At 35.2% G+C, this 288,358-nt stretch overlaps 1 protein-coding gene across 1 annotated transcript; it reads right to left on the reverse strand.

Annotated features, from left to right (window-relative positions):
• Positions 1-75,748: 75,748 nt before the first annotated feature.
• On the reverse strand, positions 75,749-78,140 carry SLITRK1 (SLIT and NTRK like family member 1). Its single transcript, XM_041424962.1, has one exon. The coding sequence runs from the start codon at positions 77,854-77,856 to the stop codon at positions 75,778-75,780; it is 2,079 nt and encodes a 692-aa protein (XP_041280896.1). The 5' UTR covers positions 77,857-78,140; the 3' UTR covers positions 75,749-75,777.
• Between the last annotated feature and the right edge of the window lie 210,218 nt (positions 78,141-288,358).

Genomic DNA, 288,358 nt, shown 5'->3' on the forward strand with positions numbered 1-288,358 from the left:
AAGATTGTAGTGGTTGAACATAACTGGAGTGGTTGAACCACTGTAGTGGTTGAACACAACCACTGTAGTGGTTGAACATAACTGGAACTCTGGAACTCTAAAAAATGTTAGCATAGTATCATAGAATGGTTTGGATTGAAAGGGACCTTAAAGATCACCTGGTTCCACCCCCACTCCCTGATGATGATAGGGACACATGTCACTAGACCAGGTTGCTCAGAACTTCATCCAACCTGGCCTTAAACTCTTCCAAGGATGGGCCATCCACAAATTCTCTGGGCCACCTGTTCCTGTGTCTTACCACCTTCACAGTAAAGAATTTTTTGTTTTCCTAATGTATAGCTTAAATCTACTTTCTTTTAGTAGAAATAAGCCATTTCCCCTCATTCTGTCACTACATGCCCCTGTAAATAGTGTCTCTCCATCTTTCTTGTAGGCTCCGTTCAGGTACTGGAAGGCTGCAATTAGGTCACTCTTAAGCATTCTCTTTTCCAGGCTGAACAAACCCAATTCTCCCAATACTCTTCATATAGAAGGTGTTCCATCTTGAACTTGATGGCTTTCATTTGAACTCACTCCAACAGGTCTGTATTTTCATCATAATTTTTTGGGGAAGGTTTTGTTTGTCATATAAATGTACTATTCTGAAGTTATGATAGCTCTATAAAAACAAGGTTTATATTGCACCAGAAGGAGTTTTGCAGTCACAAAAATTCTGATCTGGTGTGAAAAATATGAGGTTTTTTTCTCAACTCTATAGGAAGAGTTTTTTTCCCAAGTCTATAGGAATTTCTGAGAGGTACCAAAACCTGATCACTGCAGACTATTGAATGGCTAGTACACCAAATGCTTGTGACAATAGTTGTACCCCCATAAATATGTTTTCAAAAACTGTGTGTTATGTAGCAGTGCTTTCAGAAAATACTGGCCAGAAACCTGGTAAAATGATTTTAGTATCTACTGCACAAGCATCTACATGGTGTTTCAATTCCTTTACAATTTTTAAATGTATTTTAATGTTTGATTATCTCATATATTCTCCAAATACTAGTGACAAACAATAATATTTTCGTTTATAAGTGCTACTTATAAGTTCTCTCGTAATAGAAGAAAGAATTTAAAATTTGACTATTTTTATTACTCTAATTTCATTTTTATGTTATTCTATTTTTAGACATTTAATTCTGAAATTGAGAAATCATTGCTAAATTCAGAATCTAAGTGAAAAATATAGTCTTAACCTAAAGCGTGGAAGGTTATTCTCATTTTCTTGTAAATTTATTTTCTGGCAGCTCTGATGTCTTCCCTTGAACATTAAATTGCTTGAAGAAGAGAAGCATAATTGTTTGTGGGACCTTGTAACGAAGTCAGAAATGGTCATCCTCAACCTAACCTTGCAGTACTACATATATTTAATTAAAAAGCTGAGTATTTAGTGTATCTCAGGAGGTAATTGTTGTTTAAATATTGCAGCAAACTTTAGAGGTTTCTTGTGGAGTGACAAAAAGATGCACTCTTGACTTTGTATTAATTAGCTGGTATTCACAGAAGAAAAGTAGTCACTGCGGACAAAGCGCTTCAGAGATTAACTTTTCAAGTGGCACAGTGTCCATTAGAATGGGTCACAATAAAGAGAACAACCTTGAATCTTGTGTCCAATTCTGTGCCACTCACTACTGGAAAGACGTTGAGGTGCTGGTGCGTATCCAGAGAAAGGCAAGAAAGCTTGTGAAGGTGCTGGAGCATAAATTTTATGAAGAGCAGCTGAGGGAGCTGGGGATGTTTAGCCTAGGAAAAAAAAAAAAAGAGGACTTAAAAATGATCTTCTTACTCTCTACAACAACCTGAAATGAAGTTGTAGCAAGGCAGGGGTCAGTATCTTCTCCCAGGCAAAAAGAATCAAGTGGAGAAGAAATGTGCTCAGGTTGTGCGAGGGGAGGTTTAGATTGTATATTAGGAAAAATTTCTTTGCAGAAAGGTTTGTCAAGCATTGGCACAGGCTTTTCAGAGAAGTGGTGAAGTCATCATAGCTGGAAGAGCTCAAAAAATATGTGAGTATGGCACTCAGGGGCATGGCTTAGCGGTGAATGTGGTGGAGTTTGGTTAATGGTTGGAACTGATGATCTTCTGCTGTTTTTCAGCCTAAATAATTCTGTGATTCTACTGTTACTTATACTTGTTTGGCTTAAAAGAAGCAATGATTTCTTTTGTGTTTTCTGAATAGTGTCCCAAGTACATTACCAGTGTCAAAGCACCATGAGGGCCATTGGCTCCCTGGTGCTGAACCTTCAGTGTTGGGATCGAGCTCAGCCCTGTAAGGGCAGGACCCATCCACCAGGGTCTGTCCCAGGACCCAGCTCAGTGGTGGTTGTCATATATTGGATCAATGCACAGTTCTTTGGAGCGAGTGGAGCAGCAGTCCTCTCCTGAGGGAAGGAAGCAGAATGGGAGTACTCAAAAGTCTCCATACCAAGAACAGAAGCAGACACACTATAAAGAGGCAGAGGCAATACACAGATAGTTTCCAGAGGTCTGCAGTGCACTGCTTGGAATTATTCATTACTCAGCAAGACACTAAACATTACTGTACTCAGAGCAAGAGCGAGGTGAAAAGAAAGACCTACCTCTGAGATGAAACAGTGAGCAGTGAGGACTTCTAATACTGTTCTCATTTTGATTTGATCTGACCAACTTGATGTGAGTTTCTGTTCCACAGAAGTCATTGTACTGTCATTTACCCTTCCATAAAATGTAATGTCAGCAGTCTAGAGTCCTTTCAGTATTTTTAGTATCATCACTTTAAAGAAAAGATATTGATATACACAGCTGAATTTCACAGTCAGGATTCCTGGATTTCATCTATCATCTATTTCATCCAAAAGGAATGTTGTGGAATCTCTTGAAGGTATGATTGGTTCTGTTAAGTGGAAATCAATAAGACAATCTTTGGTCCCACATGCAGAAAGATGAGATTTATTAGTATCCTTTTTGGCTCAATTAATGTTTTTATATGTATAAATTAAATCCTGCATCAATATTTTTCAGGACATATTATTTAAATACAAGGTAATAGGACCTACAGATGGATCTGCCTGAGGACATTACCAGATTACAAATACTTAAATTTAATATTAAAACTCTGGTAGGATTTTCTATCTTCTAATTAATTAAAAATAAAGTATAACCGAGCCAGAGAGAGAGAATGAGAAGGAAAGAGAGAGTGATTTAGCAAATGTTATTATAACACACTCTCAAAACAGAATTCTTTACAAGTTCATTTTCTTGAACATACCCTTTTTCAAAATGTATCAGAATTGTTGGGTAATATTCCACATTTGCTTCACTACATTTTACAAGTGAAAACATTTCATATTTTCACTTGTAAAATATTTCATAACATTTAAAAGGAAATAATCAGAAGTTGTGTTACTGATTTCCTTTTAGATAATGGAATAATGAAGAGATTGCAGGTTGTATAGACCTCTCAGGAACAATGTTAATAAATGTAAAAAAGGTTAAATATCTGGCAGAACAGGGACTTGCAATTAAGTGTTACAGATTATATTTAAAATAACGTTTGTTCTACATCTAATGCGAGCCAAGAGACTCACTTAAAATTGCGTTCTAGATTATACTCTATTCCCAGAAAATTAAAATAATAATCTTTCCCTTGAGCCTTGAGAGAAACTGTATTAAAGAGAAATTTTTTAGCATCTCTTTGATTTTTTTCTTGTAATATTATGGTTTGTGGTTACTAGACAGAAACACAAATTTTCAATTTACTGGGCAAACTCATTCATTCCAGCCATCTAGTATATGAAGATTTATCTAAGTATGGAAATGAATAAATTCCAGAGAGATTGACACTACTTTTTTTTATCCAACCATCAAGATAATTATATATGAAACCTGGACACAAAATTCTTCACCTGGAAATCCCAAGTCAATCAATTAATGAATGATGGATATAAACTGGTATTTGGTTACTGTTAAATTGTCTTGACTTTGCTTCATACTTCAGCTGAGTCAGAAGAAATGGTAAGAAAATTATTCTGTGATTATGGTATGTGCTTTCAGTAGCATTTGTGTTTCATTAAAGATGACACTACTACCCAAGTTCCAAAACATATTTGCTCCATATCCTTAATTTATCAAAGTGACTTTATATCCTGATGTATTGGGTTTGCATGGCCTAGTTTTTGGTAACAGGGGGGTTACAGGGGTGGCTCCTGTGAGAAGCTGCTAGAAGCTTCCTCAGTGTCCAGCAGAGCCAATCCTTGGTGGCTCCAAAGACAGGCATGACAATTAGAAATGGTGGTAACACCTCTGTGATACATTTATGAAGAAATCTAAACAAAAAGTGGTTGTGCAGTTGTAATTGTGACTAGAGAAGAGCAGAGTGAGAACATGGGAGAAGAACAACCATGCAGGCACAAAGGTCAGTGGAAAAAGAGGGAAAGAAGGTACCCCAGGCACTAGAGCTGAGATCCCTCTGCAGCTCATGGTGCAGACCATGGTGAGGCAGCTGCACCCCTGCAGGCTGTGGAGGTCCATGGGGATGCAGAGATCCACCCCCAGCCCATGGAGGAGGAGCTGACGTTGGAGCAACTGGATGCCTGGAGGAGGTTGTGAGCACAGGGAAGAGAGGAGATCTGCTGCCCCAGTCGAGCAGCCTGTTCCTGAAAGACTGCACCCCACGGAAGAGTGATGTTGCAGCAGTTCATGGAGAGCTGTAGCTGTAGAGATGGATTCACTTTGGAGAAGTTAATGGAGAACTGTCTTCCATGGGAGGGTCACAATGGTGCTGCTCTCTCCCTGAGCAGAAGGAGAAACCATAGGTGATGAACTGACCATAACCCCAATCCCTGTCTCCCTGCACCTCTGGGGGAGGAGATAGAGCTGGGAAGGAGGAAGGGGTGGGGCAAGGGTGTTTTTTAAGGGCTTATTTTACTTCTGATTATCCTACTCTTATTATGTTCATGGCAAATTCAACTCACACCTCTAAACTGAACCTGTTTTGCCTGTGACAATATTTGTTGAGTGGATTCTCCCAGTCCTTATCTCAACACTTCTTCTCCTCTGTCCAGCTGCAGAGGGGAAAGAGTGAGCAGCTTTTGTGGGTGTCTGTCATCCAGCACATTTTCTATTTTGATATATCTTAAGTGGTTTTTTTTCTTTTTTTTTTAGTTGCTGGTTTTATTGAAACTTATGGACTGTTTTGAAATATTTGTTCCTAGGTGGTTATAAAATTAGTGTTAACATTAAGTGGCCTTAATGCTCTCTTCTGTGAGCATTTAATGAAAGTGATTGAAGACTAGATAATTATTGATATTTCAGTCACTGTAAGACTAAAACATTCCTAAATTAAACATGCTGTTAAGTTTCTTTTAATATTTTTCTTGTATTCTCAGCTCGCATTAACTGACCTGAATTTTTATGAAAAATGAAATCATCATAATTGATATAACTCTATAGCAAGAATTTTGCTCTGGGTTCCTGTACAAGGTAGTACTTTTGCTTTGGTCAACACATTGAAGAAGTATGACATGTTTCTGCATTCCCTGTTGGAGAATTTGAGCCAAAATTCAGTAGAATTTGGAAATTTATTTTAATTTTTTTTTTCCTTAGAAACCGTGTTAATACTGAATTGCCAGAGAGGGGACTGAGCTTTTTTTTTAGCCTTAAAATATGTTTATTTAAAGGACATAGGACCATTCATGTAATGTCAGATAACTGGATAGAACACGTGCTATGAATCTCCACTTACAGAACCTGAGAATCTTCTTGAATGATTGCAACACAAACTTTATATTAAAGTCCCTCTCACCCCTGTGAGCTGTGCATATCCTGCTCACATCCTTTTAGCCACAATGACTATCAGGGCATCTGACCACATTCTAGCAGACTATTGGTAAGATGCTCAATTTTGTACTGCTTCCCTCTTTTCTCTCCTCCTCTTTATTCCCTCATACTTAGACTGAAAAAAGAGCTGTTGCACATGGAAGCAAGCATTGGCTGAAGAAGTGTCTATGATGATCTCAATAAATTCCTCAAACACCTGGAATTCAGCCTAGAGGTTTCACCTTGTTTTTGTTCAAAAGTTGATTTCTTTAAGTGTGAAAAAGTGTGCATTTTCTATAAAATATCCTGCATGTCTACTCGTGAGATGATACAGTCCACTATATTGCCTTTTTTTAATGTGTGAATATCTTCTTCTTAAACTAATAAAAAAGAGTTTTTGTGGAATGAAGAAATTTCTTTAAAGCAAAATTAAAATCCAAATACTGTTCCTTTTATTATCGTACTTACTATAATAACTATTAGAACTGCTATTACAAACACTGTTACCACAAAAGCAGGAAATTCTTTCTAACCCTTGACTTGAGCTCTTCAACATGAGGTTTCTGAGTTAAGCACATATATGTCTTCATTCTCTTACCTTAAACTGATTCTTCTTCCCCATGCCTCTATCCTGACATGACTTCAACTCTCTTCCACTGAAGAAAAGCTGTAAAAATGAGAAAGATACATATCACTGTGATAATGAGCACTTTAATATTTGAGATATCACTAAATATCATACCACGTTAATGATGTCATGCAGGCGTTCAGAGTTCCTTTGCATCTGAGGGTAAATAAATTATAAATTGATGATTAATAAGAAGCACCACACAGCATCAGTAAAAGGGTAAGTTTTGACTTACATCAGTAAGTTTGAAGACATATTCAGTGTCTCTATCAGCCAGCTCTCTGCTGCTTCTGACTCATCACATTATCACAGTTCTCTTGCATTGACATCAGATCATAAAATTGGAAAATCAACACGGAAAGGCACATAACTTTAAATTTCTGGTTGCAAATTTTTGAATGCCCATTATTGGATATATATACATACATACATGCATACATACACCTGTGTATAAATATGTCTGTATAAAGAGAATGTAATGCTCTTATTTGGAGAAATACTTTTAATAGCGTCTATCAGACGGAAATATATTTTATTATTTTCTTTTTTTATCTTGCCTTCAAATTAAAAATGAGAATATAAATTTCACTCTGTGGATTTTGAGATCTAGATCTATGTTTGGGATCCTAATCTGTCTACCTATACAGTCCATAAAGATGTGGTCAGTGTACTTACTGGAATCAAAGGCATGATTCTTCTTAGGGTTAATTTCTGCTAAATGAACCATAATCCAAAAGATCCTCTTTTTTTTTTTTACTGTGGCTCTCGTTTCCAGACATCTATTTTGTGATCATATAAAGTTAGATCACTTTAATGTGAGTAATCACACTCACAATATTTGAATAGTAAGCTTACATGAATTTAACCATGCTTCTGATTTTTTCCATTCACTGTTCTGGAGTATTCCTTTCTAATTTTTCGCTTTATTAAGTAATAGCTGTGCAATGAGATAGGGAGAAGATTAATGTACCAAAAATGAGAGTAATCAAAGCTGTAGATGACAGAGAAATATGTGTAGATTTGTCATATGGCCTACATAATTATAAGCAAATTATTTTCAGATAGGTAAATCATAAGCCTTAAGACTGACATTCTTAATGCTAGAGTTAGAAACTTGTAAAAAAGACTTTAAAAAAAAACCTAAAAAAAAGAAAGACACTCCAGAGAAAACAATCCTTTAAAGCTGTCAACACAAGCCAAAAAGGGAAATTACTACAGGTATAAAAACATGACAGTAGAAACCTTGGAGATTTTTTGCATCTGGGGCTCTGTCTAGTAAGAATCGGAGCTCCACATGGTGAACACCCACGCAGCCAATGTGATACCTCTTCCTTGAGGTATCACATGCATGAAAGATGTTTCTATTGAAGAAAAAAATCCAGTTAAAGCATAGAAATTTTATTACTACACATTCCTTCCTCTAAACTTAATATAATTTTGTAAATCAAGCACTGCTTAATTCTCTCTTGTATCATTCTTTTCAAGAAAATTAGTAAAAAGGTGTTTCAAGCAGAACATAATAAAACGGAAGTAGTTAAATTAAACTATTATTTTATCTAAATATAAAATATGTTTATTTGTTGTTTTTTGTTTTGTTTGTTTTTTTTTTTTTTTTTTTGTTTTTGGCTGGAAGTAGTTAAATTAAACTATTACTTTATCTAAATATAATTTTTTTTTTTTTCCTGGAATGTATTAATACAGTATAGAAGAGCAATAATTATCTGTAGGGGCTGCTATATTTATATCCAGCTATCAGATATCAGGAAATGGCTTCCCCTCATCATGTATTACATCATCATGAATTATTAGTCATTGCTAATAAAATATTGATCTTGTGTCTATAAAGTGTGTTCTAGAGACTGGATATAGGTCATCTCAAGAAAATACTAGCACTCTGGCATTCTGGCATTATTTTCAGCTACCTTCCTCTACCATATTTCAATCATCACTCAGATTAGCTGTGCCAAATGTTCCAAAATGCGAAATATAAGAACATAGAAATAGAAATATCCTGTCTGGTGTAACTTCACAGATCAAATGTTTTAGAAATAATTATATTAGTGATGATAGCAGCCTTTGGCAAACTGAAAATGAAAACAAAAAAAAAAAAAAAAAAAAAAAGAAGGAAAAGGAAAAAGAGGGGGAATCATAGTGTCCTTGAAGTCAATTTCTGCTCACACTTTCAGCTGAAAAGAAATTTCTCTGTTCAGCTGAGTGAAATGCCTTTTTTCAATAGCACAAAAAAATAGCTTTTGATGAGCCACAGATCTTCTATTTTATTATTATTTTCCATCTTATTAAATTAAGACTTTAGATCAGGAATAGTAATTTTACATAAAAATGCCTAGAGCCAAGCTGCCAAAACTTTTGCTATGGTCTTGCAATTACAGTTGCTTAGCCATAATTGACCTATTACTTCAGCAACAAAGGAGATCACTTGCTGAATCACAGAGATACTATACAATTTGCATAAAGATGAGAAAATGTTCTTGAGTTTATGGAATATTGAATAACTTTTCTAAAGACTGTTTAGTTTTCCGTAATATTAGAAAATTACTGTTTCCTTTCCTCAGGTTTTACTATTGAACACAATGTATTTTTTGCTAGCTGAATAATACTGTCTTAGCTATACAGAACTAAAATAGAAAGTCAGGCCACAAAATATTCAAGCTGTGAGATACTTTTTTTTTTCTTCAGAGTAATGTATTCCATCTATGTGCAAGATCAAATGAAGATAAATTTCCTCTCCAGGCTTAACCAAACATCTCATCACAATTCTATTTTATGCCATATAGACAACCAAAATAAATTAAAGTGAGTCTTTATTAAAAATATCAGTTGTATGTTAAAAAATACTTTTTGCTTGTTTTTATTTACCATTCTTAAGTGCCTGACACAGAACTGTTACATAATTGTGAGTGGGAAATTGTCCTTGCCTGTTCTGTGAATTAGGTATGCATAACATTTATAATTCTCTTTCCATAAAATACATTCACAATGATGTTCTTTAAGTCTCTCAGCATACAGAGTAGACTGTGCTCCTGTGTCGCTGTGAACCTTCTCCAAAGTCAAGTGGAAATTTCTAATGGGAACTTGAAATCAGCCTTTATGGTTCTTACAACTTAAGTTTGGACCCCCATTATTTTTCCAGAACAGATCACACTTTTTAACCTGTTAATCTCATATTTTCTAATAATAAGGATATAAATCAAGTGATACAAACACCATAAAAATGAAAATGGTGGGTTTAATACTCAGTTAGTTTCTACAGCTAACGCTACTTTTAGGAGACCCCTCTCAGAAGAAAAAAAAAAGAATTAAAAGGCTTTAGTTATCTTCAAAGGCTTTGGGTAGCCTGCTGAAATTTTCCAGTATACAAAATAAAAAAAGTTTTGTTCAGAAAAATGGTTTGTAATTTAATTTAATTCTGCCAGACTGTACCTGAATTACTGTCAGGATTTTTATTCCCAGAAGTTAAAATGAATCAACCTTTCAGCAGACTTACAAGGCTCTAAAAACATACTTTACAAAATGAGATAGGAAAAAAATTTAATTCCTAAGAAGATTTGCAAAAATAAATTTAAAAAAAAATCATGCAACAGATTTGATATTAAGAGATCAGAAAATATTATAATAAATGTTGAAGAATGGTCAGAATGAAGATGTAATTTATATATTAATTGCTGTTAATATATATAAATTAATATATAAATTAATTTATATAATTACTTTTGTTCCAAGGGGCACAAAACATGAAATTGTTGAATTAGACAGCATGAATTCCAATAGTTTCTATTTAAATAGGCTTAGAATAAAAAAAAAAAATCTCTCTCAAAAAATTGGCATTGATTTTCATGTGTTAATGTAATGCAGTGTATTCAGTGACTAAGGAAAACACATAAATTAATGTCCACATCAGCAGAATCAGTGAAATATAATGGAAGAATATAGAGTATACTTTGTCCCACAAACCTTTCCCATCTCTTTTATATTCCATTTCATAGTATAATCAAATGTGTTCTAGATCACAGATTTCTTTTTTGAACTGGGCTAGTAAGCCTCTCGCCCAAATAGAAACTAAGTATAACATAAGACACATCCATTTCTGATGTGGTTTTTTTCACTCTTACTAAAAACAATTAGGCTTTCAGGCTGACATGAAATCTGTTGGAACAATGTCTGCTATGGGCATTAACAAAGACAATTATGCTTCCAAAGTCAAAATTTCTTTGAAAATCTGATTTCCAGCACATAAAAATTATCCATAAATTCTCATAGAATCTAAATATATATAGCAATAATTTGGAAATTAGGAAACTTAAAATATGAGAAATATGTAAGGATGTCAAAAGATAAACACAACCAATAAATTTGAAATAGGCCAGGTTTGAGCAGGAAACCAGGAATCAAAACGTGGAAAGAATGTGGAAAGATACCCTTTTTTTTTTTTTTTTTTTTTTGAGGCATCTGGCCCAAACTCCCTGCTCAGGCAAGGTCATCCTATAGCACACAGCACAGAATTTTGTCCAGACACTTAATGAGGGAGACTCCAAAGCTCTCTGGGCACTCTGTTCCAGTGCGTGGTCACTCACCCAGAGCAGTTCCACTCAGATTCAGGCGGAGCTCCCTGCGCAGCAGTTTCTGCCATTGCCACTTGTCCTATTGCTCATCACCGCTGAGAAGATCCTGGGTCCATGCTCTTGGCACCCTCCCTTCAGATACTTACACACATGGATGATGCCCCTTCACAGCTGTCTCTTCTCAAGGCTGAACAGTTCCCTCAGCCTTTCGTTGCAAGAGAGATGTTCCAGTCAGACATCTCTGTTTCCATCTCCTATACCCATTCCAGGAGCTCCATGTCTTTCTTGCACTAGAAGTCCAGAACTGGAAGCAATATTACAGATGAGGCTTTGCCAGGGCTGAATAGAGTGGCAGCATCACCTCCCTCAATCTGCTGGCAATGTAATAACTATATGAAGTTTTTTTTAATAGTTAAATCTTTTAACCCCTTACTTTCTATTTAATATTATTTTACATAGTCCTGAAAATGTGTTAATGAGAAGGCTTTTATATTTTCTACCAACAGACCTTTAAAATAATCAGCATCATTAGTAGATTTGTTCATAGGCGTTGCTAGAAAGAAGGCTGATATTATTAAATTCAAATACAGATAGTCACATTTAGGAAATACTTTGTCCTTCTACATACGGAATAAATCTCTTTTTGTATGAGAATGATTACTAAAATCTACCACCAGTGGCACTTAGACATATGTCTAAAGCACTTTGTAAACTTTGTCTCCCTAAAAATGACCAAAAAAAAATCGATATATTAAATATAAATATAAAATAAATAAAATATAATAATATATTAGAAATGGTCTTATTGCCAAAGCCACTGAAGTCAAATGTAATCTACATCCAGTTTTGCTAGTTGTGGTTTTATTATATTGTTGCCATTATTTTATTTTATTTATAAGTCTTTTGTATTTATTATACTATACAGCAAAGAGCTACATAAAGGTGTTATCTTGTGATGGTGCTTAAATATTGAGACTTTTTTTTTATTTTAATGACCTTTGGAAATCATCTGAAGAATGTATACTGATCTTCATGGTATGTTCCAGTGTATAGTATTGTTAATATTCATATTTCATAAGCACAGTTTTTGTTGAGAAGAATGATGCCTTTATTTACATTTCCAATCTTACAAAGAGAATGATTGTGCTTCGGTCAGCTTTTTATCTCAATTTTCTTCTCTGCATATTTTATGAAGGTTTTTTTTTCCAATGGATTTCCTTTCTCTCTTTTGAGATTGATTTAGAAAGGTTAAATGCTGCCTGACTCATTGAAAATAGGGCTATGTTCAATGTACTCAAATAATTATGAGAATTTCAGACATTCTCAGTATCTGCCTTCAAACAACACTGAAATTCCAGCAAGAATTAGGAAGTTTAGAAAAGGTATAAAGTTATTGAGAATTTTCAAATATCAAATTTTAAGGATCTTTTATTCCTAAATGAAACCCATGCAATCTACCTTTACAAAGTCAGCACTACACTAATGTAACTCCATCCATATGTGTCTATTTCAAATAATCTCTTCTTGTCCAGCACCATTGAAAACATTTCTGTTTACCCACAGACTATATTACTTCAAATAGCAATATATATTGGAAAAATTAGAAGGTGAAAAATAATCTATAGTTAATAACTGTAGTTGTTAGATATACTAAATGTTCATAAAGTCCAGAGAGATAAGTAATTCATTAATACATACGTCTGTCTAAATTTTCATTAATTAATTTTGTGACTCTCTAAATACCAGAGTTCATAACAACTTTTCTCATTTAGAATTTCTCCATTGTGACAGATGTTTAATCTGTAACAGGTGATAAACCTGTAGCCTATGATGATTGTTCCTTAGAGCCAGTGTGGGTTAAGTGTGGTGTTTTCAGGAACTGGGTGCATCATGAAAATGTGTTCCATCTGCATTTCGGCATCCAAATGTTCTCCTGGAAACACAGAATGATAGGAAGAGGCAGGAGAAGAGGAAGGTGTGTAAGGCTAGGCAGATCAAGGCAAAGCAGAGAGGGGAAGGCAAGGAAAGGGAAAAGAAGGGAAACAAAATGGAAATTAAGAGAAGGGTAAAAGTGGAGAAGGGAAGAAAAAAATTTTAAAAATAAAGCAGAAATGGTGAAAAAGAAAATGAAAAATTAAAATGGGAGGAAAAGGGAAGAAAAAAAGATTAAAATGGTGACAGGAAAAATGGCAAAAGGGAAAAAGGAAGGAGGAGGGCAAAGAGAATGAAAAATAAAAAAAAAGAAAAATAAAATAAAGGAAAAAAAGAAAAGACAAAAAGAAAAGAAATGGACCACTCTGAGAAAAAGAAAGGGACCACTCTGAGATTTCTTTAATGTATCTGGAACATGGCCAAAACCAGGCAGAGATTGTAGACACAGCTTTAAGCAGCTCTATTCTAGTCTTTTCTTTCAGCCCTTTTCTCCCAGCAAATCATGACAAGAAAATAAACCTGAGTCAACATTTGCATTTGCTTCATTAATGAATAAACAGGTTACTCAGTAGACTGCATTAGGAATTAAAGACTCTTGCTTGATTTGACTGTGTTCATGACTTTGAATCTCTTCCCCAGTCATAGTTGTCTCCACTACTCTATAAAGTTGTTTTGCTTTTTTTTTTTTTTTGTGTCTAGCATATCTAAAAAAAAAAAAAATCTTTAGTCTGTTAAAAATCAAAGCAGTAAATCAATACATTATCTGCCTTTACCATTCTGCTGAGATGCAACATTACGTTTTAGTTGTAAGAAAGTACCGCCTTCATTTTTTCTTAAATAAACTACTGAGGTCCTAACATTTTCTTTTCAGAATCTCCTTACTTTCACATATTAAGTAATCTACCTATACTTTTAAAGGTTGAAATATGTGCAGAAGGAAATAATGACCTTCTAAACTAGACATGAAGTTAAAGGTGCTAGTAGCTGGTTGTATTTTCAGTTAAATATAAAACAATTTTTTTGTTTTACTTTCTTAGCCATTACCTGAAGTAATTTATTTACACCCTACATATTGTTTATTATTAATAATAAATCAACAGTATATTTTTATGCAAAAAGTATGCATAAAAAAGTATCCTTCTTAATACCATGAAATCAGGAACAATACCCTAAGAAAGAGTTCAAGACACGAAAGAGTTCATTATTTATATTAGCTCAAGACAGGCATTTCTTGCATTACTCTGCTTCTCACAAAACCATGAATCATGCAAAAACCAGGCTTAAGCATAATCTGCCATAAAGTTTATAATTTCATTAAAAAATATGGCTGCCTGGCATCTTCTGCTACTCTGTAAAATTGATCAGAGCTTTTTGCTCTATTTTTTTACTGTTTGCTTTACTTTATGTTCAAATAGAAGTTCAATTACTTCCTGTAATGTTTTTGTGTTCTTGTTAAGAAAATCTCTTCAAATGACTGATGAATAAATTTGATACACTGAAGTGCGGTGCCAGAAACTTTGGGGGTTTTTTTTTTTTTTTGTTTTTTTTTTTTTTTTTTTTTTTTTTTTTTTCTGGTAAAGCAATGAGAATATAGATATATGAAGCTTTCAGAAAATTCTCTTCTTTCTGTGCTCTCTCTCCTCACTTGTGTTCTGATCAAACTGTAAAAGTACACTCGTACTGTGAAAAAAAACCCAAAAAACATGGATCTAACTCTTTCCTTCTGTTTTCATTCATTATTTTTCATGCTCTCTGGCATGATTTTGGTTCACATCAACAAGTGATCTCTGAGATTGTGCCTAGACACTGCTCAAGTGTCAAAGTCATCCAAATACACTCACACTGGGGAGTGTGGCAGAGTCTGTTGCTTAGGTCCAGTTTACCCTGCTCAATCCTGGGACATTAGTTCAGGAAATTATATTTTCCAAACCTCCTTGAGGTCATGCCCCAGTCAGGTCAGTGGCACTCTTAATACACATCATTTTGATGTGTTGTAGCAAAGCCCACCAAATTCTTCAGTACTTTGACCTGAAAATGGTAAAGGTTGTGAAAGGGACACTTGCTACCAATGGGACTCGGGTGCTGCCCAAGGTCATGTGCTGTCCAGCATTAAAATACTCAGTGTTCACTCACCCTCGGGGCCAGATTGCAGTGTCTATTATATCTCTCTAAGAGGCATAGCAGCTCTCACGGAACTCAGCAAAACTTCACTGATGCTTTTTCTCTAGCCAAAAGTCATTTTGATAGTATGTTCATCATCTTCTTACTAGTAAGCAAGCTGTAGTGTGTGGGTGGGAAGGAGAAAAGGACAAACTGAAATCAGAGGGGCCAAGAAGCAGAGAGGTGCTGACAGTGTTAAAATAGGAGTAAAAGGAGCAGAAGTGCAAAAAGAGCGGAATGAAAAAGGGAACCACAGAGAAAGTCTGCTAGAGCTGCTCTTTGAACAGAGAAAATTTTATGAAATACTAAATATACTGAAAATTTGGACCATAGGCATGTCAAGTGGGATCACCCTGACTTAACAGAAGTTTGAATATTCTGACATAAGCTCCTTGTGTCTCAGACAGGTGTAATTGTATTATCCTTCCTGCAAGCGATGTTGCATCTGCCAAATAATGTTTCTCAGTTACTCTGATCCCACATTGATGTGTACCACAGAAATGTCCCAGAGGTAAATATATTTTTTAATTCAGTGATCATAAGGTACATAAGGTATGGGTGATGTTCTTAATGGTGAAGTTAAAAAACAATTGGCTGACTGGCTAACTAGCTATTCTTTGCATAGATTCCCTTTTCCATTGTAAGAATTTTCTCAAGAAAAAAAAAAATTACTATATAATTGGAGTCTGTGTCAAAAAGCATATGTCAATCCACTGAAATTAAAGCTGCACAGGAAATTTAATTTGATGATTCTTTATACTGTTGTTAGAGGACAGGTTTTAGTACATTTCTCTGATCTACAGAGAGAAAAATACAGGTTTTGTTTTATATTTGTACTTTTTATATGTAAGATGTCTTTATTCATCTGACCAAATGTGGGGGAGGACATGACTGACATTAGCTGATCACATTACTATGCAATATCCTCCCCTGTGGAGTAGAGGCCGTGAATCTTTTCTTAGTTCATGAATCTTTTCTTAGTTCACTTGATAGGCCAGGTGCTCAGAAACTGCAGACAAAGCATTTCTACTCTCTACAATCCTTAGAAGGGATGCATACTGCTTATAAAGATAGAAAAGAACATGTAGACTGCAGATTTTGTAGTGATGCAGAGAAATAATTACTCTTTTGTGAATGTTATTCAAGAAAGCAAGCTACTTATTTTGGGTTCAATTCCAGTGATTAAGGTTTGTGCTAAATGGTATCCTTACTCTCAGTGTGCCTATTTACATGCTTAATTCCTTCTCTTTGGTTGTAAAAGAAAAAACAAGTGGCTCAGTTAAAAAAATATGCATAACAGTATATAGGAATGAAAAGAAATACAAATTCATTTGTAAGCTCATGACGGGAAAGTCTGTACTTTTTATGTTTGCTCAGCAACAAATAAAACAGAGCCACAATCCTTGTTATGCTCCTGGGAAAAACATCAATATCATTGCTATAAAATTGTTGGCTTTTGATTATGTTCTCAGGTTTTGCTGCAGTTCCCGTCCAACTTATAAGAATGACCAGAGCTCAAACAGAAGAAAAAGAAAATATTTTTTGATTTGATCAGCTTTTCAGTCACAGTCTTTTAAATTCTCTTTACCTCCATGGGACAATGAATTCCACAATGTCAAAATTATTTTTAAATTTGTGAGTGTGTTGTGAGGTTTTGCATTGCCTGTATATCCTATTTCCCATTTAGAGGTATAGTGAGGCACCAGCTAGCCATTTTTCCCTTGCATTTGTCAAAATAATCTTTACAGATACGGTAGCTGACATTGCAGACAGAAAACAGTTATAATAAAAGAAGTTAATTATGGTTTCTCTGTATCCATCATGACATAGCACTGTGTTGAACAGTCAGTGAAAATGATGTGTTAGGGAATTTTCAGCTAGGGAAGCGGGGGAGGGTGTAACAGACTGTTTCTTCATGAAAGGAGTGCTTTGTCCAGCATGCTAAAAATGAGCTACTTGTTGGTGTGCAGAGTTGGAACAAGTCCAGAGTCTTCAGACCTCACATTTTCTTAGCTTTTCTTTGAATCAGGCACTGAGCGTTATTTCTAATTGGTGAAAATATATCTGACGTTATTCTTGCTTCAAAAAGAACCATAAGGAAATATTAAGAAAGAAAAGCATTTTGAAACTCATTTAGAGCAGGAGGACTCTCCACATCCCAGTTGATTAGAAATGCTAAACCAAAATCAACAGGTTTTTGCCTGAATTAATGGAATAGTCTTATATTAAAATTAAGATTTATAGATATGATCCATTCATAGTTCCTAATAATGAGTTTTTGGGGTTTTTGCCTTTTTTTTGCTTTCAAATACATACTCTATTTAAACAAGCACTTGGTGTTGCACTTGTTGTGCTTCTGAGAAGTTGGTGGGGTTTTTTTTTCACATTTCCTTTGATGCTGAGTGAAAGTTTCAGAACGCTTTGAATTCTAACACTTTTTATTATGGGTTTTTTATTATTATTTTAAATGCATTATTGGAAAAAAGATATTCATATTAATTTGTGAATACCAGTGAAAGAGGAACAGATTTTTAATCAAATAAGTTGTGAAGATAAAAAACCCCAACAACTTACTGTTTCAATTCAAAAGTTAAAAATTTTGTGAAAAGTCAAGTTTGGCTTTTGCTGATTAAACTGTTCTGTTCCTTTACCTAGAATGTCTGTTTTCAAGACAATATAATTTCCAATGGAAAAAGTAATCATATATGGCCTTTCCTTATTGAAAAGCTTTGTTTTTCGTAGAGGAATACTTTCTTCTTTACGTCTTTATTATTATTAACATATTTCCCAACAGTCCCAACAGTCTCCCTTTAATTCCCCAAAAAACTCATTAAAGTAACTCTAAACATTAATATATACATTCTCGAAAAATCACCAAGTAGGTATGTGCTTATGAAAAAGGTATTAAAAATTTTACTTCTGCCCTGTTTCTCTTGTTACAGTTCAGACCTCAACAAGAAAACAAATAAATAAAACCAAAACAAAATAAACTGAAACAACACCAAGTTAGCATGAAAAAAAAAAAAAAAAAAAAAAAAAAAAAAAAAAAAAAAAAAAACCCACAAGCCACTGTGTTCTGAGCTTCCAAAAGACAAATGAAGAGTTAAGAAAATTCTCATTTAGACCCCATAAAATAAGTCTGGAAATGCATCAAAATATAAAATACCAGTAAACTCCCAAAGCTTTCCATCAATTACTTCAGACATTGGAAGTAAACCAGCACATTTATGGTTTTATTTCTAAGATTTAATGCTAGCCCAGTTCCTCTGTCTTTCGGACCAGTGAAGGTTTCGTGATTAGATCACAATGTCTCAATGTAATTCCTATGCAACTGAGACCCATAAATGTCCTTAAATGTGCCATGAATATTCTTCAACACATCAAACAATCAATTTTGTATAACATAAAGGGTCATGCATATTTTTGGGGTTAAAATTCCATATATAGATTGAAGAAACCCCAAATTATATGTTTTTACCTCTCCAATATTCCTTAAAATATAGATAATTATAGCAAGAAAGACTAAATTATGTCTGTTATAAATATATCCACCAAATAACTGAAATCTTATGTGCTGAATCATGAACTGAAAAAAGTATCTTAAATGAAATCTCTAAATGCTCTTACATTTTGACACATAGTATAGTCTCTCACCTAGAATAAATTTTGCCTAGATGAGTTCAAACATAGAAGCATGTATATTTTCTTTTATATAAAGTATTAGAAGTATATAATTAAAAAAAATAAAAAGTATATTTCTTTTATATCTGTCTTTTGTGAGAAGATATCCTATCTAGCTGACCAACAGCACATCTCAGCCAGGGTTTTTTTTTTCCCCTTCTTTAGCTTTTTATTCCAAATAATCCAGAAATGTGAAAGAAAAAAAAAAAAAATTGAAGGGGGAATTTGGCCAGGACCAGTGTACTGTTTAAGAAAATTGGCATGAGTAGCGGCTAAACTTTTAAAGTTGTTAAATTATTTTTTACAAATTATAGAAATCAGAGCTTTATTCTTTGTTCTTTGATGTAACATCTCTTGATAGCACCAGGAACACAAAATCTTCAGCATATGGTCTTTGTCTCATCATCTGCTTAATAGCCACTATATATTTGAAAAATCCACCTTAATCTATTTATTTTTATCCTAAGAAAAAATCTATTGATACAGTCCATTGAGACCTAATAAAATATTTTTTTAGGTTTTGATCCATGCAACCAATAACCTGAAAATGATGATTTGTCCCAGTCATTAATTACAAGATATGTACATCTGAAAAGTCTATGGAACAATAGTATCTACAGATAATAACCATTAAAAAAATATATGTTTTTTTATTAAATGCATGGGCCTGCAGCAGACTTGCAAACAGTACTACAAACATAAAGGACATATTCAGATTTCAGAGTCCTGCTGCTGGGTGTAAGAAACCAAAGAAGAATGACTTAACCTACATATGCAGGTAGCTAAATAAAGCGCCCTCTATTTTCACTTTACATCTTTGCAAACAAAATTCAGTAAGTAACATAGTATTTGCTAATAATCAGGTTTAAACACTGAGGTACAGGTGCAAAGCTCACACACCAACTAAGACCTTGTCTAAGTTTTACAGTAACTGCCTCTGCACTCACCTTGGTAAGCAGTGGTTAGGCCTACTATCCTACAGTGAGAGGATGCACTGACTGGGCTTTTTGCTTTTTCTCACGACTGAGACAGGATGGAAAATGAATCCATGATTACATGTACTAGGAGGGTCACAGTGTGTTGCTTGGTTGTTAGCATGCACCACAGAATATCAGCTCACTTGGTGAAAAAAGGTGCTGTGTGAGGTCTTTTCAAGTAAGTATTTCATTATAACATCATTTTTTCTGCACTGTGAAAAAAAAAAGAACAAAACTAAAACAACAACAAAAAAAAAAAAACCCAAACATATTAAAGCATGAATAAAATAATCACAAAAAAAAGTATACATGTTAATTTAGAAAAATAACTAGGATGCTTAATCATTTTTTTTGCTGTTATATTCTCTTAACTTTTATAAGATCTGTGAGTTCAAGACTTCACAAGAAAATAAACAATACAAAATTTGAAAAAGCAAAACAAATCCTGATCTGCAAATCTTAACTATTTATTTAAAACTTAATTGTTTTCAACAGCATTTTTTGCATTAGTCAGAAGCATATGTACTTCAACTAATTGCTGAAAACTGCCTTTAGGGACCTTTAGTATGTGTATTTTTTTGCCTTAAGTTAACATGAAGAGAATTAATTTTTAAGGGAGAAGGTGAAAACACAGATCTTCAAGTCATCAGAAAGCTAACTACTTTTATATAGTTTTGAATAAAATCGAACCCTGCAGAGGATTGAAATTACAGTAAGCAGTCTCCTTCCTTATGATTTAATGCTGTTCAGCAAACAGCATCACAAGCCAAATCAAGAAAAATGTAAGAAGTAATTTGAGATTGAAAGTCCTATATTTTTCTGAGAGAGAGAAAAAGAGCAGTGATTTTATTGATTAAATAAAAGTATAGAAAAAGAAGAAATTTTTTTTTTTTTGGCATCAGTAAAGGTGAAGCAGGACCTAATTTCATTGTCTAAAAAAAAAAAAAAAAAAAAATCTATAAGAAAAAAAAAAAAAAAAAAAAAAAAAAAAAAAAAAAAAAAAAAAACCACACCAAAAAAAAACCATTTATAAGTTAAATCATAATGTTGCCTCTTCCAAGCAGTTTTGTATTTGTCTCTGTCCAGAGGGAGTGGGTGTCTATAGAAATAGAAATAGAAGTGCCATCACAATTTTGTGTGTGTGTGTGTGTGTGTGTGTGTGCGTAGAAGAATTTCTGGGATACCAAAAAATATTCTATGTGTTCCCATTGCCTGAAGTGAGTTGGAACAGGCAGTGTGGTTGACTCCCTGAAGCATCAGATAATGCTGATGGTAACAGTGCTGCAGTCTACAGCAGCATAGAAAAAATGAAGTTAATATAAGTGGTCTGTTTTCGTTCTGTTGTTGCCAAGAATTTGAACTCTTTGATGGAATACTGCCAAATTTATCTATCACACTGCAATACTGATTTTCCATATTCATAAAAAGAACTCAGCACACTTGGTAGTTTATAGGGGTTTTGTTGTTTTTTTCTTTAAAGTATGATCCTTATGTGGTGATAAGTATATTGTCCAAAATGAGTAGTGAGTGAAATGGTTGATTTAGTTGAGTCATTCAGAAAGAGTTTGACATCTATTTAAAACTCTGACAGAGGAGGGAAAGGGATACAAGAAGAGGATGACCCAAGTTCAGCTGCCCTTTGAAATTTGGCTTTCAGGATGTAGTCTACTTACTGGATAGTGCTGTCATTGACATGCTTATAATCTTCCTTATTTAAAGGTCAGAACTGATAAATGGTGTCGTACTGAGTCTCTTAGCAGCTAAAAAATTAGCCATATTATCTTTTTTTTCCATTTAAAAAGACTGTAGGCTCCATTGACAACCAACATACCAATCATTCCTTTGCCAAATTAGTTTTATTGTCGTGATATGTCATACTGACATAATCTGGTCAGAACATCAGATTCAATTTTATCTCTCTAATCTGAACCTTTAAGTAAAGGTATTTAAGTATTTTTTACATCTGTAACCCAGTGAAATAGAAAAGGCTCAATTTGAGAAGCTAGAAAGCACAGAAGGACTAATATGAACAGAAATAATATGTCCTCTTTGAAGGACAATTTAGTCTACTTCTGAACCCCATTGAAACTTTTCTGCTATATAGACATGATTTTTATGACTTCAGCATCCCAGTGCACAAGATTTCTTCTCCCTCAGTCATTCTGTTCCCTCCCCCTCAGCACTGCAGCTTTTCACAAAAGAGCAGCTCTAACTAGGGAATCAAAATTCTGTGGTCACATTTACAGAAGTCTTCAGTGTGCAAGGACCTGTCTTTGAAAAACTTGGCTATTCCAATTAGGGGCCTAACCAGGAGCCACCGAGTGTTCTTTGGAAAAATCTGTGTCATTGGTTCCAGAGAGTAACTTCTCTAGCTGGTAGCAGCTCTTTGTGAAGGCTGGGTACAATTCATTCTATATTTGCCTGCTTTCTTATTAGAGGTAGCAGATGAAGCATGATAGCATAGCATTATGCTTAATAAGCCACTTTCATGCTGTGAACAAAGGGGTAGATGACATCAGAATTCTCCAAATTCTGTAAATTACAGTACATGGTCACATTTACCAGTTAGTTAGACTACAAAGATTTTATGCATGTAACTTTTTTTTTTTTTTTTGTTCTCCAGAGAAAAGGCTGGGTTTTTTTTGTCTAATAGACATACAAAAATATTTTTAAATATATACCTATTAACATACGTACAATTAAAAATATTTTATATTACATAACCTGAAAGTTAGCAAATAAATCACTAGAAAATAATTTCGTTTGGCCAATGAATATAAACCATTCATATTCAGATATCTATTTCAAACCTTTAATTTAAAAGTCCTACAAGTAATCCTGCCCATTCAGTATGAAATTCAGAGGCAGAAAGCAATGTTAGAGTAAGGGTTAAAAATAATGGTTTACTGAAATAAGCACCACATGACATGTAGGTCTGTCTAGAGAGCTGACTAACAGTTACAGAGTAGAAAAAAAAAACAACCAACATAACCTCTTAAAATCAGAGGGGTGGGAATGAAATCCATCATAACCTAATACTTTTTTAATGAGCAATTTATTGACTTATGGTATTAATTTTATTTAAACTTTACTTTTATTATAAAAAGCTTATATATTGCTGTGACTTGTGAAATCACAGAGATCACAACCAATATAACCTCTTAAAATCAGAGGAGTGGGAATGAAATCCATCATAACCTAACACTTTTTTAATGAGCAATTTATTGACTTATGGTATTAATTTTATTTAAACTTTACTTTTATTATAAAAAGCTTATATATTGCTGTGACTTGTGAAATCACAGAGATCACATACTTGTTTTCCATGCAATTTTAGATGATTCACAATACTATCTTTCAAGGTAATTTCCTAATTTACTTTCTTTTACTTGTCAATAAAGAGCTTTGAGAAATCCTTGCATCTCAAAGGAGATATGCTAAGGTATAAAAATGGCAATATATGCAGGAACTTTAGTCTCATATTAGAGATTTGCTCATATACATCACCCCCTTTTCTGTGCACTAACAACAAACTGGGAACCAAAGAAAATATTGCCTGTATGAATTAGACCCTAGAAGAAGAGATTAACTATACTGTGCAGACTAAAAAAGGAATCTTCCTTCATATAAGAGCCTGTGTAAGATAAGATTAACAAAAATTCACATACATACACAAGCCTCTGTTTAATTTTTACACCACACTTCCATTTGTCTTAATGAAGTCCAAAGCTCAGACTCAGAAGTAAGAAGGCAGTTGCTGTCATTTTACTCTAAAAAGTGAATACTTAGCTTCATGTCATAAGGTACAAGGTCTGCCTCAGGACAAACTATACTTACTGTTCTAATGCTGCCATTCTCAGAGTCTGAAGAAAAGAGATCCTTCATTTTTCTTTCATTACACCTGAAGCTTTTGAGTCCAAGAAAAGAGCAGAGAATTCTTTCTCTGGAGTTCAGTGTTGGAAATAAATTTCAGTATTCAGTAGAAGGAATTACCAGCACAGAGATTAATTAAATGGCACTAGGCACTTACTGCATACTCCCTGAAGTTTTTGTAAGCAGTTGCAAATGCCAGGTAATCTCATTTGCTCTTTTATTTGTGTTTGATCTCTGATACAAGTACACTGCAGCTACTGTATTTATCTTTTTAAAAAATCATCTCGAAAATTCTCCAGATTTTTCTTTTCCATGACAATGGCTTTGGTTTTCACAAACATAACATTTTTTTCCTTGCTTTGTGTTAATGCTCCAGCACTCCTAATGCTTTCCACTTCCTTTGTTTTCACCCTGCTTTAACAGACATTCCTGTTTGCAACATAATTTTTATTTTTCCCAAATTTCAATCTCTTGACATGGCAGAATGCTACCAAAACTATCTTGAGGTTATTTCTGATGAGATTAAAAAATAAATTTAGTCCAAATTAAGAAGGACAAAAGATCCCAGAGTGCAACCCAAACATGATCCAGACATCTAGATCAATGAAAAAATCTGGCCTGAGAAAAAAATTGTTTAAGTTCCTGCAGTAGAACTTACCTAACTTTAAGTGCCTATGCTTTAGAAGTCCTTACTTGCTCAGATGCTTACTGTTACTATGGCCTCTCAAATTCCCATGCGGTTTAAAAAAATACTGAATTGACCTAATTTTTCCTGCAGTCCTCCCCTCCCCTAGTAGCACCACAGTCAAACTTCCCACTTTCAGTAGTAAAAATGTATTCCAAGTAAAACTTATGCATGACAGCCTGTAATTATGAATTTGTTGTTCTTTTGGACACGTGGTTCTCATAAAACAGTTCTTGACTAATCATATTTTAAAAGCAGACAATGAAATTAGTCTAGGTACTCTATAATAAGCACTAAACACTCAATATGCATAAAAGGTCAAAATAAATATCTCCTTTAGGTTTATCTAAATCTCACATTCCAACTTTTTTCTGTGTGTCCTTTAATATATTCCTTCAAAAAATATAAGTCTCTGGCTGTTGCTTCCCTTTTTTTTTTTTTTTTAAATAAGCACTAAACACTCAATATGCATAAAAGGTCAAAATAAATATCTCCTTTAGGTTTATCTAAATCTCACATTCCAACTTTCTTTTTAACTTCACTGATCTACCTGGTGTCTCAGTTCATATTTTTCTCTATCTAAGTAAATTATTCTTGGCCTATTTCCTCTTTTTGACCGATCCATTTATTTTTTGCTATTTCTTCAGTCTGAACTGTTTGATATTTATGATAATAAAACTTCATTACTCTGCATGCCTTAATTTAGGTCACTTAAAGAGAATAAATCCACAGTTTTCACTACTGTATGCACTGCTGAACTATATTATCATCACTATATTTTTTTTTTTTTAGGGCAATAATATCCTTGTGGAAAGGTAAATGGAAAGAACGAAATATATTATTCTAAATAAATGTTAAATATAATCAACTCCTAGCACAGAAGTAACAAGTAATTTAATTTGTGTTATATACCTCTGCTTTTTCATCCTAAGATCTCATTTATATATGCAGCTACAAACTGGTTTAACGGTTTCAACAACCTTTTTTCACCATAATTCCTCAGTTTGGGGATGGGAATTATAAGCTGTATGCCTGTTTTATGTAACACAAACAATATGTTTTATTATTTCTTATCCACTGGCCTAATTGGCTTGTTTTCTGTTGTATGTATTAGTTTTTCAGAAGTTCCAAGTCCTTATTTTTGTTATTGTCCTGAGTCTTATTCTTCCTCTCATTATATTCATTATTATTTATAAAAATGCATGCCTAGTATAACTATAACATATTACTTTGCAGCTTTCAAAATTAGAAAAGCTGTCAAAGTAAATGAAGGAATCTGAAAATTTATTTGTTTGAAAGAAGACTTCGCTTCTGAAAAAAAGCTCAATCTCTGACCGAAATAGGGAAAAAAAACTATAATCTTGACCTTTCTTGGTAAAGGAAAATGTACATAATTGCTCATTAAAAGTGAATGCACACACATACACATTTAACACAAGCATGTATGCAATAAAAGAAAACAAACTCCATAACACAAAAAATTAGTAAACTTGCCAGGCAGCAAATGTGCTTTTATAAAACATTTAATACATTTTTTTGGCCAGAGTATGTCTTCTTACTCCCTTTTATTTTATCTTATCATTTCAGTAACCTACTGAATTTGCTGAGGCTCCAAGAGATTATTCTTTTTCAAAGAAGAAGGAAGCAAGGAGGAGAGTAGGGAGGAAGGGAAGTGAAAAAAAAAAAGTGGCATTAGATTCAATTTTCTCTCAAAAACTTAGGAATTATTCTGAGGATCAGAGATTCTGATATTGCACTGACTACTGAGTACATCTATGATTGGCTGTGTGATCCATAGCTTCAGTTTTCCAGTCTCCCTCTCTCATACTGCAAAAACCTCTTTACAAGTCTCAAGTAAATAAACTTCTAATAATCTCTTCATGGCAAATCAAATGTTCATTAAGGCCCAGCACACTGGCCAGCTGGATTTTAAAAGTGTCCTACCTTGAGGAATTTAAAGGTGTCCAAAGCTGCCCACTGTCCTGAGGAGATTATTTCAATGTCTGATTGTTCCCATTGTGGAAAGCTTTCTTCCTATGTCTAATCAGAATCTCCCCAGGTGTAACTTGTGCCCATTACCCCCCATCACTTCCATGTGACTTCTCATAAAAAGGGAGTTTCCATCTTCTTTGTAGCCACACTGCAAAAACTGAAAGATTATAAGTCTCCCCTAAGGTTTCTTTTTTGTTTTCTTAGTATGAATAAAAACCCAGCACCCTATTTCCAGGTGTGGCCTGACAAGCATATAAGGGGATAATAAAGTAGCTTTTTAATTGCTACTGGTGATGCTCTTGTTGATGCACCCCGAAGTCCTACTGGCTTTCTTTACCACAGCAGCACATTTCTTTACCACAGCTCTCACATTGAACTTGTAGTTCCCCTGGATCTCCAGGTCCATTTCTATAGAACTGTTTCACACACAGGTAGCTGCCAGCCTGAGATACACTCCTGGATTATGTCTTCCTAGGCACAAAACTTTATACTTGTCCTTGTTAAACTTCATAAGGTGCTTGCTAGTCCTCTCTTCCAGCCTATCCAGATCTTCCTGCAGGGTGCCACCCCCTCCTGAGGTGTCCCCTTCCCCACCCAGTTTGGTATTATCAGCAAATGTCATCAGAGCACATTTGATCTCCTCATCCAGGTCATTTATGAAGACATTAAGCAGCGTGGGGCTCCATTTGATTCCCTGGGGGACCCCACATGTGACAGGTTCCCAGTTTGAAAAGCAGCTATTTACTACCACCCTCTGGGTGCAGCCTGTCAGCCAGTTGCCCATCTACCACACAGACCCCTTCTCCAGATCACAGCACAGATGCAGCCTGCTCCACAGTTCAGTACAACAAAAAATAGAGAAAATATAAAAAAGTGGTAATTAGCATTTTGGGTTAGATCCAGACGATGTCCACCAAGGTCCAAGTCATGAGGCCAGTCTGTAAAAAGTGCTGAAAGTTCTGGTTGTATATAGAATATATGAGCTAGTGAGTGGATTGCACAATATGTGCACAATACCCCTGTGCTTTGTCACCTGAATGATGCTCAGTTTTGTGTGTAATTCTCAAGGAAAAACCCTAATTTGAAGAAAGAAAATAATTTAATAGTGAAAGAGTAGGCTTCTCTTCAAGAGTCATGTAAATCCGTTACTTCAGGTATTTGTGTTGTTTTTGTTGGCTTTTTTTTGTTTTGTTTTCTTTTGTTTGTTTAGTTTTGGTTTATTGTGAGGGTTTTTTTGTTTGGTTTTTTTCTTTTTTTCTTTTTTTTTTTTTTTTTTTTTTTTTTTTTTTTGTGGAACTCTTCCAGCAACTACCCTTTCATATTAAAATTCTAACCTTCTTCCTACCTTTGCATAGCTGTAAAAACATTTGCCAATTTACTTCCTCTAACAGCCTGAAGCTCTCTAGCACTATCCAGAAATTACCTGATTTCTTTTCAACACCCTCAGCTTTTCTCTAAAACAGCTATGCTGTGTCAGCAAAGATATTTTTAGTGTCTTTTCCTTCATCCTCAATATCATTCTCATAAAAGCTTGTCATCCAGTCCTCCTGCTTTTTTTCCCATCACTCATTTCCATTAAAATTCTAATCTTTTCTTTTAAACACACAGGCATTTTCCTACATTACCTGTTTCCATCATTCTAATGATGTCATACACCGCTCAAAAATTACTGCTACAATACTACATATCAGTCTGAAAAATTCAGCCTAATGATTCTTTTTTACCCCCATTTTGTTTTGCAATAGATATTTAACCATTTCCTATATCATCCAACTTTACCTTATATCTCCCTCCTCTTTGGTAACAGTAAGCTGTAAAAGTAGTATGCATGCATGAGACCTCTAAAAAGTTATTTAGCATGAAAGAGTCACATGAGTCAAACACTGTCCTTGCAATTAATCTGATCAGTTAAAAATGAATCTAATTGTGTTACAAACATTTTTTTTTTTTCTCAGAGAATGCACTTTAAACATGTTTTGTGAGAGATTGAAAAGACATTTTCTGCACGTGTGTAACAAAGCTCCTAGATGAGACCAGTCATTCTAATTTGGAAATCACAGATCATGATATAGTACATGACACTTCTTCCCAAGAAAAGAAGCCAAAGTTAAATCAGGAAGAGTGTGTGGGGGGAAAAAGTGAAGAAAAAAAGAAGAAAAATACTATGATGTATTTCCAAAACTGGGTATTTTTACAGATTTTGTAGATGTGTATGCAGAGCCACAACAAAATGCACAAGTATATATTACCTGATGAATGGATTGGCCATCTGTGTTAGTTTCTGCTGGCAAGATTTATGAGAGCAGTTTTGTATACCATATAAAAAAATTATCTCAAATATTTAAATAAATTTATTTCAATCTCCACTCAATAATAGCATAACTGTTGCTAATATACTGTACATATTTTGTGCTTTTTATAAAGAATAGTGTGCCTTTATGTACAAATATGAATGTGCAATAGAGAAAGAAAGGTAGAAGAGAAAGCTTTCATTTTAATTAGTGAGAAAAGCCTTTTATTCACTCCTTCCATGCTAACATTTAGCATTTGTCTAAGCTATTATAATAGACTGCAATGACTTAAGGTCCTCATTTAAGGTTAACTGCAAGATTAATTTTTTAATTTGTTGCCTTCCTTCTTTCTTCCAGAACAGCATTTGAGACCCCAGAGTATTACACATAAACAGACAAGGTTCTCCAACCCCTAGACTCCCATTTAATGACTTTGAGATAAGGAATTCTGCTCAGCATCTAATATTGCGTCTCTGCAGCTGTGCAAAAGAAGAGATTATAAAAAGAATCCTATGTTTTCTGCAGCATAAAAAATAAAGAATTCCATAAGTATAAAACCAACCTGTATTAAGTGAAATAGTTTGGCTGTATATATCCAGGACAACTCCACCAAATGAAGCTCTCTATGGCACAATATTGCACACCATAGTTCATGAAGTGCTCGAACGGGGCAACCAGTACATGTAATCAGAATTTGTTTTCTAAGATTTTGCTAAAATCGTGTTGCATTGCAAGACTAAATAAGATATCTTTATACATACATTTTTAAATGCTATTTTGCTATTGCAAATGAAAGGTCAGTCTTTCTTTTGTGTTATAAAAGCCAGGTTTTAAGCTGAAAAATTTTACTTGATATTGGAAAAATATATTAATATGCTAGCTCAGTCAATAATCATCATAATTTCTCATTTCTGCAGAAAAGTAAGTTTCTGATGAAGTCGCATTCTGTATTAACGTGAGCTTAGGATGCTTAAAAAGGGTTAAATTACTCACCCTTCTATGTACACTTACGGTTTACTATGAATCAACCCTTAATTTCAATGAATATTTTCAAATTAACCCTATTTCATTGAAGAATACCCAAATATATTTTGTCTTATAACCTTTCAAATGGAGTGAACAGCTTTAAATGCCATTCTGTATCATCTCCATGAGCCCTAAAACATTAAGTATGATTTTCTTAAGCCTGCTTGTTACATCTACACGGCATGACTAAAAATACTCATTGCTCAAGAGTGCTCAGTTTGGTGTTCCTTGGCATTTCTGCATCCAATATTAGGATGCAGAAGACCGTGCCTCTATTTTAAGAATTTAATTTTAATAAAATTTGTCCCTTTAGACCTTTCTTAAATGATGGATCTTCCACAGGGTAGGCACTATCAAAACTGTAGCCATGGCTGAATACACTTTAGTAATACATTTCCCGAGTTCTTTGTGCTAATGTAATGAGCTACATCATCGCTGAAATTCAAGATGTAGAAGCTGTCTTCTTATCAATGTAAGGCATTTCTGTATTGAAAAAATAAATTTCTTCTGCAGGTCAATATGGCTTTTGTAAATCAGTGATTGAAATTGTGTTTAACTGTACAGAATTTAGAAGTTAGAGATATATAACAAAAGCAGTACCTAGGGTGTCATTGTTGAATTTCAACTGTTCAGAATAAACAAGTGCTGTAATGCATTTTTTATGTACTGTCTACTTGAGGTATTGTTTTGATCTTTCAATTTCAAACTTAGAGGAGCAAACAGGTTCTTTTTCATAAATGATGTTTATGTTCTTTAATTTTATATTATGACCTCAAAATCTGAATACAAGAATAAGCTGATTCTAGGAAAGTGGCTGTGGACATTCACCGTCTGCTTTCCCACCTTCCTTTTTTATAAAGACATATTTTTGAAGCCAAAATATACCATAGGAAAATTTGGTTATCTCCTTTATCCTTCAGAATATCATCATGATGATCTGCAAAAGTTAGGGGATATAGTCTAGGTACTTACATATGTCAGATTAAACTGGTGTTATGTAGAAAATGCACACTTATTCTAAGGCTACTGTGCTTTTTTGTGCATTCATTTCCACAATCAGGGGAAATGTGAGAGTGTGTCCACTTGGAAACTTGCAAAAGCTGCCTTTCTTTTGTACATATTGGAGATAGATGATCTACCACAAAGATACTCAAGGAAGTAAAGTCTTCTACTTAGCTCTAAGACATCCCAGAAGCAGATGCATGGAAGTAGCTCAGCTTCATTTGGGGACAAGCTCAGAAGTAAAAGATACTCCAGGATCACATTAATAATAAAGACAGAAAGGTATTTGCAGCCGCGTGTGTCCCTTTTCAGGGCAGCCCAGCCGAGCCCTATTAATGATGGTTGAATAGCTTGTCAGACAAGTCTTAAATGCTTATTTGGATCTTAATGGCTAATTAAGGAATGGGAGATTGACAAACATGTTGAGGGAACTAAAAGTCTGAAATTACATTAAATTACAGTACTTTTAATCTATTATTTCTACCTTTATACTTTTCATGCAAAACAGAATAATTAATTGTTCTGAAGGTCACTTTGACTTAAGAAATTAATTACAAGTGCTTGAAATTAAAATCCTACATTCTATATTAGATATCTAAATATGCAGCCTTAGGAATATTTCAAAACCCTGGAGTTCCAATTGAATTCTCATTTCTACATTGCCTATTTATAATAAGACTGGGGTCCTTTTGTATCACCACACCAGGAGAAATTTTTTTCAGTGGGACCAGGGACTGACCTGGACTTCAAATAAATAATAACTACATATAGAATCTAGTTTATGCCATTAATTTATTCAGTAATTTGTTTGCAGGCTGTGTGGAAGAGTTTGCTCCCTTGCAGGTGCTGTAAGTTTATCGTTTTTCACCGAGCAAGGGAGCAGTTCGAGGAACTGGAGGATGGATAAGCATGGCTGATCTGGCAAGGCCTGATGTGTCCAGATATCTTATTTAAGATCTTTAATTCTAAATTCCTTTCCAGGTTCACAAAGATATTTGTCACATATTTGTCATTGTGGCAAGTGCTCATGGAATATGCACTTCAAACTGTGATTTGTGAACATAAAATCTTACTATGAATTGTCTCACACAAGCTGCTCTTGTTTTTTATAACCACTGGGAATCCAAAGACATTTATGCTCATATGCTGTTCATTCTCAGGAAATTAAGACCCCTTAGATAAAAGTGTGTCACAGTGATCATAATTAGTATACCATTCCTATATCATTCCTGTTCCTTTTCTATGCATACCCATACAGAGACTTATAAACCATCAAGATATATTAATCTTTTCTCAAAAGCAAGTTCCAGTAGTATAGGGTGTATAGCTGAATGTTCCAGAAAGGCGCAGAATTTTTTAACAAAATAGTAATTTAATTTATTACCTCTGAGATTCCTGTTAAATATCAAAGAAAACATTAATATTAATGGAAACTTAGATTTTTCTTTTCAAAGAGCATAGCTCTACTTGTTAAAAAAAAAAAAAAGCAAAATTGATATCTTCATGCTTAAATGTGTAGGCCAGCCTCACTGTGCTCCATGAACATGTGAAAAAATATATACACTTTTCTTTTTCTTGTGAAAGAAGTAAAAATTATGTAATATCTTTCATACTATAAGTAGTTCTGCACAAAGAAAATCCATAAAGTTGCAGAATCCCTGATCAGGCACCATAAGAGAGCACAGCGAAGTAAAACTTTAATTGAGCAAGTACTTTGTAAAGCTTCTTTCCAACACTTGCTTTTGTTGCTAAAATGAAGGTTTTGAGCTGGTGATGTAGCTATCATTTACTTCAGAGATGGATCAGGTCTTTAAATTTCAACTTATTAAAATTGATTTGGGTTCCATTTATGTAATTGAAAACAGGATTTTTGCCAGGAAAATGAAGCTCTTTCAACCATTTGAATAAGGAAGTTTTGGACAGTCATCTATATTTTATTTCTACTGTGGAAGAAATGTCTGAGTCTGAACGATTCTTTTCTTCCCCTCTAAATCAATTCCAATATGAATCAGAGCCAAAAGAAAATATAGTTCTCCAAGCCCTATGTAATTCACATTTATAGGTGCTGAAATATATATCTAAAATCTGAAAAGTAGATATTTATGTACTTATGTTTCAAGTTCTCAAATGCACAAAGTTTTGACTGTCAATATGATGAGAAAAGCTCCAGTCCTGACAGCAGTGAGCAGCTCTAAATGCAGGATGGAGGTCTACAGCAACTGGAGGTACTGGAGTTTGTCCTGGTAGATCTGCTCAAATTTTCTGTCTTAGTTAACCATGTATGCCCTCCATGCAGCTTGAACGTAGAGACTGTTCCCTTTTGGCTGTCTTTCCCTGGAGAAGGCAGAAACTTGCTGTTCAGGAAAAAAAAAAAAAAAAAAAAATGCCTCCAGAGCGAAATGTTGTTCAAGCTCTTCCTACCACAGAGCAAAGAAGAGATCCTGCCAGCTGATGGTGCTCTGTTATCCCATGGCCACCCATCCTTTGCATTGGGCTACAGCAGTTTTCATGCACCTCAGACTTAACCAAGAGAAACAGCAGCCAAGGGCTTTGGACTGGTACAGGGCAGAAACAGCAGCATGAGTTCTGTGGCTTCTGTTAAGACACCAGGAATCTCAACTCTGGATCTAGTTCAAGTGGTGTTAATAATGTTGTTGATATGCTTTGATGAGATTTCAGTACCCTAAACCCACTTATTTCCCAACCCAGATGTTACACACACATATGTATTATAGAGGCATATAATACAGTTGAGCCATTGACAATTAGCAGAGATCTTGGGGATTTAATAAAAAATGCTTGAAAATTTTATTTTTTTTCCCCCATCTTTAAGTCGAACTTCATCATCCAAAGATGGAAAAGAATGGAAGGAAAGCCCTAAAGCTGAATTTCATTATAGTAATCAGAAACCAATAGCAGGCAACCCTTTTCTTCTGAACTTAAGTTCTTATTTTTACAGAATAGAATGAATTCAACTTCAGATTTCTCCTGGATCTGGGTGAGTGTATCCCACTCCAGGTAAGAACACAAGATAGGCAGCAAATTAAAATTTGATCTGTTCTCAGATATATCAGAGGGATAAAATGCAGTTAGATCAACATGTAACTGTAAGAAACATTGGACAATTAATTATTTCTGAGATATAGAGGGTTTTTATTTTTTAGATATATTAACACGGGTTTAATCCCTTCCTTCTTTTAAAATTCCCTTTCCCTCTTATCAAAAAACCCTACCAGCTTGTCAATTCTCCATTGCAATGGTTAATTTAAAATCTGAAAGAATTTGAAGGGTGTAGCTCTCTAGCCATCACTGATGTAATTTGGAAAGTTTGGAATAGTTTTCCACTCAGTGTAAGTGATAACAAAGAGCAGAAGAGAGATAAAAACTCGTTACATCCTTCCTCTCCTTACAGTTTCCCTGGGAATCCACTCAGTCAACAAGAAAACTAAGACAGTTCTTATATATAACTTCAGAAAGCAAACCTGCTTAGAAGCAGCTCAGTAATTACCAGGAGAATGGAATAAGAAGAGTCAGTAGAGAATGGAAACAAAAATACAAAGAAAAAATTAGTTAAATGTACAAAAAAACTGCAATAGAAAGAGTATTAGTTCTAGTTTAGTCAAGGGACATACTGGTGTGTTTAATGGACCTCATCACTCAAACAGTAAATATAATTGTGCTGTTATAAGGAAAAACATGGAAGTGAGATTGAAAAACACTATTGAAAATAAGAACATCTACTCTATGTTGCTAATGAGGAAGGCAAGGCAAGGACAAGAAAGAAAAGGAAAAGAAAGAATAAATTCTAACAGCATCATCATAATGTATGGAAAACCAGGGAAAACATTTTGGAAAAGTAGTACTACTCAGAGAATATGTGTTCTCCAGAAGAAAATCAAGATCTTTCTCTTAAAAATGTGTTAAGAAAAACTGAAAATCACTACTGAGGCATCTTTCAAGTCTGTTGATGTATTTATAATGACAGTTTTCTTCAAAAGAAGGATGGAAATGTCTCCCTCAAAAATAACTCAAACCAGCAAGGAATTATGTAAATAACAAGCTATACAGCGCATATGTTTTCCGAGAAAAAAAGCCACGAAGTTTATACTTGCTAATGATGGAAATATATTTAATGATATGTGTACCATTGCTTTAAATGGGAATATTTGCATGTGGAATAGCTCAAGTGAGCTATGTAAACAAAAATATTTTGAGGACACAAATAATAAAGAAGAATCAAGAGAGCAACATAATTATGTTAAGTTCAAGTATTTTATTAAATGGAAAATAATGATGATTAAATTAGTTTCTCTAAGCACAGACAGAACACCAGCTATGTTTGGATCCATAGTTTCATGGCTCATCATCATCAACAAGCAGTCAGAGAAAAAGTGATAGACTTGACTCATAGCAAAGGAGTAGTGGTTAAAGTTAACTCTACTCAGGGAAAAGGCCATTAATTATACAGGTCATAATGCAATATACTATAGACAGTCTTCAAAGACAGAAGTTTGCAAAATAAGGTGAACAGTCCTAGAGGAATTCATGTTCTAAGAAGATGTATTGATTGAGTTTGTTGGTTTTTTTTCCCATATATTGTGATAATTCTATGATCAATAAACAAAGAAGTTGGTGAAATTCATGTTTCATTTTGCCAAACTTAGGGTTGACTGAGTTCAGTCCATAGGTAAAGGACAAAGAAAAGTTTATTATACTCATACCAAGATGAAACACTTCCATGTGTCATGCAATTAAAGATATTCAAAGTGAGATTTGGGATGTACGCAAAATAAAGGAAAAAAATAAATTCCAGGAAACCTCAATATTCCTTCTAAAAGTTCTTCAGGTAAAAATATGAAAACTAATTTGGAAAAATAAGAAAAATATTATGACATATGCATTTCTTGAAGACATGACTTGAAGAGATGACATTAAAAACTACATAAACTGTATACCTTAAAGAATATTTAGAGTTACCAGTGGAATTTGTATAATTTTGTCCATGACAATAGTAGTCCACATGCTTGAACATAAGAGTGAATGCACACTTACATCTGGATGCTAATGTATTAAAAAAAGAGAAAATCTTACAAAATAAAGCAGTGTGTTCTTGGAAAACTGGAGCAAGAAGAATAAAATGTGTGTGTCAGGTAAAACCACAGACCTTTTTCAACTATCCTAGTCATCAACTCAGAAATACTTACAATATCATTTGAAAATAAAACTTTCTAACACATATATAGGACAAAACTAAATGAAACTCATGAAAGGGTATGTTACTCCTCATATTTCAACAAATTTTCAACAGCAGCAACAGAAGATATGCTGTATCAAATATCCCAGCAGTCACTTAGTTGTCAATGCCATTGCATCTAAACATTTATCCAGCTACTTATGCTGCTAAATGTCAGTTGATACACAGGTATTTGTAAAATTATGATGGTTAAACCAGATAATTAGGAGACAAAATTGCTTCTTGTGTTCCCAGCTTTACAGCTGTTTTCTGCATTTGGAAAATTTATTAGTCTTAGCTTTAAAACCTGTGTCTAACATTAGATATTCTTCACCTACCCCTTTCTCTACAAACCAGCATTTGAATAAATTAAATTGTTTGGAAATCTCTTCCTTCCTCACTAAGTGAAACTAATTGGGGCTGCAAATATATGGAATATGGACCCTTACTTAAAGTTGCATTTTCAAAACATATTTAAAATTCTGGTTTCTGTATCACCTTACATTTTGATGCCTCAACATCCAGAACTATCTGTTAATTCAACTGTTCAGTCTGACTTGATGAATTGTGCAAAATTTGGAGGAGGGGGAACCCTAAGAAAATTAAGATAAAATGTGCCAACAAATATTTATTTAAGCTGAATTCAATACATTTTTTCCAAGCTTGTCCCAAAAATTCCTTCCGTTTTGCTCAGTAATGTTAATTTAAATGCAAAGCATTAAAATTGTTTTAAAATTGCCCTGAAACTAGATAACCCAGCCAAAACTTGTACATCTGAATGAGTGGCAAAATAACTATTCATAATTAGTGAGTCATCATATTACACTGAGCAACAAGCAGAGCAGTGACTATTTATTGTAACTATAATAATTAGCTTAAAAACACCATTCATGAGCATGGTAATGGTAAATGTTGTGACCCTAAAACTAAGTATCTGCAGGCAATGGGACCAACTGAACAGAAAAAAAAAAAAAAAAAAAAAAAAAAAAGAGTATCAAAGAATAAGAAATTGTACAGATAGTGCTAGAAAAATATAACAGATATTATCTTGATTATAGAACAATATCTTGAGTAACTTGACTTAAAATAAACACTTAGCTTGTTTTCCAAGTATAACTTTTTCTTGCTAGCTAGAAGGAGAAGAATGTAGATATATATGTGCCCTGCTTCTTGGAACAGATGCCTCTTTGTAACATAATGGTCTTGAAATATCCAAATAACCAGCTTAAACAACCTGGTTTGATGTTTGCAGACATCTCTTTTCTTCTTTCCATTTTGATGATCATGTATACAGAGACTGCAGAGATGGTATGTATCCACTGGCACAGATGTGTTTGCATGTGTAGTTTTTCTTACATATATACTTCTCATGGTTAAGAGTGTTGCATGTACATTTATGTAGATCAACTTGTTCATTATCACATTCATATATACATACACACCCACATAAATGTATACACATACATCTGGGCATGTATCTATGTATGTGTGTGTGTGTTCATGCATGCTTTTTTTTAAGTATAGAATAAAACAGGTTTTTTCTTTCCTACACTTGAGTTCCTCCTTTCCCCCTCCCTAGGTTGTGTGCAAAATTCATTGTATGTCTGCCAAAGGAGACCCATTACTTTTTTAAGCACAACGATGCAGAGGGTTTTGGACACTACCACCAAGGCAGGGTTTGTTTTAAAGCTGAACAGCTTTGTCCCCAGGGTAGTATTCTAGTGGCATGACAATCCAGCAAAGCCCTTCTTGGGAAATCTTGAAAATAGAAAAAAATATTTGCCTACTTGAGAGATCCTGTTTTGCTACTTAACTCTGATGAAGCCCCACTTACTTAGCATAAGTAGAAATCTCATTGATTTCCAGAGAGCAATCAACATGTTTGCTGAACATGAACTGTGAACCTGGAAGTCTAGGGGTCAGAGGTACCAGGTTACAGTAGAATCTGACAAGGTATTTAAAACTGATTTCATTTCAACTATTCAGAATCTACTTGTTTGAAACATAATTATTGCTATCTTTTACACTCAGAATGTATTTCTCTCTAACTAAAATGTTATTTTATTAGCATACTGTGTTGGTATGTCCTCTGGTGATGCAAACACTGTGCATTGCTTTATATTAAATAGGCAGTAAATTAAGTCAAAATCAAGCTCTTCAGTCTCTCTCGCTCTCTTTTTTATTATATAGCTGTGGGCTGAAATCTTGTTTTTGCTATATGCCATGCATCTGAAATTTGATGTTAGGCAGTTTGACAGACAGTACTGAGGAAGGTAAGGAAGAAAAAAATCTCTTGGCATAGAGGTTCTGCAGCATTCAACAGAATTCAACTCTCACAAAATATCCCTGGCAACTGCTACACTCTGCTTCCCAGAAATCAGTGCCCTGTGTTATTAACCATTGGACTCAGACAGCTCACTCTTTACAAGTCTCTCTTAAGAAGCTTTTTACCTCCTAGTCATCCGATGCATTACCTGCATCTCATGCAGGTTTATAGACTGCTCATAACAGGTGTTCTTCCATATCATGCTTTTCACACATCAAGATCCCAAGATTTAAAAGCTATTCATGTGAATGCTGCATGTGCATACAAAGTTGTCATATTTTCCAGGACACTGCTTTCTACAGCTTAATATTGTTATTATATGAAGGTGTAGTGTGGATGTCTGTCTTCTTTCTTTCCCAAGTAGCTATGCTTTCAGAATCTTAGCAATGCGGGGTAGTTAATAGCTACCCAGACTAGACTGGAGTTGCTGAGGTCCCCCAGAAAAGCCTGTAGCTGATGCTTATGACCTATCTTTGGGAACACTAAAATTTTGGCAAAAGGAACAAATAGACGGGCTGGACACCTCAGTATGTGAAAAGACTGACAAAGGTGAGGAATTGGGATAATGGTCTTTAGCACGCATAGCATATGAAAGCTGTGAGTAAGCAGTTGTTTACAGCTCCTATTATAAGAACTAGCAGACATCAAATAAAACTAGCAGGTTGCTTATTCAGAACAGACAGCAGGGAACATCTCTGCAGGCAGTGCAATGTATAGCTCAGTTCTGGAATGTGTTACTTCGAGACTTTTGTAAAAAGTTTAAATAGTTCTACAAATTGTTATAAAAGAAATCATGGAAGAAATTTGCTTTGAGAGATTCAAATACAGATACAATCAAATCTGCCAAGCACTCACAACACATTTGGTGGTAAATCACTATTCTGAAATGCAATACTACCTGCTTATATGTGTACTTCTGCTCTTTCATGTGCTAACACTACTGCACTTGTGAAACTTGTGGATCTGACCTGACTGACCTCCTGCTGGATCTGGCAAGGCTGTTCATACATTCTGCTCTTTGAATAATTCATTCTGAGTCTACACAGGACTAGTATCAGTAGTACTCTTCAAATTCCATTTTCCCATCAATGATAGCAATTCCCTATACTACAGTGTGATATTTTTATGGAACTTTCATCAACGCCTCCTCCGCATTTACAAACTCAGGAAAAGTTATTTTCATTTTGCTTTGAAATGGTGTGATTACAGCACATAGGTCATGCAAACATTATTTCTCATTTGCATAATTATTCTATTTTCAATTATAGATTTTAAGCCATACAAATATCAGGCTTACTCATGTTAGAAGTTCAGCAATCATGAGTTCTTGAATGTTTCTGTTGCATACCAATGGCTTCACACACTTATTGCAGTTATACGTTAGTTAAATGAAAAAGAGAGAGAAAGAAAAATTCACCTGCATACAAAACCAAAGCAATTGAAAAACATGAAGCCAGAAGATCCTCCTTTTAAACAGGTATTATAACAAAAGCTTAAACCATAGCCAAGTGCACTGAGAAATATGAAGTTTATGCTGTGGACTACATAAAAATAATTCATCACATAGTTTAGGCCAATACAGTATCAGAGATTTGCCCACTTTGAAAGCTAGAGACTATCAGGATGACACCAAAAAGATAAATTCTTGGAGGAATCCAGGTCTTTGTTTGATAGTAAACATCAGTACCTCTCTTAAAAATGGCAAGTCATCAAGAAAACGGAATGTTTTTCCTTTTAAAAAGAACATCATGTGCCTTAAGTGTGGTCAAAGGCAGAAAAATGTCTACTTAGAAAAACCAATGCTTCAGCTGTGATACCTATATGCTTTCAACTTATATCTACCTAGTTTGCTGGCAAAATAAAAGAAAGGCATAACTATAACTGTTGGTTCAAAGCTAAGGCCCTCAAGAGGACATCTGCCCTCATGAAATGTGATAATAAGTATCCACTAAACTCTGGGATTACCATATGAAGCATAATTGATTTTAACTGAATTTTGTCCTACTTCATCTCTTCTTGAAGTATCGTGGTCTGTATAATTACCTATAATGTGGGCTAAATAAGTAAAAATTCAAGTGTGTAGTGCCAGAATTATATCTGAAATTAGGCTGTTTGGGTGGCACCAAATTTTGCAAGAAATCTTATAACCAGTTATACATTGGAATTTTTTTTCAGGTGTTATCCCATCCTGATCCTTCTCTGCTTGTTTATCTTATTGCTTTAACTGCCTCACCTAGCCCATAGCATTTTTCATTACTGAGGCTGTACTCACACAGACACTTGGATTGTAAGTACATCCATTTGGAGATACATTTTTTCCCTTTTGAATCTTGAGAGAAGGAAACTGCCATGTAAGAATTATCACTTTTAATTAGTGAACTCGCAGATTGGCAGCATGTAGAAAAGCTATGACAGCAAAAGGAAATGGGATGATTTTAGCAGCGATAATCTTTAGAGTGCCAAGAAACTTTCACAGCAGTTCATTAGAGGGGAGATCTGTGATTTAGGCAAGACTGAATCAGCACTCATGCTGGCTACATCAGTAGTGTTCAACTGAGAATTAAAAAGACCAGAAAAGGAGGAGTGGATCATGCTGGTCTGGGAAGGCAAGGTGCATTCCTCTTGCATATTATTCTGTCCTGGGTCTCCTCTGAGTCCTGTGAGTGAATGACAAAATAGATGTGGTTTTGCAGTTCACAGAGTGAAAATAACATGAAGACTGGTATATTTTTGCAGCTTGAAATGTAGTGTATACATTGCATAATTTGGGCTCTACTTTGATTGTGGAAGGATTCAGAGACTTCTGGGGAAGTATTACAGGATTTTGCAAGCTGGGAGAAACCATATTGGCTATTAACCAGTGACAAACATTCTTCATTAAATTAAGGTGACATCAGCAAGACAAGTATAATTGGGCAGGAATTTTACTTTTTTACCTTCTGTTTCCATACAGTCATACCTTTTCCCATGAACACAGGGTAGTGTGGTGGTCTATTTTCAGGAGTTTTGAATGATGCCTCTTTTGTCTTCCCAGTAGACCCTAGTGCCAACCAGTTCTTCAGTGTAGACTTCTGGTGTTTGTTAACCAATTCCTCAACAGTTGCTATTGCTGAGTAGTTTTAATGGCTGAACTACATGAAACCAAAGTGATTAAGGTACATTTGCAAACTATCCATTTTTAAAATTTGTTATTAAAATTGTTCTTGATAGAAATTCCTCTATCTTTTATACAATTATATTTAATATTAAATATCAAGACTGTGTAATATTGAAGTTCAATATTAGTATTGAAATAATTGACAGAAAATACGAGAAATCCTTAACCATGTTCTTATTATTACATAAGCAAACTAGAAGGTCTCTATTGCAGGCATCCTATCTAAATATACATGAATTTAAAGTGAGGTACACAAGAAAGTATTTTATCCTCAGTCTTCCCACAGAAAATTTCTATCAAAATTGTTGTATAATCACAAAATTCAAAACATCAAAAGAGCACTGGGTCAACTTCAAAAAAAGGAGAAAAAAACATTTTCAAATATATGTATATTATAAGCTACACAATTCTATTTTTTTAACCTTATTATTGTAAGTATTGTGAGAAGATATTGTAAGTACAGAGTTAATGCCTCTGCCTACAGCCAAATGGCAAATAGGCAGCCTGACAGATGGGGAAACCTCCTCTCAAAGAACCTGTTCAGTCTATTGAAAGGCGAGTTACTTCCTTAATTTTACACAACATCTAAGAATCTTTTTGACAGTCAGGTAGAAAATTATTATCTCTAGCTTTATGTCTTATGGCACAGTGCTCAAATAATTAAACATCAGTAAAATAAAAAAGTGCAAGTATACCACACCAGTGGAAGTTTTATGGCCCAGGTATTGTATCAACTTAATGGGGAGGGAGAATTTTCTCTTACTAACCAGTTTTATGTAATGTAATTTTTTTGTTTGTTGTAATAGAGGCAGAGAAGAATTATAGCACTAGATCACCATGTAATTTTTTCTTATCTTGCACAGTACATGATAATTTTTCTACTTCAAAGAAATAGTGTTAACTATCCAAGCAGCCTGAAATAAATAATTTCACATATAATAAAGTTAATACCTTAAGAGTACTCTTAAATTCACTGAGATGTACATTCCTAACTAATTTTTGAACTTTGATTTTAATTTTTTGAGGGAATTATAATTCTGGAATAAGAGATTACAAAATTATTTTAAAATTCTTTACAAACTAGAATTTGAGAGATTAGTAGAGATGTTTCAATTACTTATGTTTTTAAGGTGTGACCTTGATCTGGGAGTTATATCAAATTTTTTTTTTTTTCTGAGAAGCCATTATATAGTTAGCTACCCCTCAATTAAGCTGTAGAAGACAGGTGTACCATTGCTTCTTTGTTTTATTATTTTTTTTCTCATCTCTCAATGAAAGAAAATTTTTGATCTTTGTCTGTGAGACAACTTGAAAAAAAATCACTTTCTTTTCCCACCAGAGTCTTTGGGGTTTTTTTGTGACAGTCTGTGAAATCTTATCTTTACTAACCCTTACTATATATCTGTATAACACACATAGAAACACACATGGATCCACCATGAAAACTGAATCCTTTTACTATCTTTTTTTTTTTTTAATCCCCTTTAATGACATTTATTTCCATCTATGGTATAATGGGGAAAAAATACTGCTTGGATTTGTGAGTAAAGGAAACAAAAGCCAAGAACAGCTAAATGAAACACATCTGAGAAGGCTAAACTGGGTGAAGGCTTAGATCTTTTGGCTGAGCTGAAGGTTATACTTGTTCTGAGAGATATATTTGAGGCTGAAAGGCATCTTGCTGCTGTCTTTGATTCACCTCCTTTGTTCTTACAATTGTGAGTGTGTAAGTTACCTTTGAGCTCTCCACACCATTGCAGTAGTGAATATTAAATCACAGGAAAAAAAAAATTGAAGTACATGGAACCACCATGAATGCATTTTTCTTCTTTAGTTCAGGTGTCAGTCCTGAGACTGTATATTTAAGGCATATCTATCATATACACCTTTATGTACATAGATATTTGAATTAAACTCTTTCTCATAGGTTTATAGTTACAGGCAGTTATATTTGTGCTGTCTGTGGTTCCCTAAAGTGGTTTGTTTATGACTACTGTTAATGTAATTGAGATGTTCAACCCTTTTAAAACTTATTCTCCTGATGACATCAGAGATCTGGAAGCACCAATCTGACAAACCAAGTTATCAAACTTCTCAATTCAAGGGAAAAAAATAAAAGCATGAACACAACTGTGTTTCTCCTAAAGACAATTCTTAAAACGCATACTTCTGCTCTTGCACACAAAGGTATAAAGGAGCAAGGGTATTCTTAGCTTAGCAGTAATCCTACTGATGGAAAACACAGAGAAGTTTCCTGTTGTTTTCTTGTTATTTTTTAAATGTTACTCTTTGGGAAAAAATACTTAAGGTTTTGCAAATGAGTGTGATATTGTTCCCTGTAACTCCTCTTTTTCCATACGCAATTCAAAATTTATTTTTCACATATTATTATGTATTAGTGGAAGGTATTAAAGCTACATATCTTGCTTATAATACAACTAACAAGGTAACATCCTTGCAACCTGAACCTGCAAATGTCAAATGTATGTTATACAGACATATCACAGTAAAATAATAACTACTGGAACAATACATTCTCAGGGCAGTCAGAAAAAAAATTGTTTTCTTATTCTAAAGTACTAAAATTTACTTCAATAGTCACAAAGTAACAGCTGTATTGTGCAGACACATTTGAACTGGAAATCCAGCAACTTACAAGGTGTTTTGGAGAGCGTTTTCTGGTAAGGCTGACTGACTTGCAGCTTCTGAAAGAAATTAATGGAATGCGCTGCTCTTTTACACATGCAACATATTTTCAAAAATAAAACAGAGGAGACTAGACTGGTGAATAAACAGTTATTGTTAGGATACAGGTGCAAATTTCTGTTTCTCTGACATTAAGTTTTTGCTTTTGTGATGGTCATGTGTAAGCCTACACAGTAATGTTTGTCTCAAAGGATTTCTCAGAAGTACCTTTTTTTCTTTTTTGGTGGGGGGTTTGCACACAGTGAAGTAAACCATCTGCCATGGAATATGATAAGTAAAACCAAAAAAAAAAAAAAAATAAAAAAGAAGATCAGGTTTTAGGAAGAATATATATCATAAGAGATTTAAGCTAGTTACATTAAGAAATGCAAGAGTAAAAATTGCTGCTCTCTGTAACTCTTAGAAAAATACCAAAGTAGAAGCACTAGCATGGCCTCTCACTGTGTCTGGAATTACACTGCCCTGTAAAATAATTCTTCTTTCTGATACATTTTCTGTGAAACTGAAAGCTCATATGGGTGCCCTTTGAGCATGGCGTATCATTCATTTCTGATAAAATGCTTGCTTGGGAGCAAAGAATTTGCAAAACTCAAAACTATAGGAATTGTTAGAAATTATTTACTGCTGTGTTTTTTTCTAATTATGAGTTGCCTGTCAGAAGTATATGGCATCTAGAGGATATTTCTATATCAATTCTCATTGTCCAGGTAAAACCATATTCTTTTTTAACCTATCAATATCAAAATCAAATAAAACAAAGAATTATTGGTGAATGCACTTAAAAATAGGTATGCTCTTTCATCCAAAGCTATACCATAAGTTTAAAAATATATATTAATTGTTTTCTAAATACTCTGAGTCTTAGGGGTTGTCCAGATATGGAAACTGAGTCAATTTCAAATTTCCACAATATCTGTCAGTTACTAAAATAGTAAATACAGAATATTTTCACCTCTCATTTAAGAGCATAAGAATCTATGAGTGCTCATTTCTGATAATATATGTGTTTACTCTCTAACCATATATTGTCACAGTGAATCATGGTAAGTTAAATTTTTGATACTGATGTTCATATTTCTAATTCTAAGGATATGGTTTTTTTATGTTTTAACTCCAGAAATGGGCTGTAAGTGGAAACAGTTGCCTGTATGCTTCATGCCTAGTTCATATATCCTGCCCATAAGCAATATTGCTTCTCCTAATATTAAAAGCATAAATTCCAGATGTTATATAGAAGACATTTCTGTATGCACTGAAAGGAACTGCTTTTCGGCATTCAAGGCTAACATACACATGGATGTTGTGAGGGAAATGCAGCCTAAACATTAATAAATAGTATTCATTAATAGTACATGCTTCTATTTTCCTGCATTAAAATATGTAATGTGCTACAAGGACCATCTTTTGTGATGCTGAGGATTTAAACTGGATAATTACCATCCAGAATTTTAACGAAAAGGACTTAAAGGTAAAAATTTCTCTGTGTTCTCACAGGATAACTCTCAGCTGTTATTTTTAAACCCTCTGTTGTATAAAAAGTGCATTATGTTGAATTGATCAATCTAAATATTACTTTCTGCAGTCAGCCTCCCAGCAGTTCTGGTAGCCTGAGCGTTAATTGTGTGCAAGTGTTGAACCCCAGCCAGTTCTGGTTGCAGACTCATTAGCATATTCATAAGTCACAGCTTCACTCAGGTGCCAGAAAGAGCAAAATGTTTTGTGACTATTCACTGCCGTAATAGTGGAAATACTGAATTGCTGCTAAAAAGCCATTCTATGTGATAAAATAAGCTTCTAATATTGCAATGTTCAAAAACTCTCAAGGAACTGCTCCATGAAAAAATGAAACAAGACCCTATTTTTTCCTTTTCTTTTTTCCCCTTTTTCCTGCCTTCCCTTCGCTCTCTCTCTCTCTCTCTCTCTCTCTCTACCCCAGCCCCCCTTCCCCACCCCTCCCCTTTGCCCTCCAGAGTGGAAAATTCAGATCAGGCAGATTAAAAACAATGTTTCTTGCTTCATCCCCTTTTGAAAACTGGCTCTGGTTTTCTTAAGAGAGGCCAAGCAAGATAGTGTGATAATTACTAGATTTGACATCTACAGACCCTGCTGCATGAGCGATAAACCATTATAATGGAACTAAGCTTCTTCTAAATGAATTGGAGCAATCTGGACTCTCACTAATTCAGATAAATTCAAAATAAAAGCACGTTCTCAACATGCTGCTGCCAGTAGTAGCAGCATGAAAAAGGGATTGTCTGGATCAGTGTATCTCTTCACTACAGGTCACTTTTTGGCCCTTTCACCAACAAAATTTTGTCTTTCTGCAATACAAACATGGCTGAAATATAAAAATTATATTAAAATATAATTAAAATTATATTTTAAAACCTTAACAAAGCAAAGTATTTAAAGGATTTTCCAGCATTGTTAAATTCAGATAATAAGACTCTAGTTTATCATTCAAGCATATCTAGCAGTGTGCTTTCTCAAATGAACTCTTAATTTAGTTAGCTTTACCACTTTACCATCTTGCAGAGAATGTTTATCATTTCTGTGTAGTATATTAGACTAGGATTCCTATTTTATTTCACTTTGATAGATCCTGTTAAATCATAGAATCATAGAATGTTAAAGGGTTGGAATGCACCTTAAAGATCACCTAGTCACAACCCACTTAGCCAAGGGCAGGGATGCCTCCTCAAGGCCTTATCCTCACTGGCTTCAAGCAATGCCAGGGCTAGGGCAGCCACAACCTCCCTGGGCAACCTGTTCCAGTGTCTCACCACCCTCAAAGTAAAGAATTTCTTCCCAATATCTAACCTAAATTTTCCCTCTTTAAATTTGACCCCATTACTCCTTGTCCCATCCCTACAGTACTCTTTGTCTGCAAAGAGTCCCTCTCCATCATCCCTGCAGGTGCCCTTCACATACTGAAATGTTGCTGTGAAATCTCCACACAACCTTGTCTCCTCCTGGCTGAACCCCAACTTTCTGAGCCTGACTTTGTCAGTTTATCTTTCCTGTAGATTAGCAGATTAGCAGGAACTTAATGACCTACATGCTAAAAAAAATTTTTAGATAGTGAACCACAATGAAAATACACAGTATTTTCTTTTCTTTAGGAAGAAAATCGGCCCTAATTGCACCACTAAGAAACATGCACTAGTCATCAAGATTTTGGAATATACTTTGATTATTATCCTCTCATGGAGACACAATATTAAAATTATTTAATGCTCATTTCCTTTCACAATATCCTACATTACCTACTTGTTCATATTTTAATTGGAGGAATGTTTATGTGAAAGTTATAAAAAGCTACATGAAAACTATTAAAAAAAAGGGTATGTACCAGGGATGGGTAGAAGTATCTGAATTTCAATGCTTCCCCTACAGTCTTAGCTGTATCGTGCTAAATATTTTGAAATTTTTACTCAGTGTCTGTGAGGAGAATTTTACATTGACTAGACTAGATATTTCCTAGATATTTCTAGTATTCCAGCTAGAAAAGCCTTTGAGGCCTAGGGAGCCACACACATTCCCATGAAAAAGCTGGAAGTTGCCAGTCGAGTGACAAAACTTGTCCCTACTTTAGCCTTGGATTTCTCCTGCTATGAGACAAGAAGGGAGCCCTGAGCATAAAGAGCCCCAGGGAGCTGGCTGTGAGCTGCTGCAACAATCCACCCACCAGAGTCCACTCCTTGAGGAGACTTGGATGTCCTCAGAAAGAAGGGCATCAGGAAGGAGCTTGCAGACTGCATTATAAGTCTAGTCCTTGGTGCCTGAATGACAGCCCTTTTGAATCTCAGACTAGTAGACAAGTCAGTAGAATTGTGTCCAGAAAGCTCTATCTGCAGGTGAGCTATAAGACCTTGGATCCCTCAGATGCTGAAGGAAATATATGGGTTTGTTTGGCTCGGTTTTGCCTTTATCTTCCAGAGTTCTTAATTCTAAGCATTAGGCTACATTGTTAAAAAGAGGGATCATCTCTGTTTTAGAAATTGATGGAGATCACACCAGACACTGAGCACTTTTGGACAGGTTTGAGTTGCTCAGTCCTGTCAAGAAGGAAGATACTCTGTAGGCATAAACTGGGGCTGCTAGGGAAAACATAAGGTCTAATAAATGGCTATTTATTCTGTTCTTAGGCTACAACATGGTAAATTCAGGAATTCAATTTCACATTTAGAAGTAGCAGCTGATTGTAAGTCAGTAGTAGATGAGAGATGTGATTATGGCTGGCCACAGGCAGCGACAGGCTTGCCTGATCTGTGCATTGGCCTGAGGGATCTTGCAGCCAGGTAGGTTCATCAGTGCATCACCCTGCCTGAGCCATGGCACAGCTCTGCAGGAGCCCTCTGGAATTTAAGACATATTCAGTTCACAGACAGTGTTGCAATAGCTCAGACACATTGCTACTGAACAAAAGCAGAGCACAGAATAATAAAAAATATGGAGATGGTATGTCTACGTTTTCTGATGCCAAATCATGTAAATATATTCATGCTGTGTACAGCTGCTGGCCCCTATAAAAATCCTGCTCATTTGAACTGTGTGAAATCTGAGCGAGCAAGAAGCAGCCAGGCCATTATGTCTTAGACAGACATGGCATCCTAATTCTATCTCTTGGCTGTCCCTCATTTATATTTGTAAAAGATGAATTTTAATCCAGCACTAAACACGTGTGTATGTTTGTGTGTGTGTGTGCATGTTGGAATGCAAGAGTTGTTCTCATGCTACAAAGATTCCTGGAAACAGTGAAACTGTTCTCAGTTTCACTTGCACAAACTGATTCATTGGGTGTTGTCTCAACAAGCTGAAACATAATCTTGAGTATACTGAGCATTGAGAAAAAAATTATAGCAAGTTTTGCTCCCCAAGGAGAATGCCCAGTTAAAGTAAAATATCCCCACCATATCCTAGGGAGTACTATGACTGTGGTTGTTCCCTTTATAGCTAATGGAAAGGAACAGGCACCTCTAGAGAGTCATTAACCTCATCATAAGATAGAACAGATGAATATCCCTGGAGGAACCCATTTTTCTCCATTAACTATAAAGGGATTCAAAAAGGCCTGGCTCAGATTTTAGATGTCTAACTTTCACATGTTAAATTACAACCAATTAAGTCAATCACATGTTGTCCCCTAGCAGAACATATTCTTTCCCTCCACAACCATTCAATTCAGTGATTATCTACCAAAAAAAGGCTGGAAAGAGAAAAATCAGTCCTGAATCTTCCCTGAACCTCCTTGCACATTTGCAGTAATTGTCATCCACAGCACGCAAGTGGGGAATAATGTGTATTCTCAGAAACTTCTGAGTCTGACTCCTTTTAAACAGTCCATTATTTCCAATTTTGGGACACTAACTGATACATGAGGAAGGAAAGTGTCAGAAAGGGTATTATCTGTTGCTGCATCTAATGAGTACCATCTGGACAGGCTTACACATAGAAAAAGTATTTTGCACCTGTTTTGCACATCATTAAAAACCAGATACATTTTTCTTTTATATACCAACATCAGTGTTATCAGTAGAAACACTTTATTTCCAGCAGCTGACTATTTGGGTTGTGATGCATCTGTTTTCTACCTGATAGGCACAGGTCTGCAGTCTGTAAAATTTCAAATTCTCTTTCTTGCTGTACCACTTGGAGGAATTCACCATAGTTTTGCAGTTGTGTTCATAAAATTTCCATTTTCATAATTTTTTTATTATCAAATACTCTGTGAGATTTCATGCATACATATTCTTTAATGTTAAAAAAAAGATACAAAAACCCAAACCCCAAAATAATTACTGTGCCAATATAAGTTGTTTCAAATGCAAATGTTGCTGTAGAAACATGACCATACACATGCTAGCTTTTACTAGTGTTTGTATTCTATATACAAAGGATTATATATTGCTTTTTTTTTTTTTTTCTAGAAAGCTTCACTCTTCATGGCTATGTATTATTTTTCTTGATGTACTTTTTATAATAACAACTAAATAAGTTCTGGGCTTTTTTTTTCTTATTGTAAGGAGTATTCTTTACATGAAAACTCAGGTTGCCACAGAGCTTTGTTCAGAGGTCAGCTCTGAATCCCAAATTCTGCAGAAGTCAGACAGGAAATAACTGAACACAAAAGAGTGTGGAGATGCATATTTTCAAGAACAGTATTTTCATTGTAAGTACTGAAAATTAAACCACTAAAGCACAGCTTTTCTCCTAAAATCTAAACCTTTTGAGGATTTAAACTCCCTAAAAACTCTTTCTCCATTGCTAAATATTAACCTACTCTTTTTTAATCTGTTTTTATTTTGCCTATGCAGACATCCACATGTACACAGAGTGTCTGTTTACCTATCTGTATGTCAACCTATATGCATATATATGTATATAGTAGCCTCTTTAGTTCCAAAAATGCAGTTACAGGTAATTCAATGGGAAAATGGGAAGGAAAAACTGATTTACTTATCCAAATTGGTAGAGATTTTTTTGTCACAATTGTACAGTCGGATATAAAAGTCCATGTAGGGTTAGGGAAAGGAAATAAAATCCAATTTCTAAAAACCATAATAAATTACATAATATTGTACCATCTGCCTGTATAAGGTAAGACAGCACCTGGATGATCCTTGTGAACGTGACTGTAAGATATGCGGGGAGATACAAAGATCCACAGACCTCAGCAGCACTACAGGAGTAATGGAATGAACAGCTTCTGAAAAATGTCACCAATGTATTATGTAGAAAATAGAACCATACTACATACACTTCAGCGTCAGCCATGCATGACTTTCTGTTCCTCTGCTAGCCTTGCTTAGCACAAGGAAGGAAAGTTAATTTCCATTCATCTGGGCTTCTCTAAAAAGGAACATCTTTTTAAGTCATCTCCTAGGGAACTTCTGAAAAAATGCAAAACTAGATCTTAGAGTCCTTGAGTTTATGAGTAAAAAATTTCTTGGGATAATCCAATTTGGAAAAACTGCATGTATCTTGGGAAAAAGATATTGTCAGAAAGTTCTTAGCTGTTTTTCATTATTTGGCTGGCAGTCTTCATAATAAATACAGCAGGAGGCATCTGATAGGGAAAGTCATAATATAGCCTCAGCAATTTAGCCTGAAAAACTTAAGAAGATGTCACTCAGCTGAAAGGTACTGTCCTGACAGTTGTGACCCCAAAATAAACACTGTGACCACTTCAAATCCATTTCAGTTCAGAGTTACAGGGTTATCTTAAATCACTGCTGAGTGTAATTTTAGATTATTAGGTTTTGGTTTATGTATCAGCTGATAAATACTTTATCATGGAGAATTATCTTTATAACAGGTAGATAGTGATGAATTCCTAAAGTTCTTTGTTGATTTCTTTTCTAATTGATGTATTACAATGAATACTTTTTTTCTCTGCAGATGTATTCAGCAGATATTTAGTAAGTTCTCTCCATAGCTGGTTGGGAGAGAAAGGCCCACAATGGATTTAGCATGATTTATACCCATTAAAATGTTTGACTGGTTTACAAAGTAAAAACTCTATGCTTCAAAATATTATTGCTATTTTAACTTTATTAATAAACTAATAAACTGTTGTCTTTTCTTCAACCATGCACTATGACAGTATTGTATAATAAGGCACATGATGCTGTGGAACTATAATATTCTTTGTGCTATGATTTTTTTGGTGTTATACTAAACTCTCTGGTCTAATTGATTTCCTTCATTATAGAGATAATGCGCAAATGAAAGGGTCAAGTTCTGCTGATGTGAAATAAGTCAGGTTAGATATCTGTGAAATTTTTCCGGTTTTAAAATCTATATCACTCTCATGATGTCTGTCCATTTTGTACAATGATAAGATTGAGTAAGCAGAATGATGTTGTGTCACATACATTGCTGGTTTTATTATTTTATCAGATTTATATAATCTTGCCAGTGTAGGTTCATTAAAAATGATGCTACTCCTGTATGGAGCTCTGCAGAAGCAGCAGAAGCTGACCTGCGGGGCTCTGTGCCATTTGTGATGAGCATTATATCAAAATTCATTTGAAATGCTGTCACAGATGCATGAAACAAAAAAAGGGCGTTATGTAACATATGATTTCTACATCTCAGAGCAAAGAATATTAGGAAACCTGTCCAAAGTAGGTATTTCTGTGAGTGTATGAGTATTGACACTGCAGTCAGTCTGTCTGTCCAACAGGCTAGCTGTATTTTTTCTGAATTATTTCAACAACTAAGTTATTATTACTACACAAAATATGTACAGAAAAGCAAAAGCTTAACAGAAATCATTATTTTCTCTTTAGCATGGACTGTATCAAGGTGCTGTGAGCATGTCAAGCAACCATAGGTTGCTGCATTGAAACAAAAGTACTTTGGGGTCATTTTAAACAACTGTGATCCATCATACTTCTACTTCATGAAAAGATAACAGTGCTGTTGGTTCTTTTTGGCCTCAAGAGCTGCCTAACGATCTGTCAACACTTCTGCTAAGTTACCTGCAAAAATGGGGTTTGAGTAGCTCTGTTCCACTGTGGACAGAACTGGTACACACACAAGCTGTTTAGCTGGCCTTGCTTTTGAAACTGCTGACCTGATACCAGGAAAGGCAAGTGATCAGGCAGGAGATGCACAAACTGCACAATGAAAAATTTAATAACTTGTAAATGGTGCAAGAATGAAAGAGGAGTTTGAAAGAGAAGAAACAAGGCAGATAGCCCTAGCTTTCAAGCAAACATTTTACCTTACTAAAATTACGATCTCAACTTCCAGATTGATCAGGAAAAGCACCTACTGCTTTCAGAATGCTGAGTTTGATTCTAAAATCATAGAAACAAATTTAATATAGAAATATTTCTTTATCACAACAGTTAAACAATGCACAAACTCTCCCCATCATTACTGTTCAATGAGTGTTTAAAATGTCCATTAGAATTACCATTTCAGAAAATCAGGCCACTTCCTTGAATAACTAAACATGGTTTGATGGTGCCTATTCTCAGGAAACCAGGTATAAAAAATATATGTTCTTTTTTCATCATTCTTATGATAAAAAGAGATATGAAAAAATAGCTGAAAAACCACAGAGTGAAAAAATACTATGCAGAGAAACAATTTTAAAACTTACAAACACAATTTATAAAAGAAGCAAATTTAATACTTCTGCATTAATACATCTGCAATAGATATTTAAATTGTATAGCCATCACATTCAAACAAATCTGTAGACAAAGACTGAACTATGCTCATTTAATTCTCTATATTGCTATTTTTTACATGGTTTGTCTACATCTAAAATTTCATTTCTCTGTCCTTCTATATTTTAGAAATTACAATGCTTTTATACTTACTTTTCCTTCCCTTAAGAGTGATATGCAACTTACATTTAGTGGTACACATGTGACACAGGTTGTCATCCAAGAATGGTTTATTGTAAAGAATGGTATAAGTGGTTACAGGAAGGAATGAAATGTTAGAATATATATATACTGTTAATTATATTTTATTTATGCTTTGAAAATTTTAAAAATAACTTCAAAAATTTTCTAAGCATCTAATTATTTTTTGTGCAGATGGTCGTGTTTTTTTCTTTGTTTTGTTTTTTGTTTTCCTGGCAATTATCACCAAAACAATTATTTGTACACTGATTTGTCCATATTTATTCATGGACTAAAGTTATGCAAAAAACCTGCATAGTTGTATATGGCAAATATTTTAGAATGTGTATGCTAATGAAATTCAAATGAATAAATAGAGTATTTGCCTAGGACATTTACCAAAATACAAATAAAAAAATAAAATCTTTTCAACAAAACAATTCATTCCTTAGTAAGCACTATAAAATTAAAGCATGTAATATTAGTACTCATGTATAAATAAATATCTTTAAAATTCAGTTATGTGATGAAAAATACGCACAGATTTAACGTCACTTTGATGAGACCAGTATAAATTGCAGATAAAATACACAGAAAACAGACAAAAAGCATACTGCTCAGGTGCCCAAGTGATTCAAAAGGTAATTTATTGATCAACAATATTAATTACTCTGAGAATCTACTTCTGTGGTAGGTAGTATACTTTACACATACAAAATATATGTACAGTCTTTCTAGTCACTGTTTTATTCTCTGATAGAATAACATTCTGTCTCTACCATTAAAAGATCTCATTCGTTTTTCATTGAAATGATGGGAGTCTTCAGACTGAGGTCATTGTATTCTCTAAGTTTGACCTTTACGTAAAGATAGGTTTGGTTTGGGACTCAGTTAAGTTCTGTACATAACATACATATAATCTGTACATATGTATAGTAGACCTGATAGTATACCTACTGTAAACATTGGAAAGACTGTTACTAATGTCAATGGCTTCTGATCTAGCAATTTAAGTATATCGTAACAGAACACATACTAAATTCAGATGTTCCGAATTCTGGTATTTCTTATACCTGAAAAATTCTTTGCATACACCCCCATGCACTGCATAGGGGCACAGGCTCATGTTACACTTTTGCTTCTATTGTATACCTGCAATAAAGTTTATGCATGGTCTTCAGAAGATTGGCAGTGAAACTTAGCATTTGTTACTTTGTCAATAGAGGGAGGCACACTCCTCACTGTCAACAGCAAAAGCTCCCTTTCACACATCTGGCATGTCTATCTAACTACACAGAATAAATGGTGAGAATGATATCTATCAGAAAATATTTCTACCTGAAGTCTCAGAAAGGTAATTTCTCCTACTTGTGTGGTGCCACCTAACACACTGAAGAGAAGATATTGTACATAGCAAAGTCAGATGATGAAACAAAACTTGAGCTAAACTATGAATCACTTTTTTTTTTTTTCTTGGACATGCCAGGCAGGACTTCAAATACTTACACTTCAAAATGTTGCACAAATTCTTTTGTTTCCTGACATTAAGGGAAATATTTAACAAAACCTTCCAAATGTCTTTGAAAAATCAGTGTTCATGATGTCAACATTTAAAGGGTTTCTTAATGACACATCCACACATCCTTCCATGATTTTAAAGACATCTATTTTTGTATTGTGTTAATACAAAAAAAAAAAAAAAAAAAAAAAAAAAAAAAAAAAAAAAAAAAAAAAAAAAAAAAAACAAAACAACAAAAACAAACAAACAAACAAAACAGCAATAATCAAAAATCATTTGACATCACTACAGAACCTGAGAAGTTAGACAGAAAATATTATTTAAGAACATGGTCTTTCTCTAGAAATAGGAAATAATCAATCTCTATCATTAGATTTGTTTTGTATTCCTTTGAAACTGACAAAGGAGCTCTCCAGTCCTGGCTCTGCACTAGGCTGATCATTGTAACAGGTGAAGTTATTGCAGTGGAAGCCAATTAGGAGTAAAATAATTTCTGCAGTGGTAAATTGAAATGAGATGACTTGGACACATTTCCTTTCTCCTACTACAGAACTAAGTTCTTTTGAGATTTGTTAACATCTTCTCTTTTCCAAGTTTAAGTGCAAGATTTATGGTTCTGCACAGAAACAGAAAGACAGGTGTCCTCAGCAGACCACTTTGTTCTCCTCAGACTTACAACAATATGAGAGCCTTGGGCACTTTATGGCTTCTCTCTACTCTGTTTTTATTTTAACCACAAAAATAAGAACATGAATATACCTCTATATACATGTCACTGAGCTTACTATATACTTACAATATATTTTAACCCAGCTGAGAATCTATTAATGCTGAACACATAAAAACTACTTTTTTTTTTTCTATTTTAACAAAAAAGATGCATGGATTTTTAGATAAATCCTACTTTTTCTTCCTTTGTCTCCCCAGCTGTAAATTTTCATCACATAGTTCTAAAATCTTTGGTGTGACAGGGACTAAGGACACATTTTATTTGAGTATTTGTTTCCTATGAATAATGCAATCACGCAAAATCAAGTATTTAAAATGCCCTCACTCTTTGCATATATTAATTTTTATTTTCAGCATCAAACAACCCTGTATGGGTCTAAAAAGACCCTCAAATACATTATTTTTGATGGATAACTCCCTATCTCCAATACTAACCAAAGTACATTATACTTGCTTCTTTAATTATAATTCAAATTCAGATAACTTTATATTAAAAATAGCCTTATTTCCATAGGAAGAAGGGATTCTAGACAAGAACATCTAATAGATGATCCCTCGTCTTTCTGAAAGCAACTGAAAACCCATGAATGTGAATCCTCATGTCAAAAATTCAGGTAGAGAAGATGATTAAATAGTTTTTGCCTTAAATATCTTGACTTCGGTCTCTCAGGATGAGATTCACCTTTCAGATTACACAAACTTAGATGTTATTACAAAATGACTACAGACTGAATAGGTACCTAATATTTCCCAATCACACATCTAGGAATGCAACAGCCACACACCAGTAAGAATCCGACACCATGCAAAGTCCTTTGGCATACTGGAGGCTCCTGAAGAGCTGTTTCAGACCTACCTAGGTGTTGGCTACTGAATGCTTCTCTCTCTTAAACAAGAAAGAGGGGCTGCTCTTTTCCATGTCATGGGGGCAGTCATGCTTTGACTGGAACATATATTTCCTTTCTCTCGGCCAAACACATTATGCAACTTAGGACAAAAATATGTCTGTTTTAATATCACTAAGATGATTAGTGATGATTAGAACAAACTTGTAGGAACTAAGATAAAAAAATAATAAATAAAAACTCTAATACAGGGAACAGAGGATGCTAAAGGTGAAATTAGAAAAGGAGTGGAGCTGTGAGACTTACGTAATTCCTTAAAATTAATTGATCAACAATTTCACGGAAAATAATTATTTCTGTGTAGATTCCCAATTTAAAAAAATCAAGGTTTCAAAAGCCTCTTCATTTCTGGACCCTATATTTGCTAATTTTATCAATGCTTTCCTCAAAATTTGACTTTTCTTAGGAACACAAAATTCATTCTTTTGAAGGTACTATTTCATCTCATTTTTTCTATTTTATCAGAACTTCACAGTTTTACATGCATCTACTCACCAAAATTAGGTTCTGATAGTCTATTAGCTACATTGTATGAGTAAAAATCAATGCATTAAGATGACTGAAGAGAAGCAGAGAAGTTGTAAAAAAGTTAAATGCCATACAAATAAAACTTAGTATTTGGCAAACTGTGGTTTTACTTCTCACTGGGCCTATCTTGCCTTTTACTGCATATATACTTCTCCACCTGAGTAAATAGAATGCCCCAGGTTTGCAGAAAAACACCTATAAAATTTCACAGTCTTTTCCTTCTAAATGTCACATATGACCATCACTCAAATTGAATCAAATTTGATATATTTTTCTATTTTAGAAATTATATTTACAGATAAGTACATTAAAAGTTGGAAATAACAGAGCATTATCACTGTCCTGGAAAATGCATCAGCTGCTGAAAGCTAGAAGTTCCATTTTGAAGGTATATCTAAAATATGGATTAAAAATTTATAGGAGAATATGAAACCAAGTCCTGGCAAAAAAATCAACTAAGCATATAAAGGAGTCATCAAATTATAAAATCACTCTGAAAGTGAGTATGATACAGGTGAAAAGGGAACTTGATGTTTTTTCAGTAGATGGAACTATTATTTTTAATAGGGAAAAATCCTTGATTAATCTACTTCAATTTTTGGAACTTGGCTGCACAGAAAAAGATATACAAGCTCCAGGTAGCTGGAGAAACATTGACTTATCATCAGCTACCAATATTTATTCAAAATATTTCAAGTTTATCCTCTGAACAAAATAGGAAAATTACATTTACCAATGGTGTGGGCAGTAGAAGAGCAAATGATGGTATATGAAAGATTTTAAGCTACAGATGACAAATTTCAGCAAGCATGTAAACTCTTCCTATCAGTTGCACAAAATTAAACCTCTTCATGCTTAAGTAATAGATAGTACTTGTATAGTATTGCATAGTAAAAAACAAAAAGTTTCAGTTTAAGCAAAAAAATATTCAGTCCTTGAAAAAGTTTCTCATATTCTTCTTGTGTGGCAATAAATTAGTATGTGAATTGTTATTTAAGTATCATCCCAGTAGAGATAGTCTTTAACTAAAGAAGCAAACAGATTTGTTCAATTACTTACTAAAGAATTTAAATGTAGATATAAACAAAAATATTTTAAAAATAATATAATGTGCAGAATTTTTCAGATAGAAAAAGAATTGATTACTATAAGAACATATCTGCATGGCTTGTCCTAGCTATTAGCATGTTTGTACAAATACCATCTGCACTCAGCTGTAAGCTTTGTAAGCTTCGTCCACCTGGAAAGGGGAAGTATGGTTCTAACCATGGAACCTTTGAAAGAGGAATGTCTAGTAGTTGGCAAAGCCAGTGTCTGCTCATTTCTACTTATAATCACATATCTATTTACTTTTCTTAAAACAATAATTTATTAATCATTTTGGCCTATATTATTATCTAACTTCAATTCAGCTAAATACCTGTTAAAAATTCAGGATTCCAACACAAAATAATACAGGAAACTTATCAAAAAATTATCCAACTCAAGTAACAAATATTAGCCCATGCCTTTATTCATTTCAGTAAGCTTTCAGCTGTATGGTTGTGAAGAAAGTGCCAGAAGGACAGGGCTACCTTTGACCTACTTTTCTACTTAACTAGTCATTAAAATACCAAGAGAACACACTCGCTTTTCTTGACAGACTTTCCTGCAAACAAAAAGATTGACGGTATCCATCAAGACTTCATGGCTGCGAGTTTCGTCTTATTTCCTTAGTTGTAAAAGCACTCAAATAAAGCATTTGCCTTTAAAATAAGCCCTCATAGATATAAGTTTTTTAGTTGTGCTGAGGGATTAAAAGCCATGTTCTGCCTGCATGACATTTATTGCAAGATCAGGGTATTAACTTGTAGATGAGTGTAGGAGAATGCACATGAGCATGCTGAGTTCCTGTGCTAAAAACTCCTGAAATGCTTTTCTACTGAGAATGTGAAACATATTTTATTTTTTATTAAGATAATAAAAAGGATTAGTCACATTACAGATTAATTGCCAGCACAATTTATAATCCGTATTATAAAATGAAGCTCTTCGGTTAGCTGAATTCAGAAATTCATCTGAAAATGTAATCTTCCCTTATATTTGCAGGTCTGTAGAATAAAAATTAATGCTTTTCTGTGTTAAAAATTTTGCTTGGCAATGAGACATATGCCATGGTTTAGCCTGGAGAAATGATTTCTGGGACAGACATTTTGAATTAAAGTGAAAAATCTGTCTGTCTATCTGAAACAATAAATCTATCGTTATTTTGAAAAATACATTAAATGTTAAATATCTGTGTTGATGAACTTATTCAGCCTCGAGAATTATCACACTTTATTTTTTTTAAATATTTTACTCTTTCACTTATGCAAATTACAAAATAACGTAAATGCATCCAATAAAGGTTTGAAACTAAAACACATTATTTGTTCTAACTTCTTTCACTTATTCAGCACTAGATTGACACCTTGGCAGAACTGGTTTCAATATCTACAATTATCAATGTGATTTTTTTATTTTTTTTAATGTAGCATCATTCTACCCCTTTAGTATTCAAGAACTGCCAACATCCCTTTCAAGAACTCCTATGGCATCCTAGAACACACCAGCACATTGCATTGAGTAATGTCCAGTGAACAGCAATAAGAGCATAGACTAGCCCTCTGCACCTAGTGGTGTCCAACAGGAAAGGATAGGTAGATGGACAGACAGGCACCGTTTCTGTAAACTCTCAGTCTTCTGGAATAAATTCATGCTGCGGAAGATACACTCCATCTGAATTGATGGTGAATTGCTAAGAACCATTCCATCTCCACGAATACATGCTGGTTTCTTTTGCCACAAATCTTGTACCACAAATCTTGCTGATTTTGTAAAAGCTCTTCCAAAACTCTATTACCTTGTTTTCATTCTCAGACTCAAACATATAATCAAGAAAGAATTCACTAGATTAAATGAAATTTTTCTTTGCAAAAAACTAAACAATAAATTTTAATGTTTTTTTAAAAATTTTAAGTATACTAATTTTCTGTATAAGCATCTAGCTGTCTTGTCTTCTAAAGGCTGGTTTTTGTGATTCAATAAAACATGTTAGAAATAGCATGTTTACATAAAATTTTTATTTTCATTATTTTTATTTCTATTATTTTATAATAATCACTCATTTATTTTGTTATTGATTAATGAATAAACTAATTAATATTAAAATATTAAGTCCTGAGTAGGAATCCTAGAGCATAGGGTTGTAGAATTGAATGTTTTTTGTTGGAAGGGAGTTTTAAAGATCACTGCTTCAACGGCCTTACCATGATCAGGGTTGTCTTTCATGAGGTTCACATGAGCCTATTCTCCAAGTTTTATGTGGATGGCAACTCTTCCTTCAAGCCTATGAACTGCACCAGTCAGCTTGATGTCAGCAAATTTGTTGAAGTTTTATTCAATCCCAGTGTCCATGTAATTGCTAAAGACAACAAATTGTATTGGTTCCAGTATGGACCCTTCAAGGACACTGCTTGGTTTTGCTCTGGGACATAGAGTCATTGATTGTAACTCTTGGGACATGACCACCCAGCCAATTCCTTATACATCTAACAGTCCACCTGTCCACCTCTGCATTTAGTGACAATGATGTTAGGGAGGATGGTACCAAGGGCTTTACAGAAGTCCAGACAGAATGACAACAGTAGCACTCTCCCTGTCCACTGATGTAGTCATTCCACAATAGAAGCCCAATTGCTTGGTCAAGAACAATTTTCCCTTTTTCTAATCTTCTCCTTGTTTTCCATGTTTTTCTACATATCTTCCAGGAGTTTGTGCTTCATAATTTTAGCAGGCACAGAAATGAGATCAACTGATCAGCTCCTCTTTGGTGAACTTTTTAAAAATGGGACCAATGTGTCTAGGCAACTGCATCAGCCAGCTCCCTCAGCATCCACCTGAGGGATGCACCTCATCAGATACAACAGATCTCTGTGTGTGTGTGTATATATATATATATATATATATATATATATATATATATGTGTGTGTGTGTGTGTGTGTATATATATATATATATATATGCGTTCTTCAAGTGGTCTCAAACTGGACCTTATTCTACCATAGGAGATAGCCCCAGTCCTGATCTTGATGTTCAGGGACTTGAGACAGGCATTTTGAACAAACTGATAATAGTGTCAGTGTCCTTTTCATTCAAGTGCATTTACATAGGGGTCAGTGACATTTCAGGTGTCCTAGGATGTGATCTCTAGTCTCCATCTTTTTCTCAAGAATGATATGAAGCTCTCTTCAGACCTGTGCACACCTGCCATCACTATGTACATTTCTCAGTTATCCTAAAATATCATAAATGGTTCTAGGCACATACATTAGGGTCCTAATTTAGTTGTTTTATTTCACAATTCTGACATGAAAAAATAATATTTCTTAGCTGTATACAGTTATTCAGTTCACAAAATAGGAAGAAGCAACTTAGTTTCTGAACACACCCTTCTCTCCATTAGCCAAAATATTCATAACTATCAGAACTAATTCAAAACATATGCTCTAGATATTATTTTAGTATAATTCAGCCATGGGAATTGACTAAAAGCAGAATCTATTGGTCAAAAATTTGCCCATAATTACTGCATTTCTTGCACTGAATACATGGAATTTTTGAATATGCAATGGATACCAGACTGTGGTATTAACATGGCCAAGCAACTGGAGCATTAACTTTGATTAGACCTCATTTATACTGATTTTCCCATTAATGTAAAATACCATAGATAGGCATAAGTCAATTCTACTATTAGTGAGTCTCACACTCATTGATTTGAATGCCAATTTACAGAACTATACATCAAAGTAAAATCAGATTACCATATTTTATGTGTGGGTGGGTGTGTAATACACTAACAGCATGTCAAACAACATTCTTATGTAAAAACCAGTAGGAAGAAAGTGATTATGGAAGAAGTTAAATCCTGTTCCAAGTGTCTGGCAATTTTAAAAGTATTAATTTTAATTTTTTTTAAATTCAATGCCATGCCATTTTTTTACCTTTCTCCATTCTATTACCAATTTTATTACTGCTTTTTGAGTTGAAACTCTATTTATTTGAGATTATTTTCTATTATATAGATGTACTGAAGTGACACTGCTTTTGAATTAGCCTTGCCTATGCATGTGGTCTGAGAATGCAGACTGCTCAAACTTGGAGTACAAAATAAAAATTTCCATTTTGTAAAACAACTCCTGGGTTGGGCACTAATGCATTATTATTATCCCAATGCCTGTTGAACTAACAAGACAAAAATGCTCCTCCATACTTTTGAAGACTCATCTATGTGTTCCAATTGGTTTTCCACATCACTATTTGAAAATACTGGGAAACAGGTAGAAATATAACATTTGGTTTAAAAAACTGCATCAGGATTTACCCAGTTTACAAACACCTTGTTACATAAGTTATGTGATAATAAGGTTTCAAAAATATAAAGTTTCAAGCTTGAAATTTTACTTTGATAGAGAAGGATAAATAAGAGAAAAATTAATAAATTGAATCTGTTCTGCCATTCTTCAGGGCAAGTCAATGAAATTCTAGTAACACACTGAATCTGATGAGATAGTGTCATGGTAAACACAATAGTGATGTACAATATCTGGTTGGAAGTATTATATTAGCATGAAAAATAATTAAACTATGAACTATGAACATAGAACTATGTTCATATGCATAATTTACCAGGAATCAGAATCAATTAGGAATAAAATCTTGATCTGTTTTTGTTTGCTGCACACAGACTGCCTAACGTAGTGAAAATTCCAGCATGAAATTCCTCATTCGGCTTCACCCTTCTCAGATATTTCTTCAAATGAAAATTCTATTTCAGTGTAGACTTTTGGGGAGTTGATTTTTTTTCCAAATCATTATCTATAAATTATGTATAGTGGTTATGTTGTACAGCCTTATTCATGAGAGAGAGAAGGCAAATGACAACAGTAAATTTATTTAAAACAATCACTAGGATTCATAAGCTAAGTAACTTAAGCCAATTCATTCTCCTTTTAACTCTGATTCTTGCAATCTTTTAAATCTGACAGAAGATAACAGGGCGTATGGTCAATTACTATAAATCTGAAGATATTTCTAGTGACTTTGACTTAAAAATGCGTTTTACAATTTGTTTCTGAATCATTGAAAGGAACTTTCTTATTAGTTTTGACTCCTCTAAACAATTTGTGCTTAAGTCTACTGAGATCTCTACTAATCCTTTTTATAATTTCAATATTAATTTCAGAAGGAATTTTCCACCTTTTTTCAGCACGGAATTTTGGGTAACAATATCCAATTTTGTGCAATAAATACTACATAGATGCAATAAATGAGAAAAAGAATGCTCTCATTATCAGCCATCGGCATGATTTTTTTAGAATTAACATGATATTTCTGCATATATGAGCTCTTCCTAAAACAGGAAAAGACTTCCAGGTATTTTCATGTATTAATTTGTTCTTTTTATATCTCAGAGATATTAAGAGCTAAAACTTCTATATTATTCTTCCTTCCCACCCTGCCCCCTTCTCCACCAAGATTAATCCAGAGCAAGGACATCTGTGCTCAATAGGACAATTTCTTGATGGAGACAGACTCCTTGAAATGAGGAAAGACTCCCTGGGGGTCTGAGAACTCAGATGGTTATGAGGCTGGTATTTTCCAGAATTCCATGCTGCTGGGGTAAGGGGTAAAAAGGAGATTTCAGACACCTGAATCTTCTTCTCTCCATTCAGGTAGGTCACTGACACTCCATTATTTTACAGTAAATGAATACATGGTCCAAGCCAAAGACTCAAAGTGTGGAATTAATTTGAGGAAATGCAGCTGTTTATGGTTGTAGTCATATATTTAGACTACGTGCCCTAGATTCCTGTTAGAGTGAATGGAAAGAAATAAAAGTTTTAAAACATGCTTTATCTCTTTCTAAATATGGATAAGGCTTATTTAGAGATTCAGACTTACAAACATAGGTGTCCAAATGTGAACTAATGATCTAAGTTCCACATACAGTCAATGAAAAACTTAATCTTGGCCAAAGCATAAACAGCAGGTTTGAGTTGTCTTAGGCTATCTTGGATAACTAGGACACTCATGGGGTTCACAGACACCAACCAGAACCTGTAAAAGAACTGGAAGCTTCTCAAGTGGCAGTGGAAGGCCATTTTGGATATCCCAGGAGACCCAAAATAATACCACATTTAAAAGTTGTGTTTTGTGTTAAGTTCTGTTTAAACTGATCTGAGACACTCTCTATTTTCTATTTTCTATTTTCTCTATTCTCTATAATGTCTGTTCCTTTGATGACTGTAGTAAGAGTTTAGACACAACAGTTTACACCCATATGACATTATTTAGTTTGCTAAATTTAGTGTCTATCTCTACAGGTGAAATGTTCTTTGCATCCCAAAATGTCACATGAAACTGAACAGTTCCCATTTCTCCCCACTGACTGTACAGAAAGACAAAGGTGACTTGCTCAGCAGGAGAACTCTACACTAAAGCTGTGGGAATTTCATCAGAAGGAGTACACTGAAATTTATCTTCACAACTGAATGTAGAAAAGATCTTAATAGGCATATCTATTTATCTGATTAATAAAACCCATGTTTTCAGAAAGTTAGAACTTTTGTAATACCCATTCGTAATAGTGAGGGAAGGGAGAAGAAAAAAAGAGTTAGTATCTGGTTTCTTGACCTCTGTCTTAATACTGTCAATTTGACTTGTCAATTAGTGTCAATTGTGGTTATATTGATCTGTGTGTTTTATAGATTCTAACTAGAACTAGACTCATTCTACAAATGCGGATGCTACAACAAAGTCCATGGCTTCTAATTTTCAGTCACAACTGAATTAATTAATAAGGCTGCTTTTTCAAGAAGGAAGGAATTAGATTTAATTATTTTCACCTTTCTCCTGTATTCACTGATGTTTTTGGACTGGCATTAGTAAAACAAAACAAAACAACAAAAAAAAATGTTTACTTGAGACCATAGTGCATATATTTTTATTTTATTTCATAGTTAATGTACCATGATATATTGAAAGTAAATTGGCTGATATATTTTGGTTTATTGTTATCTATTTCTATGATACCAGATTGAGGATGTTCCCCTGAAACCAATAGAGAAACGCTCTTGGGAAGTAGGAAAAAAAAAGCTTTATTTTTATTGTTGCCATTGTTGTTATTAGGATATTATCCTACTTGTGGATTTGAAGTAATGTAAGATTGAATATTAAAATGGTGTAAAAATTTAGAAGTTAATATATAGATCTGTGCCCCAATATAAAAGCAAACATTATTAAAAATAATCAATTTTGTGTATTGTCTATAAAATTCTGGTTTTCTTTTAATATAATGTGATTTGACCATGGAAAAAAATATTTGAAGGATACTCTTTGGCTGCCTTCTTTTATATGTGTGTTCCTATTTTTAATTGAAAGTTCCATCCTCAGAATGTTATTCACAAGTGTGAGATTCATCACACTTATCTCTAGCAATATAAAAGTCAAATAGCTTAGCTGTGATTTAACTCACCCAACCTTAGAAGCTGCAATTCAGTTACAGGCTGCGATGTGCAAATTCATGTGCTCGCAATACAGCTGTTACGTTTCAGCTAGGGAACACTTAAAAGGCTTTAACATAATCATCTGTAACACTTAAGGTATGCTAAAGTATCTTGCCTGAATTCCAGCTGCCAGTTCAGAATAGAAGATGTATTAACCATAGACAGACACCTCAGGTATCCCAGGATGCCTTGAATTCCACCTAAGCATGCACATCTCAAATGATATTGAAACCCTTTTTAGAATCCAATCTGCCTTGAATTCAAAGAGTACAGGATTGTATATGAATGCTGTTGGTCATAATTGTGGCAATTTAAATTAAGGCAAAAACCATTCCAGTAGTCTAACAAAGAATATTAGTACACATAGGAAAAAAAAAGTTTTTATAATTTATTTCATTAAATAAAATTTCTCATTGCTATATTCTAGTCTACTTGTCCAATGTCAGTCAGAAGGATAGACAGGGAGATTGAAGGTTGTTCTAGAAATACAATAGGATTTCTGAGAGGGAACTGCATAATAAACTGAAGAAAGCAGAAAGGAAAACAACAATAAAAATAACTACAAAATCTACAATTTTAAGCCCATCTATGAATCTCTGGCCCAAATGCTGACACCACAGGAGATAGACTGTGGATATTCACACTTCTAAATGAGCAAGAACCAGAATTGAATCATAGGCTTAACATCCAAGTACAAATTGGCTCATGTTCACATTGCCAAGGGCTTGTCCCTTCTGTAGCAGTTTTGTCTTGGACTGAGCTAGTTGAGAGCTATGGAAAAGAGCTAAGTTATGAAAGAACAGTTATTAATTAAGAAATTTCCATTATAGATTATCTATTATGGATTATAGGTCCAGAGTGTGAGTTTACTCACATTCTGGTTTTCCTAGTTTAGCATAATAAAGGATCCTGTTCCAGTCAAACAGTTATGGGGCACTCAGTCTGATGCAAAAGGACCTATGACTCACACTTACGTTTTCTAAGTTTTCTTCTTCTTTCACTACTGTATGAAAATTTGATCCTGCATTGATTCCTCATAAATCCAGACAGAAGAGAGATTTGTAGCTGCCTTTTTTTTCCCTACAAGAGCAATTTTTCCTATTTTAGTAAATCCTGACATTCGGAAAAACAGTATTAATTCACTGAAAAGTATAGAAACTTGCAGTGAATGGGATTTTGTCTACAAAAATATATGTTCTGATGAAACACATATTTTGATAATTTCCATTTACTTTCTGTATCATATTAGATGTGATTACAGTTCCATGAATAGTAGTAGTATCAACCCCTCTTAAAATAAGCACTCTTTACTAAATGTCTTTAAGTTTTTTGCTTCGTATTGAGAAATGTATTTCTTTCACAAACTCACCTATAGAAATAAGATCCATGTAAATCCACTGTATTACATTATCTGACCAGAATTCTGCTAATGATGTAACACTTCTAATCAGAATTGGTCCTTTAAAATATGTAGCATATTTCTAAACCTCATTAATAAATTTTTTCTTCCCTTTCGTTTCATTCCTAATTCATCCATGTAACATAATGGATATACTCAAGTACAGTAAGAATGCAGCTAAGAATCCTTGAATTTATTATTCAAATTGGAATTTATTAATGTTATTAATTTGTTCAGAGGAAAAATGAGCTTAATTTAATACACATGTCTGCAGCTGAGCTAATAAGTTTGGTCAGACAGCAATTCATGGATCTGTAATAAGAACAACTTCCTTCTCAGCTTAATTTTAGTATTGCCTTATTGCCAAATCAACAATCTAATCATTAGTCTAAACATACATTCTGATTTATATAGTTGCAGAGGAGTATTTTCTTACACTAAAATTTTAGTTAGTTAAGATCATCTTTCATTAATAGCAGCACAGCCATAGAAAGACCTTTCAAAAATGTGCATGCTTCTTTTTCCCATGGGTGCTCTTAGCCAATGTCAATAACATCCTTCACTCTGTTGCTCAGACCAGCAGCTCTTCTTTCTGAAAAATTTCAGCAAATCTGCAGGGCCTAACACTGTATTTAGTGCATTCTTTTTTTTCATTCTTATTCTGTCATGCTTTGTTTCTGAATCATGTTCTTACACTGAGATATATATATATATATATATATATATATATTAAAACAGAAGAAAAAAAAATTTAAAAAAAAAGCAGAGAGAAAACAAATGAACAAACAAGACCCCAAATGAGAAAACCTTTAAACATAAAAAATTTATTCATTATTTTTACTATTAATAATATTATTATTCCCTGCCACACATAATATCATTGGGCAGAACACAATTTTTGGTAGGGGTCTAAGGTTACTGCAACAGTGAACATGTACCTCAAAATTTAGAAAATCGTTTGTATCTATCCATTGACCTAGCTTTCTGAGGAATGCTTCCAGACAAGGAAAATAATTTCATACACACACTTTTTTTCAACTGCCATGATTTTCACCACACCTTTTGTCAATATTTCCTTAATAAGCCAGCTAAGATAGAGACAACTTCACAATAAAGACACCTCAAAAAACAACCTTTATAAACAAGCTACCTCCTTTCAAAACATTTGCTTCCCAAACCGCAACAGTGGAAAAAAATCCCATACTGTTTTGTACTTTCATTCTCCCCTTTTGTGCCCAAGCTACATTTTGGCACTTCTGTCTAGAAGTCCTTATTGCTTGCAAAGTGCCCAGTACATAATGCTGCCAACTTTGTTGTGCCATATTTATCCTGGGCAATTGAGTAATAGTCTCTAGAGTCTAGCTACATATTCTACATCCTGCACTTAAAACTTGCCTACCATCTGTCTGCCCTTAAAGATCTCTCATGTGAATAAGTTGTTACTGTGTGTCCATAATTAAATTATATTTTTCTCTTTTCAAACCTCCTGTGACAATCCACTTAACAGTTTTGCATTCTATTTTCATAAACCAGTCTTTCTTTTTTCTGAAACACTTTCCACTGCATTTTCACATCTATTTGTAGCATTTATCTTTCATCATGATGAGCTTAATGACTTCAATAATGACTATAACCCTGGAGTACTGTATTCCTCATTTGTATTTCAAGCTTGACCCAAGAACCCATTATTTATTATTATGATATCAGCAATAACTGTCAGGATTTTTGTGTTGCTGTTGTTATACTTTTGCTTCCTGAACCCTATATTACTTTAAGAGGTTACTATTATAGCTATTACATACTACAGCAATTTCTAATGGCACTGGTTAAAATAGGTGTCCCATCCAAAAGCAACTGTTAGGATGTAATTCCAAAGTCAAAGAGCTAGCAATTTGGAAAGACAAAAATAAAATCCAAGTTAGAAAAACAGATGGAAAGAGTATGAGGTACACATGGATCTATCTCATGTTATCTAGCGATAACCCCTAAAAATAGCGGTCATCCTTTAAAAATTGTCATGTCTCAGCAAATCATCTCTGATATAACCTATTTCATGTAGTTTCAAGGGTTTGGTTTAATTCTCAAATGCATTTCATTATCTGCAGCACAGGTGTATGTAACTGAGCTACCTTTAACTCATCGAGCTACTCCTCTGCTTGTCCATAGACACACAGTGCCTTTGTGGTGTCTTAAAGTACCTTGCCTGGGTCCCAGCTGATCATGTGTCCTACAAGCCTTGAGTCTTCTGCCAGCACATCAGACACCAGGCTCTCAGGGTAGATCAAGAACTCAATTCAGTTGTTCCCACACAGATGTTTACTCCTATTTCAAATGCCCTAATATATCCTAGAGTCCAGGTGCCACTCCAGAAATATTCTAGTGTGCTCTAGTTCATTTTTTATGTCTATCAGTCTTGTGCACATACCTCAGATACTCCAGGGCACCTCTTAGGGCACTACTGACTGTTAGGGCAACTCATTCAAGCCCATCAAACTAGATGAGAAATATACCACCTAATTCCAGGTCAGATAGTAATCTAGAAAATTAGTCATATTCCTAACTTTTTTCCACCAGACAATACTTCTTCTTAATTTCTTCATAGAATTCTATATTGTACCAGTCCAACTTTACTATTTGAATCCTCATTTAAAGTAAAAAGAACCATTATCTTAGGATTTCTTTTATTTTTCTCAAGTCACATTTTAGTGAGTCCTGTTTGCTAAAATTCCACTTGCAAGAGATGCAGTTGATTCAGAAATGAAATAAAGTAACACAAACCAAATATGACAACCCATGGTTAGACATGCTTTGAGACCAAAGCTTGAGGGGTTTGTCTGAATGCTCATGACATCATCAAAAGTCATTAATAGCTAAGGGAATTTGTTCCAGTGGCTTAGCTGGAAAGTAGCTGAGGGGAATAAGTCTGACTACCTAATAGAACAGGAGAAGTATTGAGGTATTAGTACTGATGGTACCAATGTTTCCGTGGAGCCAGTGCTTTCTGGCAAGGGCACTTTGTGCCACTTATACCAATAAATAATGGTAGTTTAACCAGCCATTCACCTAGAGTCAACCAAGTGTATTCTACAATGGGCTTTTTCTGTCCATTTTTTGCTGTGAATTTTCGATCTCAGTCTTCAGTTGTATGATGCAAGACACTAATTCCTTCTAGGGGACTTTCTGGTGACTTTGTTCCTCTCTCACATGACTAAAGAATGTATATAGGAAGTATTCACAAAAATTGATTCAGAAACTTTAAGTAATAAATCGAATCACTAAGCATGACAATATGTTCATTGACCTGGTAATTAATCTTGGAGAAGTAATACTGAGGAATCTCATTTGTATTTCTTTACCCAAAAAGATACAATTATAAAGATTTCTGGAACTCACAGATATTATGTTAAATATCATCTTCTGTTACTAGTTAACCCATTAAGGTACCATTGCTAAACATAATCATAATGAATGTAATTTAATATGTTTGCAACATTTTTTGTCCCCATTTCTTCCAGAGCTAATATTGCTTTGGGGAAAACTGAGTAAAATAAAATGATTCTTGTGATTTTGATTGGTCGTGTCCATAATTTTAATATAGTTTAAACAGATTGATAATTTTAAACAGATAACAGAAATATCTGCATGTTATCAGGACAACCATATCTTACCAACACAAGCTCTTAATTCTTCACTCTCTTATTTCTTCCCAAATACAAAAAAAAAAAAAAAAAAAACTGAAGCCCTGCCCAATGCCTGGAAATTTCTGTTCCATAAATCACAAAAAGTACCACAAATTTGGACTGCACATGCACATTGAATACTATTCAGCCATAGAAATTGTCCTACTTCCCATCTTATTTGCATACATCTGTGGGAACTTTACTAAGGACTTCCTTTACAGAAGGATCTACTTAATGAGATCCTTTAACATCTAAGAGTGCCCATTTTTGACTATGTGTTTATAAAAATGTAGCCAAAATCTCTCTGACTTATTCAAATAGTTTAAAAAATTATGGAGTTTGGTGTAGAACATAACAACTGCCATGCAGATTCAAACTCCAAATATAAGAAAAAACAAAGATATTGAACACCTGACTATATCTTGTGCACCATTTTCCAAGAAAGACCCCAGATGAAGCCTTGAAGAAGGTTTCACAGAAAAGGAAAAGAGTGATTTAAAGGTCTTTCATTTAATCTCAAACAAATTCCTGCTGTCTTTTGCAACTTAAGAAACCACTGACAAAAATTCAAAGGGAAAGAATTTGCACCTTTGAGTTACTTGTCTTTGGGAAACGTTCATATTTGTGAGACTTAAAAATCATTTCATGGATAATGGAAGGTAGAAATTATTCTGTTGGGAAGGATTAGCATTTTTAAGCCTCTTTCTACCCTAATTTTCACCCTAATGATTTTTACCACCAGCCTGAAAAAATGTGAATTGTTCACTTTGCGTAGTTCACAGCTTTTCTACCTGAGTAAAGACTAGTACACAAAGCCTTTTCTTCTACATCAGACGACATCTGCCCCCACTCTTGCTAAAAAAAATCTCCCAAAACTAAATAAAAAAACACTAAGGAAAAAAAAAAAACCCTCTAACTCTAACCGAACAGCAAACCCCCCCCCCCAAAGATTACATCACTTAGTTTGCAATCAGATCTGAAACTGTATTTCAATGCAACCGCACTGAAGTTATAAAATAACCTAACACAGCCAATACATTTTATAAAGCAACATAATAACACGTTTCTATGCAGTTCCAACAGCATACTTTTTTTCTCAAAATGACACACATCACCCTGGGTATGAATTTAAAATTTTTCAGGTTGCTTCTAGAATTCCGTTCACTCTTCTGCAATGGAATGCAGGAGGCTACCATGTATAAAGGCATGGATTTCTATGGCAACAGTTTAAATTCTAGCTATTCTTAGTTGAAGTGCTTGCAGAAACAAAAACAAACCACAAACAACCCTTTTTAACTAGCTAAATAATAAATCTCTTTCTTTTCTGCCTTTTCTGAAACAGCAGAAATGCCTTTGCTGTGATGTTTAAGCGATGAGTAACTTAATGGTATATATAGTGTACTTGAAGTTACAAGATTCATAAGTTAGCAGGGAAAAAATGCCCATTTTGACACAGCATGGATATCTTATAGGCTTCCAGTGTTAGAAATAATATCATGACAGTCATTATCAGCAAACAAAATATTTATGTTTTGGTTATTGCTGTTAAAGCAGTACAACTGAACATTAGAACTTCACTCCTCTTCAAAACATTCTCAATAATCTCTTTGCTTTCTCTTATGTTTCTTTTTTGTTGAGGTTTGTTTTTTTGTTTTTTTGTTTTTTTTTTTTTTATAAAAATAACCATGGAAGTGTTAAAAACATAACTAAGATAAGCATTGTAATTCAAGGCCTGGTAATTATTACATCATCTCAGAGAGTTGGGTGATCTATGTTTCTTAAGGGCAAGTGTCTGCAAGATGGAAGAAAGAATCCTGTGAATGTTAAAATCAGAAAATTACATAGAAAATTCTATTTTGTCATTTACCCACAACCTAGAAACAGAGTGATAAATACATGTCTCCAACATTTCAATTTAATTGACATTTCTATATAGGTATGCCAATAAACTAGCCCTTTTAGGAAGCTAAATTAACAAATTTCCAACTTTCTGCTACTTCTCAATGATGACAAATTAAAATTGCATATTTAGCATTTTATTCTCTGAAATGCATGCATGTCTGATCTCAGTCAGTGATTTGACATTTTAATTTATTGTGCATTTTATCTTAACTTCCATTACAGTGCTTCTGATGTAATTATTATTCTTTTTTAGCAGGGGATGTGTTCTCAATTTTCTCAGTTACTCAATTTTGTCACTACAATATCACAAAGAAGGCAGCAAGACTCAGGTAGTCTTCTAAGGGTGCACTATCTCATACCTAAACAGGTCATTTTGGTTATTTCTAAGCTAAATTTGATGGCCTCCCAAGGACGGAATTACTGGCTCACATGCAAGTGCTTTTGTTTTTTCATCTCAAACTATTCAACAGTGGATTGCACAATGGCAAGGTAGTGCCTCTACTGTCATCACTTTGTCTTACACAGAGCGTCCTGGCAGAACAATCTGTCTAATGAAGCAGCAAGGTGGAATAAAGAAGGGACCTTGAAATAAGAATGGTTTGTATAGTTAAGCAGGCCATGCCATTTTCAGAGCTCCACAACCAAACTTCAAGGTATTTTCTAGGAGACTGCAGATTTTTCTACAGTGATAAAAGATTCTGGAGGAATTATGTATTCCCCGTGTTTAATTCTTCATGAATACCTGGAATCAGGCAACTGCCTCACTTTCAGGCACATACCTATGGCAATGTGTATGTTTGTCCGTTTTCTCCTCACAGATCCCAAAGGTGGGCATTTTCTATAAAGCAAACCAAATCAGCATTTGAAGTTTAGCAAGTCCCTTACAGTGTTTTACTCTTTAAAGGGATTCTCTGCCTGGAGAAAGCCAGGAGCAACGTGACTGAAATTCTCCATATCTCCACTGGGACTTGAGCTGTGAGTTACAAGTGATCTGCAGAGACTTTTGCCTTTACAGGTTTGACTGAGTTTAGGGGCACTTTCCAGTACAGGAAGGGGATCAAAGGCGAGCTGCCTGAAGTCCAACTGCAGCACTGCGCCTTGGTTTTTTTAGCTTTTAATATCAAAGGGTGGAGGTACCCAGTGCAAGAACGGGAAAATCTGTGCCGGCTAATTCATTTTTCCCACTGGCTACAGCTGCTGGAGCCCGGCCGCCCGCAGCTGTCCCCACCGGGCAAGCTCCTCCCGGACGGGAATTCTGGCCGCTGAAATTAGGCTCCAGCTTAATGAGACCAAGCTGAGCAGAGGCACTTAAAGCAAATTCCCACTAACATCCCTAATATATCTGCAGTGTGTGCAGCAGAGGCGGTGACAGCAGCGGCAGCAGCATGAGATTCACAGTATTAATAAAGGGATTCACCGCCTCGTTAGGAAAAAAAAAAAAAAAAAAAAAAAAAAAAAAGGAGGCAAGGGGAGGGAGAGGGGAGGAGGGAGGCAGGAAACTTCTGTGTGTTATTTACATTGGGAAAGGGGGGAAGGAAGGCTGTTTGTGCCTCTGCCTGTGAATGAATGAGAAAGAGGAAGGGAGGGAAAGAAAGGGAGGGAGGGAGAGAGGGAGAGACACACACACAGAGCACTGAAAGGAGGCTCTGTCCCCTAAACCCAAGTAACCCGTTTGCAAGAATTGGATGCTGGAAAAATGGTAAGGACCCGGAGTTGAAAACATTTTCACTTTAATACTGAAAAAATATGCCATTATAAAATCCTCGAATAGAATTAGTAAGTTTCACTTGCTTCCTCAGTTCCGTTTTCCTCAAGTTATAGTAAGATTTACAACAGCACAGAATTTTCTACCATTAAACTTTGCAGCCTAAGCGCTAGAGTGACATTAATTGGTCATGCTTAACTGCCTTGGAATTTTTTTTTGTATGTTTACACTGTTACCATAATAGAAATCAAGGGTACTAATTTTTACATTCAGATGGAAAGGCAATATTGATTATGTATATTTAAAAAGAAGAGAGAGAAAACAAAACCAAAGCCTACCCTCCCCACCTCCCCTGAAAAAAATGAAACACAACCCGTTATCAACAAAGCAAATCTCTCCCAGCAAAGTAATTCCCACCTAGACATAAAAATAAAAATTTTTAAAAATCCAATGAGAATATTCATGCAACTATGTCTTAAATAAAATCTTTACAATTTGTTTCCACAGTAAAAGTACGATCTCTACTGCCTATTGATCACACAAAAAAAAAAAAAAAAAACTGGCAAAATGGCACTTTTTATTATTATACTGTATTTCGTATATAGAAGGTTTGATACGAAGGGACTTATCAGGTAAGAGGGATGATGGTGTGAACTAGACGCTGCTTCCAGTCGGGGGCTGGAGCGTCCCTGGGGTGCGTTGTATCCATGCGAGCCATGCAGCACTTTTTTTTTTTTTTTTTTTTTTTTTTTTTTTTTTTTTTTTTTTTTTTGGGGGGGGGGTTTTTTCCCGTGGGGCCCTGCGGGCTTTTTTTTTTTTTTTTTTTTTTTTTGTCCATTTGTCTGTTTGTTTCGGAGTCGGAGTCATTTATTTACATTACATTCATGCCTTCGTGCAACTTTCCACTCCTGCCTTGCCGTCAGGAGGAGGCCAACACCAGTCCTCTGCTCCCCTAATTTTCCCGGCCTTTTGGAAAGGGGTCGGCCCACAAGGGAAGAGGGCAAAAAAGCAAATCAAACCTCAACACAATTGAACAAAAGCCCAACAAAACCAGGAGCCGTGTTTCGCCCTGCCGGAGCCGAAGGAAGCTGTCCCTCCTCTGTCTGCCGCTGCCCCGGCCGCGCACGGGCGGGGGATGCGCGCACCGCGCCGGGCTGCGCAGCTCTGCAGGGATGCGCTCCGGCGCCGGGCTCCCCCCGCCGCCCACTGGGCCTCGGCGCTTGCTATGGGGGTCGTGAGTAAGGGCGTGCGTGTGTCTGTGTGTTTCGCTTCTCACAAAAGGTGGCAGCGGAGGTGCAGAGCTGTCCCCGGCCGGCGCGTGAAGGGCCCGTTCCGGGGGGCGGCCGTCCCCGCCGCGCCCGCAGCCTCAGTCCGACAGGGAGTGGGAGCCGCAGTCGTACACCCTGTGGGCCCCGTCGGCGCTGTAGGGCCCGTTGTGCCAGTAGGACGAGTCGCAGACCGTCTGCAAGGAGTTGATTTCAGATGCAGAGGAGTTGGCGTCCCTCCTCTTGGACCGCTTTCTGTTCCTCAGGATGAAAACCAGCATGCCAACCACTGTGAAGGCAGAGGTCACAAAAACCAGCAGAAGCCCTGGCACTAGCACCGAAATAGAGACCCGGCTGGTCTCCAAGTAGGAGTTGGAGTGAGTACCTGTCTCTGTCAACCCGGTGCTGTTTTTGTTAGTAGAAGTTAATGTGGGAGAGATTTTTAACTGAGGGCAAATCACATCGTTGGAGAGAGACTCAAAATCCTCCTTGAAGAAATCTTCAGGGGACTCACACCTCAGGTCACTCATAATCACCTTGGGGCGCAGCATCTCTGCCCACTGTTTGAAAGGCACAATAGGGCAAGTACAGTCCCATGGGTTGCCATGCAGGTCGATCTGGGTGATGGAGGTGAGCTGGTCCAGCACCCCCGCCACCGGGAGGTACATGAAATAATTGTTGTGTATGCTCAGCTTGGAAAGTGAGACCCCGGCGAACACGTCTACTGGGAGAGACCTCAGCAGATTGTTGTTGAGGATGAGGACTCTCAGTTTGGGCATCGCATTGAAGGTGCCAGGCATGATCATCTGGATCCCATTAAACTCCACGTTCAGATACTCCAGGTTTTGCAGCCCAGCAAATTTCTCCCGGGAGAGGGTGTCTAAGTAATTGCTATCCATGTAGAGCCATCGGAGATCAAAGAGGTTCTTGAAGGTGTTGTTCTCAACAGTGGCAATATTGTTGTTGCCCAGATCGAGTAAATTAAGTTTTCGGTAATCCAGAAAGTGGAATTTCCTGATGGTGTGTATTTTGTTGTCTCTCAGAAACAGCTCCTGCACGTTGGAGGGCTTGGGCTTCAAATCCACCAAGCTGCTCACATTCCTATCATTGCAATTAACCTTTAAACCTGAGCCAGGGATCTGATCACAGCTGCAGATGTGCGGGCAGGAAAAGGTAGCTGGTAGTTTGCTCTTTGCACTCACTGTCGACACGGCAGCAGTGGGTTTGGTCTTGATTTGCCAGTTGACAGGAATCTTTGTACCTCCGTTTGGAGCAGATCCTGGCGTGGCAGGGTCTTCTTTGCCATGTATTTTAAAGGGGGTTGGAATGGGACCAGGATCGCAGGTTTCTTCTTCGGCAGGGGGAGCAGCTAGGCTGGAATCTACTCTGTTCTTTTTACACAGCTCCTGCTCTGTGGTCTCATTTAAATCTTTACCCTGCAACCTAGTGGGAGCTTCACAAATCACTCTGCCGATCAAAGCGTTTTTAGGTATGTTTTCCAGCCATTCTTTCAACGACAGCAGATCGCAAGTGCAGTCCCAGGGGTTATCCTCTAGCAGGATTTCAGCAATGCCTGGGATCTGCTCCAGGACCTCCTCGTAAGGCAAGGTTTTAAGACGGTTTCCCCGGAGGTCGAGGTGGGTGATCGGCACATACTGAAACACGTTGGGGGGCAAGGTGCTGATGAGATTGTCATTTAAAATCAGCACCTCTAGCTTGTTTAAGTCCCTAAATGCTCCCGGGTCAATATCCCGCAACAGATTAAAATCTGCCTGGAGGTATTCCAGATCGTCCAGCCCCAGGAAAGTCTGCTTCCTGAACGATTTGATCTTGTTGTTGTTTATGTGCAAGCGTTTCACCAGCTGCAGCCCAAGGAAAGCCCCAGGAACAATCTCATGCAAACCGTTGTTTTCCATGTGCAAACTGACCGCATTGTAAAAGTTAGCAAACTCATTAGGGAAAAGTCGAGTCAGGGAATTGCCATGCAGGAATAAATGGTAAAATTGGGAAGTTGGGGCGGTGAAATGTTGCAGGCTGGTAAATCCCTTTTTCTCACAGTCTACGTGCAAATCCCCTTCTATCTCGTTGCAGGCACAGATCTTCTCTTTGCAAACGTCCCCTGTAACGTTTCCAGCAGCAAAACAAAGAGACGTCTCCAGCAACAGAATCCAAAGCAGCATTTTTAAACCGAGCAATTCATTCCCGATCTCATCACAAAGTAACAGCAACCATCCTCCTCACACGGAAAGCAATTCCAGTTCATTCAATACATTAAATGTCCGAACCAGCAGCAAAGGGGGAGGAAAAAAAAATGTGTGGGGGGGAGCAGGGAGGGTCGGCGGAGGGGGGGGGATGCTTTCTTTTCTCCTCTCTCCCCCCCACGCACAACTGCAACAGCCCAGATTCCAGTCAGTAATTATATCCACAAACTATCCAGGCACGTACTGCAAGGCAGGCGAAAAAAAAAAAAAAAAAAAAAAAAAAAGTAGAAGGAAAAAAAAAAATCCCCCTCCTCGCTCGCCCTCCCTGTCGCCTGCCGGGCAGCTAAGCGGAGGTCTGCCGGCCGGGCTGGCTCATCGGCACGGTGCTGCTGGCCCCCGGCCGCCGCTGCATGTTAGGGAGGCGCGGGCGGGAGCGCGGCGCTGGCCGCGGAGGCTGCGCGGTGCGCGGCTCCGCGCTGACTGACCTTGCCGCGCGGCCCGTCCGCCCGCGCCGCGCCTCGCCTAGCCCTGCCGGCAGCGCTGCCTCCCCTCCTCGCTCCCTCGCTCGCTCCCTCGCTTCGTTCTTCTTTCCTTTTTCTTCCGCTGCTGCCGAGCCGCACGCTCGCACACACTCACATGCACGCAGAGGGAGAGTTGCTAAGAGGCTCTGCTCGTTTCAACCTGGTGCACACTGAAAGATCTGACACCCTCTGCTGAGCTGCAGTGGCAAAAATCCATCTGCTGAGGGAATGCTGGAGAGGGAAAAAAAAAAATCAATCCACGTACAGGGCAAGCGTTAAAAACGCTGGCATTAAAAGCTGTAGATCTATTTAGATGCGTTCTCCTAAATGGATTATTTAATTTATTTATTTTCTTTTAAAATGGAAAGTTTAGCATTCCCCTCCTCCCGACCGGTTCCTTATTGCCCCCATTCGCACACACTCACACCTGCAGAAGAAGGAGAGAAAAGCTCGTTTGCCTTATTGTATTTCCCAATGACTTGAACAGAATTAGTGTCAGGGTGTCAAGCGAATAGCAATTTGAGGTAATTATTCTGCACGCCATTTTTATCGTTGCTTTAAATGCGTTTCTTCCTCCCCTGCAGTCTAGAGTTTTATGCTGGATTTTGTCTCTTGCTGGTGTTCTCTATGCAATGTCGAACCGTGGATTAATGCACTCTCTATTTTTCATAATTTAGATGATCACAGAGAAGAGGGTAGGTAGGGGGGAGGGGATTGCTGCACTGTTAGCAGTTCACGCTACCTGTTCCCACGGAGTGTAGTGTCTCCCTTAAGGAGGGCAGGGGAGGGTAGAAACTGACGGTTATTCTTATCACTATAAAGATCAGGAGATGAGTGTATGTCCACGCATAGATATTTCTCTAGGGATGCTCCTTATATACTCTCTGTGGAAATAAAACCCCTTCTTCTCTCGACACTTTCCTTCTCACCACTTCCATTCCACCCCCCCACCCCTCCGTCCGCCCCCCCCCAGCTCCCACCCTTCTGACAAAAGAGATTACACAGCGGAAAAATCAGTGCCTGGCCTTAAAGACAGGAGCCAAGCACGCAAAACTTTCTGCATCTTTTGGACGGATTCCAGATGCCTACGAGCGAAGAACCAGTTGCACCTCTGGTGGTGCAAGAGGAAACCCGCGTTTCCCCCGCCTTGCTCTGAGAAGGAGGAGGGGGAGAAAGAGGAGGAAGAAGAGGAGGAGGAGGGGGAGGGGGAGAAGGACGGGAGGAGGAGGAGGAGGAGGACGGGGAGGAGGCGCGAAGGCGGGAGAAACAGCCCAGCCCCCTGGTGCCTCCTGCAGCCCGGGGCTGTGCCTCTCGAGTCCGGCGCCGCTGGTGAACTTTGCGGCATACTGGTAGGGATGTAACCGCGGGAGTGGGCTGGAGGAGGGTTATTTATAGGAAAATTCAGAGAGCCATATGGAGCCTGCACCCCCTGGTCCCGGCGGCATGTTAATTTGGTCAAAGCTTCTCCCTGGCTACCGCTTGCAAATAAATTAGACATCGTGCCGATGATGATCTTATCAAATTAATGTGATTAGACCACAGACAAGTTACAACAGTTACCGTGGCCATTTCAAGTCCCCAGGATGAATATTTGGTCTTTTGGTTTGTTCTGGTGGGCAGCAAATAGGGAGGGAGGGAGGGGGAAATGAGGTAGGAAATGGGACAGGAGTAGGAAACAAAACAGACAGAAAGAAATCCTGACCCTGAAAAAGCTTATCCAGTAATTTACAAATGGGCTAGAAGAGATAAGATGCCACTGAGACAGAAAGCACCACAAGAAATATATTGTTGGTTTCACTTGGAAAAGAAAAAGAGAAAAGGAAACTTGGCTCCACATTGGGGCACATTAATTCATTTCTCCTCGTGGTTTCTTTGCCTTTGTCTCTCAGTGATGTCAGGGTGGAAGGGTGGGGGTGCAAGGCTGTCTGGAAACCTTCTATTGATCAAAAATTGCAGCTTGAAAGTGCAAGGGAACTGGAGGCAAGGATGTCCAAGAACAATCCACAGAGAAGCAGGACAGTCAGAGGAAGGGACAGTCAGAGGAAGGGAAAAGGATCAGGGTGGGGGTCAAGGACACATTTACTTGGTGTCAGCAGCAGTGACAAGATCACTGTGAACAAAGTCTTCGCAGAGGAAAGACTGAATATCTGGAGCCTGGTGAAGACTTACTGGGATGTGGGGCAGGAGGACTTGCTCTCCTCCTGCCTTAGAATAAAACTTCCAAGCATCTTTACCTTTATGTTATTAAAATTGCTTAGGCACCGTAAAAACAATCAAAATGAAACCAGAGGACCTGAACATGAGGAAGATATTAAATAAATAAGTATGAATTGAATGAATGGAAGGAGACAATGACCTGTTGTCAAAGCATGAAGGACAGATTACCTGCTTCTTATGAGGTTCTGCTGAGATGTGGGAGCTGGTGGAAGCCATCTGGGGACTTGGAATTTCAAAGTGGTTAAAACCCAAAAAGTAAAAAAATGTTCCAGAAGAAATAGGAGTGTTTATGGATGCTATGTATCTTCCAAAGGAGTATTTATCTAAGAAAGCCATTGTATTTTCAACTGTATACTTTGCAGATTGATGTCTTACATTTAAAATATATGTATTTAGAAAGCATCTGCTATGAAAAGTTAACACATAGGAGACAATTCAGAGTGAAAGAAAAAAGGCATTATCTATTTTAGATTTGATATCTGGAGGTTTTTTATTCTATGAGGCAAACTACACAGAAAGACCCAGAAAATTAATCTGTCATTACTCAGTGTCATAATCCCAAATTTCTATTTTTTTCATCTTGTTGAATTAAGTTTGGAAACATGTATCTGAGGATGAGAGACCTGCCTTTAAGAGTTTTAAGGAAATATCTATTAATGGGTCAGGTTGGTTGGGAGCTGAAATGTTTTACTCTGTTACTTAGAGAGTGTAGTAAAGTGAGAGACCATACAGCGTTGAAGTGTCAGTTAGTCTGGGTCTTTAAAATTCAGTATATGCATCCCAGTTTACAACCCATACACAGGCTGTATAAACAGAACTCACATAATCCTCTCTAAATTATCCAGAAGATCAGATAAGGGAAAGAGCATACAAGTATATTGTCCTTGACTGTTATCTTTTACCTCATGTTTCTGTCTGCAAATTCTAGAAGCCTAAAACAATGAATTGACTACTTATACCTTTCCTCTGGGTGTAAAGTCCATATTTAACCACATACTAGCCAAATTAAGCCATTTTGAATAGAAATGGGTTTACTTATAATATGGAAATTTACTTGAAATAGGAAAAGGTAGTGGGATACTTCTTCATTTTCCCAGTTAGCAATCTCTCATCTCCCTGTTGCTATGGCTATGTAAGTAACACTGGGTAAGGGTATATTTGTGCTACTTTGCAACATGTTAAAAAGCTAGTTACTTCATCTAACACTGTGGAACTTGCAGAGCAGAACTCAGCCACCTGCAAAGGTTCTAGAGAAGAAAGCAGTTATTATGGTAGATATCCTGATATCAATGTTTGTGTTATGTACTGTAAAACTGGCTTCATTATTTCTATGGAGGTATAAGGACATCCTACAATGTAGACATGATGTTGTGTGTGGATACACACACACACAATATATATACATATGCATGTAAACATTTGTGCAGTACAAATAATGATAGACCAGCAAATAAAAGAGTTATAGGATCATTACTTAATTTGAAATTATGTTTCTGTTCAGGCTTTGACAGTGGAATTTAACTCAGGCTTGTAGTTAACATAGATGCCGCCATATGCTGCAGCTCCTGAGGAAATTATGCTTCTCAGTGTATACAATGACTTTAAACAGGCTCAGATAAACAAGTTCTAACTAAGGGTAGAAGGGTTTAAACTAATATCAGGATCTCCTCACAGAATTTTTTATCTCAGTATATTTCACAGGCCATTCTTCAGACATAGCTACTGGATTTCTACCTAAACTGCAATGAGACCTAATGAGGTTTCCAAAACTAGATAATTTTCTCCTTCATTTTTCATTTTTCTAAGAGTAATGGCATGTGAGTGTGTTCCAAGTCTCCCTGTGGTATGTTCACCAGACGGAGCTTTGCAAAATGATGCAGTGGCGTATGATGATGACTAAAAAAAAAAAAAAAAAAGAAAAGAAAGTTAGAGAAGTGGTTTGCCTACTTCTATCTAGTGAGTAGGAGACTGGCTCATGATGAGAAAATAAAAAATTCTGTATCTTCTGCAGTGTAAGAGCCAGCCCACATGTTTTTCTTTCTTGGCTCATACCCTCAAACACCGGGCTACCAACCCTCTTGCTGCAGCTGTTCTACTTTACAGGAAAAATAATTTTGAGATCACTTGAACCATGGAAAGGCAGTGAGGGAGCATGAGTTACAGCACTTGCCAGGGTGTGCACAGCTCTGGGAGGACTTGCTTGCTTTGTGCTTTCATGTGAGACTGAGCTTGACAGAATATACTTCACATATCAGATGTTTAGATTATGGAGCTGGTAGCAAAACCCATCAACATTCTTCTCCAGTATACATTGTCATCAGACCTTGAGGTAATTTTGTGCTGGAAATAGTGGCTGAATAGGTCACAGGGTTAATCTTAAAAGGTTAAAACCTTAGGTGTCAGAAAAGGAAATAGGAGTCAGAAAGATGGACAGATTTTGCATCCATCTTGTGTGTAGTCTGCCATAAAACCTGTGTAGTCATTTCATTTTGAAATCCCGATGATGCGGAAGAAAGAGGTGTATTTAGCGAGCAGGCCAGGCTGAGGTCCTGACCAGAATTTTTTATTTAAACTATATATATTGATCTGAGTTTCTGACCCAGTTTCTACTATGATTGCTTGCATTAAAGTCCTTAAAGCACCAGAAGTTCTAGCAGTTCTTAGAACAGGACCAAGACCCACTGCTACTATACTTGTCGGTGAGAATATACAGAATAGGTGTTTGGTAAAGGAGTCAATTCAGACAGACATTTATATTTTATCTTTCTTTCTGTCTTTAATTGTTCTTTTTTTCTCTCTCATTAATTTTTCTTTTTTTTTCCTTTCTCTTTTTTTTTTCTTTTTCATTTTCTCTTTATTTTCCTGTAGCCTGTGGTCTTCTGGAGTGCCTTTTGTTCAAATGTAAGGGTTACTAAAGGGGTAGAATTAATCCCCTTCCGAATTAGTAGTGATTTGACCCTGTGTCTTCTCTGGGAAAGTATATTCTGCCCACTGTGCTGTTGGTTAGAAGGAGAGTGATAGGGAGCTGAGCTGAGTCACCCACCCCCTTTTATTCCTCTCATCTCAAAACTCACTCTCACACATACACACAAAGACTCACACATGCACTTTAAAACTTTGACACAACAGAAGTGGGTTGTCTGTTTTCAGTGGAGAATTTTAAGTTGAAGAGCCCAGATGGAGAGAGATGGTTTTGCTGCAGCCCTGACCCCAGAAGGTGAACTGAGATTTCACTGCAGCATTTCACTTGAAATGTCCTCCCAGCTGCATCTTCCATGCTCTCAGTCCTGACATGAAGGCCTAGTTCTGCCCTTCCCAGAGCAATACGTGAGATGGTTGGTTGCCTGACTTGGGGACCGGGATTTCACTCCAGGCTTTGTCTTCCTAAGTTTGGCATTGCAGCATTCGACACTGCAGCACTGAAGTACACAGAATTCTTTTCTTCACTCTGTGATAAAAGACACAGGCTGGGGAAAAACATTACAATGAAATCAACTGGAGCTGTGAGAAATATTTGTTCTTTTAGCCAGCTATAACAGGAAATGTACTAGTATAACATTGCAGCCTTTAATAAGGAGTGATAACATTTGCACCATAGTCTAATCTCAGCAAATTCTTTTTCTTAAGATTCCAGCATTATCATTTTAAGTACCTTGTTACAACAATTCCCAACATCCTTCAAGACATGAATTCCATGTAACGTGATCAATACACAATATAGTACTGCAGTTTTGCTATATGACCTCTTTGTGTTTTGATTGCTTGTTTATTTCATTCTTTCCCAAAGAGTGTCCCATATGTGACTGAACACAAGCAAAAAGTTCAAACAGCTGGTTACTTTGCAACATATTCAAGTGACTGAGGTAGTTTAGTAACACTCATTCATACAATTTAAAGTTAGTTAAAAATTACTTTCATCATTTTATAAAAACTTTATTGATGAAACATTAGACAAAAAAAAAATCAGTGTCATTTAGATATAGACAAGATATAAAAAAGTACCTTTCTCAACAAAAAAAAAAAAATAATCCTGCAGGAAAAAAACTGTCCAAACTTTCAATCTATTGCTTACACAAGTAATCCCACTGAATAACTTGAATAATAGATCTATAATGTGTTTCAATAATTAATTATTTTCTTAGCCATTTTCATAGCACAGTATCAGAGCAACATAAGGATCATATAAATGGAAAAAATAGATAAGAGCTTATGTCTCTGCTCTCTCTAACTACTACTTATTTTCATTGTTTCATAATGAAAAGAAAAATGCTTCTCAGAATGAAGAACTAAGGCAAAGACCTGCCTCCACCAATAGTTTGCTGACATGACTCTGTGCAACTCATTTCTCTTTCCCATGCCTCAGTTAACTAGTTTGAGGAAATGGAAGATATTATAAGTGGGAGCCCAAAGGTGCTTTGAAATCTGTGATGAACAAACATGGTGACTGAATGACTACCATCATTACTCAGGGATAAAACTGAAAAAAGTCAAATCTTATGTAAGAGTAGTACCCAGTTCTTTCGTTTTTTGTCAACCTATCTCAGAGGCTTTTCGAGGGGAGCACTATATAATTTTATTTGCCCAACAGATTGGAAAACAGAAGCACTGACCTTGGGAAGGTCACATGTCAAGCCGTTGATAGCACTAGAAATAGACCCAAGTCTCAGAAGGCTCAGCCCTGCCTTCTACCCCAGTATTTCATAGACACAGAACTACTGATTTATAGAAAAAAACCTATTCAAAAAGCAAAACAAAACAAAACTAAACAAAAGGTTCCTTGCATCCTTCTCCTTCTCTCTCAGACTAGATTTTATGCATCAAAGGTTTCATATGCCAGTCATTTTCTTTCTGGAGGACTTATGTAGTTATGTGGTGTGACAGTAATACCAAACCTTGGTTTTCTTCTTAATTCACCTCTTAATTCCCTGTAATGCAATTATTTTAATTCAGGAAACAGGATGCTTTCCTGACTTAGTTACCTCAGAATTCAGATTTCAAAAAATAAAGATTTCAAAGCCGAATGCTAAAACACATAAAACCATGAAACACAATCATTATCTCATCTAAAAAACATGCAAAAAAATTAAAAACATGTTTAATCATAGAACTCTGGAGAAGTGGTTTTGTTTTCAGAAAACACTAATTCCTTTATTCTGTTACTAAAAAAAAAAAAAAAAAAAACCACAAAACCCAGGTAAAGATGCAAACCAAAGTAACACTTTTCAGTGTGGTTCAAAGCGGAAACCTGAAATAAACTATTTGGGTTGATTAAAATATAAGAAGTTTTGTTCTGATGGGAATCGTATTTGTTTTTTAATCTGTTGTGTTTTGTCTAAAAAAAAAAAAAGAAATGTCTATTTCATTAGCATGGAATATCAGAAACCAGAATTTTTAACTTTTATGGCCTTCCATAATCATATTTTGTTGAAATTTTTTCCCTTTTCCTTCAATTAATGTGAATTGGAATTTTATGATAGAAATTTTCTGAAAACTTTTCTGAAATTATCTATTAAGTCAGCATGCTCTGGTGTCTGCATATTAAAAGGAGAATTGCTGTGTATCAGCAGACTGGAGAAAGACTGAGTAGATGAAACATCATTAACAATAGAATAATACCTTCTTCCTATTTATGCAATGCCTAGAAACCATACCCTGGAACCAATCCCACATGACATTTTAGTTTTAATTAAATAACGTTTTAGAGACATAAGGGAGAAGAGGCTGGTGACCCGATTAATCATTGTAGTGCAGGATTTTACATCGCAGCATCCCAAATGATTTTGGATGTATTACTCTGATGTAAAGCTAGAGTATTGCAGGGGTGTTTCAGGGTGTAGTTGGTTATTTTTTTTTCTCCATGGGCAAAGCTGATGTCCTTTACTGCCTTCACTAATCTCTGGGCACTAATTTTATCTTCTTGAGGCTTTTTATTCAGCCATGATCATTTTTATTGATTCAGTTCATATTGCAAGTTACAAACAGTTCTGTCCTTCCTGAGTTGATGAGAGGGTCAAGTCAGCATTGCTGCTGAGGTGGCCAATGAATGATCCATATACCTAATAGGGATGAATACATACTGAGGTCCAGGGCTTAGTCCACAGAAAAAAAAATTCAAGAGTCATCTATCTTTCTTTCTTTTTTAATATGTCCATGGTACTTTGATGATTCTCACAACCTCCCCAAAAGAGTGAGGTTGAAAAAAGAAAGAGTGAATATCGTCTGTTTCCAGTAGGGATTATCTTGTTACCAGGAGCAAAACTTTTTCATTTTTCCAGTCATGTTTCCTGCCTTTTCCATAACTACTGTTCATATTATTCAATTTATGCCTTATACATGAATTTTATTGCACCCTGTTTGCATAGTTACATCACAGAAGCCTCCTTTTATCTCTTGCAGTTACAGATTACATTTAAATGTAGAGTTTATGTACCTGTGTCCAAGTGCTCAGACTTTGTTGCTGGTTATGCCATTAGTGACATCACAAAATGAAGTATCTCACAAATAGTTATGCTTATGGTCAGATTCCAGGCAAACAAATACGAAATATGTTCTCTTCAATCTTTTTCTGTTTTATGGGTGTAATAGGTCACTGCTTTGTCAGCAAGACTTTTATTTAAATGACATAAATACTTACTCCATTAGCTACATAGATACTTAAAGTTCTTAAACCTGTCAAAACTTCTACAGAAGTTACTTTAAAATAGCTTTTTTTCATGCTTGCTTGCAATACTTGCAGTAAGAATTGGGCCACTGTCTATTAAGTAAGCTTGTACTCTCTCCTTTGAAAGGAAGTTCCTTGCTTACTTGGATATACAAGGACTTTTCTAGCATGTTCTCTGCTTGAGAGGTAGAGAAAAGTCAGGATAACTTATCTCATGATGGAAATAACGTTCAATTTTACTGTTTTACTTTCATTCACATGAATATTTATTTACACCCTAGAATTTCAGTATTTATAATTGGGAAAAAAATTCCTAAGCTCTAGACTAGGTCTGTATTATATAGTCCAGTAGGATGCATGTGACCATGTCTGGGAAAAAAATTCCTAAGCTCTACTATATAATACAGACTAGGTCTGTATTATATAGTCCAGTAGGATGCATGTGACCATGTTTGGCTCTCAAACAGATAATTTGTTTGGTGCACAGAGTGCAGCATTTGCACTGCAGAACCACATCAGTGAGGCTTGGCCAAGTCAGCAGGCATCATAAACCTGCTCTGCTGTACACACGAGTGGTTCACGCCACCAGACATCTCAGGAACCTTCACAAAGGTATATTAATTCCAAGAGAGATTAAGAGGCCTAACCCTTCTGCAAAGGCAGACATCCCACAGTCCAAACATACTCCTCCAGCAACAGAGTCACTGCATTTTTTTATTTTTACAGCATCTGGATGTGAGTCACATCACTAAAATGTAGTGGTGCTGCCCTCTCTATGGATGTGGAACATCATGCTAAAGGACTCCTGGGTCACAACTGGAAAATACCTGCAGGAGGTCACAGTGGGTCGGTGCTGAAAGACGCACTTTCCTTCTCCCTGACACTCCTCTTCATTTTCCTTCCCCATGACACTCATCATAAAAGTTCAAGTTATTGAGGACTGACTCAATAACTTGTGTACTTTCATTCTAACAATGGAAGGTCAAATAAAGGTAAAGCGAAACCAAAGCAAAGTGAAAAAGAGATGAGAATATTAGGCTTTTTCTACGAGGACTCAGAGTAACAGCCCCTTCTTTTGGTGGCTTTCTGAATCTAAAGAGATTAAAGGGTAAAAAATGCATTTCTTTGAACAATTGATTAATTTCTTTTTAGCTCTTATTGCCAGGATATGAAAAAAAATTCAAGTTTCAATTAAACCTTTTTTTCTTAATTACTATAGTTTCTACTCCCTTTTTTCAGAAGCGAAGTGAGGAGAGATTACAACATTTTTTCTGTAGTAATTACATATTTAAATAAATAAAATATTTTGCTGTTTTTAAACTTAGATTTTAAAAGTCAAACTGAAGTAAATCTAAGATGGAACACTTCAGCAGTCTGGTGATCACCTTAGCTTTTAACATTCTGAGGTATCCACCAAGGCATCTTTACAGTGAATAGAGAGAAATTAACCATTCAGGTTGTACTAAAATATGTTCTGAACATGTAGAATAAATTGTGTTGGGAAAGTATTATTCATGACACTTTATTTCAAAGACCCTTAACTGTCTACATCAATTTACACTAAAACTAGCTTCCTTTTTGATGACTATATCTAGATGCAGGCAAGGTCATTCAAGATATTAAATGACATAAAGAGGATGTTTATAAAAAATCATATTTTATTGAAAAAAATATAGTCATGCTTTAACTTTTTTTTTTTTTTTTTTTTTTTTTTTTAAAGTCTGGGGGTTTTTTAGTTATTTTTGAACAAAAAGAATATTGAAATATTTTGACTCATTACTGTCTTTCAAGAAGAGTTGAACAGCAAGTTATCATCCAGGTGTAGTTCAATATAAAAATAAAAAATTTTTTGAAGTGGAATAAACAAGTCATTATGTTGTATCTTCAAAATTTCCTTTGAAAAGATAAATATACAAAAGGACTTACATTGTTATTTCTTACCTTTCAATATTGCAGAGGGCTGTTCACTTATTTTCTCTTTTACAGCTCTACCAACATATAAGAGAGAAATGAAGGGTGAAAAGAAAGAGTGTTCTGTTGATGACTGTCATAAAAGTTGAATTTTATTGATTATATTATGTGTATCAGTAGCTTTATTGTTCTGAATCTTGATTCATTAAAATTATGCTTGAAAAGCAATTTTCCTAATTATTACAAAACTCAATTTATGATTTTGTGCGAATCTTTAGGAGCATTTTCTTCCATACACTATTTATTACAAACATTTAAAATATTATCTATTTTATTAGTTAGCATAATCTTGTTAACACCAAAGAAATCAATCTTTTTTAAGATCTCAATCTTATGGCAAAGTAGTATTTAAATTCATACAGTCTAAAGAGTCAAGAATATTTAAAATAGTAATGTTTAAAAATAAAAAAAGAAATTACATCTTAATGACATTGCTGTTGCTAGGAGATTCCAGCTACTGTTTAAGAGATGAATGTGTCCTTTTTCTTAATTAAAAAATGATTAATAAACAGACAAACCACTAAAATGCCAACCTTTTAGTAAATTTGTGTGGAAACATCCAATGTGTAATCTGCTTAAGCAGCAGCAGCAACTAAAAATCACACAAAGGACAGGGGTATAAAAATAGGCCAATCTTTCAATTGTTCTTTTAAGCTGACAAGCTACATCTCCGTGCTGCTGCAAAAAAACACCTTAATTAATATTGGTCACTGTGAAGAAAAGGATATACAGTTAGATGGACAATTTATCCAGTGTAGTAGAATGTTTATTATGGTCTCTCTGTCCAGTCTGCATGTAATACAGAACTATAATTTAGCTATTACCACCTAGCTCAGTAGATATAATGGGATTTTGTTATGGCTTAGAAGCTCTCAAGGTTTTACAAAGAAGGTAAAAGGCAAAACATCACTCAGGAAGGCCTCCTTGACAAGTTTCACATTTTTCTTCGGCAGATTAGGAATTCTTGACATTTTTTTAATAGTGTATTTTTATTTTCCAAATATCTAGTTCAATATATAGATAAAAAGTAATAGACAGTTTCAGTTTGATAAAGGTGTAGGAAACCTGAAAATTAGGATTTATTACAAAACCATGTAAGATCATAGACTCACAGAAGGGGTTGGGTTGGAAGGGATCCTAAAGGTCACCTTATGCCAACACCCCTGCTGTGATGAGGGACATCTTCCATTAGACTGGGTTGTTCAAGGATCCCATCCAACCTGTCCTTGAACATTTCCAGACATTCACAGGTTCTCTAGGCAACCTGTTTCAATGCTTTAACACTCTTCCAGCAAAAGAATTTCTTACTAATTTCCAATCTGAATCTACCCTCTTCCAGCTTAAAGTCATTAGTCCTTGTAATATCTTATCACTACATGTCCTTGTAAAAAGTGCCCCTCCAGCTTTCTTGTCAGCCTTTTCTCTGTACTGAAAGGCCACAGTAAGGTCACCCCAGAGCCTTCTGTTCTCCAGACTGAATAACTTCAACTTATTCAACATTTTCTAGTAAGAGAGAAAATGTCCCCCCTCTACTGGGGACCCCAGAGCTGGATGCAGCCCTGCAGGTGGGCTCTCACCAGAGCACAGCAGAGGGGCAGAATCCCCTCCCTGTCCATGCTTCCCATGCTGCTTTGGATGCAGCCCAGGACAACTTTGGCTTTCTGGAAGTGCCCATGGCTGTCTCATGTCCAGCCTCTCACCCACCAGCACCCCCAAGCCCTTCTCAGCAGGGCTGCTCTCCATCTGTTCATTCCCAGCCCTGGCCAGGGGTTGCCCTGGCCCAGGTGCAGCACTTTGCACATTACCTCAGGAGATTCCCAGGGGCCCACTACTCAAGCTTGTCCACATCATCATAGTTATAGTTAACTTCAACACTAATGTGAATTTTCTAGAAAATAGACCATTAAAATGAAAATGTTTGTTGTCATGTGCCCTTACTCCAAAGATTTGACATTTACATATGCTAGAATGAAACCAAAGAACAAACATACATGTTTACTTGGAAGTCAGAGACAACTTGAAAAAGAGCTAAGTATTTATACAAGTTACTCATACATGCTCAAAAACCTAGTCATTAAATAAGGAGAAGATATGTGATGTTTATTTCATTGATGTTTAAAAAGTGATTTTGATCTTTGCATGTAGTTCAGGGCAATAATATTCATTTTCTTTGCAAAGCACTTGGTAGCCTTCGGAAATCTCTGAACAAGTTCTCTTGATAAAAAAAACCAAAAAAACAACAAACAGTATAGATGTGCTACTGACAAAAGTTTAAACCTGGTAATTTTATCTCTCCATTGTAAATATTATAAGGATACACAAGCACAGACTTTATGTTCCAAACATCCTTTTACAAATGCAGGTTCTGTAAATAGTAAAAACAACCCCCAAATAACACTGTAGTTTCTTGCAACTGTTTCCAAGTCTTTAAACATATTTGTCTGGATTTTTGGTGTTTGGTTCTGGGTGTGGTCTGAGGTTTTCTTTTGGGGGTGGTAAGGTTTGTTTTGTAGCATAATTAATATGAAAGCTGATCCTAAAAGACATAAAGTATTCACAATTCCCAGAGAATTATTGGGAAAACAGAGATGTTCAGTACTTTGCAGTCAAAGCAATATCAAGATAAATGAAGTCTTGGGGGGCATGGGAATTTTTTTTTGTGAAGAAAGGCCTGTAGGACATTTTTGGCTTGGTGATGCCATCTTCAGTTCAGGCAGGAGTTTGAAAACTAAAGTAAGAATAATTGCTAAAACATCTCTTTTCTGACAGAAATGCATAATAGTATTTGATCTTTATGTATTTTTTCATAAACTGCTAAAATCTGCCTATTAAATATTTTTTACTGTATTTATGAAACTTCTTAAGCATTTGGCATAACTGATTGCTAAAACAATATTGATAGTATAAAAAATGAACCTAAATGAATATGAAAAATAAACTAATGAGCAAATCACAAGGTGCAAACTCTGACTGGGTGGGAGTTTTGTTTGTCACTTTTCCTCTTCCTGTGACCTTCTGTCTGTTGTGGAGAGAAAGTGAGTAGGTGTGTGAAGGAGAGAGAAAGCCAGAGAGGAAAGAAGACAGGAGGAAGGAGGAAAGGAAAACCAAAACAACAGCAATATAAAAAAAATATGGTTTAGGACAGTAATATTAATCTAATAAGATTTTAAATACATGAAGCCCTGTGTTTCTCACCCATATAAAAAGAAACTGACATATAGTTTAGACAATGTCTTTAGATCAAGAATTAGATTGATTAGCAGGATAATACCAGAAAGAACTAGATGCTTTTTAATTTTTTTTTTCACAGATATTAATCCACTGCTTTTACTGTCCAGGAAAACTAATGTAATTATTTTTTCAAGACTAAAATGTATAAAAGGAAAGTATTTTTAAATGACTTCTTAGTAACAATATTGCCTGGGAATAATACAGATGTTAGCAACAACAAAACATACTTGCTAGAAGGATAGGAATCCTGTCTATTTATCTGCATAGAAGTGTGTATTCCTCTCAGTTTGATAACAGATGTGAAGTAACTTTGATGTCTCTGGTTCAAAACCATATGCAAATAAGAAAGCTAAACAACATTATGCCATCAGATGTAATAAAAATAATTTGGCAGTTATCAATAAACAAGTTAATTACAGTTTATCACTTGCAAGAAACAGGCAGAATACTACATCTCAATGGTATCAAGTTAGAAATTAAAAATACTTGTTTTGTTTAACATTTTTGCCCAGTGATATCTTGTAGACTTGATCCCTACTCCGAGGACAACTTTGGTGTTGAGATCCCATTCCGTTTACTGGCAGTGAACATCCCAGGACACAGTAAGAGACACAAACTAGTCCAGGTCAGGAAGACAGCTAATCACTTTAAGACTCAGGGGATGGATGTGCCATGATAGCCATGGCCTAACCTAAAGAACCTGGAAAGAGAAACTTGCGGAGCTAGAACAGAAGAGTGGAATGAATTCAGGCCTGAAAGAACTGGTGCTAAAACAAAGATTTGTACCAGCAGACCAGTTTAATGTGATTCTGTGCAGAAAGGGACCTTGCTTTAAGCTGCAGTGAAAACCATCCTAAGAAATCTTCTTTTATGTACACCATAGAGGAAAAAGGTACAGGATATGCTCTAAAAATATTTAACAGTCATTCAAGCGGGACAATTAAAAAAAAAAAAAAAAAAGAAACCAACAAAAAGACATTTGTTCAGGAAAGCTGGTTTTATCCAAGAGGGCTGTGGTGGTGGTATTTTTTTTTGTTTTGTTTTTTTTGGTGGGTTTTTTTTGTTTTTTTTTTTTTTTTTCCTGGTGGTTTAAATCTTCAGTCTGCATTATTTCCAATAAAATATTCTCAATATTCTCTACATCCTGTTGGATTTAAGACACAGTTAATGGTGGATTAGTGAATAAAGGAAGGATTTTAGCACAGCAGAATAAAAGAAACTCTGCTATTTGAGGAACAAAGCAACCAAATATATTTGTTAGTGGGCCACATAGTAACTCATAGATTCTCTTTTGTATGTGTATATAAATAGCTAAATACATCTATGTTTCAAGCATCTGATGTATGCAAATTAATAATAATGAAAAATATTATACAAATACATGTAGGTTAATAAAATAAAATAGCATAAATAATAATCCCTAAACTCTACCTTAGATTAAACCCTAGTTGTCCAAAACAATATGTTTTCTATAAAAAGATGTATTAACTCTATCACCATCAAATTTTGGTGGAGACAGATCTCTATTGCTTTACTAGGATAAATATGTGAGGTTACTTCCTGGCATATGAGCTGGCACTAAGGGCTGTCTCTCTTTATCTGGCAACTTTATTTACTTGCAAAGTATAGAAGACAGTACAAACATTCAAATGCATAACTGTCTAAGGACAGAGCTAAAACAGTCCAAAGCAAATATTTTTCAATGATTCCCTAACAATCTCATACTACTGCTAAATCCCAGGAACAGCAGAAACATTTACACTGTGGTAATGAACAGAGACAGGGCATATGGTGGTCATACTTGATGACTTCTAACCTGGTAACACATACTCACTGGATGCTTACACACTGGATGCTTCAGATCTTTGTCTACAAAATGCTCTCTCTTTGGTTACGAGGCACCTTAAGGAAAAGAGCACATTTCTGTCACCAAGTCACACCACACCTAACACCAGCCAGGGCTGGTTCAGGTTCATGATGTCTCTTCTTCAGCTAAATCAGTTCATATCTAGACCCACATTCTCCCACACTCTCTGCCTCTAAGGTGTAAAGAAAACTACATAGAGGAAAACACTTCTTTCAGATCCTGTTATTGCAATGGCAAACCCCACCAGATTCTTTTTGTGTGTGCTTCTGAATCGTGAGAAGGGGGAATGCCCCTATTTATCTCTGTTTTGTTAGCATTCAAGTGCTATCTCTGTGTCTTGTTAACATTCAAGTGCAAATAAAGCTATTTCAAGTCAATGGACTTGATTCAGCAATGGAGTGCTCTAGTTTTAGGTGACTCCAAGGAATGTAGCTGAATTGATTTCAGTGTACTGCAGTGGTTAGCCAAGATCAATATTGGTAACAGTAGTAGTAAGAAGCCAATATCCACAAAATATTATCTTTACTAGCTGGGGCTGAACACGGATTCATCTACTCCCAACTTTTACCAACTAACTGCACAAAGAATATTGATCTTATTTGCAAGACTGTGGCAAATGTTGCTCAGTAAAATTGTACAATTAAAAAAGTTTACCAGCTGATATTTATCTGAAACGTTGAATCATAATTCATCACACCATACAAATTTACTGCATTACTATAATTCAGGGTAGTGTTATGCTTCTCAATTTGCAGAATAACCAGAGCTTATTTTCTTTTTAATTTCATGATTCTTGAGAATTAAATGAAATTTTCAATTATTTTTAATTAACTCTCCACTCTACATAATAGTCTCTTTGCAAAATAATTAAGAAAAAAAATACCTTCTGAAAGGTCTTATCCTCCTAATGTAGGAAGGATTTAACAAAGTGTTTAACTGAAAAAAAAATAAAATATAGTAGGACAGCTGATGAAAATTTAGACCTACTACAGTGATGCAGATATTCATCATTTTTGTCTTTAACTGCCATATTCTCTAAGGATCCACTGTGTATCCTTAAGTGTATTTGTTTTGGATTCTTTGTCCTACTATTTCCCAGATTATGGGAATTTTGATTGCTTTTGCTAGGTTGCTTCTTTCAGTTCCTCCTGGGCTACTGATTAGTAGGACAATATTACAGGAGGAATTTTTGCAACAGTAAACCCAAACACTTAAAAAAAGGAAACGTGCTGCATAAACCACATAAAACACAGTTCCTAATAAAAAAGGGGTCAAAGGTTCCAAGGAGAACTTTGTACTGCCAGGGGACTCACTCTTTGGGGCTGCATAACTCCACTGCAGGAAAGAAGAACCAAAACATTGTCACTTGGCCTTAGGTTTTGCACTCATAAATTGCCCTGATTGCAGGTATTGGTGGAGCTGCAGAGATACAGCAAAGCAAGGTCTTATTGCCACCGTTTCTCCTGATCTGAAAACTTGCTTGTCAGAAAATGAGCTGTGGAACAACAGCTACATCAATGCTTGACTCTCCAAAGTACACAGGACCTCCATGTCACTTCAGCAGCTGTTCAGATTTGCTGTGTGATCTCGTTCTCCTCAATTTAATATGAATCAAAGGCAGTCTGTACCTGGCGGAATTATCCTCCTTGTTTTTTCCACTGATGAGGGAGGTAAGATGTTGTAACAAGAAAGAAAGATAAGGAATAGGGAAGGCATTACTGTTAAAAGGCAAGGCAATGAAGGCCTGTGATGCAGTTATTAGCCATTTTCAGTAGTTTTATTGTTTTGCTTACTGAGTACTTAGGGTTTACACTCACAAGAGAGCAGCAGTGATAGAAGTCTGATATCACTGCTTCCAGAAGTCCCCTGGAAACAGTGTGCCAGAGCCAGAATTTCAGTCTCATGAATAGTTCCACTTGGGAAATAAAATTCCTAAGAATTTTCCATTAGAAAACACCAGATTAACAACAGAAATAAATAACTGTTTTGATTCATGCAGTATTTAATTTAGATGAAATACAAAGGTGTTTGAGGATCAAATTTCTAAACCTTAAAATCCTAGTGTGAGACTTCTCAATGAAAAGGTCAAAATTTCATTCTAAAATTATTTTGCTTTGAATTGTGGATACACACACAAAAATTAAATTAATAGAAAAGATTACAAATAAAGAAAAGCATTCTGTCTTCTTTGGGAAAAGAAATATTCAAAATATTTGCTTTTTACCCTGAATTGAAATTATTTAAATAAATATATGCTTTGTTTTCATGAGGTAGAAAAGTTTTGGCTATGGATCTGGTTCAATGCTTCTGCTGGTTTCAAGAATAACCCATTTTCTCTTGGTATTCATCATCATCTACCAATGTGACAAGCCTGCTCTGCCCTCCTATTGAAGTTTCTGCAAACCTTTTGGTGCTAGGTAGGTGTTGTCCTTTTTCAGGGCTGAATACTGACTTATTCTTCAGGTAATCCTTGATTTCAGTGGGCCTCATGTTTTCTCAGGCACCTGAACCACATAATGTATTTCCAGGTTCAGATCAGGTTTGCTGTACTTCTTGTACACAATGTCATAAAATACATCAATGCTTACTATAGTGCCTTTGAAAGGATTATAGACCCTAAATAACCTAGTGTAGCCATTATGTTTTAACCCTTCTGCTGATTAAACATGCCTGAGACAAGACCCAAAAAACACGTGTCAGTATGTTGCTTGACTGATACCTGAGGAACAAACCCTCTAGACTATTTTGTCCAGCAGTAGCAATAAAAAATGGTCCTAAAGAGAAGATTCACATGGATGGAAGATCAGGGCCTAAACCCACACCATGCACACAAAGTCATTGAGATTTTTCCACTAAACATAGATTCTACAGTTAGTCTGAAGTCTTTGCTTGTGAAGACTTTTCCAGTTTGCAAAAGATTAGAGAGCTTCCAAGATTCTCTGAAAGCCCACAAAACCACATCAGTATCCTTGGGAGACCCAAAATAACAGAGGGATTAATGCTCTTTTCCATCGTGAAAAAAAAAAAAAAAAACAAAAAACCCCACCACATCCAGAAGATACCCACAGATACGGGCACCTGGACATGTAGAAATTAAAATTTCTTGGAACTCTACACCAAGCATACCCTAGTCAATTCACAGAAAAGGCTTTATTTGAAAAAATTTTGGATCACAACCTTTTTGTACTCTCTTTTTAGAGGTTAGTGATTGATCTTTGCTTAGAAAGAAAACCGTGTGATATCAGAACTATAGAAGCATACCCATATCTATGAAAGTAAAAATGTAGGCATATGTTTTCCTAATTGTGACTGTTATGACTCTCTGACAAGCTTCCTAACATTATTAGCTTTTCTTACAAGTGTATTGCCTATGATACTCACTGCATTGTAAGACTATAAAAGGACACTATTATCCTAAGCTGTCACTTCTGTAGAACCTTTTGTAAATTACTGGCTTTAATTACAACAGTTGGGGTTGTAAGGTGTAAAATTATTTTTGTTTTGACTTCTGTTTTCTTCTTACTCATGTAATCTGTGAAGACTTTTAACACATTTTTGACTCCTGTGAAATACTAGTTAATAAGGGGTTGGTTCTTGCAGGGAGGTAAGCCTTTCATAATATTTATCCAGAACCAAATATACAACTACACATTTTCCATTCCTTTCTTGACCTGCTGAACCAGAGATTCAGGACTCAGTATCCCTAAAGTCTGCCATGTTTTCCCCCATTGACTATAGTAAGATCGGAGAAATGGAGTAAATAACAGATAGGGCCCTATGTTGCTAGGTAACAAAACATCTGTGCATATATCTGTTTCCTGTAGGAATAAGATCTAGCAATCATCTCCCTTATGACCTTCTAAAAATATTCACCCAGAATAATTTGGACTCCTTGTTCGTCATTTTCAGACAGGATATTTGTATTGTTAAATGCAAAGGTGTTAAGCATAGTACTCAACTCTGAGCATTTAGTTACGCTTTCTCCTGTATTTTTTTTTACATGCTAGTGTGTGGATACCTTTGCTTTATTTTATATACATAACAAAATAAATTTTTAAAAGTTAAGAAAATGCAAGGAATTGATTTCACATAAATTTAGATTTGAAGCTAAAATGCTTGTCTTTCAGTGCAAGTGATAGTAAAAACATCTGTAAAACATCACCATCAATGCAAATGTAGGAGGGCTGGGGGATAGACAGACATTTCTTCTTATTGGCAAGGTAAAGAAGTGTAAAGCATGCAGTTTGATCAAAATTAAACTGGGGGTTTTTTATTAAAAACTAGAGTCAGAAGGAAGGCTGAAAACAAGCAGAGATTAATCATCTGAGTTGGAGGAATATTTACTTCCCTGAGGATGCTAATGAAAACCTAAATATCATCATAATACCTGGTGACTGTGAAGTAAAGAAGTGTGCAGACTATCTTAATAAAATGACTTACCTATCTAGAGCACCCATATGTTTTAATTTTCCTGGGATGACAACTATTCTGTCAGGTAGATCTCAAGAAGAGCACGTGCCATTGTCATTAGCAAGGTTAGTTACCATCACGGGCCACAGAACAGTAATGGCTATGCTCTAATTTTTAGCTCCATTTTGTCCAGCTGATCATGCTCAATTTAATCTCAAGAAGGACATAGAGAGAAAGTAAAATCCCAACATGAATGGTAGAGTCACAACCTCTGCCATCTATCACTGTGTATCATCCACAAATCCCAGCCTGAGGCAGTTCCACAAGTCTTGAAAAAAAGATTTGCATTATGGAAGAAGAAATAGGATAGCTCTGCATGTAAATGGCTGTAAATATATTTCTTGCACCAATCTGTGAAGATGTATGTGCCAAGATGATCACAGCTTGGCCTGCCTAAAGTCCTTTCAGAATGATCAATTAATAGTAGGAGAGGAAGGAAGGAAGGAAGGAAGGAAGGAAGGAAGGAAGGAAGGAAGGAAGGAAGGAAGGAAGGAAGGAAGGAAGGAAGGAAGGAAGGAAGGAAGGAAGGAAGGAAGGAAGGAAGGAAGGAAAGAAGGAAGGAAGGAATTTTATTTCTTTGTTGTATTTCAGAAACCTTTTTATGGCTTTTTATACTTTCCACTCCATCCTTTCATTTGGACAGAAATAATCAAATTCTTTTTCCCCTCAGGTTTCACAATGACTGATCTTATTTTACCTAATCCTTTTCTTTCAGTCTTCCTCAGAGCCACAAACCTAGCTTGAAGTCCTGACCACTGACCTCAGTAGGGAAAACAAAAAGACAAAAAAGGTCTGGAGGGTGAAATCTGATTTTTTTTTTTACTCCTCACAAACAGAAACTGTGATTCCATTAGCAGATTTTCTCCTTCTTTACATTTCTTTTTCTCCATTTCCTCTCTCTGAAGACTATAAACTGCAAAAAATCAAAAAGCAAATGAGCCCTCTACAACAAAGTTTCTGTCCTCTTTTAACACACTTTGATCCCTCTAGTACCCTCACCTCTCTGAAACCCTTCACTGAAGAACACAGAGCAGCACCATGTCAAAAAAACCCTCTGCTCAGTCTTTGTCTGCTTTTCCACAGAGAAGTTCTAACACACAGGCTATCCCGAAGTCCATCTACCCCTTTGCTCTTCATTTTCTGGAGCAAGTACAACTATCAGTGGTAATAGTCTAAACAGGAGGATGAATGACACTCCCTGAGAGAACTCTACTCTTTTGTGGTGTGTGGTGATGGTGATTATACAACTATACTCATGAAATCTCTTAATTTTTTTATGCCTTTAAAAATAGATTTTTTTTTTTCCTGGAAACCCCACAGCTAGAAATTTCTGGAAAAATATTATGTGATTAGAAAAATAATCAGAAAAAAAAGAGAAAAAAATGTTTTATGGAAAGCAGCTAATATGCAGCAGTTTACCTACTACTTATTTTGAAAGACAGCAGATTGGTGCAAAAGAGTCAAGACTTTATCTTTTTTATGTCAGATTACCTATTTACTTATATAGGTATAATATTAATATCTTAATTTTTCAAATAATATTAATTTCTCTCTTTAAGAAGTATGTTGTGCAGTACTTCAAAAATAACTTTGAAAGAATGCAAAGCATATCAAGATTTACACCTTCACATCTGTACACATTTTAGAAATATATTACAGTTATTCTTCTTCACCCTTACAAATAACAGCCTCAGGAGATCTATTTAATAATAATGTTTACAATGTTAGACAAATAACAACAACAAAAAGTTTACAAAAGAGGAAAAATAAGTAACCTTGCAATAGATATTCAACTAATCCTCTATTACAGTGACATTTTAAGAGCTGAATAACTGTGTATCGTTTTAAATTGCTGACTATTTTGTATTTGTGAAACCAAAGCTTACATTTTTTTTCTCTTCTTTTTAAAGAAACAAGTTTAAAAAATCTGAACTGTTTTCTTTTCCTCCTAAACAGAGCACACTTCATAAAAATCAAAACATTTACATTGCACAGAGCTACAGACAGATTTGAAACACAAAGGAAAATTCATACTCTAAGTTAGTTTGAGGCTGAATGTTTTAAATGTTTTAAAATAATTCCAAACATAAACCAAAAAAATATGTTTAACAATAACTTTTTAAACATAAAGTGCAATTTATATTTTGGATTAGGCTGAGGTTGAATGTTGGAGATAATTGCAAATATAAGCCCAACAAATAAGTTTAACAATAATTGCACCCCATATTTTCTCTAAAAATATTCTTTGTTTATTGTTCAGCATGAAACATAATATTATTTTTCCTTTTAACAGAAGGGTATCATATAAACCCTCTTTTTTCAGCATATGTATTAGAGATTTTGAAAGAAATCAGTCAAAAATGAAGTCATATTTAGCAAATATAAGCAAAATGAATAGATGTAGATATACAAATTCTGGGTATATAGCTCACTTTTCTTTCCATTCCAAGAGGGGGAAAAAAAAAGACTGCCATTAAAGTTTGCATAATATTACATAATTGTCAACTGGTAGCTGACTTCCATTTTGGATAGTTGTTTCTACCTAGAATTAAAATGTATGATTTGAGTTTACTGGAGGGATCCATAAAAAGGCAAGAAGATGAGTAAAGGTCTCCTTACTTTTTTACTTATTTATGTCTTGAGATTTTGTTTTCAGGACACTTCCTCATTTTATATTTTCCTGGCAAGAAGAAAAAATTTTCAAAGGATTACTTTAACAGTTATTATAAATCAAGAAATTATAATGTGGTTTTGTAGGAGACAGCCCAACATAGTTCAAATATTTTTAATAGTGTATTAGACAAGACATAAGAAGGAAAAAAATCAGGTTGCTTCCAACTTTTACACTGTCCTTTGAGATTAATACCGAATCTGTTTTCAACTGCATACACATTATAATTTAGGATGTAAAGTTTTTAAAAAAATATAAGTTTTATCATTAGTATTACACAAACAAAGACAGTGGTTAAAAAAAAAAAAAAGGAAAAATGCACCTTCCTAGCTTGTATTGCTAAATCAAAAAGCATACATTCCTCTCATTTGTAATTTCAGAATTAGTTTGCACAGAGCAGCAACAGACTTATTAAGAGCATGTATGTTGAATGTTTTGCTGCCCTCACCAGGACACCATATAATTTTGCATTTTATTTGGCAAACTTCTAATTGAGTGGATTGATGTTAGTATTCTTTTCAATAAATCAGTTATAATGAAGTAGTGATTAATGCCACATATGTACAAATGCTATCAGCTCAAATTTTTTAAAATAAATTAGGAGAGGTGCAATTCAAAGACCTACAACAATTATGGAGTAGAAGTAGACTTTCTAAGGCAGAGACTCTAAAATCTATTGACTAGGAGTTGGAAAAAATGTGATCATTCATTCCTTGACTATAACAATAAATAGAGTAGCAATATTTCCTTGTGCAGGCACTTTTTTCAGAAGAAATAGGATTCAAAACTCTGTTATATCCTCAATGTTTACATCTCTGATCTTTCTCTAAACAGAAGAGAAAAACAACAGCTTGTCACAAAAAAAAAAAAAAAAGATTCAAGTGGCAGCAGAATAATGTCTCTAATCAAAGCAGAAGAGAGAGTTCATCACCATTAAGACAGAATGCTAAAATTTTATAACTACCATTACTATAACATTACCTATGGCAATTAATTATATAGATATTGGTATATAAAATACTCTTTGTAATTTATTTTTACCTGTGGCCTTTTCTTAAAGTTCATATCTTTTACAAGGTTCAGGAATTGAGAATCCATTGCTTCTATTTTAAGAGGACTATGGAATCTCTTTAGTATCCTCTGGTCAGTGAATTACCATATATTTAACACGGTAGAAAATTTATTGCTAAGGCAATAGGAAATTGCTATTAGTAATAGACTTATTAAAAAAACCCCACTAAAATACAGAGTCTTTCTATAAATATCTTCTGTAATTTATAAAGGTTTAAAAGCAATAATCTTAAAAAGTCACTGTTTCAGGAATAATTTCCTTAACCTCATTTAGAAATAGAAAAAAGATAAAAGCAAATACATTTTTCTAGGTAGATCATGGTCATAAATGGATAACATGAAGTTCAAAAGAGAACAATAAACATTCTCTCTCCTTGCTCTTTTTTTTAACTTCCATTGAAACAAAACCCTTTTTGACACATTATCTAACTAATTCTTTTGTCTGAGGAACAGGGAAAAAGCCTTCAAGGTGCACCAGGGATCATATTTGCCCCACGATAAACACAACCTAAAATAAATATTCTAATATCAGATGGTTCAGCCTCCAAAATTTTTCATAATATTTAGTCCCTATAGTATTACTAAAGCTAGAATAAAAATACTTCATAATAATTTTGTTGTAACCATATAGCATGGAAAAAAATTTAAAAAAAGGAAAAAAAATATTAAATCCTTAGATATCTCTGAGCTGCTAACTACTTAAAGATGTATTTTCTATCCAAGCATTTATATCCAATTCTATTTCTACGATGTTTCTAGAGATGAAATTATAACTTTGGTTTTGCTCTTTCAAGACTTTATGCTACATTATTATTCCACCACCTAAGAAATCTATTACAAATCCAAGGAAAAAAAAAAGAGTCAATTTCTTCAAAAGTGCTGCAAAGAGGTTCCAGAATAGAGCACCCCAGATTTTGTTAGTTTCCATGGCTTGTTCTGACTTTTAGAAAGTCAAAAGGTCTGTATACAGTAAATTTGGACATGCTGCCTGGACAGAATAAGGGCAGTAAAAGTTATCACACAAGAGCTCTAAACCAGCATAAATTGTTCCTTTGCTTTCATCTTTCTAACAAGTGCAGAAGGGAATCTAAAAGAAAGAAGAACAGACAACATGTGAAGAACACAGCTTAATCCCCGAAAGGTGAGGTTTCTTATCTACTGGTTAGAAAGAGACAATTAATATTTTGGTATTGAAATATAGCTATACTTAGAGTAGCTAGATGTCTTGTCATAGGAGTTGAAACCAGAGGATGAGTAAGGTATATCCACATGTTTTGTAATGTACACAGAGTTACTTGTAGTGGTGTCATCCAGAAGAGATTTTAAAGAGTGTAGTATTGTGGGTATTATAAAGAGAAAATATTATAAACATTCCAGGACACTTAGGGAAAAGGTGTAGCAGCACTAAGAGAGAATGTTGAAATATTTTCTTCAATTGTCCTTCAAAGATTAGCATATCTCTGTAAGATATATTTTTTTCATCCATATATTTATTTATTTATTCATTTGAATGTATGGATGGGATCTTTTAGTAGGGAGTAGAAAAAGGCTTTTATAGATCAATCTTAGGACACTGAAGCAGGCAGTTGGTGAGCCACTGATGTGTTCCACATACTGCAGAAAACAATATAAACCAGCATGCATCTGTCCCATTGAAAAGTTCACGGGCCTACAATGAGCATGCATTATATATTGCACAATGCTAAATGTGAGTTCTTTTCACTGCTCCCAGAATGGTTTGGATATTGTATTGTTAAATGGAGACACATTGAAAAACATGAAAACTACTTTGACAGAGTGAAATGCACATCAGGATTTATACTTCCAGACTACTGAAACATGTTAAAATGTCTAGTTTGTGTTCATCCCAAGGATGATACCTGTAAATAGGGAAAATGTGAAAATCTATGGCACATGAGTGTGTGGTTTTCAGATTGCAGTTTTGGATATAACACCTTCACGCTTATGAAACCTGTATTCTTGTTTAAGGTATTTCTTGTGAATTGTGTTAAGTTTTATATTTTCCTTTTTTCTCCTTTTTAGTAATAAAATACTGCCTCCCAACCAAATGCTGTCAAACAATTCAACATCTTATTAGTTTTATAGGAAACTCTTTCTATTTTCTCTGAAGGTAAATTATGGTTTGGGGGTGAATATGAGAATAAGAGGAAAGATAGAAAGAGGAGAATTAGGTAAAATGAGAGAAAATATAATAAAGACAACAAAATACAATGGAATAGAGCATAAATGAAATATTTTCTTGTGTGAGAATATTCCAAATGATCAGAGGAACATCTTGTCTTCTCATAAGCATGTTTCCAGGCCCCTAGATACCAAGATGGTCCTGATGATCTTCCCTCTCAAGCGCATCAGACAGTGCTCCTATTATCTGCTGCCACCTTTTGAGTCTAAACAAGTATCTGGATTTAATTGCCTCATTGTGGGCCATTTTATACACCCTCCTTCTGAATGAGGTTGGCAGTTTGGACAGCATCTCTATAGAGGCCATTAGGCAATGGAAAGCAGGAAGTGTGGCAAGAATTTTTATCTGTCAGACATGGGCTGCACTTGGCGCTGGTCAAATCACACAAAACATACACAGTTATCACTTAATGTAAAGGCAATTCTTTGCCAAGACTACTTTTTTATTACATTGTATCTTATGGGAAATTAAAGCAGAATAATGCTGTGACCAAAGCCTAGATGGTGATGGGAGATACATGTATAAATAGCTAATAGAAGGTGCAGATGGTGAATTCAGGCTTTAATTCCACATTGTCACTCAGACAAAAGGGATTAGATTTCATTCACTCCTAGACACAGAAAGAGCAGCTGAAATTTTGATAAAGAATTGGATTGAATTATTTGGTTCAGCTGATTATGGACAATATGAATAATGTTTTTTAAAGTACATGGACCTGTAAAGGCTTATGAAGTACAAAAATGGAGTCTGTGAAAGAAAAATAAGAAAAAAAACAATTAATCCAACTGCCAGTTAGGCTAATTTTTTTATATAGGGTCCTGTTTAAATTCTGTCAGGATCTGAAGGCTGAAGGAGGTTGAAAGCCATGGTGACAGAGGAACATTTGTTGCTATAATTGTTGATATCAGTTAAGAGAAATGAACACAATAGTCCAGGAAGAAAAAGAAATATTTTTAACCAATATGAAAATTATAGACGTCTTTTAGAGTTAAATACAATTACCATCAATTAAGATTCTTTATTATACTTTCTGTGTACTAGAGAAACTAAGCACCATTTTTTGATATTCCATACACCTGAAGTGATGATCCTGATTTTACCTCAAAATGACCAGCAGTTATTATCAGCTTAATCAAGCAGCGTAATCCAAGGCTAACAGTCATTCATATTTTACAGTTCATTTACCCCTTTAAAACTTCTCAAAGTCTTAATGTGCATCTTGAAAACTAACACTGAATCTCTTTTAGTCAATTAAGTCCAATAAATTAAAATCATAACAACCTGCACTTCAAGTATTGAAATCACAAATAATATTGGTACATTTCTCTGCCACAGGAAAGCTCAGTCTTTCAGAAGTGAGATATCATTTATTTTTTATCAAGTGTTTATCAAAACACAGACAATCAGATTGAGAAATCTGTGAATTTCTACTGCAAATTTTGGAGCTTCGTGGAAATGCATTATTTTAATGAGGTAAAAAAAGAGCATAGAAAGCACTTAATGGAAGTTAACCTAGAACAAGAGAACATTAAGTTAACAAATAATGACAATCTCTTTAGTGTTGACCTCAGAGGTCAATTCTTATCAAAGCTTCCCCTGAATGGAAGTCTGTAGTAATAGGTTCTCTAACAGCTTCTTTTAAAGATCACTAAAGATAATTTTTCCAATCTGTTTGAGAACTGAGGTTTTCTTATTGACTACACTCTACTGGTGGCTTTGTACTGCCTTTTAAATTAAGGCTTTACTGTGCCACATGTAAGAAAATTTACTCTGACTCAGAATGCATAGGAGGATATATTCACAGTAGTTCTGCCAGCCAAAGCTGTGAGAGCATCCCAGAAGGAAAAATATAACCACTTTGGTAGCAGCTGATGTTCATATTGAGGACTTAAAATATTCTCTTCAAAACTGATGAAAAGTGCATAGCCAATGAATAATTAAAAACTAAAATAGAAATATTCCTGACAAAATGAACAAGAATTTGAAACGTACATTTAAGCTACATTCTGAAATCAATACAGATCCTGGAGCAGTAGTGACAAATACTGACACTGAGTTGTACCAGTTAACACACAACTAATTCCAAATGGCTCCATGATGTCAGACAGCAGAATGTTATACACTGGTATACAAAAGAAAGAGATATTTTTAATTCTTCAGGTAGGCACACTATAATTTAAATAAATAAAAACCCAATAATTATTTCTTCACTCAGTAGATAATAATCCTGTAAATACTTTACAAAGAATTCCTTGTGGATGCAACAAACTATGTACACTTAGAAAGATCATGTTGGACCAAAACATCCCAGCACTGAGGGAGACAATGTGAAAAACAAGATCCGGCTCAGGAAATCCTCTTAAGTGAATATGAAAAGGGAAATGGAAGAATATGAGGAGGAATATCACATCTGCTTTTATTGTTACTCCTTTTCGTTAAACATTTATCTACATCTCCTGCTATGTGACCTGTGTAATTGTGACCCTTGGTTTGAATTCTCTGCCTTGTTCTTACAGCTTGTGTGGTAATCTAAACAAGTAATAGCAGAATAGCCCTCTCAAAAACTGCATCTTACAAATACTACACCTTTAGCCTCCCTCAAAGGAGTTGCTTTCATCATTTTCCAAATATATCTGCTAATTAAAAATACATAAGAACCATCAGATTCTTACATGAACTGAGTTGTACACAGTAATACCTTGGCTGCACTCAACTGTCACAAAGCCAGAACATCTTTTTAGACTTATTATGCAGAGATTTATTTTCTACATGGAAACACACCTTTTACAGAGCAAGATGACAATGTATTCATTGCTGCATGTGCCTCTCATTCTGAAGTAATTTCTCACTTGTTCTGTACACTAAAAGCATGTTCTTCTGTTAATGCTGACTGTGTAATATTTAAAAATGTAACTACCACAAATGAAAATCATCATAAAAGTCCTACTTATAAAAATCTGTTCTGTCATGGAAGAAAGGAGATGACACAGAGGGAAAAGAAGAGAGAAAAATCTCTGCAGCTTTGATGTGGTTAGCATTGATACACTAGGTTTAAGAAGAATCCCAACATTTCAGAAATAAACTGATTAACAAAGAGAAAAGATATTTCTGCTTTTAGTATTTTGCTGTTAAGGGTATTTCACTATTGTGTTTTTCAAAATAAACTCTTTCATCATTTTTCCAGTAGAGAAAAGTAGTTAGGCTTTTTGCATTTAACATGGAAAAGAAGCAAAGCATTTAGTTAAATATCTTGCAGAATTTGTATCTGTAGGTTCAGTTTAAAAACAAGCTGATTTTTTCAAGCTGCAGTTTAATCTGTGTAAGCATCTATGACATAGAAAAAGGTCCAAACTGTTTATTTAATCATGCTACCTGGACACAGTTCAAATATAAACAATCTTCTACCAACAAACAATGACTTTCCCAAAACTGATGATGCTAGAGATGGATTATCTATAAATGTTGTGATGAGAAGCAAATAGACAACCTTGGGCAAGGCAATCTCTTGTGAAAATCTAGACTTTCCAGAAAATGCCATAGTAACTTTGAAACAATCTCGAGTATTGATTTGTGGTGTAAAAATTAATGATAAAAATCCTATGGGTGATTGTTTAAGTAAAAAGAAATTCAAACAAATTTAAAAATTCAAATGAGTATATTTTGTTCTTAACCTTGAAAGAAATAATTGCAGAGTGGTTAAAGCTAGACATGGCTCCATTGTGTCTAGATTCCCAGGACAGAAAAGCTGGGCAGCTATCATGGTCTGCATTTTAATGCCTAATGTCTTTAAAGTACTCCTTACAATGCTATCACATTAATTAGAAGTTACATATATTACTGCCATTTTGTTGATAAATTTCCACAGGGAAGTTTTAATAAAGCCACTGGAAGGAGACAGCATGAAGATCAATCTTGTAGAATCCTAGAGCATAGGGGCCAATAGCTGGATGGCTCTGGAGCCAGCCAAGAATCATTGGTAATAACAACTCTGAGAAAGAATAAGTTGTGGCTGAAGAAAGGGTTCATGTGGAGGTAAAGGCAGCATTTTTCCTGGACAAATGTCTTTGCTTTTGTTTCTGGAAATAAGCACAATACAGTATGTGCAAATGCAGAAATGAGGCTGAAAAGTGGGCAGGGACTGTAGGAGGCGATCAAGATCACAGAAGACCTCTGAAGACATCCAACCATTTGCCAGAAATGTTTGCAAGAATGACTGCACATTATAACTAATTTGCAGAGAAAGAGAGAAACCTATTTTCAGGGTGGAGAAAACCAATATACAAATCACATCTTTTCTTTTCTTCTTTCTTTCTTTCCCACCCTCCCCTCCTCTGTATTTCATCTCTTTTTTAATACGTGCTTTTCATCTTACCTCATTATCCAAAACGCACAGTCATGTGCTTATATAGCAGGTGAGGGACTAATTCAGAGGACTTTGCCTATTTTTAGTGACTATAGGGAGAACCTAGAGAACTGCTCTTAGCAGCTTAGCAGATCAGCAGTGCAGAAACCAAGAAGAGCTTTTATCATCACAAAGGTCTCTGAGAAGACCAATAGATGTGTTAATCTTAGCAGTCCCCAGAAACTGAGGGTAGAATGTATAGCACAAGGCACAGATGGAGTGAATTTGGCTTTGTTACGATTGTTAGAATTCCTTTCAAAAGTGAAAATGCATAGTTACAGATAGATAGATAGATAGATACATGAGTACACATAAACACACACACGCTTCACAGGCTGGTGGGAAAAAAAAGATTTATGTTTCATTCCTACTTCAGTATCACTGGCCTGGTCCTGGTGAGTTAATGTTTGTTGTCAATATATCTTACAAGGAAAAATAAATAGCAAGCCAATGCACCATGAGGAAGCAGTCTGTGACTTCAAAGTAAGAGAGGCCAGTCAATATATTTTTCTGAGGTCTTTGTGTTATTTTCAAAGAATGTAATAGTTGTTTAGGATGTTTTGATCAATAAGTTTGACACACTGAGCATTTCAAACCATATCAACAGTCTACAAGTCTCAAAAGGATCTCTGTTCTTTTTCTTTTACATAAACCCCTTTTGCCCCTAGTGAATGTTTAAAAGTATTTCAATATTTCTATGGTGATAGCTGTCTTGCTTTCAAAAAATTCTTTGAGAATTACGTATTCAGCAGTATACCTGTTTTCTGCACAAGTCCATGAGAAATGTAATTTATTAGATTTATATTACCCATGGGTATGATTAGTATTTCCTCGAACACGGATACTACACCAAAGAAATTATTTCCTAAATGGGTTGAAATGTAGGAGGAAAAAAAGGGAGGGAAAAAGTATAAGAATAATCCCGTATGTAAATTTGAGATTTCAACCGGCCCTGTAGGCAAGGGTAGGTCAGGTTCTCGTTTAAAGATCCCTTGGGGCGGATTAGAGTGAAACAAAACCAAACGATCAGTTTGTAAATATATAAACAGCTGTGTGAGTGAGTCAGTTGCAGTAAGACAGGACATTGCATGACAAAAACCACTAGCCTCTGCAGGGTTTGCTTCTTATCAGCCTTCTCCCTAATCTGGTTCAAATCCCAGCTTGTAGCCTCCAGTGGTGGGTACCCACCCCCTCTGTCTTCTGTGGATCAGAGGTTTCATCACCACACAATAAAACTCTTTCTCCCCCTTGGCTGGGGGGTGAGTGGCACAAACCTGGCCTCAGCAAAGCACCCTGCTGCTTTTGCAAATGGCCAGTTGCTGGAGTCAGTAACCATTAACATTTCAATCTCTCACTTCACTCCATATTAATCTTTTTTCTTTTTTTCATCATATATATTTTTCCCCATTTTTCTGCAAACACAGAGCAATGTACACTAACACATTTTTTATATAAGTGCATGTTTTACATTCTTTCTTCCTCTAGTTGTTTAACTATAAAAACATATATTATGTTTAACTATATTATATGCTAATCCACACAATATTATTGGGCTATTTTTGAGAGTTTCTTCATATGTGTGAGTGTATACACAAACATATATGGTACATATACATTAATAACTTAAACAAAAGACATACCATTTCAGTGCCATTTGATTTTCTCTTAAAACTGGTGTCATCAGGATATCACACCAGTCAAAGGGTATCTTTCATGTACTAGCGCATCTAAAAGGAAGCTAAATGCTTATGGGTGATTTCTTCCCTTAATCTTTGTTGAGCACAGTGGGACCTCAACTAGTTCATATAAAGGCATTGTGGACACATGAAGTTGCAGCCTGCAGAGTCTCACCACATGCCTAATCATAGATAACTAATGTCATTTAATATAGTCAAAGTTGTTCCTCCTTTTTTAGTTATCATTTCGGAAGGGGATGAATCTCCTTTTGTTGCTGTGTTATATCTACAAATCCTAAACAGGTAACTTGGAAGCTCAGTAATATCTCAAGCATCTTTGGATGTGTGAATTTTTAAAATTGAAATATCATCCTTGAAGTCTTTATTTTTTTGGTAAAGATGATATCAATCAAAAAGGAAAGTGATGTGAAATACAGATAAACTTTTTCTAAAGTTTACTTGTTTCTTCTATTTTTTAAAATTCTGTGAACTTTCAGGCAGTAGAACAGCTGTGTTTAAAAAAGAAATTTCCATCTCCTGGGAACACATCTTTTATCATAGAAAGATAGAATGAGATGAGCTGTGTTTTGAAGGTGTCTATTTCTTTGACAATATAGAAATCTTAAGATAACTCATTCAGACTTAAATAGGTATTTCTATACCTCTAAATGTATGACAGTCTAGATTTTTTCTTTGCTTAATTTCCCCTTTTCCCAAAGAAAAATTGCGCCGTATGGATGTAGAATGATCAAGGCTCTCTTTACTGGTGAATGGGAGCTGCCAGCTCCAAATGAGTACAAGATATTGAGGTAGGGTTTAGAAAATCCAGAACTTGCACGATTCTCCTCTCACATTATTTCTGCAGAGAAAAATCAAGGTAAACTGAAATTTATAAAAAATGAAAAGAATGTGATTTTAAGAAGCATACCAAGATTGAATTACCTTTCAATTGCTTCTTCAGCCACACAAATCTCCATAATATTGAAACATCAGATTTGCTTATGAAACAACAAAACAGAATTTCCTCTTTCTTAATTTACATTTAGTCCTTCTCTGTTTGTTTTCAATCAAGTGGAAAGTACACACCTAGTCTAGCTAGTAATTAGTGAAAATACATAGTTAATTAAGACTTTCAATGTTTTTATTAATTGATAATAACTACAGTGGTAATATGCTCCTCTCTTTTACTTATCTGATAAGTCAGAAAGATTGCTGCAATAATAATAAAAAGAGAGAAACTCTGCTGCAGGCAGAAGTAAACTATTACTACTAAAGTTTTCTTTAAAATGCTGGGAACCAAAATTTAGAAAAAGACAGGTGTTTGCTCATGTGCAACAAAAATATCTTTAATTTGGAGCAAATTTAGAGGAACTTAGGTAAAGCAAGCACCTACAGTAGGACACAAGGAAATTAAAAATGCACAGAAAGACTAGAAAGAAGACAATGGTGGGCACAAAAAAAATCGTAAGAGATAATTCCTAGAGTTTACCTTACTCCAGCCATAAAGAGAAAGGAGAATGGTTACTTCAGAACACAAATAAAAATGATTTAAATACTCTGCTATAAATGCATTTTTTTCAGACCCTTCCTCTCTCATCATGACCAGAAGATCAAGTAATTATATAGTGGCTTTCTAATTAGTTTGTTGGTTTGGTTTTTTTGGTGATTTTTTTGTTGTTGTTGTTTTTGTTGGTTTTTTTTAGTTGTTTGTTTGGGTTTTTTTTTCATTTCTTTCAGCTCCCACAATTGACAGAAAATTTTCCAATGTGTGCAATAACAACAGCTCAATTACTGCTAAAACAGGAGTTCTGCAATTGTGGTTTAGTAGCAAAACTTTAATTGACTCAGAAATATGCTTTACAGTATCTTCTTTTTTGCTTTTAATGAAAAAGTCATCTGATAGAATCAAGAATAAAAGTGTCAGTCTTCAGGACAGATAAAAAGAAGGAAGAGAACCATCAAATAAAAGAGAAAAAAAATCTTTGTTAAATGGAAGAGACCAAAAGTGTTGCAATCAATTATTCCTTTTACTGGTGATGGTTCCACATTACAGCACAAAAAAACCCACATATGTTTCAATGTAATAATGATAGTAAATTAAAATTATGGATCCTTTTTTGTGGAGAAATTTTCATGCACCCGAAGACGTAACAATGCTTTCTTCATTGAAAGTCTGTGGTAATACCTACAGAATGACTTCTTCATGAAAAGACTCTAGCAATATCTTTGTAAAGTGCATTGATTTGAAAAAAGAAAACCTTAAAAAATTAAAAGGCTGAATCAAAGTTTATTTGTACACACACACAGGTATACAATAATTGTTTTTAACTATAAGCATAAACCCCAAAATATCTATATTTTTCCCTACTCCTGAGTCTATTCATACATGAATTTGAAGGTTTTCTTAGACAAAAAAGATAAATATGTTCTGTAACCTAATGTAAATAACCTAAAGGTAAAAGTCACCCAATCCCACAAAAGATCAGGTTTTATTTTCTGTACCTGTCTGCTTTATTTGTCAGTGAATAGTGACAAATATCATAAGAAGTTTAAAACAGAGTCAAGCCTGTAAGAAAAGAGATATTTTCTTTTTGGCCAAAGGTAATTATAAACTATGTTAATAACTGCTTGCTATTTTGTGCATGTACATCTGAAATAAATCAATCATTTAGATTTATAAGTGTAAATAAAATATCTATTTGATGCATAAACAATATATTTGCTTTCTCTAATAAAATTGAAATCACTTTGTTCTAGAATAATTCCAAAGAAAAACAATTCTCTGTTAAGAATCCATTTTACTTTAATGAGAAAATCACATACTGTATTCTTTCTCTTTCTTAGCCCTCCCTTTCAATGACCAACAACAATAATTTTGAAACAATGAGATACAGATTTCATCAGGGATTTGTTTGCTGATGATGAATACTGTAAATAGTCGTGAAACAATGTAAAATGACTGATACAGTAAACAAACAAGAGAAGACAGCACAGATACGGATAGTCAGAAAAATAGCAACTAATGAAACAGAAGCCAGTTAATCCTGAATTTATCTGTAAGAGAGATTTGGATTTGTTTCTGTTTTTGGTGGGTTTTTTTGTTTCCTTTTTTTTTTTTTTTTTTTTTTTTTTTGGTTTTTTTTTTGTTAAAGTCAATGAGATTCCAGTTATATTGAAATTTGGGAAAAAAACTATCAAGAAGAAAAATCTGATCACAGGCATGAGCACTGCAAACTACAGGAGATTTAAAAGACTGGAAGTTTGTGTCTTATATCTCTTGCTAGGCCTAAGGTTATGAACAAGCAGCTACTTAAATTATGTCTCTCCAATATTACCCTGTTTCATTTAAGTTGGAAATGAATTCATGTGTCTTGTATAACTGAAATTATATTGGATCTTGCTTATCAATATTGGCTTATCAGAAGCTTTGTTTTAAGGTTTGAGATTAGCTATATTGTGCTTTGACTCAAGCTTTGGAACATACAAGTCGTACTTAGAAGTACATACATTGTATTCAAGAAAAAACAACTCCAAACCACCAAAACCAAACAATTCATGTCAGTTAATTTTAGACAGTTGAAAAAGGAAAGCAGTTTTTACAGAGATGGATTTTTCAAAGATATTTTGGACAGTGATTTTAGGATGGAATTGTTTTTTTAATTAACAGCATTATTGACATAATATTTAAGCACACGAGTTCCTCAATAGTCCCCTCAGTTAGACTAATCCAAAGCACAAGCCAAACACTCTGTGTGTTAAATGAACCACTGCCTGGAGCTAGCTGAAAGAAATGTGTGATATTGAAGTGTGTCCTTCAGTAGGCACTGAACTGAATTTGTGCATTTATCAAAGGTAGCCAGTGCTGGTATCTATCAGTTATATAACAGAAATCAGCTATGTCTCTGTGTTTAGAAATGTGGAACCTCAGTTCTGTTTTTCTCAAAAAACCTGAGAAAATTCAACCTCTCTGAAGTCCAGGAAAGGTCTTAACCATCTCAGGCTGCAAGGCATTCTGGGAAAAGTTGTTACCATTTCCTCTGTGTGAAACTGGATCATTATACAATCAGGAATGGAGGAGTCACATAAAATTAATTGATTGCATCACTGAAAAATAACTAGATTATTTGCTTGGGAGCAAAGAGCTGTAGGGTCAAAACAACATTTCTTCATATACCTTGAATTAGTCAATCCCCACATAAATAAACAGAAAAAGAGAGACCCAGAGTGTTATCTTTAATTGGTCCAAGCAACTAGAATGTTTTACAGAATAAATTATGTACTTTTTAAGGGTGTAGGCTGAATAAAAGGCCATGAAAAAAGTAACAAGGTTTTGGAAGAGAATATAAACAGTCTTACATAATAAGTGCTGCCTGAATCACAAAGTGAGTCATAACACTGGGTACTTCACATTTAGAACAAGTTTATGTTTTTCATGTCTATGTTCTTAAAGATATTCTGTGGTGCTTTTGCTTTCATTCATTTTCTTTTCTGCACACTTTAATTAGGATAATCATCCAGCATAGGAAATTACTCTCACATATATACAAAGTTGTAGAAAGCACATAATATAAATGTAGATTTTTCTTCTCAAAGCAATATTTGCATTTTGGAATATGTTATTTCTTCTAGTGCAAAATACCTTAGCTGTATATGAAAATACAGGAAGGAATTAATGGTCTTTGTTATATCTTCAGAGACATTATCTGTTTTTTCCAACTCTTTGGTGAAATCTTAACTGTGGGTCATGCATGCTCTCTTGCAGTCCTGGTCCCTGTTCCTATGGATGGGGAGAGCTGTTAGTACACATCACAGATCCCACATGCTTGTACATTAATTTGTCCCTTCTAGCTGAATCTAAGGAGAATGTAAGAAGATGCACCCTTGGGTCTCACACTGAAAGGAAATTAGAATGCCTCTAGCCTCAAGAGCTTAAAACCCATACCTAATCCCTTACTTTAATGTTTATGACTCACTTGTTTTTTCTTCTGCTCCTTTGAACCACTACAGGAGGAAATGGCTTAATATTGGGGATCCAAAATATGGTGGAGTACCTCCTTCACCAAGGAAATACATCCATGGGAAAAAAAAAAAAAAAAAAAAAAAAAAAAAGGCAAAATTATGCTGTTTCCAGCAGCAATTTGGTAGTTTCTGCAAAAAGATAAAATTTCTTGAAATTATAGGGGGAAAAAAATTGATATCCTGCCCTATCCTGTTTTCGTATTTCTTCTTTCTGGGGTTCACAGCAGAGGGGTATAGGAAAAAATATATATTTATTTAGAATGGACTGGAGGGAGTGGAAGAGATCATACTGCAGTAACTAACTGTCCGTACTTCACTAGGCAGAGTGGCGGGTAAAAGTGAAAATATTTCAGCAGTCTGAAATGAATTCCAGAAGTCATATTCCACCTTGCTAGTGTTTGAATAGTAGCAGGAAAAGACATTTCATTTCCTCCCCCTTTATCATAGGAGTAATTTGTGAAGCTCTGCAGCTTGTTGTGTTTTGTCACTTTTTTCAGGTTTTTTTTTTTTCCTTCCTTTGCCTTTCTATCTAGGAGTATTTTTGGCATGTATCACTGTCACAGGTTGCATGAGGATTAACCCTACTGACCTTAATTAGCTTCTCTATCATATATTTCATTAAACCAAGAATCCAAAGATGGAAATTGTTCAAACTGTTAGAAATCACTTCACTTTATATTGAAGGCCTAATTTATTTTCTGTTTCTTTCCCTCTTTAAACAAACCCCACTGATGAGTATTCTAAGCACCAATATCTGTTCTTAGTAAAATATTTTGTTAGAGTGAATTGGAATCTCACTTCATGGGAGCAACATTTTTTCAAAAGGTTTTCAATGGAAACAGAATATCTATCTTTTAGAACAGCTAGACAGAAGATGACTAGTACCATGTGAAGCACTAATGAACAGCCAAGAAATGCCAAAAGACCTCCTATATACATATAGGGGTGATGTTCTAAGATTTTTGTAATCTGATGGAATTCTACATCTCTATCTACATTATTCCAATTTTTTTATCTTCATACACATTTTGCCTGAAAATTGGAATTTAAAGCATCCCTACAGCTCTTTTTTTCCAGCCATCACAAAAAGTAAAAGGGGTGTTAAAAATGGTTTAAAAAGTAAATGAGATGTGTTCTTTGGTCATACAGATGACAGATAAATATACCAGGAAATTAGGGTTTCTGTCCAAAAACATCTCAAAAGGGTGGGATGTCAGAGAATGCCACTAAATTCGCTCCATGAGTTTCAGAATGAATATTTGAGAACATGTCTAGAAAAACATAAAATCAACATCCTAAAGAAATAGATGAATAGTATGATAGATAGACAGATAGATAGATAGACAGTTGTGAGTTCATATGTAGTAATACAAGAAAAAATCCAACAGAATAGGGCATAAAATAAAGAAAATTTGGAAATGTGAGTTCAATAATGTAAGAATTCAACTGCAGCAGCAAGTGTAAAATTGTCAGATGTCCCATAAGATGGGGTGTAGCACTCTGACTTGACACAAGTAAGGTGACAGAGTCAGAAAATAAAGTCAGTGAGATAAAACCAGGATTGATACAGCATTTCTGCATTATTATATTATTTTCTTTTTATATTACTTTAGAATATGATGTTGATTAGTATTATTGTTTAATTTTGCACTGGTTTTACCTTGTCCTGAGTAAAAACAAAATTAAGTTATATTTAAATCAAATTATCCTTATAATCCCAGTTAGTTTACAGACATTATTGGATTACTCAGAGAAGCATGTATTTCTTAAGGATGATATAAAAACTGACTTTAATGAATTTATCTCTATCCAAGTAGAGTTACGCTACAATGATAAAATCTAACGGTAAGAGTATAATCATTATCAAAAACGTTGGATATTTTTCTAAAGCACAAGCTGGGAAAATAAAAGAGCAATGAATTCCTGAGCTCCTACATAGCCTAATACAATAGGATTTGGAGCCATATAGCTGTGCCCTGTATACTAATGAATCTACATAGATCTATTTCTGTGTATGAACCACCACAAAGTTCATGGTTTTGTAAGAGTATTCACTAGACCAAATCCAAGTGTTCATTGTACTCAATGGATTAAATTGTTATTCTGAAAAAATGAACTTTTAAAAGAGTATTGAGATTATTTTTGCCATGAAAATATTTCATTTTTATAAAAACTATTTCAATAGTAGAAAGAGCATCAAAATCAAGGTCTATTTCCCTCACTTATTTATTAGATATACAGAGACTAGAACTAGAGGAAACTATTTCTTTCCCTTAGCAGATTTCATGATTAAAAATACTTGGCCTTGCAAGGCAAATTGGCATGGATCTTACAACTCAAAGCAGTCTTTTAGCACAAATGTAATGCTTGAAAAAAATGGTACAGGTTCCATCTGTGGTTTTGATTTGCTCTCTTCTAAAAAAATCTGTTGTCACTTCAATTTAGAATGTTGCCTTGCAATTTTATCACAAAATATTCACACTAAGCAGTCCTGTGTGTCAGTTAATTTATGCATACAGATGCTAGCTAGTGCATACACACACACACACAGGCACATATTTTATACACTCCACCACATTTATTAGACAGGACTCAGGATTAATTTGGGTAATTATTTATCCCAAAGTGTAGGTTCAGACTTGTCACATACGGAATTTTACATGCCTTCTTTACTAGTGTCTTTCATGGCCAAAGCATTAATTTTCTATTCAACACTCAGCAATCAACAGGTTAGGGGAAGATTACAGATAATGTTGTGCAAGTTGATTTTTGATCATGTGTTTTGAAACTGAACTAATTTTACAGAAACTTCCAATTATGAGAAAAGCACAGCACAGATTTAGTGAGTTCAATGTGTTGATGCATTGGGGATGCATTTAGTATACTATAAATTCCCAATGAATTTGGATTGCTTTGGTGTAGTAACTCTGATACCCTTTTGATGTATTAGATGACCTGCAAAACTGACTTGCAGTTCTCCAGAATGTTATACAATTATAGCATATTCTCTATTTCAGGCTCAGTGTTCTGGAAGTTGTACAGCATGGGTAAGAATGACATGTACACACATTTTTCATAGAGCTTAATAGACAAAAATATCAAAGCTTCATGCATGCATTCATGTGACAGGCACAATGACCCATAAGCATTTCCCACCTTGTAGTTTGTCATTGTTTCTGCCCTTCTTTTCACCTCTTATGAGATTAGATTCCATTTTAATCTCTTCAATTAATCTTTCATACACTAGATGTTCATTTCCTTTAATTACTATTATGGCAATACAATAATTTTTTTTTCTTTTCACCAGTAATTGGTCTCTATCACATTATAATATTTCATTGTCTATATCCATCTGTTTTATTACACCTGTTTTATTTTTTACGGTGAACCAATTTAACATCATTTTAATGGAACAGATTTAATACCAAGAAAAAAATATCTCCAAAGCTGGAAGCCAAATTTTAAGATTTAGACATAAAAATATTACAGCTGGGCACGTCCCTCACCCACATTATTGATGAAGCTGCATTTAAGCCTCAGAAACTGTGTACACGACAGATTGTTGCTATGGTAGTAATGCTGTTCTTTCTCATCCAACCTTTCCCTTGAGTGCTAGGTTGCACTTTGTTTGCAGTTTCTTCTTTTTCTTTGTCAGTTCTTGGCATTAGGTCACAGTGAAAAAGGATTTTAATCAGCATTTCCCACTGAATGAAGTAGAGATGTATGTATACTATATTGTAGTTCCCTTAGCAATTAGATTGACAATTAAAATTTCTTCCATATTTTTCCTCAAACATTAAGTCATTTCTCAATTCTCACATTGTATTTTTTCCCCAGAAGACCAAAAATAATTTTTTTCTAGTTTGCAAATCAATCCCAGGCTGGCGACGCTGTGAAATCACAAAGCATGCCAAAAGTACAGATGAGGACATCTATTGCAGAATGGTGTAATCACAGATATCACCTTCCCATCTCTTTTCCTTTGTCTTCTACCATTTGAGTAGAGAAGCCTCTTCCTAAAGCAGCAGATACATATTATTTAAGTGTTTTTAAATGTAGGTATATTGCTTAGGTGTCTACCCTCACTGGGTGCTTTCCAGATAAAGAGAAATCTTCATGATGGGTACTCACAAAGGTGCAATAGACCACAATTGCTATCCATAGCAAGACATGAGTTTTCCCTTTCTGAGAATTGATCAACATGATCTTTAGTAGTCAAAGTAAAGGAATCCAAGAGAAGTGAATTTTAATGGTTTTTTTTTTCGAAAATCAGCATTGCAATAAATGAGCATCCACATTACATAATAACTCTTTCTAAATTAAATTGGAGAGTACATTAAAGATACATTCCCTTTCATAAAACAAATAGGTTATTAATAAACTTTTTTTTAATCTGTATATTAAAGAAATACGATGACACAAAACTGTCCCTCAGGCTATGTGTACATAACCATCTGCATGGCTTTTTCACACTGATTAGTGATAAGCCATTATATGAAAACCCAGACTCCACAAAAAATGTGTATGAATGTGTCTTCAAATTTCAAAGTATGTCAAGTATCCACCCATATGTGGTCAAACCTTCATGAGCATCATGGTGATGCCCTCAGCTAACTGAAAATCTCAAAATCTGAATTTTGTCTTTTGCTGATTTTTTTTTACATTTGTCGTGAACTGCTTTTAAGTCTTCCAGATTTCATCAAGAATGAAGTTTTCTCTTTTTTTCTTTCATTCTTTGTTTTTATTCATTGAAATTTGAAAAGAATAAAGGAAATCAGGTGATATTCTACTTCTTTCACTTCCCATGATTTAGGTCCAGATCCAACCACCTGGGAATAATAATTTATTGTTTTCCTGTTTGTGCAAAGATTAATATCGGTTACTAAATTATTAACTTAATTAAATCATTGGCTGCCTACAGGTCTGGATGTACTGTACTATGTATTTTGCACACAGCATGCCTTTAATTATCTTCTAAAAAGTTACTTCAGGAAAACCTTCCCCCTGCATAGCTGACAAATTTTTTTTCTACTGAAATGGTATAAAAATTAAAATATTTACATATGTTTTTACCTAGATTAGTAGACTTTTTGTAATGATTTTAGTTTTTTATAGCTTTCATACGACCCCCCCCTCCCAACTTTTTAAACTTAGGATATTTGCTGTAACTGTCTTGCAAGCAAAGAAAGCAACCAACAAAAACTCATGACTATAATGGAACACAATAATTCTTCCTATTTTTCCAGATACAAAATGTAGAATATACAGAAAAGTCTCCTTCATTCATAAATTATGCTTTTGGTTTGTTTCCATTCATTTTTCATATCAATACATTTATTTTATTTAAAGCCATTTTATAAGATAGCTGTCTGTGACTTCTAACTTAGGACAAGAAAATGTCAAAATTACTTTCAGTTCATCATTCTTTAACAATGGTAGCACATCTTTTAATGAATTAATTATTACCCTAAAGACATTTAAAATGGGTCTCATTTATACAGTTCTATCTTCTTTACACAGTCTTCTTGCATGCTTGTGTCATACTGTATTATTCAGATGACAGAAAAGGTACTTTTTGCCATTTCTCCTTTCTAAATTATTGTTTTTGTACTTGAGAACTTTAAACATTTTGGAATAGCAGTCTTCTTGGGTGTATTCTAACTAATTTTTTTTTTTGTTTTGCATGGAAATGCAGTGGGTTTTGTACTGCTGTTGTTTCTATGAAGTCATCAGTGTAAACCAAGACATTAAATTAAATTAACGATTTATAGTTCAGTGAACAATATCAATTATAAAACCAAGTTTACATTTGGAAAGACAGTGAAGTCATTATTTTAAAAATAACATTACTTTCAGTTTATGCTATTTTAGTGGAAGTACTATATTGTCTCCTAGAAACAAAGTTCAAAACACTGAAATATCTTGCAAGCATTTTGTTGATTTCAGTAACAATAAAAATTTTAAAAAAAATTCCATGTGAATGGTTTTTTGCTTTCTGCTCCCTAGAATTTTGACACAAACTTTTAAAAGTAAAAGGATCGTTCTTCAAATGTGTTATTTTTTACATTTTTACTCCTATTCAAAGTGTTTCTTTGAAAATGATGACTGTTTCAAAAATGTATTCACATTTACAGAGGATTTTTTTATTCCTCTGCACTATGACCCTTTCTTATAATTCATTTGCAAGGATCTTTAGGAGTGCTATTAAAGACTTCTGATTTTGATCAGTTATTTAAATATATTAAAAAGAAAAACAACTGGGTTTTTCACTAATTTTTTGTAAAAGAATACAAGTTTTCTCCTGTTGAAGTAAATACTAAACTCCCTTCTGAATTTCTGAAGCCCTTCCTCTATCATACATAATTTAACTTAATATGATGGGCTGATTGAGGCAAATTTCAGGTTACACTACAAAATATACTCCCCACATAATTCTACACAGTCACTCTTCCCATTGTATGTATTAGATTTCATTATATCCTTAGTATATTTTAGGATGAGGCTCTCAGTCTTCACTCTTTTGTGGGTGTGCTGCAGAGATTCATAGTAATTTTTTCATTTCTTGTATTTTATGAATAATTTGTCCTTGTTCAAATGGAGATAGAGATAAAGCAAATTTCAGAAAGCAGAACACAGGGGAGCATTAAGAGGGGAATCCAAGGATATCCTACTTTAAACTATCAATATAGGCTGACTATCACATATCCATTTGTCATTTATTATCAGATTTCCATCTCAAATGTCCATCTCTAGCCGCAGTTTTGCGGATTTCTGTTTTGGTGTGGTGTTGTGCTTTTTGGGGTTTTTTTTTGATTTTTTTTTTTTTTTTTTTTTTTGTTTTTTTTTTTTTTTTTTTTTTGGTTTGGTTTTTTTTTTTTTTCTCCCCACTCAGATATGCACCACTATCACAAAATAGAAACTATTTTGTACTGGCAGTGTCAAATTTATGTCACATGTATGGACACAGCAAAGCACACTTTGAGGCCTACATTTGCCTTCAAATTAAGTAGTAACAGTCCCATCTCCTGTCTCCTGATTCTGTTACTAATTAGATCAGGAAACAGTGGATCCCTTTCTTATGACAACTTTTGTTCTTATATTATTGAAAGACTAAAGTATCCATTCATTATGAACACTGGACTATGACCAAGTCAGTTCTTACTCAGGGCAAATTACAAAGAATAATAATTATATACAAATTATATCTGCTTTTCAATACAAAATATGTTTCCCAAATCCTATATCAGGCATTCTTATCAACATTTTCCATTGATCTGTTGACTTTGGCTTTGTTTGCTTAGTTTTTTTTTTGTTTGTTTTTTAAACTTTCAGAATGTTTATTATTCATCCATTTAAATATAAATTAACTTTGTTTGCTTAGTTTTTTTTGTTTGTTTGTTTTTTAAACTTTCAGAATGTTTATTATTCATCCATTTAAATATAAATTAAAAAAAAAAAATCAAGATAACCATAACAAATTTATTTGCATATGTCTAGTGTATCTGAATTATTAATGCCTTTTTTATTCCTTCTTACCTGGTGTCTCTACTCATATTATTACTCCCCTTCCTCTGAACACGTACTAAGAAATTTATGATTATTGACCTTATGTCTGCTGCCCACAGAATTTTTCCCCCCACTGATGTTTTTTGCTGCCCTCATCTATAATTTGTTACACCTACAGAGAAAATATTGAATTATAAAATCACAGAAAAAAGTCTTTCTGAAGGGCTCTACTAAAAATAGTCCTCTCTTTGAACCTCCTGCTCAAAACCCAGCTAACTTTAAGATTAGATCAGATTATTCAAAGTCTTATCTAGCTGTACACTGAACACCTCAAAAGATGAAAATTCCACAGTATCCCTAGACAAACCACTCCACTGCTTAACCTTTCATATTGTGTTTTCTTTGTTCTCTTTCCCTCACCCTTTTATAAGAATTTCCCTTTGTATTCCTTGTGGTCTCTCTCCCTCTTTTTTCACTGTGCACCCTCCATATCAGCCCAACACTCTTTTCTGTATTCTCTAAGCAGTACATGAATACTACTAAATCACCCTTTAATATCTCTTCCTCAAGCTGTTCAGCCACCCTTCATGTCACGTGCTTTTTAGTGGCCCTTCACTGTCCTATCTCCAGCTTGTCACTATCTTTGATGCTTTAAACATGACACAAAACAGAAATGCATTTCTTCTCTACTTTGTTTGGTTTTCTGTTTATGTTTTCCAGTTCAAATTCAGTTTACACCTTTAATTCATCTTTTCTTAAAACTTTTTTGTATGATTTTCAATATTTCCTGTCACCCCTTTGACAGAATAACACTGTTATAAACATACAAGCTCGATCAATCACATCACAGAATCATGGCTTGTGTAGGACAGGACCTTGAAAGATCATCTAGTCCAACCTTCTCTGCTTTGGGCAGGGACACCTTCTACCCTACCAGGTTGTTCAAAGCTCTATCCCACCTTACCTTGAACAGCTCCAGTGATGGGGCATCCACAGCCTCTCCAGGCAATTTGTTCCACTGTCTCGCCATACTCTTTCTGTAAAAGAATTCTTCTATGTAACTAATCAAAATCTAACTTCTTTCAGTTTGAATTCCCTTGTCCTGTCAGTATTGAACTTAGTAAAAAAATTCTTTCTGAGTTTTTCTTATAAATTCTCTTCCAGTAGTGAAAGACTTCAATGAGGTTTCCCAGGACCTTTCTTCAGGGTAAATACCCCCAACTCTCTCAGCCTTTCTTCCTAAAATAGGTGCTCCAGCTCTCTGATGATATTTGTTGCCCTTTCAATCTTCTTTAACAAGACCATATATTTTTTGTACTGGGGCCCCACAGCTGAATGCAGTCCTGTGGGTGGGGTCTCATCAGGCTGGAGCAGAGGGGGAGAATAACCTCAAACTGCTGCCCACACTTCTGATTAGCCCTGGGTAGGATTGCCAGGGCTTCTGGGAATGGAAAGATGACTCTTTCGGAAAAAAAAAACCCAAATAAAAAAACCCCAACAAACCAAAGGGGGCGGGGCGGGGTGGGCTAATAAACAACTTAGATTTATCAAAGGAATTTTTAATGACAGGCCATCATTTCAAATTAGGTTTGATAGGCTGCCTAGGTGGTTTAAATGAAAAAACTGTTTGGGGAGTAAAAAGGGGAATTAAGACAAATCAAAAAGCAACATGGACTCAAATCTGGAATCTCTTCTCTGATTCTTCAAATTCTACTTTCCTAGATTCTAAGTTTTAACAACAAGGTCTTCCAAACTAGGAATTATAGCAATATGTGAAATAGAAGTTTGAGGTTTTACAATTCTTTAGTTGGGAAGTGTCTGGCATTTTGGAATTTTCTAGTAGTTTAACTGAAACATGGTCTAATTCCTCAGCAGGAGACATCAGGTAACAGATAAACAGCAGAAATTTCAGACTCTTTCCAATTTCTTCTCTGACAGCTGTATTTCAGAAGGCAAATAGCAAGCACATGTAATTCTTGAAAGAACTCTTCTATCCACTGTTTTTTGTAATGGGGGTCTGAACATAGTTGTACTGTTGCCTTACCTGAAATAGTCTGTGAGTAGTACCTGGAAAAGTCTCTGACTGCTCTTTTTTCTTTTCTGTCACTGTAGGTATCTCTTAATAATTTTGCTTGTATTTATGCCTGAGCCTCAGACATGAACTCAGGAAATGCCATAAACAATAAAATAATATTCTATGAGGTATAAAGAAAACAGTGCATTTTGACATCATTGTAGGAGTCCTCATGCAATATTTTTATCCCTTCATCATCCTCATTGATTCTTCTAGGCAGAAACCATCACTAGCACAAGTCTTTTAGGCAGAAACCATCACTCCTTTCTTTCTTTTAGGCAGAAACCATCACTAGCACAAGTCTTTCTTCTCAGGTGTTAAGTGTCCCTGACAGGGTGCATTTCTCACCCTATCAACTCCTGGCTGCCCCTGGGGCTCAGTAGAAGTGGTAGAAGTATCCCCACCAGTCCCATAACACAAAGAGTTATTGTTCCTCCAGCCCCACAGTCTCTCAGCCTACTGTCCCTGAGTAAGGAGCAGCCCCATCTTGGGGAGCACCAGTCACATGAGAACTGGGGGAATCAGCCCCAGCCATCTATGGCCATCTTCAGCTGGCCAAGTCTGCCCCACAAAACTGCGAGAGGCTTGTTCTGCTTCTGCTAGAGCTGTTCTGGTGCTAGGGATGGGCAGGGACAGGGGATGGTATAGAATAAGTCCAAGCATATCTGTATACACGAAATATGCTTCAAGATAGAAGAACAATTTTAATGCCACATTGTCTTAATTAGGAGCTACACACAGGATGAAGTGCTGAAGTCTGGATCAGCTCTAGGACTTGTCAGTTTAAGATTTTTAAACCTCTAGCAGAAAGACAGTAATGCTTATTTCAGAGAGCACTACATGTGGCATGTTGTAATCCCACATGAGACTTGCCAAAAGCTTGTCACTTTTAATATTAAATTTCAGGTATAATATCTTCATTGTGCAAAGGGCCTAGGCATGGCACTGAGTTCACCAGACTGGGTTATACCCCTATAATTAAAGTGCACTATTTATTTCAGTATGTGAAATAGAACAAGAGCTTTCAGCCTGCCTTCTGCTTAATTTTGTGGAGCAAGGTGAGGGAAGGCATTTGGGACCCCAAGAATGACAGTGTTTTTAATTTTGAAATATTCATCCTGAGTGTCCCAAAATGGAGGGAGTGTATAGATAATCAGTTTCTTATCAAACCATGGACTTATTTTCCTTCAGTTCTGCCTTTGAGAAATCATAAACCTTTAGGGTTTATATGCAGAAACACAATTTTCATAAAACAACTTTAATTGAAGCAAATTACATCATTAGTCTACATTTATCACCACAATATTTGACAATTAAATAATTACCTTTATGTGAAGGTTCTAAATAATGTTATTGCCCTAATTATGTCAAAACATCCTTGTGAGTAGTATTTTATAAAATAAAGTAAATCACTTTTCCAAAAAGCCATGTTTTAATGGCATCAGAAAATGAGCTTTGAATACAACATCTGAGGCTTCAGAAGCTGCAATTTGTATTAATACTAATAGCTCTTATGCAGGTAGAAAGGAACTAAAGAAACATTAAATATTCAAAAGTGTTACTACATTTTTGAGAGAAAAGTAGATTTTGCCCTAGTGTTTGTTGTATGCTTTGTTTCTGGACCTTAAACTATGCAGTGTACTTGTTTATTTGCCTTTTAATTTTGTTTAATTGTATTTTCTTTGTATGGAAAAAAGTAATATTTTAAAATAAACATTCCATGGCTGAATTCTTAGCATTTATAAAGCATGTCAGCATGAATATTTTTACCCTTGTATAATCTACTAAAGTGAAAGGGGAAAATGTTTTGATTTGATATAAGTAAAAGGTAATCAAAACACTTTTGATTATTTGGTCATTTCTTATTTCTAAGGATCTCTTTGGACACTTTTATTCAAGGAAGACAGTAGACTAAGTGGGAACACCCTGTAGCTGATATCCAGAACCTGAAAACTTTCTCTTGACAAGACCTTTGTGGGTGCTCACAGTGGTATATGGAGTACACTCTTGAAACTCAACTACAAATAAAGCTAAGAAGGGCAGAATTTTACTGACATTTTGTGGCTAACAGTCTACTAGAGAAATATGATGAATGGAAAAGGTGATTCAATTTGTTCTTCATCTTGAAAAATAAAAATGACAAATAAAATAGCCACACTAGTGAGTTTTGGGGGGAAAGGACCTCACTGGAAGGCCTACATGCTTTCTACTGAAATGAAATAGCTTTACAGCAAAATACAGAAACAAAAGAAATAGATAAAAGACATGATCTAATACTTATGTTATACCACTTCAGAGGAAGAGGAAGACTTTGATTTCTCAGATCCTTTCTTATGATTATTTTGCAGGGTTGATTCCTCTTTGATTTTTATTTTAATCCAGTTATTGCTTTATGTAAAATGCATTAGTATTCTGAACAATGTGATACTAACATCTGGATAGTTTTTCTCTTGTTATGGCATTGTGAACACAATGCCTACAAGTTCAAGAATCCATCCTCTCAGCACTTAAAAACTGTTAGGGTTAATATCCTGCTGCTTTCATACTGAAATGAATATCTCAATGAAATAGAGAAAAGAATTTTAACATAAATATTTTTTTTTTTAGTTAATGGATTGATAGTTCACATACCACTGGAACAACTATGTAAGCAGTGACCAAATTAAAACCTAGAAAGCTCTCATTGTGTTTGTTACACAGAGGAACTAATATTGAAGGTTGAAAGAATTTTTGCAACAAAATTTTCTTTTTCTTTTAAAAATAGACAAAAATGAAACAAGAAAAAAAATCCAGAAGAGAATATTCTTATTCTTTCCCTGCTTTTAAGTATTTCAGCATTGAAACCTGCTGACAAGCAGATGACTATAAAATATTATATTGCATGTAGGTAAATTGTGTGTGTAAATTCATAATTTGTGAGAATTTTATTAGTTTTTTATTCTAAGAATTATGATACGTTATGTGAAATGGAATAAAATTTTACCTAAATGTCCCACAATTTGTCTAGAAATTCATTATTGAATTAATTAATAAAAAAAAATGTGTGGACCTGAGAACAGTAATTATTAATGAATATCCATGTATGTAAAAAGATCTCACATCTATGGTTCATCTAAAAATGAAAAAACTCCTAAAACAACCAAACAAAACTGACAAAACCCACAAAAACAAAGCAAGCAAAGTCACCAAACCAAAACCTGGTTAACAATAGCTATTTCTTCTTCATAACATCTTCAAAAAAGATCTGGATTTTAAAAGAAAAAAAGAAAAAAAAAAAAAGGACTTTCAGATTTTTAATGAGACATCTAATAGAAAACCAAGAATCAACATTTGAATTAATCATATGGCCCATATTTGGAGTAGGAGGGCCTCTAGGAAAACCTATGTTATTCATTACTTTTGTCAAAAGGTTTGACAGGTACAGGAGAAATGTTAGAAGCTTTGAAGTAGGATCTTTAGATGGAAAAATCAAAATTTGCTCTCAAGTGATTTTTTTCTTCTGAACAAAATAATTGAGTTTTTTTAGTAGCAGATGCTGCAAAGGTGTTCTGTGTGTGAAATGTGGTGGGCTTCCCAGTGTCAGGAAGATCTGGCTCCAGCTGGCTCCACAGTGGACACACTGCAGAACCCTGGTGGCCCCTCTGTGTCAACATGTTTGTGAAAGGAAAAAGAATCCTGTATAGGCAGAAAAGAAAGGAAGGGTGAACACCAGGGCACGTAAGGCAGAGGAAAGGAGAAGAAGAGAGGAGAGAAGGAGGAGGAAGAGAGGACCCAGGCTGGAGCAGATGGCTATTTCCTGAAGAAACTATAGTCTGTGGGAGAACACACTCCAGAGCAGATTTTTCTTTTTGCCCAGAAGGACTGATTGCAGCCCATGGGAAAGCACACACCAATGCAAAGGAAAACCATGAGAAGGAGGAAGTGCAAGGAGGAGCCACCAGTACGTACCTATTTGACCCCACACCTTACCCTGCTACTTAGGGAAAGAGTAGGAAATTTTGAGTGAATGTCTGAAATTAAATTTCAGAGAGTGGAAAAGAAATGTCTTGTTTTACTGTTTGTCTTGATTTCTCCCTATCCAAATCTATTTCAAATGGCAATAAAATAAATACATTTATCCCAGTATTTGGTAAACAGTCTCCAGTCTTTATTTGGGCCCAGAAGATTTTCAGTCCTATTTTCTGTCCCAGTCTCCCTAAAGAAGGGGAGTGAACAAGTGGCTGGGTAAGTGTTTGGCTGTTAGCCAGGGCTAGTCTACAAAAACAATACAAATATTCTACGGACGTAATTGTACAAGACAGGCTTAAACTTCTGCAGAATCAGTCACCACTGAGATAAACACTGTTTAACCAAAAGATCGAAGTATTTCTCTCAGAATTAGTAAGAGTATTACAATGTTTTATGCTTTGCCTTATGATGACTCTGACTTTGATATATAACCCAAGTTCTGGAAACAGCAGAATTGAAAATACTTGCAGTGAATTATCGCCAATGACTGGCTTATTTCCAAAGAATGCATTACCACTGAAGTGATTTACCAAAGTCTTTCACTACATATTACAAGTACCTATCATTCACTTTTAAACTTGTAGCCAAAGATAGCTGTCACTGCCTCCTTCAAACACACTCACAAACACACTCACAAACACGTTATTGTAGCCTCCTTCTCTTGTTGCTGTACTGTTTATTTTTCTTCAGTGCCACATGAGATATCTGTACAAGGGTTGAAAATGTAATAAATAATTAAGGCTTCTTTCATACAGTTTTAGATAACCCAAAGAGTCTAGAATCATAATCATAGTCTTTGCATATGCATTTGAATTTATCTCTGGTATTTCTTTTAGTTTCAAGAAAGCAAGTGTAAGTTCTCCTGTCTTATATTACTGGGTTGTCAGTAATATTAAATTTTACCAGTTAGATGGGTTTTGAATTCCACACCACAACAAACACTCCTCACTACACTCTCTAAATGCAAGAAAGCAGAGTAACTTCTTAGATAGTGTTTTCTTTTAGGTGAAGTCACAAAAAACTGTAGTGAAGACCTGTATCTCCACCTCACATAAAGCTGTCCTCCTCATCTTTCCAACAAAACTCCAAAGAGAGACACATACAAGAGACTGCGGAATTGTCAGGATGTTAAATATTTTAAATCTCTGTATCTGGAGGTGAAGAGTACAACAGTAAGCCAATTCTGACTTCAGATTTACTGTTCAAGACCTGTTATTAATGTTTAGGTTTCACTCTGCTATAGGGAGGAATGTGAGTGGTGATTTGCTTTGAATTTATTCTTCAATTTTTTTTTCAAAAATAAAGATGAAATCTGCAGTATTTACAATTTCGGGACTATGAGAATGACTTTAGTTCACACTCTACACACACCAAAAGGAACAGGTTGACCTGTCAGTGGATAAATATTGACTTTTACTACAATTATATTACTGACTTCAGTTAATATGAAAGCAGTTGAAATTCAGGAACATTTTATACTTATTAATTATCCATTTCTATGGCATAAAAAGGGATTAAATTAGTTAAATTCTATGTGTTTTCTTGAATAAAAAATCTGCCAAGCTGGACCAAAGGGAAAATTATACATTTAACTGCTTATATGTAAACTATAATTTGTGATGAAATTTGAAAGTTTCTGACATAGTAGCTTGTAGAATTTGAACAAATTACAGAGGCTGCAAACACTGCTATTCATTAAGTCCCACTGGTGAATTCACAGAGTTATTTACATATCCAATTGTACTGTTTTCAAAGCTGATGGTTCACATTGAGTTTTCTTAGCGGAAAAAATTTTTAGATGTTAACCACCAGAAAAAACGCACACAAATAGTTAAATAACAGGAAACTGATAAAAAAGTACCTCAGAAATAAATATTTGCCTGTAAATGTTAAAATATTTACACATCTGTCACAGTGTTTTAGAAGAGATAAAATGGTCTGGTTAAATAGTGTCAGCTATGTTCAAGAACGACTCTGTGAGAGGAGTAATGAGAAAAAGGCATCTGAGGATAGTAAAGAACTGTATTTGAAGTTAAAACTGTCAAGCCTAAGTGTTTATAAATTCATATTTAGGCATCAGATATGAAGAACCACATCTTTATGCTGTTTGTCAACAGAAGCTCCCATGCAGATAATTAAAAGGCCAAACTTTAAAAAAAATTACCACACAAAGCAAATCTTCTTGAGACCTCAAAGGAATTTGTAGTGAGAGACAGTTGATTTTTCTTTAAAGTAGGTACTCTTCTATTTTGGCTTTCACTAAACAGTACTGAGTTGAGCTGGAGATGGGCTAGACATAACTTTACATATTGTGATTGTTTAGGAGATGTCTCATCTTTGTATGTCCAGAGAACTGCCTGAATCAATGGCATATAAAGCCCTGCTTTCTCTAGGGCACAAGGGATAGACATAAACAGCCCAGCCCAGACTCAGTAAGTGAGGTAAAGAGAGCAATCAAATGTGTCAAAGAAGCATGATTCATAATGATGACTGGAATTAAAAACACAGGTAGTCTTGAGAGTGTAGTACTGCTGTGAGATTCATTACACTACTGCCTAAATAATAAGTTCAGATACAATGCCATGTCCCCATAGATATGCTGCATTTAACTGGGAAATTAGCTTTGTCAGCATTACTAAGAAATCTTCATAAGAAGCCATAAAATTTTAATATGATTTTAAGATCTGATAGCTACATTAATTAACTTGGATTTGGAAAAAAATTATTTCAAATCTCCATAATGTGTATCTGAAGACAATTTGAATATAAAAATATCATACTTGCAATATCAATCAATCAGATTCAAATACTTTTTGGGAAAGGAACTGAGTTTGTGGTTTAGAAATATTACTTTCCAGTTTAACGCGCCCACTGAGAGTCTCCAAATCATGCTGCTGCTCTCTTGTTCCACCTCTTACCCCCCTCCTCCCCCTCCCAGCCTCTTCCCTCTGGAGTGGGCTGGAGAGGAGAACTGGAGGCAGAAAAGGTAAAGATCAGGAGTTGAGATAAAAAAGATGTACTGGAAACAGCAACAGAATCAGGAAATAAAGAGTATCAGCAACAATATTACAAAGAACAAAAGTGTACAAAAGAGAAAGCATGATTCACATGCAAAATCTCTCCACAGTGTCCCACCTGACCACAGCCACGTCACCACAACTGATCCCCCAGCTTGGAACTGGCATTACCCAACCATTCCCTCTAGCTTGGAACCAGCATTCCCCAAATGCTCTGTCAGGCTCGGACTGGCATTACCCCACTACTCCCTCTGCCACATTTATTTGACCATATGACAACCCTTTTCCCTGGAGGGGACTCACTTCCCCCTTGCCCCTGGCAATGATGTGAGATGACACAGAATAACCTCTTGGTCTTAGCTATTTTCATGAGAAAAGTAGCTTGTTTGTGATTACAGCTGTGTAACAACTTCTGCAGCTGAATACTCACTCAGAATTTTGCTATTTGCCCTCCTCAACAGGACAGAGTGTGAAACTTGGAAGAAAAAAGTAATGGGTCAAAATAAACATTGGCAGAATACTTATCGTTTACCATGAAGGACAAAACAAACTCAGCTTGGGGAAAATGTATGGAATTTATTGTCAATTAAAGTAGATTCAGGTAATGGGAAATAAAGACAAATTATTTTTAAAAAACCAAAACACTTCTCCTCTAACCCTGCTTTTTCAGACCAAACTTCACTATTGCTCTCCTGACTTTTCTACGCAGCTCTCCAGAGTAGTCAGGGTGGGATGGGCAACTGAGTGTTGTGAGTCCATATCAGCTCCTCTCTGCCTCTTCTTCCTCAAAATTTTCTCCTTCTTCAGCATGGGTTTTTCCACAGACTGAAGTCCGCTGTAGATGTATTAGGAACTGTCTGTCCCTGACAGTGGGCTGCTCCAACCTCTTCTTATGAAGGCCACCCCAAAACTTTGACATGTACAGCAAATATAGGTACAAAATTATTTCAATTGCGGAGTGGGGAGAACCCACTTCAATGCCTGAATAAGGACCATTTGTGTTCTTTCTGAGTTTTAAGTGGAAAATAAAAATGTCATTGTCATTCTGATATCAGAAAGAATAGTTCTCACCAAGTTTCATTAAGAACACATATATGTACAGACATGTTGTCCAAAACAGTCATAATTTATTGAAAGATAAACTAGGTCCTTTTTGGCAGTGTAGCAACTTACATGGAGAGAAAAGACAACACATCTTTTTGCTTTCAAAAAAGTGTTCTTCATTTTTTTGCATCTACTCCAGAGGTCTTCACTATATGAATTGCACCCTCTGGGTGGGAATTGACAAATAAGCAGATATAAATTTTAGTACATCTGAATTTTCTTACCTGCCAATCTTAGAATGTCATCAAAGACTCTACAATTGAAGTACACATCTCACTCCTTTCACTGCAAAAGTTTTATTACTTTTTCACATTTAAAAATCTAACTTTGATGCCTAAAAGAATACAGATTCTGTGTTTCTTTCCTTGGATAAATTCTACAATAATGAAGCAAAACAACTCAGTGTTTATGAAGTGTTATCATAAAGAGGATTTTAGTTATCCAAAAGGACTCACTTGTGCCTTTTCCAGTCTATTTGTTACTGTGAAGCAAATATGCTGAAGTAATATAATACTTTGGGAGAGAGCAGACTTCAGCTGTTAAGTCACAAGACATACAAAAAAAGAGACCTATCTTAATCTCAGTGATGGTTTTAGTCCCTAGATGAGAGCTTCGTTGAAAATGCATTTGTAATAATTTTCTCTTTTCATAACAAAACCAGATACTTGGTAGCTCTATGTGACTCATAATCTAAATACATCAAAGGTCAAGAATGACATTTTCCTGCTGAGCTGAGGTTTTACACTGTGACTCCAACAAGGAGCTTGGTGGAAGAATGAGATAAAAGAATTGCTTTTCCTTCACAGTGTCTAGCTACTTCGGCATGTAAGCTCTGTAACTAAATCAATGCAGGGGGTAAGGTTAAAAAGTGAGGTTAGTGTAGGAGAATTCTAATGTAACTCTTTGCCAAATTATGAGGAACTCACTCTCTTTGAACGAAAAACTACTTATACATGAAAATAAAACACCTCTATTGTGGGATCTAAAGAAGACCAAGCTGAGTGATGCAGTTGATGCACTAGATGGAGGAAATGCCTTCCAGAGGGACTTTGACAGGTTTGAGGAGCACATCCAGGTGGACCTCATGAAATTGACAAGGCCAAGTGTAAAGTCTTGTACCTGGGTCAGCAGGGCAACTCTCACCCCCAGGACCATGAAGATGAATATTTTGAAAACAGCCCTGTGGACATGGACTTGATGGTACTGATGATTGAAAAAATATGAGTCAGTACTGTATGCTCACAGCCCAGAAAATCAATCATATCCAGGTCTGCATCAACAGAATAATGGCCAGCAGATGGAGGGGGATGATGCTTTTCCTATACTCTGCTCTCATGAGAGCCCCTCCTGGAGTGCTGTGTCCAGCTCTGGAATAACAATTACAAGGAAGACATGGACATGTTAGAGCACATCCAGAGAACAGCAGTGGAAATTATCAGAGGGATAGACCACCTATGTTATCAAGACAGGCTAAGAGAGTTGGGGTTGTTCATCTTGTAAAACAGAAGGCTCAGTCTTCTGAGTCTTAAAGTGGTTTTATCAGAAAGATGGAGAGGAACTTTTTACCAGGGCCTGGAGTGACTGAGCAAGGGGTAATGGATTCAGACTGAGAGAGATTTAGATAGGATATGAGGAATTTTCTTTTTTTGTTACAAGCCCAGTGAGAGTCCATTAGAACAGGTTGCCAAGAGAACCTGCAGGTGGCAAATCTGCAAATATTCAAAGCAGGTAAGAAAGGTTTTGAGCACCCTAATCTAGAGGAAGGTGTCCCTGCCCATGTAATGTGATTTGGACTGGATGATCCTTAAACATTTACTCCAATTCAATTCTTGCTATGATTCTAGAATTCTAAGTTGTTCCCTAATCTGATTCTTTGTTACCAAGGATAAGTCTTCCTTCCTCCAGACTTTTCTCTCTGGTGTCCAGGGCCTGGGATTCCTGAAAAGACAAAAAATAAAATAACTTATTATACCTTGGAATAAGGAGGATACAAGAGATTTTAAAACAAAAGTGACATCAGAAAAGTAACGCAAGACAGAGGAAGGGCAGCTATAAATAAATCTAAATGTACTAAAAGAAAAAGGAGGAGGTAAGATGAATTTCAATTATTTTACTAGTCAAACACCTTGAAAAACTGTGTTTCAAGCCTGTTTTGCAATCTTTAAAAGATATACAGTTTTATTTTTCTGTAAGATTTACTTTCCCTTGTCCACAGACAGATATTTGTACGTGATGATTTTCAGGGCTGAAAAACATTCCAAGTTTTATGTAACCAGATTTGACAATTGAAGTTGTACAGATCAGGTGTGTATTTATCTAATACTACAAGGAATAAGTTCACATTTTGGGCAAGTGAGAATCACAGAACCACAGAATACTTATATTGGAAAAGACCTCTGAGATCACCAAGTCCAACCCTTGACTGGACACCACCTTGTCAACTGGACCGTGGCGACAAGTACCACATCCAGTCTTTTCCTAAACTCTTTCAGGGATGGTGACTCCACCAGCTCCCTGGGCAGTCCATTCCCATGTTTAAAATCCCCTTTCATGAAGGAATCCCTCCTGATGTCCAGCCTGAATCTCTTCCGGCACAGCTTGACATTATGTCTTCTTGTGCTGTCACTGGTTGCAGGGTGATCCCCTCCTTGCTACAATCTCAGGAGAAAGGTAAAGGCCACCTCTGAGCCTCCTCTTCTCAAACGCAAACAACCCCAGCTCCCTCAGCTGCTCATCAGAGGACTTGTCCTTTAGAGCCTTCACCAGCCTTCTTGCCCTGGACAAATGAGTTATTACAGGTTTCTTTTGCCACCTGGATCACCAAGACCAGTGCTGTTTTACTGTGGAAGCTGCAGATATTTCACTGTTCTGAGGTAATATTTAAATACACAATAGAAGTACTTTCAGGATGTGAAAAAATATTAGGAAATGAATAAAGGTTTGTTAACTCAAACATTATTTGCAAGACTTGAACCAAACATTTACCTTACAACTCTGGCTGACATAATTTAGGCTGTGGGTATTGGTATTTGAAGTATATACTACATTTAGAAATCTTTAGAGAACACACAGAGTTTGAACAAATTTATTATTGAAAGCCAAGCAAAAAGACTGCAGTAAGCTGGAAAAAAAAAAAGAGTGTTTAAAGATACACTTTCTTTGTCTCAAGTGACTACAGCTGCAATAGGATAGAGATGTTAACCTTTGCCTTGCATTTCCCACATCTACTCTTCAATTTGATAAAAGCAAGAAAATAGAACATTGCAGATTAATAACAGAAGGTTAGTTTAGTTTTACTTTGGTTTAGTATATATAGACAAATAGACATGAATATATAATAAGTACATATATATATTTAACTAAGAATAAAAATGAAAATTAAGAGAAAGAAAAAAAAAAGTTTAATATAAAAAAGGGGGGAAAAGGTAGGCTAAGAGTTTAAACTCCTGTTCTCATTTGCTTCTTTTTGTATAATGAAGAGGTGAACCATTTGGCAGTATCAGGTAAATAGGAACATCTGATGACCATTCTCACCTGTTTGGCTCTTTCACTTCTCTGGCTCTGGTCTCCCAGTCTTGCTTTCACTCAGATCTGAACCAAAAACATTTTACCAGAAGACACAAGAAAATGATAGCCATGCATAAAAATTTGAGAAATTCAGTTTCCAGAGGATCAACTTAATTTGTTGGAGTTTGCAAGGTTTTCCCTTTCTTTCTATGAAGGCATTGTACTCCATACACCTGAGGCAATTCTGATTTTAACTGCATGAAATGAAGACACTGAATAGTTATGGAAAGACAAATAAATCAGTAACTGTCAGTGACCTTGTTTTTCAATGCTTGTACATAACTCAGCTGAGGAAAAAGCAATAATTTCCCTACTGGGCTTGAAAAGGGAACACACTGTGAAGTTTTACAAGAAAAAAGTGAACAGTACGTAATATGAGAGTGGTCAAATGCTAGAACAGGCTGCCCAGAGAAATTGTGGAATATTTGTCTGTGGAAATACTCAAAAACTTACTGCACACAGCTCAAAGCAATTTGATTTAACTGCTCTGCACAGAAGATACATTTAAAACCTAAGTGACTCTGGAAGTTACTTCTAAACTTCATGATTCTGCAACTCTGTGAACAATTTGTACATCTGTAACATTCTCTGATGACAGGATAAAGATGGCCTAAAGTTGTCCAAGCATTCCCTGAATAGTTTTGGTGTTAGATCCACTGTTTTGATGCATCTTCAAAACTTACAGCCCAGCCCTAATCTTGGCCCATTTTAATGTTTGCTGCTTTTTTGTTTAGTTTTGTTTTTGTTGTTGTTGCTCTTTTGCTTTGTTCTGTTTTGTTATTGCCATGTCAAAGATTCTGATTCTGAGTCATATGAGAAGCTACTGAAAAATAATGGTATATTGCCTAAAACATATTCTTTGAAAGACATACCGGTGCAGGTTCAGCTATTAAAATTAGGACACCTGAGACATTAATATCTCAGAAACATCTAGGGGTTTGATGATTATAAGTTTTCTTAGTATCATGTAAAACACACAACTTGTCTTGTTTTAAACAGGTTGTTTTTAGTTGTCAGATCACAAAGATAGGAGCTGCCATCATCTGAAATATTTATGTCACTTTAAAATATTATCACTTCTGCTGAAATCCACAATACTTTATCATTAAAGCCATAATAGATAACTAGAATGAAATGTACACAGGTCAAATTATTATATACCCCAGTGATGGACAGCATGATTCTTATAAACCTAGCTTTCATGAAAAAAAAAATCTGTTATACCTATCAGTTTTTATTTTTTTAGAAACCAAGCAAACAGCAATCTCCCTCCTTGCAGAAAAGCATTGAGAAATTATTCTCAAAGGCTGTCATGGAAGTTGAATGCCTTTTTACAGGAAATGTTAAAGGGAAATAGGTCATGAAGTAGTAGAAGTAAAGACTGGATAAGCAGCAAAAACTATTAAAATATATGACACTGGTCATATTTTGCAAATTATTGTCTTCAATAATTACAAAAATTAAATGTATGAAAAATAGATATGAAAATAAGAATGGGGAAAGTGCATTTTTTCATATTAATAATGCTGTGTTTTTGCATTTCTGTTTGAATTCTAATGATCTTTATGTGTTGGGCTCAACTCAGTAGTAACTGCATTTATCTGTCTATTCTCAAATGTCATTTTATATCTATACCTAAGTGTCCTTTCATGAACCAGGTGTCTGAATTTAGATTACAGTCAATATAAATCTAATCAGGACAGTCAGTGATGCCTAGAGAACAGTTCAGCTAATCCCAGGTTGCATACCAGGGGCTTGATTCTGTTGCCTACACATGAGAACCTAATACTGTTTGAGATGCTGCTGAATATCCTGCCCACCTGCTGCCAATGCAGGTCTTCTGTAGCTCTTGTACTTTGAAGGTCTCAGAGACCTAACCAGTGTCAGATGAACCTGGTTTAATACAGCTGTCTGCTATTAGGCTTTTATATCAAAAGCTTCAGTTTATCATATTAGGTCTGTTTTTACAGCAAGCTGACATGTAACAAGATCTTGAAGATATTGACGTATGAAAATAGATAATAAATTTATACTGTGATGGTGATCTCTTTAGAGACATAAGAGAAGGGAGTCTTTTTTTTTTTTTTTTATAAAATCCTAGTGCTGTTCTAAAATATTTTGGAAACCTGGAAGCTTTTTGAGTTAATTTTTTGTTTTAAAAATTACTTTATAGTTTTTCATACCTTTTACATTGTATCACTAATTTTTTAGATATAATTGCACTTTCTCAAAAATCACATGAATGTTCACACATCAGAAAGTGCATAATGCTTCCAAAAATTATTTTGGGCAGTCCATTATAGCACCTTGATTCTTATTTCCTGATGAGAAATGTATTTGTCATTATGGAATTAAAAGAACAATTATCTATTCTTTGGTAAGAATCTGTATTAACTTTAGGAATTGAAGCATATATATATATATTTTCTTGTTTATAATTTTGTTTTTAAATTTTGCTTTAATTAATCAGGAAAAAGTAGTAATTGATTAATTTTGAACAGATATAAATAATTTGTATCTATGGCTTTTTTACCTAGCAACACAAGTCAGGAAAAACCCTGAAAATAATTAAAGAAATTGTGCCATCTGCCAGGGTTGTGAAGCTAAGGAGAAGCTGGTAGAGTACCATCTTTATGCACACTGGTCTACTAGGACTTCTGTATTGTGATGGAATGACCCCAGCTGGAAGCCAGGTGTCCACCAAAGTCACTCTGTTACTTTCCTCCTCTACAGGACAGGGACAAGGAATTGTAATGAAAACCTAATGGGTCAAGATAAAGACAGGGACTGACCACTCACCAGTTAACGCCATGGGCAAAACAGGCTCAGCCTGGGGAAATTAGGTTAATTTATTATCAATAAAATCAGAGTAGGATATAAGAAATAAATCCAAATATTGAAACATCTTCTGCACCCCTGTCCCTTCTTTCCAGTCTCCACTTTTCTGCCGAGTTCTCTACCTCTTCCCCCACAGCACTGCCAGGACAGGGAATGGGGGTTGTAGTCCGTTCACAACATTCCGTGCTACTTCTTCCTCAAGCACTCGTGCATCAATGCTCACTGTCACTCTGCTCCTTTCTGGGTTTTTAGAGAACAGAATGGAACTGGAGGTGATCTTTCACTGGCAGCAGCTCATGTCTTTACCTCCTTTGAAGCCTCTGTTGAACTGCTGCTGGTTTGGTTAAGGGGTTTAGTGCATCCATCACAGGCACCTAAGACATCTGAGTCATCCACACTGAACTGTGTCCAAGGTTGTCACTAAAATGAAGCAAAATGCCTAGGCTAAGGCACTGGAATCACATTTTTTGAAATGCCTCTCTTACACAAGCAGCATTTGCATTTCACTAAGACCTCTATTTTTCTGCTTGTAAATATTCAGATTTTATTTTTACCACCTATGTTTTCACCAGCTTCTATTCATGTCAGAACAATAGCTTCATTAAAAATGCACACCCCAAGGACCTCAAGAACTGAGCCTTCAATGGCAATGGTATTGAGCAGAAAGTGGTAAAGAACAGAAGAAAGAAGCAATATAAATTTTGTATGAATCCTGAAGAGTTGTCACAGAAACATATAGCTAGTGAATAGTAGCAGATTATACATATTAGGAGAAAAATCAGATTCTGGTCATGGATATATTCTCTTTAAATTCTAACAATCTATCACAATGTATGTTGTTCAAACAGAACTTTTCTCAAGTATTTCTACATTATATTTGATTTTCATCGGTTGTGGGTATAGAGGATTTGTGTTGTTTTTTTTCTTTGCCAAAATATGTCCCTGGAATTATCTTACCATAATTTTCCTACTATTACCAACACTTTATTTTCACACTGCCATAGAATAGATAACTTTTATTATCTTCTTCACACACTCCTTACTTTTTTTCTCTAATAAATCTAAATTATTTTGAGGTCAAGTCACTTCTTCTAGACAGCTCTAATCTCTCTCTCTTTCACTTTCTTGTATTAGGCTGCAGTTTTCTCTAGGAAATCTGAGACGCTCTGCTCGTGACAACTATTTTTCCTTACTCAGGAAAATGAGTTACAGGTTATGAGTGGGATTCATTTTATCAAATGAAGACAGATGAGAATTACATTAATTATTTTAGCTACAGACTAATGTGCAAGTTCATGCTGACCTGGAGGCAAACTGAAAATCCCTTTTTAAAGAGTTCCAAAAAAAGAGAGTTCTTTTCAACCTGTACAGATTGTAGAACCTATTATTCCCAGGCTTGCAACTGGCTCCATAACAAATCGGTTAGTTGATTTTATTCAGATTAATATTTCCAGCTGTTTCACCAGGTATTTAAAGTCATGCAAGCCTATAGTCAATGTATATATTTCATATCTATATATGTCTTTCAATAGATGTGACCTATTAATTGTTCATGCAATGCATTCATATAGCAGTGGCTTATTTTATTGCAAGAATCAGAGTCACTAATCCTTCAAAAATATGAAAATCTATTTAATCTATTTAAGGTAATCTTTGTTTTGTTAATCTTTGGTTTTTCTCCTGTAACACATTGTAAATACTAGGCTTCCATACATGCCATGGAATTACTAGGTATTCTTCAGTTTCAAGCAAAGCATACTTATTGCATCTACTTGTTCCTTTGCCAACCCTTTTCCTTACATAGTCTGTAACCTTTGATGAATTTATAGGCAGAAACTTTATCCTTTTTTTGCCTTTGTGTCACCAGACTAACCAAGCCTAGTGCTTCTAATCTCTTCTCATATAATAGACTTCCAATTTTCTACATTATCACAGAAGCTCTCTCCATCTGTCAGTTTAAATTCATCTCCTTTCAATATGAATGACCAGAGCACATATTTCAAAGACTATCTCTCCAGAATTTTGTATAATGGAACTAATATTGTCCTAACTCAGCTGACAAATCCTAGGACACGTTTGCATTATTCACAGCTGTGACATATCAGTACCTCATAGGGCTGAATATGATACAGCTCCTTCAATGAGCCTGAATTGCTGCCCTTAGGTTTTGTCAGTGATTTTTCTTACTAGTTTTCAGTCACAAATCACAAAATTTTGCACTGTCAAAAGTTGTATGTCTACCCCTTTAGTACCAAAATACACCAAATTTTTCTCCTGTGAGTATGAACAGACAATTTTTAAAAAATTATTAAAGTTGTGAAGCTACCAGTCTGTCAGCCAGACCTGATTCATCAGTTACTCACCACTTAGTGAAATGTACACCTCTGTACAAGTAACTTTCTGCAACACAAAGAAGAATATCTTAGCCAAAAGTGGCATTGAAAGTCAAAGTAACAGATTTTATTTTATAGAACAGAAGAGCAAATGCTGTTAGAAGAAATTGTTTCCTGCTTTGTTTGTATTTTCTTCAATGACTCTATTCTGATTGCTTTTACTTATTTAAGCAGTACTTGTGTGGAATGAGCCTTCATTTTCTCTAGGATTACAATGATTTTTACATTTTCAACATTGGTAAAAGTCCTTGAGGTATTTCTCATTCATACATAGTATCTTTAAATTCATTTAAGAGTATTACCGATCTAATCCTTGAGAAACATTATTTCATTTGTCTTTCATAATATATTTAATATCAATAATATCTGCTGTCTTCTCCCCTTTAATTAGAACCTTGATAATTTTGCAGTTCTAGTAATTCTAATCTTTTCTCATTTGACCTGTAGTTTTCCACATGGTGCTATACCAAGTGCTTTGTTGAAGTCCAGGCAGATGCATGCTTTGTATTCCATTCCTTTGATAGATTCAAGCACATGCACCCTATATGAAATACATGTGATATTCATATATGTAAATATATATGTCATCAAGTAATCATAAAACCCTTAAATTTTCTCTGAAATCCTTTTCCTAGTTTTCAATTTTTCCATTCTAATATTCTAATTTGTTCTACATGTTGTATATTGGGATGATCAGATCCATATACCTGTAGTAGTACAGATACTTTTTCATCACTATAAATAGCACATTAAATATTTATCACTCCCATAGCAGGAGCTAATATTTTTTGTTGGTTTGAATTAGGATGTCTTAAAATTACCGCTTTGAAAATTTTCTAAGTACATATATGTTCCCTTTACATTTCTTTCCCAAAACAACCTCTTTTAGAAGACATGATCTTGAGAAAATAATGATGGTTGTCATTAATTAAGTTGTTATCCTTTAACTTATTTCAAATATATCTCAAACTTTACTAATTTTTCCAGGGCATCTGTAGACAGACATTGAAAGACAGCTAGGGTATTAACATTCCCAAGTAATTTTGGGTGCTCAGAAAAAGTAAACAATCATTATGGCTTCCAATTTCACAATTAGCTCTGAGTAAAGGACAATATAGAAGTTTCACAGAAGAGGCAGATTCTGAATATACCGATACTTTTCTCTCCAGCTTTGCAATTCCTGAAAACTTACCTATCACTTTTCATTAAGATACTGCATATAAAGTTCCAGGACACATTAAGAACACATTAAAAGCACTTTAAAATAAAGATGTATAAAAAAATCACTGTATTCTTTTAAAGCCTAGAAACATTTGGGTGCTTCCAGACTATTTGTTCAAAGGGTACTGTGGTAACTTTTTCATAGTCCTTTTTAGGACAAGATAGTTGTATATCTACAGTTGAATTGCTTTAAATTAGGCAGCTGTTGAATAGACAAAGGAAAATATTTTTAGAAAATTTCTCTTTGTTCTGAGACTGAGATTAGAAAAGACATTTTGAAAAGTGTTGACAAGCAAGCTTTGAGTGAAGGAACCTGGCTGGTTTTCGTAGAAGTAGATTGACAGGTAAAGGTTGAAAGATTTTTATGAGAACTAAGAGAGATTCTCAGACTAAAATTAATGAATAGGTAAAAGCTGTGCATCCGGTATGTCAGGCTCTTTCTATTAGGTGGAACATCTGTGCTTCAGTTTATAAATGTGTCTGTTCAAAACATACATAACTTATGCATACTCACATGCATAGACTGGCCATACCACCAGCCTCTGGAAGTAAGACAAATTTGCTATAGTCATGGCATGGAGTGTGACAGTGTACCTCTCTCCCTCTTGCTTGCCTCTTGCTTAATCCATAATCACCAGTGGTGTTTTGATAGCCGTATCCAGCTTGCTGTGAACTTTGGGGAACAGATGGCAACATGGTACACAAGGGCATGTCTAAAGCATTGACTCAGATGTCTTGGTAGCACACAAATAAGTCAATTATGCTACTTTGCAAATAGCGACCTGCTCAGGGCCTGCTGAACTCTCCTGCATAGGAGAAGCCTCACACTAGGACTTCACCTTGAGTAGGGGTGCCTCTCAAGGTTACTCCTAGAGGCTGAGAAATTCCTTGCTATAACAGATCCTTGGTAAGTGATTAATAGCATGCTAAAATTTGAAATCTTAACTAAGTGATATATAGGATTCATTGTGCCAATAGAATCCTTTAGACATAAACTGGTGACCAAGTCTCGGACTAGGTGTGTACCTTGACTCCTCTCTGAGAAGGGAAAGGTGGGTTCCTTCTGAACCTCATGACTCAACAGAAGGTTTCCCTGAGATCTTTATGTGAACCTGTCCTCTATGCAGTAAATGGCCAAATGTACCTTCCCATCCAATCTTGTTAAACCACTGTTGCATTTGTGATTGAATTTTCTTAATTAACTCACTACTTTATTAAACTATATTACTGCTTGTCTCTTACTAGTGAAGCATATCACTCCATTTGCAAAAGTTTGTCAGGACATTTCTAAGTATGCTTTTCTATGTAGTTATAAATGTTAAAGCCCCATCAGATTATTTAATATTTTGCACTCAACATTTTTAATTTATTCAGTGACAGCAGTGATCTATGCTGTAAGGTCCACAGACTATTAAAGGAATGCTCACTCTGAAAAGACTTATGCTTGCAATATAGAAGATGCAAAACTAAATACAACATGTTAGAGCAATAGCCTATTAAACATTGCAGAGTTTGAGAAAATTACATTTGCAGGAAAAACTTTGCCTCACCACTTTGAATATTTATGGCATTCATTCATAAATCCATGTGCATATTAAATTTGACTATTGCTTGAAATATTTCAAAGATGTGGTAGTTTCAGTTGCAATGAACTGAGCACCAGTGATAGTCAAAAAAGTTTTTCTAGATTCATTTTATAAGAAATCAAACAAGCAAAAAAATATTTTCAAATAGTTTGTTAAACAACGTACACTACATACACATGTAATAGGAAAATCATACTAAATCTAAATAGGTTCAGATTAATTCATAACAGAATATGTGATTTTTTTTTTTTGCCAGGATGTGTACAAAGAAGTGAATTGTTCTTATAAATAAACTCTATATTTTCTCTATGAATAAAATTCCAATTATAGAAATGTTTTTACAAATACATCTCTTTATTACATCTTTTTCATAATAATTTCTTCAGTTGGATTTTATTCTCTCAGTTACTTTAGGATTGTAGTACAGAGACATAATATTAGAAGAAGTATGATATACAATGACAACAAAATTTACAAAATAAATCTGCTGATGCTAATCCTTTGGCAAGTCTTATGAGTAGTAGCACTTAAATTGCATTTCTGATGCCTTTGAGTAATCATAAATTCTTACATAAATCATATAACTTATGAAAATTTTGAAACACATAAAAATATTACTGCATTTACACACAGAGGGCAGTACAGCTGTTATCTCTGTCCATGAATTACAGGCACTTCATGCTGAAAAACAGGCACTTTAAAATATTCCCTTAAGAAGCAATTTTAATGGCATCCTATTCCAATCAGTCTGGAAATTGCTTTCTACCTTTTTGTTATATAAAAAATTATGCAGATTTGCTCATTTTTGCCTCTTCATAAATAATTGGAAAAATCCTTTGTCTCCAGACCTACACCTAACCATCTGTTACTTTATTTCACATAAAAACTATCATGTTAAAGTAATGAAATAATTTGGCTTTCTAGAAGCAAGTTTAAAGTCTTTCTGTTCCATCTGAAATGGCAGAAGACAGTTCTGCAAGAATAAAAAGAGGAAAAAGAGGTCTCAAAAACTTCATTTGTCAGGAGCTGGGTTCCACTTGGTTCAGTAGTATTTCAACCTCCATATACCACTACTCTTATAAACTTACTAGTCTCCACTATTCAAACCTTGGTTCTTCTAACATTAAGTTCCATTCTACTGAGTCAGCAGTGTGACATGACGGCCAGAAGGGTCAGCTGTGACCTGGGGTGCATCATTGGCTGGTCAAGGGAGGTGATTTTCCTGATTCACTCTGTGCTAGCTTACCCTCACCACAAGTCCTTGTGTGCAGTTTTAGGTGCCACATTATAAGAGAGATATACAACTATTAGAGAGTGTCCAAGGGAGGGCCACAAGGATGATGAAGGGCCTAGAGGGGAAGCCATGTGAGGAGTGATTTAGGTCACTTGGTCTGTTCAGCCTGGAGAAGAGGGGAGACCTCTTCATTGTCTGCAGTATCTGCATGTGGGGAAGGTACGGATCTCATGACCAGTGAAAGGACCCAAGGTAAAGGCATGAAGCTGTGTCAGAGGAGGTTTAGGCTTGATATTCAGAAAAAGTTCATCATCCAGAGGGTAGCTGGGCACAGGAACAGGCTCTGCAGGGAAGTCATGGCGCTGAGTCTGATAGAGGTAAAGAAACGTTTGCAATATCCTGTCAGGCACATAGTGTGATTCTTGGGGCTGTCCTGTCGTCCTGGTTCTGGCCAGGGCAGGGTTAATCTTTTCCAGCAGCCAGAAGGTGGTATGGCTAGGACATGGAGGTTATTCTATATACCTCATGTCAATGCCAGAGGCAGGGGGGAGGGAGAGAAGTGGTTCCTTTGGGCTGAGTAAATGTGGCAGAGGGAGCACTGGTTCTCAGAAATCACATGTGAAGCTTGTACACTTTTTTACTTATAGTGCTACTATTATTATTAATTTTCTTATCACTTTGTTATTTCCAGTAAGTTGTTCTTTTCTTAGCCTGTGATCTTGCCTTTTGTGTCTCCAATTTTCCTTCAGGGGAGGGATAGGGGTAAGCCAGCTAGTAGCACTTGAATTTCAATAGAAAAATTAGACTGGGGAATACCATTTCTAAACCATGACACCTGTGCAGAGCTAGAAATTGGACTTTGATGATCCTTGTGAATATATTTCTAAACCAGGATACTCTAGATTCTATTTTTTCATCATCTTTTGAGTTATCAGGTCTGCTGGCATGGAAACATTGAAGAGAGTTCAGGAAGAGTAGCAAGGAGCTTTTAAACAGGGATTGCTGAAAAAAGTGGGAATAAGAAAGATAAGACCAAGATATGGATAAGTCAGAATGAATTTTTCCAGTGTCTTAATTGCAGTTTACCTGTCTTGATGTCTTGTTAATAACCTAAACCTGAACTGTGAGAAGGGATTAATCTGGAGAACCAAATACTTCAGCATTAAGCCATTGTTCTGTGGGAACTATGACAGATGGAAACATCGTCTGATAGTTAATGCTAAAAAATATATATATAAAGACTCAGAAGACTCAAGAAGACATGTACTCCAAAATGAGGACTTTGGAAATCTGCTTTCACTCACTCACAAATTTAAAAATGTAGAACTGCAGGATACTCAGAAAAGAAGAAAAATTACAACAAAAATTCAACAAGGTCAAAAATGAGTAACACTGCTTTAGAATTGTTCTAAATATTCTTTTAGACTACATCAGAGTATGAATATAAAAAATAAATAGTTATCATTTCTGTCTGAACTGCAGATATATTTGTTGAAAGTGACTTAAGCATTTCAAAGAGCTTCAACATTGTATTTTCAATTGTCTAAAATGTTGCATTGCTTAAACCATTCACTCATGAAAGAAAAACAAACAAACAAGCAAACAAAAAACAAAACAAAAGCAAAAAAAACCACAGGAAAATAAGTTTTGCACAGTTACGTAATTTGTGATGATTCTATTTTAAATTAACTATATTATTTGTTACATTTGGAAATATCCAGAAAAATATAATTCCCCTTCAATGTGTTAATGTTCCAACTGTTAAGAGGATGTGTTACCTTTTTTATAAGCAACACAGTCAAAATTTAGTTCGACTTGAATGAAGTAATAATCACAGTATTGCTTCCATAGTATGGAACCACCTACATAAAAGGTCTGCTTCTCTAAAGCCACAATTCTTGAAAACCTGACAAGACTAGAAATGAGTTGGACACAGCAATTTCTAAAAGAATTAAACCATTATATCTAAATTTTGTAAATACTCTGGAGTATGAAGGATCAAATAATTTAGGATCAAAAATTTGTACTTAACCTTTGAAAGACACAGAATTTTTTTTTTCATTCCAAATAGGAAGACTGAGATAATTGTTTTCACATCATCACTGAAAAGATGATGATGTTTTCTCATGTCTATTCTCTAAAATACACAAAATTAAGGACTCCATGACTTGCCATTTATCTCATATTTTGACTTTCTTTCCACTGAAATCTTTGCTCCATCTACTTACAATTTTTACTGTGCAGACAACACAGCAATCCAGCTGACAGGTAGTTAATTGTTCAGATATAAATGAGCTTTTACACAAATCTTTTGTGTTTTTTTTTTAATTGAATGACAATCCAATTAAACCAAAACCAACTAAACAAATCCAAAGTTGTTAACAGCACAAATGCATTAGAATAGTGTAACGGTTTTTTTGACTTTATGAAAGAACTAAATCATGCTGAAAGAAGGCCCACATCTTGATACTTTAAAAAAATAAGCACTCATAGATTCATAGTGAACAATTACATATTAACCATGAGCTATACCTATTACTCTTTTTAATCCAAGATACTGACCCTTCAAGCTTTCAAAATACTCTGAAAGGATACAGTAAAATAGCAATTTTATAGATTTTTGTTTAAATTAATGATATGTTTAAATATCAAGTCTGCTTGATGATGTCCACAATGTCATTTCCTTGTGAAATCAGAATACTTTAACTCAAACCAGACCCAACTGCACACTCCTGTTCAATCTAAGGCTCTTTGGGACTATATTTGCTAATATTATTTTTAATGCTTACCCTTCCTCCCCCTTTCCTACAGTGTTCACTTATTTTGTAGCAAAGTCCTGAATTTTTAATTGCTTTTGCCATCAGTTAAGAAAGTGAATCCTGTGAGAATTTGTCTCTTTTGGTCTTACAAAATTTCCCAAAATGACAAGAAAACAGAACAAAAATCCAAGCAAATAAACAAGTGTAAGCCAATAGGCCAGCTATTCTTCAGAAGTGCTTAAACAGTTTTTGACAACTACACCCTCAGAAACAAGCTTGAAAACTATCTAGAATATACACTTGCAATCTGATTTGCTTTTTCTTTGGAGATCAGAAAAATTAAGTTTGTTTGAACAGTTTTTGTTTCCCACACCTTAATGCCTATGAACATAAGGAGCACTAGAAGGTCCCTAGGCTTTACGTGAATCACCAGAGAAATGTGACCTTTCCAGAGAACTAAGGAAAACTAGTATGTCCACACATACTATTTCAGAGAGTTGGCTGAGCTATCTGATCACAAGCACTGTGAGAAGGATAAATCACAGACTCACAGAATCAACTAGTTTGGGAAAGACCTTTTGAGAACATCAAGTCCAACCTATAGTTTAGCACACTGCCATGTAGGTATTGTTTTATGGCCTTGAATCTTTTAAACACTTTGAAGATTACTCTTACCTTAACCTCATCCTGTGACAGTAACTCTGAATCATCCAGGTTTGCAGTCCTTTTCCCCCTGTACTATTCATCAACATATCAGAAACTGTAAGAGTGCATTTCAAAAATTGAAAAATCATCTTCTGTGAGTAAGCAAAACATATCTGCTGGGCCTGCTTGAGCTTTTAATCAAACTTCAAAGATTTTTGGCGCTAAGCAATATTTCTTACATATCTTGGTTTTATAGATCAAAATAAACCTACACAAATACCAAACAATGATGTGAAATGACCATTTATATTATTTTAAACTGTTTCATTTTAGTTCCTGTTTTTATTTAGTTTGTGTACCTAGTCTACATTCTCTAATAACTTAATTTAAATGCTTGTTCAGGAGAAAATCTATAGATTTTTTAGTTAGAAACAGAAAACACACTTAAGAGTGTTTACTTATTCCTGGACCCTACATACATATAGTAACACAAGACTGAGCACACAATCTGGCCAAAGGACCATGCAGTCTTCTCTGGTGTTCAAAACAAGGAGAATAACTAAATAGCCTTGTAAACCAGATTCACAGACAACATAAACTGCATTTATCTCTGTGCTTGAAGATAAGCATTATTTACTGATAGAATAAACATTTCCACAATAGAAATGTATCAGAAATATTAAAGAACTGATTATAAGAATAAAGGAAATTCTATAAAAAGAAACAATAAATTTGATTATGGTATATTCTTACTTGTTCTCAAGAGATTATATTCATTATTTAGAAAGTTTTATGTCTTAAGTACATGCCACATGTGTTAATTCATTTGATTAGCATATATGGCATATACATGCCATATATGTTAATCAAAGGAATCCATCAAAAACACTGGCTAAGTGCTAGGATATATAATTTTTTTTGAATTATGTAACAAATTGACTTGATCTTAAAGATGAATGTGAGAAACTGGCTAATACAAAATAGCTAGATTTAAACTGAGTGACTGTGCCTTACATCTTTTGATGTTAAAATAGATGTCAATACACACTATAAGACCTCTTATATTAGAAAGCATAGGTTTTTTGATTTTAAATTGACCTTAAGATGTCCATAAAATGTAAGTCTCCCATTCACACTTACCATATGGACTCATGATTTTGATTGTTTCCTTCTTGCCTAGTATGTATCAAAAACTTAAGTTGTTCTATCACTTTTGCAGTTGAAGTTGATTGCATTCAGAAAGCATGAAATATTGATATCTTTGAGGAAGGCATCTCAAGACAACAGTTTGAGTAATGCTGTATTTTCCCTTTGTTTTCAAGTTGTCATTTGTACAAATCTTAAGCATTGTCTGAATAACTACTTTTGTGAACTGTGGAGAGAAAAACAAACTTTCTTCTGTACAGGGGTAGTTTATAAAACACAGCTTCAGAAATAAGTAGTTCAATGTTCAGGTTTCAGATATTACCAGAATCTAGCAATTCTTCATCCAGTTTTTTTGGTTGTTTGTTTCTTTTAACCCCAGTTCAAATTATTCTGTGGACTGTCTAAATTTCTTTCTGAGCCATCAAAAGCTATCCATGATCTATAACTTCCAACAAATGATAGATATCTGCACAGCTGAATGCTTTCTTTCCCCACTGTGGTTTAGGAAGGGTATTCTCCAGTTTAGTGCTCCTACTAAAACCACACACCACTTGCTCCCTTCTCTCCTTTCCCCTCCCCTGACGTGGGCTGGAGAGGACAACTGGAGGCACAAAAGGTAAGTCATGGGTTGAGATTAGAAAAATTTACTGGAAACAGTAATGATGTAAAACAGTAACAATATATAACAGTAACAGCAAAAATATCAATAACAAAATGTACACGATTCACATGTTCTTATATTGAATTAGAATCATTATTTGATATACAGCAATATATTTTGATGTGCAGAAACTGATCAGAAAAAGCAAAAATGAATTGGTTTCCTACCTCAATACCAGGTCGATATTCACAAGTTCATCCAATTAAAAGACTTCTTGACTGTGAAAATATGGGATTGGGATCTCACCACAGAAATAATTTGGAGAGTATATTTATGTCAGCTAATACCTGTAAGTAGTGTCTGACTTCAAATATTATCAATACGGTATGTGGGTGTGTGTGTGTCTGCAGTCTGGCTCTACAAAGCAGAAAGATAATTGCGCATTACGTCTAAACTAATAAGGCTTTTCCAGTTGTATGGGTTTCAACCTGAGCATGTCACTGCAGGATGGTGCTTATTCCTCAGTAACTGTCTGCAGGAATAAAGAGGAAACTGTGAGATGGTAGTATGGGGAGCGACATCTGCTGAGTGGGAGGAACTGCCGTATGGCGTTGAAGCAACCATGCTGGAAATGGCAAGAAGAAATGTTCATATGCAGTGAAAAAAGTTCAGATCCTTGTTTTAATGTTTCCCTTGCTGTCTCTCAAACATGCAACTGAAACTATGTGGATTTAGGTTGAATATTCCTTTCAGTCTTGACAAAGTATTTATACACAGGGAGACTATATTGAAAATTATGATTAATGAACAAAAGAGAAATTACATGAAGAAGTAAAATAAACTTAAGAAATTAATATTTATTATGTTTGATTAGGAAATAAAGTTGTGGTAGGTTGCACCTGGTTGAATGCCAAGTGCCCATCAATCCTGCACTGTCACTCCCTCTCCTCAGTGGGATAAGGGAGAAGAATATAATGATGAGCTTGTGGGTCAAGATGAAGACAGGGAGAGATCACTCTATCATTTACCACCATGAGTAAAACAGACTTGGGAAAATTAGTTTAATTTGTTACCAATCAAATCAGCACAGGATAATGAGACACAAAATCAAATCTTAAAAATACCTTTCCCCCCGCACTTATCTTCTTCAAAACCTTACCATGCCAACCCATTACAAGAGTACATAATGGTCTCATGGAAAAATAGATTTTTGTGCATTAAGAATAAGAACTTATGCTTCTATTTATGTGCAAAGCAAAACTAGAAAATAATGTATGAAGTCTCAAGCTGAAAGGCTCATATGTACTATTTTTATTATGCTTGTATTTTCTGCCTATAGAACATCCAGATTTCCTTCTCTTAGTAGCACCTAACAGATATGGAACATTTTACACAATGATTTGGAAAAGCATCTTGTTGTATATATTGATTATTAAATTAATTTAAAGGTGTTAATGGAACTATCTAAAATACAGACTAAAAATATTGCCATCTTATAGTGTCAGCATGTTATTATTTGTACTTAAATAAAATGGACACCCTAACAACCATGACAGAAATGTAAATCAACAACTCAGGATTATAGTGAATATTTACTATGGTGTCTCTCTTAGATATGACATGTAGCTCCTCATTTGACTCCAGGCTGATCTGTGATTGCACCAGGCTGAAAACACAGTGTGAATCTTCTCTCCTCTCTTCCAAATCCTGACTGAACCATTTTTTCAGTATCTGCTCTTGTGTTTCTGCAAGGTGTCAAATTACCTTTCTTATCCAAGTAAAGGAAAATCTTGCAAAAAAATGGAATTAGCTTTCATATTTATAAAATGAACTAGGAAATTCATTTGTGGTCTCATGAAAATAGGCAGAGGTGAATGGATGGTAAGCACGATTGGTCTCAGCAGCACGCTGTGGGCCTAAAAGTTTCAACCACTTGTAGATGGAGTAATATTAAGGGGGAAATGAAAATGAATTTCACCAGACTTCCAAAGAGCTAGGTTATAAAAGTCAAAAGGAAGAGAGTTTAAGGATACACTGTTCCTCCATTTCTCTCTTTTTCAATGATATTAGTCTAAAATAGCACTCATTTAACAGGTGAATAAATCCAGTTATTGAAAAAGAAAAAAAAAAGAGAACCTTCTTCTAAACTTTTCAGATACTCCTAAATACATGTTAAAAAAACCAGTCACATTTCTTACATGGATGTTAAAAGCTATACCTTACTTTTAAAAATCTTGCCTAAATGCTATAAATTCATTCTTTGCATATTGTATGAGACTGAGGAAGGAGTGATATGACTTTAAAAAAAAAAAAATAAATAAATAAGAGAAATCAACCTAAATGGTTGGGATGAAAATAGTTTCTACTACTTATAGATTTGTGTATGTGTATGTGTTTGTCTTGATGTGTGTGTCCAATAGACATATATTTGCATATACCATCATTTTCTAATATCTGTCTTGTTGTTCCGAGTTGTTTGGCAAAGTCATGGTCCTGAGTAAAGTGGATAAAGGTTCTCAATGAGATATTTAAAACTGATACAATTTTGAAAATCAGTTGTAAATAGATGTCTGTGCATTCTGTTTCTAAAGATAGCACAGGGAAAATTCAATATGAGCTTGACATTAAGGTAGATATAATTAGGAAGGTTTATTTAAAAAAAAAGGAAAAATTTGTAATCTAAAATTTTGCAATTAGAAGAACCTATAAATATCAGTCTATGTGTAAACTGATCTGCAATGGAGCAAGATCTTGGTAAACCCTGGAAGAGCTAAGGATGATGCTTTAAGAGGTTTCTGTGATTAATAGTTTTTGATAGGGGTGGTTTTAGTAATGAATGAAAATAACTTCAATTAATTGATTTGTTCTTTCTCTCATTTCCTTTCTCAGGGTAAAGCTCTGTTGTATTAAATCTTGATGAGAGAGCAAAAGCATTGTCTGAAGAATGATTAAATAAGGTTTAGTTCTGTTCAAAGACGTCTTGCATCTCCTTGGATTGAAGTCTCTGAAAATGTTCTCTTTGCATCTATATGGTGTTTCCAATTCTGATTATGTAAACTATTTGCCAAAGCATAAAAGTCACAGATTAAGCACTTATTAAAGTCCCAGTTGTTACAATTACTAAATGAAAAGAAACTAAATGGCTAAAAAAAAAAATTCTGTATAATAAAAGCACATTACTCATATGGCTAGAATATAAATCACAGGAATAGTCTGTTACTTCTTCCCAGAAAGGATGGAACAGAGCCAGTCTGTCTAACTTAAGTACTTAAACTTAGTTTCACAGATGTGTCTCTGGAGGACTGTAAGACCACCACATTAATTAATTTTCATATGATGAAAACAGCACTTGAATTAAAAAAAAATAAAAAAAACAAAAACAAAACAACACAACCAGAAACAAAAAGTTCATCTAAGCATCTGAAGTTTAGGCACAAGGTAATTGTCTAGGTAATTATATCCATATTTTAACATTTCTTATGTTGTCACATATTGATATTGAATTTCTAAATAGAGCTAGCTGGTTTACACTGTGAAAGCAATACTATATTTGTAATCAAAAGAAAAAAAGCAACATCCTCATGTCCACCAGAATTTATTCTAGAGTTATTTGATTAATAATATAGGGAATTTTGTATTTTTAATTAACTACATTTATGCTTGAAATTTCTATAATTTTATTTGAAATCTCCAGTGTTGTTTGAAGAAGTTCAGTCATTCTGAAAATCAGGCCAGTTACTCAGTAAGTGTGATTTACCATGGGTTCAACAGCCTACAGGTATGTCGAGTCTAGTGCTGTGTATTGTGCAGAAATGTCTCAGCTAGTTACAAAGGACCTAGTTATGAATTCAGAAATGTATCAGCTCTGGGCTAAACACAGCCCCACTGACCTGACTATACTGTTTATATGCCACGAGTTAGTATCCTTAAATAGTTCTGTGGTAACTCATGCAAACCTACCAACTACTTCTAGCTCTCAGGATATCTCTAGTCAGTGCTTCATTTTATAGTACAAAAATATACAAAACTCAAGCATCTTTAAAAACAGGCTGTATTAAAGACTTTTGCACTAAATGGTTTAAATTTTTGTGCAGATTTAATTGAACATATTAATTGTTAGATGTCCTCATTGTCCATAGCACTGCAAAGGTGAAAAACAGGGTCAGAACTTTATATCCTGGGTTGGTTTTGGACTTAATACAAAACTAAAGTAATTTAAAAGAGATTAGTAAGTATTCAGGGTTTCAGCTATAGCTCCTGAGAAGAACTGGCCACTTCCATGAAATTCCATAGGCTCTGCAGGGATTCTAGTGTCAATATACAGACAAACTACACCACATAAGTACTGATGTAAAGATGATGTCAATCCACAAATGAGTGTTCAAATGTTAATAAGGAATAAGACAATTAAGACAGAGCTGAGAGATAATAAAAAATTCTTTTTTTCCACAGAAATTATAGTTGTCTATAATATTGTCTTACTTTCCAAGGATGTTGCTAAGTTTTAAATTCATAAATTACAACTCAAAGTATTAAGTATTTATATTTGTCTACAAAAATGCATTTCTTCTATCAAAAAGGAGGTTCTTTATGAGAAGATGGTGGTTCTTGAAGCAGCTGTACAAACAACTCACCTGGCAAACTGTTTCCCAGTTATGAAACATGGTGAACCGTTGCTCCCAGAAAAATCTCAAAGGATAATTTTTAATTGTAAAAATACAGCTGAGATTTTTTCAATTGAGGTTTTTTTTCATTAAAAAATATAACCACATTTAAAAAATAATATATGAATGTATTCATTCCATAATACAGTTGTTTAACACTGTTAGGATTTTTCACTATCTCTGTGGGGGTTTTTTTCAGTCTTATTTCTTTGGATTTTTTCCATTTCATTCTATTGTTGCTTAACTGACAGGAATAAATTTTGTCTTAGATTATCCTGGAAGAACTTAGTATATTTGATGTAAAACAGAAAGTAAAATCTAACTGCTAAAATTATTTCTCTGAATCAAGAAACTGATGACCCTGATTATTGAGCAGCACCACGAAGAAGAGAGCCAGAACAATCAAACTGAGTATCACAAAACAGTTGAAGTTCTTATTAGCGCTTTGTTCAAACAAACATAGATGTGTCTCCATTTTGTGTTTTCTTTCTTAGAGAGTGTATTACAAATCTACAGGGCAAATTCTTTCAAAACAGCTGATTAGACATAAAGAGAAATTGAGGTTTCTGCACACAAATAATTTGCTTACAAATACATTTTTTCTATTAATTTTTTTAACAGCATGCGAGGTAATTGTTACTTTACATATGGCCTGGATGAGAAGCAATTCCTGAATTGTTAATTTTCTTTTCTCTATTATAACTAGTTTACTATATCTAGGAAAAATGCTACCAAGACAGCACAACAGCTGTCTAACAACTGAAAAGCAAAACATCAAGTCCTAAGGCTCTAGTACTTAGGTTCTTTGAATAACTAACAGAGGGAGTGATTCATCCAAAATGTTGTTTTCCTCAAATTAAAATAAGGCTTTATTGAAAAAAACATAATTTCAGATTTTTTGATCTTTGTCTTTCCTGAATTAAAGAAGTTTCCTAGATATCTTGCTTTACTTTCCATCACCATTTTAAGAAAAATAAACTCATTGTCTGGAAGCTCTTATTCTTTGACTAGAAGGAATCTAATGTTTTATTTACATGAAGTAAGTCTCTACATAATTCAAGTAGCTGATCCATTCAAGATTTTGTTTCAGGCACTACTGGTTGCTGGGTTTAGGACTCTAACGACTCTTTAATTTTTTTTTTTTCTTCCTCGGCCTTTACTTAAAATGTGAGTGAAAAGTCTATTGATAATAATGACTTTGGTGGGGATTTTTCAGTTTGAGGATTTAGGAATTTTTTTGTTTGCTTGTTTTAGTTTAATTGTAATAAGTGTATGGAAAAACTGTTTACAGGCTTACTTAAGAGATCCTGGAGGGACATGGCTCTATGTTTCTGCATAAAAAACCCTTAACCTTACAAGAAGTGAAGAAACATCAATAATTATATATTGGAACACTATTCCTAGAATTCAGGTTAGCATAAAATAAATATATGTTAAATGAAAATATTCTAGTTTACTGCATGTACTGATCTTTACAATGCATTTATATTGCATATACTAACCATCAGTCTGTCACTATTTGCCTTAGTAAGCTTACTAGACTTGATCAACTAAGCTTAGTACACTGTTACCCAGACTTGACTTACTAGATGAATGTTAGAACAACAAAAATCATCTTTAATATTTGCTTAAGGACTTCCAGATAATGCTGCAAATCACTTAGAGACACACTGAAGAAATAGGTTATCAAGAGCCTTGAAAGCAAGGCACATGACTTGACCTAGACCTTTTTTAATTCTGCATTCTGTTTCTTATGATAAATTACCTGTGAATAAAAGGAAATATTTGCTTTCTGAAATGCAAGAGCTCAATGACCTCAGTGAATACTTCCTGAGCCATAATCATGCAGACTCTAATAGTATAGACCCAGTCAAAGATAGTCCCACTGTAGGTATATAATACATTCTGTGGAGCCCTAGAGACAGAATGGAAATGCTTCTCCTGTGACATTATGACTGTATCAATACAGAAGTACAGAACACTGACATAGCCTAGAGGTGTGCAGATTTCATAGTAGTTTAGTTCTAGTTTCAGTCTACAATTAAAATGCACTTAACAGAGAACAAAAACTCTAAGCTAAGTACCGAAATTTGCAGAATTGTCAGTAGAGATTAGGACTTTGGTTCACCAAACACGGATGTTGAAGGTCTTCTGGTGTATGAGAAATATACATGAGCTTAGAAGTTATGGCGAAGATGCATAGTAAATCTATATCCTCTCTGAGAAGAATCTGGAAGTCAAGATGGATGGTTTTGTTATATTTAATGACTCCTGACATCTACTTTAAGGTTACTGCATTGCACCTTTAGAAGTTTCATTGACTTTGTTCTTTAGATCACTCTTAATTAAAAAAAAAAACCTAAGAAAAGAAAAGAAAATTTAATCATCTAGACTATGTGTAATCATCTAACATCAAATATTTTCTCTTGAATTGGATCTCATTCCCAGAACTTAATGCAGTTGCCTGAATATAAAGAAGTAGAACTGTGTGAGATGTCCCAAGGAGGTTTCTCAGCCCACGGCTGAGTTAAGGTAAGAGAAACTTAAACATAGGCAAGCATTGGCAAATATCTCTATGTTTCTTTGCAAGGATTCTAGTGGAAGGTCAGTTCTAATCATAATATACATGAGCCTACATAACACGAGTACCTGATATGGCTTTATTTCACAGTAAGTGCCCCAGAGGCCAAGAACCAAGCTGATTCTTTCAGACATTGTATCTGCACTGGCTGTGGAATTGATGATTGTGTCCTCTATGTCTGTTTGACCCAGAGGGATGTTTTTTCCTGTCTTTAAACTTCTTCTAGCATACCACTGCCTCTTTATCTTCATTAATCAGAAAGAAAGCCTAAAGTGACTTGGTCAGACTAGTCATCTGCACTATAAATATCTGCATCTAGTCAAGATTTTTTCACCCTTCAATTCCCTTTACAGTATATATTATCTCTAACAAATTGTTTGTTTCTTCCTAAAAGTTTGTGTGACCTTATATAGGTCACAGAAACTGCTCAAGAGTATTCTTTTTGTCTTGGTTAATGACAAAGTGTATCCAAACGGATAGCTCAATCATAATTATTTGTACAATAAAAAGATTATAAAGCTAGATGAGAAGAACATTCTCATTGTTCTGATATTTAATATAATCAATCTGTCATAATACAAGAAATGTTTAAAATTTAATAGTTTGAGCTCACAATTTTAATGTCACTGTAGACAGATTTGTATGGTGAAGAAAGTTATGTAAAAGGAAAGAAGATAAAGATGAAGATTCTGTAAAACAAGGCTATTTGGTCTACTCAGTAAAATTTAAAAACTGAAGTTTTTTCTAACATGGTTCAAAAGCTCTTTTCAAACAAGGATTACTAAATGCATGATTTGTGACAGAATCATTCATAGGTTTCATTTGGCAGCCAATGATGGCATTCAAAGAGCTATTCACAAAATCAAATCTTTGTACGACCAATAGTTTACAACATAGTTTAACTGGTTTAGCTGAAGATAACACATTCACAGAGGAAGATTTTTGAATGTATTTATATGTAAATGCAGCAAGACAAGGATGAAGAGTTATTTGTAACCAGTTTTTTAAAATTTTGCATAAAGTAATGCTCCTGAATCCATTAAAAAACTTATCTTAAAGAGCCTTAAACATCCAACACTTGGTAAATCCAAGGAGATACATATTTTCTTGTTGAGATTCAAATTATGTTTAAAAGATTAAATAAATACAGGTACCAGCATGTGGATAGTGTGAATTGTCATAGTACTGTAGACATCAGTGCCAGTTTAAACTAATTAAAAATTAAAAAAAGAAAACATTTTGAGGGAAAAGTATATATTAAATGCATTTCATTTAATTAAAAAAAGTATTTGAAAGCAGAATTTATAGTAGGCTAGTTAGCAGATGAAGAACTAAACTGTAGAAAAGTAGAGGATGAGGATGCAGGGCTGAAACATCTAGGGAGAACATGTTAAGGGAGGCTCTCACTTCCCTGCAGCAATTGTCACAGCTGTAGCCATCTCAAGTGACAGTACATGAATGAATATGACCTGAGAAATATGATGGATGTTCTGGATAAAACTGGCAAAAAAAAATCGGGTGGGAAGATGGCGCCGTATGCAAAAGAGCAGCACAAATTCACAGTTTTGCTACTGAGTGGATGATTGTTAGAGAATTTATGGGCCAAGATCTTAGGGGAGACAAGCAAGGAGAGCAGGCTGGGGTTGCACAAGAAGTTGTGAGGGGACAGAGCCAGGACAGCTGAAGTCAGCTGACCAGAAGGATATTCTATACCGTATGGCATCATGCGCATCAATAAATACTAGGGGAAGAAGAAGGAAGAGGACAACATTTGATGTCACTGTGTTTGTTTCCCAAGTAATGTACATGTGACGGAGCCCTGCTTTCCATTGAGCACCTGCCTGCCCATGGGAAGCAAGTGAATTAATCCCTTGTTTTGTTTTACCTATTGAACTGTCTTTATCTCAACTCTAGGCTTTAACATTTTCATCCTTTTGATTCTCTCCCCATCCCGTTGTGGGGGAATGAATAAACAGCTGTGTGGGGCTTAGCTGCCTACAAGGGCTAATCTTCAGCAGCTGACAACATTTTGAAGCTGCTCTCAAAATGGAAAAATGGAAATTTCACATCTATTTTCAATAAAAAAGGAAGAAATATCTGGGAAATGAAATTATAATCAGCTTTACCTCATTACTCTGGAAGATTTTTAATCAAATCCTGCTGTAAGTCATTTACACCTACATGAAGAAGGAGATTGGGAACAGGCAGCATGTATTTACCAAAGCTTCTTTAGCAGCCTGATGGTCTTCACTGGTGCTATGTCTGGCTGTGTGGGTGGGGGGAGAGCCATGTATGTAAATTACTTTGATTTTAGCAATATTCTCACAGCCAGCCATAATATATTTGCAGCCAAATCTCTTGAAGTTTGACAAAATTTGCAAAGTTATGTTCTTGCAATGGAATAATCCCATACTCCCATGCAGTCACAATGTTGTCAAATGGCTAGAGAGCAGATTTCAAGGTAATGGTAACCTGGGTACCACTGTGGCAAATTAAATATGAACCAGCAGAGTAATCCCCATGGCAAAGAAGGCCAGTGATATACTGTACTGCATTAGCAAGCAAGTAGGCAGCTGGTCAAAAATGCTATTCCTTTCTGCTTTGTACTGTGTGTGAAATTGCTTCTCAAGTACTGTGTCCCGTTTTGGACTTCTCTTTACAAGGAATACACTGAGAAACCGCAAGTTTGTCTTTAAAATGATTTGAGGACAGAAGCATGATGTATAAGAAGCAGTTTTGGTGACTTCTTAGAGGTGGACAGCGAAAGCTCAAGAGGGAAGGCACACACCAGTCAGGAGAGGTTTTGCTTAGGGGTCAGTATTGGGACCAGGCACTCTCAAACATTTTTCTTGGCAACATGAACAGTGGGATTGAGTGCACCACCAAGAAGTTTGCAGAAAACACCAAGCTGTGTGATGTGATCAACATGATGTGGGTAAGGGATGTCATTTGGAGGGACCTGACAGGCCTGAGAGTGGGGCTGTGCAGATGAAGTTTATTTTATGAAGTTCAACAGGGCCAAGTGCAAATCCCTGCATGTGGATTACGACAATCTGAATCTCAAATGCTTACTGGATGGCCAATGGATGGAAAGCTACTCTAAGGAGAAGACCTTGGGAATGCTGGTGTATGTGAAGCTTGGCTAAGTTAGCCTTCAAAGGAAATTGTATCCTGGGCTGCACCAAAAGAAATGTGATCAGCTGGTCAAGGGAAGGGTTTCTTCTTCACTCTGGTGGGACCCCATCTGGTGCCCTGCATCCACCTCTGGGGGCTCCTGTAGACCTGCTGGACCAAGTCCAGAGAAGGACCACAAAGACTATCAGAGGTCTGGAGCACCCCTCCAATGAAGACAGGCTGAGAAAGCTGACATCATTCAGTCTAAAGAAGACTTTGGGAAGACCTTATATCCACCTTCCGACACCTAAAAAGAGCTACAAGAAAGATAGAGAGAGACTCTTTACTGGCCATGTAGTGATATAACAAGATGGAATAGCTTTCAATTGGAAGAGAGTAGGTTTAGATTAGATACTAAGAATAGATTCTTTACTGTGATGATGGTGAGACACTGGAACAGGTTGCTCAGAAAAGCTGTAGATGTCTTACCCCTGGAAGTATTCAAGGACAAATTAGATGGGGCTTTGAGAAACATGGTCTAGTGGGTAGCATCTCTGCCCATGCCATGATGTTTGCAACTTGATGATCTTTAAGGTCTCTTCCAACCCAAACCATTCTGTCATTCAATTAATTAATTTTAAGTGAACATACCTGTGTATGTATATCACAGGTATCCCTAGAACAATAGAATCATTTTACAAATTGAAACTATTTGAAGTAACATCACATAAAAAAGGATAAAATAAGGAACTGAAACAATAAATTGATACACATTAACTAGACAAGGCTTAAACAGTTTGCCAGATCAGAAATAGTTTTTATGCTTTCTAACCCCATAATAAAAAACAGAGCAATGAACCAGATTTGATGACCAGTGTAATAATGTGTCACAGCAAAGTTTTACAGAAATAGGAACCATAAGGAATAATGCAATGGTAGCAAGACTGTTCTGGTTTTAAGCATAAATAAGAGAAGGAGTAAGCTTTTAAACATACGGTCTTCTGAATGACTAATTCTTTTTTTTCTTATCATTTTTTAAAATGAAGAAACAGTAAAATGTGTTATTTTCTTATGACCTAAAGATTTCTAAATTACTATTGGACAGTTGCATCTATTATCAATGCTTTGAGAAAACTTAAACAAATATGGCTTATGGTAATAGCCAAAAACATGAAAAATACCAATGGCAGAAATAAATTGACAATAGAATTCAGAAATAATAAGTGATTGCATATGGTGTCTAGTTTCATTTTTTTCTGAATATTTCATAAGAATGTTACAATCACAACAATAATCTCTAAATAACATTGGCATTCTCTCAGGATGTCAAACTTTTTCTATCTTCTATAGGCAGAAAATTGTAATTAAAAAAATGCTATCTTGTTCATCATAGCTGCTGTTTATATGTTACTGAAAAAGAAAGATTAATGAGCCAATGTGCTTTTATCCAAGAAGATAATTAGTCTGCTTCACTGAAATGAATAATTAAGAGGGACATTTTAAAAGAAAACAATATGTTAAAGGCTAATTAAAGTTTTGGAACTTATATGACAAGCCATGTGTTATGTGTTATTGTAAAGCATTTAGAGAGTCAGGGTCACAGTTTTTGGAAGGTTTCATTCTTTCCAATCGATACAATATAAAATGCTCTTTTTTAAAGCAGCATTTCCTACCAGATTTTTAAATTCCCCGAGTTTCTAAGTTAAAATGCAAATTCATTTCTATTTGGTTTTAGCACTTTTATGCCACATTTGTGAATTATAAGATAATTTCTTGTGAACTAAAAAAATCTGGATCCAAACTGTGCTTTAAACAAGTATGAATGGAAAAAATTAACATGCCAATACCATTTGTATATTGGCAATTATGTAAATCTTTTTCATATTACAGCATCTGTGGAAAAAAAAAACCAAAACTATTCACATGCACTTTTTTGAATGTATTTTTGGCACAATTCTTATAGTTTATAAATCAATGAAGTCATACACAAAATATATGCAAACATTACCTTTCTTCTTCTGTTTCCTTTGCACTAAACAAGTATAACTATTTTTTTCATCTATTTATGAGAGAAATACTATTATATTTGGTTCTTGTAAGTTTTAAATTGATGAACTGTGAGAGTATATCAATATTTACATAATTGCAGGAGGAGCAGCAGTGTCTTAACAAGAACAGGAAAACATGTAAACTGTAGCCTTGTTCTGTTGGAGTGAGAGTTAACACTGGTGCAAAATACCATGGTGACAACTATTTAAAAAGAACTTAGAGGTGCCTGTTTCTGTCTACTGACTATAAAATCTAGTTGACTTAGAATAATTTCCCAATTTTTAGGCTACTAAATGTAGCTGAGATTAACCCTATCTTTTGTGCATCATTGTGTAAATGTTGCATAGTCTTAGTGAAAATTAAAAATATGAAATGCTAGAATTGAAGCATGAGGATTACTATATCCTGAGATGCATTAAGCGTAGCTGTGTTTGTCTGACTGGTGATTGTTCCACTATTCTCAATACTGGTGTGTCTTGCACCTGTGTGCAGTTCTGAGATCCACAATATAAGAAGGGAATAAAGTTACTTGACTGGCTGGAGGGCAGCAAACATGGTGAGGGGCTAGAGGGAATGATGTATGAGGAGTGGCTGAGGATGCTGTGTTAGAGAAGAGGAGACTGATGAGAAAGATTGCTGTCCTCAGCTTTGTCATAAGGAGGAATGGAGACCTCCACACGCAAGTGGAGGTGGAAGTGCTTATCTCCATTTTCTGCTGTCCAGGAGAGGATGGAAAGTAATGTCTTAGAGAAAAAGTTCAAATTGGATATTTGGAAAAAATACTTCGCTGATCTGGTATTCAAGGATTGGAAAAAGCTCCCCAAGGAGCTGGTCAATGCTGCAGGCTTCTGACGTTCAAGAAGCACTTGGACAACAATCTTAGACACATGGTTTAACCCTTACGTTGCCCTGTGTAGAGTCAGAAGTTGACTCAATGATCCCTGTGAGACCCTGGCAACTCAGGATATTCTATGATTCAATGAATTGTATGGCGTATGTAGATAGAAAACATTAATATTTCATTATAGGAACCTATTATGCTATGAAATACTATGACATGAAGTTGTCAAATTATGCAAGCAATAAAGGGAAAACATTTTGCCTTTCTAGAACAAAAAACTTCAAATTTGTTGATACCTAAAAGAACCCCTATTTTATGGGAAATCATCTGAAAAATAGTTATTTGATTTGGAACAAGAACAAATTTTGAAATACCAGTTTTCAGCTAAATAAAAAGTAACATCTTGCACAGATCCAGTGATAGCTGTGTGTGAAATAAAGGCTACGTGTAGACATTTAAGAATGTGATTTTTGGCAGCAGAGCAAATGGCATTTGAAACTATTCCAGCCTTTAAGGACTTTTTCATGATTACTGGCTACTAGAACATTTCTTAAGATATTTCAGAACTCAGTTACTCAGTTAAACTGAGTATTTAAAGATAATGCTTTATAGACATTCAACAATCACTGTAGTAAACACAGGGATGTATCCAATTAATATACACAGGGAGAAGGTTGATCTTGCTATTATTTCCGAAAAAGAAAATCCAGGGGAAAGGCAGGAACAAGTGAAAGAAACACTGGTGTCAGACAGTTGAACTATTCTGAGCATATTCTGAATTCCCAATTCGTCAGCTTTAGAAGCTGACAGCTTTCACAGCTGTGGGAGATAAAGGTGAAGTAGAACCATATTTGCCTCCCAGATGAGTTCTCTACATTTTAGGCCTTATGGAGACACAGTCAATTCTTCTAAGAGGCTGACACACAAAAGCCCAGCAGTGCTACAGTGGTGAATGTGTTTTGTACTGATTGAAAAACTAAACCATGTTGAAATTCCTATGAGACCAGATGTTTTATTTCAAGGTAGAGTAATTCATAGATAAAAAGTCTCAAAACTCTGCTGCTGAGAAACAAAAACACATCTACTGGCAGGTTTCATCAACCTCCACTAAAAATTATAAAAACCCAACAAACCAAAACAGATTTTAAAAAAACCCCTGTGATGAAGTCCTAGTAGATGCTCATGTCAACTTTGATTTAAATCATTTAATGCACAGATATAATTTGATTACTGTCTTGGACAGTTCTCTCCTTACACTTCTTTCATTAAACAGAGCTTTTCTTTTGTGTTTTCCTTTCTCCTTCATATTATTTTGCAAGTGTACAGTTATGCAAATGCATTATTTGGTAAAATAGATTTATTACCATGTCCTTCAGATCCTTTCCTGCTGGTACAGAATGCTCTCTTTGCACTATAACTGTGCTGTCATTTCACTCCATAGCAAACCGGTGCAGAGAGCTCTATCATTTTAGAGAACTACTAAAGGAGTCCACATGAAGTTTGACTTTTGCATCACTGCCAAAATACATTATATTTAAATAATATTTTTCAGAAAAAGACATACAGAATTTCATCCTTTGCTTTGCGAGGTGAAAATGTTTCTGAAAAGTATTCCCAAACAACTGCTTTAGCCCCTCTATTACTGTTCTTTGACCTTTCTGGCAGAAATCCTTTTTCCAATGATTTCACCAGGTTTTTCATTATACAAAGACAGCTTCCAGAGCTCCCCAAGTTCTTCATCCTTTAACCAGTCTTGCATCCTAAAGCTGTGACAGCCCAGTAATGTGTTTCGAAATGAAAATTTCTTTCTCAACATGGGTAACAAATCAATCCTAGGCTGTATTTTGTCGTATTTGTAATGTGTGTTTTGAAATTGAGCTCTCATTTGCAATTCACAGTTAAGGCTACCCTGAGCCTTTACATTATTTAGAAGGCTATGTTGCAAAAAATGAAATGATGCAATAATACTTCATGCTTCCTAAGAACCTGAATATGATTGTAAGCTCCTCCAACTCTTTTTTTTTTTAAATTTATTTTTAAGTATTATTTACAATTTCCTTGTGGGGGGCTTCCTGTTTTTGTATGCTTTGATCATTTTGAGAATCTATTACAATAAATTATTCTTTTTTTTTTTTTTTTTTAAAAATTTTTTAAAAAAATTTTTTTTTTTTTTTTTTTTTTTTTTTTTTTTTTGGTGCTTTCTTTGTCCCTTTTATTAATGTGTTTTGCTTGGGAAGTTTTTTAGTGTGCTTTATTCTTCTTTCCAATTTCTTCCTATGAAAGGTCCACTGAAATCTTAACAAAATGCTTGAGTTTTATGTCAAAGAATAAAATGATCCACAAATATCACCAAGAAACTAACAGTTAAAAATACATAAATGATTCAAAGGAGCGTTCTAAAAACTTGGGAGTCTCTCTGATCTTAAAAAGCTTGATGTACCTGAGAATAAGATTAATTCACTTGTGAAAGGTCAGTACAAGGACTTCAAGAATCTGATCATTGAAAGCATGATCAACATGCCTCAAGGAAGCAATTTGTGAGTTGTTAAAAAGAAAATAATGAATAACAATTATTTTTAACTGAAAATTGTTAAAAGTAGAGAATTAGAACTTGATGAAATGGAATTTTTATTTTTCAGAGGCCAATTTTGAGAACTCAGGTCTATCTACAGCAATACCAAAATGTGATGTGATCAGAATCAAGATGAAATGAGTTTATAAAAAAAAAGAAGAGAAATTTATGATCAAAGGAATAATCCAAGAAATATTTTTATACTGATATAATTAACTGTTAAAGAAATGTTCTTTCTTCTCATTTCTGCTAATTTATAATTATGATCATAAAATATCTCATTCTAAGTTAAAAATCTTCATTAATTTTAAATATTTCACTATACTTCAGAGTATCATCATAATGCTCTATTGGGTACTAAATGGTAGACTTTTTTCTGTCTAAAAGAAAAACTGAAATAAAAGATATGTAATAGGCTGAGCTAAAGGAAGAAGAAAGCTCACCAGTTTGACATACTGTTCCCATCTAATCAAAGACCTCTATGGAGAATTTTCTAAAAATATTAATGTGTGTATAAATTTATATATTAGCTCTCTGAATGTTTTCTTCATCTTTTTGTACCTCAAATTCCCACTGGTAAACTGAAAATACTTTTTTTTTTCCTCAATTTTTTCTTTTCTTAAATAAGACTTGTCCTGGACATCACCTCCTTGAAATACCACTGGTATAAATACCTCAATGACTTAGAAGAGAATTGTTGGATTAATTATTGAAAAAGTTAATAAAACAATAACAACTCATCTATGACTCAGAATACTAACTCATCTATGAATACTAACAACTCAGAATATTAACTCATCTATGTATAGAAATATTAAAATAAAACAAAAAAGAAAACAGTGTAGATGTGGACATGGTCAAAATCAGGGTTAGATTCTTTACAATATAGACACATATCAGAATTAGGATTCAAGCCACACATTATAATTGTTTCCCTATTCTCTAGAAAACAGGAAGATAGGATAACTGGTAAGTGACTATGAGAAACAGAAAAGTTTAGGTCTTAAATGTCAAATGGGCAGTATGAGTGTCGTGCAACAATGTCTAATGCATACCACCAGATGAGGCTTGGTCATAAGTCAGTTTAACAGCAAGATGGAAACACTGATTTTTTCATCTCTGCTTCTTCCCTTATGTTCCCCCATGCATACAGATCATGTGTAAGATCCTAAAAAGTAGATGATTTTTTTTCCTTTTATTTCTCTAGCTACCAGATTTTCCCTGTGAAAGCTGTCTGAAGTTCTACTTCTAGTCAATCTGAGTTTTTGGTTTCTTTTTCTATGTAGCTTGTATTGATTCTCATTTGAGCATTTTTCATGTATTATTAACTTCCTCCAAATCTGGTAGACTTCCTTCTTGGTCCTTAATTTGAGTTTCATTAATTCTTTCATTTCCTTTGCTCGCTCTTTCCTTACACAGTTAGTTAATACCACCTTGCCCTTTTAACAGATTCTTTTGGAAACAGTTCTGTACAAATTCTTCTTGTGTTTGTCACAATGACTGTCATTGCTTGTGCAGCAGACTTTCAATGCATTCAGAACAGGGCATTTGATCTGAACAAAAGGCGCAAGGGTAAAAGAAAGATTGGGTAGTAGTATGTATGTGAATTGCCAAATCTAACACATTTAGAATCACTTAAAAGATGGCTGCACTTTGTTAGAAAGTTCATATTCCTTGGCATGTTCTCCTGTACCATTTGCTGCCTTAGCAGAGTCTTGGCTCAGGGCTTTCTGCATTACCTGCTGATGCTGCAGGCTGTTTTTAAAGTGAAAAAAAGAAAAGTGGTCTGGCTTTTTTAGTAAACATCAGCTATGAGGAATTATGACCATCTCTGAACAAAAATTAAGTTATTTTTGAGATGTATTTGAAATGTTAATTAGATTAAGGTGTCCATATATTTTGGTTTGTGTTTTTTTTTTTGGTGGCACTCAGAAACAAAAGGACAGACACCAGAGTTTATCTTCATTTGGAATACATTAAAATTTTAAAAATTCAAAGCAAATATTTTATTTTACTACAAAACCTACATTGACATGGCTGGCACACTAAGCTGCCATTGCACCTTTGAGTCAAAATTAGCTGCCTTCTAGATGACTACAGCCTGTTCATCCCTTTGAGACCTCCAACAGCTGCAGGACACATTCAAGCAAATTTGCCAGGCTCAAAACTTTCTATCAAAGTACATCTGCCTTTGCTGGTAAAATAAACTGACTGCACAGTATTTGAAGTACTTGGCTTGAAGTACCTCCCCAGACTTTAAATATCAGTCTGCCTGAAACACTACTGAGATGATCTCAACTACAGCCTTTTCCCTTAGCAATGTGCTTCTTTCTCAGCAATATGTTACTAATTTATCCTTGCCACATTCAAAATAATTGCTACACTGCCTGATGCAAATTTGTCTCAGCTCCTCCCTTCTAATTCAGAAGTCATCACTATTGCTCATCTCAGTTCTCTGCTTTGAACAGTAGTTCAGTTTGTTTTGTGGATAACTGTTTTTGCACTCTCTTGTTAGAATTTAATGGTGACATGCTTCACTAGCCTTCTTCACTCACATTTTCTTAAAACAGACAGCTTCACTTTGGGAAAAAAAAAGATTTTAAAGAACAATTTTTGTCTCCTGGGATAAATCAGATGTCTTATCTAATCTTCCACAGTTCCAATGTCTCATCCTTCCTGCAGAAACAGACAACTGGGAGCTGTGGTTGCTATGAATGTCCCAGCCCTACCAGACTCACATTGCCTTCATACCCATGTAGAAAGAAAAGCAAAAATTATCTGTCTACACTGCTCCTCATTCTACGAAACTGTTTAATGATTTTGCACACAATGAACCACTGAGGAAGAAAGACCACAAGGTATATAAGCAGATTTCTTCATAATGAGGTCCAGAAACATGAGTAATTTTCACTAGAGTAAGAGTTTAGGGACTAATGGAATCAAAGCCTTCATTTAAAATTTTAATACTCTGGAAGAATTCAAATGGAGCTATCAGTGTCACGAGGTGATGAACTTCTTGCTAGTGACACAAGTTGAGCACATGAACCAGGAAACTTAACCGAAGATAGAATGTGAACTTAAAAGCCACAATTTTATCTGGTTAAGGACTACTGTTATTGAACAGTAAGTCTAAGGTATCTTGCCTTGCCAAAAAAGAGAAGCTGAATGGAATAATAGGGGCATTACCTCCTACAGTCTAAACTGGGTACAGCAAATTTGGTGAACCTGGGCATTTGTATTTAATCCTGAAAAAGATGGTGCTCTGGCTTAGACTAGCATCACAGCTTGTATTTGGAATCACAACTGAGCACTAGATGAAGCAGCCATAGACAGGGATAGTACACATAAAATAGGGTAATATCTGCTCCTCACATATTGTAATCAAAAATTATCCAAATACAAAACAATAACCTTAGATTTCAGTCACTGAGACTTCAGTGACAGTAGGTAGCTACCATCTAAGGGTAAATTTCTATGCTATTCTGCTCTTTATTTTCATCTGGAAAGATTCAAGGTAAGTTAATAAAGGTCTTATATCTAAAAGTTAACATACATCCCTTTCAAGTTTTAATAATTTCAAATTATCATTACATAAAGCAGACTGACAATGCAACACCCTGAAAGGCTGAAATTTTGCTTCAGCCTAAAATTCTTTGAGATAATATATGCTTTTTGCAGCTGCCAGCACTTGAAAAATATGTTTTACTTACTTCCTCTCTTTTTTTTTTTTTTTTGCTTTTAATAACAAGCTAGAGACAGACCAATTTCTACACAATATATAACTCAGAACACATTGTGACTACCAATGAGGTTTTTTCCTAAGAATATATTTTCCACCCTGATTGAAACACATAATGCACAATTTATTCATCACAACAATTCCTTACAATTTTTTTTTCTCTTTAAGTAAGTTTCCAAGCAGCAAAAAAGGGACACCCCATTACCCTGTGATGCCTTATATTATGAAATATTGTATCACAAAACAGTCAATAATGAGGGACAGAATATCTGTTTTCTTGCAATTAGCTTTTTGGTATTTTTAGGCTACAACCACAGAGAAATAACTATTATATTATCAATCAGAAGATTGTAATTATCAGAAGTAATGCAGAGCAACAACATTCAGCATATTAGTCCTATATTGAATTACACTTTTCATGCTTGTTTTAAGCATTCATTACATATATGTGGATCTGCTAGTACTCGTTTTAAATTTACCAACTTTTTGACTGAAGCCCATATCATTTAATGTTAAGTAACATTGCCAAGAAGTGGAATTGTTAAGTTGTTGTTATTGTGATTATCTAATAGTAGTTGCATGCAGCCATAAATGTATAGTTTTGTAAAATCATGTGTCCACCAAAGTGTTTTCCAGGCACATAATTTTAACTTAGTTTGAAAAATTCATAAGTATATTAGTTGCACATGTCCAAAACTCATGGAAGAGAAATAAATAACAAATAACTAAAATCTACTATGGTGAAAGGCATAAAATCTCCTATAATGAATGTGATTTCCAAGTTATCATTTAAGTTAAACAAAAACCTTGTAATATCTTAAATTATGAATTTCTAGGTATGTCTATGAGAGGAAATGTGAATAACAATTTTCAGCTCTTATTTCCAAAAATGCAAGGATCCTAAAGCTTTGAAATTCCCTAGGCCTCAGGCAGCTCTTCAAACAATCTTCATCTGTGATGCATTCTGTTTCATTATGCATATATACACACACACACGCTCACATATTTAAACTTTTAAGTAGGTATAACAATAACTTATAATGATTTTGGACTCTTATACTAAATGCCTTGCTGTCTATTTATAGAGGGTTACCATATAATTTCAGATTATCTAGCACAGATATTTTAGTGTTTGACCTCATCTTGCCAAACTAACAAGTGAGACACTTAGTCATGTTAGGATGCAAAATTCTCTAAGATAGCATTCACTTAGGCATGGAATGTAATTTAAAGGAATTCTCTGATACAATGACATTATTGTATTTAGAGATTTTGTTGAAAGAAGGAATTAAGTATTACATTTTAACACAACATTACAGAATTTTGAAAAAATAAAGTTCTGCAAACTGAGACTTTTTTATCTCTATGAACGATCTTGTTGTTGCTGTTATTTTCAGAATTTTGCTTTTTGGGATACTAAAAGAAGTGTTCATTTGGCTTTTTCTTTCTGTATGGGGTTGGAGGAGCATAGAAAATATAAAATTTCTTAGAGAACTGAAATCTTTATTCAAGTGTCATGTGTTCACTATGCACTTAAACACTCTTAAGAAATTATTTCAAGGAACACTATGTTAATTTCTTAAAACTTTAATCCTGCCAAGTTTTTCAGAACAGTCTGTGACAAGCTGAATCACAGTATAATAGAATAATTTAGGTTAGAAACAGCTCCTGGAGGTCATCTGGTCCAACCTCATTCTCAAAGCAGGCTGGCTTCAAAGTTAGAGTGGGCTGTTCATTCTTCACTGGCTTGGTTTTGAACATGACCAGGGTGGAAATTCCACACAGCCTTCCTGGGTAACCATTTCCACTGTTTTTATTGTCCTTTAACTGAGATGAGGTAGTGATGTTTCGGACAAGGGTTTCTTGCTACCCCCCTCCTTGCACCAAAGTTCATTTATGTATTCTATTCATTACTTTTCCTCCTCCTAATACCTTATCTTTTTGTCTTAAACTTGTATTACCTGCCTCCCCGCCCCCAACCATATTGCCACTCTAATGGCCTCTGTAATCCTAAATCCATTTTTCTTCAAGCACTTTCTGAGCTTTTTCTCATACACAACCTTTTGCATTCAGAAATATATCTCAAAAAAAGTATCTTATGCTTCTTGTTAATGTACCATTTTGTTATTCTCCTTCTGAAGGAGTAGCATCTGTGGCACAATTAATAATTCTGAGACAAAGCGGAACAAAACCACTTCATGTTTTCATATGCCAGAAGTGATCCACCATATTTCTTTACTATTTCTTTACTTGAATAGTCTCACAGAAGAATCATTAATTTTCAAGAGCAGGATGAAGTGCATGCATAAACAACAGTTTGGTCTCTTAACTCTTGAAGATAAGACCAACAACAAGAAAATACATTCATTCTTATTCTATTTTATGCTTCCATCTTTGATGGGCAGTAGTACAGAATTAAAGCTGGAAAAGAAATATCTGTTTACTTCTCCCAGTGCTTGAAAATCAGGTTGGTAATGCAGTTTTAAAGTAAAATAAGGAACACTTTGTACTAGGCTAGCAGTTTTAGTAACAACTGCAGATAAGCATTCCTGCTTCCAGCAGTAGAGCAGCTAGACATGAACAACCAGATAGGAATATGTGAATAACTGATTTTTGATTGATGATTTGACTGGAAAATTATTGCCATTGAACTGCCATTGAACATTTAATTTCCACAAATTATTCTTTCTAGAATGATCCCCCACATATTTAATCTGTTTGATGTGAAACAGTCACTTTCACACAAAATAAAACAGTAATTTTGGAAGACTGAGAAAAAAGATTATGGTAATGCATAAAACAATGTACAACTTGGAGGAATATTTTTCATATCTCCTTATGTCAAAACATCCAACAATTGGCTCCTGTTTTACTCCCACCCAGCTATTTGTCAAAACCAAATATATGTAAGTACATTAAAATGAAAATGCACATCTAACAATTAACCAGCTTAAGAATGTTCCATATTTACTCTATGCCTGACACAATGCAAGAACTCTCACTTTGACTCGACTGTATTTTTAAATTTCATGCTTCACATGACAGGAAGAGGCCTCAAGACTACAGAATTCCCTAATAGGCTTCAAGTTTGGAAAATAATGTCTTTTCTCTGTGCTTTTTTGTTTAATGATTTCATTTATATTACTAATATTGTGCTATGGTGGTTGGGTAGGCAGAGATTTGTTTTCTTTTGTTTTTCTTGCCCCTGAGTGAAACAATTTAGTATGCCACTTGAGAAGAGTAGGAACCATGCCCTGAAAATGAGGACATGATAAATGAAAGAACAGTTCATAATATTTGTATAAAAATGTCAAAATGCACATGGCTGCTGCCTGCAGTTATATCATGACACTCATCTAAAAAAGGAATGAATCCATATAAATGAATCTGTTGCAAGAGGTACATAGACAAAAGTACTCAAAATGTCCAAAGAAGAAAAATCCTTTACAGAGATGAAACTGGTAGTACTTAAAAAAAAATTATGAATATTTGGAATCCACTGATTATTAACTTTTTGAGAAGTTCCTTTAAGTTAATTCAAGCCAAAACCACAAAGAATTGCTGATTTCTAAAAGCATTGACAAGAATTTTTCTCTGTCTTTAGGTGAATTATTACTAAAGTTGTGGAGTACAACCACACACTTTGACTAACAATATGCTAGAGACTATATTTCATACTTTCAAAAGAGGCAAGATGCATTATTTTATTTTTCTTTCCTCTGAAAATTACATCTAATACTAAAAAAATCCCCCACCAAACTCAACGAAAAACCACAGCAAAACCCAAGCCATCACATATGCTTCATAGGGCCTTTGTACAAAACAAATTTGATTTCTGAAGACTCTTTTTGCTGTGATGATTTTACAGTAGTTACCATAACAGATTTCCTGATCTGAACAAAGCTCTTTTATTCATCCCAAATCTGCTCTCCCTCCCACTCAGCTGAATGATGCAGAATTGTCACTTACAGCCATGAGAAAGAGAAGTGCAAGCAGAATGTTGTATAATTTGTTGATTCTCGGTTCTGCTGTCTTCTTGCAGCTGCTCTGATCTGAAGCATTAGATGCTTGCTTGAGCTGGGTTTCAGATTAACACTTGCTTGCTTGTAATTTAACAACAACAACAAAGTTTTTTTAAAAAATGTTTGTCAATGATGTATGTCTTCAGGGGTGAATGCACTGGAATAATTAACAAAAAAGAAAGACGGTTTCAATAATTAGACATAAGAATCACAGACAAATATCATTTTTAAATATATGCTATAAAATATTAACCAGGATATTATAACTCTACATTGACTAGACAAAACAGAAGTTAATTAAAGATGATCAGCTCTTTCTTGCTATCAGAGTAGTAAGCAATTACTTAGTCTAAAGCATTACTTGAAAAGGAAAACCTATGTTTTCAGAAATTTTCTGTATTCATTCTTTTCTTCTTCTGTTAGGAACAGCTGGCTATTTAGCATCATTAAAGGAAGAGAAGAATTAAATAATTGAGAACTTTTGGTAAGTTTCATCTACCAATCTTTCTGCTTCTATGAGAAATTACTGAGGCAGTTTCTGCTTCAGTCATTGCTACATTACATTGTGACAATGAACTTGTAAGCTTTAACCCTAAAAACCAAGCAGTAACTTCTGTCAGATTTATTTCCTTAAATCTATACATAATAAAAAGTCTGTGATTACAGTCTACCTTACCTTATGTTGTAACTCCTAACATTATAGGACTTGACTAAAAGTGATCCTGTCATTTTACATCACCAGTTAGGAAATCTAACCATATTAAAAATGAAATATTACAGATGCATTTGTCAAAAGTGTGTCTGTGGTATCTCTGCTGTATTCAAAGCTTTGCAAAAAAGCCATGGTTTAGATGGAGTGTGATCTTGAAAGATTTAACACATGACTGCACACTACAGGCAGGCAGGAAGTTTACTCCAGCTCTTTGAATTATGTAAATGAGACCAGATCTCTTAGGGCATCCTTCTTTTTATTGACTACCGGCACCACACACGCATAACAGTTAAACAGAAAAGAAGCTTTATGTGGTGTGGCATCCATCTCCCATAAATGTTTATATCAGCAGTTGTCCTGGATTTAGTTGAGAGTCAATTTTCTTTATAGTAGCTACTGTGGAGTTATTTTGGTTTTCCAGTGAAAACTTGTTGCTAATAGAGAGATATTTTTGTTATAGCTGAGCTGAGTTCTTATCCAGAGCCAAGGGGTGTTCTGCTTCATGCCTCACCCTAGCAGATAGTAGGCTGAGTGTACAAAAGAAGTTGGGAAGGGACACAGTCAGGGCAGCCGACCCCAGCTTACCAAATGGACATCCCATACAGTGTGGTGCTATGCTCAGATAAAGCTGGGGAAAGGAGAAAGCAAAGGAGTTCATTTAAAATGATGGCATTTATCTTCTCAAGTACCCATTGTGTGTGATGGAGTCCTGCTCTCCTAGAGATGGCTGAACACCTGCCTGCCTGTGGGAAGCTGTGAATAAATTATTGGGGTTTCTTTACTTGAACATGCAACTTTTGCTTTACCTATTGGACTGCCTTTATCTCAACCCATTGATTTTCTCACTTTTACCCCTCTCTTTCTCTTCCCCATCCCACTGCAGGGAGAGTGGGCAAGCAGCTGTATGGGGATGAGTTGCTGGCGGGGGCTAAACCATGACAGTGGTGTAGATATCTAAAATTACCCTGGTTGCTATTCTCCAGAGAAACAGACATTTCTAATGAACAATTCCTTTTACCTAATTTGACTGTTACAGTAGAATGAGTTAAAATTTTCTGCATGTTTTTTTCACTTTATTGATTATAAATTGATGTCAGAAATATTAGCTTATGTATAAACTGCATGATAAACATCTAAGGGAGTAGTAAATTAACCCCACTGAGTTACAAATTTAGGAAACAAAAATTGCACATAAAGCATATCCAAATAAGCATTCAACTTAAAATGTCACTGCTCTTTGCTTTACATAATTTCCCTGAGCTGTACTGTCAGTGTTAGGTTTGGAGACTTGGGGTCCAAAACCACTTATTTTGCTTTGAATGTCTTCTTCTCTACTCACATACTCTACACATACTCTTTATTAAACAAACAAACAAACAAAAACAGCAACAAAACCAAAAATACCCAAACCAAAAAAAAAAAAAATTTAAAAAAAATTAAAAAATACTTATTTTTTGGTGTGACATTTTGTATGTTTAAAGACAGTGTCCCCCTCTTTTCCACTGGGAAATGCAAGGGCAAATTTCCTTATCCTCCTAAATTGTGAGAAAAGGAGGCATCTCCATTTTATAATTCAACGATTTTTTTTCCTACAATAATTTTCCCTTAATTTACAGTTACTCATGTGGTTAACCCCTAGTATAATCAGAGCTGGTTATTTTTGTAGTAAAAGTACCCCATAAGTCTAAAGAAATTTTATATTTCTATCTGTAAATATACAGAATTTATACCCTGTATAATTATTTTGCATTAAAAATCACTGCTTCTTCAATTGCAAAAAGAAGTTTTATCTCTCATGTTCCTACAAGGAACACAGGTCACAAATCCTATGAACTTCTCAAAGGGCAGGAACCTAGTCTAATACATCCCACATCATCTATAGGAAATGGATTCCATGGTATTTTTCATATCTGTAGTATAGTTAAACATGTAAGTCTTCTAATAACAACTACGCTGGCGGGAGGCACTTTGTCCCTGTAGCATCCTTGAGCAGTGTATCAGAGTTTCACATGACTTAGTGTGAATTTCAGCACTGGCACAGATTTCTCAGTGAGGTCATGCAGTCTCCATCCTTGGAGATTTTCAAAAGTTGCCTGGGTGTAGTCTGAGGCTACTGGCTCTAGGTGGCCTTACTTGAGTAGGGAGTTTGGACAAGACAAACTGCAGAGGTTCTTTCCAGCCTCAAGCATTCAGTTATTTTGTGATTTTTTTTTAAAATTTAGCCTATGTGAGGAAAAAAACAACAATTTTTATATAGTCAGACTCTGTTAATTCATGCAGAACTTAATTTTTACCAGCCGTGGATTCTGAGAAGTGAAAAATGAAACTGAAGTTGAAAAGACTTATCCAAAAGATACATTGTGAGATGGGAAGGACACAAACAGATGAAGCAGTTATTACTTACTGCAGCCATTTACTTTATTCATCATAGCTTTAGGATTTTCATGAAGTTATTAGTGATTATGTTACAAAGACACACTGCTGAAGGTTGGTGAATAACTATAATACAGTCCAAAGCACCAAAATAACTAATCAGAACACAGCTTTTAAGTGTCAATCATGTCCTAAAGTAGATTACTGTAGCACAATTCTGATTCATTAATTTTGAATTTAAAGATGTAGATGTGAAAAGTTTAATAGGGATTGTGCATACTTCCTTCTGCTGTGGAAGATAAAACCAAAACATGATAGGGGAAAAGTTGAAAATTGAATTTCTACTTTATTTTGAATAAAATGTTCTTCTTCCTTATTTTTCTTTTGTGCCTTTTTGTTCAATCCTCATATGAATCTGTATGTTCAGTGAGAGATAAGAAACTCCAACAGCTCACAGAATGCTCACATATTGTGTAACTGAGCTCTTTTTTATTTGCTCAGGACTCTGACTTCTTTCTTTCTTTCTTTCTTTCTTTCTTTCTTTCTTTCTTTCTTTCTTTCTTTCTTTCATTTGTGAACCTTTCTTTCTTTCTTTCTTTCTTTCTTTCATTTGTGAACTTTAATAGCCTCCCAAAGAACAGATTTGTTGGGGATCAATTATTACTTTTATTTCTATTTACTGTAAAAAAAAAAAAAGTAAAAAATTGAGTGTGCAGCACCTCTTCAAAAAGTTAATTTAATGTTAAAAAACCATGAAGTGTACCAAAATGCTAATCTAATTCTTTAACAGTAGAAGATATTTTGGTGATTTGCCTTTCACTCCTTTTGTCCATCCCTATGGTCTTCCTAAATGCTGATGTGTCTCTGTACAGTTCTTCATCTTTTTAAAAAAGAAACCCAAAAGGGCTATTTTTCTATTCATATGGATACTGTTCACCAGCAGCTGTTTTGAAACTATCCTTGTTAGTCTCAAATATCTCAGAAGAGGAGCTGTCTGTAAAGGCTAATATTCTCCCAAGCACTGGGAGAAGTTATAGCCAAAACCTGAAAACTTTTCTTGTCAGGGTAGGAAAGCCAAAACATGAGAGGATGGTAGACTTTTCTGATAGTCACCATGTAAACAGAATGACAAAGCTTTTATTTCTTTGCCTATTTCTTATACAACTGTTTGTAGACATATTGCCATTTTGGACGTTATCAATAAATGCATCAATTTACCTTTTAGTTTTATCCTAATCTGCTATAATGTGATTTCAGGTAGCTGGATGACTCAAAGGCATTCTTTATCCAAGATATTTATTTAACCACACTGCCAGAAACTGAAGCTGTGGGGAAATTAGCAAGTGTCCTTGTTCTTCCAGCACACTCACAGCTCTATCCATAATGTGACTGTGTCTTGCTGTTGAGCTACATGAGCTAGAAAGTGAACTATCACTGCAAGGGTTTGAGTTGCAGAGCTGTCTGCCACAGACTTTGAAGGCTGTCCCTCATGCTGTTCAGATACATGAAAGCTGTAGGATAACAGAGAGTCTCTTGCATTTAGTAAGTACTGAATTATACAAGGTATTTCTTTACAAGTGTATTTGTTGTTAATGGTCTGTATTGCTTACTGGCTCATTCATTAAACCCTAAAGAGCCATTTCAGAATGGCTATTCAAAGAGGATCCAATACTAAGTCTAAAGAAATCAATTAAAAGCAAGCAGCTGCTGGCTGGAATTTGGGAAAGAAAGAAAGGTAACATCAATGGGCATTAAGAAGACATGTCTAGATTTTGAATACTACAGGCAGGTATATAGAGACCATCTTTCAAGAAGAGACAAGGTCAAACACTGAAACTGTGCTAAGATTAGAAAGTAGCAGAAAGTAATTCAGTGTTATTTATTCAATAAGGTATCAGCTCCTTAGGATATTCTTAACACGGATTACTTAACATCCTTCTATTTCTCTTCTTTCACTTTGTTGCCATTGAGAAATTACCATTTTCATTAATCTAATGCAAATGTAACACTAGCAATACTGCTTTAAATTAAAAATAAGGTAAAATATTCATGAGCAGTTGATTTAGCCTACAGAAGCTGTTCATGACTTCTGTGGATAAACTATGTTTTTCTATCTCACACAGAGAGACTCATTTGAAATAGATAGTCTGGATAAAATATTTTCATCCCTACGAATTAATTTATCCACAGATGTTATGACAGATTTTGTTATAATTAGAGCTTCACTTACTTAGATAAGCTTTTGTTTTGGTTTTGTTTTTTGTTTTGTTTTGTTTCCTGTAAGTATCACTTTTTTAAAATAAAATATCAAGTATATATATATATATATATATATATATATATAAATATTTTCCATTTTATGCTGCCTTGGATGTAGGCATTTGAGCTATTTTACAGTACAAAGAAAATATAATTCTCTTCTTTGTATTAAAGTACAAAAACTGCAGTTATATTACTCTGTATAACATGAAATTATGTCCTTCCCAGTAAAACAGGGTGTTATTGTACATTAGATGTTTATTCTGAAAGCAAAAGCTGAATGCATTTGTGACTTTTAATAAATAATTCACTAATCAGTTCTGTACAAGCAAGAGAATATTGATTCACTTTGTGTGATAATATTCATCTTAGAAAGAACTTTGAATGACTATCCAGCATGTTTAAATGAAAATTAATTGATTGGCAAACTGCTAATAATGAGGGGCAGATAAAAATAAAGTTGATGAAGACAACAGATCAAGTTCTCAGTTATAAATGATGTAATATTTTTATCTCAAAATGATATGAAACTGATAGCTAAATGAATATTTAAACAAACAAGAAGGAAAAATGTGTAACCAGTGGTCCAATGATTAATACCTTAGGAGTCCTTGAATATTGTGATACTCCCAGTCATAGTGATTGAAAACAGGTCCTCTTGCTTGGCTTTGCTCTTCACAGTTATGTACAATAATGACCACAGCTACTGCCCTAATGGGAGTTAAAAACCAGCAGAGGGAATGAAATGGATGCTATCTGCTGTTATAAATGAGCACATTCAAAAAAACCTGATAAAAGAAATAGCATGCAAAAGCACTAACTTTTGCTCTAAGCTGTGACATGTACTAATTTTAAGACAGCTATGCAGTTATAAGACACAGGGAAACAAGAGAATTATGAGAGCAATGATGCTGACATGTGACATCAAATACTTTTCAACATCACCCACGTGTCAAAACTCTATTGTGTCTGAACATTTATGTGAACAGAGTTTGAAAATAGAGTAATATTGCCTTGGAAACCAACCAATACAGGGAAAACTGAAATGGAAATCAAAAAATGATTTTTCTAAAGCAGAAACCATCAGTATTTGTTGTCTGAACAATACTTCAACATCCCTTTTTATTTCAAATTATTGTTGGGTGTAAAAATAGAGTTGCATAGATCACAAATATTAACTGCAAAATGCTTTCTGAATTTTGTACTTAGAAATGCAACAGCTTCAGAATAGCAAGCTAGTTCGTTTTGCTATAGCGGCCTTGGTATATGGCCCATTATCTGTTGGTGCTTTGTGTGACACAGCATCCAGAACTACAGCCACATGAAAAAAGAAATTAAAGTGTTCAACAGAACTATTCACATCTAACACGGTAATGGAAATCAACGGATACACCAGTGATTAAAAGTCAGCTGAACCAGCTCAAATTAAGATAATTTGGAGAATGTAAGTTTGGAACAGTTAAGATTCCAGCCAAAACTTTATAGAAAAGGTCAGATAGTTAAAAAAAAAGTACAGAATCTTTTTATTCCTGTCAAAATGTAGACAGAACAGAAGCACCTTATACCAGAATGAAACATGAAATTTTGCACCATGTTTCCTGATTTCCCAAGGTTGTATCTGAACGTGTTATATCCATGGGTTGCTCAAGTGGGAAGTACTAAAGAGTACTTACATAAACTAGTGTAAAGAAAGTTAACAAAAGTTAAAACCCTTACAAAACTATTGTCTTTTGTAATGGTAGCTGATCTGTATAGAATCTGTATAGAATAAATTTCAGTAATCCAGCAAATGTTACATGAAAACCTCTCTTGCTTGATTTGCAAGGGAAATAAGGTGGTTTTTTTTCTCATTGTTACTGTATTTTATTTGACTTAACAAATTACCTGAGTTACTTTGAACAATATGAATGTATTTCATGCACAATAACTGTGTTTCTGTTAAAAAATGTAATGCATTAAATGGAATCCATTAAATCCAACTATAAATTTCTGCTATCAGAAACAATCACTCATAGGCAATGAAAATGTGTCATTAATGTATGAAAATAGATTCTTACAGAGTCTGGCTCTACTGACATTTTTTAAAGAAGAAAAATTTAGATTCACAGTGATCAGCATTTTGGATTAGGAAGTGTGGTTTTGTGAAATAGTCCATATAAATTAATAATAATCAGAATTTTTCATTATATTTCTTAATCTGATTCTTAGAAGAAAAGCCTTGAAATCTGATCATTAGCAATTTTTTTCCCTTTGCTGATGTATTCACACCTTTTCTGACATTGTGTATTTTTGAAATTTGAGGATAGTTTTCAAAATCCTTTTCGTACCATTTGTTTGAAAAAAATTCTTTTAAAGATTATTTCAGGTCATTGTGTTGACTGTCCAGTTCCAAATATACTTAAATATTAAAGGCAGAATACTTGTGTTCTGCCTTCAATATTTAATAGCAAACACAAGAGTAGATGCTTGTTTTTTTTAATATATATCATGAATGCTAGGTATGTTGCTCTTTTCCTTGGTGAAACTTTTAAGAATTTTTTGTTTGTTTATTTTCATTTCTCTCTTTGAGCGGTCCTAAATCACATATTTTACAAAAATACACTTAAGCCTTGCTAGGAAGGAATGTGTTAGCCAAAATTCCTTTTGATTTTGGCAATGTGTATTTGTTGTTTCAGATGAAAGTGCTCAAACTTGTTTTTGTAGATATCTACTTTCTCTGACAACTGTCTGCTGCTTGGTTGGACACTGACAAGCAACGGAGTGCTCTACTTGGGGCTTTATTTGCATATTTTAATTACAGACACAATAATACATAAATAGTTTTGTAGAAGAGATAGAGTTCTAACATCAAGTGGTTTTAGAAGTAAAGAAATTATCTGTTCCTTTTACCAAATAATTAACCCCTTCATTAAATTTTGTGCATTGCAATTAATTTTTTTTTCTGAAATTGTCACTATGCAACTGGGAAATTAGCTTAAGGGCAGCAACTTGGAAAATTGAGACATAAGAGTATGGAGTATGACAACATAATTAGTAAATGATGAGGAAGGGTATTTAATAAGATAGCAGCAAAACAGATCAAATTTTAAAGAGGCTGGACTGTAAGACTAAAACTATTTGTACAAAAAAAATTGATTAGAACTGGTATAGTGAATGAGAAAATAGATTATGTAAACAGGCTGGGGATTACAGGTAATGGCTGCAATAGCTGCATTTTTTTTTTTTTTTTGTCCTATTGTTCATAGTGAAAATTCCAAGGTCAAGTGATTACAGCAATCAAGAGCAAAGATAGATAAAGTGGTCTCAATAACATAATTTAGATATTAAAAAAAAGTATTTCTAATCTGGAATGAATTTGGAAATAGCTGGGGGGAATGTGCATGCATAGAATATCTTAATTACTAATTCTTACAATATATATTAAAACATTTAGCAGTTCAATTTAATTCAACTAAAGAAAATAATCAGTCTTTCTCTGGAACAAAACTGAAAAAATCTGCCAGGAATCAACATCACATTGCTGTTTGCATGCATTCTTTCAGTGTGCCAACTGATGCTGTTCAGGGTATCAGTAAACAGTTTAAGAGGTTCTCAAGCAACATATCTATGCATGAAGAGCTCACACAGGTAATGAAATTCTTTTCACCTCATTTAAACATCTTCAAATGAGACATGTTTGCTATTCATCTAAATTTCTTCCACAGATATTAAAGAGAGTGGCACCTCCAGAGATATATTTATCATGGTTCTAATAGATACCTGTTTAAAAATGAATTATTCACTCTCTGGATGACTCAATCCTTCTCTCTTTCCATTTATTTCTTGGAAAGTATAAACATCTGACTTGGACTACATACCTGACTTGTAAATGAGTTGAGATGAAATGGATGTCATTCACAGTCACTTGTCTCATTGTGAGCTGAATTTCTCCATGAATTGTTCCAATTTGCATCATACTACTCAAGCTTTTACTGTTAGTTTAAAAAATGTTTTGAAAATTCCATGTGGGAACTTTATTTTTTTGTTGCTTTTACCATAAAAATGTTCTTTATTGTTTCTTTAATTAGATATTGTCACTAAAAGGGAAATATTTTGACCTTTAATGTTCTAAACACAAAACCAGCCAAAATAATACAGATTGAGCAGAAGAAGCAAAGAGACATGTCAGTTAGAATGAGAAGAGAGTTTATTATAAACTCTTGAGGCACTTCAGAAATAATGGTAAATACTTATGACTAGTATGCATAGTATGTATGTAATTAATACCACAAATATCAAATTACTTTAAATCTCACAAATAGACACAAACACACATGAATAGCAATATAGAATCTTCCTCCTACTCCTCACTTTAAAATTTTCACTCAAAATTATAGTAACAGTAAAATTATAGTAAAATAAACACTTTAGATTTCAGAAGTACAGATTTCAGCTCCTAGGAGAGTTTTTGCTCAGAAAACTGTTAGGACTTCTGTGGGAGTCTTCCATGGTAAGCAAAGGTGCTGAGAAATTTTCAGAGACAGCCTGCTAAAATCTGTCCATCCCCCTAATTTGGAGTGAAGAGAACAAAAGGTAAATAAAAAAGGAGCAGGTCTAGAAAGAAATAAACCAGACTTCTTGTTAAACAGCATGCAAAGAGCTCAAATAGAATAAAAGAGACATGATAGATGGGAAAGTGGGCACAGGTCCAAAGAGGAATACAAAATGTGCTATTTGAGCTTGCAGATGGGAAGTTAGGAAGGGAAAAGTTCAGCACTCAAACTAGAAAGAGACTTCTATAGGTTGGTTAGTACTGAGTGGCAGCACAAGGAAGACACAGACTGCTGCTGAATGGAGGTGGCAACTTAGAAATGACACAGAAAAGAAGTACTCAGTCATGTTTTCGCCTCGATCTTTAAGGTTGATGTCAGCTCTTAAGTCTCCATCCAAGATGAAAGGGAAAAGCAAATGGTGAGTCACTGACAGTAAGGGAGGATTGAGCTAGGGACCATCTGTAGCAATTGTACAGAAAGAAGGTTTTAGGATGTGATGGAATGAATCTGAAGAAATCAGAAGATACTAGTGCAAATCTATTCTGCCATTTTTAGAAGGTCATGGAAATTGAAGAAGAACACAGATGAAAAATATAGTCAAATATGTCCATCAACAACTGGGGAAAAAAACATCTAGGGAAAAATACTGACCAGATAGCCAGTCCTGGGAATATAATAGAACTAATCCATGAGGAAAATTTGTCCACACAAATAGAAGACAAGAAGATTAGGAAGAGCCAATACAGGTTTACGTATGTTAAAGTGTGCAGAGCCAGTCTTACTGCCATCTATGATGAAATGGCTTCCTTGGTGAATAGAGGAGAGCAGTGGATATCCGTTTACCCTGACCTCTGCAGGATGTCTGACATGATCTCTCACATATTTGTTAAAGCTGACTAGCCAGCCTGGACAAATCAGGCTGAAGATGGATGGGAAAGTATCTCAAGTGATGAACTTAAAAAGTCACCAATACCTCAGAGTCAAACTGTCACTTGGTCAGGAATGGGATTCCTCAGGGTCTTTAAAAACAACCTGGGTGATGGCACTGACTACACTATCATCAGCTTTTCATCTGACACCACATTGGGACAGGAGATAGGTAACACTGGATGGAAGAGATAAAATGCAGAGTCCTCAACACTCAAGAAAGTCAGGCTAAAAGGAATTGCATAAGGTTTAATAAAGTAAAATGTGAAATCCTCCAGCCAAGATGGAATAATTCAGTCAGTAGTACTGACTGGGGCTGACTGGTTGGCTCTAATAGAAAAGATTTGGGGCTGCTGATGGACAGTGAGCTGAATGTGACTTAGCAGTGTACCTTTGCAGCAATGGCAAACAATTTCAGTGATTGCAGCAGCAACTGCATAACAAAGGATTGTTTCACTCCACACAGCACTTGTTAGGCCAAATGAAGCATATTGTGTCCAGTTTTGGTACCCCCCCAAGAAAAATACAGATCAAACATAGAGGGATCACAGGAGGAGGCCCAAGATGATAGGAGCATGGGAGAATTTGATGTATGAAGAAAAATTAAAGGACCTGTGTGGGAAGAAAAGGTTCAGGAGGGATCTAATCACAGTTTTCCATCACCTGAATGGTAGTTATAGAGGAGAAGGAGGTATTCTTTTCAAAAGGCTGCAAAGTGAACAGAGACAGATAATAGGCACGAGTCAATTCAGGGGAAATTCCATTTAGATGTAAGGAAAAAGCCAATCTTGAGGACAGTTAAACATCAGACAGGGTGCTCAGACCTTTTCCTTGTTGGAAACACTGAAGACAGTTTGACAAGGTTGCAGTTAGCCTAGAGTAAGGACCTGCTTTCCATAGAGTGTATACGGAGGTAATTTCCAATCTAGATCCTTATATCATTCTATAATTGTATCTTTCATGCAAAAACATATTTGATACATGGAGGAACATCAGTTAAATTAATTTGAATTTTTCAGAGAAATAAATTTAAAGTTGACTAGTTTAACTGCATCAAACTCCTCCATGGATGTGGATATTTAACATTTAAAGGGTCTTAAGCTGATTTGCTGTAATTCAATTTCCATACAGTCAATTGAAATACTAGTATTTCCTCAAAATGTAGGCATGGTCAATTTTTGAATGTTTACATTTCAATTTCAAATATGTGCTCAGGATGTTGGGAAATCACATTTAAATAAATAAACACACATTCAGAAAATTGCATCTCTCTCTGCTCAGAACATTAAGATATCTCTAATGCTCACACTCTCTATCATCAGTAGATAATAAAGGGTTATATCAGTATTGTACCAGTCTGGTCACTTGATAAAAAAATCTCACTTGGTACATCCTCATTCAGGCAGTTATGTTGTACTGGTACAGATGCCAAGTTATTCGACTAAGAGTCCATCTGCGACAGACGCATTGTGATTTGGAAATACTGGTGTATTTGGAACCATACAGACGTTAATCATTACGGAAAAATGCGCTTTGCCACCTGAATGCTGAATACCACTGAACAGCACCATAAGGATAAAAGTGTCTAACATCACTTGTTAATCATGTCTCAGTCTGTTGAAATGCAGATGGAGCATGGATATTCATATGATTTGCTTCTTTATCAGAAGAAACATGGACATTTAAAAAGGGGTCCTGGGAATGCAGGATGAGTGCTGATTTTCACTGATATGTAACCACAAGGAGGGGGGCATTGGACAACCCATGAGTCTGTCTTCTCTGCAGCAATTTTTAATCTCACAGACATTTCATGCAGTGGCCCACTTAATCTACACAGCAGAATACTCGTCCTGCAGAGGTACAACTATTTTACGTCAGCTTCTTTCATCTTAATTGCTTTCATTTTTTTCTGCATGGAAATGAACAATTGAAACAGTACAGTGACCTCTTGAACTGATCTACAGGCCTATGTATGATATGCATCTCACTGTACTTTATGTGATATGACAAACTGAACCTGAATAGAAATGCAAAGCACATTGTGTCAAAGCCATAAAGAAAAAAAATTACTAGGATAGAAGTATCAGGTTTTTCACCATTAAATTCAATTTTTTGTAATTTTATTTTTTAGATTTCAATCCCCCTTTAAAGAATGTTTGCACCCTGAAGTAAGAGGTTTTTACTTTGCAAATAAGGTAATAATGATGCATAAATCACCTGCTTTGAAGCTTTGTTAAAAGCCTTTGAAGCTTGGGGTTAATCTGGATATGGGCAATACAGAGACAGGCAGAGTTGATTGGACAAAATAATAAAAAAAAAGCTTTCAAGTTCTTCTGCTCATTCCTATGCACCAGTGCACCTAATTCACATTTCTTAAGCAGTCTGTAACCTATGTCAGTCTCCAAGAACAATGATGCTTCTGTAAGAGCTGATTCAGCAGAATGAAAACCAGCAAGAACAGCTCTGCAATATTTAAAGTCATGAATACAAAGAAGAAAGGAGAAGTTGAACTAAACTCCCTGTTCTGAACTGCTCCAGTTCAGAAATACCTTCATTTTACATATGCTCTTAACAATGACTTGTATGTAATTGGCAAAAATTTTAAAACATTATAAATATTACAAATATCTTCACAATTTCATTTTTACACACATCTGCTGCAAGCGTTCACCTTAAAAGAAAATGTAATCTCAATCTGTAAGAGTCCATTCTAATGACCAAACAAGGTTCTTTTATATTTTATTATTTCTAAAATGAAATGGATTTCTACATTATACTGTGAAAGGCTGTGAAGTGACCTCATTTACAGCAGGGACTTGTCATTAACAGATCTTCCTTTTAATAGATCTAGAGTTCCTTTTGATTAGACCACTGGCTCATTTAGCACGACGCATTTTCTGCACCTGGGAAATGCAGTATGTTTCTAATGCTGCAACTGCTAGAAGACTCATCTTAAAGAGCAGTCCCATAAACTAGATATTTCATCAAAAAGTTTTTAATACAGTATATTACATACAGTTATTATTTTTGTGGTGCATAAAGACCCAACTCTAAAGCAGAGCTCTTTTCTCCTGTGAACTGTGAAGAACTGAAAAAAAAAAAAAATAAAAACCAACCCAAAAAAACAAAACAAAAACAAAAACAAGAAAAGAAATTAGGGCCAGAAAGTTTAAATGTGCAGCAGGTAGCAAAAGTGACAATAGTGAGATATTAAATGGAGTGCCCTGGCTCATGCTCAAGTGTCCTCTTTATTTGGACTCGGCACTTCCTTGCAACTATCAACAGATGCCTTGCAGAAAAATATAAATTCCACATGATAGATAATTATGCACTGCCATATCCACATGGGATAAGTGCCTTTGCCTTCACAAAATTAGTGGTATGATTGTGTCCTAAGCATGGGATTGTCTTTTGAACTTTTATTCTACCAAATATATCTACTAACATTCTTATGAGTGCAGTCAGTTCAAAAGGAAAACAATAAAATTAAGAATGAACAGTTTCTTTAAAATCCTTTTAATACATTAGAGATGCAGACAGCACTGTGAGAAAATCATGTTATAGTGATTGTAACATGATATAACATGATTCATATGATCAAAAGTAGGTATTTGTGCTACATACAACTAATGCAAGCTCATCATCTTATCTCCTACAGGTCAGGTGAACCAAATCTAAACAGTTATTCTGATTTTTTTTTTTTTTTTTTTTTTTTTCCCATATTGATTGCAAAAGATTTTTAAGGTGATAAGCTCAGACGATGCCATTTTCCCTATTTTCCCTGCAGGCACCTTAGCTTAGGTGAGATGAATCTTGCTCTGGAAGTCTGTTCAGAGATTTACTGAGCGCAAAATCAGTAAATATCAAAAAGTAAACCTTAATTAATTTTCTGCTTTATGACTTTTGGAACTTTGTTTCTTTCTAATTAAGAAACAGTAACTTCTAACATACTTAAGCCCATAACATAATTTTGCATGTGTCTCTTTCTCTCCTTTCCACGTTGTCTGTATACCTGTATCCAGATGTGGTGTAATGGTACTCCCCAGTTTAGTGCTCTCACTGCATCTCCCAGCCATGCATTGCTTGGGAGCTCCCCCACTTCCCTCTCTCCCTTCTCCTTGCTGCAGAGGAGGGAGGAAAGCTGGAGGGACAAAAGGCAAAGATCACAGCTTGAGATAAGAACAATTTACTGGGAACGGAGGGCGCAAGAGACGAAAGATTCACGCAGGAAACGCCCTGACAGCAAACAATGCACAGCTGTCCTCTCTAGCTTTACTGCACTAGAAGAAACCCCTTCTCCCCAGCAGAGACTCCCTTCTTCTGACATCGGGCAATGACTTGGGGTGACACAGAATCACCTCTGTTTCCTAGCCATGCCCCCTCCCCGCTACTGCAAAACATCAACCCCATCCAGGCCAGAACCAGGACACCAGTTTATTTTACCAAAGCTTAAAAGCTCTTTTAATCTATACTTTACTTCAACAGTCTTACTGTCCTTATCTGCATGTAAACTGGCAGTGCATTTTTATAAATACTGTATTGAAAAAAGAAAAACAGCTCTATGAAAAAATAATTGATTATACTTTGGAGTCAAGTAATTATATACCCAAATTTTATTATTTTGCCTTGTAGGCAAATACTTAGAGCAATGTTGTGAGGACAATATCTATATTCATAAGAAACTAAGACCTGAATCACTTATCTTCAAGGGATCTCAAGTTAGCTTACAAAAATGTACTGATAGCACTCTTAGGTAATATTGGCTATATTTAAATTCCCAGGCAGTTTGGAAGAAATTTGCTTATTATAAGAAATAGGAGCAGAAAGTGACACCTATGGAAATCAATTCATTTCCTTGAAAGGTGGTGAAGAAAACTCATGTAGAAATAAAAGAACTAAATTAGAAGAAATTGCCTGGAAAGTATTTTTGTTACGTTTGTTTTTCACCAATTTTTTTGGGTGGTTTCATGAGTCTTGTTTTTTTCTCAGGCAGTATCTTATTGTTCCAGAGGCATAGAAGGGTATAGAATTAAAAACAAAATAAATCCCACACTAGCCAAGATGCTGTCCATCTAATTCACTGTGATAAGAACTGAGATACTCAAAAAATACATTACAGAGATAAGATGTTAATACAAAAAAGATACTTGAACCCTTAAGAAAACAGTCATGCTACATTAAGCGCATCAGGTTCTTGCTTTTTTAAAACAAAGGCAGTGTTTTCTGAGTCACTGAATTGTTGCAATTTGGCTTTTCCTTAAATTCAACTCACTTGAAATATATGTGGTTTCTAATATGTTAATTTTAAAGAAATAAGTCCTCATTTTATACTAAAAAAATGTCAAAAATGGCATCTTATATTTTATTTATCTGTTTCCTAGTATACAGAACAGATTTTAGAGGGAAAGAGTGGGAGGAGAAATCACTGGTCTGGAATATGTGTTACTTGTGTAGCACAAGAAATGAAGCTGCCAGCACTGGAATAATAGTGGCAACATTAAGATTTTCAAATGCCAGATCATGCTTGCGTCTGTTAGATAGATGGGAATAACAAATATATTTTGTCAAACAAATATTATTACTTGAGTTGTTTTTATTACTTTTCCACCAATAATTTTAAGAAACTTCTAATGTATTGTTTAATAAAATGTTTTACAAAAACATGACAACCTAATAATCTCAAGAAGTGATTTTTTTTTTCTTTAATACTTAACCAGGACTGTTTAATTTGTGAGATCTGAGCCCAGGCATTTTTAGCCATTAATTCTTTTTCTTTTCTTCACTTTTTTTTTTAGATCAAAAGTAAAAAGAAGAAAACCTGGACTGAGCAGCATACCTCAATTTTTCTGGATTTGGATGTTCTTATAGGACATTAATGATCTTGTTACCTGTTCAACCAAATTTATTTTTAATCTCCATTTCACCCATCAGACTCCACAAACTATCAATAGCACAGTATTCAGAATTAAAAAAAAATCAATTAATGCTTTGAAACAGCTGTTGGGAAAAAATATTATCTCTAAAGGAAGTAGTGAAGTCAGTCAATGAAGCTGAGGAAAGACAAATTGCAGTAGTTGTTTGTCCAAGAGGTAGTAACTGTAAAAGGGGGAGGCTGTGTTATCCTTTGTGTACACTGATTTTTTTGCCTTTCATTATACAACAAAAATCATGGTAGAATCCAATCTTCTTACTAATTGTACCACAAATTAGGCTGTCATAAAAAAAATTGGGGGCGGGGGGGGGAATGCAACAACTCTCAAATAGAAATACCATTTTTTTCCCCAAAACAAACAAAGAAACAAACAACTCCCACATTTAAACTTATTTTAACGATTGTGCATAAAAATATTTGTCTGGTAAGTATAAATCTCTTTAGTAGGCGATTTAAAACATTTTTAAAATTTTTAGAGAAATACGGAGTTTCAGGAAACAAGGAACATAGTGCTTTGCTTTTTAGCATTAAAATTCTCCCCAGTTATAATGACTTTAAAAGTTTACTTTCTGTAAAACACTAGTCATAAAACAAAGTAACTTCCATGTGTTGGTGAATGCTCATTTTCAAGCTTGACTTCTATCGATGATCATACATTTTATAATTCATAAATCACTGTGATGATAAGATCTGCTTTGAAGGGAAATCACATTTTTCTCTGTTATGGTAGGAGAAATTTTAGTTGGACAGTGCTGGTTTTTTGTTGGCTTTTTTTTTCCCCTGCCTTGGAGAAATTTAAAAATCTGAACTGAATATGAAAATGGCTATTGCTGACTTAATCCATATCAACTAGGCCATTTTCTTGCAGTCACAATATCTTGCACTCACGGTTGCATTCCAAGCTAGGAAAGATTTCCCTCTAGGGTTTTTTGAAGGGTATTGCTGCACAAATAATCAATGGGAAAAACAGAAGGAAAAGTTGGAAGCTAAGACTGGATTTTAGAAATTCATCCAGTTAATATCCTAAATACCTACTCCTATCCAAGATCTTGATCTACTTCTTCACTCTTAAGTTGTCCTTTAATAGAGAACTGACTACTTAAATATCAGCATTGTTCAAAATTGTATCTTGCCCAAAGAAGAACATTACTACGTAAAATATCACCTTATTGAGTCTACTTTGCATTTCTTTAAACTAACATATACTTATAGAAATTACTTACTAAAGTTAATCTTTCCATAAATGGATTATAAAACAGGAACTCTACAAGAACATTCCTGAGAAAATGAATAAATTAGAATGTGTTAGAAAATGCTATCAATTATAGAAAATCATCTCTGTAATTAAAAAAAAAATTACTAGCATTATCAATAAAACCACCAACTTTTTGTAATCATGAAGGCATTGTACACATATATTAGCGTAAAGCTGTAATACTGATAAAACTCAGCTGTTTTGTTTTGTAGGTTTCTTCCCTTATTTATAGCTTCTGAGTGTGTATCATTACTGTAGAAGTCAATCAGAAAAACAACACTTTTTTTTCCCCAATAAGGCTGTTTTACTGCATACTTGAGCTTCATTCATAAAAGAAACATTGTTTTGTTTTGCTTTTTCTTAGGCTTATTCATAAGACAAAGATAAATTTTAGAAGGACAAAATATCTCCAAGAAGGACAGTGAACCACTTTGAACTTGGGATTCCAGAACAACAGAAGTCAGAGGTACAGCCTATAGTTCAAGCTGAAGTAGACCTTTTTATCCTTGAAGAACTACAGAAGAATAATTTCAGCACCTTTTTTTATTCTCTCTGGACTATAACAAAGAATCTGAGGAAAAAGGAAAGAAAGGGAAGGCAAGCAAGGGAAATGAGAATTGTTCCTTGCTAGAAGTAAATCTTGTTCATGCTTTACATGTTTTTAAACAGGATCAGACCAATTTTAAATACTCAATTTCAGAATGTAAAAGAAAATCACAATTTTACTGGTGCTTAATAGAGGAAGGGATCTCTCACTCTCTCTTTCCTAGAGGTTTGCTCCCAACCAGCCCTGGAGCATTCTAAGCAAGCTAAGTTACAAAAAAGCCATATCAACCCTTGATAAGATGATTAAAAAAATTTAAAATAAGCTTACATTATGAAACCTGACATAATTTCCCAGACAGCAGTTTTTCTTAAAGATATAAAAGAGAGATAAGAGAAATATTAATGTTGTTTATCATCTAAACCTCCACAGCCAAACTTGAAATAACTTCTTTATTAAAAGGCATTCAAGCAATTTCTGTGCTTACCTGGTAAAATTGAGTAATTTGTTACAGAATTCCACAGTTGTTGTGCAGAGTTATTTTATGTAAAAGGCTGTCACAAATCAACTGAGTAGAGTCACTGATGGTTTTCTTGGTGAATGATTCTCAACCTTTCCAAGATGGTGATCTATTAGTTGAAGAAACCAACAATAGAATTGCATGTACTAGGAAAGCAAGGGCATATAGTGAATAAGCTTAGTTATTTTTTCTTATATTTCAGGAGCTGGTAAAGACTAGTTGAATAAGAAGAATAAAATGCAATGAAATTGTAAACGTTGTTGTTTTCTTTGCTTGATTTTGTATTAGCTAGCTAAGTATTTTTGAAACCAAATTAACTTTCCTGATCCATTGCTGTTATGTTTTGGATGCAAGAGCTGAGAAACACCGGTCTAGAAGTAGATTTTTCATTACTAGTTTAGCATTTTCCCTTCCAAATCTACAGGCAGTGGGAAACCTGTCCATGAGAAACATGAAGATCTGTTTCTGCAGTACAAAAAAACCTCAAAGTTAATTTCAATAACATAATGTCCCCAGACATGGAAGAGCACTACACCACATTTATAAAAATTATATTATGTATAAAGGAGAGAAAAAAATTTAAAAAGGCAGATGAAGTTATAAGAAAGAAATTTTTAGCTAGTAGTTTCCCTGATCTTAAAGTTTATTTTATTTTATTCCACTGAAAAGCACCCTCCGTCCACCTTTGCACACATATAGAGAGGCAAAGCATCAAATTCTTTTCAGAGAGGAATTTCATTAAAAGCATTGAGGTGCACGACCTTAATAAGCAAAAAGTCAACCCCCACATTGCAGAGTCTAGCAGTTCCTGCATTCAATAGAGTTTCCCATAGGAAATGCACTACTTCTGTCATTTGCCTTTCCCACCACCTACTGTCTAATTTCAGGTAAAAGTTTAAGTCATTAAAAGCATTGAATGATTTCCTGCATTTGTTTAAACAGCTAGCATAACATTGATCTAGCTTTACTTGAGTAGTCATTTCCTGTCACTCCTTGACAGTTCGATCTGAGTAATTGTTGGATTGATGAATAAGGTTTTCTGAGTTTGTTTTGTTTTATTTTAGTGTTTCTTTTCTCCTGCCACATGCTGCTTCTTTCTCACAGCAATCAAATGATCTATGACACTTCAGCTAATGGCTCAGTAGATTAAATGAAGGGTAGCCTTTACACAGCCCAGTCTTTTTGAGGCATAATCAGCCCTGGAAATTGGTTTGATTGAAGTCTGATTGTTTTCAGATCATGAAGTAATGCCAAAACTTAGAATAAAAGTATCTAGCATATCTGAAAATCTGTCAATATTTCCCATGTAAATTTATCTAATAAAATATATGGTTTTCCCATTACAGATTATTACTGCAAATATCACTGTATCTAAATGTGAATGATTGTGTTTTATTTAGATTTAGTATGAAATTATTGCATTGTCATGGAGGATACACTATGAAGCTGAGTGACTGAAAGAGTGATTTATTATAGCTCAGAGTTTGATTTTGTGTAAAATTTCTGTGGGGTAATGTGCACAGATACCTTTTAAGAAATTTGTATGATCTGTAACATAAACACTCTCATGGCTATACAAGATTCTTTATCACATTTCAGTCCTGCACACAACATAAACGTCTCACCAAATGAGATACTTAATATAATCCAAGTTCAGATTCTCACTTGGAAGTTTAACATTCCTTTATAGAGATGATGAAGAAAAACAGGCTGTTCCAACAGATGCTACTGAACAGATAATATAGGACATTTGCTCTGAATGAATATAAGATAAGAATCTCAGGCTGCTAAGCTTGAGAAAGTTAGTAGCTTTTTATAAAGGATCTCTGAAATCTTTAAGAGAAAGTGTCACCCTGTATATTGACGTAATGTCTAGTTCAGATGTGATTTTTGATGGAACCTGTAAATAGTACTACAACCCCAGGAGAGATATTCTCAGTAGATATATGAGCAGTAAACTCCTGGAAAGCTTCTCATCCTTTTCAAACATCCATTTTTTTTTTAAACAGATTTTATTTTTTTTTAAAACCAAGGTAAGGAGACCAGCAGACAGATAGTACAAAAAAATGATGATACACCACTTTTTCTACATATCTTTATAACTCTTGGTTTTTAGAGTCCTCTATCTACTTAGTAATATTATCTTTATTTACATTAATTTATTCCGTATTTCAGCTACACATAGCTCAGAGTTGATTGTAACTTCAGATCTCCAGTTATGACTTGGATCAACTGCCTACTGTAATTTAATTGTGTTTTCAGCAAATTAGTTTCATCTGCAAATCAAACAATCTGCATCAGCTGTGCTGTTTCAGACATGGAGTACTTGCAGCAAATCTGAATGTTCTTTGCTGTTAATAAGAAGAAACATTCAAGTAACTTATTTATAGACTTCACGAGTTTACAGTGTTTTGAAAATACTAATACGTGCAAGAAAAGGTATGGTTCTTATAAAACAGAAGTTAAAGACACTCAACAAATGTGACTTGCACCAAAACATTTTTAAAATGTGCAAATACTGAGGTTAGAAGGCGATAAAGAGCAGAAATCTGAGAAAAATACTGTCTCCTAGCATAATGTACATAATCTAGTACTGGCTTATGCATAGAAACACCCAAAATGCAACTGGAGTCTTGCTGACTGCATGATGTCATAAAACAGGAAATAATGAAACATGATAACTAAAATGAAATATAATGTAAACAAAGTACATGAAATTTTTTAAAAAATAGACCCATTGTAATAAGAAAAATGGGGAACAAATAGAACTTAAGAAAACAAATAAAAGACTTCTACAGAAACACAGACTGCCAGTAGGATGGAGGAAAGATAATGCAGTGGCTAGTCTTGAAAAGTGATGTCAAAATAGAGATACAATGGTGATACAGAAAAATGCCTACTGGAAAGATGAATAGGTTCCCTTTAACCATGACTGGAACATAAACTGCAAAAGAGAGACTTGTGAGATGTACTGCCTCCACCCAGCAGTGAAACCAGCTCAGTTTCCTCTTTGCTCTTTCAGATATGAAAACATAACTACATTAAGCACCTTTGAAAAGGAAGGTTTAGAGCAGTGCCACACTCTGCGCTCATGGCATCCATTACATGTTAAGTGCCATTATTACATGGACTCTAAAACTTCCATTTCTCCCTTCTGTACATCTGAGCTCCTCCAGCTCTCAGAACAGGTTTGTTTCATTCTCTCTGGTGGTTCTGCATTTCTTTCCAAGTGAACTGTGTGCAAAAGAGAAAAGTAATGGAGCGCTAACATTTGGAAGCAAAATATACAGCACAATGTACTGGATATAAAAAAGAAAACTCTGACAAGATAAAAAGAGTGACATTGTTATAAATGGCATCTAATTTTTAGAAACATGAGTAAACAGAGCCTTGGGCTTGATCTACAGAATGAACTGGAACAATTCATATTGACTTAATTTAGCAGGATTGTAGGAACTTTATTACATAATGCAGAGATATTTTGTCATCTTTACTTCTATTGAAGCATGACAAAATCTTGCAGGGAAATGTTAAAAATAGTCATAGGTGACCCCGAAAATATACATAATTGCTACTAAATTTCCAGGTTTCAGATTTCTTACTTAAATAGTCTCCAGGAAAAAATAAACTCCAATATAAATTGTAAAATAACCTATAATTCTAAAAGATGTCTGCTCATTATCTTTTCAATGGGCTGCCTCTCTTCACTCTTTAACAATAGACATGCTTTTCTGAAATATCTGTAAGATTTATATTTAAAAAATATTTTTAGTCAAGAAACTAATTTTTCTGAATATTCATAAGGATCAAGATGCAGCCAGGATTGTTTAAATATAATTAATAATAATATATCTAATTATATTGTCCAAAAATCTTGAGCTCCTTGCTTGTGGAGAAGGACATGTCCTTCAGAAAGAGGTCCTTGATCTTCACCACAGCGGAAATGAAACAACAGAAGAGTCATAACAGAAATATAATTATCTATAAAAAGCAAACTCTACATTGGTGTAACTATGGCGCTTTGTGCCAGGCAAGAATTAAGCGGACAGCCTCAAGGCACATACTCCATTCCTCAAAATAAAAATGATTTAGAATAAATGCATTAAAAACATTGACAGTGCCACACCTGATCTCTTGAGACCGGGGAGGGGGGTTCTAAAAAGAATAACCAGAGGAAGAAATGCAGTTGTGTTCATATCAGTTTACATCAATTTCTATCTGATTTCTAGGACAAATTACAGCCTGCAGCTGATGTACACAGGGCTCCTAACTAGCTCCTTTAATTGGTTGCTTTACATGGAGTCAGATAATATTGTTAAGCAACAGAATGTTATAATGAACTGAGGACTGCACTTGGAAAATAAGCCATGCTATTTTTCTGGGCTGGTAAAACACAGATTGCTTTCAGTTATTTTTCTTGGCAGGACTATTGTTTCTGCCCATAGCCTGTCAAGCTAGCATAGTACCCAGATGGTTCCAAGGCTCTAGGGCACCTGTATAACTCACATCAGACTTTAACAGAAAAGTAGTAATATTTATATATTTACATTTCAGTCCCCCTCCATTCAAAGCAAAACACAGCTGTTATATTTTCTCCCTGGCCATTACCTTGTGATGTCCTATCCAGCCAATATATCTACTCATTGCCAATTTGTAGTAATGCTCCTGCATTTCTCTTCTCTCCATCCCTTGTGTAAAGCCACATTTGAATTAACATATCTCCTGTAGCTCAAAGAAGAAAGCAGTCTACCAGGGGATTGTTCTGTTTTGTATAACTTAATAGCATAATAATTTTTAATGTATTTTTTGCATCACTCAGACTTACTGATGAGGTGCTGTCTCTCTTCTCATCAGACTTGATTTCTGCCTCCCTTCCTATTTACCATGTGTGTCATCTGCACCATCAGGGATGACCTTTCTACAATGACTGAGAGTACAGCACAAAAATGTCTGAATTCCCTGATTTAAAATTGACAATGTTATATTCCTTTCCAGAGTTGTTAAATGTTTTTCTTTTAATCATTTTGTGAATGGTAGACATTTTACTTTCAACATTATTTGGTAAGCCCAGTGTATATATGAGGGAAATGTAAATATCTTATATTTTGATGGATACAAACTTTTAAAGATTTTTTTAATAATTCTTGATTTAGAAATGACTTTTCAGTAAGTTAACACAATATTGATTGTAAAACAGTGTTCCCAGAATGTTTCATCTATCCTTATCATTAATTAAGTATGACAGAGTCTATATGTAACTTAAGTAATAATTTTCAGGAGTCTAAACTGTAATGTTGTCACTGACACTATACTATTCACATGATTTAAAGATAAACAAATGTGCCCAAATATTTATACAAATAATTAGGAATCCTTGGGAACTGTAAGGAAAACATTTGACTCAAGGAAGTGTTCTATGTTAACATGTAAAATGTGTGGCATTCTCTACAAACTTTCTGAAAAGAGGTCACATAATGTCAGGTATAAACTGGACAAACCCAAAAATGGAGGCCAACAACACATGGAAATAATTATCTAATTTTGGGTGAATTTTACTTAATTAGACCAGTTCTCAGTGTTCAGTTTAATTTTGAAGTTATTTTTGAATAGAAAACATAACAATAATATGTTACTCTTAGGACTTCTTTTTTACTGTCTTATATTACTCTGATAAATTATGTTCTTTGTTGAGATTAGATCAGTCTGCTTGAGAATGTTTTGTGGTGAGTAGAAAATCCAGAAACTGGATGGAGTATTTATATTTATAATCGTATTTCTTTAAATATATTAGAATATGTGCATTTATTGCTTCTTGTCCATATCTTTTCTATCAAATAGACTTAAAATTTGAATGAGTCTGAGAACTGTACTGTGTGTTTATCTGCCAGATACTATTTAATAAACAAAGTTCCTGAGTTTTATGTAGGACTTTTTAAAATCACTTTGCTAGAATGACAGTAACTTTTCTAGTCAGTATTTCAGATATACTTTCCTTTCCTCCCATACAAATGTTCCAATACCATGAAAGAGAAAAAGGAAGGCAGTAAACATTAATCCAGAAAATACAGAATTAATATAGAACTAAAGACAAATTTACGGTTATTGAGCATCAATCTATTTTATTTGGAGTAGGCTTGCCATAGTTGCGGAGAACAATGATTCACAGCATAAAAACAATTTTCCATAGACTCCATGAAGATATTTTAAGACTTTCCTATGTGTTTCATTGCTCCTCACTGTTAATGAATGACAGTGTAGAAGAAAATAGAAGATGTGTTTGTAACTTTACAGCAAACCTTGAGACACCCTCTGTTGTAGGAGTCAGTGATAGAACACCTCTCCTACAAGGAAAGGCTGAGAGAATGGGGATTGTTCAGCATGGAAAAGAGACATCTTAGGGGTGATCTAACTCTGGCCTTCCTTCCAGTACCTGAAGGGACCCTGCAAGAAGGATGAAGAAATAGTATTTACAAAGACATGACAGAACAAGGGGAATAGCTTCAAACTGAGAGGAGGTTTAGATTAGATATTAGGAATAAATTCTTTACTGTGAGAGTGGTGAGGTACTGAAACAAGCTGCCCAGAGAAATTGTGGATGCCTCATCCCTGGAAGTGTTCAAGGCCAGGCTGGATGCTGGACAGAGCTCTGAGTAATGTGATTTTAAAAAATGTATCCCTGTTCAAGGCAAGGGAATTATATCTATATGATCTTTAAGGTCCCTTTCAAATCTAACAGTTCTATGATTCCAAATAAATCATAAAACTGAAAGCAGTTCTAATCTTTAGGATACTGTTGTGGCCGCGCACACACACACACACCCACGCACATACACACGCACAATCCAAAAGTGCAAAAATCATTAGTGTGGAAGGCTCAAGACCTGATAGCAAGTTGAAAAGCTAAATTGCATCAAGCAGTATATTTGGTACCAGATTAGTTACAATGCCTAAAAATAGTAGCCATTTCAATTTAATTTTTCAGTCATTGTGCTAAAAATAATTTTTTTTAACAACAGAAACCTTGTAGGATGGACTTGTCATATATGACAGGGATTTTTTTTTTTTTATTTTAAAGAACAAAAATTATTATTGGAAAGACTGTGTGTGTAAACTAATACAGTTAAAATCTTTATTATATACACGCATTTTTTTAATGTGTATATATAAGTACACATACAAAATATATTTGAATTTTAAGTTATCTTACTGAAATCAGTCACAATTTTATGATCAACTTTGTGTCAGTTGTAGCTGCACAGGATATGACAGCTTGCATACTTTTTGTTTCCTTGATACTTAACTGTTATTAAGATCAAAAAGTTATCTAGATTTTTTTCTTTCTCTTGAATTGATCAATTTGCAAAACAAGAAATACTTTAGAAATTCCTCAGCTGCCTCTTAGCACAGAAGTCCTGGAAAGAGACATTTTCTTTCATAAATAGAAATAAATTCTAATTTTATTAAATGGATATAGGTGGAAGAAATAGACCAGCTGGCAACACAAAAGAAGCAGCAATTCAAGCTGATTACAGATTAGAAGTGTTTCAAGTTTAAATTATGCTGTAAAAGCAATCATTTAAACAAGAAGTATATTAGGTTTAGAAGAAAAAATATGCTAACAAACAGAGTACTAGTAAGTTGTTTATTATTCTTGGGGTTTGAGGCGCAATTAGAAAGTGGAATAACAAGAGATTAGAAGGAAAAGGTAAAAGGGAATACAGCAATGTCTGTATTGATGGCACAACTCCACTTGAAACTCTTTGATGGTAATACTGCTTTTGGGCACCACAGCCTTTGGTTTTCTCTGGCTGCTTGTTCTTGCTCTCCTAAAGCATCTTCCACAATTTCAGCAGAAATTGTTTATGCAGACACATACCAAACTAGATCAGAAAACTGTGGTTGTTTTGGATGGTTTGGGGTTTTATTTGTTTTTATTTTTGGGGTTTCGTGGGGGTTTTTGTGAATTTTTTTTTGGGGGGGAGGGTTTTGTTTGTTTGTTTGTTTGTTTGGGGTTTGGTTGTATTATTTTTTATTTGGTTGGTTGGTTTGGTTTTTTTTTGCGGGGAGGGTTTAGTAATATTTTTTTTTTTTTCCATTTGGCTGGTTCAGTTCCCCAATCCAGTTGAGCTTTGGTCAGAGAAACAGATTGGCCAACTCATGTAGGGGCAATATCTCAGTCAGCTAAAAGGAACAAAGGCAAAACAAAGAATAAGCCCAAAGGTAGAAATATTATGTGGAGAACCCAACCTTTACAAAAATATTCTTAATAGCACACAACAATGTTCCCCACAATGTACCTCCTTTCATTTAGAGTGTAGTTGCAACTTTGTTCCAGGTTTTTCATCACTACTACAGATGAAAGTTTTAGATCAGCAGAAATAAGATAATTTAATACAAATTATAAGAGTTATGAATTAGCATGTAGGTAAATAGAGATGCCTACTTGACCTCTACCAAAGAGAAAATGTCTCAGAAGCTGATGAATTTTGCAAATTTTAATTTCATCTCCAGTCTCACACAGAGACAAAACCTTTTATCCAAAGAAGAAAATGGTTTTTTTTTTTTTCACTTCTGTACAGCAAGGTCTTGCTAAATTTCTCCAGTCACTTATGTGGCAGAAAAGTTCAATATTTATAAATTAAGAGGCAATAATCTATTTATGGTAGGAAAAGATGTCTTTTGACAAAATAAAATCCTGAAAGATCTTTACCCAGCTGTATAATTGAAATACAACTGCTGTATTATTCAAAAAGGCACAAAGTTATTTAGATTAGAGTCCTATTTCCAAAAACATATTGTGCTCCTCTGACAATACAATAAAACCTATTATTCTCTAGTCTTTCAAACACAGAAAAGGCCTTTAAATTGCATGCAATTATCTATCCTGAACCATTTAAACCATTTATTTAACTAGTTAATGCAACTCACCTGTCATGGAGATTACATTTTTCAGGGAAAATTTTTATTAGCTTTAGTCTAAAGACTGTCATAAACATGTTTTTTTCTTCTTAGCTAAAATGTGACAAAACAACTCTGGCATCTAAAACTGTCTTTCTTGTATTTAGAACATTTTAGAAAACATAACATAAATCACAGAAAACAAATTATATTTCAATTAATTGACTAAAATCCTAAACCAATCCACTGCAACAGAGAAAGTCTCCCAAAACGGAACTAATAAAGAAGACAAGATGAGACAGGTAGTGTTTATGCTTACATGTCATTCTTCAACTTCTAATAAAGAAGATCCTGAGAAGTGAATACAGTATAAAAGGAAACCCTTTTTTCCTGTCTTCTTTATTCTCTGTTTTTAGCTTTCTTTCATAGCTCTTTTTTCTGCCTTACACATAGCCAAGCAAATTCAATTCCCTAAAGAATGTGCTGATGTACCCTGAAGCAAGGTCTGATAATATGGCTTACAGAAGAAAAGAGACATAATTCTAGACTAAATACAGATATCCTGATTTCCTCAACAAAGATACCTTTACATAGAAATTATTTGATTATTATTAATTAAAATAGTAGGCTTCATCAGAATGTTCTGCTGCTGAGTAAAATTTCCCCATTTCGCTTCTTTCGGTTTCTTGGTGCTCAAAGCTGTAGAATGTCAGCTTCTCATCTTGGGAAGCTAGAATTGTTCCTTTCTTGCTTTTATTCATCTAAAACACCTCATAAAAATGCATGTGTGTGTCAATGTCCCAGTGCTACCACAAGCCCAGAGCAAGGGGAAAGATTTGCAGATCAGCAGGAGAACACCTGAACAGCAGCATAAAGGAATTCCATCTTCTTGGTCAGAAAATCAGCTTCATCTGGGGCCCAAATTAAATGCGTCTATCCCCATGTGCATAACACGGGAATAAATAAGAGACGTTGGAGACGTGCACATGCCTGTAGGGCTATGACCTTATTGGCATCACAGGAACATGATAGGATGACTCCTATGAATGCAGTGTTGGAATGGAAGAATATTATTGGCTCTTGAGGAAGGACAAGGCAGAGGAGACAAGGAGCGATGTCAATGACCAGGATGGAGCTTTGTCTGGGGATAAATGAGGAGCCAAATGAGAGTTCATAGGTCAGGGTAAAAGGGAGTGCAGGGCAAGTGATGCTATTGTGGGGCTCTATTACAGGCTGCCTGACTAGGAAGACACAGTGAATGAGGCCCTCTCTACAGAGAGAGGAGTAGCTTGGGGTATGCTTGCCTTTGTACTGCTGGGGAGCTCCAACAAGTTGGAGTGATCCAATAGACTAAGCTTTGTGTAAGCACAAATTTCACCACATGTGCAATTGTTATTATTCCAGATGTAGACAAGATGTAGACAAGAAGGTAGCCAATAAAAACAAAGTTGATTACTTGGAAGTGTACTTTATACATGAAAATTAGCATGATCCAAATTTATTTAAACTAATTTCAGAATTGTTCTTGTGTTTCAAGTGATGAATGCCATTCAAAACATAATTCTATTTAAAATTAAAACATTGATGGTATTCTAATATATCAGTGTCAGTCAATTATTCCATCACATTTCCTCAAGATTAATGTATAACATAATTTATTATTAATATCTGAATAATTAAAGAGGGCCAGGAATTGAATAATATCATTCATTTTGTAACAGGAAGACTATATTGCAATTATTGAAAAGAAGAATGTGATTGATTCTATATGAAATAGAATGTTTTATACCTGGAAAAAATCAGTTTAATTAATAAACAAGTCACTCAAATAATAATTCTTCTAAACATACATGATATGATTTATTAAAAGCCAGAACCAGAAATTGTTCTAATCAGAAGAATAAATACAGCTGGTATAAGAAAGACCTCTATTTTATCCCAAAGATAAAGAAAAGGTATCTTTTCTAATACTATAAACAATAGCTGCAGTATGTGCAGCTGCTTCATTGCTTTAGTTTATTTCTTGCTAGAAGAAAGTGATTGCTGTGGCCATTCATATAATATTAAACCTCAAGATATTTTAAGCTTGTTTTTCTTGTTAGTTTTAATGCCTTTTCCCTTGTCACAGCTGCTACCTTTGTATGCTTTTAGAGATAATTTTCAGGTTAGAGTGTTGATACTTTAAAGAATGGTATTGTAGTTTCCAGCTGCATTCCCAAAGTACCTTCAGTTCACAACCAGCGCACAAACCGCAAGAAAAATATTTTTCTTTCTACATGTGTGTGTGTGTTTGTTTATTCTGTTATCACAATTCATTTCAATTAGGCTTGTTTTTTTGTTTGTCTTAAGATCTTGGAAGTCACATATCACCACAAAAAATTCTGGAAACAGTGTTCAACAAATTATTTCTGGTGCCATATGTCTTGGAATCCAATGCAGTATTTTAATGGTGTTCCTGTGGGGCCGATCATTACATCATTAAAAAAAAAAAAGGAAAAAAAATGCAATTAATGAACTAATGAATTAAAAAACACATTATTTGTTAAAAATTAGAGATTTTAAAGAAAAAAATATTGTTTTTTTCAGACAGAGAAAAGAAATCATTAGATTTTATAACAAATTTAACATACCTTTGTGCCTGCTGCTCTTGATTTAAAATATTTATATTCATGGCACAAGTAATTTCCTGGGATACCTCAGTGTTGTCCAGAATGTTGCTCACATCATGGAAATCATACAGAATTCATCTTACCTAAACTTTAGTCATTGAGAGGTAAGGACATAATCTAAGCCATTTGTCTAAATTACCTTGTACTAAATGGAAAAGATAAGCATGATTTGTTCTTTCAAGGCAACTCATTCCATCTGAAATATGTGGGATGGATTTTCATCTCCAAGTGGTTTTTTATTTCAATCAAATATAATCGGTATATAAAAACACTGTGTGTGGAGTGAATGCCCTTGCCTTTAAGCCTCCAAAACATCCCAGATTATTTTTCCAGTCCCAGGTTAGCCCAATTGTACCACAACTAGCTTCTAATTAGCAGTTTTCTAATAATTTCTCAGTCTTTTATACCTGTTTCATTTTGCCAGGCCTTTTAGAGCTTTAAATTGCTTTGGCCACAGAGTGACTGGTAAATATAAAGAAGTCTTTATTGTCAGAGTTGTGGCCAGCGTGGAAATAACTTGTTGGGATCACTGTCAGTTGACAACTTTTGCTGTTCACAGAGTGGATTATTTTCAAAAGACAGTATTTCCCTAGAGAAAAGAAAAAAAATAGCAATTGGGATATTTGATCAGTTGTTTTTTCATATTCAAGAGATGAACCAAGTAAGCCAAAAAACAAAGTGGCATCTTAAATGACTTAAAAATTGATTGGTTTTGTTTTTGTTTTTGTTTTTGTTTTTTTTTTTTTTTTTTTTTTTTTTTTTTTTTTTTTTTTTTTTTTTTTTTGTTATGGGGTGTTTTAATATCTTAAATAATGTTTTCTAAAACCTGTGGTTTTATTTGGTTAGAAGTGAAGCAGTTTAACTGCGACTGCCATTCTGAGAAATGGCTAGCTATTGGTTAAAGAAAGAGGTACTTGAGATGTATAAAAAGACAGAAAATCAGTATAAAAGACTTGAGAGACAGAATTAGCACTTGAGTAAAACCAATACATATGACACCTGAGAACACTGCCAGACCAAGAGGGAAAGCAGGGAACAGAATACTTATTGCCAAGGCCAATATTCAGAGAATTGTAGAATGCTTTGGATTGGAAAAGACCTTTATAGATGGTCCTGCTGCATCCTCCACTGGACAAGTTTGCTGCTATGCAGATAGGCTGAGAGAGATGGGGCTGTTCAGCCTGGAGAAGAGAGGCCTTGAGGGAGAACTTATAACACCTTCCAGTATATAAAAAGGGTCTAAAAGAGAGCTGGAGAGGGACTTTTCACAAAGACATGTAGCAACAGGACAAGGGGTGATGGCTTTAAATTGAAAGAGGGTAGGTTTAGATCAGAAATTAGAAAGAAATTCTATACGGTGAGGGTGGTGACATACACCTCAAAATGGGTTGCCCAGAGAAGTTGTGGATGCCTCATTCCTAGCAGTGTTCAAGGTTAGAATGCACAGGGAAAGAAACTGCTATAATGTGATATTCAATATAAACTTTTATTTTCTCTCATAAGAAATAAATGGTAATCTTGTAAGGTATAGTAGAAGTCTGATGACGCAACTTTGGCCTACAACACTCTAAAAATGTGGTGGAATAAATAAATAATAATGACAAATTAAAACTAAAAATACATTAATATGTTAGGAAAAAAAGGCCTAGAAGCAGAAGACTAAATAATGGGATTAACATTATGATCACAAAATAAGAAAAAAACATAGTAGCTACATGTGGGATGATGTAAAACATCTGAGATTATTGATATGACATCTAAGGATGCCACACTAAAGATTTGCACTCTTTGAGACAGAATCATAGGCTGAATCAAAATCAGAGAATGCAATTCAAGGAAGTTGTAGTAGTAATCTAATAGGAATTTCAGAAAGTGAAGCAGTAAGTAAAGGGCTTAATCTTCAAAAAACATGATTACCATTTTACAATCTGATAGAAGATAACCATTCTTTAATGATGAATACAAGCATGCATTTCTGGATGTTTTATATCTGTCCCCATGAGTCAGTGGTTCATTGCTACCATAAATTAATTTTCTTTTTTCAATGTATGTGGTGCTCTTGTCCATGTACTTGAATGTCTTGAAAGAAGACTGTAATCTGCTGTATAACGTGAATGAGAGTAAGCTTCAAATATCTCTTTTACTATTATTTATGCAGTTAAATAAGCAGTTTCATCATCACTTCCAGTCCTCACAAATTCGTAATCACAAATAACAGTAGACGCACATTTTCATTCATTCTTCAAAAACCTCAGATGCTACTGAAAGAGGGGAACAGGTTTTGGGAGGAGGGATTGCCATATGGAAAGCAAGTACAAGAAAAGAGCAAACATAGAATAAAACATATGGAAAAATGTCTGTATGGAATAAATCAAGTTAGTCTTATGGAAGTTATCGTTGGCCTCTCCTGACTTTTATTTATGCCTCTGACCAGCAATTGCCTTCATCTTATCTTCTACCAGTGCTGAGGAAAGAGAAAAAATTAAAATGAAATTACAGGAAAATAAACAAAATGTGCCTGTATGGTAAAATTTCAATTTCTTTGAAATAATTTTCAGCTAGAACTACAGAAGAACTCTGATTCAAGGCATGAATATGCTGCCCTTTACAATGAATTAACTTCTTGAGGATTCCTTAAAATGTATTACATGCTACAGATTTTTTTCCACTAGTAGCAAGTTAATTTGCATTATGTCTTATTGTTTCAAATTAAAAAAAAAATTAAGAGATACGGACAACATTTCATAAAATGAGTGCTAGATTACATGATCTGGGATTTTTTTGTAAAATATTTTAATATCAGTTTCCACATCCATGACTTCTTGCTGAGATAAAGACAAAAACAGGTAGTTTACTGAAAATGTTTCCAATGCAATGCCTTGTATTTATATTAGTTTATAAAAATATGTAACTAAAAATACAAACCAATCTAGCATATTTTCTAGTAAGAATTTTGTAGGTAAGCAAGCAATGCATTATATTTTAGACAATGTGGGGTCTGAATTATATGGAAGATTACATAGCTATTATTACTTGCTGTTGAGAGGATATTATTTAATTTTACTGCACTAAACAAAGCAAATATAAGAAAAATAAGCACCACTTATAGAACTGAAATTTTATGGCAAATAAAATTTTATGTGTCAATATGAACATAAAAAAGATATTTCATTTTCTTCTCTTTTAATTTCATTTTCAAATAAGGAATAAAAGAAAAATGTGGGTAGTTAGAATGGAGTCATTATGATATGTTAACTAGTAAGCTACATTTGAAATATCTTTTCTGTGTGTGGACAAATGCAGGAAGTTTCAAAATGTGCCAGAAAAGACTGAATCACATTAAGAATCACATCTAATAAAGGTGTTTAAATGTAATGTCTTTGCACAAATAGGTGTTTAAGCTTGTATAATAGAGCAAATATATCTCGGGTTCAGATGAGCTGATAAGCACTGAGTGTGGCTGTTAGAACAGAGAATCCTATTCACCTTGTTCTAAGGTAAAAATTTGCATGTGATTTTTATCTAATATGGATTTACAGCTTCATTTGAGCTATCCAGAATATCTGCCAAGCTTCCACTTGCATTCCAGAAATGAACAAGACTACAGCTTGGATCACTGTCATATTTGCCAGCCTTCTGGGGATTTCTAGGATCTCTAAGACATTTCGGACTGCACTAGATATCTATGTCTAGCAAATTCAGTCAAATATCTAGTTGGATGCTGTTATATGCATTTAGAAATTTCCATTTAATTGCCTTGATGTATGAGCTCATTTCCATCCCAATGGATCTGGGATGACATTATTATCTTGGAAATAGGTTGTAATAGGTTGAAATTGGTTCTTGGAATAGACAAAGAACTCGCTGATTGCGGACCAAAATCTGGCTCTGCCAAATTTGAAAGAAATTTTCTAATCCTTACATTATTTCAGGTTGGCAAGAGATAAGAAATTTCCACATTGCCAAGGAAGTGCTTTCCCTTGATTATTATCTGATTGTAGAGTTCTAGCATAACCACTGTAACATTGCAGCTACCATTGTAATGGCAATCTGTAGCACCTCTCTGCCTCAGGATGAACAAGCCACTTGTTGAAATCCTGGCTGACAATCTTCTGCCTTAGTCACATTACATTATAAATAGAACTCCAGTACTATGTGTAAAGAAAAGAAGTAGTTAAACCTACAGATATGAGTTCTCATAGTAGATACCTTTTCTACTAAATATTTTCAGAAATGTGGGTTGAAAATAACTTAGCCAGAGAGGAACATCCAAAATGCTAATTAACTTGCAGAACAGTAAAATAGGTAGATATGTAAATATCAGTAAATATCAGTATTGATATTTAAATATCAGTAACTGTACACCAAGGCACCTGGGTTGGGTAAAATCACCTCTTAGATCTGAAGGTTAAGGAGAGCAGGGCACGCAAAAAGTTTTTACAACTGATTTATAGTAAATGCAAGAACTGTGGCTTTTTAAGGGCATAAGTCACAATAATGGATTAGACAAGTCTTCTAAGAGAGTAAGGAAAAGAAAAAATAGGAAACATTGAAACTAAATGTGGCACACATCTGAAATTCTGACTGTCATGAGGGGTCTAGTAACCAAACACAGCCTCAACAAAGCATCTTTAAGACGTTAGATATCTCCAGGCTTCCTGCTTTTATGTGACTAAGTTGTATCTATAGCAACAGATGACTAGCCTTAGCTGTTAGCCTTAAGAAAGGCAGCAGAAAATATTCCTTCCTGACTGTTTTCTTCAGGTTGATACGTTGGTGGTAAAATATCCTAATTCCCACCCTCTACATACATCCTTTTTGTTTGGAAAGAACCTAAACTTCTTTGAAGTACTTCTAAGTAAAGATACCTGTGTGTGTGTTTTCAAATTAGCCTAACAATGTCAAAGCTAATCTCAGTACTGCTTTTGATTTGCATGTTCTGACCATACCTTCAGATATGGACCACTTGGTGCTTAATTATGTACAGTAGCAATTGTCTCATATAATTTTAGATTTAGCCAACCTAGACAACTGCATATATATTAAATTTTTGGGCAAGCCTGACTCACAACCTCTCTCACTGGAAGAAACTTATATCTAAGTTTTATTCCTTATTGTCTCTCTTTCAGTATCAATTATATATTCAAGACTTCTCTCATATGTTTTGGTGTAGCTCAGCTTTAGTTTCACAGTGGCACAAATTCCCTGATGCTACCATCTTAACTTCTTGTTTTTAAATGTTTAATGTCATGGTTTACCTCTTGCATTTTGATATTGAACTTGATGATATAGGTCACTGATTTTCAGTTAATTACACATTAATAAATCCATAAACTGTTTTCATCTTTATTAAACAGCTTGAGTTGAACAGTTTTTATCTGCAAATATATAAATATTAATTTACCAAGTATTATGCACATGAAAAACTGCCTGTGCTTCCCAGTCTACAAACTAGCACAGAACCAGCACACTCAAATATTTTTAAGGCAAATGAAGCTGCCTTAAACTGTTTCTCTGCCTGAGGACACTAACTTATTTACTGCTCAGTTTTTCTGTTGCAGGTATGCAAAGAATTAATTTCATCTGACACAGTAATACATTAATTATGTCTGTGTCAAATCTGCTTTATTCCTATGTTTTCAGACTATGAGAGAGCGATAACTCATTGCAAAGTAAATTATTTTAAGGAATTTCTTTCTATGGATCTTGTAGCACAATGAGAGCTAATTTTCCTGTCTTTTCCCCACTAAGACATCAAAAGCTAATCTTGAGTAGTAGTGTAGTTTTTCTGAGATGCTTCTGCATCTGACTAGTATTTACTGTATTGGTTATGCCAGAACTGTCAATGTGAAACCTGAAATACCCATTGCAGAGTTTCCAAGTAACTTTGTGATATATTGTGCAGGTGTCTAGGATTTTTGATAGTTTGATTATATCTAGAATACTCATTGAAAATTTTCCAAAATGGATTTTTGTTTCTTTTTCTTTCTTTTTTTATTTTTTTTTTTATTTTTGAGATCAGATACCATTAAAATTTTATGAATTTGTCAATGATCCCCTAAAAAGTATCGAATGGGATTTATGAGATTGAGAAATGACTCTGACAAAACTTCATAATAACACAGGCTCCACAGTTTTGTTTTTATTTTTTTTCTTGATTTCTTCTTTTATTTTTAACTTGATTTCTTTCTTCAGAGTATTTTCTGTCTGTAAATCTTGCTTAGGGTTATTTTTGGACTGTTATGGTTCTAATATAAAGACATAGTTCTGGGGACTAGTGAAGTCACTGTAACCAGAACTCAAGGTCTTCCATGGCTCTAGATGTTAACGGTTTGCATTCAGATTCCTATGAGAATTAGACTGGTTTTCAAAGAGCTTGAACATACCCTCTTCCCCATAACCCATAACAGGAACTGTAAATCCTAAACAATGCTTTGGAGAAGCAAACTTCTCTATACATTGCTATATCGATTTTTAGCTCCTATTGTTCAACTCTGTCCTAATTAATGTTAGTTCTGTTTCTTTCAGTTTCCTTTGTAGCAAACAAAATTAGAAACAGAAAATGTTAATATAATATTAAGTCATATCTTAATGTGTTTCACTTTGTTTTTTGTTAAGGTACATCAGGAAGCTCTTTGGTTTGGACAGCTAGATGCATAGAATTCAAATTATGGCAAGACACCAGAAACATAGCACTACAGGGGTTTTTTGTTCCAAATTTTGGCATTAGGCTATTCTGTATATTTGGAATATATCAGAGAATGGGTAAAAAATTCCTTGGGGAACCTGAAGAATGGTTTCCTAGTCAGCCTTGAAGACACTCCATTTTATATACAGAAAGAGCTTTAATGACAGTGCAAGAAAAGTCTGGTTTATTTCACCAACTGAAATCTGTCGTAATGCCAAAAAGGAACACTTTGTTAAAGCAGCAAAAAGACAAATAAAATAAGATGTGTCTTCTGCCACTACTTTCTACAGTAGCAGCAGAAAAATAGACAGAAAATAGTTGAAATCTAAAATCAAGAATAGATGATAACAATTTAAAGTGCTTTAAGTGATGTTGATAGTAATCTTCCTTATTACTTAAACCACTTAATTATTTTATCAAACTTGTACTTCAAAGCAGGTGAGGCTACAGAATGCTTTATATGATCTTGTAATTATGAATTCTTTGCTGCACCTTTCTTAAGCTCTACATTAATTTATACAGGAGGGCAAGAAGCTTCTTCAGGTTGATCTATCAAACATGACAATATTTAAAAATAAAATTAACAGACATGTCTCAGCCCCCTTCACCCCCTATGAAGTAAACAGCTGCCAAGAAAACAAGTCTCAAAAAACAGATTGAAAGCTGTGACTCAGGTTAGGCATAGGAATTTCTTTCATTCTTTATGATACTCTGTTACTTCTTATGTCCACAGGTTGTTTAGCTTCTGCAGCAAATACAAATTTAATTTGTGTAACAGGACCATCTGTTGAGGTTACTGTGTTTGCTAGCTCCTAGTCATCAATTTTTGATGATGGCAGCAGAAAAATATTCAGTCTTTTTGGACATGTTTCCATCTTCTAGATACTAACTTTCAAGTCATAATGTCTTTGGTCTCCTTTTTCCTTTTCTAAATGTTTTGATGGAAAGATTTTGTCTCTATTCTGCTGATGCTAACCTGCATCACCCAGATGGCATATTTTAACCTGATGTGGCCATTATCTCACAGATGATGTGAAGTAGTGTAAATGCTTTCAGCAGCTCCTTGTGTGAGTGGCACACATAAGCCCAAACCTTGAGATGAGGGCAATCTTCACATTCATTCTGTGACCAAAATGCCACTGAATAACATAACCTGTGGATAGATCTTGACATCAGCCAGCTGTCATTCTGAATTTATACCTAAATTCACATCCTACTTAAAACAGAAAAATTCACATCAACTGCTATTGTTTTCCTGCTTCTGTTTCTTTATCAACTGTTTCTCATTCCACTCCAGCAATTGCTGCTTCCAAGTATGCTTATAGCACTATTATTTCTTTCATCAGTATTTATTGTTTTCAAAAATAACAAAGAGAAAACAATAGGTTTGGTGATCAGCAAGTAACTGTCAACTCACTCTGTTTTTAAATTGTTACTACAAAATAGAAACTACTTTATATACAATAGTCAGTTTTAAAAGTGGATATTTCTCTAGTGATTTCACTTCCTCTTGGGTGGACAGGAACAAACCAAACAAAGACAAACCAAACTAAGAGTAAACCTTCAGAACACTGTGTAAGATATGAACTTACCTTTTGCTCCATCACATTTTGGCAGTGGGTTTTCTCTATTATAGATTTTGAATATTAGTATTCTAGAAATCCAGGAATTTTTTAACTTAGTGTCAAATTATTTTAATTTTATTAATTCTGATTAATTGCTTTCTTGAGAAAACTTTGCAAATAATTTATATCATACTTAATATTCAGTATATCACTGCCATATTAACAGTAAAGCATCTCTTCTTAACAACACTCTTGAACATTTTATGAATTTGTATTTTTCTTTGGACTAAAACTTGTAGAAAACCTTAGCAGAATAATGAAACATGGTTATAAGAACCTTTCCAAGAACCTTTCTCACCACTTGTCTCTTATGTATTGAAAAATGTGTTAGTTAAGTGATTTATTATCTCCAATAATTATTTTCAGAGTAATTTATTTTATCCTAAGTATATTTTGTATCTATTTTTTCTGTAGATGATAATGATGTTTCTCGTGATCAACCCGTAGTAACACACAGTTTGCAATAAGGACACATAAATAATAATAAAAACATTGTAACTCATCTCTCTGCAGTATTATAGAAAAAAGGCCACAACACACTGAAATATTAAATAATAAGAGAAGAAAAAAATTACTATTCTGTCATTAATCTGCTGCAACAGCTGATAGTTTCTTTATGTTCACAAAATTTAGCACAAAAGGTATCAGCAGCATCATACTTACAAGTTTGGTTACACTTCAAAAATAGATCAATGCTTTTGTGGAATGAAGAGACCTACAGGGATGAGAGAGGATGGGGGGAGTTCAACACTGTAAATAACATGAAGTGTCACAACAGTGTGTGTGGAAAGATGGCTGGGGTCTAAAATTAGAGGAGAATGAAAAGTTATATTCACATCCTAACAGAAGTTTTACCAATACAGAAATTATAAGGTAAAATATGTTTGCTGCTCTCTGGGTGGTATGCTGAAAACTCATTATGCCATGACTGCACACACCCACAATCTGCAGCCTCAGCTCCTACTAAGGTAAGTGGAACAGAAGGTAGAGTGGAGTGGAAACATCTCAGCCAGGCTCTGGTGAAATCCTTGCAGGGAGGGGATCTCAATTGTACTTTGCAGCCGACAAACAGCATACCACCTGTCAGCCAAGGGAGACAGGAGATGTCCTGCTGCAGAGCCAGCAGTCGTGGCAAAATCACTCTCCTCAGGTGAACTTGGTTCACTATAACCTAATTGTAATATTAATGCACACCTGCATCCCAAAGATTCCTGTCTCCAAGGTATGATCACCTCTCGCTGGATATGTGCTCTCTGGTTTTTTTAAACTGTACTTTAAAAAATGAAGTGAGAGGATTTTATATCAATCACTTACAAAGGTATGCGTGACTTGAGTTACTCCAGCTTCACCTAAACATAAAGAAATAATATAAAAGTAAGTCAAGAATGGAGGAAAAGTTAGGGGATACTCCATCATAACTGCTGGGATCAGTCAATGGACTGAACCTGTCTTCTCCCCATGGTGACACCTACCAGGTAAGAACAACACTCTATGCATGCTGAATACTTTTTTGGGACTGGAGCTTGCCTGTGGATTGCTTTGAATATTTTTTTGCAATCAGATACTCTCACCAACAATCCTCGAAACTTAACCTGTTAGAATTTTATATTAATAAAGAGTGTTATTCCGTAAACTTTTAGCGTGAGTCCTTCAAGGGCGCTGGCAGTCACTGGCAGTGAGTAAATACTCAAATACAGTGGAAGACCCACTACTGGGTCTCTATCAGGGTGTATTTCCCTGGCAAAGTCAGTCAAACTGTCCTCCAATCCAGCAGGACTGTTCAGTGAAGGTCCCCTTAACGTGCTGCTGACAGGCTGTCAGGCATAATGGTCTTGACTTTCCTGGGGTGCTGACAGAAAAATTAAATAATAAGGGTTGAGTAAATGTTCCCACACTAAGGGTCAAGTAAATAGACCCTTTTCACATGACAAATGTGACTGCAACACATTATGAATTTGGTTTTATTTTTATTTTAGTCATCTCAAAATATGGAAACAATTTTAAAGCTCTTATAAGGACAATCAGATTTCACTGTTATGAGTGAATGACGTGAATGGGTTTTTCTTATCTAATTTTTCTAACTAATCACTTTTTCTCCCTTCACCAGAAACACTATGAATCTCCTGCCACATATCATGAATTTATTAGAATTGCAGGAAAAAAAAAGTCATGACATGGGAATTTCATGGACATGACAAATGACAGCATAAGGAGCTGCAACACTGCACAGGTGGCTAAGGGAGAAGAAATAAGAAACATCCAAACAACACAGGCAGCAGAAATAAAAGAAAACCCTGGGACCATTTGGAGAGCAGAGTCCTGCAAGGCCAGCTTTGCCTTGGTAGTTTCATTTTCTGAGGGAGAGTGGAAGCTTTAGACACAGTTTATTAAAGAAGTTCTGCTGCTGTGTTTGAAGGTCACAAAGGACTCCTTTATGTATTTAAACTCTTTCACTGAAAGGGGTTTAAATATGGATAAATCCTGTCATAGCCTCAGGTTTTGGCAACAGTTTAAATTTAAGGAATTATTTTGGCCCTAAAATTTTAATGATGGCAAATCAGATATATTTAAACAGACAAAAGATCTTAATCAGAATTGCTCACTATACAGTATAAAAGAGCTACTAGTAGATTACAGCATAACATAAAACAGTGCATTATATCAAGGTACTTATGTTAAGGCTAGCAAAGAAATAGTCTCAATTAGGAATTGAATGTAACTTATCACCAGATTATGATAATGTACATAGATTCCTTCACTTAGCCTCTGAGAAGCAACTGGGAAATAGGTGTCCCTATTCACAGGAGAAACTCCACACAATTCCAGGAAAGCATATAAAAGTTTTCTACCTTTTGAAAGTTCACTGTGCCTTTTAGAGTTGTAAAGTGAATGAGTGTTAGTCAGAAATCCAGCTTATCTTTCCAACTCCCACTTCAACAGTAAGATGTTTATTGAAAGTTGAATGATGCCAGACTAACATTAACCCCATGCTGCAAAAATAACTCGTTTTAAGACAGCTTGTCCTGTTTGAGTAACTAACAGATAAGCTCTTCTAAGGGGAGTAAGATGCCCTCCTACATCCAGCTGTGACATCATAAAATTCACAGATGATCCAGGTTGTGGTGTCAGAACAAGCAAGGCTGGCTGCAAATACAGTAAAATGGGGAAAACATAATTAAGGACAAGTTGTGTATTTGGAGGAGACTTGAAAGGAGGAAGGGATGTACAATGGAGATAAATAGAATGGTTAAGAAAAAGGACTAGAGGATGAGATTTGCAAGTTATGTGACTGGAGCTTCTTGGAACTCTGTGCTGGGCAGCCCTGGGCTTGCAAGCTGCAGTCTAAGTAAATGATAAATTAAATCTCCTATTCTTAGCCTACTCCAGATGTCAAACCTACTTCCAGGAGCAAAAGAGGGATTATTTGGGTGATTTTTGTGGCTACAGGTGGATACCTACAAGACTGGATGCAGTGATGGAATCAGTTACTGGTATCGTGATGCTAATTCCTGTTACAGGAAAGCATCATCAGGTACTGGCCAATTTCTCATGGAATTTACCTATTGAAGTGTTAGGGGTAAAAATACTGTAAAGTTTGCTTGTTATTTGGCATACTTTTCAATTTGCAGGTACCTGAATTAATTAGAACTATTTAGCATGTTTCCAAGATAAATTTTACCCTTTCAAAAATTACAGCAGAGAACAAAAAGCTACATCAAATGTTCCTGGTGGGGTCTGGCACTTTTGAAACAGGTGAATGCAATTTTTCTGTAATTTTAAGCTGTACAATACAGAATCAACAGTGTAAAATAGTTTTGTGTCATAAGATTAATTGTCACTATTCCAGTAAAGAAAAAATATATTTTGCTTATTTGTAGAGCAGTTGGGAATTGAAGAAAATGGGAAACATTTTGTGCATTTTTCCTATGCTGCCAGTGAACAGCTATGTCTGAGACACTGACAAAGAGAGTTGTTTTTTTCTTGACTTTTTTTCAGAGGAAGTTAATGAAGGTATTATTTACACCCTCAGCATAATTCCACAGCTAATACTAAATAATTATCCAGTATTCATTGGTTCATCATGATTCACTAGCCCTTATATGCCATGGTGATTTCAAGTAGGCAATAAATGATATTTGGCATTTTAAAAGACTAAAATTTCTACCCCACTGCCTCTCAAAATTCACCAATTCATTTTGAAAAGTCAACTTTAACATGTTATGTATCAAACAAGTAGCAAGGGTAAGCATCCAATTCTAGATCTCAAGTCAATAAGATAATCTAGCAGTGTTTTCAAACAACATACAGATGACTGACATGTGAAATCTTTATTCACATAATTACACATCAAACATTAGAATTAATTAATAGAAATTAAGAAAAAAAATCACAAGGTGAAGTATCATGAGGCACTCAGGTATTTACTCTGTGTTTGCTTTGATATTCTATATTTTGGAGAAAATGTGCTACAAAAGAAGTGCTGTTATTTTCCTAAAGGTTCATGATTTTCTCTTTCTCTTCATCTTATTTCCACTAGAAAGTCAAACTAACTATTTCCTATATGGTTAAGGATCTTTTAGGACTGTCATGCATTTGCTCATTAGACACAAGTAACCGTAGACTATAGAAAGTTTAAATCTGCAGGAGCAGTGATATGACAGTTTTAATATTGTTTCTAGTATTTTTCAGATTTACCATGACATACATGTATTTCTAACTTTCTCTCAATGATACTTGCAGTGGCAAAAATCTTAAAGAAATCGGAAGAAGCTCACCTAAGATTTATGTGTTAGCAACTTCCAGTAATAGCATCATTCCAATTTTTTCCCACTATGTTTAACCATGAGAATAAAAATCTATTTAAGTATATGTGTCCAGAAGTGAATGAGTGAAATAAAAAAAAAAAAAAACAAAAAAAAACCAACAAAAGTAGTTCCTAAATATATTTAAAACTTCAGGATGAAGAGTGTGATAACAAGAGAGAGGGTACAGAGATAAAGAGAGAGGATAGAGAGATAAAAACATATAATACTGATGTGTGCATTGGCATATGAAGACAACCACCAGCATAGTCATCACAATAATAAAGCAGCCTGAAGACCTGACAAGGGCTTTTGGTACCTTGCTGGTGGTGGAAAATATATTAGTGAGCCTCCATTAAGCCTCAAAGTCAGAAAAAAACCAAAACAAACAAAAACAAAAAATGCAACCCAAAATAAAACAAAACAAACAAAAAACCCAATATAAAACAAACCGCCCCAAAAAACAAAAACAAACAAGAAACAAACAAACCAAACAAGACCCCCAAAACAAACAAAAACCCCAATATAAAACAAACCGCCCCAAAAAACAAAAACAAACAAGAAACAAACAAACCAAACAAGACCCCCAAAACAAACAAAAACCACCAAACCCCTAAACATATTAACTGGCCTGTTTGGAAAATGAAGGTATCCATCAACTTTTTAAAGTAAGATATCATAGCAGCTTCTGAAACATTTTATATTTGATGTGATGGAAGAGGAGGGATTGAGAAAAATGACAGAGATGCAGCATAGTGATGTATGTTCTGAGATTTATACAACTTCAGCTGTGCTTTTTAAGAACCTTAAAATGCTAGTCTGAAGTCTGGATTTCACTCGAGGTTTATTCTATGTTCAGACTGTATAACAATTCAGCCACCGGTTAGAATACTCATTTAAACCATATCCTGAAATCCTGAAAAGAAGTAGCCACAAGAAATACAGCTTCTTGAAGCAATCTTGCTGACCTGCACAACCCAGTATCACCTAAGGAAATCTTATCCATCTCCTGGAGTTTTTTATTTCTGATTCATTCTCAGAAAGAGTTCTCTCCCACCCTTTTCTCTTGCCTACTCCTTCAACTCACCCACAACAGAAGCAGAACAAAATCCACAGATTCCATAGATACAAAGCTTTATTTCTCACATAATTCCATATGTCACATGTCTTCATGGAATCTCTAGTGCTGAAGTTGAGAAAATCAAAGAGTAAAGAGGAATTTCAAAAAATTGCAGCTAGGAGGCCTCACCCTCTGCCAATCAAATTCTGATTCAAATGTGATGTACACAGTAATCTCAAAAGACAATCCTGTGAACTGAATTATAGATGTACTTGTTACTAAAAATTGCAGGCTCATAGAGATACCAGTTGATAGCATATTCATTTTGCTTAGCCTTCATCCTACTCTTCACTATACCAAAAGTAATAATTAACCGCCTTTCTCTTTCTGTTAGGGGCTGGGATCTCCCTCAGCTCCACCAGTGCTAAATGTCTTTTCTTCAATTTGTCCAAAAGATTAACATAATGAAGGTAAACCCAGAGCAGTTTCTCTTACCCCATATTTAGCCTTAAGGCTGCTGTTTCTATTTTAAACCTGATGATGGGCTTGCATGCCCAAAAACTTGTCATCATTTTACCCAGCTATATTTAATCTAAAAAAAAACCCCAAAACCACCAACAATTACTTGTCTCTAAAAATCTGTCCTCATAAGTTAATGGGAAATATTAATTCCATTTTAGAATTAACACAAGTTAAAAAAACAATGCAAATTTTCAAAGTGAACAGCTAAGCCTGTCTGTTGGGGTTTTTTTTGTGGTTATATATACACCATTAACTACCAAATTCATAAAAAACGGTACATAAAAAGCCCCAAACCAAACAAACCAAAACACAAGTTTGTATCTAAGGATTCTCTGTTTCTCTAGAATAAGGTTCTGATGAGATTTCAGTCCACTGTCACAGCTGAGACTTATCTCTGGTTTTGCTTTCACAAGTTCAGACTTCTTCATGGGTGGCTTAAAATTGCTGGTGTTCCTAATAGACAAGTGCCTCCAGAGGGTATGAGTTCAAGGTTAGATCCACAAATTAGCATTTGTAACCAGGGTAACTGCTGCTGGTAACACCGGTCACAGATTACTCAGTGTTCAGGAAGGTGTCTGGGTCACCTTGCTCCATCCCAGACATCATTTCAGTAAGGGCTCTACAAGAACTGTTTTTCAGGAGAAAAACAAACTGGAGCTTGCTGGAGAACCTGGGGGGCAGCACTGCCAAATAATTGTGTATTGACTGAGGTAAAACACCACAGGCTGCACTTGCCAGTATCTGGAAGCAGAAGGTGGTTTTCCCCATGTCCAGTAGGGGCTGGTTCAGAGTGCCTATGATTGGTACCCTGATTTTTCCTCACCAACAATCTCTGGGCCCAGTAATCCAGCCCAGCGCACCCATCCAAGCCATGAACAACCAGTTTCTGCAGAACTCTGTGGGAAAAACTGTCCAAGGCAGACAACATACACAGCCTTTCCCTCATTCACTAAACAGGTCATCTTGTCCTAGAAGAGGATCAAGCTGGTCAGTCAGGGCCTGCCTTTCATAAACCCATGGTAGCTGGGCCTGATCCCCTGTTAGTCCTGTACATGCCACATGATGGCACTCATTACCTGGCACCAAGGTCAGGGGGACAGGTCTTTAGCTCCCTAGATACTCCTGGCTCTTCTTGACAATGGACATCATATTTGCTAAATTCCAGTCAGCTGGGGCCTACCTGATTAGCCAGAACTACTGGTAAATGATGGAGATTTGCTTGGTGAGCACTTTTGCCAGCTCCTTGAATATCCTTGAGTGGATCCCATCCAACTCCATAGGCTTGTGTATTTCCAAGTGCTGTAGAAGGTTGCTGAGTATTTTCTCTTGTGTTATGGAGGCTGTTCTCTTCCCTGTCCCTGTCTTCCAGCTCAGATGACTGGGCATCTGGAACCATACTACTAAAGACTGAGGAAAAGAAGGCATTAGGCACCTCAGCCTTTTCCTAATCCTTTGTCACTATGCTTTGACAGTATCCAATAAAGGATGAAGATTTTCCTTAATCCACCTTTTTATTGCTTATGTATTTATAGAAACTTTTTCTATTCTCTTCTTATATTGACTTGTTCACTCTTCAACAGCACCAGTAGAACAGGTAGGACATCCCAGGGCACCTTCAGCTATTCTGGTGACCTATCTGTTGCCTACTAAATTGAGCTTCCTCTGCCTAGAAGTGAGTTTAATGTGCTTAACATCATTGTGATTGTTTTGTTAACATCAATGTGTTGAGATCCAGTTTAACATCATTGTGATTGTTTTTTGGTCATTTTAGATTGTGGAGCCCATGTCATCTGTATGTCCAAGAGCTGGATCTCTCACCAGACTCTACCAGCTGAGCAGACAGGATCTTCAGGAACTTAACTTCAAAAATGAAAACTGGCCCACTTGTGAACACTTATGTTTAGTCATATGAATGAAGACATCGCAGCTTGCAATGACTCTCATTGACCATGACAGACTCATCTGGTAAAACTGAAGAAGAATGCTGATGAGACCTTGATTCACAGAATGTCTCAGCACATTTCTATAAGGACTAATCAGTGACATATAATGTCCTTTCTTCCTCTGCTACAATTCCCAAGTTAAGTCTTGCAAGTATTTCAACTAGGCAGTTCATGAAAAAGTGTTTGTTTTCTAGGGGTGGTATCAAATTCAAGAGTACACTTAAGTCCAGTGAGTGATATTGTGGGGATGTGTTACTTTTACTGAGCTAACTTGAAGAAAACATACTCTGAGTTTTGGATGGTTTTAATAAATATTCTTATTTATATCAGATCAAAACTGCAGCAGTCCTTTTCTCTCCAAACCTGGACTTTGTTAGAACAGAAACATGCCAAATGATAGTATGCAAAATAACACCAGATAAAACAGCTATGATTCCAACATTTTCTATGGCTAAAGAGAATTGAGAACAGGTTTCATGAAAATATCTCTTTTTTAGGGAACAATTTGTAATCATTACAAACACAAGCACTTTTCCAAGATAAAGGGCCATCATGATGGTGAAGCTCACTTTATATTTATGCATTAGTAGTATCCTGGAGCATATTTATTTAGCAGAAAGCAGGTTAGGATCTGGATTGTATGATCTCTGGTTGATATTAAAAATGACATAGAGATATACTATTCTATAAATAACACTTAAATCAATTTTACCTTTAGGAAAACTGTTCCATAAGAGCTTCCTATGCTATTTCTTGAGAAATTTTGTATCAAAGAAGCTAATCTTATTTTATATATTTATTGGTCTGCAGGTTACCAAGGGTGTTATGTTAAAAAAAACCAAAAAACATACTTGGTAAAAGCTTCTGTAATATGTATTTTATATTTATGCATATACTTTTACAATATAATATTTTTATAACATAATAAGGTTAATATCTAAAAAAAGAAATTTAAAAAAAAGCATTTCTATTTTAATGTGTGCTATGTGGGGGTAGCACAGTTTCATGTGCTGATTAGTAGAATTTAATATAATTAGTAGAATTATACTAACATTTAGTATAATTAGTAGAATTTAGCCAGGCATGTAAAGGAGAAAATTCAAATTAAATATTCATTTATGTACATTAATCTTAGTTCTTGAGTAGCCCTGTAACATCTGCTTTTTTATAAGATTCCTAATTTGAGTTGTTTCTTACTAGCGAACATAAAATTCACAATATTAGGGGACAATCCTTCAAATAAGGTTAGAAAGAAGCAATTCCATACACACTTTATGTATCTGGTCCATTTAAGTGAATTAGGAGGCAGTCATTATCACCTTCAACTAGGATTTAGCAAAACCTGCAAACAAAAATACTTACACTTGATAAATAATTAGATTAGGCTGTTTAAATTTAAACACAAAATGTATTCTGTCTGCTCACCCATTCTTATCTATAACACATCAAAAGAATAAATTTTCACTTCAGTATTGAAGCCACACAATACCTCCTACAAGACTTCAGAAATTTTGTTGAGGGAACTAAGGACCAAAAAACTGAATTGTAATTCAATACATGGTTAAGGGACCTGCCACCCAGACTCCCCCAGAGACATACACCAATGTAATTTATATTTAGGGGGGAATAGCCGTAAGTTTTGTATAATTTAGAAAGCAGAATGTGGAATCACAGAATCGCAAATAATTTGGATTGGAAGGAGCATGTTGATGTAGATTCTAGTGCCCACTTCAGATGTGATCCAGTAGGGCAAAGGCCTTCAGGATCTCATCCAGCTTGAAGCTTTGAATATCTCCAAACATGCCATTTCCACAGCTTCTCTGGGCAGATTGTAGGCTTGATCACCCACATAACAAAAAAAAGTATTTCCTTATATATAGTCAGATTTTTAAATGTTTTGGCTTCTGTCCTGTTACTGAATCCATGAGAAGAGTCCAGCTTTATTACTTTTACAGCTTCACATTACGTAGTTGTAGACGGCAATAAGATCTTCCATCACCTTTTTTTTCTGCAGCCTGATGGAAGAAGGAGCTACAGCCCAGACCTCTCTGAACAGGTCCATCCTAGAACCTCTTTATATGGCCTCTTACCATGTAGGTGGTCTCTGCTGGACTTGCTCCAGTGTACTCGTGCCTTGTTTGTAGTAGGAAACACAGCACTGAATGTTTTACTTCAGTGCTAGACAAAGAATCATTTTCCTTGACCTGCTGGCAATACTCTTGCTAACACATTCCAGGATGCTGCTGACCTTTGTTTCAAGGACACATCATGAGTTGTAAGAACTGATAGTTGGAGGACTGGAAATGCCTTAGCAATTTCTCATCATCACCCATCCATGAGCTTTGACCATACAGCAAAACTCCTAGGACATCAAGTTGGGCTGGCAAATAGTTGGACACATCCCTTAAGAACATAGTCTCCGGTCATTATAATTTTGTCACCTTATTCCTTGCAGACACTTGCTTCAATCTCATAGACACAGGTGTTTCCATTCCAACTGCTCTTCATTCACACTTCTCCTAGCGTGATACATATTTTTTGAATCTGCAAATATGCAGGTGGAGAATGAGTCGTCCTCCTGCTGCCAGAAGGCATGTCCCCTGCCTTCCTTGTCATTGTCCCTGATGTTTCCTTCAGTGTGGTCTGTACCTACAGTTTATTCCTTGCAGCTTGAGACTCAAGCTTTTGTCTCCCCAGGGTGCCTGCAAAGACATTGTTGATTTATATGTGTTGTGATTTAACTCTGGTAGTCAGCTAAGTCCCACACAGTGACTTGGTCCATCCTCCAACAAGGGACTAGGAAGGCAATAGGAAAGGCAAAGCAGGAAAAACACATGGGTTGAGACAAAGACAATCCAAAATGTAAATCAAAAGCTGTGTGCTCAAGAAAAGCAGAATAAGAAATTCATTCACTGCTTCTGATGGGCAGGCAGGTGTTCAGCCATTTCCAGGAGAGCAGGGCTCCATCACATGTGATGGCTATTTGGGAAGACAAATGACACCCTTTGTCAACTTGGAATGTCCCCTCCTTCCCCCAGCTTTACATGCTGAGCACAACTCCATATGGTACGGAACACCCCCTGGATCAGTTTGGGTCATCTGTCCAGCTATGTCTCCTCCCAGCTTCTTGTGCACCCCCAGCCTCCTCACTGGTGGGGTGGTCTGGGAAGCTGAAAAGGCTGTGACTGCTTAGCAATAGCTAAAACACTGCTGTTTATAAGCTCTGCTATTGTGTCACAAATCCAAAACTATAGAACTACAGTTCTGTACTAGCTACTATGAAGAAAATTAACGGTATTCCAAACAAAGAAAAAAAGCAGTACAATGTGATTCTGTGAACCTGACATCATCTGTTTCCCCTTTACAGGTGCTGCAAGGAAGAAGAGCTAATGAAAGGCTTATCTATTGGAAGTGAAACTGCTGATGTTGTTGTTTTGCCTGGAGTAAAAAGGGAGGATAAAGAAGACAGTGCATATTCTAGAAATTTAAACATTCATGTCCCTATAGCAAATGGAGGTTAACTCTTAGAAAAAAAAAATGATGGGAGATCATTTAAGTCATTATAAAGGCAGTAGAAATGGCAGACAGTCAAGAATGTTCTAGCTGGCTGTAAATTGGAAGAGCACCAATCCCAGAGGAAACAAAAACAGGAGACACAAAAATCTTAAGTGTGAAGAGCTCTCCTTATTTCAATAAGATTGAGAGCTTCTCTAATGAATACAATTGGCAAGGGAAGTATTTAGCAATGTATAGTACCACTTAAGACATATTAAGCACTTGCATTGCCTTATGACTATTCCTTTGAGGTAATTTGAAGGAGAAATGGTGTCTTGTGGCAAGGTAGGAAGAATGTTTTCACTTTGTTTTTTCTTTCTGAATGTGGCAGAAATAGAGGAACTTTCCTGTGCAGATGATTTATCAATGTTAGGAAAAAAAGATTTCCAAGCTGCAAAAGCCATCTGTCTTTGGAAGACAGATTAGAACAGAAGAAGGACATTGAAATGTGCAGCAGGGCTGAATTTCCCATTAGTGGGGGAGCACAAACAGAATCTGCTGGGTCTATTATGTATATTCAGTCATATAATGCATTTTAATCCTGTATGTCTCTGCAGTTCTTTAAGTACCACAAGGGTTAACTCCAATTTTAACAATATAATTTCAGAAATTGGAAATTAGGGTTTTTTTAAACACCTTCTAAACTGAAAGCAAACTATTAACATGTTGTACGGCCCACTTTCACCAAGGTACTAAAAAGACATCCTTTCTCTCTGTGATGTGTAAGTACAGGTAAGACTCCTACAGTAAATAAGTTGTAATGAGGCAGGAGGACATTCTGTCACCATAGTTTGCACAAACTTTCTGGATTTTAGCTCAGGATCACCACCTCTACGTCATTGTCACCACACTCTCAACCCAACCCCCAATAAAGAGTGATGAGCTGCTTGCAGGCTATGAACCCTCAAGAAAAGTCAATCTGCTTTGTATTGGAATAGGTAGTTTTGTTATCAGTGCATTCACATGGGTCTGCACCAATGCAAATTAATTTAAAAAAATACCTCTGTTCCTGCCTTCTCTCTGAAACCTAGGACAGAGAATATCATCAGATGTCAAGAAAGCAGGTAGTGGCTTTACTTTAGAAAGCATCCAGTCCTATTGAAAGTGAGAGTTTATCAAAACTCTAGGCCCTTGATAATTCAGTTGATAGTCATTGTGTATTATTAAGCCCTGCATATGGACATTGGTCATAAAAAATTACCTAGATGACATGAAGGAATGGTCATAGGACTACCTGAAGAAGGAGTTGGAAATTAAAATGAAAGATTTTTTAAGGAATCTAAAGGAAATTCCTGGAAGTTTTCCAACTAATTTTCCTGACAATAATGGGTATTTTGGTTGCATGGTTTTTTTGTTTGTTTTTTTTTTTTGGTTTTTTTTTTTTTTCACTCTCTATTTAATAAATCTAGGCAAATATTTGCAAATAAATTTAACTCTCAATGATTTTTTAAGATATAAGGTTGATCTTGGAATGCCTAAGCATAGATGTACAGAAACAGAGGTTTCTGGAATTATGACATTGGAAAGACAATGAATAACTGTAGACAACAACAGATAACAGATTACCTGCAATTTGTGCAAATAAAAGTGTCAAATGAAATTTCAATTTTGTTTTCTTTTGCTTTGTTTTAATTTAGTGGGGATTTTATTTCATCCATTTATTTATTTATCATATTGTTCATTGATATGGTCAGTTTTTATGTCCATCAAGAATGTTGTCAAAGGGCTTGTACAACAAGGTCTTTTTGAGACATTGAACATACAGTCCTGAGAAAATTTCAGGGGATATGTTGTTGCTTTCTTTGTATGTTAGCATGATAAACTACAGGACAGCCATAATGTTGCATTTTATCAGCTCATTAGTGGGTTTTTTTGTTTGTTTTTGGGTTTTTTTTTGTTACTCATTAGTGGGTTTTTTTGCTTGTTTTTGGGTTTTTTTTTTGTTTTGTTTTTTTAAATTTATAATCTTAAATAAAAATAAGTATTTTTTTTCCTTATTGTGTCTTAATATTTTTCCAGGCATAACTTTTGTGCTCAGGGTCTGGAAAAGTTCCATGTTATTTAGAACTTGTAAATGTGAGCCTTTCAAAAAAGGTGGAAGTTTCTGCTTTTTTGGTCCAAAGTGGCCCTGGACCTCCTGCCATGTTTATCATATGTGTCAGTCAGGTTCACTAGGCACCCACACAAAATACCTTTTATTCTTGCTTGAAGAGAGTGCCAGCAATACTGAGAAGGTGATCTAACCATAGAAATGCCAAAATGAAATTTATCTGCCATAAAGCATATATTTAAAAAGAAATATGACTGCAAAGTCCACAAAATGTTTTTTAAAAGTGATTGCAAATTAAAATCTTTCCAGCAGATGGAAAAGTGGGACCACCTGGCAATAGGCCAGAAATCATTTTTGTTTTGCATTTAAGCTTTTTAGGACGTGTGCCAGCAAACTAAATCCAGCATCTGTTTCTGCAGCTGCTACACAGGGAAACAATATTTCCTCAGGCTAAAGTTGCACAACAACAAATATCAAAGTAACTTGATGAGTGATCAGTAAGGAAAAGGAGAATTCTTAATTGTCACCCTTATGATCTGTTAATTGAAATAAAGGTAGAAAATTTAAAGAGATCTGACTGAAAGAAAATCTCAATATCAATAGAATATAATTTTGTATTCTCAAAGAGTATTTTCCTACTTTAAGTCAAAAAGACATAGTTGTATATGTACAAAGTACTTAGCACAAGTAGAAAAGTTATATTTCATAAATCACAGCATCTTCCTTTTAAATCATTCAATCTCCCATAGAATGCCCTTTAATATTTGTCTTAGCACAGAGCTCAGTACCCTAGAAAGGAAAGCTCTGCCTACAAGATATTTTGATCTTCTCCTTCAGTTTAATAAGGACAGTAAGCTGTTGCTTTCATCAAAGTGATTCAAAAAACTATATTATAGAGAGGATCAGTGTGAAGGTTAGAGTGATACAAGATCCTTATTTTACACACAGGACAAGCGATAAATGTGATAATAAGGAACTAGTAGCTCCTGCATCTCTATTAGTAAATTTCTCCTTCCTTCCTTGCTACACTCAAAATCTTGCTAAGAATAAAAAGGAACACTTTTGCTAAGAGTAAAAGCCTTCTATGTGGAACCCATAATTTTTTTAAGTCTAATTAAAGCCTTAGAGTCTAATCAAAATGAGTTATTATTATTACAATTACACTGAAGCTAAGACCTTCAGTAATATAATGCAAATTCATACATGTTATATCCAGTTTTCCTCTGGTATTATGTTTACACTTTGAGTCCTAAGGTCTACAGTTTTGGTCTTCAAGAAAAATTGGTCCAGGGAGTAATGAAAATTCACCAGTATCCTGAGGTTCTTGCTCAGAAAAATATGATATTCAGGGTGGAAATTTATTCTTCCTAGGTCTTGGGTTCCCTCTTAAAATTATTAATTTTTTAATACATATATGTTTGTGCATGAGATAGTGGTATAAAAGGAAAGAGCTTGATATCAGCTTTTAAGAGAGCTGAAGCCTCTAGACTAAAAACAAAAGGGGTCTGAAATATATGTAGAGTCTGTTCTCAATGCATTCTGAATACAGTTATTCTCATTTTCATTTAATCCATGTGCCCTTTCCCATTTTAGAGCTTTGTTAGCATGTCCTGTTCTGTGAGTCATTTTGTAGTCACACCTTATTTTCTGTTTTTCTTTTGATATCTTTCAAAGCTACCTTATAAATATATCAAATGTTTTCAGATCTGTTTAATTTTAAAAGGTAGTCCTTACAAATTTTAGACCCCTTTTATCCAGTCTCCTGCAGCACTGTGCAAGCTTGGCATCACTGTTGCTGTCAGTGTGTAAAACACAAGTGGGAAGCAAACACACTTGAGCACCATCTTGGTTTGGGGATGGAATGCTGCCAACTTCCTGTTCTTGCCTTTAGTTCACTGAACAGTAACTCAGCTACAATCCATGACTGAGAAATAAATTTTCACTTTCATTTATTCAACACTGTTGTGAACAGGCTACACATTGTCCTCAGATTAAGTCCGCATAAATTGATACATCAACTTCACCAAATGAAGAAATTGAAGTCTATTACTTACCCCAACAAACGATCCAGCAAGGATCATATTGTTGTAGAATCATTTTGCATTTTAACCATCAGGAAAATACTTTGATGATGAAAGTATTTCCTCTTTCTACATTCCTAAAGGGGCGTGAGCAGCTGGTCCACTTTCACAAAAGAACTGAGGAAACAAAATCATCAAATGGAAAATGCCATTGCCTTGAGGGCAAGCAGCTGAGGTAATGTGTTTTTGTTTGGTTTGAAGAAGAAAAGGTTGAGGCATGACTTCTTCCTAGACTGCAACTTCCTCGAAGTGCACAGTGGAGGGGGAGGTTCTGATCTTTTTTCTTTGATGAACCCTGATAGGACAAGAGGAAATGTAATGAAGCTGCATCAGAGGAAGTTCAGATAGGACACTAGGTAAACTTTCTTCACTACAGGGTGGTCAGTCACTGGAACAGCTATCCAGGGGTATGGTCATGGAACCAAGCTTTTCAAAGTTCAGGGAGCATCTGGATGTTGCTCTTAGCCATTTGTAGTTTAGTTTTAGTTAGTTACGAGAGATGTGGGGAGGTGGACTTGACTATGGGTCCCTTCTGATGATATATTCTATTATTCTCTTCCCCCAAAGGGGAGAAACTTATCATGGAGAAGAGCTGCAATATTATGAGTTGTCAAGGACTAGGGTATGAAACATTTATTTTTGAAGATTGTAATTTTTTCCACTGACAGCTCTCTTTGGTCAGGTGCGTAGAAAGTAAAAAAAGTTCTTTTTGACAAACAATGACATAGGAGCTTCCTTCTTTCTTTTCTTTTCTTTTCTTTTCTTTTCTTTTCTTTTCTTTTCTTTTCTTTTCTTTTCTTTTCTTTTCTTTTCTTTTCTTTTCTTTTCTTTTCTTTTCCCTTTCCTTCCACCATTTCCTTCCTTTTTTTTTCCTCCAGAAACCTTTCTTTCAGATTCCTTCCTTCCCAATATTCTGCTAGTAATCTGTAGACTATGGAACCATAGGACAAGTCTGACATATAAAACAAAGGCTTAAATTTAGGACTATTATTTTACAACCTTGTATATTAAGAGGACTGTCTATCAAAAATCCATCTTACCAAAAAATCGTCTGAAATTGCTCTTTTTCAAAAAAAAAAAAAAGCCACTTCCCAAAGGACTGAAATTAATTCCACCATGAGGATCTTTTATTGCTGATATCCAAAAATTTCAACATTGTTCCACTATTTTCATCCAGAAACATACTTTATTGATGGTGTACTATTAAATAAATCAGAGTATTATTTTTTCTGTGAAGGTACATATCATATACATTATGTTTCTTGTGGTATTTTCAAGGAAATATTAAATATGAAATGTGAACCTGATAATAAAAACCGACTTCACTTCTTTAAAAAACAAAAAATCAAATATTTTAATTTTTTAAAATATTTGTCACATTTTATCTGTTCCAAAACAGATCTGTTTTTTATCTGTTTTCCTTTTTTTTTAATAACTATTAAGATGGAAAATAGTCTTCCTTAACATCTTTAAAATCACAATATTTTCTGGATTAAAAGGGTTTGACATTCTTTTTTCTTATTCAGATTGTATCCTTAGCCACACACATCTAGGAAATATCTCTGTGGCATTTCCAGGAAAAAGACAATGTTCTACAAAGAAGAGAATTTACTGGCAATTTCTTCATAAAATTCTTCTTCTTCTACCTAAGAATTAGTGACAGAATGAAACTTAATTTTAAGATTATAGATTATTAGGTGAATGTTCAGATTTTCAATTTCAGATCTAATATTTCCTAGAATTTAAAGCAATGAGGGAGTCAGTTTCACTTTACTAAGAACCAGGTTGTGATTCTTGTTTTTATAGGAATTTTATTAATTTCAATAAAAAACAAGATGGTTAAATTAAAATTTAAAAAAATATTGGAATATACCCAAGTTAAGGCTTTCTTTTAATAAGTCTTGATAAATTAGTTATTTACTAAAACAATGAAACATTGTCAAAGGTAGAGTATATTTAAATATTGGAAAAATATTTAATTCAGGCATTAAAAGTGAAAAAAAGGTCATTTTTACATCACTGACTTCTTGATCTGGATAAATAGCAAAATATTGGTTCTTGCCTGCTGTACAATACAAGCAGCTTTCTTCAGATTGGTTGTAGACACAAAGAACAGATGTTTGATTTAAAACAAGGATGTAATGCCATGCCATAGCAAAAGGACGCAGCTTAAGAAAATGACAGCACTAACGTTTTGCTACCTTAAGCTAATGAGAGCTGGCAACATAACAGTGTATGTCATTATAAGCTGTCATCATGAAAAATTATAAGGGACACCAACTTGCCAGAGCTGTTACATTTACTGAGGCCCTTATATTTAAGTTACTGTTCTGCTTGCAGAAGGGAAGGGGGAAAAAAAGAGACATGTTAGAACAGTCTTCCTCCTTAAAAGGAAAATCTTTCTCCTAGACTTTTTCTCCTTCTTATACATTAACTCATTGCAAAGCTTATATACTAAGCAAGAACATTAGATTTTCTAGCATAAAGCAGACGAGATGATCATACAAGTTTCCATGTGAGAAAAATTCTTATAAAAAATTGCAAAATTTATTGGACTTTGTGGTGTTCTCAGCAGTATACTTGGGAACATTTTTTTCAAAAATTTACCAGTTAGGTTTAGATTTGTTAACTGCAGAACTGGAAGAAAACCAAAAATATCAAACACAAATCCACCTGAGCTAATTAATCCTGTTGCAAAAGGCTCCCAAGACAAAGCTATTTTCTCTGTCATGGCATTATGCCATCTGAGCACATTTCCTCATTGGTGATCATGTGGATATCTCTAGAACAGAGTTATAAAATTATCCCTGTTCTAAGATATTCAGAACTGAAAGAGAGAAACTCAGAATAAGAATAGGAATAGGAAGAATAGGAATCTGTTTTACTTCCAAATGACCACTGTCCCTAAGGGGTCTATATTGGAGCTGGTACATTTCAATGCCTTTATTAATGACATGATTAATGTCATTAATAAATTAATGACAGTGGGATTGAGTTTACTCTCATCAAGTTTGCAGATCACATCAAACTCAGTGATGCAGCTTATATGTTTGAAGGAAGAAATGTTGTATAGAAGGACCTTGAAAAGCTTGAGGAGTGGGCCTAGATGAGCTTCATGAGGTTCAGCAAGGTAAAGTGCAAGGTCCTGCACCTGGGTCAGGACAACCACCAGTATCAATATAGGATGAATGGGTTGATAACAGAACAGAAAGGATTTGGGTGTAGGGTGTAGGCTGAAAAATTCAACTTCCACTGTCAGTGTGCACTTACAGATGAGAAAATCAACTGTATCCTGGGCTGTAAAAAAAAAAAAAAACAACAACAACAGTGCCAGCATGTTGAGGGAAGTGTTTCTTTACCTTTACTCTACTCTACTGTCATGAGACCCTCATCTGGAGAACTGCCATAAGAAAGCCATGGACCTGTTGCAACAGGTCTGGAGGGAGGCCAGAAAAATTATCAGAAGGCTGGAACATATCTGTTATGAAAAACAGACTGAGAGAGTTGGGGCTGTTCAGCATGGAGAAGGCTCCAGGGAGACCTTGTTGTGGCTTTTCAATACTGAAAGGGGGTTTACAAGAATGACAAAGACTTTTTAATAGGGCCTGAAGTGAGAGGACAAAGGCAAACAGTGTTAAACTGAAAGAGATTTAAGTTATATATAAGGAAAAAAATATTTTTAATGTGAGGCTGGTGAGATCCTGGAACGTTTCCCACAGAAGCTGTGGAAAGTGAAAGTGTTCAGGGCCAGACTGGATGGGGCCCTGAGCAGCCTGGTCAGGGAAGATGTCCCTGCCCATGGATGATCTTGAAAGTCCCTTCCTACCCAGGCCGTTCTATGATGCTATTATCCCTACTGGCTTCTTGTGTGTCAACTATTGCACTACAGCACACAGTAAAGGAGAATTCATGCTGTGATTTGTCCCATTAAGTATTTTTATAGATTTTAAGTCTGTAATATATATCAGAAGGAAAAGGAATCTGAGGTCCTAATACTGTTGTAATCTTATTGCCAAACATATTTTAAGGTGTATTTTCTCAGATGGAAAAATAAAGCTTCTAAGGAGAAAACCACAGAAAAATAAAAATGAGACAATGCTGGAAAAATTAATGTAAATACTTTCAGATTTAAAAAGTATTCTAGGTGAAGTATATTTGGAAAGATAATTCAGGGATTAGTACAGTTTATGAATACCTGTGCCTCAGTGACTGACTTTTCAAAGGATATATTTTTCAAGCTTATTAAGAAAGAAAAAGCAATAGCCAATTTACAATGATGCGTGTAACACAATTCTTACATATGACTCTGGAAAACACCTACCAGAAGTGTTAAAAAATCCAAAAAATGAAAACCAAACTGAAAACTGAAATAAACTAAAAATATAACTGGATATAATGAGATATGAAGGACTTACCTGTCAAGTATTATTCAGTGTACTGTCACTTACATAACTACATTTCCTTTGATATTTTATGTGGCAACAAGAAAAAGTTCCAAAATCTGTACAAGCACAGTATGCACCACATTACTTTATCTAATTGATCTCTTCCTAACTTTATTAATCTCAGACACATGAAGCTGAGCATATGCATCTTATTAATAGACCAGGATGATAGAAATCAATCATTTTCATCCCTGGCTTATTTATGGGTCACCCATGTGACAAAGCCTGCACATAATTTTAATCTTAACAAAACAAAGAAGTTAAAGCCTGCAGTTAATAGTTCTAATAACACCCTAAGACTGATGCCAAAGAGTTTCTGTAACTTTTGTAAAAATTCAAGTGGGATTAATTTTGTCTAACTTAAAATAGCCAGAGCATAGATGGGTCCATGTCTGAGAGAGAAATCTAGTATTTTCAGCTAGAGAAGAAAAATAAGAGGCTTACAAGAGCTCTTGTAAATGTTAGTTAGAAATTACTTGTGCTCTGAAAGTGACTGTTTCATTCTTTTGATTATAAGGAGAGCGAGGGCACCTAGCTCATATGGAGGTTGAATAAAGAAAACACTTGAAGTAGAAATGACTTGAAGTAGAAAAGACCATTTCTTAAATTGGTCTTCATTACTAAAGAAAGCATTGAATTATTTACTTAACACAGAAGATAAAAAGGAAGATATGTCTCATGCTCTGAACCTGTGTACTTACCATTACAAACATTAGTCCCACTGAAACCCTGAACATCTTGCACAGCTGTATGCAAAAATGTTGATAAAACAAAGTAATTCCCCACAAATACATAAAATCCAGGAGTTTTACATTATTTAAATCCCCTATTGTGCCAGAGAAAAATCTGAAAATCACCATCTTTCTGTAAAAAAATATAATGTGTCATTATATTAAGATATTATAGTAAGGATTTGGAGAAGACTAGAAGTATCTCTCTTTTACAAGCTTCTTTATAAGTGTGCATAATGGAGTGAAAGGCAGAAAAATTAGTTGTGTTGAATGTAGATTACTCTGAAAATTATTTCCATCATATGCTTATTTACCGATGCTTATTTATAATGCTTAATTATCGCAGTGAAAAACTCTGTGTGCGTATGTGTATATGTATTTAAATTACACAGATATATGAATGTCATGTCTGTAAGCATAGGAGTATACTGAAAAATAACTATGCTGACATCCTTCATAAAATTCATGTCTAATTGAAGAAAGGTATTAAATTCTAGTTGTATTATAGAAACAAGAACATGGTTTTCAAACTTAGGTGAACAAACTGTTTAGCATTTGAACCAGTATTTATGAAAAGTAGCAGGTTTGTCTAAGAATGTAGAGATTTTGTAGGTTTAGATGTTGATGTATGAGAAAGAGAAAACAAAAATCAGCAAAGTTACACATCTACTCTAATTAGAATAACTGTTTTTCCAAAGCAAGTGAAATAAAAAGTCGTTGTGAAAATTGGTTTAGTTCTAATGCATTATATGAAGGTTGTTGTTGGTTTTCTTTTCTTTACCTTTTTTTTTTTCCCCTTTCTCTCCTTGATTGTCCCTTTTACTTCTGTCTTCACAGGAAAAAATGCTAACAGGATCAGCAAGCTGAGTTTTCTCCAGTGAAATAAAAATGTAACATCTGGGTCCCAAACAGGACTTTCTTTAAATGTCTGAAGACACCAAGCACTTTTGAGACTTCAACAAGACTCACAAACATATCAAGAAGACAGGACAGATGGAAAGGAGTAACAGTTACAGACATTGCTCCTCAGCTAGTGTCCTATAGACTGAACAAAACATATTTTGTCCTTCTGTAGCCTAAGGCATCAGACATAATTTATCTCTCTTTGACAGAAGGAAGTTTCAGGAAAAACAAAGTTCAGATAACCAAAGAGGATTATTGGAAAATTTGACTAGAAAGTGAAAAGAATGAACATAGCTGACCTTTGAGAATAAATAGTGTAGTTCTCAAGTCAAAACGAAACACTGTGCAAAATACTAGATTATTTGACTGCAGCAAAAAGATCCCCTTTGTTCCGCCTTCTGGACTTAGAAGGGCTGAGCTCTTCATGATTCCTGACCTACTGCATTATCAAGGCTCATTAACGTAAACAACCATCAATCTGGAAAATACTCAGTGGGAGACGGAAAAAAGATAACTGGAGGCCTCTGGAGTTTCAAAACTCTCACCAGAATGTGCAACAGCACTTAATGAGGGTAAGACTGCTTCAGTTTCTGCAAATTTTTGGTTAACACCAGTATCTGAAAGTTTTAATGTCTTTGATTATTTTATTAGACACTAATTGCACTGTATTACTTATTATAAACATTTCTATCAACAAATTTTTTTTCTTTTTCTTCCCTTTAGTTGGGTTATTTTCCTATAGCATTTAGTAATAGTGATAATTCGCTTTCTTAGACATTAGATAAAATATTCCCAGCCACCGGCTGTTTTCTAGTCTTTGTAATGGAGGAAAAACAGTTCCTTTGGTCATGAATTCAGCTTTCAAAGATTTTTTTAATTATGCATTTTTTTCTGAATATGGTTTATATAGGCCTGTGGTTGGAATAAACTTAAACAATGTATTTTAATTATTTATCCTCCATAATTTATTATTTTTATTTCAATGTTACTGCAAAAATATTGTGAAAAAAGCCAGTTTGTGCACCTGTGTACAATGATAGAAAAATTAATTAAACAAGGTTCCTGATTTTATTCAGGTTAACAAACCATTTGTCTTCTGATGCAATGATCATTATTCTGACAGGAATTTCTGTGGAGCTTTCTCCTTTTCCACAGTTTTTATTTCCTTTTTTATTGTTCATGCCTTATCTGTAGACTAGAAATAGGTCACTGTCTTAGGCTGTGCTATGTATGAAAAATACTCTACCTAAACTAGACTAAAAGGGCCAGAGAGCATTTGAAAGCCCATCAGATCAGTAAGATGGTGTGGCTCATGTCTGAACATCTGGAGTGCATGGTAGCATCTCAGCCGCCAAGCTCAAATGAAACCATGGTGGGACACTGCTAGTTTGTCATGGACCATAATAGTACCAATGTCCATGCTTATTATAAAATAAACAGCCATGTGCCAGTGCTTAGGCTGTACTCTGGCCTTTTTAATTCACAGATGCAACTGAAATGTGCCATCATATGTGCTGTTCTGTGAACCCAGTGTGTCTTGCTCTCTTAATACTTTTGATTCAATAAAGCCCTAAAATGGATAATGCACATGTTCAGGGTACTCAAACTAACCCTCAAGTACAAAGATTTTCTCAAGGACTAGTTTTCCAACTGGCTATTAATTATCTCAATTTTATATAAGACTTTTTCAATTTTCATTTTTTTCCCCTTAGGCCTTAAGACTTTATAATTTATTCTTTTTAATTTCTTAGATTTAAATCCTCTCTTTTTTCTTTTTTTCTCATTCCTCGTGTATTATGTATTTATAGTTCAATTCTTCTTCCAGAATTAGCAGAACTGTGAAAAACATGAACCTATTTACCAGTGAACGTATGCTTGTCAGAAATTAAGTTACCTTCCAGCTGTCTTCCTGCCTATTGGCACCCATTCCTTACTTAGTGAAGTGCTTTTTCATATATTTCAGATTATTCTTGATTTATTTATAAAATTGAAATGTATTGAGTTGCTAAACTTCTCCTCAAATTTCCTTGAGTCTTATGTTTATATGCTGAAGGTTTTGATTGTCTGGTTTGTGGTGTTTTTTGGTTGGTTGGTTGTTTTGTTTGTTGGTTGGTTTCAGTCTATTCAGCTTCATTTTAACTTTGTTACTTGATTTCATTCATTTACCAGTAAGACTTCTGAAGGTTGCCAGGTCTGCCTTCACTCAATGTCTCAGACCCAGCTAGTAGCAAGGACTAGTACATAGAGTTCAAATAAAGCCTTAAGGAGGAAGAGGACTTAAAACACCTTTGAGAACATACTTGAATGTAATGTGAAAGGAAGCAATACTATTTTTTACATAAAAATGTAAAGAGAAGGAAATTGAGCCAGAATTAAAGAAACCCTACTTTGTACATCTTAGTTGCTGCCTCAAGATGAAGACATTTGTGCAAAACAAAAACAAGAGTCAGGTTGCCTCAAAGATTAACATTATGATGCAATTTTCTAAAAGACAAGGGGTCATTCCTATTGTGTTTGTATTTGAAAGAGGAAGAGGAATGAGACAAATATCTATCATGGGGATTTCGTGCTTGTTTATTTTTTGTTTTCCCCAGACAATAGTACATCTCCTACAGTCTTCCCCAGAAACTGGACTGGCAGATACTACCTACATACAGATAGAATTCCTGATTCTTTTATATACATTGTGGTATAACATTATCCCTTGTACATATTTTTCGCAGCTGCAACTGTCCATTAGCTTAGCTTGATAGGATTTTTCATATAGTCAGGTTAACTTCAAATAGCTTATTTGTAAAACAGCAATCACATTACCAAAGGAACTTTAATACTGTGTCAAAACACTGTCACCAAACTCTTGTCTTTCCACCATATCTGAACCTGTTTCAAGCTTAGGATAAGAAAATATTATATCTATGATTTTTCTTATAGCTACATTCCCATTCTTTGCTGGTCTATTTGTTTCCTTGAGGTGGGACTTTTATGTATTTTGGTTCTGTAAGGCCATAGTGAAATACTTTGTTCCACTGGGAAGAGATTGTCCTCTTGAGACTTGCACTCACTTTTAGCCGGCAGAGTTATGAGATACTACACTGTAAAGCTGTGACATTTTTATGAATAGAAACACTATTTTAGGTCATTTAAAGGTATTTCTGTGGCTCCCTCTGGGCATTATACAGTCAAACTGAGATTCAAAAATAGATCTAATTAAATTTTTAAAGACTGAAACTTTTGCAATTTCTTTGCTTGTGCTGAGAAAACAGAGTGTCAGACTGTAAATATGTGCAGGAAATGGGCATCTCAGCTGTACCAAAATAAAAAGAGAAATAAAGAAAATAATTTTAAAAAAAATGCTGCTCTAAAAATCTGTCCTGAATGTCATGATAAATATAATTCTTAAATTAATTTATATTGGAGTAAATATATATAAATATGTTCTTCTTCCTTTGCAATACAGGTTAAATCCTCCCTGCTAATCTCTTCAAAATTAACAAAAATCCATTTGAGAAAACAACCAAAAAGATACCCTAAAAGAGGCTATTCTTGAAATACCATGGTGTTGGGGTGACCCTGACTGGACAACAGATGCCCACCAAAGCCACTCTCTCACTCCCCATCTCAGCTGCACTGTGGAGAGAACATACCAAAAGGCTTGGGAGCCAAGACAGAACCAGTTACTTTCACAGGCAAAACAGATTCAGTTTAGGGAAATTAGTTTAATTGATCACAAATCAAAATCAGAGTAGATAAAGATAAAGGAAAATTTAAGTCTTAAAACTTTCCCCTTGCTCCTGCTTTCTTCCTGAGTTTACATTTGCTCACAATTTTCTCTACCTTATCCGCTGCCCAGAAGTGAAAGGGGAGCAAAAATGGAGGGGTTTAATCAGTTTATTAAAATGTCCATTACATATTTCTTCTCCTTCCTCTGCAGGGGGAAGACTCCTCACATTCTTTCTCTTCTCCAGTGTGGGATCCCTACCATGATAGATAACCCGCTAAAAACTTCCCTAACCCTAACCCTAACCCTAGGAAATATTCCTCCCCTGGGAAGGGCTGCAGTTCTTCATCAACTGCTCCAGAGTTGAGCCTTTCCTAATTCTTTGATAGAACTCAGTATTTTCCCTACTGTTTGGTTTAAATTTCAATAATTTATCTATAATATTAATTTAGTTCTATGTTAAGAATTGTACAGGCTAATTAGGTTACATACATTGATAATGGAACATTTGAAACAGTCTCTTCTCTTCTCTTCTCTTCTCTTCTCTTCTCTTCTCTTCTCTTCTCTTCTCTTTTCTCTTCTCTTCCTGTTTTCTTTCTATTCTCATTTTTTTAGTGGAGAGGGAAATCATATAGAGGAAACATGATCTGCCCATAATGTCCATATTAACTTCTGCTTCTATTTGTCTTTATGAAAGAAATCTAATATTTAAAATATTTAATATTTAGCCTTAACCTTGTATATGTGCATACCATGCTCATTCTTCACACCCTTGTATTCCTGCTGTGCATCACTGCTCCAGCAAGCTTGCCTGTATTCTAGTTTTCTGTTAAAGTGATACATTTGTTTGCTTCTGGTCAGAATTTTCGTTAGTCTAATTATAACATATGAGTTTTAACATTCCTTACTGTGAACTATTTGCAAGGATTTTCTGTTGCACCTATGAGTAAAAAAATCCGAAGGAAAATTGTGAAAAACTGTCACTCATATTTACTAACACAGGTAGAAAAGCTGTACTTAGTCTGGTCTCTAATGATATGTTTATGCAGCATTAAATAACAACTTAAAATACACATAATACTTATTTACTCAGGATGAGCCAACAATGTTAACTGTATTTAATGAAAGCAAATGTCAACTAAATATTATGTAATAGGTTGTACGATTGAAGTTGATAGCCCCTGAGAACTGTACTAGGATTCTTTCAGGAGCTATAACAGTGTTACACAGCTGGAACTGGAAAAATAGGCTGAACAAAAAAAAAAAAAAGAATGAACAAAGAAAATTCTTTTGATTATGTTACAGAATATGCTGGATGAAAAACAATAGTACAATTTCTTCTCTTTTTTCCCCTTAACATATCTCTTAGTGCTTATAACAGCTATTCAACAACAAATATTCATATAAAAATCCATTATAATCCCTTGTATTTCCAATAATTTTTCTGTGTTGTTATTCTCACACAGTTCATAAAAAACTAATTTTGCAATGCTGTTTTCCTAAGAGGAAAGAGAAGTAAAAGTAATCAATTAAAGTGACTTTAAATTCTTATCAACTCTTACAAAACAAACTAGTGAGTTACCATTAAAAATGGCAAAAATAAATTTAAAAAAAAAATTTAGGTTCATAAAATCTAAACCTAAATTTCTTTCCCTTCATGCAGGATTATGTTATTTCCCTCTTGGATTTAAGACCCATTGAAATCACTGGGAAACTTGATAAGATTTGGCTCAGGTCCTCTTTACAAACATTACAGCAGTAAGATTTTATGGCGTTTGCACAAAAGCTAATAAAAATAAGTTTTGAATTTTTTTTCCAAAATGATCCCCAAAGCTATCATCTGATCCATGAGAAATCAATGGTTAAATCAACAAATAACAATCTTACTATCTGCTTTTGAGCCCAGACCTCATCTACCTACACAGTGAGCTGGACGTGGGTTGTGCAAATAAATGTAGTCCAAACAAATTCAGAGTATCCAAGTCAATTCTGTCAGCTGAAGAGCTGGCTCAGTGACTTGCACTAGTGTTGAAGTGCAAGAGGGGCTATACATGTATTCACTTAAAATATGTTTTGCTTCTGCCTCAGATGTTCTTACCCTACATAATAGCCATAAACCCATTTTTAGTGATTTGGTTTATTAGCAAATAAAGAAATTGTCTTTTACAGCTACAAGTGTAATTTTGAAGAGTGCATTTTCTTGGTAATTCACTTACTTATTTGATGTATTAGCCTACTGGTACCTGACAGCAATGGGAACTGCTATGCCTCAGTTGATATTTTCTTTCCACTCTCATTTCAGAACTTTGAAGCTGGAAACACTCTCAAATGCTTATAAGGTTAACAGCTGTTCATATTTTCTTTTCTCTCATCTTAAAGGCCATACTACACTCAGGAACAGGGCTGTGAGTTCACTGATATTGCCACTCACTTCCCAGGAAAAATGTACATCATGTGATGGCCTCCATTGGAGTCACTCTGTTCTTAATCTTCTTCCCTTGTGAGATAAGGATTGGTCTTGCAAGTACCAGCAAGATGCACTCTCATGTGACATGTTTTTTTGACATTTCCCTCTTCAGACAGTCCTTTTTTCAGTCTCATTTTAATTCGAGGTGTCTTTTCCAGAGCCAGAAGGTCTGGTTGACACTTCTGTTTACACCTTTCTCTATTTTTGGAATGTAACTACATAATGTGATTGTAAAATGCATATTTAAACTAGTCTGCATCAAAGATTGTAATACCTTCAGAAGGTGGAAAGACTTCCCAGAAGTGGTTGTGTTTTCTTTGATTTATTTACAGACACATTGTCATCTCTACTTTCACTCCTTAGCACTCACTGATACAAAATTGTCTTAGAATCTATGTATAAGAGAGTTGCGCAGAAAGACTCCACAGTGAGATCTCAGGTATTCCTTGAAAACTTATTCTGAGGCACATGCACAGTCTATGAAAGGATTAATCGGACATTTGCAAAAAAGGGCCACACCAAAATTTTGTGCAATGGAAGCATGCTCAGCTACTGTATGGCAATCTACACTCAGCCACTGTAGCTTCCCTGCTGCAGTGACAGAAATGTTTATTGCTCAGGTACCACTAGCAGGCTGATGTAGAGAGATTTCTCTCTCTGCAGAAAGATATCACTGCTCTTTGAGCAAGGCTATCACTGTACAGACAGATGAGGAAGGGCACTTCTCACATATGCACATTTCCCCATTGCATATTTGCATTTTTTAATAATGTAAGTCATCTTCTGAACAAGCTAACTTAAATTCTATTACCTTTCTCCATGAGCATTTAAATATCTTTAATATTATTTATATTGTGAGTTGTGTTTTGCTTGGCCTGTAAACAGATAGAGATTTATCTCTATTGGCACTATTCTTTGACATAAATATCATAAATTGGTTACTTAGGTCATAAAATTCATCATGTTCACCATTCAGGCCAAACCAGAATTTTTCTGGACACTGGGGTGCATTCCTACTGAGGAAGAAATCTTGTTCTTCCATTCAGGACTCTCCAGGGGAAAAGAAGATGAAACAATTCCCCAAATAAAAAAGGCAAGCAGTAATCAACATTGTGATCCAAAGATATGTGAAACAAATTCTTTTTCTGCACAAAGAAAGCCAGATTCCTTGGAATTAAAATCAGTCAAATGGTACTAGTGCATCTAGCACCTTTAGATTAAATGCTGTTAAGTGCAAGTTCGTCCAAAACTTGTGATGTTTTTTGTTCATTGGCATTCAAACTTTATGAGATGGACAATTATTCTGTGGCTTTCTCATAAACTGTTTATAAATTGATTACTTGGACTTTATAGAGTATTATTTGAACTTCATGATAGATCAATGAAATATCTGCTTTATAACAAAAACCAAGTAATGAACAGCAAACAGCATATGGAAAATGAAAACATGAAACTAGAACAAGTTAGTAAGTTAAATATTTAGAATTTTAAAATATCTGATTATCATCTGAATATTCATAACTGCTCTGTTCCACCAAATACTTTCTTGCATGCATACTAATAGGTATAATTGCTCTTATTATTTGATAAGCTTAACTTTTATGGGTAGATTGTTAGAAGATTACAATATCTTTCTTTGCCTCCCATATAATCTGATCTCACATTTTTTTGTTACACATACACTACCTTTTATCGTCACACATAAGCCTGTATGTATCAATATTTCTCTTCAGTCATATTTCCTTTCTAATCTTCCTCTGCTTAAGGAGTTGTTTTTTTTTTTTTTTCTTCTTCTCTGCAGTCTTAAACAGATAGAGGTTTTCCTTTCAATTTTTTCCTTTCCAAGGATTGAGATTCCCAGTTTCTCTGCTCAGGCTGAATATAGAAAGAAACTGCGTTTGGCCTATCCAGCAATTTTCTCTTCAGTAAGATGACTGTTTGGATGTTGACTTTCATTTCTTTGTTTTATGGGTGTCATTTCTTCTTAAACAAAGAGTTGTTGGTTAAAGAAAGAAGAAATATTAGTTAACGTCCTGTAGTGAAACCTTTAAAATACATGAACACATATATATCACATGTTAATTTGAGCATGCGATGGCAAAAAGATTAATCACCTCCATCCCTACTGGAGTCCAAGACATCAATTTTTAAGGTAATAGCTTCCAGACAGGACAAGAAACTTTTTCCTATTGCAAAAATAATGAATGTTGTAAACTTCAGGAAAGGGCTCAACTGTGACTTTCTATGCACAGTCCTAACAGCATCTAAAGAAAATACACAGGATTGTTCCTGTGGCTATCTAATATTTTGGTTCGCAAGAAGACAAAAGTAAACTTCTTTTTGTGAAGCTCCATATTATTTTTCAATAAGAAAAGAAAAGGTTACTTGATTCCTGATGGTAAATCACTTGGCCAATTCTTCCAGAGTTGCCTATCTACTTCAAAATGGCATAAGGAAAGATGAAAATGCAGGCTATAATATAATGGACTCTCACTATCAACAACGAAGAAGGATTACTGAAATAGGATCAGTCCCATTTTGTGATCAGATAATGTATGAGTACAGAAATACTATCTCTAACTTCTCTAGAAAAAATCAACTTTTGTTATGTTTTGTGAATTGGCTTTTTTTTTTGAAATGCTCCAAAATTACCATCTGCTATATTTTCCAATATCTTCTTGAACCAGTGGTGCTGGGATAATAATTCTGAGGAGGTAGTCCCAAGGTATGGATGCAAGTACAAGGTTGCGATATTTCTCCTTGGAATGTGAGTACGTAGCAGGAGTAGATTTCTCTAGGAAGGACTGGTGTACTTGCTTTCTTTTTCTTTTCAGTTACATCTGGGCAGCAAGTTAGGTGGAAGGATATGACTTTATTCAGATGCAAAGTTTAGCTTAAGAACCAGAATCAGATCCTGGAAATAAAAAGGAAGAAAATTCTGACTCACCGGACAAAATGGAGGATGTTTGAAGGACAATCTCAGCAGTAAGGTTTATTAATATCTTTGGTGGGTCTGCCTAGCCTTGTAAGTTACTGAGAAAAGGACAAAAGCCTCTAGCAATGAAGTTGGTGTATTCTTTGCGTACATTGATGAGGAACTCAGTTTCTCTCTATCTGAAGAATTTAACTCTGAATTGACATTCAGATCCCAGCATAGTGTCAAATTACATGAGAGGACCACCTCACAGACCACAAAGTTTTGTTCTGAATTGCAACAACATGGACATAAAAATGGAATCACCTTTGAATATCAATATGATTGATGTGATTACAGCTTCTGTTTGGCATGGTGACCTGGCCAAATAAAGAGGACAAAATGTAAGACATACAATTTTTCATTGATTTTTTGCTCTTTGGGTTACCCAAATCAGGTAGAAAGCCCAATTTCACAAAGCATGGCCTTTGATGATACTGCTAGGACCAAATAGGTAAGGGATTAATCAGTAATGTTTATAACAACAATCTAGTTTTAAAATTCAACTGTTGATTCATTGATTTAATGAAATATTCTTAAAGAATTGGTAATCTCCCACATTCTCCTGGATTAGAGGTTTGGTTTCAGAGTTTCAGGCCAATCATAAATCTTTGTGAAGAAAAAAAGCCAAACACAAAACCAAACAAAATACCCACACTAAATATCTCTGGAGAAGATGGAAGAGGAAACAACATATTAAAAAAACCCCCAAACAAATCCACACATCCATTATGGAGGCATGTCTTTTTATGAAGAGATGCTCTAATCTCATTAAATGTTACTCAGTGATCCCAAGATCAAGATTCACTTAAAAGAACTGTCAAAAGGCCATTTCAAGGGATTCTAGCAGGAATTCATAAGAGAGTGACAAAAGTGGTGAAGAGCTAAAAATTTATTTTGCGTTTAGTTCTTCTGTCTCGAAGGAATAGAGTCAGACTTGCACAGAATGAGCAATATGCTGATTAACATAAGAAATGGCTCTTTTATCAAGACCATTCATTTTTGTATAAGTGTTATGAACTACCCCTTGCCTTAGAAGCCAAACCTTAAATGTTCTCTTTTCTAAACCTAGGATACTTATGCTTGATTCTTAAGGCATTGTTTCAGGCTATCTTAGCTACAAAGGGCTTTTAAATCCACAGTGTTTTGAATACACTTACACCTAGATTAAGTGATTACTGAAGAAGTTATTATTCCCCTCCTGCCCACTGCCCTATTTCCTAAATGAAGAACAAACCCTGCAGTTACTGTCACAGAGGTCACTGAAGGAACCCTAATAGGATCTTGTCATAGCACTATAAGCTGCTGCTGGTTTCACTTTTCCCAGGCACAGAAGCCACCATAGGTGAAATGTCTTTTTCTTCCCAGTCAACCTATTAGTATAAATAGCTGTCAAAAAATGCCTACAGACTTCTTCTCAATGGTGAAAATTACCTCACATTTTTTATTGTATAATTTGATATGGATACAAATTTAGTTTAGTTTTCATTTTTATTAATCACTCAAATGTAGTTTTGATCTTCTAAAAAGTTTTTCTCCTCCATCCTCTTCTAGACACAGATCTCTCACTTCTAATTTTTCTCTAGTCTTCCAGGTAGGTTGTGTCTCTTCAAATATTCAAAAAAAAAGAAAACCAAAAAATAACACAAAAAACAAAAAAAAAAACCCCAAAAACCCAAAAAAAAACCCAAAAAAACCAAAAAAAACCCAAAAAAACCAAAAAAAACCCAAAAAAACCAAAAAAAAAAATGCAGACCACAAATATCTGCCCCTTTCTGATGAAAGTATTGCACTGTGAGATACAATACATCCCATGCATCCCAACTACTAGTCTTCGCTTTTATCTGATTTAACCAAAGTGATTTAAACCTACTAGATAGCTAAGCCCCACAGGGACAATAGTTCATGCCCTCCAATGGGATGGGAGGGAGAATTGATTGGGTAAAAGTGGGAAAACTTGTGTGTTGAAATAAAAACAGTTCAATAGGAAGAGAAAAAACTGTGCACACAGGCAAAGCAAAACAAATAATTCATTCACCATTTACTATGGGCATGCAAGTGTTCAGCCAGGTCCAGGAAAGCAGGGCCCTGTCACATGTAACAGTTATCTGGTAAGACAGGCACCATCATTCATAATGTCTGCTTTTCCACCTTCTTCCCCCATCTTCTATCACTGATCATGATGTCATATGGTATGGGCTATCCCCTTTGGTCATTTAAACAATTCTGACCTCATCTGCATAGCCTTAATTGTTAAGAGATTTACAGTAGTCTGAATAAATCAGTCACATCACATTAGTTTAATCTGAAATATTACTCCTTTCTTATTGTAGGTTCTCTTAGGATGAGATCTATCTAAACTAAACAAGATAGTGGAGTTAAAGCAGATCAGTGGAGCTTTATTTCAAATCAATAGAGACAGAGAGAGAGAGAGACAACTCCAAAAGAATGTTCAGCATATCTGTTCCACATGAGAAGAATCGCTTTTGGAGGTATTTGTTTTCTCTTGGCTATCAAGGAATCTTCCTAGTCTAAAATTTACCTGCCCAAGTTACATTAGAAAAATTCCCTCATTTTCTCAGCTACTACATCTTTCTGATATTTTACACAGATTAATCACTGTTGTCTTCCTCTAACAGTTTTCAATTCCATTCTTCTTCCCACTTGCTCTGTGAAACTGTGGAAATAGTATTTAATAATTTAAATACAATCTGTTAAGTACACAAAGAGAAAAAAAAGATTGGCTGGTAAGTAAAAATGTTTGCTGTCTCAACTTTTGAAAGGTTACTTTAGCACCACAATATTTTTTTGTTTTGGTTTGGTTTTTGTTGGTGTTTTTTCCTTCTTTTTGGAATTCTAGTAAGAATGGCTTTACCACAAAAGAACTAAATAGATAAGCTTTGGGGGTTTCTGCTGCAGTGTTAGTTTTGCTATCGCTATAGCTAGACATTTTGAAGTCTGTGCAATTTAGTAGACATTATATCACCAATGAAAACCTTTTCTGATCATCAGCTACTGTATAATTGATGTGCAAATGCTCTAGAACTAGTTGGCATAATTTAAGTATTATTTACATTAAATTATCTGTAGTGAAAACAGTCAACCCCTATAAAAAGCCTCCTTAATTTCTACTAAAAAATGAAAAAAAACCCTTTCTCTTTTTAAAATAAAACAATAATAGGAATAATAAAGATCATGTGGGTTGAACACTTGAACTTTGTCTTTGCTCTATTAGCAGAAGACTGTTGTATTAAAACCACAGTTTTTCAGTCCATCACAAGATTGACTCAAAGGGCAAGGATAATTCTAACAAAAAGGTCTATTTATTGCAGAAATAATAACAACAAGAATTTGTTCTTCAAATGGAAATATTTTAGGCTTCTTCACAAAAACAGAAAAAAACTTTATTGAACAAAAAGCATAAAATAAAGTATATAAATTATGACAGGAAAAGGGGCAATGAGCACAATTGAAACACAGGAAGCTTCACCTGAATATGAGGAAAAATTCCTTTACTTTGAGGAGGACAGAACACTGGAACAGGATGCCCATAGGTGGTAGATCTTGATTTTCTGGAGATATCCAAAACCCATCTGTACCAGTGCACCCTGTTCTGGGTAAACCTGCTTTAGTGAGGTGTTAAATTATGCAGCTTCAAACATACCTTCCAAGACCAACAATTCTGTGAATAAAAAGGCAAATTATTTCCTAAGAATTCAGAAAATCAGAATAGAAAGGAGCAAGAGAACTGTAGAGGGGCAATGACATGACTGATTCTATATAAATTGCATCAGAAGCTTTTTATTTTATGACAGCATGAATTGAATAGATTTGCCTGAGGGGCCTGAAGTAAGTACTACTTAAATACACACTCAGGGTTCCTGGATTTATATACTGAAGATACAAAGAGTTAGAGTTAGGGTAAGAGTTAAAAGAGATGAAAACAAAACAAAAAAATCCATGCTGTTGACTTTAGTTCACAAGGAATTTACAGCAGGGCAAGTGAAGGGCTCTGTGATTCACCTGGCGAAGGTCAGCTCCTTGTGTAAGAGCATTCTATGACAGCTCAACTTGTTTAGCTTAGATGAACGAAGTTTAGGCAGACATGTTTTCTTTCCATATCAGTGTGTAAAATCACGAAATAAGGCAATCTTTTTCAGCAGACAGATAAGTATCTGTAGGAGCACATTCAGCCTGAAAATTAGTACAAAGCTTCCCAAAGAGATGTGTGACTCTCTGGAGCAGCTGATTACTTGCAGTCCCCTTATATCAGATGTAGAAGGGCTATCAGTGTCTCCCAGAGCTGTCTCTCTGTTTTACTTTAAACAATGTTGGCATAAAACAGAAACAGCCAGTGAAGAAGAGACCAAATACACAATTTCTTCTCTGTGTCCTAGCCTTTTTGAAACAGCTTCTTGCTTCATAGCCCTGAAATGCCTCCAAAATGTCACCTTTTACTGTGAGCTGCTACATAACAGAAAGACGAGTCCTCAAGCATTTATATCCAGATTATTTTGATGTTCGGAATCACAGCTAGAGAGGTAGAAAGGCAGATTCGAACCTACTAAAACCAAAATTAATGTTCTTCAGACCTGTACCTTGTGAAAACAATGGTCCATTAGGCTCCTTTTACATGCACTGTATGTAGTCTGGGATCAGTAATGTTAATGGTCCTCTGTTAATATTTCAGAGGGATCTTTCTTTAAGAGTCTATCATCTTCCTCATCTGTAATCTAACTTCCAAAGGACATCCTGAAGAAGCAGTTAAATTAATCTCAGCTGATTTTCCCAATTTTATATTAGGCATTTATTATAAGACCTAAAAAGTACCTGCAAATTAAAACCAGATAAACAAATAAATAAACTTGTATGATCCATTCCAGGGAGCAGTAGAGACCAACCCTTCACTTCAGGGGTGATGCCTACCTGTCCATCAAAGATCCTTTACTTAAATTATAAGCACGATTTGCATATTAGCCCTAAAAATCTAGTTGTCTTCTGTGCATAAGCTAATAATAATTTTTTACTTTTAAGTTATTCATACCATTCTTGCATATTAATTTCACACAGCGAAAGATACTGAAACAAAGTGACTCTCTGGAAGGAATACAACTGCAGAGGGTGATGGCACCCTGTTTCAGGAGTGGCTAAATTGTTTTCTGGAAGTAACTGGACTTTAGGTGGAGTCACCAGCATATTTGTCTTAATTCTCCTCCTATCTTCTAAAGGCAAGTGTGGACTAGATAACGAATGGTAATCCTTTTGGAATTAGCCTTAGTGAAGAAGGGACAACTCTGACCCTCTCAGAAATTTGCAGGTTAAAAAGTGTTCAAATTCCACAATAAATTATGTAGATTTTATATTTTTTGAACTTAGGCAGTATCCGAAAAGCCACAAACAAACAAACATGAAAGCAAATCCCCCAGATGTATTTTCCCAAGATACAGTACAAAGAGAGAAGTCTTAATTCAATCATCTATACTGAGGCATTTATTGCTATTTTACCCCAAGAGATCAGAAGCAATCAAGCAGAGCTGATAAGTTTGGTGCACATGATGGCCTTTTACTCCTACAGAGAAGCAGCTGGCAGGAAGGTTGAACACTGCAGGATGTCTCAAGCAGCACTTTGTGCAGGTGTGTAGGAAATGTCACACTAAAAAACTTGTCACAGGCAAGAAAAAAAAGAGAAGGTAAGACAAGAATTTATTCTTATTATAATGAAAATCTTTGTGGTTTAGTTCAAAAATTATTATCCAAATATATTTGAAACAAAATGAAAAAACCCAAGAAAATAAAAGAAGATAAAGTATACTATTGTACAAAGCATCTCAATAATAATAAAAACTACAATAATAAAAATAACAACAACAACAATATAATTCAATTAAAAATGTTACACACTTCATTGTTACTGTTACTTTTCCTCTGATGTTCTCTTCACAATTATGGTAGGTACCAGACATTTTCTTGGTACCAAGAGTGCAGAGAACTCATCGTCATCACATAGGAACAGGGAAATTCCAGGCAGATGTGTCTTTTACAGGAAGAAGAGAGAGGTGCATGATAAAGTTTCTTTTTCTCCCTCTAGGATTCAAATTGGACTATTTGTCCAACACACTTTTACACCTTGATATTTCTTTCAGGGTTTCTGATCTGCTTCTTCATGTGGCATCCAAATTTAGTGTACCAGATGGATTTTACATATGTCGAATGCTTGTTATTCTTTTCTCTTGTTATCCCTATAACTGTTCCTGTCCAACTCCTATTTCTTTCACTGATGATTGGTGAATTATTCATAGCCTTGCAATCACCAGTAACAAGCTGTTCCTCCCTTCTCATCATCCCATGCACACTATGATCGCTTTCAAAGCCCTTGTTATCATTCCAAGTATTCATTTCTCTGTGCTACATCAATATATGAGGCAATTATAAATGCTCCATTTTACATAGAATCACTTTCTACTACTAATATATATGTAAAAATTATGTTTCTACAAATTAATTTTATAGATCTGATTATTAGAAAAACATTATTTTAGCTAAATCAGGTAAAAGCAAAACTACAGATAGGTTTAGAAAAGCTCAGAAAAAACCTGACAAATTTCAAATCTGAGGCATTTCAAACCTGATACTAAAGCTCTGGCTGGCAATTAGTAAAGCCAATGTTAGATTTACTGGGTTTCTGGACTAGAGAAATAATTAAGTCATGAAAAACTGAAAGTGAGAATGGGAAATAAGCCCCTGAATTACACCAATATTTATATTCTACATTTGCTTAACCTTTTACTGTTCAACTGTCATGATCCTCTCTCCACTGAATATTTCTTTACTTTTTTGCCCTAGCTTTTCCTTTATCATACTATTGCTTTTGTTCACAGTTCAGTACACTGAAGGAGTCTGTAAAGCATGGAAAAAAACCCAACACTCTAGGACAAGTCAAGAAACAACAATATGCACCCAAATTAGAGGGAAACTAGGACTTCAACGTACAGAGATTAAATATCAGTAAATTTCTATGGAATTTCCTAAAATTTGAAGTATTATGCCAGGCCTAAGGTAATACATTCTTTTAGAAAGGTCTTCCACATAACATTTCCACAGTATTTTTCATCCAAATTTGCTACAGAAAAAAACTCAGGGGATATACAGGAACTTGATCTCTTATGTTGCTTAAACTCACTTGAAAGTCCCTATAATTCTTAAAATCCAAATGAGAGCAAACCAACCAAACAAACAAATGAAGTGAACAAAATTAAGGGGACGTTCTTATTGCTAATGTCAAAGCAGAGCTATATTTTTCTCTGGATATTTCTACAGAAATCTGAGTTGTAAAGTTCATACTTCATCCTGTATTTAAAGGAAGAAAAAGTAAAATAAAATAAAAATAGCAAAAGCCAGTAAGCCAATCTGAAATGGAATGAGCAATATCGTCCCGTTCCCCCCCCCCCCCCCAAAGATATGGTAAAAAAGGCTTTAGGAGCTTATATAAGTGAATAAGCATCATTTCAAAAGTTTTAAATCCACAGTCTCAGTTCCTTCATATAGAGTTTTGATGTCCTTAACTTTGGACAGCAGCACTTGATTTATATCCAAATTTTTGCTAAAACCCCAAAAATGGCCTATAATACAAAGGAGAGTTGATGCACACACTGCAAATTACACTGTATGCGCAGTAACTTATATGGGGTTCAAAATTCTGATATAACAGAATTCTATACTTTGTTCCTTGTCAGTGAGGCTGTTAAGAGGAACTCATCAGGATTTCAGTATTTCATGAGCAAGCTCATGACTGTGTTTTATTTACTGGGTAAACAATGAAGATACTGAAATAATAATAATAGGTAATGCAAAAGGAGGATGTAATATAGCATGCTATTTCAGGAGACATTTCAAACACATATGTACTGTTATATTTTGAAATTTATGAATACATTAGAGAGATCTATTAAAATGATAGGGAGAAAAAGACCCTGAGATACAGATACGACATAAGACTAAAAGAATGTCTATACCAAATAGAAAACAGTGGCAAAGCAATGTCTGACTTATGCAAAAGAGCCTTCTTGAAGACATTGTCTTAGAAAAAAGGTTTGCCTTCTCAGACTGGCACTGTGCTTGTGGATGGGAGATTATTTTTATGAGGACATTAGTATTATCAAACAAAGATATGTCTTTCACAGAATGTCAGAATCAACTAGGCTGGAAAAGACCTTTGAGATCATCAAGTCCAACCTATGACCTACCACAAACATGTCAATTAGACCATGGCACTGACTGCCACATCTAGTCTTTTCTTCAACACCTCCAGGGATGTTTATTGCATGACCTCTCTGGGAAGCTCACTCGAACATCCAATCACCTTTTCTGTGAAGAACTTGTGGCAGTATCTCTTCAGTAGTGCCCAGTGAGAAGACCAAAAGCAACAGCCATGAACAGAAACATACTATGTTGTGTCAGAACATCAGAAAACCTGTTTTTTTTTTGTTTTTGTTTTTTTTGGGTTTTTTTTTTGTTTTGTTTTGCTTTTTCTGTGAGGATGCCTGGCACAGGTTGCCCAGAGTGTTTGCAAAGTCTCCCATTTCAGAGATGTTAAAAATCCAACTTGAGATGATCCTGGTAAGGCTGCTTTAGATGATTCTGCTTGAGCCTGGGGAATGGAGGAGGTGACCTTCAGCTGTCGCTTCCAACCTCAACAATTCTTTTGATTCTGTGACCTTCTCTGGAGAAATTCAGTTAAGTTTCAGTAATTTCTACACCATTATTCATAGTAAAAAATAGTCATAATCCCGATAATATTTCTATTATTAAAACTGGAAAAATGTGGAGGGAAAACATGGCTGCTATCTAGAAATATAGCTGCAGAAATAGCTTCAGAGAAGAAAGAAGATCAATGTAAGCAGATACTGCTGGCATGAGATTGGGAAAGTACATCATGCCAAGAATAAATTTGAGTTCCAAAGTAGAGGTAGATTCCAAACAAAATTGTTGTAGTAACCAAAAATAGGTAATAGTAAAGTTTGCTGGAAGAGCAGGAAAATTGTCTCAAGCTGCTTTTAATGTGAAGTTCACACATTTAGAAAAATGTGAGACTGACAGTCTCCTAACGACTGAGACTTGGTTAGACTCACTGAGAATATCTACACTATAAAAAAAAAGGCAATGGAAAATTGAGCTCAGAAGCTGCAGTTTTGATTGTTATGCACCACACTTGAAAATTTCTCCTGCAATAATTTGATTTTAAGGTTACACAAGGATGATTCATAAGACCATTTCCTGCCAAGATACTCTGACCAGAGATAGTGTTTTATAAAAATAGCATAGGATTCAAATGTCCAAGTAATTATTGAGAATTTAGAGATATCATTACATAGTGTCTTGTGAATAAGAAATTGAAGGATTTTAAACTGTCTCTTTGCTTAAAAAGCTAAGGAGATTGTGTGAGGTTCTATTGGATGTGCACTGCAAGGTTTTGGCAGCAGGGACACAGGAGGTGTGGCTTGTCTCAGAAACTTCCAGAGGCCACCCCTATTTCCAACAGAGCCAATGTGAGCTGGATCCAAGGAGAACCCATCCCTGGCCAAGGTAAAGAACATGAATGACAACAGCAGAACCTCTAGCATAACAGTTTCAAGGGGAAAAGTTACTGCAGAACAACAATCACAGCTGTGACAGAGGAATGAGAATGTATGAGAGAAACAGCTCTGCAGACACCAAGGCCACTGGTGAAGGAGTGGGATAAGGTGCTCCAGGCATGGGAGCAGAGATTTCTCTGCAGATTGTGGTGAAGCAGCTGAGTCCCTACAGCCCATGGAGGTCTGTGGTGGAGCAGAGATCCATCTGCAGCCTGTGAATGACCTGCAGATGCATCAGAAGGAAGCTGCAATCCTGTGGGAATCCCACATTGGTTTGGCTCCTGGCAGGGCGTGGGGTGCTGTAAAAAGACATGAACCCATGCTGGGTCAGGATTGCTATCAGGACTTGTGACCCCATGGAGGACTGTTGGAGCAGTTAATGAAGAATTGTAGCTTGTGGAAAGGAATCACATTGGATAAGTTAGTGGAAGATTGTCTCCTGAGAGAGGGATTCCCCACTGGACCAGGTGAAGAGTGTGAGGAGTCCTCCTCCTGAGGAGGAAGGAGCATTCTACACAATGTGTGATGAACTGACCAGTGTCCATTCCCCATCCCTTGGTGTTTCTGGTGGGGAGGAGACTAAGAATTAGAGAGCAAAATTAAGGCCATGATGAAGGGAGGAAGAGAGAGGGAAGGTGTTTTAAGATTTGTGTTTCTTTTCCCTTAGCCCGCTCTGATCTGGTTGTTAATAAATTAGCTAATTTCCCCAAGTTGAAACTGCTTGGCTTGTGTCAGTAATTGGTGAGTGATTTCTCCCTGTCTTTATCTTAATACGTGAACTTTTGATTATATTTTCTCTCGTCTTTGGGGAATGATAGAGCAGTTTTTGTGGGCTCTTGGAATCCAGCCAAGGTTAACGCACCACAGAACTGGAAGCAGAAGTTGCAGCATCCTACACATACTGAGATCTTTTCTGAAAACAAAAATTTATTAAATCTTCAGTATAATACAGACTGAGGTAATTATCTTATCAAATAATGTGTTTGCTAAGGCTTAACTATTATCTCTTTTAGATTGGTATAAACCTTATAACAATTTAAAGCTGACCATGTAACCATGTCTTTCATCCCTCCAGACTGCTTAGCAGCACAGGATTATAACAGCAGGGATATTAAAAGTCCAATTAATTTTAATAAGACTTCAACTTCTTATCAGTGTTGATATATTTCTACCACATTTCTGGATATGGTTTAAATATCTAAAGCCAGAATTAGTAGTATAAGAATTTAGTAAAAAAACCCAACAAAACAAACAAAGAAACAAACAAAACTCACAAACACAATTCAACCCCCCCAAAAAAGTCCGGATTGTCCTGGACCAGGAGCATTTGCACAGAATAATATCATGGGGGTGTTGGAGAAGAGGAAAAGTAAAAACATCAGTGAGATACCAGGAAGCTGAGATTCCTACATTAAGATCTTAGCAGGTACAGAAGATTATTTAATTTAAATATCTGAGATCAAGTCTGTGATCTTGAAAGATTTACAGCTGTTGATGTGTGAGACGGAGCTCCATGGAAGACTCAGGTTTTCACTGTGAAATGTCTCAGGCATAAAATCTTCTCTATTCATACATGCTCATAAAGTCTTTAATCTTGAAACAGGCAGAAGAATTTGCTACTTTTATATTGACTAAATAGAGTGTATGTTCAGAAATTGGGCATTCATCCACCAAGAAGCTCAGCAATTTCAACCTACTGGGCCTAACTTGTACATGAATAACCACTTCAGCTGTACCCAGTATGAAGTTACAATAGCCACTTTCTTTTAAAAAATGACTGGAGAGTCCTTCTTGATTTATACAAAAATTTTTATGAGTATTACAGTTACGTAGCTTCAAGCAACATAAATTTGGTTACCCATGTCAGTTGTAGAATATCTCCTATGAATACTTCAACATGATACAAAGTAGCCAATAAATACACAAAAAAATATTTCCCTTTTCAAAAAAAGAATGAAAGTTGAATTAGGTGATAAATAAAAATGTGGAGAACATCTGCGAGATGAGAATAATCTTACAGCCCATTATTTAATATACTTGCTTAGAAAGGAAAGTTTTAAAGCTGTTTAAACATGAACCATGGATTATTTGTTAGTCGAGGTGAACAAGACGTCCATCAATGTAAGTTCCATAAAGGAAGGGGATTTAGGATATACCAAATCATACTGCTTCCTCCATATATAACTGGAATCAGTTTCCCAGCCAGCATGACATATACTTTATACTTACAGATACAGAATATACCAGTTTAGTGAAATGCTGAATATTCCTAAATGCAATGCAAGGACAACATATGGTCTCAGGTAGTTAAATAGATATGTAAACTTCAGCAGCTAATAGTGTTGTTCATCCTAGTTTTACTGACTCAACCTCGGTGAATCTTGAAGCACACCTTTTTGTATTGTAGTCACAGAAGGGATGGGCTGCAACTGTCTGCAAAAATCTTTATACACATTTAAAAATAGCCAGGCATGTGGAGCTGCAAGCTGTCATTCAAACTTATATGTCTGTAAGGATATACACCAATATTGGCAACCATCCCTTAATTTTCTGGGGAAAAAAGGAAGAGGTATTTTTCCCTTTTTATTTTTCTTTTTCTTTGGAAACAAATAGGAACTTCAGAATGTCCCCTGGTTTTAATCTGGAATAGGTTAAAATATTCAAATATAAGATTTGTAAAGCACATTTAGCACTGGCTAAATGTGAAACGTGTTGTGTATTTAGTCTTCCTCTAATCTAATTACAAAAAATATCATTCGACATGTACCAATGTATTTATGACAGCAGTCTACACATAATGATCTCATGTATCCTTCTGGTTGCACGCTGTAAATGCTGCAGAGCAGGTGGTCCTGCAGATCAGCTCAAACTCCTTCAGATCTCTGTGTTGCAACAGTACATAATGGAGTGAACAAAATAAATGGTGTGAAACTACTAGTTGCTATGCTTGTGCACCATGCTTTCCCATTTTCATGCACATAAAATCTGTAGCTATTAATTTTTTGGTTTGGCACATACTCTGAAAACGACTGCCGAAACACAATTTGCCATACAGAAGAGTGTGAGATTGCAGCTTATTGAGGTTTCAATATTAATATGCTTGAGCACTCCTTGGAACAATGGTAAGCTTTGCACAGTTAAACACAAAATTGTTATCATTTGTCTTCAGAGAATACTTTCAATAGATATTTTGCATAACCTTTTGGTACAATGGTAAAAAGGTTTCTGGAAATAATGGACCTCCAGACTAACTATAGTCAGGCATAGCTATCTGAATGGTAGTTTTCAAATTATCTCATTTGGTAAGCTAATTAACATCCAAATTAATTAATTCAGTTCTATCTGAAAATTTGAATGAAGTAACTCATGTAAACATTTATCTCTTCAAGATGAAGTTGTCTATTAGCTTAAGTCAGTGTCAGAGGTTTTCTCTAGGTTCAATAATAAAAGATGTCTAACTAAAAAATAATGAGATAAGATATGTGAATTAAACTGCATCTATATCCACTTACATACAACTACTTCAGCATTCCTGGATCCAGGTGTACATATTAGGTACTGACTGATTGTACACAAAAGCCATAAGGGGATAGATATCAACATTTTTTCCCTTTTGATTTTCTGATTATATTTATACATACAATATACAAGTGTGTATATATAAATATATTATATGTATATATATATATATATATATATAAAATAAGAACTAGTGTTTACTAAAAACTGACTGTTAAAGGGTATCAAAGGTAGAAATTTGTATATTCAACTTGCTGCCACTTAATGTAAATAATATATTACACTTCAATTAGAAAGCATACTAGACTTGAATTGGTGTGACAATTCTGACAGGAAAAGCAGCAAAAATGACTAAATTATCCTGATTGATTGAATATTCTGTCAGATCCCATCAGTACAGAGATACTGCTGGTTTATATCCTATTCTGTGTTAGATTTCCATTAAGAAATAATGTATGAGGTTAACACATGAATTTAATATACTTTATAAATAGGGACACATTAAATATTAATATGCATTTGAGTATAGGCTGCTTATAGTATATAACAATTATTAATTAATGCATATGAATAAGAGTGTGTTGGAAATAGCTATAAATTCAACAAGAGAACACAATGAATGCTGGTTTAAGACTATGGTTGCAGGCAGATTGCTCACTTACAAAACAGTAGAAGTGGGTTTAATGTTACTTTACTTTAGATGCCTAAAGCTCCTCTGAAATTGTGGTGAACAATGGAAATCATGCAATAATCTTCTCAGTAGCTACCTAATGTCAATATCTAAGCATGGTGAGGTGAATCCCACCACAAAACCTACGGAAATTGAGTAAACTTACAAAGATCTTATTTATTGAAATTTAAAAATTTTAATAATGTAGATTAGAATAATGTTTTGAAATAGACCTCAATAAATTAACTTTCTAGAAGTAAAATTTCATATTTTGAGGGAAAGAAATGCTTTTATATGTTACATATTATAAAAAAGGAGGTTAGAGACAAAGTGGAACAAAATAATTTCATAAGAAGACATTGAGTAACAAACAATTTTCTGCAGCAAAAATGTGTCTGTGAGGAATGTCTTTATCCTCACTCATTTGTGGGGGATCAATCTTAACTAACTTTAATCATCTAAACAATGTTACTCAGTATTCATTTATTGACTGACAGAAACCTTTTAAAGGTGATTCATTGGCTATATTTCCAACTTTTAGATGGTAAAAGCAGAATGGGTTTCTGCTTAAGATTCTGGAATTCTCTTAACTAAGTTTGAAAATATATTGGTGGTGACTTTTTTTTTTTAAAGCATTTAGAAATCAAGGATGGAATTTTACCTAATACATAATCTGTGATGAAACGTTGTTGATTTAATTCATTATTTTAGAATGCAAATGAATATTTTTGTGAACAAAATAATAAGCATAGATGTAAATTTGAGCATATATTCTCCTTAAACAATTTTTTTCTATTCTCCAGAACATACAAGGTGCATATCCTTGTATAATAAACCTATTAAATAGCTGGTTTTATACCAGAATTGAGTACCAAACTCTGGCATATTAACTTTGTTGGTTGGCAGGTAAGGGAGGTGGAGTCTGGCTGTTGCTTTGGTTTGCTTTTTTGTTTTTTGGTTTTTTCCCCTCAAACTTCACATGAATATCTGTTCCAGACTTAAATTCTGTATATGTATATTTTTTTGATGTCTGCTGAGCAGACACATAATACATGTAACTGGAAGACCACATTGAGTTGCTTGCAGAAGGTCTGACCCACTTAATCATCTCAATCAGGTGATTTGTAGCAGGTGCTCACTGTGACCTCCTTCTCCTTGCTGGCATCTTCTCTGATCCTGTGTCATACATGCGAACTGCTCCTTTGCATAGAACATGATCCTCCCACCTTGCTTCTGTGGCCGCATTTCTCTTCACAGAGAAAAGCCAGACACAACTTCTCAAGGATATTTTCTGGGAATCACATCAAGGAACCTCAGAGAAAGAAGAAACAATTCTTATTTAATTTGCTGTGCCTGTGTTTGTGCAAAAGTAGAATGCAATGTGGACATTGTTTACTCAAAGTGTTGATGTTTTGTTTCCTTGGGCCAAGCTCATGTCCAGACTGTCAGTCAGCAGATAGTCACAAGATTCTGTTCAGCGGAGTTGAGTGCTTGTGCATATCCAATTTAGATGTAGTATAATATAGTATAGAATAATATACTATAGTATAAGTATTATTATACTATAATAATAAAGTAATTAATTAGCCTTCTGATATAAATGGAGTCCTCTTCATCATTTCTTCCAGATGCTGGGGTTGCCCTGCTTTTACTATATGCTTCCTCTTGCCAATTTTCCTAAAGGACCTGTGAACATTCATGAAAACCACTCCACTGTGTCCCTGTGGTCCTCTGTGATGAGGTTATGACTGTGCAACTATTCATAGGTTTTCAGTTCCTTCTCTTTGTTTCCTATGTTGCCACAACTCATATAGGCTTCTAGACATACCATTTTTGCCAAAGAGAGGTTGAGGTTTTTCCCTTTTTGTCTCTGGTGTGCTTCCTACAATGTCCCCCTTCCTCATTTATCTGCAGGAATTGATCTCCAATGCCTGAAGACCCTGGCTTAAATAACTCATCACAAGGTTAGCAAGCCGGTTGGGAAAGATACTCTACACCACTCTCCTTGGCAGTGTCCCCTCAAAGAGGTTCGTACAGTCACAGAAGTCTGCAAAGGACACCAGCTGTCAGAGGTAAGTGTGTAAATGCATCCTCTCTCCTGATTTGGCCTCTCCCATTTAATGGTGGTGCCAAGGACAGCATCTCCATGCTCGTCCCCTGTACTGTAGATTAAAGACCCATATAGATATTATTCATTCAAGGTGTCCCCTGGCAGTGTCATCAGAGTCTGTGCAGAGGAGCAGCAAGGAGGCCAAGGTGACATTTGGCTCTTGCCTCTGCAAAGTCTCCACAAATGTCCTAGTGAGCATTTTGTTCATCTGTGCAGTACTCTTACTTCATTACTCCGCTCCACCAGCAGGCGCTTATCTTGACCAGAGTGCTGCTCCTGAAGGAGAGACAGTTGACACCCCAAACTCTGCTGGCTTCTGGAACACAAGGCAGTATCTACAGTCTGTGACTGACATCTGTGTCCTTCCCTAAGGTCTCCTAGATTAAGGCCTTTGACAGGTTGGGGTGCTCACAGCAGGCTTTACTCTACAGTTACCACTACTGCCCCATCAACATTTGCAGCACTGAACAGAATGTGCTGTTTGCTCCTGTTGATCAATGGAAATAGTAGGTGCCTTATACCTGTATACCGGTCTTAGTTATAGGGCTTTTTGTCACAGATGTAACTGGGTGTTAGTTAAATAGGGAGCTAGCCATGAGCCTCTACAGTTCCTGCATAAATTCCCACTCAGTAGGCAGCTTTTCATAGCCTCTTTTTCTTCCCAACTCCTGTATATGCTGGGTTCCTGGCACTATCTCTTCTGTGCCGTGTTCCCCTTCATCTCACACTGTGCTTGTCAGACAATGCATCTGTAAAGAACCTCTGGTGAGAATGAAAGTGTTCAATAGCTATCTGTAACACTTGTCTTTTGGTAAAGGAAAGGAGGAACTAACGTTTTCAGGACTAAAATATTCAGAAAGCATCTGAAGATTTTGTGCAGGGTGCTGCTGTCATTGAAGTCAAAATTAAAAAGAAAAAACAGCAAAAGGAAATTCAATGAAAATTCTCACTGAATTTAATGGGAAAAGATCAAATCCTTTACAGACTCCCAGAACTGCATGTTTACAGTTTTGAAAGAACTTGGTCTTAGGGTCATTAATTTTGTAATTTTTTTTCCTCTTCAGAAAAAAAAGTGTTCCTGTTATGCTTTTGAAACAAACAGAACCATCACTTTAATTTCAGTTTAACATCCATGGCAGTGAAAACCTGCTTGATAAGAAAAAAAAATTTAAAACTTGCAAGCATTTACTTATTATCAGTCTAGTATGCCTTCTGAGGCTAGGCCCTTGAAACACAAAATCATATGATAATTCAGGTCAGAGGGAACTTTAGCACATTTTAGACTGACCTCCTGCTTAGAGTTAGAATGGTGAATTCAAGCCAGGTTGCTCAGAATGCACCCATTGAGACTCCTCCACAATGGAGGTGATGAAGGCTTTCTGGGCAACCTGTCCCACTGACATTTTGTTCACATGGGGAATGGTTTTTCTTTATATGCAGTCCTAGACTGCCTTGTTTTCATTTATGTGCCTTGTCTCTCATCCTCCTGCAGTGCACTACTGTTAAGGGGCTGACTCAGTCCCTTCTATGACCTTCCCACAGGCACTGCTGGCTGTTGTTGGGTCCCCCTTCTGTCTTGGGATAAACAGGCCCAGTCCCTCCACTGTTTCACACAACACCACATCTGAGCCTTCTGTTGATTATTATGTCACAAATCAGTTTTGCCCTGTTAGTGAAGAGGAGATCCAGCTGTGTTTCACTCTTGCTGTCAAACCCAGCATCTGAATCAAAAAGTTATGTCAGAAGCTGTCCAGAGATATTGGGAGTTTTCATTTCACAACATTTTTCTTTCCTGCATATGGTATTTAAAACCTCCCATACAAATGAAGATCTGTGATGCCTAAGGTCCCTCAAATTTTAGAGAAATTTAATTCACTACCTTGCTATGATGGTTTAAGATTGGGTGGATGCCAGGTGCCCACCAAAGCCACTCTGACTCCCTTTCTCATCTGGACAGGGCAGGAAAAAAAACAACTAAAACATGTGTTCAGATAAGAGAAAGGAAGAGATAACTCCCAGTTGCTGTCACAGGCAAAACAGACTGATCTTGGGGAAATTACTTGAATTTATTACCACTCAAAATCAGGGTAGGATAATGAGAAGAAAAATATTAAAACCATCATCTCCCCACACCTACCTCCTTTCCAAGCTTAACTTTATTCCTGATTTTGTACAGAAGAATCAGAATCCTTCTCCCTGGAATGGTGTAGGGAGATGGGGAATAAAGGTCAGTCAATCACATGTTGTTTTTGTTGTTGCTTCCCTGTCAGAGAGAGGAGTCCTTCCCCTGCTTCAGTGTGGTGTCCTTCCCATGGGAGACAGTCCTCCATTAACTTCTCCAGCATGAGTCCTTCCCACAGGCTATAGTTCCTGATGAACAGCTCCAACACGGGTCTCTGTCCATGGGGTGCAGTCCTTCAGGAAAAAAAACTGCTCCAGTGTGGATCCTCACAGAATCACAACTCTTGCCAGCAATCCTACTCCTGAGTGGGCTCCTTTCCCCATGGGTCTGCAGGTCCTGCCAGGAGCCTGCTCCTGTGTGAGATTCCCACAAGGTCACAGCCTCCTCTCAGGCATCCACCTTCTTTGGCATGGGGTCCTCCACAGGCTGCAGGGGGATCTCTTTGCCACCATGGACCTCCATGGGCTGCAGGGGCACAGCTGCTTCACCATGGGCTGCACCATGGGTTGAAGGGAAATCTCTGCTCCAGTGTCTGGAACACCTCCTCCCTTCCTTCTCCACTGCCACTGGTGTCTGCAGGGCTGTTCCCCTCACATATTCTTATTCCTCTCTTCTCTGGCTGCAAGTACTTCTGTGCCATAACATTTTATTTCCTTCTTGTTAAATATTTTATCACAGAGTTGTTACCAGCATCATTGGTTGACAGCCCTGGCCAGAGGTAGACCTATCCTTCAGCCAGCTGACATTGGCTCTGTCAGATACAGGGTAAATTCTACCAGTTTTTCAGAACAGCCACTCCTATAACCCTCACCACTACTAAAACCTTGCCACACCATCCTGATAAAAATCCTCAGGTTCATATTTCTGCATTCAAGAGTGTGGAAAAAGGTAGAAAAAAAAAATTAAAAGGAAAAGAGGGGAAGTGAATTAAGTAGGAAAGTTCACTCAGAATAGAATAAAAACATGGAACAGAAATATTTTCCTGATATTTGTCTTGCATATGAAATGTAGGAGACTCAAGCCAGCTAGCTCTAACATGACTACAAAAGAACACAGTATGACTACAAGAGTGTAGCAGAGCAACAAGTTGAGTATTACATGCTTATGGATTTAGCTGGATTTTATTAACCTTTCTAGTTTCCCACAGTATGAACTTTTGTCACAGGCTTAAGATTTGTTGCACATTATTAGGTCTTCATAGCAGTGATCAGCCGCCTTTGCTTCCTGGAGTTCTTCACTGACTGTGGTCAAGACCCCTTCCACCACAGAAGATAGACCTCTATCCAAAATCTCTTTTTGTGAAAGATTGATTTGCTTTCAGTTGCATTAGTGTGGATGGCAAACAGGTGGTGATATTCTGAAGAGTCTGACATATTTTAGAAACGTTATTAAACATGACTGTCACAGTGGTATGCTGTCAGTGCAAGATGTACAAATAAAAGACAAACTGCAATACAGCATTTTTCACAATGCATGCAATTATCTTAATAGAGAAAAAACAAAAATAGTAAAAATATTTTAAGATTACATTGTCAATTATTGGTTTAAAAATTTCACAGTACTTTAACTGGTGGCAAAAATATAAAGTATTTCAAATAAATACAGGCATACTGATATTTTGATTACTGATGATGTTATACATGTTTAGACTAGGCAGGTGACATTTTAGTCAGTTCAAAACTTCCTGAGATCTAACCTTTCCTATGGTTCAAATTCTGTTTATGCTATCCCTTCAAGTCCTGCAGTTAAGTAGCCATTCCCAGAAGCTAAGCTTTTTTAAGGCAGCACTTTTGAGAATGATTTTATAGAAGCAGGAAGATCAGCATTTTCAGCAAAGAAAAAGACATTACCAGAATTACTGAAAGCATCACTTACAGGAATTGTTAAAGAAACATACAACTTTTCTCTCTCTTGTAGACAAACTCCAGGCTAATGAAATTACCAATATACATGTGGGCCAGCATATGCCTGGATACCCTAACATTAATTAATGTCTTTGTATGAACCAGAATTTAGTAGGCAACAAAATTCCTCTTATGCCCTAGAAAAATAAAACAAAAAAATGTAGTTGAATTGGAAATATACAAAACTGTATATATTGAAATCTGTAGTTGTCAAATTAGCTATCCAAATTACTGTTAGGGAAGAGCTTATATATCCTTTCTAGTCAGATATTTCCTTAGATTTCCTACTTGATTTTTTTATTTACAAGAATATGATGATGATTGCAAAGGTAAACTTTTCTTATTTATTCTTAAAATATTTTCTGAGTTGCAAGTTGCAACTTTTCATATATTTATATGCTTTTGTGCTTGTATCTGTGGACTCGTAGATAGGTACGCAGCTCTGATATCAATTAGGGAGCTGAGAGAAAGGTTGCAAATAAATGATCAATCACATGTCCATACAGAGTATTTGGGGTATGTTCTGACAACAGATTACACAGAAGCACAGTTAGGCTATATGTGAAATAGAGCTGGAAGCGGGGCCGGGAGGGAATCATTGTATAGGTTTGGAATATCTATACCACATATATCCTGGTGTTTCTTGGCTACCAGAAATAAAAGTTGCCAGCTATCACTGCCAGGAAACAAACACGTACTGGAGCAGCAACCAAAAACTAATGGAAGAGTGACATTAAATATGGACAGAGACATTAACTACAGGAAACCCTATTTGTTTGCAAATGATGGCCAAGAAATAGCTCCTTGCATAATGAGATTGTTAATTTCAAGGCCTTCCTATGGTTCATGCTCAAGAATACTAAGTGACAGAAGAAAAAAAAAAAGCCATGGAGACAGACTAGGGAAGCTGAGAGGAAAATGGTTTTAAACTCAACCTGTCTTTGAAGCACTTAACTTTGAACTGATCTCTCTGGACCTATTTTTCTCATTAGGCAGAGATGGCTAAGAGCAGCACTCATTAAAGAAGCATGAGATTCCCCAGGGCTATTGAATCAAGCTTGAAGTTAAAAAATGTCTTAATCATCTCTTTTTAATCTCTGTATTTCACAATGTCTTTTTTGCTTGCTCTCCTTTCACCCATCACAGTTACAGAATTACCAGGTGAAAAATTTCTAAATCCTGCATTCAAAAAGCTAACGTTATGTTTTTTAAACAGCACATCCTCCACAGTTTTGCTGTCTTTTTTGATAATTTAGGTAAAAGGATGGCAGAAACACCAAAAAGGTATGTGCTATCTATTTAAATGCCAAATCTACTTCTTGTTGGTTATGTCTATCCTGCAATGTAAAGGATGTCACCACCCCTTCCCTAGGTGCTCAACTGTGTGCTGATGCCACCTTGGGAAAAGGTCTGGGTTCCTACCCACGGTCCTCTGAAAAAAGTAAACCTGGTGGCTGGGGAGGGAAGGACCACAATAGCTACTATAACTGTCTTTTTTGGGCTACTTAAGCGGGGGCACATTAGTGTATGATTTACAGTGTGTAACCAACCTACAATGAGGGCCTAGAAAAGTTTCACACATTGTTAAAGAAGAGGAAGTTGCATCAAACAGCACACTCCTCGTGAAGCTGCTAGCACATAGCTTGGACAGCGGCACTCCTCACGGGGTTAAGAACTGCTGAGTGGCCAGGCCCAGAGTGGTGGCATAGAGTGTCACATCCAGTGGACAGCCAGTCACTAGTGAGGTTCCTCAAGGCTCAGTGGGGATGGTTCTGTTAAATATCTTTATCAATGATCTGGATGAGGACATTGATGCACCCTCACTAAGTTTGCAGACAGCACTAAGTGGGTGGGAGTTTTGATCTGCAGTTGGGTAGGAAGGCTCTGCAGAGGGATATGGACAGGCTCCATCAATGGGCCAAATCCAGTGGTATGAAGTTCAGTGCAGTGAGCACTAGGTCCTGCCTTTCAGTCACAAAATCTCAGGCAAAATTATAGGATTGGCAATAGTGGCTGGAAAGCTGCACAGCAGTAAAGGACCTGGGGGTGCTGGTTGACAGCAGCTGATCTTGAGCCAACAATGTGTCCAGGTGGCCAAGAAGACTAATTGGAAATATCAGAAATAGTGTGGCCACGAGGACCAGGACAGCAGTTTTCACCCTCTACTCAGCACTGGTGAAGCCACACATTAATTTCTATGTCCCGTTCCAGGCTCCTCACAAGAAGAAAGTCATTGAGGTGCTGGAGAGAGTCCAGAGAAGGGAAACAGAGCTTCTAGAGGGTCATGAGTTCAACTTAGGAATAGGTGAAGGAAATGAGTTTGTTAAGTATGGAGAAAGGGGGGCTCAGGGGAGACGTTATCACTCTTTAGAACTCCCAAAAGGAGGTTGTAGCTAGATGGTGATTAGCCTCTTCTCCTGGCCAGCCTGAAAAAGGACAAGAAGGGCCTCATTCTGCTGTAGGGGAGGTTCCAACTGGATATTCAGAAGAATTTTTTCATTGAAAAGGTAGTTAAGCATTGGAATGGGTTGCACAGGGAGATGCTGGAGTCACCATCCTTGGAAGTTTTCCAGAAAGAGTTGAACATGCCACTCTATGCTATAGTTTAGTTGATAAGGTGATATTCTCTCAAAGGTTGGACTTGATGATTTGGAAGCCTTTTCCAGACTTAATGATTCTACCCCTGCTTAAGACAACTGGTGGATTGAAAGAAACCCTTTCCACTGCTGAAAAGTAAGGAGATAAAATGGGAGAGAAGATTTAATTGGTTTATGTATCTCCTCTCCCTCTTCTGCATATTAAGTAAAACAGTTCTCTCCAATTCCTTCAGTGTGCTAGCCAGTATGACTTTACAAGGATAAAGCAAGCATGGATAAAGCAAGCATCAAAATCCTGTGTGGTATCATCACAGCAGATATTGGTTACCGTTTCCCTAGAGAAGGAAACAAGTTCCAAATTAATTTACCTAGATTTAGTTTCTTGCATGTGTGCTGGGTGCCTGAAGTACCACAACTGTCAATAGATATAAGCCCTGACTAAAACCTCATCCACTTGCCCAAATATAGGCATCTAGTGTCATTTTAGAGCCTGTGTAAGATACTCTTCTCGCCTCCAGATCTGTGAATGACACAGATCTCCTGTAAATTATATGTCATATTCTCTCATCTTCGACAGATGTATTAGATGACTTAGGGCATCTCAGGATTATTTGGCTTTGTGAAATTAAATTAATCTCTGGATTTTTATTGATTTATTACACATTTATGTTGAGGAATACCTTCGGTGCTGATACATTTAGCTTAGGATGCAGCTGCAGTTTGGGCTGTGAGTTGAGCTCTGGGTTTTGGAGCCCCAGCCAAGAGGCTGTGAACTGCTGACCTTTTGCAGAACAGAGGGCACAGAGGGCTGTGACCCAACCAAGTGACCAGGAACTGAGAGCCACAGCTGGAGCTGATGACCCCACACTTTCTCACTGAGACTGTGAGGTATGTAAGCCCAGGGTTTCCTAAATTTGGGACCCCACCTCAGAGGAAGCAGCTCAAGGTGTTTTTTAGTTATTGCACCAAGACAACTGTTTTAAAGATCGAGAAACCTGGGAAACCTCATGCGATTGTGTGAGTGGGGGGTGTGTAGCTGTGGAGGGGCTTTGGCCCCAGCTCAGGTGGTGCAAGTATCACTACCAGAGTGGCTTCCTGAATGGTCAGATAGGGAAGTTTCCTTAACATTTATACAATTTTTTCCTAAAATCTAAGCACGAGGCTTGAGGTATAAGACTTGAATCCTGCCCAGAAGATAGTTAATGCAGGATTTCGATTTTTAAATATATTTTTCATGTGTTGCTTGAGACATCTCAGGCTGAGATAGCCATGTGAACCAGCAATTGCAACAGAGGTCTGTCATAAATTGCTTGAGTCCTGGTATTTATTATTTCCATGTCTCCTCAAAGTTATTGCCTCTGTTCTACTATGTGGGAAGAGGGAAGATCCAGCCTGTAAGGGAATATTGTTAGTATATTTTCTTTGTTCAAAAAATGAAGACACAATCTTTACTTAAAGGAACATGTCTTATTTCATCTCTTGTCAGATGACTGCTCTTGATTGAATCACTATAACAAAAAGTTATGTTTTCCATTTAAGAAAAAAGGGGGTTTTACCTATCCTGTCTCTTTCTTTCTCTATGTCTCTCTCTCTATATATATGTATGTATACATATAAACTTGAAGTAGACAAAATAAATAAATAGAATACAAGATATTAAACTTCTGGATGCATCTACACTGCCAAAGAAGGACTATGAGTAACCTTTGGTCCTTTAAATTGGACACTTGTTTAGCTGTGAACTCATTTCAAACTCATTTCTTGACTATTTGGACAAACTCAGGTATTTTATTCCAAGACAGTACAAGGCATGGTTCCAAGGCAATTTAATTCCAAGGAATACTACTAGAAAAAAATAAGCCTGAGACTCCATCAGGCATAGCTTCAAGAATGCTACAATCTGTCATTATTACTCAGTTCTACCTATATTTTTCACTTCTTTAAACTGAATAATTTTATTACTGATAAAATACAAAGATAAGTTTAAAGTTTATTTCTACATACCAATTTTATATGGCAATGTTGGTTTATGCAAAGAAATAAGTTTTCAAATGTGTCCTTTTTTTACATCGTATGATATCTTCAGTATCGGCAATCCCACATGATGAATGAGGCCCAGGATTTTCAGTCTGCTTGCAGGTAAAGGATAATGATCTAAGTGTCTGCCTCTAAGTTTTTTTTTTGTTTGTTAGCCTCAGATCCATACATGTGTCATGAGCATGATAGTGACATAAGCTGACACATAAGTTTTTGTGTAGTTTTAAAATAGGTAGAATCAAATTATTTTTTCCTGAATTATCATAGAGACCAGTGGCTTCCATTTGTCATATTTGTTGTCAGATGCAGGACACTATGTAAATAGAGCATATGCTAAAAAAAAATTACAATGCTTCTCAAAGTTTTTCAACTAGAAATTACTGTAAAAACAGAAAATAAAAGTGAGATGGCTGCATTAACAAAATATCTACTTTAGGAGATTATTTGACTAACAGCAGATATGTTTTTTACTTTATGATTCATCTACTGTCTTGATTGAGCATATCTGTGTAAGGTCTTGCTACATATTCTGCACTTGGGAGAGCAATCAAACAAGTACAATTATTTTTTATTTTTATTAATTATTATTTATGTCTTAAACAAAAACATCTGTGTGTTAATTTACTACCACAGAACAAGAAATCCTAATATTTGCTCAACTGATTTTCAGGAAGAATAAGTTCAAATGGATTAGGAATATTGAAAGGATGAAAACAAAGTTTGTGCAGTCAAACTGTAAATTTCAGCAGTATGGAACCACTTGTCCTGGTTAGTCACAGACAGCAACTATGTACCATGCAGCCTCTTGCTCACTCCCCTCAACCCAGGTGGGATGGGGAAGTGAAATTGGAGCATTCCTGGCTGTGTTCCCTTTTGGCTTCTTGTGCATCTGCTCACTGGCTGAACATGGGAAACAGGAAAGTCCTTCACTTACAAGTAAGCATTACTCAGCAACAACTCAAGCATCAGTGTGCTGTCAACGTTATTCTCAGACTAAATCCAAACCACAACAGTGTACCAGCTACTAGAAAGAAAATTAGTTCTATCTCAGTTAAAACCAGGACACCATTTAAACAGAAAATACTATCTGTGAATTTGGAACAAATCACTTCATCTAAGATGAAAGAAAAGTGAGATTAGGACTTTATCCAGCTAATTACTCTAAAGGTCTATAGCATAAAACAGAATTAGAGAAGTTGTGCTTTCACTGCAGGGTTATGGCACTGTCTGGATCCCTCTTTCTCATCTTTCAGAATTAGACTTACCTTTTTTTCCAACAGCAACAAAAATAGATGACATTCAGTGACATAGCCATCACTTTGATCAAAAGAAACTCAAGATATTTGTTGTCTATGAGACATTGTTTTTGTACAGTAAGGCATTATCTTGTAAATTTAGGTTATTTTTAGTGATAATGACACTGATGCTTAAGTTATAATATGATCGTTTCAATTCCTGAATATTTAATTCACATTTAAAATACTAGAACTTATATTTTGCTTTTGGAAAATATTTTTTCTCTAACCCTTGCAATATTGTTTTTTCCTTATGAAGGTGTTGGCAGATAGAAGCTGATTTCTCAGGAAATCATGTTGAGTTACCAAACTTGAGAAAAAGCTACATAAACACTGCATGATGAATAATTATCTCTCTATCACAACAGACATTTTATAAAATATGCATGCACGATTTAGAAGCTATTTGCAAGAAAATATTCAACTAAAATATCATGAAAACTGAATTGGCTCAATTTATTAAAATGCATAGCAATTAATATGTGTACTGCTATTTGTAGTGCAAAATTATGTTTGACTGTGTAAAACACTTAAATGAGAGAAACTTTATAGATTTAAGTTATGTGAAGGCTGACTTTCTAGATGAAATGAAATCCAATTTTGAAGACTGAGTAGCATATGTAGTGTTTAAAAAGAGTAATATAAATGGTAGAATAAGGCATGGACTCTGCAGTGTTAATGCAAAGACCTTTATTGGTTTCAAATGCTTCTTTTTATACTTTCCAAAGCTGGCATAAGATGCTCCACTTTTTGCTCACTGGTTACATGTTGCCATGCTTGCCTTGTGAACTGAGCGTGCTGTGGTTACACTGAATACATGAACAGGATGAGAGGTTTCATCTTCTTGGTCACCGGTCATGCTGCCTGATCAGCTTCAAGATTGTTGCTGCACAAGCTTTAGCAAATCAGCCTTGCTCCTCATGTCATTTAACTCATTCTGCTCTGCAACATACAAATATATATGTGAATATATTAAAAGTGTTAGCAAATTTAATTTTGTGATAAACATACTTATAAAGGAGAAACAAAAGCATATTGAAAGAAAAGTATGTTATTTTAAAAGAAGTGTTTTCTTTTTAAAAGCTTCTTGAAAAAAAAATACTTTTAATTTTCACATGAAAATTCCTTATTCCTATTAATATCTCTCCTTGAGGAAGTACAAGTCTATGCTGCAGTGTATATTTAGAACTCTGGGGGGTTTTTATAAGCTTTTTTTAACTTAAAGACTCACTTTAAACCTCAGAATAAATCCTCATTTAAATATTAAACAAATGTTAAAAGACCTCAAGAATTGGATAGAGTTGGAGATGAAGTCTCTGAAGAATAGTGATGAGCATGATCACTATTTCACATGACTGAATGACTCTGAGTGAGAACCAGAGGCTGAGACAACAAAGGGAAGCATGTGGCTGGTGTCTACTACAGGCCACCCAGTCAAGGGAAACTGATTGAAAAAAACCTTCTTGCTGCTGCTACAGTGCAAGTGACCTAATCAGTGACATCAAGACTGCAGGCAGCCTGATCTGTAGTGGTCACGCACTGGTGGAGTTTGCAGTCTGAAGGATTATGCATCAGGCACAGACTGAAGTCAGGGCCCTGGATGCTAGGAAAGTAAAATTGCAGTTGTTCAAGGAGTTAGTCAGTAGGACCCCCCTGTGAAACTGCCCTCAAAGACAAGAAAGAAGAACAGAGCTGGCAAATCTTTAAGGATATTTTTCATACAGGAGAGGAACTCTCAGTCCTCAGGTGTATGAAATCATGAAAGGAAGGCAAGAGTCTGGCATGGATAAGCAAAGACCTCCTTGTCAAACTAAGAGAAAAGAAGGGATTGCATAGGCACTGGAAGCAGGGACAGGTGTCCTGGGAAGAGTATAGGGATTCTGTCTGGTTGTGTAAGAATGACATTAGGAAGGCCAAGGAGCACCTGGAGCTGAACTTATTAAGATACGCAAAGACTAACAGGAAGGGCTTCTATAGGAATGTCAGCCAGAAAAGAAAATTCAAAGAAACCCTCCTCAGTGAGCCATACAGGCAAATTGATATAGAGAGACAAGGAGAATGCTGAGGTATTCAAGAACATTTTTTGGCTCACTCTTCGCTGGCAGCCTTGCTTTCCACACTGCTTCAGCAAGTGGACTCTAAGAGAGGAACTGGGGGAGAAAAGTCCCTCTCACTGTAAGGAACGATCAGATTTGTGATGACCTGGTGAACTTGAACATGCATAAGTCTATGGGAACTGATGGAAGGCATCCCAGAGTTCTGAGGCTTTAGTAATTGCCAAGATGCTCTCCATGATATTTCAAAATCATGACAGTCAGATGAAGTCCCCAGAGACTTTAAAAGAGAAATATACCCATTTAAAAAAAGGGTAGAAAGGAGGACCCTGAGAATTACCAACCTGTGAGCTTCGCCTCTGTATCTGGAAAGATTGTGGAGCATATTCTCCTTGAGGTGAGGCTATGGCATGTGGTGGACAGGGAGGTGATTTGAGACAGCCAGCATGGCTTCACCAAGGACAAGTCCTTCCTGATCAGTCTTGTGGCCTTCTATGATGGTCTGACTACATCAGTGGACAAGGGAAGAGTAACGGATGTCACATCCAGGCAGAAATGGTCAATGGCTCAATGCTCAAAAGGGAATCAGTAGCAGGTGGTGTTCCTCAGAGGTCCATATTGGGACTAATACTCTTTGATACCTTCACCAAGGATAAAGTGGGATTGAGTGAATTCTTAGCAAGTTTGCAGAGGATGAGCTCTGCTGAGCTGACTGGTGTGGTTGTCACATCTGAGGGGCACTATGCCACCAAGAGAGACCTGGATGAGCTCAAGAAGTGGACCCATGTAAACCTCTGGGGATGAACTAGATGACTTTAAAAATCTCTTCTGATACAAGCTATTCCATGATACTATGAAAGAGGATAGACCCAGGCTTTCTTCAGTGGCATAAGATGAGGCAACAAGCACAAACTGAACACATGAAGTTCCCTTTGAACACTAGGAAACAGTTTTTTACTGAAAAAGATGACTGAGCCCTGCCACAAGTTGTTCAGATGTTGTAGAATCTCCCTCCTTGAAGATACTCTAAAGTTGTTTGGACACGAATCTAAGCAGTCAGCTTGAGCAGGGTAGCAGGAGCAGATAACTTCAAGAATTCCCTTCCAAATTCAACTGTAATATGATTCACTGATTGTCACTACTTAAGGACATTGCTGAAGTTCATCAGCATTTGGAACCAGAACAGAAAATAGAATATCTCAATGAAAATTCAATATGTGTTTTCCTATTCTGTCAACAAGTCTAATTTAAAAAAACAAACAAACAAACAACAAAAAAAAAAAGAAAAACCAAACAACAACTAAAACCTGCATATTTACACCAAAAAAACCAAACCAAACCAAACCAAAACCCAGAATATTATGCACTTGAGTTACTGCCTACTTTACATTCGTAAGCAACTAATTTTTACTTGTCTAGGGTAAAATGAAATATTTTTTTCTTCAAAGTCAAGTGAACATGTCAACATGAACTCAGTAGAGAACAGAAGAACTCCAGTTCTGTGAAGCTTGATATTCATGTAGAGTCGTAAGCACCTGGAAAGGAAAATTAAGCACACTGATTTTGGGCACTGCCTCTCTACTGACCATGTAATAGGTAGGTTATCTTAAAAGATAAGCACTTCTAGAAAGTTAGATTCTGTTTATCTTTAGCAATTATCTGAAGATTACTGCTCAATAGAGAAAAGTTGCCTCTTTTTCTAAAAAATATTTTAAAAGCAGGTCTTATATTCCCATTTCTGAAATAATATTACAGTCCAGTTATTAAAAATGCCTTTGCCTGAATTAAGGTGTAAATAAGACCATATGCCAAAGTCAATAGTATGGATTTTATTGAACAGTAAATGTGAGAGAGAAAGAGATGGGGACAGAGAAAGAAAGAGAATTATAGTCACCACCCCATGGTTACCCTTCTTCTTGTGGCCTTCTCTGTGGTGTGGATCCCCAGAGCATTTTTCTAGAGGATACAATTCTGTACAGTCCAAATCCTAGATATCCAGAGCCATATGTGTTATTCCCACAAGTTGGGATGACATGTGAGTAAGCAGTTACTTCCTTTCCCACAATTTGCCATGGTGGACATTTTTGTCTAAATAGGTTACCCAGATCTGCTTCACCAGACCTGGCATCTTCCTGTTGTTGCATCTGTGCTTTTCCCACTGTCTGCACAGTAGAGTCTTGTCTGGTGTGCTAATTCCAAACCTTTCACCTCCATGTAGGCCTGAAATTAACACCTTCCTTTTCACCATCTGTGCCTGTCTTAAGTTAGCTTGTCTTGTGGAAACTTCCTCCTTTGTCAGTGTTTGAGACAATTTATTGCATTCTTTAAGTCCTGACAAGAGCATCTACTGAAATGGAACTTAGAAGAAGTCCAGACATGGTTCTTACCATAAAATTTTGCAGCAGTATTGTATGAGAATGAATAAAGGAATAAAATGAGACAAAAATAATTGCATGAATGGGATTTTAATGTCTCATCACAGATGTCACTCTTTCTCACCTGACTGCTCATACTGCCGTTCTGTTGTCTGCTCCTTTCACTCCTGGCTGACTACAACACAGCCTCGGGAGGAGGAACACAGTGATTTTGAAATGTCTCTTAGATGGTGAGGACACTAGTCCTCAAGGGCTACAGAGCAGAAAAAATGTGCACCTGTTGCAGTGCATACTCCACATTGGAGTGGGTAGGGAGGTTGGGTTTGGTGTTAGTATAGATACACTTGGCACTTTGGGCATGAAGATACATAATGTATACAGATTTTACAGAATATTTAATGTTTTAAAGGGAATACACTAAACTACCATTAAGACAAAAGCTGGACCTGGATACTTGTCTGCAGTGAATCGCTTTTCTTTTTATCTGAATGTCTTATAGTCTAGTCAAGACAGCACTTTTCCCAAAATGTGAGCCATGACAGTTTATTCTCTCTAGGCTGAAGGTTTTATTTCCAGAAAATTTTATACCAGAAGCCAAGTCTTCCAACACCAAAAATAAATGCTTTAATCATAAAACTTAAATTCATAAGGCAAATATCATTCTGTTAACACTATGCTCACTTGCCTGGGCAGGCATTTGACAGTTTGTGTGAACACTGGAAAAATTCAAATAATTAAAGAATTTAGTTAATCAATTAATATTGAAAATTAATCAATGTGTGAATTCCTATACATCCATTAAACCAATACTGGAAATGAGCATCACTTAATCTAATTCTTGGCACCTTCAAAATAGATCTATGTCTGAGCTACTGATGCTCAGACACCCTTATAGCCAGGAAATACATATGGAAATTTTAGAAATCTTTTAATTGAACCATTTTTGAAATCATCTCTTATGTCATAATTAATTCGTTCTTCCGTATCTAACAGCTAAATCTTCATTGCTGATAAAGGCACAGCTGTAAATGAACTAGATACAGTGCAACTGCATTATTAGAATACCTTCTACCACTTAAGTCTGTTTAACAAGTAAAGATATTTGGGGCACAAACTTTCTGAAACAGAAGACTTAGACAATGTAGTGCATCTTGGAAAAAAAAAAAAAAAAAAGCCCAGTCAGGATCAATAACTATGGAAAGAGTATACAAGTTGATTGATAAAGGTACAAGAAAAAAAAAAAGTTTTAGGATTCTAACAACATTCTGCAGAAAAGTGAAGGAAATTGAAGTGTGTTGATGGGGTTACTTGTTATTTATTTTGACAATATCTGTGTCTCACTTTTGACCTGTCAACAAGTACTGCAATCTTGTCACAGTAATTTTTTTGAAAATGTCTATAGTATGTGCTTTATTGAATGTGATTCTGTGAGAGACTAAGTTATACAAAGCAGAATGCTCTGTGTAGTTAGGTAGGTACATGACATCTTTGGCTGACCTATCTCAGATGGCCTAAGAACACATCAACCATGGAGTAGAATCTGATTAAATACTATGGAAAGGTAATCAAAGCAGTGAAACCAACTAGATTATAATTCTAACAAGTACAATTTGAACACTGGGTTGTTTTGTTCCATTTTTTTTTCCCCTGTAGGGCTTACCTCATGAAACATATATAAGCTATGTCTTTTTAATGATACATCCACTCTTTCTCAGAGTGTGTCTGAAAAGTGTAAGAGAAAACAGGGCTCATAGATTGAGCGATTGCAGACATCAAAAAATATATTTCAATATGAAAAAAAACCCCTACTTCCTAAAAGGACCATTCTGTGTTGTAGAAATTAAAGAACAAATTTTGCTTTGCCCTAAAGTAAAATAGCTATATATGGAAGCTATATAGGCTCGCTATGCTATACTATTGTCTGTTTAAATCTAGAATAAGTGTTTTCTATATGCATTTAGTGGATTCCGTCTCCTGAGATGCTCCATGATCCAAAAGGACAGGTTGATATGCTTAAACACCATATGTGCTTAAGGTACCTTGACATATTGGACCCTTAAATGTAATGCATGGCTGCTCTCTATGTTTATATTGAAAGAAAATGAAATCTTGCTGCTGAACATAATTCTGGCTTAGAAGGATAACCAGCATTCAAATCAAACTTATAAAAAAATAGTAATTCCTTTCAAAGACCAACAGGACAGATCATGATCTGTATGATTATTTTATTTTTCTGTCAACTTTACAAATATGTCTTCTACACCTACATCATACATGCTGGTGTTAATATTTATCCTGAAATAATCAAATTAAAGGAGGCTTTTTTCCCATTATTCTGAATTAATTACTGTGGATTTTATCATATAGAAAGCTTAAATGAAGTATTTTTATTTAGTTGTGATCTTGTATGTGTATGTTGCCCTGCAAAGTGGAATCTAAAATACTTTCTCTCAGTGAGACTGTTACTGACATTTACCTTCTCTGTCTAGATTCGTATTTTCACAAAATATACAAATAGTTAATTTCTTTTAGATTTTTTGCCTTTCAAATTTCATAAATAGCAGACTGCTAGTTCAGAAGAGATGAGAGAGAAAAACATAAAACTCCATGTGATAAGAAGCATTTGTAGTAAAACATCCACACAGTTCATTAATGGCCTCCACACATTCTAGTATTAGCATCTATCGTCATAATTGCTCCTTGGGTTTGATCCCACAAAATTCACATGCAGAGCAACGTATGCATTAACAAGTGTAATTTAAAGCCCTGCAAGCGCACAGGAATTTATATTAATGAGAACCCTGCTGGAAGTCACTGCTGAGAGCCTTAGAAAAGGTAAGGCTTCTAAGAGGAACCAGAACACAAACACCCTATTAGCATGAGAAAGCTTTCTCTTTTTCTTTATTTCATTTTTTTTTCCCTGTGTGTCTGTGTGTGTGTTAGTCTTTGCACTCCCATTTATATCCACAGCTACTGCTACCCATATCATTACCTGAAGGGGTTGTGTAGATTTCCCCACAGCACACATTAAACATGTACCTGATGACTGATAATAAAATATATGATTCTCCATTCCTTTTAGGATCCTGACTTATTAGACAAAGGGGCAAAACTTTGTATACTTATGCAGAATAAATCAATACCAACCAAAGTAATTATCAAAAACTACTCCCTCACCACCCAATTAAGGTAACCCTCACATTCACAGCCAATATCCAGCCAGCTCTAATGTGAAATTTTTTCTCTCCTTCAATTCACTTAACTGTTGTATTTTATAAGTCTAAATTAAAAACAAGCAGATAAAGGTCATGACCAGCCTTTGGTGTTTGATCTGTTTGCAAAAAAATACCACCCCCACCCCCCCAAATATGCCTGCCATAAAAAATAACCAAAGAGCAAAACACAAAATGAAAAATAAAACTCCCAGTAAATTCTTTCCTTAGAAACAAGACTAACAGCCAGCAGGATATAGTAGAGCAGGCAATATGCACAACCTGCCAATCATATGGCGGCTTGTGTATTTTATCAATACATAGATTTTCATGAGGCTTCTCTTACATTTAGGAAACTTGAGGAGAATTTTTACTCCTCAGAAAGCCTAGCTATTATATGAAATTATTCCCAAACCTAAAGTTTGTTGAGACAAAATGGAATTGAGAAGAATATCAGTAATTTAAAGAATCAAAAGAAACCCAGAAAAGAATAGTTGCAGTTATTGCATAACCAACAAAATAAGACTCTGAACTTTCAATTAAATGCATACTTTTTAAAAGCATAAATTTGTTAAAGAATGAAGATGCTCTCACAAATATTTCAAGAACCTTTTGTTTTAAGGTTGCAAGGAATAAGTGTTTGAACAAAAATCTGTTTTACATTATATCATAAATTATATTTAGTGATGTGCTCATATACTTAGGTCAAAATGAACCCAGAATTTTTTAAGAATTAATTACTCAATCCTTTTCAATTTTGAAGATTTTTCCTTCTTAAATATGGTATTAATGCATTCATATTTAGTCTGGATCATCTTGTACAGTTGTGAGCAGATTTTTTGTTTGTTTTTGTTTGTTTGTTTGGGGTTTTGTTTGTTTTGTTGTTTGTTTTTTATAATGTAATTATTAGGTATGTTATTAATTAGTACCCTCAATTTTAAAAAAACTCATGGTTGTTCATATGTAGCTTGGGTATAAGATCTTAATATATGCACAAAATTTGAGGTATATGTTCTTTCAAATAAAATATTAATTTGTTCTTTTGAAGAAAGAGGGAGGTTCATAATGCAGCTATATTTCAAAAAGGATTTACATTTTGAATTCTTTTAACTCACAATCACTTGCAAATTCTCATAACATTTATCTTGTCCTCAAAGGAAAGACCAAGAGACATCTCTAGGAACTTAGATGTCTAATTTAAGACATTGTCTTATTCAGAACAAACAGTTCATATAGCAAAATAGCCACCTCAGGAAAGGAACTAACATCTCCAGAACAGCTGAATCTTTCCCTGAAAGAACTTATATTCCTGCACTGAAAACTTATATAAATATATGTTATTGAAGTGCCTCAAGTTAGGCAAGATGTATGTAGTACTAGGGTTCATGGAACAAGACCAAACAATATGTCATTTTTATCACATTTGTAGAGATACTGGTTAAAAGTATGATACGAATTTTGTGATCAAATATGGGAAAAATGTTAAAAAAGGACCAGTTATCTCATCTGAAAGGTTTAGACATGTTTGAAGTATAGTCTCTGAAAAACTGCAAATATTTGCGAATGTGGTTTCGCACATGTGGAAGACAGATGAGTATAAATTCTGAATTTGCTGATTTTCAGGAATAGCAGAGGTGCTGGGAGCTGTGGCATCAGCATCAGGCTCAGTGAGATGAACAGGGTCAGACACAGCCCATGGAGTGCCACAGGGACAGGGCTGCGCAGGCCAGCCCAGGAGGTCAGCCCACTTGCGGGGTCTGGCTCAGTAGGGCCAGGCAGGGCAGGACTGCACTCAGCTGAAAGCAGAGTTCAAGGGCTAGGGGTGGACCTCAGCTGCGACCATCCTGCAGCTCTGCCTGGGAGTCTCTTTCCACCACCACTGGCTGCATGGGGTCCAACCCTGGCTGTTCTGGCTTTACTTTGTTCTCGAGCCCCAAAACCTCTGGGGAAGGCTGGGACTGAAATACTCTCAAAAGGCTTCCACTGATAAGCTTTGCAGATATAACCATCTGTGCAGCTCTGTCTTATTTAACATTAATTGTTACTTTCTTTTTCATATGGTCTCCGTGACAGGTAAATTAATTTTAAAAAAGACTGTCCTCAAAACTTTGACTTCTTCATAGCAAGGGAAATTACCATTTTCATGATTTTCACATCATAAAGCACAACAGGATGCTCAGAAGAGTCTGATTCAGTAGTTCTTAATAACACTGAATAAGTCCAAAATTAAATACAATTCTTTCAAAGCACCAACCATTAAATTATTCACTCTCCAACATACATTATAAGGTACATCCTGATACTCTCCAGCTTATTCATATTACTTCGAGAGTGATATATGGAATTTCTGTATTTGTCTGTAGCTGTTAATGAAGTGCAAAAAATTAGACATGTTTATTGCAGGGTGTTGCACATTTCAAAATTAATCTAAATTAAATCTTCCAGTGTTCTCCTACTGACTGTCAAAATTGTAAAAATAGTTGTTTGGTAACTTATATGATTTATACTTATCAATGCCTGTATTTGGAAATTTAGAGGAAGCATAAAGAGTTCATTCCTATATACTCAGCTTTCAGGGTAAAAAAAAAAAAAAAATCTAAAGATTAAATAAGTGCTATTTAATTAATTTAAAATAATGCATATTCTCCTATGAATAAACTATATGGCTATAGTTTACTTATTTCTGATGTGGTACTCAACAATAAAAGGAAAATTCCCAGTAACAACAATAACACACTTGCTGTAGCATTCTGGCTTCTGAGGCTCCTGTACATTTAAGTGTAAAATTACTGAGTTTTCTCTTTTTTTTTCTCTCTCTTTTTTTTTGTTCTTCTTTAGCTAAATAATAACACAGATAATACAACAATTCTCTAAGCAATTCTTAGGAAATTATCACATATTGATGAAAAGAGAAAGAATCTCAACTGCAATTTCTACAAATGCAATGAATGATTGACATCTGCTTAGTACAGCTGAGTTTACTAAATCATAGGAGCTCTTTCAAAAAATATTGTATCGGTCTAAGTCAGTGTTGTCATAGTTTAACTTCACAGGCAGGTAAACAACACACAGCCATTCACTCACTCCCTTGCAGAAGAAAGGGGAAAAGAATTATAAAGGTAAAAGTGCAAAAACATGGGTTGAGATAAAGATGGTTTAATAGAGAAAGACAAAGTTGCTCATACTAGCAAAGCAAAAAGAGGAATTCTTTCACTACTGTTCTCAACAGGCAGGTGTTCAGTTATCTCAAGGAAAGCAGGGTTTCATCCTCTATATCAGCTACTTGGGAAGATAAAGGCCATAACTGCTGATGTTAACCCCTTCCTCCTTTCTCTCCTGGCTTTTACTGTTGAATACAATGTCATGCGCGGAATATCCCTTTGGTCAGTTGGGGTCAGCCGTCCCAGTTCTGTCCCCTGTCCAACTTCTTATGTAGCCTTATCCTACTTGATAGTGAGAAGGCATGAAAAGAAGCAGAAAAAGCCTTGATGCTCTGCAAGCATTGCTCAGCAACAGCTAAAACATCAGGGTGTCATCAGCACTGTTTTCAGCACAAATCTAAAACATAGTCCTGTATAAGCAACTACAAAGAAAATTAAACCTACCTCATCAAAATCAGGATAGCCAGTTACAATAGCTGTATACATTAGTTGGTATTAATAGATGAAGATCATTTTGTGTCTTGCCATCCTGCTTCCACTGGCAGAGAAAGAGTGAATACTTCTCAGATACAGACAGAAGTGTATTTATTAAATGCCGCAATCATTCAAAGACAAACAGATGGCTGCTATTCAAACAGGGAAAAGCAGTGATTATACACATCTGTACAATACCAATAAACTCTAATATATCCGGAAGCAATTAACTGCTTTTTTTAGAGTAAAGCAAAGAGTTACTCAGAACAGCTTTCATTTCATTATTTGGTCAATTTTACATAGGAGTTCTAACTATGCATAAATGGTTTTCATAATAGTGAACACAGTTGGCTTCAATGATTACTTACTGTGAGCTGGAAAATGCTCACATGGAAGAATGTTATAATTTCTTTCTGTCACAAACCACACCCCCCCCCACCCCCCCCCAATCCCCATTTCTCTGATTTGCTGTTAATAGGAATTTGAGTCAAGACCTCTTTGTAAAATTATTTTCCAATTCTCTTTTAGCGCTTCACTGGACTGACATGCCAAAAATGTTAGGTCCAAATTGCATGCCGTATGTCAAGCTGGAAAAGTACATAGGAGATGAAAACTGAATGCTCTTGCCTCAAGACTTATGCTCTCTTGTGAGTTCTAACATACTGGCATGCATGTCTGCTACTGAACTTGAGTTTCACAGTTCATAGTACTGAAACAAAAGTTCAGCCATCTGGACAGCTATGTTAATGGGTTATATTATCCCACTATATTCCTGTGCAGCTTTTCCAATCAGACTTTAAACAACTAAATCCTCTCTCTAGAGTTAGCGTCCACAGGCAATGGATTGTTGTTTAAGAAAATTGTTACACTTTGCTTAGCTAACTTCATTTGTGTTAACATCCAACCGACTTTGACTATCCAATCCAGCAATATGTTATCAATTCCCAGGTTGTGCCCTATATCCAAAAAGCACGTCTAAACAGTGGACTTCAGTTGCCTACTGTCTTAGTGGGTTTGTCTCTTGACTCCGTTTTGGAACATCCAAGTGGTTATGTCCAGAGAAAATTTGTTTTACACAGGACTAGTTTTAGTAATAGAAATGTAAGGTAGTCTGTCTTAACTGTCCTTGATGCTTGAAACAGGTTATTTATTCATTCCTTATACACTTTTTTATCAGTGATATAGTCATGGACATTAAGGTCAACAGAGAATATCATCTTATTCAATTTGACTTTAAGAATATAATACACTTTATATTTCATGCAGATATTTGGTACTAAGCACAATTATATTGGGTATCTTTACTTGTATAGACAGACCAGATTCCTTTTGCGTGGGCATAAGACCAAAACTTTGGTTTAGAAGCCACCACAAAACTGTGTTAGCACAGACCTCTGAGAGTATGCTGATTATGAGGAATTTCCTTCTTTAAAGCGGTGACAAAGCTTCAAGGACAGATGTGACTTTCATCCCACCATGTATAAGTCAAGACAAAGCAGTGTGTGTCAGAGTTTTATCTTTCAGGGATAGCAAAAATTCCTGATTCTGTAATAAGTCACTTATATTTTTTTGGCTTAAATCAGAAACTAATCAAAATTATTTGGTTCGTTCTGAAATATTAGTCTGATCATTTTTTTTCTTAATTTGTTATTTTGCTTATTTTTAATAATTCTAGAAACTCTTTTAACTTTCAAATCACTTTTAATTTTCTAGGCAAATATTTTCCAAAATTAAACCAGGCATAACTAAGCCCAGTAAATGATTTCTCAGAGACTCCATGAGAGCAGGACATCATCTCATTATTACAAGGTTAGTGGGTATTTGCCAGCAAGCTAGTTTTTTGTCTCATCTAATACACATACTGTGAATTCCACCTAATTTACATTTTTAATACTATATAATTGTGAATCTTCTGATCTGTTGACATCCAGATATCTTGATATCTATCTATCTGGATATCTGTTGATATCCAGGTATCAGATATCTCCAGCACTTGTTTTCACTGTTGCTTCCATCAACCAGCAGATGTAATCCTATAGAAAATAAAACTATAAACATAAAAAATCCCTAAAACTTAAAATTAATATTTAATAATATAAAAATTAATTTTAATAATATAAAAATTCCTGAGTAAATTAGCATTTTTCAATTTTTGCAGCGTAAGTGTTTATGTGTCCAAGGATTCTAGTATTGTATTATTTAACCGAAATATGACTAATTATGTTAATACATAAAGAAAAAATATTTTGTAATACAAAAAAAGGAAAATTGGAAGAAACATCTCATAGACCAAATATATTCATGGAGACACATCAGTTTCAACTGCATTATTTTTCTACAGGATATGAGTAGGAGATGGAAAGGGAAAACTGAAAAACAAATTTTAAGTGTTTCTTGAGTTCTAAAAGACGCATTTTAAAATATGAAAAAACCTTGAACAAATAAAAAAAGTCAAACAAAAAAGGCCCAAACAACAACAACAACAAAACCCCTCAAACAAACAAACAAACAAAAAAAACCCCTAAAACTTCAACATCCACCACCCCCTGCCCCTCCAAACACTTGCAAGTAAGAAGGAATATACTGTAATACGTATTCCTGAAAGGACAAGCATGTATAAAGAAATTGAAGCTTTATGGGTAAAACCAGGGGACCTTCAGGAATTTATTCTTGACATATAGTATTAAAAAATAAGGAAGAAATAATTGCTGTCAACATATACATAATATTTTATACACAGCAAAAATGCAGAGACAGTAAGTTGTTAAAAAAGGGTCAGAGTCCATGCACGAAAATGTACACAGGACGGACAGAGAGAGAAATTCCTTCAATACTAAACTAAGCATGCTGTGCCTGATCAGTGCAATTCTCTGTAGCAAATTCTCCTTCACTTCCAGCAGAGGAAACTCTGCTTTTTGATTTGCCCCTCAGCACATTTTGCAGAAGGTATGTAAATATTTACCCACATAACTCATACTGTCAATATTGCAGACACATATAGAGATGCCTGGGGCACAAACAAGCCTTCCAGAGGTGACAGATGTAATCTATGAAATGCTGCAATCAATTCTGAAGCAATATTAATTTATAGGAAGCTAATCTTTTAACAGTAAGAAGGTCACAAATACTTTGAGTAAGAAGTGTACGGGGACACATCACCTTTCCCACACTGAATTCCCTTCTCTTTCCTTATCATACTATTATTTCAATAAAGTTACAACATGGGGGACAATATGAAATGGGAACACAATAAAGAGCTTTGATTGTTTGGCAGTTTATAGATTTTGAACTACAAATACATTAAGAACCACCCGCATGTTTAGGCAAACTGGAAATTCTGTCAGTATCTATTTATCAGGATATCTGTTCTGTTGTTCAAGAAAGATGCAAACTCTTCATGCCTTTTACAGTAATTGTAACAGGATTCACATAAGAAAGAAACCTGGAAAAGGTGCTACTTATATGAGTTACACAGAGCTTAAAAATTGATTTCATTCCCTAGTTCTTATCTGTATACTTTTCCAAGTGGATTTTTCCAAGATAACAATATTCAGCAATAATAATTTCCAGTATAATGAGACTAAGTCTAAACTCTGAGAGTATAAACTGGTGGACTGCCTTGAGGATAGGCACAGGCTTCTGGCACTTTTTTATTTAGTATTATAGATACTCTCAAGGAGCATATCTTCCTTTCTGATTCCCCCAGCAACTAAATAAATATGCACATGTGCATGCTTATGAACCTGCTTGGGTTTATAGACTGTTGAGAGGAAGGTATTCCCTTCAGATCCTATGTATGCTGAGATTCAAAACAAAACAATCATGTAGCTTCACTAAACTACATGACACTAACCTATAGGATATAAACTATAAACATCAGTTATACTTTGGCGTATTTCAAATTGTAATCACAGTTAAGGAAACTTATGCACAGTTTTATAGATATTTATACCTTGCATACCAGTCTTTCAGGTTATAGCTACTGACAGGGGAGAGAGCACCTAGTTTATGGGTTTCCTCTAAGGCTGGAAAATAGAATAAATAAAGACTAATATTTCAGTATTAACTGAACAAGGTCTTTGATGGTGGCCTGACAAATCAAAAATAATTCAGGTAACTCAACATCTAAGGAAATAAAGTGATAAACTGGGTATTTTTTCTGGCCAACTGAAAACCATGCAATCCTAATAATTATCTAATATTACCATGACACATTAAGTCATAGCTAGGTCACAAAACCAAACAAAAATATTAATGTTTTGGGGTCAGTGAGGTTGCAGACACATGACCTTTCTTGAGCCTAGGAAAATTCTGTCTTTCTGTTAAAATTCTCAGTAGTCAAGTCCAAACTTCCACTCTTATCTAGTTATACCTAACTGTAACTAGTAATCTTTTCTTATTGGTTTTAAATACAGTAGACAGGTTTATTTTAAACAGGTACTGTACATTCAGCTATGTTTCAAAAGTAAGTTTGCAAAAAAGTGAAGGAAAATATTTTGAAAATATAACTAAAAAGAAAATAAATCTTTTTGCCTACTTTCTCCTTCCTCAGCCCTTTCATGTGAACATGAAACCATTTTACCTTGCACTGGTTATGAGTTTGAACTTCCCTATTTTGTCTGTCTCAAAAATTAGATATGTTCACCTTTTGACATTTTAAAGTTAAATCTGAATGGAAATCTCGTAGAGTTTCCTGCAGCACTTCTTCACCCTCGAGCCCTGGAGTCCTTTGTTTTCAAAGGAAAATGGTAGTTCAGGTCTTTGCCTAATTTCAGATGATGTATCCAAATTTTAATTGAAACTTAACAGAACAGTAACACCTTAGAATTGCAATAAATTGGACAAGCAGAGAAAGAACCCTAAACAGCTTAAAAAGATCCTCATCAGATACATATGTTTCACAGAAAATTAAGATACTGAGTAAACTCAAGTTTACTGAATCTCCTAGACCTATCAGAAATTCAAAATTTAAGAGACTGATAAAAAGAAAAGAACCTGAACACATTGCCTTTGGAAAAAAAACAACTCCTTGTGTAAATATTTCTGGAAGACATTTTTAACAACATAAATATTTACATTCACAATATATTGGTGAAAATAAAAAGAACAAAAGTTTCACTTTTTGTTACTTCCTAATGATACTCATTCTTGTTTATAGCAGCAAATATGCAGCTTGTAGTGACAGTGACATTGGATTATTTTTCCTTTATTTTCCCTCTCTATTTGTTAATATTTTATTTGCATTTGTTGTAGCCTAAATTATTTGGTTTATATTGCAATGCTGTTCAGATTCTCCTAGATGAGCATCCTGTCATTGATACTAATTTGTGTTGGCTGCCATGGAAATGCCAATTTGCTAGCAGTCAGTGTCAATCAGTCCTCATCAGTTATATTCACAGAAAATATGTGGTGGTCACTCTGAAGACTCTAACAAGTAATCAAAGCTAGTGACAGAAGGGGAAACTCTTAAAATACAATTGTGCATGTAGGTTCCTGGTCTTTTTTCCCTGTCATGCTCATTTAAGCATTATAAATAGAAGTGATATGTAACAAAATATCTTAAACTCAGTAAGAAAATTTCCTTGTCTCTCACATGCAAAAGGCAAGCAAATATCTACTTTTGAACTTTAAGAAATTCAGTGTTTAAAATTATAGTCTTCCACCATGGGATTTTATAGTCAAATGTTTAATTATTGAAAAAAAACAAACCCCAACCTCTTTCTTCTAACATTGTCATTGCTAGTACAAGCATTCTAAGTATCTGTACTTGTAGGTTTTCTCTAGCAGAAAAAAAATGGTTTAAAAGTCAATAA

This window comes from Onychostruthus taczanowskii, unplaced genomic scaffold, assembly GCF_017590055.1.
Source record: "Onychostruthus taczanowskii isolate IOZ18803 unplaced genomic scaffold, ASM1759005v1 scaffold85, whole genome shotgun sequence".
Classification (NCBI taxonomy): domain Eukaryota; kingdom Metazoa; phylum Chordata; class Aves; order Passeriformes; family Passeridae; genus Onychostruthus; species Onychostruthus taczanowskii.

Bases quoted from the DNA above. Each gene is read 5' to 3' on its own strand.
- SLITRK1 (XM_041424962.1), bottom strand. From the start codon at position 77,856: ATGCTGCTTTGGATTCTGTTGCTGGAGACGTCTCTTTGTTTTGCTGCT.